Raw genomic sequence first — 288,358 nt, 5'->3', positions numbered from 1 at the left:
TGTTGAAGAGGAAATGAACCAAGATTAGTTCAAAAATACGGTACCAGGGAGGTGGAGCCTGACCGCGCAGCAGATGGATGCTTGCTGAGAGCTCCTGAAAACTCACCTCTGTAAACTGCACTTCTACCGATGGTGACTGTCTAAATTATGGTCACGACGCACAAAGACAGAAGCAGGGAGACCCCAGGCTCACCTAAAGCCCACGGACCTCAAGGAGATCTCGCTAAACTGTGGAAAACTAGGTCAGTAACTTCTTCCTCTGCTTCTGCTAAAATGGCTAAGATGGCGCCGGCTCCCCGTGCTGTGTCGGAAGAGGACTCAGACCGGAGTGAAGAGGAGGACGACAGGAGAGAACTGGGAGCTGCTGGTGGGGCCCCGATTACACGATCTTTTCTCAAAAAAGCTTTGACTCAAGCTATGACTCCCCTCATTAAGGAGATAGCAGATATGCGAGCTGATATTAAACACATTGGTAACAGAGTTGAAAACCTGGAAGTGGCACAGAGCATGACGCTGCATTACTCTAAGGCTCTGGGGGATAAGACAGCATTGCATCAGCAATATTTAAACAATGCTTTTCTTCTTCTGGAAGATCAAGAAAATAGGAGTCGCAGTAAGAATATACGTTTTAAAGGTGTATCTGAATCCTGTGCCCCTGATTTTTTTAGATCAATGGCGCAAGTGGTCTTTACAGGGCTATTAGGGGAAGAACGGACCTCCCAAGTGATTATAGAACGGGTTCATAGAGCATTACGCCCGAAACCAAAACAAGGTGAACCCCCACGGGATGTGATCTGCGGGTTGCTCAGTTATGTTGATACAGCTGCAATTTTGGCTTCAGCGAGAAATAAACCTCCGATCGTGTACGAGGGATGTACTGTAAAACTTTTTCAAGATTTGGCATCTTCTACGCTGATGAAAAGGAGGAAGATGAAACCTCTGCTGGATCTGCTGCAGTCTAAAGGAATGTCTTATCGCTGGCTGTTCCCGTTTGGTTTAGCCGTTTTAAAGGATGGGACTCAAATCACCATACGAGTACCTTCAGATCTTGCACGAGCTTGGGAGAGGCTGCAATTAGATCCGATTGAGGTCCCCTCATGGATGCCATTGGAAGATATGGGCACATTACCGCCGTTGCCTGACTCTGAGAACTGGCATCATGTCGCTGGCAGAGGTAAATCGCCTAGAGCCAAAAGAGGGTCGAGTTTATTGCATTTGCCATGACAGGCTTTTCTCTGTGTCTGGTGTCTGTGCCAAGTCCAGTGTCCATGACAGCTTCACTCTCCGTGTCCGTGCCAAGTCCAGTGTCCGTGACGAGTACAGTTTCAGTGTCCTGTATCCGAGACAAGTCCAATTGACCAGCACAAGCCAGCTTCCGATTGTCTGGCACAAGCCAGCTTCCGATTGTCTGACACAAACCAGCTTCCGAAAGTCCGGCACAAGACAGCTTGACAGCTTCTGATCATCCTGCACAAGCCAGCTATCCAGGTACTCTCGTCCTAGTGACTGTTATTTGACATTCGTTTGACCAGCTGCTACTCCATTATGGCAGAGTGGCCCAGTGGGTCCACATGCCCCACAGTTGTGACAGTTTGCTCAGGCCATGGATTACGCTGGTCAATCCAAGATGCCGGTCCAAGTAATGCAAGCAGGTGTTCCACTGGCCTATGTCTGTACTGTGGCCACAAGGGTCATTTTGTGTGTCAATGTCCCCAGAAGCCGGGAAAATCCAGCACCTAGGGTAGATAGGAGAAACTACCCTAGGTGGACCTACGCGTTCTGCAAAATTTTCTCCCATATTGTCTATTCCTGTGACGATTTCCTCTGGTGAAGAATCACACTCAGTTTCCACTTTATGGATTCTGGAGCAGCTGCGAATTTCATTCATCAGGCCTTAGTAGACCGTCCCCACTTGCCCACGACTCCTCTGGAGAAACCTCTTGCAGTTGCTTCTGTGAATGGATAACCTCTGCCAGACCTAATAATGTCCATCACAGAACCCTCGAAGTTACAAGTTGGTGTTCTACACTCAGAACTAATAGCCTTTTATGCTCTGCCTAAAATTATTAACCCTATCCTGCTGGGACTACCATGGCTTCGCCAACACGCTCCTGTCCTTGACTGTAATTTCAGAGAGGTTCTCCAGTGGGGACCCCGATGTCTACACCACTGCCTGCCTCAGGTTCGTCCGGTCCAGTCCTCGGTACCTCAGTCACTCTGTGGTCTGCCTCCACAGTATGCCTGTTATGCGGATGTCTTCAGCAAGAAGGAGGCTGAGGTCCTGCCTCCCCATCGTCCTAATGATTGTCCGATTGAATTGCTCCCCAAGCTTCACCTTCTCGTGGACGGGTTTATCCTCTCTCCTTGCCTGAAACCCAAGCCATGTTGGCATACGTCAAGGAGAACCTCAAGAGGTGGTTTCTCAGGAAATCTACTTCTCCAGCCAGAGCCAGATTCTTATTCGTGGAAAAGAAAGATGGTTCTCTCCAGCCTTGTATTGACTATTGTGTTTTAAACCAAATCACAGTCAAGAACAAGCACCCCTCGGCTGATCTCAGAGCTCTTCAACAGAATTCGTGGGGCCAAGAATTTCACAAAGCTGTGACTAATAACTTGTTCCGTATCTGCAAAGGTGACAAATGGAAAACTGCATTCAACACCTGGGACGGTCACTACGAATATCTTGTTATGCCCTTTGGATTGTGTAACGCTCCAGCTGTGTTCTAGGCATTTGCAAACAACATCACCCGGGATCTACTGTATGTCTGTGTGGTGGTATATCTGGACGATATCTTGATTTACTCACCAGATCTGATTACTCATCAGAAGGATGTTTGCTAAGTCCTGTCGCGGTTAAGGGGGAATAACCTCTATGCCAAACTTGAAAAGCGAGTGTTCGAAAGGAAATCAGTACCATTTCTGGGCTATATAGTTTCCGAGCGTGGACTCCAGATGGATCCGAAGAAAGTGAAGTCTGTCTTAGAGTGGCCACGTCCTCATGGTCTCCATGCCATGCAAAGATTTCTTGGCTTCGCAAATTGCTATCGCCAGTTCATCCCAAGTTTATCTTCACTTACCGCTCTTATGTCTGCTCTCACCAAGAAGGGAGTGAACGCTAAGGTCTGGACCCCTGAGGCAAAGTCGGCATTCACCAACCTCACCTCAAGAGAGCCTTCACTTCTGCCTCCGTTCTTCACCATCCTGATGTTCCTTGGCAATTCTCGTTGGAGGTTAACGCTTCCTCCATTGGTGCTGAAGCACTTCTATTTCAAAGAAACGCCAAGGGTAAGGCGGTTTCCTGTGGCTTCTTCTCAAAACTCTTCTCTGCTGCAGAACGAAACTACTCCATTGGGTACTGGGTGAGTTACTTGCCATCAATTTAGCCTTAGAAGGAGGCATTTGCTAGAGGGGCTGCTCACCCTATTATCATCTATGCTGATCACAGGAACCTCACTTATTTACAGTCTGCACAATGACTAAACCCTCGTCAGGCCAGATGGTCGCTATTCTTTGACAGATTCCAATTCCTACTCCATTTATGTCCTGCTGATAAAAATATAATGGCCGATGCACTGTCTCGGTCGTTTGAGACAGATAACCCTGAAGAGGATCCTCAGCATATCATTCACCCTTCTAGGATTATTTCTGTTAACCCTCTGCTGATTAAACACATTCCTCATGGAAAAAAATGTTGTTCGTCCTACTGACAGGAAGAAAATTCTCATCTGGGGTCATAATTCCAAGTTGGCAGGGCATTCTGGTATTCGCAAGACTCGGGAATTAATTTCTCATCATTACTGGTGGCCCACGCTGCCCAAAGACATTGCGGACTATGTTTCCTCGTGTACCAACTGTGCCCAAGAATCTACCCATTCCAAGCCTGCGGGTGTACAACCTCTTCCTGTTCCCGATGGTCCCTGGCAACATATTGCCATGGATTTTATTTCCGATCTTCCTCATTCTGCTGGAAGTACCACTGTCTGGGTCGTGGTGGATAAGTTTTCCAAGATGGGACATTTTGTTCCTTTGTCTGTCCTTCCCTCAGCTCCTCGCCTGTTAAATTTATTTGTTCAACATATTTTTTGTTTGCATGGATTGCCCCTCCATTTTGTGTCTGATCGGGGTGTGCAATTCTTGTCTAAGTTCTGGAGAAACTTGTGTAAAGTTTTGGATTTGAAATTGGACTGTTCTTCTGCATACCACCTGAAGTCCAACGGCCAAGTTGAAAGGAATAATAAAGTGCTTGAAAATTATCTTAGACATTTTGTATCTGTTCAACACGACAACTGGATGCATCTTCTTCCATTGGCTGAATTCTCTTACAATTATCGCACGAGTGAGTCTACTGCTACATCTACATTTATTATTGTTTACAGCGAACATCCACGTGTCCCTCTTCCTCTACATCTCAAGTGCCTGCAGCTAACTCTTCTTTTGGAAGTTTTCTTCAGTTATGGCAGCAAACGAAGCATGCAATCCTGCAGGCAGTGAATTGCATGAAGAAGTATGCCGATAGGAAGAGAAGGCTTCCTCCTCAGTTTCTTCCCAAAGTTAAAGTCTGGTTATCTTCAAAAAATATTCACCTGAAAATTCCCTCCTACAAATTCGCTCCCAGATTTCCTGGTCTCTTTGAAGTCCTGTAACAGATTAACCCGGTGTCATACAAGCTACGTCTACCCCCTAGTCTCAAGATTCCCAATTCCTTTCATGTGTCCCTCCTGAAGCCTGTGGTCCTCAACCGGTACAGTAAATCTCCTGGCTCTGCAATTGCTCCCAGCGGTTCTTCTGATGTCTTCGAGGTCAAGGAGATCCTGGACTTCAAGAAGGTAGGATGGAAGACCTTTGAGCTTATGGATTGGAAAGGTTTTGGTCCTGAGCAGTGATCTTGGGAGCCAGAAGGAAATGTTGATGCCCCAGCTCTCATCAAGAAGTTCCTTCTATGTTCTGGACCTAAGAAGAGGGGGTGTAAGCAGGGGGGTACTGTGATGCCCGTGGTCGCTGACTGCCGGCATTCCCCACTTACCAGCAGCCGTGACCGCAAGACTCTGAGAACTTTCCCGGTTTCTCCCTCTCCTTTGGCCGATGCCTGCGCACCAGGAACATCACCCATGGCCAATCCCAGCACACCCGGGACTTTAAGAAGAACTCTGCCCACTTCCTCTTTGCCTGATCAATGTTGTGTCTAATCCTGCGTTGGTCTGCAAAGGTTCCCAAGCATTATCCTGTATCCTGTATGCGTGTTCGGGGTCCAGTCCAGTGTCCGGTGTCCGTGTCAAGTCGAGTGTCCGTGACGACTTCAGTATCCATGTCTGGTGTCCGTGCCAAGTCCAGTGTCTGTGACGACTTCAATATCCGTGTCTGGTGACCGTGCCAAGTCCAGTGTCCATGATTAATACAGCTTCTGTGATGACTACAGTTTCCGTATTCGACACAAGCCCAATTGTCCAGCACAAACCAGCTTCCGATAGTCCGGCACAAGCCAGTTTCCGATAGTCCAGCACAAGCTAGCTTCCAATAGTCTGGCACAAGCCAGCTTCCGATAGTCTGGCACATAGCCATAGTCCGGCACAAGCAGCTTCCGATAGTCTGGCACAAGACAGCTTCTGATTATCCTGCACAAGTCAGCTATCCAGGTAGTATCGTCCTAGTGAATATTATTTGACATTAGTTTGACCAACTGCTACTCCGTTTTGGCAGATGGCAGATGGCAGATGGCAAATACGGTACCAGAACTAAGCTCAGTACATAGAACTAAGGTCAGTAGAGAGATCAATTATGCTGAATTATGAATCCCTACTGTATAAGGGTACATGCACACTGGCACGGAGAATGTATGGCCTTTAGTACGGCCAATGGTAATGCAAACGTAAGCAATAGTTTCTGTTTGGCTTTCCGTTAGGGGGGATTCACACGAGCGTGTATTCGGTCCGTGCAGGCCGCGTGGTTTTCATGCGCCATGCACAGACCAATACAAGTCTATGGGGCAGTACAGACAGTCCGTGCTTTTTGCGCAGCATTTGTCAGCTGCGCAAAAAGCGCAACAGGTTCAATATCTCCGCGTATTTCGCGCATCACGCACCCATTGAAGTCAATGGGTGCGTGAAAACCACGCAGGTCGCACGGAAGCACTTCCGTGCGAACCGACTGAAACAGCGCACCAGCTGTCAAAAGGATGAATGTAACCAGAAAAGCACCACGTGCTTTTCTGTTTCCAAACATCCAAATGGAGTGTCTTTGAGATGAGCGAACTCGGACAATCGAACCGAACCCGGCCAAAAAATTTCCGGTACGCGACGTCCGGAGATAGTCACTGTCCAGGGTGCTGAAAGAGTTAAACTGTTTCAGCACCATGGACAGTGACTACCGATCCCAATAAACATGAACCTGTAAAAAAAAACGAAGTTCTGACTTACCTATATCTCCCGGCTTCTTCCTCCAGTCTGACCTCCCGGGATGACAATTCAGTCCAAGTGACAGCTCCAGCCAATCACAGGCCAAGCACAGGCTGCAGCGGTCACATGGACTGCCGCGTCATCCAGGGAGGTGGGGCCCGATGTCAAGAGAGGCGCGTCACCAAGGACGCGTCACCAAGGCAAAGGCCGGGAAGTTCTCGGTAAGTACGAACTTTTTCTTTTTTTTTAACAGGTTGCTGTATATTGTGTTCGGCATTCACTGTCGAGGGTGCTGAAAGAGTTACTGCCGATCAGTTAGCTCTTTCAGCACCTTGGACAGTGACGGGCGCGCATCATACACGGATGACACACGCAGCTGTCAAATGTTTTTTGCGCGCGCAAAACGCTGCGTTGTTTGCGCGCGCAAAAACGCAACGTCCGTCTGTATCTGCCCTTAATCTGATTCTCTGACGGAAAGGTTGAACGGAGCAGATGAATGGAAAAACAACGCTGATGTGAATGGGCTCTTAATTCAAATGGATTTCCCCCTTTTTTATTGTTGATATCAAAAAGTCATAGAATCTACAATAAACATGCAATAATATTAAAATGAAAATAAAACTATATTACAATAAAATATAATAGAATGTATGATAATGCACAACTGTGTTCTTAAAGGCTATGTAAACCTTTGAAGGGCATTTATTAATAAACAGGTCAGTCATTGTGTTTGGTGTAACTTTATAAATAGTTTTTAATTAAAAATTAGTTTTACTTTTTGAAATACAGCCGCTTTGTATCTTGTATACAGAGCAGCTGTATCTAGTGCTAAATCCTGTTCCTTTCAGGTCCGCTGGACTGCAGGGGATCCACCTGTTATCTATCACATCTAAGTTCATAACTAGGATGTGATAGATTACAGGTGGATCCTGTGTGCCAGAGACACACAGCACCTACTGACACTGAACCCGTCAGGTCCGCGAGACTGACGGATTCAGGTAATAGCGAACTATACATATTAACCTCTTTTTGAATTAGATGTTACATGTTTATACAAGTTTACTGCCAAAAGATGTTGGAAAACGGAAGTTCATAGAAAAATTTTGCCAATGGATGTTGCAAAATAAATGCAAAGTTCCACTTGTAAGTTTCAATGTCAATTAGCACCATATAAGCATTATCTACATATATCACAGTCCATTCGATATGAGCTGGTATGTGTTAATGTACAGTAAGTGTTTTGCACCGATTCCAGCTTGTTATTTGTGTAATGAAATATTATATTGGTATTATTATTATTATTATTATTATTATTATTAATAATAAAAATAAAAAAAACATTTTAATTCCAGGTTGTATGCAACAAACAGGAAAAACACCAAGACAGGGGAATACTTTCTCAAGACACTGTGGTGGCACCAAAAATAGTGGTTCACAGATACCCCCTAAAATAATACTACATATATAGCTGGCCCCAAATCTAGGGCCTCACATACAGTGCCCCTGAAAATAGTGTCTTATATAAAATGCCCTGGTTAGACACTCAATAAGTAGTCTCAGGGGCAAACATATATTAGGTGCAGCCTGTGCAGGTCAGAGGGACTGTCACAATCTAGGGGTATGTGGACCCACTGGGCCGCTCCGCCATAGCAGAGAGGCAGCTGGCCAAGTCACAGTCTATGCAAAGTCTATACAAGAAGTTCGTTGCACAAGGGTACCTGAGATAGTCCAGACGGTGGCAGAGGCTCTGGCACGGATGGGGCTAGATGTGGCAGGTTGCGCCAGACGTGGCGGACGGTACCAGGAGTGGCAGATGACACCAGACGTGGTGTATAACAGCAGGCAGCACAACACGACTCCAACACTAGACAGGCTCAGGAAAAAAACACAGCACGGGATACAGGATACAGGTAGCAGGATATGGGAACACTGGGAGCAGGATAACACTAGGGGACCATTTGCAAAACGAACATGGGAAAACGACAACAACGCCCAGGCAAGGTGTGAAAGGGCAGTGCCCTTTTTATAGTCCAGGGTGATCTGGGAAAAAAATTATTAATAACATATGCCTTTAAGGCCGGGAACCAGTGCGCGCCCCCTCGCGGACATTGCAGGATAGAGTGGCTGGATGCGCTGACATCTCCCAAGAAGGAGACGTCGGCCAGAGGAGGAAGGTCGCTGCCTTCAATAGGTAAGGTGAGGCGGCGGTCCGCGACCGCGGCCGTTACAGAGACAATTATCCTTATCAAGATGACTACATTACTTTCTGTTGCCTACTAAATTACATTTAAAAAACTGTACTAATTATTATGATAGCTTACTGATGGAATGCAGTTCACTGAAGAAATTGGCATATAGTAGAGACAATGTGGCGATCAAAGATAAGCAAGGGGCCCCACATACTTATTTGCACCAAGGCCCAATGCTGTCTGTGTCCACCTCTGATTAGTCTATTGGTAGAGGTAGAAAGCGAGCCCTATCTGGAGTTAATTCTGAGCAATAAAAACAATAATAATAATGGTATTATTAATAATGATAATACACTGCAAAAATACCTACTTTTACTTTACATAATCAGTTGCTATCAGGTCATAAAAAGGAATTACAATTCACATCTGTTATTCAATTTATTTTTTCTGCAACTCTAGATCTCAGTTCCAAATGTTCTAAGCATAAATTCAATAATAGGGCCAGCCAGCCACTTAACATCTCTGTAAAAATCTGTGTTCAATCACAACACAATCATTTTCTTGTAAACAAAACACAGTGTTTCTAAACTCATCCTTATTCTAACATCGCATAGACAATATACAATATTTCGGACTATAAAACATGCTAGATTATGTGACACACCTAGAGAACAAAAATAAGTAAAAAAAATAGAATTTCCTGGTGGTCTAGGGCAGTTGAGAGTTTAATGCCTATTTCACTGGTGGTCTAGTGGATTGGAGGGATTAATTCCACCCTACCTGGTGGTCAAGGGTGATGAAGTGGTAAATGCCTGTTTCCATGGTAGTATAGGGTAATGGAGAGGTTAATGCCTGTTCTCCTGGTGTTCTAGGGTAGTTGAGGGGTTAATGCTTGTTTCCTTGGAGTCTATGTTCATTGTCCAATATCCTAGTGGTCGAGAGTATTGGTGGGGTTAACACCAGGTGTCCAGTTATTTACCAATGCTCTAGCAATGATGCGTGCATGGCAGTGACAGTGCAGCTGTGCTCTCTATAATTGGGCAGAGCGCCTGATCATTAAAGGGAGTCTGTCATCAGAATGTCTGTATTAAATTAGTAACAGGGTATTGTAGGGGTGACTAACCTGTTTCTGGCGTTTATTTTCAATTTCTGCTTACTGCCTCCTTTGCAGAGAAATCCATTTGATCAACTTTATGCTAATGAGCATTTAGGTGCAATGTGGGCGTCGATGTTGCCCCTAAATGCTTCTACGTCGCTCCCAGTTCAACCCCCTTCACTCCCTTCTTACATTGATTGACAGGGGCCATGCTGCGTAATCAGCGCATCCATGCCTGGCCCCATATTGTCTGTAGCACGTCCCTGCTCTTTACTCGGCGCATGCGCAGTACGATGTTTCTGGTCTCCTTTTTAATTGGCAATACTTCGCATGCGCCGAGTAAACACGCCCGTCTCCCTGCTCTTTACTCGGCACAAGTTATAAGACAAAGAAATTTATAAAGCAAGATTATAGGTTTATAATCAAAATTCCATAAATTCAACATCACAAGGCATGTGCTACTTTTTCAAGTGTGAGCAGAAGATATAGAGTCTTTGGTGGAAGTCCCAGATTAGGTCAACCTTTTACTCCTTACCCATGGTCAGTTGGCTCCTATACAAGGTTCTTTATCTCTACAAGTACCACAATGATAGTAAGCACACCTTGATTCACTCCCACAAAGCATAGAAATGGTGATGGAGGGCAACGTGAGACAATCTTGTCACAGATTCATGGGTATGGAGGTGTGGTATGCAGGCACACAGGGGTGCAATATTTTATCCCCATAGCAGAACTTTTAATGGGGTTTCACTCCACCATGACCATGTAGCGAGTTCAGAACATCAAAAGTGTTGATGACTTTGGTCTCCACTATGCCATGTGTCTTTCTTTATTGCACAGAAATCATGCACAAAATACTAGGATAGTGTACACTGTAATGCAGGGCCGACCTTAAAGCGTGCAACCTGTGCGAGTGCACAGGGCACTGCACCCTCCCAGCATGTAGCTGGCACCACTGTGCTCTGCCTCTGCTCTTAGTTACACACACGGAGTAAACAAGAGCCGAGGAGCAAGATCAGAGGAGGACGCTCTGCCCACAGCCCATCCTGCAAGAAGCCTGTGATCCTGTCAGCTAGGAGAGATGGTAAGTTTCTATCTGTGTCTATATGTCTCTGTGTGTATATTCCAGTATGTGTATGTGTCTGCGTGTGTTTATGTCTGTTTGTGTGTGTGTTCAATATTAAAGAACAGATAAAATGAAGATATCTGTGCTGCCCCCTATGTACTCTGCTGCCCCTATATACTCTGATGCCCCTATATACTCTGCTGCCCCTTATATAATCTGCTGCCCCTATATACTCTCCTGCCCTTATATACTATGCTGTACCTGTATACTCTGCCCTTATATACTCTGATGCCCCCTATATACTCTTCTTCCCCTTATATACTCTGCTGCCCCAATATACTCTGCTGTCCCTTTTATACTCTGCTGCCCCCTATATACTCTTCTGCCCCTTATATACTCTTCTGCCCCTTAAGGGAAAAAACAAATTTTCATATAAGGTAATCTATAAAACTTTAACCCTTGCAAAATGGAGACAAACAGAAACCTATGGTTTCCATTTGTTTCAGTCAGGGCTCCGTTCTGACGGAATGCCAGGGCGGAGCCCTGACGCAGATGCGATTGAAGCCTAACATCTACTACATTATTCCTACTCAGATAGTTATCACTGTGTGCTATCTGAGGTGTTACATAGGACTGCATGTGAAATCTACTACATTATCTGTGGTGTTACATACATATATATATTGTAGCAGTGCAGCTACTGGACAGTGCAGAAACTCAGGTTTTAAGCAACCAGGGAGCATGTACAGAAGGGAGGGTTTTCTCTGCTATTGCTTAGGTGTAAAGCCTGGAATAGGGCCTGGTTTGCTGGAGTGTGAAGGAGAAGGGCGGCTTCCACTCCATACAGACAGTCCATGTCTTAGGCTGACTGATGAGCCTAGTTAGGCTCCACCTGAGATGGCTCTGTAATTCAGGTGTGTGTTGTTCACAAAGGGCTCTCAGTCTGGGGAAGACAGGCATGCTAGCCTGTGAGAGTCACCACCGTGTGAGGTAAAACTGAAGGTTTTGAGGTGCTGGGCACAAGGCTCAGTGTCACATAGTGAGGGACACTGAATGTGTTAGTTAAAGAAACAGCAGCCGAGACCGAAGAGAGGATTAGTTCAAGTGTGCCCCTTGAGGCCGTAGTTGAGAAAGTCGAGAGTGTCACATGTGATGTGCGTACTGTTACTAATAGTAACCCAGAGAAGTCTGGTGAGTGCGGTGGAAAATTGTCTCTGGACGGACAGTCTGAGCATTTAAGTGCTGAGATTAAAAACTCCAAGATGGAGGGGAGTATAGCGTCTTAAGGTGGTTTGGTAGATGGTACGGTGTATACCAAAACTCACGAGATAAGTGTTACTGAACACTATGAGCCAGGGTCTAAACCAAGTGGTGACACACAAAGCCACTTCATGGATGCGGAAAGGTCCCTGAATGTAGGGCACAACACATGTAAATACGGCTGTGATCAGCAAAAGCTAGTAGTGCCTACAAGGGATGAGGATGCCGGGCAAGCCAACATAGAAGAGTTGCAGGAGCACCCGTATAATACACCCAGGGGTGATTATCAAATGTCTGTTACTGTAGGGGTGACCCTAAGTGTGATTATGTCCCAACGTAGGAGCTTTGACCCTGGAGGGAGGTTGAAATGTGATCAGTCCTACGGCCTTTATCAAAGGGGGGGGGGATATGTAGCAGTGCAGCTACTGGACAGTGCAGAAACTCAGGTTTTAAGCAACCAGGGAGCATGTACAGCAGGGAGGGTTTTCTCTGCTATTGCTTAGGTGTAAAGCCTGGAATAGGGCCTGGTTTGCTGGAGTGTGAAGGAGAAGGGCGGCTTCCACTCCATACAGACAGTCCATGTCTTAGGCTGACTGATGAGCCTAGTTAGGCTCCACCTGAGATGGCTCTGTAATTCAGGTGTGTGTTGTTCACAAAGGGCTCTCAGTCTGGGGAAGACAGGCATGCTAGCCTGTGAGAGTCACCACCGTGTGAGGTAAAACTGAAGGTTTTGAGGTGCTGGGCACAAGGCTCAGTGTCACATAGTGAGGGACACTGAATGTGTTAGTTAGAGGCTGGACGGCCTAGGATTTATTTTGTATGTTTATTGTTGTACCACTGACTGCTGTTGTGAAGACAATAAAGCTAGCTGCGGCTGGTTTAAACTTTTTTGGAGTGAACTTTCTATGTGTGCCAACCATCTCACCCGGGAGATGGCGATCCCATGAGCTAAGTGGTCCCCAAGTTGTCACATATGGCGGAGAATTGCTTTGGGCAATAAAATGGCACAAGAAGTATGCAGTGAAATTTAAAGGGCCAGAAGCCCAATTAAAGAGACTTTTTCCATTGCAATGGGTCTTATGGAGAAACTCCTCAAACAAATGGTGCAGTTGAATGCAGAGCTGCAGGAAACAAATGCCAAACAGAGGGAGGATAACCAAAGGGTCCTGGCACAGTTGGAAGCAGATAGAGAGGCTCTAAGGCAGGGGTCAGGAACCTTTTTGGCTAAGAGAGCCGTAAACGCCACATATTTTGAAATATAATTCCGCGAGAGCCGTACAATATGTTTAAAGGGCCATTGACAGATCAATCGCTCCAATGTTCACTTAGTACAGCAAGGAATGCTCCTCCCTGCTGTATAAAGCCACAACTGGACTGAAACAATGGTAATTAGCAGTAAAAAAATTAAATAAATAACTTACATTGTGAGCTTGCGATGCATGACATCAGTCCAGCAGTCTGGCTTCTTCTTTTTCCTGCGCATGACTGGAAGCTGGCATTCTTCCCACCTGATGTTGAGAGAATGCCAGCTTTGAGGCATTCGCAGAAGAAAGAAGCTGGAATGTTGGACATGTCACACAACGCATTGTCAGTTATGTCAATTATCTATTTTATTATTTTACAGCGAATTATTGTTTAGGTCCAGCGGTGGCTTAGTGCAGCAGAGAGGAACACTCCTTTGTGTACTAAGTGACCGCTGGAGCAATTGTATCTGTCAGTGGCCCTTTTAAAAGTGTTGGTCTTACAGAAAATGAACAAAAAAGAGAGGCTCAGACCCATCTGGGAGACCTCCAGAGCTGTAATAAAGCGCTCAGAACAGATTTTTGCCCTGATAGTGGTCCTTTAAATCAGTTTCTTATGCCCACAAGAGATTAATTTAAAGCCCCCAAGAGTGTAATATGGGTGGCAGATGTTTTTTAAGGCCATATTTTTTTATTTTTTTTTGGGGGGGGGCTATATTATGGATTATGTGGGATTATTTTCAGGGGTGAAGTGGGAAGGGGGGGTTGGTGGGACACACTGTATTACACAGCCCCTTTATTGATGCAGCTCACTGTTGCTGACCATGAGGCTGTGTAACAATTTCCATGTTATAATGTTCACCTTCAAAGCAGCAGCACAGCCAGGGGTTTCTGGAACGTCCAAGGGAGACACAAGGGAGGAGGCAGATGCCGCTTCACTAGGGGACGCAGGTGCGTGCTTGCAGACGGCGCGGCTATGCAGGGAGTTATGGGAAATGTAGTCCATGCTCCCTGCCGCTCACCACTGCCGCCAATGCTTATCAGGCCATCAAAGAACTACCGTATATGTCGGTGTATAAGACGACTGGGCGTATAAGACGACCCCCAACTTTTACCCTTAAAATATAGAATTTAAGATATACTCACCATTTCGTGCAGGAGCGCTTCACTATGGCCATCGGCGGCAGGACCCAGGACTCTCTGTCTCTTTGAACTCGCGCATGCGCAGATAGGCGAGGTACATGATGGGGTTAATTACTATTAATGTGAGGAACATGGAGGGTAAATTCATCGCACCTCGCGCCTCACATTAATAAGTGAATGAAAGCCGTGTTTATTTCATTTTTTTACAGCGTACACATCATAAATGATGCAAAAAAATTGTTGTGCGCGCCATTACTGAATGTGAATATTTTATGTATTGAGACTTATTTTAATGTTTATTGTAAAAAAGGTGAAGGTGTATTTTTTTTTACATTTAACATTACTTTGTTTTTACTTTATTTTTAAACTTTAATGTACTGACATATATCAGATATGTGCCAGTACATTAACCTGTGGACAGATAGCACACAGGCAGTTGTTAGGACATACTTGGGTATATCCTAACAACAAGAGATATGGTCAGACAGCCCTGGGGTCCGTCAATAGACCCTGGGCTGTCTGCCCATATATGGTATGGCCCTCGATCGCGTCACAGGAATTCCCTGTGATGCGATCCAGGGGCATCCCCCCTTCTCACTTTCCCCCTGAATGCTGCAGTCAGCTGTGATCGCAGCATTCACGGGAATAACGGCGGAGATGAGAGGTTCTCTGATCTCCGGCGTTATAGAGCGGGGCTGCGGCTGTGTAATACAGCCATTGCCCCGCTCCTGACAGGAAGTGCGCGCGCGGTCAGCATGAGGTAATGCGGCCGGCGCTGCACTAATGAGCGGCAGTTCAGGCACTGAAGACAACATGGGGGTGCTTTGTAGCGCGCCCGCCATGTTCTGTCTTCAATGCCGCAGATCATTAGTGCAGCGCCGGCCGCATCACATGATGCTGACCCCGCGCGCATATGTCAGGACTCAGGAGCGGGGCTGTGGCTGAATTACACAGCCGCAGCCCCGCTCTCATAGTCATGTGTACTATACTGAGCTGTGCGGCTGCAACGTGCATCCCTCCCATAGACAGGTAGGAGCCCTGTCTGCGAGCCAGATACGGCCATCAAAAGAGCCATATCTGGCTCGCGAGCCATAGGTTCCCGACCCCTGCTCTAAGGGCACGGGTGCTGTCCGGGGATGCACAGCCTTCCAAGCCAAGTGGATTCTTTTCAACGTCAACTGCATTTATGCCGTGTACTCCGGAGGTGTTACAGACAGTTCGCAGAGAAGAGCACGGAGCGTGCGTACCTGTGATACAAGCTGTGAGGACCATTGCTAGGAGCAACCAACCCCGACAGCATGTGGCTGTTGTTCAGCAGAAGGAGCGCTGTTGCTGTTGGAGATGCCATCAAGCGGATGGATGTGCACCTGATTGTTCTCTGGTCAGGAGGCCAGAGAGAGAGCAAGAAAAAACACGTGAAGTGTTGGTTGGTGGGATTCCGCTACGGGTCAGTCTGAATCTTCGCCAAGAGGTCTCGAGGGTGCATCCGGACATTTTGCTGTTCGTGAAGAAGGATCCTGAGATGGGTGAGACCGTTCTGATTGACTTTGAAACTGATTTTGGGACTTTGCAGCACAGACTTAGAAAATGTGAGGAACTTGATGAGGAGTTTGTGCTGGGAAGGGACTTTGCTCATTTTTGGCAGTTGTGGGAGAAAGGCAATATCTCCGATAAGCCTTACAGGGAAGAGTACTCTGCAGGGTGTGCTGCTCCACTGCCAAAAATGGAAAATGCACCAGTTGTAATGATGTCAAGCGATAATGTGATTCAGGAAATGCCTGCTAAAAATGACGCACATGTATTTGATGCACAGCGTTTATGTGATGACACTAGTGAAATGTCAAAAATTGTGCCTAACGTGTCTTTAACCCGTGAGTATGTCACACAGCCTGAGCAGGTTAATGCATTGTGTGAACAGGCTGTTAAAGAAACAGCAGCCGAGACCGAAGAGAGGATTAGTTCAAGTGTGCCCCTTGAGGCCGTAGTTGAGAAAGTCGAGAGTGTCACATGTGATGTGCGTACTGTTACTAATAGTAACCCAGAGAAGTCTGGTGAGTGCGGTGGAAAATTGTCTCTGGACGGACAGTCTGAGCATTTAAGTGCTGAGATTAAAAACTCCAAGATGGAGGGGAGTATAGCGTCTTAAGGTGGTTTGGTAGATGGTACGGTGTATACCAAAACTCACGAGATAAGTGTTACTGAACACTATGAGCCAGGGTCTAAACCAAGTGGTGACACACAAAGCCACTTCATGGATGCGGAAAGGTCCCTGAATGTAGGGCACAACACATGTAAATACGGCTGTGATCAGCAAAAGCTAGTAGTGCCTACAAGGGATGAGGATGCCGGGCAAGCCAACATAGAAGAGTTGCAGGAGCACCCGTATAATACACCCAGGGGTGATTATCAAATGTCTGTTACTGTAGGGGTGACCCTAAGTGTGATTATGTCCCAACGTAGGAGCTTTGACCCTGGAGGGAGGTTGAAATGTGATCAGTCCTACGGCCTTTATCAAAGGGGGGGGGGATATGTAGCAGTGCAGCTACTGGACAGTGCAGAAACTCAGGTTTTAAGCAACCAGGGAGCATGTACAGAAGGGAGGGTTTTCTCTGCTATTGCTTAGGTGTAAAGCCTGGAATAGGGCCTGGTTTGCTGGAGTGTGAAGGAGAAGGGCGGCTTCCACTCCATACAGACAGTCCATGTCTTAGGCTGACTGATGAGCCTAGTTAGGCTCCACCTGAGATGGCTCTGTAATTCAGGTGTGTGTTGTTCACAAAGGGCTCTCAGTCTGGGGAAGACAGGCATGCTAGCCTGTGAGAGTCACCACCGTGTGAGGTAAAACTGAAGGTTTTGAGGTGCTGGGCACAAGGCTCAGTGTCACATAGTGAGGGACACTGAATGTGTTAGTTAGAGGATGGACGGCCTAGGATTTATTTTGTATGTTTATTGTTGTACCACTGACTGCTGTTGTGAAGACAATAAAGCTAGCTGCGGCTGGTTTAAACTTTTTTGGAGTGAACTTTCTATGTGTGCCAACCATCTCACCCGGGAGATGGCGATCCCATGAGCTAAGTGGTCCCCAAGTTGTCACAATATATATATATATATATATATATATGCCTCTGTGTGTTTACATCCCCTACATTATCCTTACTCAGGGAGTTATCACTGTGTTATCTGTGGTGTTACAAAGGAGTGCATGTGAAATGTACTACATTATCTGTGCTGTGTAAATATGTACATGTGTGGGTATATATGGGTCTATATGGGAATGTGTCCTTGTACTTGTATATATGTGCCTTTTATGTTTTTGTATATGTTCCTGTGTGTGTGTGTGTGTGTGTGTGTGATTTTATTTATATATATATATATATATATATATATATATATATAATCTGTATGTCTATATATGTATATATTCCAGAATGTGTGTGTGTATATATTTTCCTGTTTGTCTAAATATCTGCCTTTATTTATGTGCAGTATATATGTTCCAGTATGTGCGCGTGTTAAAGAGGCTCTGTCACCAGATTTTGCAACCCCTATATCCTATTTCAGCAGATCGGCGCTGCAATGGAGATAAGAGTAACGTTTTTTGTTTTTTTAAACGAGCATTTTTGGCCAAGTTATGACCATTTTTATATTTATGTAAATGAGGCTTTCTAAAGTACAACTGGGCGTGTTTACAGTAAAAGTACAACTGGGCGTGTATTGTGTTAGTTACATCGGGGCGTTTTTACTTCTTTTACTAGCTGGGCGTTCTGACGAGAAGTATCATCCACTTCTCTAAACAACGCTCAGCTTCTGGCAGTGCAGACACAGCGTGTTCTCGAGAGATCACGCTGTGACGTCACTCACTTCCTGCCCCAGGTCCTGCATCGTGTCGGACGAGCGAGGACACATCGGCACCAGAGGCTACAGTTGATTCTGCAGCAGCATCAGCGTTTGCAGGTAAGTAGCTACATCGACTTACCTGCAAACGCTGATGCTGCTGCAGAATCAACTGTAGCCTCTGGTGCCGATGTGTCCTCGCTGGTCCGACACGATGCAGGAAGTGACGTCACAGCATGATCTCTCGAGAACACGCTGTGTGTCTGTGCACTGCCAGAAGCTGGGTGTTGTGAAGAGAAGTGGATGATACTTCTATACACAACGCCCAGCTAGTAAAAGAAGTAAAAACGCCCCGATGTAACGAACACAATACACGCCCAGTTGTACTTTTACTGTAAACACGCCCAGTTGTACTTTAGAAAGCCTCATTTACATAAATATAAAAATGGTCATAACTTGGCCAAAAATGCTCGTTTTAAAAAAAAAAAAACGTTACTCTTATCTCCATTGCAGCGCCGATCTGCTGCAATAGGAGATAGGGGTTGCAAAATCTGGTGACAAAGCCTCTTTAATATATGTGGTTCATTTTTGGTTTGTGTAGGGCAGCAATAGAGTCCCGCACAGGGTCGCCATCCAAACTAAGGCCGGCCCTGCTGCAATGTCACATCATAGAGATAATGCAAGTGGTAATATCACAGTAAAGGGATAATTAACTTAGTTACGCACAGGAATCATGCACACAGTGATATCACAGCAGCAGGATAATGTGCACAGTGATGTCACATTACAGTCACACAGTGTCAGAACAGAGATATTTAGGCAGCCCAGGGGGAAGGATGCCTGCTAAAGGGCATATTTGGACATGTGTATATATAAGGCGCTCACAGTTTTGTCGTACTCCTGTGGGAGAAGGGCACCCAAGAAGAGAGCGCTAGATATTGTGAGAAGTGCACCACAATGTTCTGCTTTATTTTATAAGAACAGACAAACATTTTACAGCAACCGTTTAACGCACAGAGCGGTAATAATACAGTACAGGTATAACGCATATGAAGATATCATCATAGCACACACACAATAACGTGCAAAAAAATTTCTCTATTCACACAGTGACATCACAGCACAGGGGGAAAAAACACATAATGATGTCACCATGCAAGTTTAATGCACATAAACATAATGATGTCACAGTACAGCAATAATGCAAAAAGTTATTCTGCAAAAGAGCGATATTGAACTTAAAGAGGCTCTGTCACCAGATTTTGCAACCCCTATCTGCTATAGCAGCAGATAGGCGCTGCAATGTAGATTACAGTAACGTTTTTATTTTTAAAAAACGAGCATTTTTGGCCAAGTTATGACCATTTTCGTATTTATGCAAATGAGGCTTGCAAAAGTACAACTGGGCGTGTTGAAAAGTAAAAGTACAACTGGGCGTGTATTAGGTGCGTACATCGGGGCGTGTTTACTACTTTTACTAGCTGGGCTTTCTGATGAGAAGTATCATCCACTTCTCTTCAGAACGCCCAGCTTCTGGTAGTGCAGATCTGTGACGTCACTCACAGGTCCTGCATCGTGTCGGCACCAGAGGCTACAGATGATTCTGCAGCAGCATCGGCGTTTGCAGGTAAGTCCATGTAGCTACTTACCTGCAAATGCTGATGCTGCTGCAGAATCATCTGTAGCCTCTGGTGCCGACACGATGCAGGACCTGTAAGTGACGTCACAGATCTGCACTGCCAGAAGCTGGGCGTTCTGAAGAGAAGTGGATGATACTTCTCATCAGAAAGCCCAGCTAGTAAAAGTAGTAAACACGCCCCGATGTACGCACATAATACACGCCCAGTTGTACTTTTACTTTTCAACACGCCCAGTTGTACTTTTGCAAGCCTCATTTGCATAAATACGAAAATGGTCATAACTTGGCCAAAAATGCTCGTTTTTTTAAAATAAAAACGTTACTGTAATCTACATTGCAGCGCCTATCTGCTGCAATAGCAGATAGGGGTTGCAAAATCTGGTGACAGAGCCTCTTTAAAGGGGTATTCCCATCTAATAATGGTATGGCTAATCGCTAGGACCTGTGGGAACCCCGCCTATAATGGGAACGAAGGGAGCAAGGTCCCTTCAACTTATTTGCTACACAGTGTGGCTAGCGGACACTCCTTGAGCACGGAAATGCAACATAGCTTTATTCAAGTGAATGGGAGTGTGTTTTAGTTCCCTGCACCGCAGGCACCTTGCAGCGTTGTTGTGCAGGGAATATCTGTTAAGGAGCATCAGTGCTAATCCAGCGCTTCTCCTTAATAAGGTGAATCGGTGGTGGTCCTGGCAGTCAGACCCCCACCGATCATAAAGTGATGGCATGTCCTTTATAATATGTCATCACTTATGATAACTTTAAAGGCCTAAAAATTTTTTATGATAGAAAATAGTCAGATATACATGGAGGAGAGAGGAAACCCCATGCAAAAGCATAGCATCATTGTAGTGTGCATTGATTCTCTGCTTTTCTCATTACAGTATTCCAAGGTGTAAACCAATAATCTTTATTATGAATTTTTAAAAGGAAATTACAATAAAAATACAGATAATCTGAAATCTTGTACACTAAAAATGTGCATTGCACTTTTTCTTTCATGGTAGAGGCAAAACTGATGAATAAAACAATGGGGCTTCAACAGGATATGAATGACTCAATTCGGAGAACTCTCCTTTTGTTACAAACAGTGTTCAGTATCAACAACTATTGCCTTGTTTTCTCAAGTTTTATGGCAATTTACTATTCTACTAATATGGTGGATGAATCCTTGTCACCTTGATATTTACTTAACACAATAGATTCTTATTGTTTGCTAAAGTATGACTGTAATTTCACTATCACTCACAATCACATTAACATTTCAATGTTTTAAACACTTTTCTGAGACTTTTACCATTTACAAGCTAATGTGATAAGACAAAGGCAGTTATAAATCAATGATTCTAAGGCTGGATTCACACGAGCATGTTCGGTTCGTAAAGGACGGAGCATATTTCGGCCGCAAGTCCCGGACCGAACACACTGCAGTGAGCCGGGCTCCTAGCATCATACTTATGTACCACGCTAGGAGTCCCCTGCCTCTCCATGGAACTACTATCCCGTGCTGAAAACATGATTACAGTACGGGACAGTTGTACCGCAGCGAGGCAGGGACTCCTAGCATCATACATAACTATGATGCTAGGAGCCCGGCTCCCTGCAGTGTGTTCTGTCCGGGACTTGCGGCCGAAATACGTTCCGTCCTTTACGGACCGAACATGCTCGTGTGAATCCAGCCTAAGGCTTTGTTCACATCTGTGTCAGGGTCCCGTTCTGACGTTCCGTCAGAGCTTCCCGTCAGAACTGGACCCTGACTGAAACAAACGGAAACGATAGGTTTCCATTTGCATCACCATTGATTTCAATGATGACGGATCCGGTGCTAATGGTTTCCGCTTGTCTCAGTTGGGAAAGGGTTCTGCCATTTTGACGGAATCAATACTGTAGTCGACTGCGCTATTCATTCTGTCAAAACTACGGAACCCTTGAACAACTGAGACAAACAGAAACCATTGGCACCGGATCCATCACCATTGAAATCAATGGTAATGCAAACTGAAACCTATGGTTTCCGTTTCTTTCAGTCAGGGTCCCGTTCTGACGGGAAGCTCCGACGGAACGCCAGAACGCGACCCTGACACAGATGTGAATGAAGCCTACACCGTGTTCCAAATTATTATGCACATTGGATTTAATTGTCATAAACATTTAATTATTCGTTTTTCAATTAAACTCATGGATGGTATTGTGTCTTAGGGCTCTTTGGATCATTGTAATCAATCTCAGACACCTGTGATAATTAGTTTGCCAGGTGTGCCCAATCAAAGGAAAACTACTTAAGAAGGACTTTCCACATTATTAAGCAGGCCACAGGTTTCAAGCAATATGGGAAAGAAAAAGGATCTCTCTGCTGCCGAAAAGCGTGAAATAGTGCAATACCTTGGACAAGGTATGAAAACATTGGATATTTCAAGAAAACTTAAGCGTGATCATCGTACTGTGAAAAGATGTGTGGCTGATTCAGAGGACAGACGGGTTCGTTCAGATAAAGGCATAATGAGGAAGGCTTCTGCCAGACAAATTAATAGGATTAGGAGAGCAGCTGCTAAAATGCCATTGCAAAGCAGAAAACAGGTATTTGAAGCCGCTGGTGCCTCTGGAGTCCCGCGAACCTCAAGGTGTAGGATCCTCCAGAGGTTTGCAAGTGTGCATAAAGCTATTATTCGGCCACCCCTAAACAATGCTCACAAGCAGAAACGGTTGCAGTGGGCACAGAAATACATGAAGACTAATTTTCAAACCATGTTGTTTACTGATGAGTGCCGTGCAACCCTGGATGGTCCAGATGGATGGAGTAGTGGATGGTTGGTGAATGGCCACCATGTCCCAACAAGGCTGCGACGTCAGCAAGGAGTTGGCGGAGTCATGTTTTGGGCTGGAATCATGGGGAGAGAGCTGGTAGGCCCCTTTATCGTCCCTGATGGTGTGAAAATGACCTCTGCAAAGTACGTAGAGTTTATGACTGACCACTTTCTTCCGTGGTACAAAAAGAAGAACCGTGCCTTCCGTAGCAAAATGATCTTCATGCATGACAATGCACCATCTCATGCTGCAAAGAATACCTCTGTGTCATTGGCTTCTATGGCCATAAAAAGAGAGAAACTCATGGTGTGGCCCCCATGTTCCCCTGACCTCAATCCTATTGAGAACCTTTGAAGCATCCTCAAGCAAAATATCTGAGGGTGGGAGGCAGTTCACATCAAAACAGAAGCTCTGGGAGGCTATTCTGACATCCTGCAAAGATATTCAAGCAGAAACTGTCCAAATACTCACAAATTCAATGGATGCAAGAATTGTGAAGGTGATATCAAAGAAGGGGTCCTATGTTAACATGTAACTTGGCCTGTTACGTTTTTTTTGATTGAGAAAGCTTTTGATTTCTGTAAATATGACCTTCTGATGCTGAAAATTCAACAAATTACCATTTTAGTTCTCTTTACAACCTTTAAAATGTTTTGATCTCTGTTTTGCATAATAATTTGAAACAGTGCATTTTGAGTTTTTTACTTCTAAAACAAAATCTGTTATCATTAGGAGATTTGTTCAATAAAATTTGCATTATACTCCAACGGTTGATGGCTTGAAGATTATACTGACTGTCATTTGCATCGACTATTTAGGAGAATCAGCGAAAAATAACATTTGCATAATAATTTGGAACACGGTGTATTTAAAAGTCAATATGTTTTTTTGTGAAAAGACAAGCATAAACAAGTTTCACCGCCTTAGGCACACGAGTGTATTGGTAATCTGTATCACAGGGACCCTTAATGCGGTGTCATTGCATTTCAATGGGGCCTTGTGGAGTCTTAAATTTTTTTTTTAAAACCCAGCATGCTTTACCACATGCCATATATAGATCTCTCATAGAAGCACTTAATTCAGTACTTCTAGAGAAAAAAATCGACCCATGAAATGGATCTATGACACTTTTTTTTTTTTTTCATAAAAATGCCCATTATTATATTGTGCATCACCATATTTAGAACCAGTTTAATTCTAATAACTCATTGTAAAATGCAACTTTGTATAAAACTTGAAGATCACTTCATGGAGCAGAAAAATGCAAAGTTGTTATACTACGTCTTCCATAGAGAGAAAAACACTTGGTAGTCGCTCTTCCTACTATGGTTAGTAATTGAGGGTTCTTAAATGGGAACCTCTTATAGGATAAATAGGTTTTCTAAACCAGACAACTCCTTTAAAATCAAGTGCCTGCACAAACCAGAGGTAAATCAGAACAAAAGGGATGTGACTGTGTACCGTGTACCAGAACCCTTTGTAGTGAAACTTACCATTGTAGTGTTCTAAAATGTGTAGATGATAACAGAAGACTTTAAAAGTGGAAAAACCCTTTTTTTTACGCTTTTTTTTCTTTGCTTGTAAAAATTGCCATGAATTTGAAGCATTTTTATAGCATTTTTTTTGGTGGTGTTTTTTTCTATTCATTACATCTGTACTTTGCGTTTATTTTTTGGCGGTTTTTTAAGTCCTATAAAGAAGTCTAGGAGAAAAATGCCAGACACAACACTATACCAAGAGCATGCTGCTTTTTGAAAAAAAAAAGCCACAAGAAATGCGCCATATTTCCTAAAAACCCTAAGTGTAAAACCCCTAAGGGTTAGTGCAGTTCTTTTAAATGTAGACTGTATCTGATCATGCAGGATCATCCTTCTAAAACGTGTTCTACTTCTATTCTACCTACTTAAAGGGTAACTAAACTTTCTGAAAACTTCTGACATGTCATAGTGACATGTCAAGAGTTTTTATCAGTGGGGGTCTGAGCACTGAGACCCTACCGATCACTAGAACAAAGCGGCAGAAACGCTCGTGTGAGTGCTGAGCCGCTTGCTTTCTGATCGGCTTTTCTCAGAAAGCCGATGTAACAGTGTACAGACTCAGTAGAAAGTCTATGAGCCTGTAGTCCGCTACATCGGCTTTCCGAAAAAAGGCGATCAGAAACTAATCGGCTCAGCGCTCACACAAACGCTTCTGCCACTTTGTTCTAGCGATCAGTGGGGTCTCAGTGCTCGGACCCTGACCGATCAAAACTCTTGACATGTCACTATGACATGTCAGAAGTTTGTTGAAAGTTTAGTTACCTTTTAAGTAGGAAAAATAGAAGTAGAACTAGTTTTAGAAGGATCATCCTGCATGATCAGATACAGTCAGATACAGTGCTCGGACCCCCACAGATCAAAACTTCTGATATGTCACTATGACATGTCAGAAGTTTGTTGACGGTTTAGTTACACTTTAATTCCATCTGTATTTTTTTTGAAGTAATGAGCAATATTTATCAAAATAAGTTCAAGTGAAAAGTGGAGCAGTTGCCCATTCAGATACCAACTTTCATTTTTCAAAGACCCTTTCCAAAAGAAACCTGATTGACCGCTATGGGCAGCTGGTTTTGATAAATTTCCCCATATAAGTAAACCTGTGTATTCAGTAAAGTAGACCAAATATGTTCCGCTCGGACAGTTATCCAAAATGTGTTAAGCTAGTCTTGAATTATCAGTCTAAGGTGCAGTTCACACAGAGTTTTTTGACGCGGAAGTCATGTCAGAATCAGCTAAAAAAAAAACTTTGAAATCGGCCCTCATTTATTTCAATGGGGGGCAGAGGTGGTTTTTTTTCCCACTCATGGGAAAGAAAAGGGGCATGTCCTTTCTCGCTGCGGTTCCGCCTCTGACCTCCCGTTAAAATCAATGGGAGGCCGAAAAAACGCGCGGCGCTCATTTCCAAGCGTTTTTCGCAGCGTTTTTTGGCCACGGTCCTCAAGGAATTTTGAGGCAGATTTTTTCTGGCTGCAAAAAACTCTGTGTGAACTAGGCATAAGTAACACCTATTTGCTACTGGTTATCATTTGGTTACACAAACCTCAAGAACACACTAAATAAATATTTTTGGAAACATGTAAGGTGAACATGGCACATTTATAAACTAGAGGCATTTTCACAGATACCGGCGGACCAGTATAGTAGGAGTTGCTCTAGTCAATGCTAGGTTATTATTATTTTTGATGATGCAGTTCTTTCCTCCCATATATCTTAAATATGGTATGTGTTGACGCGATGAAATATGCCCATTTTTTTTCTTCTCCATCTAATCCTTAAGTCTTTCATGAGAAAAAAAATATGACTTTGCATAAAATCGGAGGCATACTGTGCAGTGGTAAATTATGGGCCCATAAATTTTTATGGGTGCCATATTACGGATCCATACAACATGGATTCGTAATTTGGCCACGTGCATGAGAGAGACCTTAGGAGCTGTTACATCTGTGTAGGAGATAAAATAGTGCAGCATGCCGCGCATTTTTGTCTGGCAAAATGATGGAATCCCAACGGAGCCCATTAGAGACAATGGATTCTGTTGGGCGCCGTTGGTTTCCGTCATGTGATGGATTCGGCACTTTCCTTATTCCCGTTATTATGTTCTTGACATTACAGAATAACGGAACTCATAGCACGGATGTGAATAGAGCTTTACAACGATTTTTTCCCCCCTTCCTTTTTAACTAACAGCTTCAGAAAAGTCTAATTATGTACCATAGTGTTAAAGCCAATATAACACAGTAAATGGTTTGTCTTTGTAAATGACCACAATTAATGTACGATCTGTGATTTTCCATACAATATTTATATTCCACAACCCCTTTAAACAGTACAGTGTGTGGGCTTTTTTCTGCTTGAGTACTTTGGTTAAAGATAAAGTATTTTAATCATTCTAGAAGAACAGATTCCAAGTATGCTATGCAGCTCAAGTCTGTTACTTCAATACATTTTTCCAGTACTCAGCCAAGAGGAATTATACTTTCCCCTATTCATCTTTTTTTACAGGGGGAAAATTTAATTTGCAAATTAACGTCTTTCAAAAATGGTATTTAAGAAAAACAAAAAAATAGAACAAAGATTTTATTGGTTCAATCTGTGTTGGAAATCTAATCACACAGTATATAAAAAAGCAATTTTCTCTTAGTAAAATATAAAGAATGGAACGTAACCCTCCAGAGGAGAAAATTCTCTTTTCATGCATACTGCCAGATATTTTTAAAAGAACATAAAATTATTTTGAAAAACAAAAAAGTCAATGGAGCCATTTCTGAGCCTCAGTGTCAAATAAAAAGTTACCAGTATTATAAATAAGACATGTGGGGTGGTGGGGGACCCTGGTCAAATAATCTGGTGGTGGTGATCATAGCCGACAAAAGAGGCTAACTTCAAAAACTTTTCCTATAGAAGTTAATCTGTGTAGAAATGCATTTGGTCTTCATATGTTTAAATTACATGTATTGGGCAATGTGTAATATAAATTGGTGGAGATGGACAAGACATGCATTTCTACACAGACTTGCCCCTATAGAAACTGGTACATTATATACTTTTCTGTGTAGAAATGCATTTGTTGGCCACCATACATTAGATTGTGCCCAGAACATGTATCAGATTCTATAGGGACAAGTCTGTGCAAAAAATGCATTTGCACAGACCCTATAGAGACTGGTACATGTGCTAAGCTGTATACAATGTCAATTGGTAGACAAAAAATGCATTTAAGTAGCCTTTTAGAAACTTGTAACTGCTAATCTTGTATATCATAGATCATACCACTATTCAAAGACCAATATATCCAACATACAGTGATCATATTGTGGTTAGACACTACTCAGGCATTCTCCAGATTCTCCAGGTGAATACAGTACTGATCAGACACAGTCCCAGGCAGAATACATAATAACTGCACTTAGTGACTCACAGTTGACATTTTACCTGTTTGGGCTAGTTTGCTTTCCTTTCTTCTTCATCCAGCCCAGACAGCCATGTACACTTGTCCCAATTACTTTCCCCACCATCTATAAAAATACAAACCCCCCATCCTGCTGCTACTTCTAATTCTGTGCTTGCTGCTGCTCCAGGTGCCCTCATTATTGTACCTACAGTGCTGCCCAATGCCCCCCAATACTATATTCCAAACATAATAGTTCCTGTGCACACAGATACAGTAGAAAGCATGGGCATAACTAGAAAATACTAAGCAAGCAAAGCAAATTTTCAATTACCAGCTCCATGGGAAAGTTAGCTGAGGACACACTTGCTGGTCTCATAGTAAAAAAATAAAGACTAATTTTGTGAAAGTATAACTCCCAGCATGATCTAGTAATTGATCACAATCAGACTACAATGGGAGCTGTAGTTTTATAGAACAGATATCACAACTCTTGTAAAACTTTAACTTTCTAGCATGACCTCACAAATGTTCACATCATGCTAAAAGTTGTAGTTTCCACAAACAATGATACCATGCACACTACCAGTCACATAAGTAGAAAATGCAGGACAGGGGTAAGGGAGGCATCAAACTCCAGACCAGACCCCAAATGAAATTCAGACCCTGGAACAGACCCCCTAAATTATTTCAGAGCCTTAAATTAGTCAAACCCCATACCAGACCCATAAATTATTTCTGACCACAGATTAAACCCTCTAAATTATTTCAGACCTTTAAGCAAACTCCTATATTATTTCACACCCCGAATTCAGCCTCTAAATTATTGAAGATACCCTAAACTATTTCAGAACCCAGAATCAGATCCCCTTAATTAATCCGACACCAGAACAGATCTCTAAATTATTTAGAGCACCAGATCCCCTAAATTAATCAGACCTCAGGCCAGATTCCTAAAGTATTTCAGACCCCTAAATTATTTAGAACCCAGACCAGACCCTTAAATTATTTCAGACCTCTAAATTGATCAGACTCTAGACCAGTCCCCTAATTTATTCAGATCCCAGACCAGACCTCCTAAATTATTTTAGACCCTAGAACCCTAAATTACTTAGACCCCAGATCAGACCTTCTGAATTACTCAGACGACAGACCAGCCCTTACATTTTTTTGAACCCCAGGTCGTAACCGTAAATTATTCAGACCCCAGGTCAGACCCTCTAAATTGCTCAGACTCCAGACCAGACCCCTAAATTATTTCAGACCCCAGATCAGACTCCTAAATTAATCAGACCTCAGACCATACCCCTAAATTATTCAGACCCAGACCAGATGGCTAAATTATTTTAGACCCCTAAATTAATCAACTCCAGACCAGACCCCTAAATTATTCAGACCCCAGACCAGACCTAAAAAATTTTTAGACCCTAAACTAGACTTTTAAATTATTTAGACCCCCAGATGAGACCCCCTAAATTACTCAGACGCCAGACCAGACCCCTACATTTTTTTGGACCCCAGTTCATAACCGTAAATTTTTCAGACAACAGATCAGACCATTTAAATGACTCAGATTCCAGACGGGACCCCTAAATTATTTCAGACCCCAGATCAGACCCCTTACATTTATCAAACCCCCCAGACCAGACCACAAAATTATTCAAAGCCCAGACCAGAACCCTAAATTAATTCAGGACCTGCTCCTGAACTGTGAGTCACCAGAGTGATACCACCTTAAGACGCTAGGGCAGTTTTGGTCAAGGCCCCTTCTTCACACTTGGTGGTGGAGGGCCCAGGGCACTTTCCCCAGGTGCCATCCCTATAATATGACCTTGGGCACATGGTAAATGGGGTGCCAGGTTAAAGATTTTACATTGGGGCACAGGAGCTTCAAGTTACGCCTCCCATTCTATGGCCTCATGTACAAGGCTGTATTATGACTCAGTACAAGTCCGAGTCATACTGAGCCTCAATACAGCACCCATGGAAGTCTACGGGTCCTACTTTACTGTACTGCATTATCTGATTTAGAGGAATACAGGGGTATTTTCTCCAGGATTTATTTGGAATCTGTACTAAAACCATTGCTTAGGGTACTATATGGCACCACACAAAGTGCCTAAGAGCTCCAAGTGCCGCAATACTATGTCATTCCACAGGGTTCTGCTTAATGCTCATTTTTATATTTAAAGTTGCAAATTCAAAGCCAACTTTTTATTGGTTTGCACAGGCAATCCCACTGATTCCATGATTTACAAATGTCCACCACTGTTTACAATTCCTCATTTTGAAAAGTAAATTGCCTTATTGTAAGACATAGAACATTGACACTAATTTTTTTATCTTCCTAAAGGTTCCGTTGGAGAAGACGTTTGCTGATTATATCTTCTGCCAATGATGAAGAATGGGCTTATCAGCAGCAGCTTTATGCATTGAGTGGACAAGCTTGTAATATGGGTAAGTCTAATATCCCACAAAAAATGTTTCTCAACAACTGCTAGCGTTATACAAATGATCTCTCCTTCTCCTATCCAACCTAAATATTTTTGATATACCTCTATGTGTGGCATATTGCAGATCTATAATGTGGCGTTGTGCATGAGTCTTTCAAAGGAGGAGTTTGGTGGAACAAGGTAATTCCACTGTGGACTTCACAAAACGCTCGTTGACGATAATTGCCCTGTGTAAACAGGGGAACGATCAGCAGATGTCCGAGCAATCATCGATCATCTGCTGGTCGTATTGTTTTAAAAAAGTGAAATATTATCGTTGCCGGCAGCACATCTCCCTGTGTAAACAGGGAGACGCACTGCTGACATGATAATAATGTATGGGGAATAGTAATCAGAGTTTAGAGCGCTCGTCCCCAGCCATAGCTCTGTGTGACAGGAGCAAACGAGCGCCGATCAACGATGTCTCATTGATCGGCGCTCGCTGCACCGGCCTCTTATCGGATAGTGTAATAGGGCCTTAAGCATGTCAGGACTCTTGATGAAAAAGTATATGTTCTAAGATAATGTCGAGAGGGCAGAGCACTTGCATTGAAATATTATTTTATTTTTTGTTTTTTATAAATGCACCTATGGCTAAGCTATCACTCCAGCTTAGCCATAGCCATATTATAAAATGGTGTTCACAGGTGGATCTACACTTTTATTTTGAAAGGGCAGAACTTGGCCTATTGAAGCATATTCCAATGTCTTAACCATTACAAACTCCATCCATTCACTGCTTGTAATTATGAGATGCAGTATATCTCTCCCCTAAGGCAAAGTCTAATTTATGTATGTATAAACCCAGTTGTTTATGAAGAAAAATCAGTTTCTAATGTTCGGGGGAGAGCTGGAAATTGGATGGTACATGTGCACACCTTGGAGTTTTTTCCTCATGATTCACTAGGAAAGAATGCACACAAAAAAACATGCCTGCTGCAGATAAAGGCCACTCGGCTCATTTCCCAACTGTATTTTTATAAATAATGGAATTTTAAACATATATTTTTACATTAGGCAGTTAAATATTATGTTCACCTTTGAATAATATTTTACAGTTCATATCTAGATAAATCTACATACATATATATATATATATATATATATATATATATATATATATATATATACATATATATTTATATATATATAATGTAAAAATCTTACATTAATTATCTTGCACTAGTCTTAAGTTACAGCCTGTATTATAGTCCATTTCTGCATTAACAGTTTTCTTGGTTGTTATTGGAAACAGTCAACAAGCCTGTCGACAGACAACAACTTAGCTGAGCGCCTATAATTTTTCCTACAACAGATTACTGTGCAGAGCCTGGTGTAATCACCGCACCTTACACGTCACCCCAGCGAGATGTGTACAGATCCAGCAAGGGATGCTGGAATATTTCAGCCCCCAGAAAAGAGTGGCCTTGTTGCCCATTGTAGCCGAAGTTGAGCAGTTAAAGGGGTTGTCCTCTTTTGGACAATCTCGTTTTGCTAGAAGAGTCCCCTAATGATAAGCTGATCACAGGGTGTCCCGCTGCTCAGACCCCCTGTGATCAGCTATCATTTGCAGGGAAACTCGTCAGAAAGTGTTATCATAGGAAAAGTAAAGAATTATACTGTCTCCATTAAAAGCAATGTGCTGTGCTGAAAGATGCTATTTGTAGCTGCTCTCTGCTCTAACTATTTCATAGTAGTCCCAAATGAAGAACTGCCCTCTAACTCAAGTTGCCTTAAAAATTGTATATAAAAATGTTTTTTTAAAAACAGTAAACCACTTTAAGAAATAAATAAAAGAATAGTCATTGCCCCTGCCAGCACTTGTTGATTTTATTTGTTCTTTTAAATGGCAGGAGAGCCTGTGGCCCCTACAACCATAGGAGCCCAGTTGTGATTGTCTCTAGTGTAACACTACTGTTGACTTCAAATTTCCACCAGCTCACATAGTTTAGTTATTGCTATGTAATATTTAGCACAAAACTCAGTTTTTTGGATGACTCGTGTTTTACTATCGATGTGCGTAGGGGCGTAACTAGGAAAGACTGGGCCCCGTAGCAAACTTTTGACTGGGGCCCCCCTCCCCAGGTTATCACACAACCCCCCCTTGTAGATAGTGTCTCCCAGTAGATTCCGCCACACAGCGCCCCTTGTAGATAGCGCCATACAGCCCCCCTGTAGATAACGCCATACAGCCTCCCTGTAGATAATGCCATACAGCCCCAAACCCCCCTGTAGATAACGCCATACGGTCCCAACACCCCCTGTAGATAACGCCATACAGCCCCCCTGTAGATAACACCATACAGCCCCATACAGCCCCCCTGTAGATAACGCCATACAGCCCCGTACAGCCCCCCTGCAGATAACGCCATACAGTCCCCCTGTAGATAACGCCATACAGCCCCCTGTAGATAACGCCATACAGCCCCCTGTAGATAACGCCATACAGCCCCCCCTGTAGATAATGCCATACAGCCCAAAACCCCCCTGCAGATAGCGCCATACAGCCCCCCTGTAGATAACGCCATACAATCCCAAACCCCCCTGTAGATAATGCCATACAGCCCCCACCCCACCCCAAAAAAAAACGGCCTATAGTTTGTCCTACGAAAGAGATGTATCCCCTATCCACAGGATAGGGGATACATGTATGATCGCTGGCAGTGATAAGGACCGAAAGTCCCCTGAAGTTCTCCATGACAAACCTCGGACTTCCGGAGTCTGCGCAGTTCAATAAAAATGAAAGGAGCGCTGGTCACACATGCGCACAGGCACGACCGGTGCACAATTAATTTCTATGGAGCTGCCGACAGACCCTGGAAGTCCGAGGTTTGTCATGGAGAACTTCGGGGGACTTTCGGTCCCCCGTTCTCCTTATCGCTGCCAGCGATCACACATGTATCCCCTATCCGGAACTCTGAGGCTTGATCTATACTACGAGAGTTCACAGAGGAGATCCTTTATATATACAAGGAGAGCTTTTCCTGATCCACTGGACAGCAAGTTTTAAAGGTTGTCAGAGAAAACAGATGACATCCATACGGGTAGGGGGGCATTGAGCCCCATACTTTTGTACCTGTTGGTCATTTATAAGCACCTGTTGGTTACTTACAAGAAAGGATCTCTAGACATAAAAATTGATGAACACTCTCTATTCATTATACACACGCATGAACTGCTGTTAATATCGTATTACCTCACGATACTGGATACAGGCTATGAATGAGCACCAAAAATTCAGTACACTTGCTACTTTTTATATATTGTCTGTACATGTATGTTTTTTCTAGAGCAACTTTTTAAGAGAAAAAAGTAAAAGTTATATTTTATATACAAAACTCCGGATCTACTTTTTCTTTATATATATATTACGGAGAATCCCTTAAAACAAGTCTGGATGGTGGACTTTACCTTTCATCATCATTTATCATTGCAAAAAGGGTGGCAGAGACTTACTCATCGGGTAATCTGTCTGTAGCTTAGTCAATGACGGGGTATGTAGCTGGAGCCGCAAAATTCCAAGTAGTAGAGGACTAATGGACCTTTGAAACATATAAAAATGAAATTTGTTTCAAATGGAGTGCTCCTACTTGCAAAGTCACAGGTGAGGTAAAAAAGCGAACAGGATCAGGCAGAACATCATCATTCACTGAAGAAACAGATGGAGGTTTTTCCAACGGTGAAACAAGAATCTGGTATTGGGAGACTAGAGACTGCTGAATGTCTTGCCTAGGATAGCCTCTCCTGCTGGCACCAGGCACTGGAGTTTCCCGGTTTCACAGGGCAGTCTCTTAGGAAAAATTTTTGTCTCCGCATTACAGACACAGATTGTTGGTACATCTGCATTATCACTCATCTACAGAAAGCTTGAGTCTTTCTACCTGCATATGTTCCATTTGAGTGACAGGTATGTGTCACGTTGGGTACGTGGACCCATTGGACCGTACCGCTTTGAAGGTATGGCAGCTGGCCAACAGGACGCATATCACAGTCTATAATTTGTATAGGGTACCTGTGGCAGCTCGGACAATGGCAAGACAGGCTCGGCTGGGACTAGGCAGCAGGCAGACGTCAGGCATGGTGTAGCAGGACAGGCATTAAATACAGCACAGCACGACTACAGCTCAATACGGCACTTGACTAGGATAGCACGGGATACGGGTACAGGAACGGGGAACACTGGGAACTGGAAAACACTAGGAGACCATTTGCTTAGACAAACTTTGGGTACGACAACAATGCTCAGGCATTGCAGGAAGGGGCTGGGCCCTTCTTATAGTCCAGGGTGCTCATGGGCTAATTTAGTACTAATTTCAGGTGCGCGCATTGGCCCTTTAAGACCGGCCGGGACCCGGCCGGGAGAAGCGGAAGTGAGTGCTGACGTCTCCTGAGGAGGAGATGGGGACCAGTGCTCACAGTTCTATGACTGAGGGCGTGAGGAGGTGAGTGAAGCTGACGGCCCGCGGCCATGGGCATGACAGTATGCAGGCAGTGTCTTACGGTGGTGCCTAGGGCCCATTAGTGTAATTAATTCAGGGGGCCCAACCTACAACTACATGGATATATTACTCTAGATTCACATTTGAATAGCAGATCTGGTCAAAAATAGTGAAAAAAATATGTTGTTTTTTTAAATGGCACCATTTGGGTGGTACATATAATTTATTGAATAAGTAAGGTCCCCCATACAGTAGTTTGGTCCCCATATAGTAGTTAGGCACCCACACACTAGTTAGGTCCCCCATACTGTAGTTAGGACCGCTAAGACAGGACGCAAGCGGGAGAGGGCAGCGGACACCAGGACCCGGTAAGTGGAGCGCCAGAGGCCGCTTGCAATGATTTGGAGCACAATGTGTAAAAAATGAGAATTAGTTTTTTTTCTCCTGGTTCAGACAACTTTATCCTACATAAGACCTACAAAATATAGTAATGTAAAATCCAAATAGATCAATCAGGAAGCAAATATTTGGGTAGACTGTAGATATGTTCATATGCGGCAGATTTGTTGCTGAAATCCATGGGCATTCTGCTGAAACAACCCCATTCAGATGCATGATTTGAAAACAGATTTGCAGCCAAATTTTTGCAACTGATCTGCCACGTACCTGTAGAAATAAAAAATAAAAAAATCCCCATTAGAATGTAGTGTTCCAAAAGAAGGAATTTTCCTCTGGCCAAAAACACTCTTAAAATAACGGAGTCGTTTCTGGTACAGTAGTATGAGCCATCAAATCTTTCCTGCTGTTTGTATAGATATTAGTACATGTTGTATGTGTAGTCATAAGAGAATATACCGAAATAGAACATTTTAGCGCTATCACGAAACATCACCAGTCACTGTCTATGTTGGTCTACGTTGAATTCCCCGCATTGTACTCTGAGGAAGCAGAGTTCCTTGAACATCTTATGAATTTCATTTTGATGCATTTTTTGATAAGACTTGATGGACATATGTCTTTTTTTCAACCGTACTATCTATGTAACTTATTGAAATATCTTTGGTTTATTGAATGGCATTAATTGTCTGTTATAGAAGAAAATGCATCATGTCTGAAGATACTGTTTTCATAATATATAAAAACAAAATGGTCATCTAAAGTCAAACTTTATATAAAATATATATATATATATATATATATATATATATATATATATATATAATGCATGCTGTTGTTTCTTTTAAGGATTACGGCACATGGCCATTTTGAAAATGGTTGGAATTGGTGTGGACGGTAGCGGTGTTTTAGAGCTTTTCCCTATCAATGGTAAGAGATGGATAAAACCATTTACTGTGGGTGCATTATGGGTATTTGGGAAAATAGTCTAATATTTGTACCATTGCTACAGTTGTGTCAATAGCTGAAATGAAGCCCTTCATGGCACTGATCGACAGGGGTCATAAAGATAGGCCGTCATTGTTTAAAGAGGATCTGTCACAAGTTTAGTAATTCTCTATCTCCTAGCTAATCTAATAGGTGCTGTCACACTGAGTGGCAGTGAAAATTGTGTCCCAAAATGTTTATTATTTTAAAACTAATGAGCTTTTTTCTAAATATGCAAATGAGCCTATACTAGACAAGTAGGTGTCAACACCAGCGATTCTCCTGAGGTGGAGCTACATCATAGCCTATGACACTGTCCTCTCAGCAAGAAGCTGCTTCACACAGTGTGAGAGACTGAGACTGGGGGGAAGGAGGATCACTTCAAATAGCCATATCTCCGACTGTGGTTCTGGTGGCACATGAAAGATAATATTCTAATCTTTCATATGTCACCAGGATCGCAGTTCTAGCTGTGAAACAACCAAAATATCACCAGTTGAAAACACAGTTGGGAATAGAAGCTGTATACTATATGATCACGCTGTGTTGCTGGGCAGGGAATGGGGAAAGGCTGGCTGCTGATTGGACAGCGTCATACAGAAAACATTACACCGCCCACAGTGAAAAGAAAGAGCAACCTCCCATTTGGCTAATAGAGCACATTAGCATATTTTGAAAACTGCTCATAACTTTGCAAATAATAAACGTTTTTGAAAAAAAAAAAATACACTGTAGTTATCAGCATAATAGCGTCTATTAGTTAGGAGATAGAACATTAATAAACTAGTGACAGAAGTAGTCCCAAAGAACCCCCTTAACCTATCATTCCTGTGTATATCAAAATTTGAACTTACGAGTAGCATATGAGGTGAGTTTCTTCACATATGTCCCTATGACAACATTTCCTGCCCCCTTGCACTGGCTGCACAGTGTTATCATGGGTTTCCTATAAATTTATTAGAATCCAGCTTTCATTAATGAAAAGTTCTAGCTGATTGCTATGAAGTCTAGAGTTTACCGGAAGAAAAGCCCCTCGTACGGGAGGCATGTAACTTCTAATATGGCATCAAAGAAGGACTATATAGTAGTTCTCCTTTAAAAGGTCTGAATGGTACAATGAACAGAATATTTTTATGATGCAGGAAGACAAGGAGATATGTGGAGGCTTAAAGGTTTTTTCTTATCTTAATGTAAATATAACTTAATGATAAAATAAGGCAAACACGCAACTTTCTAGTACACTTTTTTATTTAAAGTCCTTACCATTATCAAGATCTCTCCTGAATTCAGTGAATAGAAACATTTATTGCTTAGATTCATACGCTGAAAACCCGTCTTAATCATGTCTAACAGACACAAGTGCATGGCTACATTTGTGTCACCAGGACATGACCAGCCTCCAAATGTAAACAAGAAAGTTTTCTTTCACTGACAGCAAACAGAGATCATGAAAACGGTAATAAATTAGAACACAATAAATATTACAAAGTTGCAGGACTTCATAATATACAATCAATCAGCTTGAGTTGTATATAACCAAAGGGACCATGTGACAAGCAGATTAATAAATAACATCACTATTGGCATAAATGAAGCTTGTACTTGCAGGAAGAAGATATACAGGGTGGGCCATTTATATGGATACACCTAAATAAAATGGGAATGGTTGGTGATATTAACTTCCTGTTTGTGGCACATTAGTATATGGGAGGGGGGAACTTTTCAAGCTGGGTGTTGACCATGGCGGCCATTTTGAAGTTGGCCATTTTGTATCCAACTTTAGTTTTTTCAATGGGAAGAGGGTCATGTGACACATCAAACATATCGAGAATTTCACAAGAAAAACAATGGTGTGCTTGGTTTTAACGTTACTTTATTCTTTCATGAGTTATTTACACGTTTCTGACCACTTATAAAATGTGTTCAAAGTGCTGCCCATTGTGTTGGATTGTCAATGCAACCCTCTTCTCCCACTCTTCACACACTGATAGCAACACCGCAGAAGAAATGCTAGCACAGGCTTCCAGTATCCGTAGTTTCAGTTGCTGCACATCTCGTATCTTCACAGCATAGACAATTGCCTTCAGATGACACCAAAGATAAAAGTCTAAGGGGGTCAGATCGGGAGACCTAGGGGGCCATTCAACTGGCCCACGACGACCAATCCACTTTCCAGGAAACTGTTCATCTAGGAATGCTCGGACCTGACATCCATAATGACATAAATAACTCATGAAAGAATAAAGTAATGTTAAAACCAAGCACACCATTGTTTTTCTTGTGAAATTATCGATAAGTTTGATGTGTCACATGACCCCCTTCCCATTGAAAAAACTAAAGTTGGATACAAAATGTCCGACTTCAAAATGGCCGCCATGGTCAACTCCCAGCTTGAAAAGTTTCCCCCCTCCCATATACTAATGTGCCACAAACAGGAAGTTAATATCACCAACCATTCCCATTTTATTTAGGTGTATCCATATAAATGGCCCACCCTGTACAAACATAGACAGATGGAGTTAAGCTGAAGTCATCTCTCATATTTATGCACCAATTGGCATACAATCAGTTTTGTTGGGTTATCCAGAATTGTGAACTTTTAGCCATATACAACATACCATCATTTTCCTGGTATGGGGTCTTAGGGGGTCATCACATCAAATGAACATTTATTTCAAAGCTGAATACAGTATACTTCTATGGAGTATAATTCACTAAATATTTATCCAGCCCCTGTAAAATATTATTTACAGAATACGTCTTTGTCTTTACAGGAAGTTCCAGTGTTGAGAGGGAAGATCTTTCTTTCAACTTAGTGAGAGATATAAGAAACTATTTTCAAATCAGTCCAGAATATTTCTCTATGCTCCTGGTTGGCAAAGATGGCAATGTAAAGTCTTGGTACCCGTCTCCGATGTGGTCCATGGCTATTGTGTATGATTTAATCGATTCTATGCAGCTCAGAAGACAGGAAATGGCAATCCAACAATCCCTAGGAATGCGTTGCCCCGAAGATGAGTATGGAGGATATGGTTACCATGGATACCCCCATCAAGGATATGAGGAGGGATATCAGGATGATTATCGACACCATGAGGGATATTATCATAGATATCATGACTAACATAATGATCGTTTACCAAAAATATTTGCTATACAAATATGAATATGTAAATGACCTTTGTATTTTCCCACAGCTATGATCATAGAGTATATTTTTCTCTGCGTGCGTGTTTTTAAGAAAACGAACTAGGCCAAAACTGCTGTGTAATAATACGTTTGCCTAAGGCAAAAAAATAAGATGAGTTTTCATTTACCTTTCTTTTCATGTGAAGATATTTCTCTTATGTATTTATTGGAAAATGTATACAAAACATTCATAAGCGTTCATGTATCTATGGAGCAATCCATACACATGAGTTGACGTCAAGCTATGAACGTATTATGACCCCTGGCGTACTTTACCAGTATTTCCATTGCATGTATTTGTTTTCATTAATGACTCTCTTTGCACAATGCTTTTCTACAAGACAAAAAATATTTTGTTCAATGAAACAAATTTAACATAGATAAAATGTTAAAGGGGCGATGTGTGTTTAGAAAAAGAGAGTCTAGATTTTTCCAGAGACAGCACTGCTGTCCATAGACTGTGGCCTAAATTTCAGCTCAGCTCAATTCGCTTTATGCGCGCAAAGTGGTTCTTTGCGGACCTTATCAATATCCAGGAGAATGCGCCCTGTGCATTCCCTTGGAGCATTATTCATGTTTTGATGGATCTTGAGGTCCCTCATTGAGCAGGTATTTTCAGGAATATTGATTCAGTTCACAAATAGCTCCCCACATTGGAGCTTATTTATGAAATCTGGTATAGAAGAACAGTGATTTGTTACTTATAACAGCCAATTAAATTACAGCATTCATTTTTGTAGAAATAGAAATCAATGATTTGATTGGTTGGCCTAAGTAACGCATCCACTTTTTACTTGTACTACTTCTGCAAATAATCCCCAGTGTATATAGTTGATCCTTAAAGTGTATGTCCACCATTGAACAACATATCATTTTTTTTTAAATCTGAATAGATATAAAATTCTGTGTCGTTTAATTACTTAGTATATCTTTATAGCAGTCAGAGCTCCACTAGAGGAAGTTTAGGAGTTAACTGCATACTTTTCATGCATTGAACTCAATAACACAGTAAGCTCCTAAGCTCCCTCTAGTGGTGTCAGCAGGCAGACAGAATGTTGTCATTTAACTCTGTCTAGGAAGTGGATTTGGAACTCTGTATCAGAAAAATGGAACTCTGACAACTATAAAGATGTTAAGAAATGAAGCAGCACAGAATTTTTAACCTTAAAGGGGTTGTCCACTACTGGACAACTGACGACCTATCCACCGAATAGGACATCAGTACATGATCACTGTTAAGCTCCGGCTGCCTTCGAGCACTGGATGTACATGCCAGAAGCAGTTGAATAGGAGCAGAGCTGCAGTTCAACAGCATGGCCGCTATGCTATGAATGGTGCCAACTGCTTCGGGCTCCGTACATCACATAATGGGCCATAACATCCGGTGCCCGGATGCAGCCGGAGCAGCTTAACGGTGTGGGGTCCGGGTGTCGGACCCGCAACAGTGATATACTGATGACCTATAGGTCATCAGTTGTTCAGTAGTGGACAACCCCTTTAAGGTAACATGATGTTAAATGGTGGACATTCACTTTAAAACATCAAGCACTTTGACATCCTATATGTCAAATAATTTCTCTCTTTTACTTGTAATTTAATAATCACAAGTGTTTAATGGCTCATGAATTTTCCATGTGGCTACTTTTATGTATATTTTGTTTTAATAGTAGATATAAAGGTCTAGAAATAGTTTTCTTCAAGGAAGCTGTATTATGCATAGATCTCATATTATCTATTGATGCAGGTCATGCAGATATTCATTTTGCAGCAACGTTCTATTTAATTGTCCAAGTTTAGCTAATAAATAATTAGAATTAGACATTCCATCCAAGATTATGGCATATAGATATGTGTATATATCTCAAATGTGGCCTTTTTGAGGCAGGCCATGCATTTCAGTATTGTCATATAGCTACTCAACCAGCACTGTTATGCAGTGTGCAACTACTAAAATATTTTAAACTGCTTATGTAGGTATGTTTAAAAGGTTTTCTGAACGAATATTACTAAAGGCTGTCCATACTCTCTAGGTCTGTGTAATTTCATTGTGGTATTCTGTATGCTCTCCGGTTCACATCTGGCGGCTTCTGCTATAAATACATTGTTATTGGCCAACATACATGAATCAATTAAATAATTACAATAAATGATACATATAATCTTAAAGTGTCCTATTATCAACAATAAAATGTCCTGACATATGTGCCTGATCACCATAAGGTCTAATGCAGATGGCAGTGTTTTTGTTCCTCATTACATGGATCCTGAAATGGCGCCCATAACCTGCTATGGGCCAATACTGGCATGAAGCATTGCATGTCGTCTTACAGAAATATTGTCTCCTTTAAGCATCTCTTATAAGTGATGTCGTACAGGGTCCATGTACACAGCATTGTCTTGTGCATGAGCCCTAAATGTTGAGTTGCCCTTTGATAATACCATTGTCACTTATTAATCATCTAAAACAACCCGATTATGTTATCAGTGCAATAAAATCCCATAAGAACACGATCTGCATTATTTCGCCAGAAGCAGCAGCACTATTGCCTCTGGGCTGTGTCTGGTATAGCAGCTAAAATCTATTCAAGTTAATAAGGTTGAGCTTCAATATCAGACACAGCCTATGGACAACGTTGGGGCCATTTCTGGGGAAAAAAAGGCAGATACTTTTTTTCTTCTCCCAGACAACCCCTCTAACTGTCATCCCCTGCATACACACTGTCTCTGAAATGTTGGTCTAGTTGACGTGAACCTTCAAAACGCTTAGTAGAAGTACTAGGTATCTATGACCATCTCTGATCTGGGATATTCTTATCACTGTGGCGAAACCGGGTCAGTGGGGGTCGGTTTACGCCAAGAGAATCTGGGCGATAGATTCAGGTGACACAGATTAACAGGGGACAAGCCACAGCGGCGCGTTTATTAACAGGGACAGACACACACAGAACCAATGCATCGCTGCTTCTCCCCTCTGGGCTGGATGGGACAGGCTACCTCACTATGGGGTCTCTCCAGGGGCGTAACTAGGAAAGACTGGGCCCCATAGCAAACTTTTGACTGGGGCCCCCCCTCCCCTGGGTGTCACACATTCCCCCCCCTTGTAGATAGGGCCTTTATTACAGCCCCCCCTGTAGATAGCGCCATACAGCCCCCCCTCTGTAGATAGCGCCATGCAGCCCCCCTGTAGATAACGCCATGCAGCCCCCCTGTAGATAACGCCATACAGCCCCCCCTGTAGGGAACGCCATACAGCCCCCCCCCTGTAGAGAACGCCATACAGCCCCCATTGTAGGGAACACCATACAGCTCCCCCCCTGTAGGGAACGCCATACAGCCACCCCCCCCTGTAGGGAACGCCATACAGCGTTCCCCCCCTGTAGGGAACGCCATACAAAGTACCCCCTCCCAAAAAAATGCGACCTACAGTGTGTCCTACAAAATACATGTATCCCCTCTCCACAGGATCTCCACAGGATAGGGGATACATGAGTGATCGCTGGCAGCGATAGGGAGAACGGGGGACTGAAAGTCCCCTGAAGTTCTCCATGACTAACCTCTGACTTCCGGCGTCTGCGCAGCTCAATAAAAATGAAAGGAGCGCTGGTCACGCATGCGCACAAGCACGACCGGCGCTCCATTAATTTCTACGGAGCTGCCGACACAGACCCCGGAAGTCCGAGGTTTGTGATGGAGAACTTCAGGGGACTTTCAGTCCCCCGTTCTCGCTATCAATGCCAGCGATCACACATGTATCCCCTATCCTGTGTATGTTCTGTGGAGAGAGTGGATACATGTCTTTTGCTCTATTTTGCGCCTTCAGGACCAGACACCGTTTAGCCATTTTTAGCACGTGTTAGTTAAATGGCTATAACTTTTTTATTTGTTGAGCTAACGACGTGATTTTTACGACGTTTTTTTCCGTAGACAATGCAGGTTTCATTTTTTATCGTTTTTATACACACCTTTTTTGTTATTTTAGAATTTTTATTCATAAAGTTTGAAAATAATAATAAAAAAATAAGCTTTTTTACATTTCAGATATTTTTTTTTGGGTAATAACATAGTTTTACCCTAAAATAGACCTTTTATTTGTGATCGTCATTGTCTACCGTAAATTTTAATATATTACATGTCTAAATTAGGGTAATTGGGTCAGCGCTAGCGTTACAACAATGATTGGCGGGGGGGGGATGTTTTTTTTTGGGGGTGGGTATTTTATGTGTATTTATTATTTACAATTTTTTTGCACTTTACTTTATTCGTTTTTTTCTTTCTTTTACACCATGTTTTTCCACTGTAACTGCAGCTGCACAGCAGCCCCAGTTACAGGGGAAATCAGCCCTCTTATAGTGACGATTGTCACTAATAGGGCTGTGCTGGGTCTAATAAGACCCAGCAGCGGCCTGCCACTAACGGCACCCGGCGATCATGTGACCAGTCACATGATCACCGGGAGGAATAGAGACAGCGCCGCTGCTGCTGTCTCTATTCCTGTACACAGTGCACATTCAGCGCTGTGTACAAGTGATCAGAGAAGACAGAAGCAGGTAAAGCTGCTTCTATCCTCTCCTCAGGGTCCCCGGCAGTCACTGACAGCCGGAGACCCGACATTCAGCTGCCCGATCGCGCGGGCAGCAAGTTAAAACCCGAGCCGTAGAAAGTCTATGGCTCTGGTTTTAAGGACCCTGACCGCTGGCCGTAAAAATACAGCCAGCGGTCGGGAACCAGTTAATGGCAGAGCGGGGAGATACCTCCCTGCTCTGCCGTAGTGTTCAGTAGCGTCCCGCTTTAGCAGCCTTAGCGGCTGCTAGCGGAGCCTCCGGCCATGGTGGGGGACCGTGCCGGCGGGCGACACGGGCCCCCTCATGCCGCGGGCCCCGTAGCAGCCGCTACTGCTGCTACGGCGGTAGTTACGCCACTGGGTCTCTCCACTGTACCTTTCATCCTTTGGGGTGTCTCCAGATCCTCCTTAGTTAGATGGGACTCCAGCACTTGTCCTCTATTACTGTCCCTAGGTCAGGTACCATCTCTGAGGTAGACAGCCCCTGCCTGCAGCTCACACTGCTATCTCATCCTCTCCTGGGCTGCAACTCAACTGAGAACTCATCCAGCACAGCTATAACCCTCACTCAGGAAACAGGCCCCCTCCTTTTTCTTATTTACATTACACATGTGCCCGCTCTCAGCCTGTGACTCATTCTCCTTCAGTATAAGATTAACCCTAGAGGGGGAGGACAGTGAAGCAGCACTGAATACAATACAATATAAAACAACTGGTTATCAAACATAACGTAATGCAGTTTTAGGGGACATATCCCCATCTAGCACCGGGCGCCATCTAAGCTATGGCACCCGGATGGCGGGAGTGCGACGGTTTGCGGCAGGCTTAACCTTTATCTGGGTACAATGCCTGTAACCGTCACCCGTTCCGCCACAATCATTATAGGCTTCGTTCACATCTGCTTCAGGGCTTCGTTCATGGGTTCCGCCGGAGCTTTCTGTCAGGGGAACCCATGAACGGACTCCAAACTGAAACAAAAGGAAACCATAGGTTTCCGTTTGCATCACCATTGACTTCAATGGTGACGGATTCTGTGCAAATGGTTTCAGTTTGTCACCGTTGTGAAGGGTTCCGTCGCTTTGATGGAATGAAAAGCACAGTCTTCTACGGTATTGATTCAATCAAAACGACAAAACCCTTAAACAACGGTGACAAACGGAAACCATTTGCACCGGATCCGTCACCATTGAAATCAATGGTGATTCAAACGGAAACCTATGGTTTCCTTTTGTTTCAGTTTGGAGTCCGTTCATGGGTTCCCCTGACAGAAAGCTTCGGCGGAACCCATGAACTGAGTCCAGACGCAGATGTGAACGAAACCTAATTCTGGATGCTTCTATTTACAAACACAGAAGTAAAGCACACCATGATGCAAGTATGGACAGGATAGATAAGAGGTCACAATAAAAGCAATGCAAAGTACTAGGGAGGTATCCTGGAGAAAAATCTTTCTTTTTATCATTGGTTACAAAACTGTTTTTTTTTAAAGCGGTTGTCTCATCAAAGACAACCCCTTTTATCTGAAAATCGCCATAGCCATCTGCTAATCGCTGCGAGTCCAGCTGCTGAGAACCCTGGCAAACAGTGGCCGCTACCAGGCAAATGTAATATTTTATGGCAGCTGTTCTGACGAATGGCCATCCATGTAATAAATAGGCTCCTGGAGTCCACCAGAGGAAGAGCTGCTGCTTGTCAGCGGCTCTTTGCACTGGTTCATAGAGGGGGGTCCTAAGTGATGGAGCAACCGCTAAAAAGTCCATATGTCCTAATAGGTCATATAGCCAGGGGCTGTCCTGATGCACAACCCCTTTTAAAGGCAATAAGAAAGGCAATCACGTAAATGTTACTGAAACTATGGATGTAAAAAAGATGAATAATCTAGACATACAGATATAACACAGGAGATATTTGCTGTTCAATTGTTATTCAACATATATGCTTATATATGACAAATGTTTCTTAGGAAGTGTTACTAGAACCGTTATTCATAAACTAATATTTCAGAGACTGCATAATAGTGCCAATTTGTAAAGACATGGTATAATGTAAAGAATTACAATGTGCAATGTAGACTTTACAAACTCAATAAAGTTTTCTTTCATTTCAAAGTATTTTTGTTGTACAATTGACAAAAAAATGTACAAAAATTAATGCCTAGTTTAGATAAAAAAAAAACATAACATTTATTTCTGCCCAAAAAACTAAAATAATAAAAGTCTCAATATACTTAACTTTAGAATTCTTTACAGTATCCTCCCTGCCATTGTTTTGGTCTGCCACTACATCTCCATTTACATTCTCCGTGATATAGTGCCATTCATAGGGGTGACAACATATGAGCTGGCAAGCCAGTCACGGCCCACTGCAGTAATGTCACCATGGTTGACACTTCACTGCGGTTGCTCATCATTGGTCAGCCCACTAACATGATGCAGACTTGTAAATGGATATGGCGGGGGACAACAGAAACAGTATGAATTAGAAGTACATGTAATTAAAGAGGGACTATAGAAGGTTTCTCTTTTTCCTGACCATGATCAGTAATTCTTTGGTAAAATTACTTAACATAAGACCAATCAGGTCTTCTCAGGATACCATTGATCCATGAGAGAGTATGTATAAAGGAGATGTTGTCTTAGTCGGTTTTGACTCTGACTAAACACACCGCTCAGCTTTCCCAAATTCCCAGTACCACCCTGACCTGTTCTGACAAGAGAGGTCACAGACCATGGTAGCACACAACCCACAAAATAAGAAACCAATAAATAAACACACAACACTGAATTTTGGAAAATAATGGCCTCGATGTTTATTAAGGGTAACCAAATCAAGAATAATTAAAATATATAAATGACCATAAATTAAAATCATGAGAACCAATAAAAAAATCCAGCTTTTAACTAATAAAATACCAAGTCCGAACTCCTCTAATAAACATCGCGACATGAAGGAAATACACATAATAGGAAGGGTGAGAGGGCGACGGTCCGTGCTTCCAGACGACTGCTTGACCACAAAGAAACACAGTTATTTATAGTTTGGATTCCCGCCGTTTAGGATTCCAATGGCCAATCAGCTGTCCGTATGGAAAAATCTGCCTAGAAATAGAAATCTCTGGAACCTGCTTGTGCCAAGGCACAGCTGACCTTGTCCAATCAGCTGATCTCATGGAAACATCTGCCTGGAGATAGAAACTTCTGGAAACCGCTCGTACCACCTGTACAGCTAACATAGGGGACGCCAATAAGGTAAGTACCATTCTAATACATATGAAAAAAAAAGAAGGGGAAGAGAAATACACAACACAACAACCATATAAAATAAATGTCATTAACACGTATTTTTTGGGGTCCGTGCGACCATGTGTCCCCCAAGCTCATAGCTTGGGGGGCCTCTGACATTCCTTCCAAACAGAGCAATCCTCGTGAGTAGATCTATTGTAATTTTCTTTTTTTGCATTGTTATCTTCAGTCTCTGATTGACTGTCACATACCTCCCAACTTTTTGAGGTAAAAGAAACATATACTGATGTGCACCCAATTTTTCAATGCAGCTTGCTATTACTTCATTCCTAAGAAAACACCCTTAAATTGTGCTACTCATAGTGCCCCCACATATCAGATGATAGAGCTACATCATTCTTACACAGTGGTGGCACTTATCAAGGGTTTCTCAATGTTTCTCTCAAAACCTACTATTGTCTATACAAATGGGACATATAAATGAGACCAATTAGAAACTCATGCCCCTAAGTAGTGACAGCCACATAGAGATGCAGACATAGGTATTTGATAGAAGAGCCATGAAATAACATGATAATTGCACAATGATGTTGTCTATATGGATTTGACATAGTGTGACATCATCGGCTAATGGACCAAGTATAGCTTTAAAGAGAGGGAGGAGCTTCCACCGAAAACAAACTTTCCAAACATTATATAGTCCAGATATCAGACCTGGAATGTCAGTAACTGAGTATATCTAAGTTACTGAGCAAAGCAACGTTTCTCTGTGGACTGCTGCTGTTCCGGTATTGACTTTTTTCCTGTCAGCTGTGAGGTGAGTGGTTTTGAAGTTCAGACAGATGCGTAGGCATTACCTCATTCTATGATGTCTGTATACTGAATAACAAACGGGGAATGCGGATTCTGAAATTTTTTGCTAATGGCTGAAATTAGACAAATTCACAAAAGAAGAAGTACTCACCTATCCTTACCCCCAGCGATCCAGCACTTGCACCCCCAGTGATTATATACATGCACATAGCATGTGACCGCTGCAGCCAATCAGAGGGCTCAGCGGTTGTGTGTTGTATTTCTGGCATGTAGTTCATTATGTAGTTCACCCTCCCATGTATTATTTTGGTTACTTGTCTTGGAGGCCACTCAAGCTTCCTTTTACCCAATACAGCACACAATATGTGGTCTAACTTGTGATTCATAAAGTGGTAGAACTATGTTCTCGTCACGTGCACCTATGCCCCTTTTGATGCATCGCATGACCTTATTTGCTATGGTAGCAGCTATCGGACACAAGTTGCTACAGTTAGGTTGACTGTCGACTAATATTCCTTTTCCATGTCAGTTTTACCCCGCGTTCCCATTTAGTATGTAATGGTGACATGAATTTTTCCTTCCCAAGTGCATAGTCTTACATTTATCAGTGTTAAACCTCATTTGCCACTTATCTACCCAAGCATCCAGCTTACTGCATCCTGATCCATCTGTAACATAATATTGTCCTCCTTTGTGTTAATTACTTTACGAAGTTTAGTATTATCTCCAAAATGTATATTTTACTGTGCATTTAGGTTATTTATAAATATATTAGAGAATAGAGCCCAATACTGATGGTGACCCAATCTGAGTATGTACAATTTTCTATCAATGAGTTCATTATTTACCCATTAACTGTACACACATTTTCCCCAGTCCCAGAATTTTCTTTTTAAATGCCAAACTGTTATGTGGTACAGTATCAAATGCTTTGGAAAAATCAAGATATATGACATCAAACAACTCACTCCGGTCCAGTCTAGAACTTACCTCTTCACAGAAGCCGATCAAAAGTAGTTTGACAGGACCGATCCCTCATAAACGCATGCTAATGCTGTATTATATGTTTATTTTCATTGAAATATACTTCAGGGCTGCATTTCTCAAAAATCTTCCAAACATTTTACCTACAATGGAGGTTCAACTTTCAGACCTATAGTTTTCGGTCACAATGGAATCCTTAAAAGATTTTAAAAAAATGGTCTATCCCTGTACTTAATTCCTTTAGAACATGGGGGGTGCATGCCATCCGGCCTCGATGATTTGTCTATTTTAATCTTTTTAAGGCGGCTCTGCCCTTTTTTCTGGGAGAGACAGTTGACATTTAATGGAAAATTAACTTTATCCCTCTGCATTTTACCTGACATTTCAGTTTCCTCTGTGAATACAGTAAAGAAAAAAATGTTCCATAAGTTTGACTTCTCCTCATCACCCTCCTCAATTCCTCTCGAATTAACTTTTCAGTTTTGAACTTTATACTGTTTATATTATTGAAGAACAGTTTAGGGTTAATTTTATTCTCTCTGTTCTAAGCTTTTTCTGTCCATATCTGTTTTTTACACAATTTCGTTTTTTCCTCGCTTTTTAGTGCTTCTTTACGGTCTTCCTGTTTTAATAGGATACAAAGGCTGTAAATTTGTTTTGTTTCTGATGTCATTGAAGCACTGATTGACTTTAGACCAATAATTTTACACTATAAATACACATAAATTAGTTGCGACTTGCTTTGACTTATGTTGAACTATGCCTGGGCTCAAATAGTTCTGGATATGAAATTATACCAAATTTATTTTTTGATCAATTTCAATTTATTTCCAAAGCGGTTAAATGAGTTTCGGCCATTGATCTCATATTGTAAATAAACCATCATCTGGCTCCTACATAAAACGCTTATGAATACATTCCCTAAAGGTGCTGTGGGCAAGAACCTTGCATCTTTGGATTAACTTAATCTTTTTTTACGTGTGGTCTGAACTGAAACTGCAAATATTATTCCAAATGGGGCCTGACTTTACCTGGAAAAACCACAAGTGATCCTTGCAAATTTGCTAATAGTTCCCCCACTGCCTTAAAGTGCAGGTGACCCATTTTACAGTTATAATAAATAAGTATCCCCATTCTTCTGTCAGGGTGCACTGAACTCTGAATACCCCAAAATAGAGCAATTATTCAAAACCATATGAATTATTTTAACATTCTTGATCACTAAAAAAATCAACCAGGCTTAAGAGGCTCTGTCACCAGTTTATAACTACCCTATATCCTAACTATTCTAATAGGCGCTTTAATGTAGATAACATTTTTCATTTTATTTTTTAAACGTTTATTTTTGACCAAGTTATGATCATTTTTAGTTTTATGCTGATTTGTCCTTAATGCCCAACCGTGCGATTTTTAACTTTTCACAAAGTGGGCATTGTAAAGAAAGGTGTATGACGCTGACCAATCAATCAAGATCACGCTGTGACGGGACTTCCTCCCACAGGTCCTCCACCGGAGTGACGGAAGAGTCAACAGACATCGCCTCCAGCCATGCCAGGACGTTTATCCGAATCTCCAGCGGCAGGAGCCGATGTCTATTCAGTCTTCCATGGCTCCGGTGAAGGACCTGTGGGAGGAAGTCCCGTCACAGCGTCATCTCGCGAGATCACGCTGTGCTGTGAAACAAGCTGGGCATGAATGAAGATAAGTGTATGACGCTGATTGGTCAACATCATACACTTTTCTTTACAACGCCCACTTCGTGAAAAGTAAAAAAAAGCAGAGTTGGGCATTAAGGACTGTCACGGGTGGTGGGTATGTGGACCCACTAGGCAGCACCGCCGTAACGGGGAGGCAGATGTCCAAACAACAGAGCACCCTAGAAATACAAAGTCCCGCACCAGGGTACCTGGGTAGTCCAGACAATGGCCGTGGCTCTGGCACGGATGGAGGTGGGTGCAGCAGGTAATGCCAGACGTGGCGGATGACAGCAGGTGCCGCAGGTTGCGCCAGACGTGGCGAATGACTCCGGACGTGGAAGAGGATACTGGACCTGGCAGATGACACAGGACGTGGCAGATGACACAGGACGTGGCAAACGACAGCAGGTGCAGCAGACACGACTCCAACACTAGTAGGCACAGGAACAAGAACACAGCACGGGATACAGGAACAGGTAACAGGGCACAGGTAACAACTGGAACGGGAGACACTAAGGGACCATTTGCAAGACAGACTTGGGATAAACTAACAACGCTCAGGCAAGGATCAGAAGGGCAGGGGCCTTCTTATAGTCCAGGAAATCATGTGAGTTGATGATGATGATTGTCTTCATGTGAGCGCGCGGGCCCTTTTAGAGTGGGCACGAGCATGCGCGCGCACCCTACGGGACACAGCGGACCGGAGGTGAGCGCTGATGTCTCCTAGGAAGGAGATGGGGACCAGCGCTCACAGATCCATGGCTACGGGCGTCGGGAGGTGAGTAAACCCGACGGCCTGCGGCCATGGACGCTACAAGGACAAATTATCATAAAACTAAAAATGAACATAACTTAGTCAAAAAGAAACATTTAAGAAAAAAAACAAAAAACTGTTGTTTTCTACATTAAAGCGTTTAGAAGATTAGCTAGAATATAGGACACTAAGAACCTCCCTATTTGTAAGTAGATTTAGCTTTAGTGCATATTTATTTATATTTAGTGGTTTAGGTGGCATTAGTGTTGCAGTGTGATGTCGCCATTCTATGTCTGCTGTATATCTGCAGTCACAGGTGTTCTTGCACCTGCATACATTTTGTATCATTTAGTTGGAATGTGCTGTTCACATTTTTTGTTGTGTTTATGGGATCCATATATGTGGGGTTAGTGACTGCCTCCACTTGTTGTTCTTGCACTCCTCCCATTCCGCCCTGGGTGATTTTAATCAGTTCAATGCTGGATCCTACCATCCCCAGGTATATATGTAGGCTTAGTCCCAGTTCTGGGTGTATGTGCAGCGTAGGTTCCCACCTTACAGAGGTCGCCTTGTCGTGGCAGGTGGGCTAACACTTTTTGATCAAAATGTGCACTAAGAACCTCCCTATTTGTAAGTAGATTTAGCTTTAGTGCATATTTATTTATATTTAGTGGTTTAGGTGGCATTAGTGTTGCAGTGTGCTGTCGCCATTCTATGTCTGCTAGAATATAGGACAGTTATAAACTGGTGACAGAGCCTCTTTAAACAAGCCTTAGAATTAAATACTGTTAACCCCAAATACATAAAATAACATACAGAAATGTGAAAAAGTATATGCCTCTCATGTAATTTCTTCTATTTTTTCTAATTTGTCCCATTTAAATGTTTTATATCACCCAACTAATTATAATATAGGAGAAAAACAATATAAATAAACACAAAATGCCGCTTTCAAATGATCATTCCATTTATTGATATAGATTTATTCAAAAACCTATATCACTATTATACCTAAACTAACTTACGTAATGCAGACTATGTCCATACATCGACCCAATAGTTTTTTCTGAAAATTGCATAGTCTGTTACTGACTTACATATGGAACGGTAAAGGGCATCGTCTATCTTTACATACTTTGACTAGACCACGACATTTGTGAGGGATAAATTTCACCGACACGCGGAAATATTACCAGGCTATTCAACAAGGCAGAATTGTAGGCTGGCATAATCATTCTACTTCTAAATTGTATTTACAAGTAGAAGAGGAAGTTCTAGGACTCTCCCTAACACAGGCACTGTTCCATTCTAGCAAAGAGAGGAGTGAGAGACCCAAAGCCACTCTGTTGACCAGAGCACCACTGTATGTTTGGAGAGCGATTTCTGATACTCTGACGTTAAGCCCTAAGCCTTCCCCGATTATGAAACTTGGTGACTTGATAGGATTGGGAGGACTGACACCGAAGATGTGGCTCCCTCTACAAGCCTCAATGAGGGGTAAGGTGGTTAGCGATATTCTACAGGATGGGGCTTTGTTAACTAGTTACATTATTCACAAATGTTATTGAACTTTAAGGGGATCCTGAAGAAGGCTTCTTTCACATGAGAACTTACGTGGTTTGAACATTTTATATCAGTGCAACAACCTGTCCCTAGACTAACCTCAAAATTATATAAAACTCTTATTTTAAAAGCGAATACAGGTCATCTACCATATATTAAGGCTTGAGAGAAAGAATTAGACACTGAATTTAACCCTCCCGATATAGCGCACATACTCAAGAATTGTTTTGGTTCATCTAGGTGTATTGTAGTTCAGGAAACTAGTTATAAGCTAGTGAGCAGATGGTATAAAACTCTGGTTCTCCTTCACAAATATGATACCAATATACCCCAGACTTGCTGGAGATGTTTGACACACATGGGTACATATACCCATATTTGGTGGGATTGCCACCTTATTAAGCCCTTCTGATCTAAAGTTGAGGAAGTTCTATCATATGTGTGTCCACAAGCTCCTAGTTTGACTCCGGAAATTGTGTTCTTAAACATGCATTCGCCTAGAGTCCTTTAAGAGTCCTATGGCTACATATGCTTTCATCAGCAAAAGCCATGTGTAATGATGGGGGTAGGGAAACAGACAAGTGAGCCCTAATCTACCCGCCACTCAGTCCCTGCCTACTTGCAACGACCCACCCTAGGCGAAGGGGTACAACTGGGCGACGGTCCCTACGCTCAATAAGTGCACGACAGACAAGGGTACACAGAAGCAAGGGAAAAGGGGCAGTTGCCCACGGCAACACCGTGAGTAACAAGAGTGGTGAACGAGCCGAGTCAAACCAGGAGTGTACGAGGTACCAAACGCAGAGCAGGAGAGTAGTGAACAAGCCGAGTCAAACCAGGAGTGTACGAGGTACCAAACACAGAGCAGAAGAGTAGTCAGTAAGCCAGGGTCAATATGAAGCAGGGTCAAATAGTTCAAGAAGCTGCAGCAGGGCCAGGAAACCAAACGAGAAGAATCACAAGCAAGGAGGAACAGGAAAGGCAGGTATAAATAGACAGAGGGCAGGAGCTAGCTCCGTCTGGCCAGGCTGTGATAGGCTCTCCCACTCCTAAGCCTGCCATCCTGAGTGGTGGAAGATGTAGTCAGTCTCACAGACATAGAAGCAGGTGCAGACTGTTTACCTATGGGCGTAGACACAGAAGCTGAGCCTGGCAGATCCTTAACAGTACCCCCCCTTTTATGAGGGGCCACCAGACCCTTTCTAGATGGACCTGGTTTATTGGGGAAACGAAGGTGGAACCTCCTGACCAATACCCCAGTGTGAACATCCCGGGCGGGTTTCCAAGTCCTCTCCTCAGGCCCGTATCCTCTCCAATGGACCAGGTACTGGAGGGAGCCTTGGACCATCTTGCTGTCCACAATCTTGGCCACCTCGAATTCTACCCCCTCAGGGGTGAGAACGGGGACAGGAGGTTTCCCCGAGGGAGCCAAGGACGGGGAGCAGCGTTTAAGGAGGGAGACATGAAACACGTCGTGTACTCGAAAAGATGGGGGCAACTCCAGTCGGAAGGAGACAGGATTGAGGACTTCAATGACCTTGTACGGCCCTATAAACCGGGGAGCAAACTTCTTGGACGGGACTTTAAGGCGCAAGTTCTTTGACGATAGCCACACCAGATCCCCGACCATAAACAAGGGGTTATCAGAACGTCTTCTATCTGCCTGAGTTTTTTGTGTGCTCTGGGACGCCTCTAGGTTCTTCTGAACCTGGGCCCAGACTGTGCACAGCTCCCGATGAATGACCTCTACCTCGGGATTGTTGGAACTACCAGGTGAAACGGAGGAGAACCGTGGATTAAACCCAAAATTACAGAAAAAGGGGGAGACCCCTGACGAGTTACTGACCCGGTTATTAAGGGAAAATTCGGCGAGGGGAATGAATGAGACCCAATCATATTGACAGTCAGAGATAAAACACCTTAAATATTGTTCTAGAGACTGATTAGTCCTCTCAGTTTGGCTATTAGTTTCAGGATGGAAGGCAGAGGAGAAGGACAGCTCAATCTCCAACTTTTTACAGAAGGCTCTACAAAACAAAGAAACAAATTGTACCCCTATGTCAGAACCAATATTGACAGGGACCCCATGGAGACGCAGGATGTGTTTGACAAACAAGGTAGCTAACGTCTTAGCATTGGGTAGTTTCTTGAGGGGCACAAAGTGGCACATCTTACTGAAGCGGTCTACTACAACCCACACCACCGACTTGCCTTGAGATGGCGGCAAATCGGTGATAAAATCCATGGAGATATGGGTCCAAGGTCTCTGGGGTATGGGCAAAGAACGTAGTAAGCCCACTGGTCGGGACCTGGGAGTCTTGGACCTAGCACAAACCTCACAAGCGGCGACGTAGGCCTTAACGTCTTTAGGCAACCCAGGCCACCAATAGTTTTTGGCAATGAGGTGCTTGGTACCCAGGATGCCTGGATGACCAGATAGTGCGGAGTCATGAATTTCCCTAAGTACCCTTAGCCGGAATTGCAGGGGAACAAACAGCTTGTTCTCAGGAAGGTTCCCGGGAGCTGAACCTTGATCAGCAGCAATTTCAAAGACTAAATCAGAATCGATCGAGGAAATGATTATACCTGGAGGCAAAATACAAGCAGGATCTTCCTCCGAAGGAGGGCTGGCCATGAAGCTACGCGACAGTGCATCAGCCTTAATATTTTTAGACCCAGCCCTATAGGTGACCAAAAAGTTGAATCTGGTAAAAAATAACGCCCATCGAGCTTGTCTCGGGTTTAGCCTCCGGGCAGATTCTAGGAAAACCAGATTCTTGTGGTCGGTAAGGACCGTTACTTGGTGCCTAGCCCCCTCCAGGAAGTGGCGCCACTCTTCAAATGCCCATTTAATGGCTAAGAGTCCGCGGTTGCCAATATCATAGTTACTCTCAGTGGGTGAAAACTTCCTGGAGAAGTAGGCACAGGGACGGAGATGGGTGAGGGACCTGGTACCCTGGGAGAAGACAGCCCCCACTCCCACCTCGGACGCATCAACCTCCATGCGGAATTCATGAGGAGTGAGGATTTGACCCAAAAATGGTATCTCCTGCACCCCAAACACACATTTTTCGGTCTTCGCAAACAGTTTGTTTTCCCAAAGGACCTGGAGCACCTTCCTGACATGCTCAATGTGGGAGGACCAGTCCTTGGAAAACACAAGTATGTCATCAAGGTACACTACAAGAAATACCCCCAGGTAATCCCTTAAAATCTCATTTATGAAATTCTGGAAGACCGCGGGAGCATTACACAACCCAAAGGGCATGACGAGGTATTCAAAATGACCTTCGGGCGTGTTAAACACAGTCTTCCATTCATCCCCCTCTTTGATGCGGATAAGGTTATACGCCCCCCCGTAGATCAAACTTAGAGAACCATTGGGCCCCCTGAACCTGATTAAAGAGATCAGGAATCAAAGGAAGGGGATACTGGTTCCTTACAGTGACCTTATTCAAGTTACGGTAGTCAATGCATGGCCTAAGACCACCATCCTTCTTCCCTACGAAAAAGAAGCCAGCACCTACCGGAGAAGTAGAGGGGCGAATGTAACCCTTGTCCAGGCATTCCGGGATATACTCTCTCATGGCTTCACATTCGGGACAAGAGAGATTAAATATCCTACCCTTAGGGAGCTTAGCTCCTGGTACCAAATCGATAGCGCAATCGTATTCTCTATGAGGAGGTAACACTTCGGAGGCCTCCTTAGAGAAAACATCAGCGAAGTCCTGAACAAACTCAGGTAGCGTGTTCACCTCCTCAGGGGGAGAAATAGAATTAACAGAAAAACATGACGTCAAGCATTCATTACCCCATTTCGTAAGATCCCCAGTATTCCAGTCAAACGTGGGATTATGCAACAGCAACCAGGGAAGGCCTAAAACCAAATCGGACGATAATCCCTGCATGAACAGTACAGAGCACTGCTCCAAATGCATGGAGCCAACAAGGAGTTCTAAAACAGGGGTATGCTGTGTAAAATAACCATTAGCAAGAGGAGTGGAGTCGATACCCACTACCGGGACAGGTTTAGGCAAATCAATCAAAGGCATAGCTAGAGACATAGCAAATTCCACAGACATGATATTAGAAGAAGACCCTGAATCCACGAAGGCACTGCCGGTAGCAGACCTACCACCAAAAGAGACCTGAAAGGGAAGCAAGATTTTATTACGTTTCATATTTACGGGAAATACCTGTGCGCCCAAGTGACCTTCCCCGATGATCACTTAGGCGCGGAAGTTTTCCGTCTGCTTATTCTTACGCCTAGGACAGGTGTTCACTTGATGCTTGTCATCCCCACAATAGAAGCAGAGACCATTCTTCCTGCGGAACTCTCTACGTTGTTGGGGGGACACAGAGGCCCCGAGTTGCATAGGTACCTCCGAGTCTTCCGTGGAAGAACGAAGCAACGGAACCTCGGGAGGCATCATGGGGGAGTCAGAGGAGAAAACACAAAAACGTTCAAGTTGTCGTTCCCTGAGACGTCGGTCAAGTCGTACCGCTAAAGCCATAACCTGGTCTAGGGAGTCAGAAGAGGGATAGCTAACTAGCAGGTCTTTCAGGGCGTTCGACAGACCCAACCTAAACTGGCACCTTAAGGCAGGGTCATTCCACCGAGAAGCTACGCACCACTTCCTAAAGTCAGAGCAATACTCCTCAACAGGTCTCTTACCCTGACGTAAGGTCACCAGCTGACTCTCGGCAAAGGCAGTCCTGTCAGTCTCGTCATAAATGAGTCCGAGAGCAGAAAAGAAAAGATCAACGGAGGAAAGTTCAGGGGCATCAGGAGCCAAGGAGAAGGCCCATTCTTGGGGCCCATCCTGGAGCCGGGACATAATTATACCCACCCGCTGGCTCTCAGAACCTGAGGAGTGGGGCTTTAAGCGAAAATAGAGCCTACAACTCTCCCGAAAGGAGAGAAAAGTCTTCCGGTCCCCTAAGAACCGGTCAGGCAACTTGAGGTGGGGTTCAAGAGGTAAGGTGAGGGGCACTACCATGGTAGCATCAGGCTGGTTGACCCTCTGAGCCAGGGCCTGGACCTGTAGGGAGAGACCCTGCATTTGCTGAGCCAGGGCCTCAAGGGGGTCCATAGTAGTGTGAGGGACCAGGGTAGACTAGGTATATGGGCTTGTGATTATGTAATGATGGGGGTAGGGAAACAGACAAGTGAGCCCTAATCTACCCGCCACTCAGTCCCTGCCTACTTGCAACGACCCGCCCTAGGCGACGGGGTACAACTGGGCGACAGTCCCTACTCTCAATAAGTGCACGACAGACAAACAGACAAGGGTACACAGAAGCAAGGGAAAAGGGGCAGTTGCCCACGGGAACACCGTGAGCAACAAGAGTGGTGAACGAGCCGAGTCAAACCAGGAGTGTACGAGGTACCAAACGCAGAGCAGGAGAGTAGTGAACAAGCCGAGTCAAACCAGGAGTGTACGAGGTACCAAACGCAGAGCAGAAGAGTAGTCAGTAAGCCAGGGTCAATATGAAGCAGGGTCAAATAGTTCAAGAAGCTGCAGCAGGGCCAGGAAACCAAACGAGAAGAATCACAAGCAAGGAGGAACAGGAAAGGCAGGTATAAATAGACAGAGGGCGGGAGCTAGCTCCGTCTGGCCAGGCTGTGATAGGCTCTCCCACTCCTAAGCCTGCCATCCTGAGTGGTGGAAGATGGAGTCAGTCTCGCAGACATAGAAGCAGGTGCAGACTGATTACCTATGGGCGTAGACACAGAAGCTGAGCCTGGCAGATCCTTAACACCATGATACCATTGTATTGCAGGAAAGTTCATACACCCCCAACTGCGCAGTGGTTGAATAAGGTGGCTCAAATATCCAAACTAGAATTGTCCCATATTGCGCAGAGAACTATAAGCAAATATAAGAGAACCTGGTCCGCTTGGCTTTCCTTTCTACAAGATTCACAACTATTTGGAAGATTCGCATCTACTTAGTTGATGTCATTCACCTTACATCTACGTAAACATCTGACGCTGAACTAAAGCTACAATCCTTACATAAAACGAGTACTTACCTTCATATATGCCAATATTTTAATTATAGACTTTGGTTGAGGTATACATATGCTGAAAGTTTTCTTATAGACTTGAAATGCTTATTGATCACCTTCGTTGTGAATGTTTACTATGTTTAACTTGTTAGTGTCAGTGTGCGAGACTAGACACACACTGGTACTTGAAGAATTTGTGAATAATGACAACATCTTTACTTTATTCTTTTATTTGTATTGCATAAGATGAAAATTAATAAAAATATATTTGAGGGCGGGGAAACCTGCGCGTATTGCCCGATCCATACTTTTTCATGCTAAGTGTGAGGGTGGCATTGGTCTCCCGGACTTTGTTTCCTACCATCAGGCCTCCCACCTGACACAAATTTTGGACTGGTTTAGGCACACTGAGATTAAAGAGTGGGTGTCCATGGAACAGGCCTTTCTTGAAGTCCCTTTGCAGGCCTTATCTTGGTTGGGCAACCACGTTCCCCTGACGGCGCGGATGCACCCTGACTATCGGACCCACCCTGGCGGTTGCGTCGCGGCTCTTTCCCCGGAAAGAGATTTCTCCATCTCCCTCCCCCGTTTCCGATTTGGGCAACCCTGCATTCCCACCGGGCCGCGAAGGGGGCCCCTTCCAGTTCTGCTTGAGGGCAGGTACCGCACACTTTATGCAGGATGAGGCGTGGATGACTAGTGCTCAGTTGGAGTGTTTGTCTGACCCTGTCTCATTTGCTACATGGCAGGCCACCGGGTTGAGACACTTCCTTGCGTCCCTACTTAACCCATCGGCATACTCACGAGATAGCTCCCCTTTCTAACTCCTTTGCACGGGCACGGTGCGTCACTCGTTGTCCAGACTTTATGCTCTCCTGATCTCTCCATCCAATCTTTCCACACCTTCCTACTTGCTTAGCTGGGAGAGGGATTTGGGTCTAACATTCACTACGGAAGACAAGGATCGCTTGTTCACTTTGACGCATAATCCTCTATGGCTAGCAGATTTCAGGAGGCGGGGTTTAAGATTCTGTCGCGATGGTATAGGGTCCCTTCCAGATTGCATGCAATGATACCTGCGGTCGCGCCGTTGTGTTGGAGATGTGGTGACCATGTGGGTACAATCTTGCACATTTTTTGGGATTGACCTCTGTTGACTGATTTTTGGTCTGAGGTGTGGCGCATTTCCTCAAAATTTACGGATTTGCCCCTTCCGCGATCTCCGGGCCCCTTCCTGCTCCATCTGTGTGATGTGCCTCTATCTAAGTATCGAGGCTCAGTTGTACACCACCTGGTGAATGCAGCTAGAGCGTGTGTCCCCGCGCTGTGGAGACAATCTTGTCCTCTGTCGGCGGGCATGTGGTTCATCAAGATCCAGGAGATTATGAGAATGGAGGACCTCACGGCATCAATGAGAGGATCCCACGCCAACTTCCTCAAAACATGGCGTGATTGGATCGGGTTTCAATCTTCTGTGGAGTATAGGACCATCATGGCCTCTTGAGCATAATCATTAGGTGCATTGCGTCAGGTCAGTTCTTAAAGAGGCTCTGTCACCACATTATAAGTGCCCTATCTCCTACATAAGGAGATCGGCGCTGTAATGTAGGTGACAGCAGTGCTTTTTATTTAAAAAAAAACGATCTATTTTTACCACTTTATTAGCGATTTTGATTTATGCTAATGAGTTGCTTAATGCCCAAGTGGGTATATTTTTACTTTAGACCAAGTGGGCGTTGTACAGGGGAGTGTATGACGCTGACCAATCAGAATCATGCACTCCTCTTCATTCATTTACTCAGCGCATAGGGATCCTGCTAGATCCTTATGTGCTGTCTTATACTAACACATTAACAATACTGAAGTGTTTAGACAGTGAAAAGACATTCCACGGGATGTCTATTCACAGTCTCTGCACTTCGTTACTCTGTCTGTGGTAGTTACAGCAGAGGACGCGTAATCTCGCGAGATTACGCAGTAAATGACAGGTTACAACGAGATTACGCGTCCTCAGCTGTAACTACCACTTTATTAGCGATTTTAGATTTATGCTAATGAGTTGCTTAATGCCCAAGTGTGTATGTGTGTGTATATATACACACTACCGTTCAAAAGTTTGGGGTCACCCAGACAATTTTGTGTTTTCCATGAAAACTCACACTTATATTTATCAAATGAGTTGCTTTTCTTACAAAAATAAGGAAATTTCTAAGCGACCCTAAACTTTTGAACGGTAGTGTATATATACACACTACCGTTCAAATGTTTAGGATCACTTAGAAATTTCCTTATTTTTGAAAGAAAAGCATAGTTTTTTTCAATGAAGATAACATTAAATTAATCAGAAATACACTCTATACATTGTTAATGTGCTAAATGACTATTCTAGCTGCAAACGTCTGGTTTTTAATGCAATATCTACATAGGTGTATAGAGCCCCATTTCCAGCAACCATCACTCCAGTGTTCTAATGGTACATTGTGTTTGCTAACTGTGTTAGAAGGCTAATGGATGATTAGAAAACACTTGAAAACCCTTGTGCAATTATGTTAGCACCGCTGTAAACAGTTTTGCTGTTTAGAGGAGCTATAAAACTGACCCTCCTTTGAGCTAGTTGAGAATCTGGAGCATTACATTTGTGGGTTCGATTAAACTCTCAAAATGGCTAGAAAAAGAGAGCTTTCATGTGAATCTCGACAGTCTATTCTTGTTCTTAGAAATTAAGGCTATTCCATGCGAGAAATTGCCAAGAAACTGAACATTTCCTACAACGGTGTGTACTACTCCCTTCAGAGGACAGCACACACAGGCTCTAACCAGAGTAGAAAGAGAAGTGGGAGGCCCCGCTGCACAACTGAGCAACAAGACAAGTATATTAGAGTCTCTAGTTTGAGAAATAGACGCCTCACAGGTCCTCAACTGGCAGCTTCATTAAATAGTACCCGCAAAACGCCAGTGTCAACGTCTACAGTGAAGAGGCGACTCCGGGATGCTGGCTTTCAGGGCAGAGTGGCAAAGAAAAAGCCATATCGGAGACTGGCTAATAAAAGGAAAAGATTAATATGGGCAAAAGCATACAGACATTGGACAGAGGAAGATTGGAAAAAAGTGTTATGGACAGACGAATCGAAGTTTGAGGTGTTTGGATCACACAGTAGAACATTTGTGAGACGCAGAACAACTGAAAAGATGCTGGAAGAGTGCCTGACGCCATCTGTCAAGCATGGTGGAGGTAATGTGATGGTCTGGGGTTGCTTTGGTGCTGGTAAAGTGGGAGATTTGTACAAGGTAAAAGGGATTTTGAATAAGGAAGGCTATCACTCCATTTTGCAACGCCATGCCATACCCTGTGGACAGCGCTTGATTGGAGCCAATTTCATTCTACAACAGGACAATGACCCAAAGACTATTTAGGGAAGAAGCAGGCAGCTGGTATTCTATCTGTAATGGAGTGGCCAGCGCAGTCACCAGATCTCAACCCCATAGAGCTGTTGTGGGAGCAGCTTGACCGTATAGTACGCAAGAAGTGCCCATCAAGCCAATCCAACTTGTGGGAGGGGCTTCTGGAAGCATGGGGTGAAATTTCTCCTGATTACCTCAGCAAATTAACAGCTAGAATGCCAAAGGTCTGCAATGCTGTAATTGCTGCAAATGGAGCATTCTTTGACGAAAGCAAAGTTTGAAGGAGAAAATTATTATTTCAAATAAAAATCATTATTTGTAACCTTGTCAATGTCTTGACTATATTTTCTAGTCATTTTGCAACTCATTTGATAAATATAAGTGTGAGTTTTCATGGAAAACACAAAATTGTCTGGGTGACCCCAAACTTTTGAACGGTAGTATATATATATATGTTTTGTTTCATATATATATATATATATATATATATATATATATATATATATATATATATATATATGAAACAAAAACCTATATCACCCATGTGAAAAAGTAATTGCCCCCCTAAACCTAATAATTGGTTGTGCCACACTTGGCAGTGACAACTGCAATCAAACGTTTGCAATAACTTGTGACAAGTCTTTTACATCGCTGTGGAGGAATTTTGGACCGCTCTTTTTTTGCAGAACTGTTTTTATTTGGCTGCATTGGAGGGTTTGAGAGAATGAGCTGCCTGTTTGACCCTTTCCCGTCACAGCCATTTTCTGGACCTTCATTTTCATGTTCTCCTCCCAACCTTCCAAAAGCCATAACTGGTTTTATTTTTCCGTCGATAAAGCCAAATGAGGGTTTGTTTTTTGCAGGACGAGTTGTATTTTTTGACGGCACCATTTATTGTACCATATAATGTATTGGAAACGTGGAAAAAAAATATTTGTGGGGCGAAATAGGAAAAAAAACATGATTCCTCAATCTTTTTAGGGTTTTTGTTTTTACGGCTTTCACCATACGGTAAAAATGTCATGTTAACTTTACTCTACCGGTCAATACAATTATGGCGATACCAAATTTATATAGCTTTTTAATGTTTTACTACAAGGAAGAAACTAATTGTTAAAAATAAAATTTGTGTTTTAGCGCCACATTCTGAGCCATAACTTTTTTATTTTTCAGGCAATTGTGCAGTATGAGGGCTTATTTTTTGCGGGGCGAGCTGTAGTTTCTATTGGTACCAATTCTCACTACATGAGACTTTTTGATCACTTTTTATTTCATTTTTTGTAAGATATGAAGTAACCAAAAAACGGTGATTGTGGCATTTAAAATTTTTACTGTGTTAACTGTGCGGATTAAATAATGGTATATTGTAATTGTTTGGATTTTACGGACACCGCAATACCAATTTTGTTTATTTTTTTACATTACTTTAGAGGAAAAATGGGAAAAGTTTTTTTTTAACTTTTAATATATATATATATATATATATATATATATATATATATATATATACATACAGGGTGGGCCATTTATATGGATACACCTAAATAAAATGGGAATGGTTGGTGATATTAACTTCCTGTTTGTGGCACATTACTATATGGGGGGAGGGAAACTTATAAAATGTGTTCAAAGTGCTGCCCATTGTGTTGGATTGTCAATGCAACCCTCTTCTCCCACTCTTCACACACTGATAGCAACACCGCAGAAGAAATGCTAGCACAGGCTTCCAGTATCCGTAGTTTCAGTTGCTGCACATCTCGTATCTTCACAGCATAGACAATTGCCTTCAGATGACCCCAAAGATAAAAGTCTAAGGGGGTCAGATCGGGAGGCATTTCTTCTGCGGTGTTGCTATCAGTGTGTGAAGAGTGGGAGACGAGTGTTGCATTGACAATCCAAGACAATGGGCAGCACTTTGAACACATTTTATAAGTGGTCAGAAACTTGTAAATAACTCATGAAAGAATAAAGTAACGTTAAAACCAAGCACACCATTGTTTTTCTTGTGAAATTCTCGATAAGTTTGATGTGTCACATGACCCTCTTCCCATTGAAAAAACTAAAGTTTGATACAAAATGGCCGACTTCAAAATGGCCGCCATGGTCAACACCCAGCTTGAAAAGTTTTCCCCCTCCCATATACTAATGTGCCACAAACAGGAAGTTAATATCACCAACCATTCCCATTTTATTTAGGTGTATCCATATAAATGGCCCACCCTGTATAAATATATATATACATATATATATATAGATATACATATACACACACACACATATATATATATCAAGGTCCTATAGCATGACGGAAACGTTGCAGCTTGTGCTGGCTTAATAAACCACCATTTTAATCGCTAACACGGAGTGCTGTGGGACTTTCTTCAATATTGATCTATATCCCCTGGATCGGAATTACCTGCTTTCACCTGAGACCATCTTGGAATTGCATTGTGAGTGCTACTGCTTTTCCATTATTATATATATATATATATATATATATATATATATATATATATATATATATATATATATATTTAGCCATACTAGTGTATTGCTGAAACCCGCTTTGTATGGTGCAGGCTCAGCGGGTGAGCCCGCTCCAAACATCACCCCCAACCACGACGCAATAGTACGCGTTAAGGTCTTGCCACAGCGTCTTAATTAGATTCAAGTCAGGACTTCGACTCGACCCCTTTCAAAATCTTAATTTTGTTTCTTTTATACCAGAGGTGGACTTGCTTGTGTGCTTTAAATCATTGTCCTGATGCATAACCAAACTGTGTTTGAGCTTTAGGTCACGAACTGATGGATTGGCATTCTCCATCAGGATTTTCTGATAGAGAGCCGAATTCATGGTTCCATCAATTATGACAAGTCGTCCAGTTCCTGCAGAAGCAGAGCAGCCCCAGACCATCACACTACCACCACGTTTGACTGTTCGTTTGATGTTATGGTGGATGCTGCGTTGGCTTTACGCCAGATGTAACGAGACCCATGTCTTCCAAAACGTTCCACCTTTAACTCAACCTACTGAAGAGTTTTATCACAAAAGTTTTGGTTATCATCTAAATGTTTTTTGGCAAATTACAGACTAGCCTTTGCGCTTTTCTTAATCAGCAGTGGTTTGTGTATTCTAACTCTACCATGGATGCCATTTTTGCCCAGTGTCTTTCTCAATGTGGAATCGTGTACATTGACCTTAACTGAGGAAAATGATGCCTGCAGTTCTTTAGATGTTCGTCTGGATTCTTTTGTGACCTCCTAGATGAGTCGCTGACGTGCTCTTGGCGAAATGTTGGTTGTCCGGCTACTCCTGGGCAGATTCACCACCGTTCCAAGTTCTCTCCATTCGTGGATAATGGCTCTTACTGGGGCTTGCTGGAGTCCCAGAGCCTTAGCAATGCTTTGTAACCCTTTCCAGACTGGTAGAGTTTGAAGACTTTGTTTGGTATCTGTATTTGAATCTCTTTAGAACGTGGCATCATGAGCTTCGTTTTGAGACCTTCTGGCCTGCTGGTTCTATTTAACCGATGCTTAGATTCAACAGGACTGGCAGTTTATTTAGTAGCTAAGGCAATTCATTTTTCACAGAGCCGAGGAGGGCAGAGCAGCATTTTTCTACAATACATTATATCATCGATTGAAAACAGCATTTTGTGGTTAGTTGAGTTATCTTTGTCTAATATTAAAAGTAGTTTGATGATCTGAAACATTCAAGTGTGATAAATATATAAAAATATAATAAATTGGGAAGGGGGTAAAAACGTTTTTGCAGTACTGTATAACAAAAATAACACTGGTAAGGCCCTGTCCCCACTACGGTCATAAGAATGGTAGCCATGACCATAATGTGAACAGATTAATATGTTATTTTATGTGACCATGACCATTGTTACGGATTTGTTTTCAAATGGTTTCTAAAGAACCCTGATGAATCACTCAGGTTTCTGCAGATAATAACGGCAAGGACAGCAAGCAGACTGTGCTTTTCTTGCTAACAAAAAACACGACTGACGGGAAACTGCCAATGTGAACAGAATAATAATAACATTGTTCAAACACAACAAAAAAAACGGACATATATTTACTACAAAAGCACAAAAAGAAAAGGCCATACTCACTTGATACAAGGGCAGGTTCAAACAACACTTCCCAACAGGATGCAGACAAGCCATAATTGCTATAGAAGGGGAGATCCCACAGGTGCAAAATACTGATAAACAGTCACGCCTACTATTCAATGAGTGGGTCGGTTGCTTAGGATTATCATTGCACACAAATAAGGTGTCCACAAGTATGCCAGTCGCATGATAATTTGTAGTGCACCGTGCTGGCTTACAGCCTATCAGTTTCGCCCATAGTATTCCATCAGGCAGGCTGCCCAGCACATACCAGGTGCGCCACACTAAGTGCTGGCAAACTATTCTCCCCAGCATTACAAGGACTGGCTGCATCCTGAAAAAATAAATCAGTGATAAACATGAGGTAATAGTTGATATTTTGGCCAAAATATGCAAGCTCGCAATCCGCGTCAAGAGTCCTCACCGCCTTGCGAATCCCTACACTAGAACGCTTCACTCTATATTTAAACATAAGAAAAAAAAAAGGGACATAGATTTACTACAAAAGCACAAAAAGAAAAGGCCATACTCACTTGATACAAGGGCAGGTACAAACAACACTTCCCAACAGGATGCAGACAAGCCACAATTGCTATATAGGAGGAGTTCTAAGGTGCAAGGTATAAAGTACAAAATACTGATAAACAGTTATTATCACGCCTACTATTCATGAGGGGGGGGGGGGAGACCCCAGGTAAAACTTCCAATAAAATGTTCCTGTTTTATTGGAAAAACCATTAGTCCCGTAAGAAATGAAAATTTTTCTACTGTAATAACATGTCATAACAAAATGTAAAGATCTTTTTGTATAAGGCGTGCTTTCCTTTCATTATGCAAATGACCCAACTTCCAGTCTCAAACTTCCTGTTAGGGGAATTCCGGCTACCCCTGTGTTTGCTTCATACAACTTGTCATGGCAGCAACCAGTCTCAGAACACGAGATCTGGCTGGTTATCACAAGAAGTTGCTTTCTGTCTAAAAGAGCTCTACTGTATTAATACAGCAGTTTGCGATCGATAATCGATAACTGCTGTATTTTGGCAATTGTTGGGGGTGCTAGTGATCTAGCATTTTTCACCTATTCAGTGGATAGGTGAAAAATGCTGGAGGCTGGAATACTCTTTTAAGCTTTGGGTGGTAGACTTTAAGACATAGTGAATATTTCAGCTTACTCTCTCTTCCTGTAGCTGCAATGGTTACAAGTACATGAATATCCTTGCCCCTTTTGATAGGATGAAGCTACGTTACTTGATGGAATGTTGTTTTGAAATGATCTCCCTAGCAACATCACTTCTACATTTCTGTCCTTTACTGCCCTCTCACGTTTGAATGTGTTTTACATTACCCTTTCCATATTCTACATTCCTTTTTAACTGTTCATTGACTTAATTCTTCCTCCAGTCATTCCAAACCTGTTCTGTGGAAATTAACAAAATATCTCTTTTCTTTGTGTGCCGTTATGTTTTTGTTGGAAATATGAACAACATGCACATTAAGTTACAGAAATGTATTATTCTTTAACCCCTTAGTGACCACCAATACGCCTTTTAACGTTCGTCACTAAGGGGCCTTAGGCTAGGCTGACGCCTTTTCACGTGAGCCTAGTCTAAGTCCTGCACGGGTCTCAGCTGTCTGATTTAACCCGTTAAATGCCGCCGTCAATAGCGACTGCAGCATTTAACTTTGTTTACAGAGGGAGTGAGCTCCCTCTGTCACCCATCGGTGGCCCGCGAATGCAATCGCGGGTCTTCGATGGGGTGTCATGGCAGCTGGGGGCCTGATAAAAGCCCCCAGGTCTGCCCTGGACATATGCCTGTTAGGACACGCCGGAGGCACGTCCTAACAGATTGCCTGTCAGATTTACACTGACAGGCAATAATGCTCTGGTATACGAAGTATACCAAAGCCTTATAGCAGCGATCGGAAGATCGCACAGTAAAGTCCCCTAGTGGGACTAATAAAATAAGTCACCAATGTGAAATAAAGATTATTAATAAAAAGTACAGTAAAAAAATAAATTAAAACAATTTTTTTCCATAAAAAGTGGTTTTATTTAGTAAAAGCCTAAAAAATAAATAAAAGTACACATATATGGTATCGCCGCGACCGTAATGACTCCATTAATAAAGTTAATATGTAGTTTAAACCGCAAGGTGAACACCGTAAAAAAAACGCAAAAAACAATGGCGAAATTGCCATTTTTTTCCATTTCCCCCCAAAAAAGTCATAATAAAAATTAATCAATAAGTCCCATGCACCCCAAAACAGTACCAATCAAAACTACGTTTCATCCCGCAAAAAACAAGTCAAAAAAATTACTACATTGATGGAAAAATAAAAAAGTTACGGCTCTTGGAAAGCGACGATGCAAAAACAAATAATTTTAGTTCAAAAGTGTTTTTATTGTGCAAAAGTCGTAAAACATAAAAAACCTCTACATATGTGGTATCGCCGTAATCGTACCGACCCATAGAATAAAGGTAACATGTTATTTACGCTGCACAGTGAACGGCGTCAATTTAAAAACGCATAGAACCATGGTGGAATTTCAGGTTTTTTTTATAATCCCCCCAAAAAAAGTTAATAAAAGTTAATCAAAAAATTATATGTACCCTAAAATGGTGCTATTAAAAAGTACAACTAATCCCGCAAAAAACAAGTCCTCATACAGCTATGTAGACGAAAAAATAAAAAAGTTATAGCTCTTTGAATGCGACTATAGAAAAACAAATAAAATAGCTTGGTCTAAAATGGGCTGGTCACTAAGGGGTTAATCCATTATGCAGATTTACTAAGTATCATTGCTGAATCTATTTAAATCATGTTGTCTTATTCTATGCAGCCCTAACATCAATTCAAACATTTGTCCCCAGCCTCCAATGGGAATAGTACCCTTTTTACTAAATGCTGATAGATGCCAGATCAATATGAAAGCCTAAAACAGAAGATTAAAGGAATTGTCTGGTTTAGAGCTCAGAGTGGCAACAAAGAGCATCTCTCACTATGGCGCTCCTGGCGTGTCCATGCATTACACAAACAACCCATTGATTTCTATGGGAGCTACGTAATGCCTGATTTCCCCTGTGGTGGCGCTGCAGTGAAATTGAACACTTGCTACAAAGTTCCCACTTAGATTAAAATTGATTGCCTGGGATCTCAGCAGCGGGACACCCTGTGATCAGCTTAATGCTAATTGATCATTCAAACCAAAAACTATAACCCCTTTCATGTTACACTACCAACAATCAGCCCCAGCAGGACAGTCAGGAATATATGCTACCAATGTGCACATAAAGTAACTGTGTGAAGCAGCAATAATATCAATATAAGAGCAATATATTACCCTTCTAATGTACATAAGACATTGACTGCTGCTCAATGGATAAAGCACCATTTATAGAGAATGGTTATTAAAAGGGTTGACCAGTTTTCATTAACCATGTTAGGGAATTCTAAGTTCATAGGGGGGGATCCCCTGTTGAGGATCCTCATCTCTTGGCCATAGCGGCAAATAGTTAACAAGAGTGCCTCTAACTCTGGAGGACATGTCCTGTATTACACGGACAACGCATTGATTTGTATGCGCTCTATCTAATGCTTAATTTTCCCTGTGGAAATTGACACTTACTACGAGGTTTACCCACAGATAACAGATCACTATGGATCCCAACTAGTAGGCACTTTGTGTTCTGCTTTTTGTCAACAGGCCCTTCAAACAAGTAGGGTTGATCCAAAGTGGAGACAATCTAACAATACTTACTAGACATAGAAAAAGAGAGGCAGCACTCCAAGCAGATGTAAAAAAAAAAAAAAAGGTATATTTATTCTCCCATAAATTTATAAAATATGTTTATTGCACTTATGGGAGAATAAATCTACCTTTTTTGACAACACCTGCTTAGAGTGCTGCTTCTATTTTCTACTTCTCGTTTGGACATTGTGGGATCTACAAGTCAGATCCCTGGAGGTCTGCACCCATTTGGGCCCTAGAGGCTTATTTTGTTCTGCTATGCTGCCCATAACTTCTACTTTTTAACAAGACTTACTGTTGTTAAAACAAAATGGAATATCTTGGGAAAGACTTTGGCTTTACCACATGTAGTATAAAGGTTATTGAAAAGTTACTCGACAATTTTGATTTATAAGCGTTTCACCCAAATCTTGGACATAGTATAATAAAAGTTATTTTCGCTAGAGTTAGATGAATAGTTTATTACCAAAATTGTCACTTGACAAGTAATTTTTTATAAAGGCTGTATTTCAGCAACACCGACCAAACTGTGGACTTGGACCACATAGTGCCTCACCAAAGGGCAACTAGAAACAGTAGCACACAGTAGCACTGCTCGGGCAACTAGTAGCCAAATTTGATGGAGTGATACTGGTGCTAAAGCCGCTTTTAATAGATCTTGCAGAGAACCATAACTACAGATAATGTTAGTCTGCTGCCAATGCGAACACCACAGAAGTCTTAAAGGGGTTGTCCCAGAATTAATGATCTTTCAAAAATCAGACTTTATATAGTGAATGACAATGTCTTGATAACAAACCTAGAACCCTATATCTTGCATGGATTCAGAGATCTCCACTTTCGTTACTCCAATTGCTCTGCTCAATTTTTTTTCCAGGCTGGCAGCTCAGGGGGCGTGTAATTTCTGCTGTAGCTCCTCCCTCTCACGGTCATAGCTTATATAGGCAGATCGTTCTGTTTCACTGTCTCTTTTCTAGAAGCTTTACAACAGATTGAACACCAGGGGGCACAATTATAAGGAAGTTACGGGAATATCTCACAAATGGATTTTTGTAATAGAATGTAAATTACAAAATACATTCATTTTTAATACAGAATTATATTTCTATACCATTTAATAGTGGGACAACCCCTTCCTCCTATTCATAATGTATAACGTAATTTCCTTAAATCCTTCCATAAGTGAATTAAGACACTATGATTTATAAGGACTGTTCTGAGATAGCTGAATTAAGTGGCTTATGATATAAGTGGAGTTATAAAACCGGAATTAAAAAGAAGTTAAAGTCCCTGTAAGTACTCTTATTTTACTTTTTCAATTGTTCACAGTTTTTTTTTGTAACTGTGATAATGGACAGCAAGATTGGAGGTCTTCTTCAGTGCACAGTTTGCCATATATATGCATGACTGGAGCCGGAGTTCCAGGGTGAATACCTCTGACAGATGTGAGCATGTTGGTCACCTGGAAGCTCGCATTAGAGATTTGGAGAAGCAGAACGCATCACTGAGGACGATAGACAATCTTGAGCGGAGCATGCTGCTGACGAAACAAGCAGTTAGTGGGGTCGATCTGGAGGGTGAAGACATGGGTGAGCAGGATCAGGCAAGTAGCTGGGTTAATGTAGTTAGTGGCAGTTGAAAGGGGTCCAAGAAAAGGAAGGCCAATCCTGTTTCTGATATTCCAAGCAAAATTGCCAAGTTGGGTGATGATGCGAGGGTGTCGGTCTCAGAAATGGCAACCCTAGTGGATACTGATCTCCCTAACAGCCGGGAAAACAGCCCAGCTAGTAGTCATCGAGATAGTAATGCAGGTAAGGCAAGACAATTGGTAGTTGTGGGGATTCTATAATCAGGAAGACGGATAGAATAATTTGTCGCCGAGACCGCCTCAACCGAATGGTTTGCAGTCTCCCTGGTGCCAGGGTTCGGCATGTGGTGGAATGGGTGGACAAATTGCTGGGAGGGGCTGGTGATGATCCAGCTGTTGTGGTCCATGTGGGTACCAACGACAGAATAAATGGTAGGTGGAGGAGCCTTAAGAATAATTTTAAAGAACTAGGCTACAAGCTGAAGTTAAGGACCTCCAAGGTTGTATTCTCAGGAATACTGCCTTTGCCATGCACATCACAGGAAAGACAGCGGGAGCTCAGGGAGTTAAATGCATGGCTTAAGTCTTGGTGTAGAGGAGAAGGCTTTGGGTTCCTAGAGCACTGGGCTGACTTTTCATTGGGGTACAAACTGTATTCTGCAGATGATTTGCACCTAAATGGAAGGCGGTCCGCTGTGCTGGGGGAGAGAATTCTAGCTGGGGTGGCGGAGTATTTAAACTAGGGCTGAGGAGGGAGTTCAATGTAGAAAATAAAGGGGTAGTTAGGTTAGAGAGTGGAGAAACAGACTGTGAGGAGAGGATTAGGCAACAAGTTAAGGAGATCCTTTCGTTACAAAACAGCAATGAAAATAAAAATGCCCAAATAATCACATTTCTGATAATGAAAGTGAAACATTTAAAGGCAATTTAAAGTGTATGTTCATAAATTCGAGAAGTCTAGAAAGCAAAATGGGGGTGCTGGAGGCTCATAGAGGTCTAATGGGTAAATTAAGGACTATAGCTTTAGATAGTATAGTTTGTAATTGGATTGAGAATTGGCTCAAGACCGTATCCAGAGAGTTGTGGTCAATGATTCCTACTCTGAATGGTCCCTGGTTATAAGTGGTGTACCCCAGGGTTCAGTGCTGGGACCACTATTATTCAACTTATTTATTAATGATATAGAGGATGGGATTAATAGCACTATTTCTATTTTTGCAGATGACACCAAGCTATGTAGTAATGTTGAGTCTATAGAAGAAGAGGTTGGTGAATTGCAAGCGGATTTAATCAAACTAAGTGTTTGGGCGTCCACTTGGCAAATTAAGTTTAATGTAAAGTTACACATCTGGGTACCAACATCCTGCATGCATTATTTGTCTTAGGGGGAGCTACACTGGGGGAGTCACTTGTTGAGAAGGATCTGGGTGTACTTGAAAATCATAAACTAAATTACAGCATGCAATGTCAATCAGCTGCTTCAAAGGCCAGCAGGATATTGTAGTTTATTAAAAGAAGCATGGACTCGTGGGACAGGGATGTAATATTACTACTTTACAAAGCATTAGTGAGGCCTCATCTAGGATATCCAGAAGGAAAAGGTTCAGCACTCCTTGTGGAATATGAAAAAAATCTTCTTTATTGGTTAAAATAGATCGCCAGCGGAAAACTGAACAGCAAACAGTGGACAAGAAACATAAAACATACGTTCCCTCATCTAGGATATGCAGTTAAATTCTGGGCTCCAGTTCATAGAAAGGATGCCCTGGAGTCGGAAAAAAAATACAAAGAAGAGCAATGAAGCTAATAAGGGGCATGGAGAATCTAAGTTATGAGGAAAGATTAAAAGAACTAAACCTATTTATCCTTGAAAAAAAGACTACTAAGGGGGGGGGGGGCATGATTAACTTATATAAATATATTAATGGCACATACAAAAATATGGTGAAATCCTGTTCCATGTAAAACCCCCTCAAAAAAAACACGGGGGCACTCCCTCCGTCTGGAAAAAAAAAGGTTCAACCTGCAGAGGCGACAAGCGTTCTTTACTGTGAGAATTGTGAATTTATGGAATAGCCTACCGCAGGAGCTGGTCACAGCAGGGACAGTAGATGGCTTTAAAAAAGGGTTAGATAATTTCCTGGAACACAAAAATATAAGCTCCTACGTGTAGAAATTTTTTACTTCCCTTTTCCCGTCCCTTGGTTGAACTAGACGGACAGGTGTCTTTTTTTCAACACGCACAGGCGCGCTCACAGTGAACAACTACATAGGCTGGATGGGCACTAAAGAACAAGCACCCGCAGAAACGACACGTCATCAGTGACGTGTCGTATACCATCTGAGATCTCTCTGGTCCGAGACCATGTGATGGGTATACGACACGAGAGTGGAGGAGGCTGAAAACGTGACGTCGGAGGTCATGTGATGAGCAGAAAAAAAGCAGCCAGAGTGGAGAACCGAAGCAAGATTGCATGGTAAGTATATTAAGAAATTGTAAATATGTGCAGTGTGGTAGCAAAAGTAAAAAAAAAAATAATACATCTCGGACAACCCCTTTAACTTTTACATTACCAGATTTTGTGTGTCACGTGCTGGACTGTCATATGCACAGATATGTCATAGTACAGTTGAGTTGGTGGCTTAGAAATATACTGCCTGTGGTGAACCATTATGCTGAGGCAATCAAAGATGGAGAACTGAAAGTTTACTTTGTGTGTAGCTTTCATCTTCCCATTATCCAAGTGTACACACACGCTCACAGATTCCCACACAATGATCTACAGATATGGGTCATCTCCTAAATGCTCAAAATGTATACATGGCAAAAACTTTTTTGTTTTAATGACAACTTTATTATAATTTTATTCTTCCAAATATTGCAATGTAATCAAAGTTGTAAGTGGAAAGATTTCCTGCATGGTAGGTACTCTACCTGGAACAAACAAAGGCACTAATATAAAAATATCCTTTAGAACCATATTGGATTCCCATATTAAGCATTTATGGAATATCAACAGGATATGCCGTAAATGTCTTATAGGTGATGGTCCCAGGGGGACGACGACGACGACACTAGCTTCTATTAGGAGAACGGTGGGTCAGGTGACCTCCGTTTGCTAATTCACAACTGCCGCAGTCGCCATAGAGTTCAATGGAGAGACACTGCTTGCTCCTGTAATTATGCCATAAATAGTTAAGATAGGAATACCCCTTTAGGGCCAGGTTCACACACTGCAGTTTTGGTGCAGTTGCATCCCAAAACCAGGATCAGATTCAGAACCGAGATATTAAAGCTTTCCATTATATTTCTCCTTTATTTAGAATCTGGTTTGTCTTTTCAACCTCTTCTTTTCAATCACTTATCAAAAATGTAACAGTTTTCACCAAAAAAACGCTGCGTTAAAAAACGAATTGTAACAGTTTTCCAAAATACAGTTTTGTTCCCAATTTTCTTTTTGAGTCTGTGCTACATCATATTCATTAAAAAATGTCTTCATCAGTTTCAGAGTCATCGCTTGTTCTAGTTAATTTTTCAAGCTCGTCACCATCCTACAGGTTTAAAAAATAAAAAAAGATAAGATAAGGTTACAAAGCAAAACACAAAATGAAACTTTAAAAAAAATCGGTAGATTTAGCCAAAAATTGCTTATAAAGCCGGCCATACACACGAGAGGAGTTCTGGGCCTGACTGTCTACCAACTCTATCAACTATACACGCTCAGCCAAACGTGCATGTTACTTTCAATGGTAAGAGGGTAATAAGCTGCGGCCACTCCCCACTGGAAGAAGCTCATCTCCAACAGGAACAAAGGATCCATCTGTTGGGGTGGGGGGGGGGGGGGTAGGAGTCGGGAGTGCTTTACATGAACTAAAATGGCTTTTTAAATAAGTTGCTGGTAAACCTAAAAATGAACAGATTTTGTAAATAATTTAATCAGTTTTTATGAGCGGTCATAGATCAGATCTAAACTACACTGCCATACGGCTGTTATAGAGGGCGCTACAGACTACACATTCGAGTTTGGTGCCACAAAACAAATCCGTTATTAATGTCGAAACATTCCTAAAATTTTTATATTTTGGTCTACTTTTTGTAATATAATGACTTTGAGAACACATGACCTGGTATAAACTCTATATAAATAGTTTCTCATGTTTAAAAAGTATACAAACAAAAAGGAAAAACAAAAAAATACTTACACCACAAGAGCGTTCCCAAACATCTCCATTTACTATTTTTAACTTTTCACATGGTGCAGGGCCTTTGGATTCGATTATTCTGCTTGCATTATAAATATATATAGAGAGAAGAACCACAGGAGCTTGGAGAAAGAATTCCAGAGAGGGCTTAAAATTGAATACAAAAAATGACACAATCGTAATTATAACGGTTGTCACTTGTGCTGTGAGTACGTGAAACATATTGTCTCGGAATTTTAGTATAAAAGCCACTGACAACCCGACAAATGCAGTTGCAAAAATGAGAGCAATTGAAAATCCATTATGGCCATAAAAAAATCCACAGGATTTTATTTTACTGAAGTGCTCACTGTGAAGAGACAATGTGAGTCCATTGAACAAAACACCAAACATGTAAAGTTTACTGTTTTGAATAAAAATGCTCTCAGAAATCTGGTCCCCTTCCTTCAGAATTTTCTCACTGTAGATATTTGCCAGAGCAGATATAATACACTGCAGTAAAATGAGAACATGTCCAAATCCAAGGGGGATATATTTCAGGGTACTTTGTACCGCTGGATTACTGGCTTCCTGACTCAAAGCATCAGGCTTCGCCACAACGATACAACTGTTGGATGGTTTCGAGTGGAAAATGTGGTGAACTCCGTGTACTGAGACTTCTTTGTGGGTCCCATTCTGGGATGTGAGGCCCATTATGGACATGAAGAGGATTAGGAGAGATGCCCACTGAACATACGAAAGGTGTCGTCTGGAATAGAAAAACAATTTATTACAAAATATCTGTCTTTCACAACAGGTTTCTATTTTTAAAGGGGACATACTCAAATAATTAAAAGTTGAAACCATTTCTGCGATAATCTGTCTTTGAAAAACTATTCTAACACAAGCCGTTTCATACGAAAAAAAAGGAGTAGGAACCATAGCACACAAGGAACATTCACTTTCCTTCAAAGGGGACTTCCTTCAGTTGCATTCTTAAAAACCGTTTTCATAGCGCACAATATGTGCACTGTTAAGTTTGCATGCAGACATCAATGGTGTAAATTAGTTACGCGCGCACGCACGGTAATGTGAATATTACTTAAAAGCCATAGGGATTTTTTGAGAAGGAGTATGTTTACAAATGTTGGATATGCCCACAGCAGAGGATGAGCAGAAATCCGAGGCTGATACTCCGATCTCTGCTGCGGATCAGCACTAGGATTAGCCCCAGCAATCCTGAGAACGAAGCGGCAACAGAGCTTATTTTTCGCTGCATCCTCTTCACTGTTTTTCCCTGTGCAGCGGCGCACCAGCCACCCGCTGTGCAGGAGCGCCACGGTGCAGGAAAAACTTTAAAAAGGTGATACACCGCTAAATCAGCACTGCAGCCCCTTCATTATCAGGATAGGTGTGGGTCCGAGTGGTCAGACCCCCATCGACCATTAAGTGATATGCCATCACTTTATAACATGGGAATAATGCTTTAAAGAAGAACCAAAAGGGTGTAATAAGACCCAGCAATGTCTTTGATGTAGCACCCAATATTGGAATATGAGGATAGGCTATCAATATCAAAGTCCCGAAAAAACATCATTGATATACCATGGTGCAGAGAATGATGTCCCTTTCTCGTGTACAGTAGCTAAAACAATTTTTTTATTTGATCAGAATGAGTCTATAGACATTTGGTTGGTACATACTTTAATATAATCCTGAAGAAAAACGCAGTTGTAATGATAACAAAATTGGATAGTAATACAGCCATGGCCTAGAAAAAAAAAATACAAATATAATATTATTTGAAATGAATGAAAAAAAAAAAAAAATAGTAAATATTACTAAGAACAAGTCAGGCCACCCTTTTGTTTAATTTCCAGTCATTTTTCAGGGTCATATCAAAATGCGGAAACATTTATCAGAGAAAAAAAATAAACAGCCAAAAGTCTCTAAAAAACTAAGAGTAATATGAAATTGATAAGTCTTTAATTTCTCCACCCTACTGCCACTTTAAGGCCAAGTTCAGAATTTGTGGTTTGATGCAATTTTTAACCCTTTCACGCCGCAGCCCTTTTTCAGATTTTCATTTTCGTTTTTCCCTCCCCACCTTTCAAAGGATTTTTGCGGGACAAGTTGTAGTTTTTCGTAGCACCATTTATTTTGCCGTATAATGTACTAGGAAACGGGGAAAAAATTATTTGTGGGGTAGAAAATGGAAAAAAAACAGCGATTCCGCCATAGTTTTTTGTGCGCCATTTTTACGGAATTCACTGTACAATTAAAACAACATGTTAATTTTATTCTATGGGTCAATACGATTATGCCGATACCAAATATGTGTAGTTTTTTCTATGTTTTACTACTTCTACAAGTAAAAACCTAAGTGTAAAAAAGAAAATGTATTTTGTTTCGCCAAATTCCGAGATTCGTAACTCCTTTATTTTTCCGTCGATTAAGTTGTATGAGGGCTTATTTTTTTGCGGGATTAGCTGTAGTTTTTAATAATACCATTTTGGTGTAAATGTGACGGTTTGATCACTTTTTATTTCATTTTTTGAGGGAGATGAGGTGACCAAAAAATAGAGATTCTGGCGTTTACAAATTTTATTTTTTTTACGGCGTTCACCGTACGGGTTAAATAATGATATATTGTGATAGTCCAGACTTTTACAGACACGGCGATACCAATTATGTTTATTTATTTAATTGTTTACTATGCTCTAGGGGGAAAATGGGAAAAGGGGGGTATTTTGAACTTTTAATTTTTAATTTTTTTTTTACACAAAAAAAAAACTAACAACTTTATTTAACTCATTTTTTATTAGTCCCCCTAGGGGACTTCAACCAGCGATCGTTAGATCGCTTGCACGATATACTGCAATACTAATGTATTGCAGTATATTGTGATTCTGACAGTCTCCTATGAAGCCCTGCCGGAGGCAGAGCTTCATAGGAGTACCAAGATGGCGGACCTGGGGGACTTCGTCAGACCCCCAGGCAGCCGTGTGAACCAACGTCTCCACCAGATCTCGCTGCGGGGGTGCCGATGAGACGTTACAGGGGGTCGCCCCCTGTTTTTAGTAATTTAAATGCCGCGATCTCTATTGAACTCGGCATTTAACGGGTTAAACAAGCGGGATCGCACTAAAGCGTGATCCCGCTCGTAACCCGGAAGTGTCGGCTGTAACACACAACTGACACACTCGCTCTATGGAGCGGACTCAGCCCGTGAGCCCGCTCCATATTCCCCCACCCGGCGTGAACCGTATATATACGGCGGATGTCGGGAAGGGGTTAAACCTCATTTTCCACAGCCTGAAAACTGCCGTGTATAGAAATGAATGTCAATAAAATTTGTAAAAATCTCATTCATAATTTGCACTGAAAACGCTTTTTCAGATCACGAATCATTCTTCGGTGGTTTGAAGAATTTTGTGCGTATCAAAAAAAGGCATCCGAAGGCTAGATTCACATGACAGAGTGCAAACTCGGACATGAAAAACAGCCGTTTTTCATGTCAGAGTTGTACCCGTGCAGGACCCGTTTTCACGGATCCCTCATGGACTTCAGTCTATCGAGGGATCCGTTAAAACTGAAGAAAATAGGACATGTTCTATTGTTCAACGGACCCTTCACACGGTCGTTGTTTTATTGGCCGTCACACGGACGTATACATTCTATGGTCGTCTGGATTCGGCCTTAGAGTGTTTATCCAAAGTATAGAAAAATGTATCTTAAAAAGAAATGCAAATCCAAATAGAATACAGCAAAACATCACTGACAATACAAAATACTGAATCCTTATTAATCACTTACAGGCTGTAGATAGGTCAGGACATAGAAGATGATCAGATTGTCTAAAAAGTAAAGAAACGCAGGCACAGCCCATTTTATGTAACGGCAGAATTCCTTCAATGTAAAGCATGAAGAGCATCGCAATGATCGCCTTTCTGAAAAGTATAAAAGCAACATAGAAATATTCTGGACGTATTGCAATAATAATAAAAAAAAAAGACTAAATGGAATACAAGATTAGAAGTAGTCCTGTTTAGTACCAATAGAACCATTTTAGCTTTAACAACCCTGTAGTCAGTTTCTAATAGACTTTCACAAACTGGTATATTAGTGCAGATGCCCTATTGCAATCTATTCTTACCCCCCCTTGGGGCCTGGCACACGTTGGTGATGAAGTGAGGAATCGTGCTTAAAGCCTTGTGGGGGTTATCATCTGATTAAACCCGTGTCTGCAGGTTAACAAGAGAAGTGGTGGGATAGGGGACCGAGGGAGTGGAGTAACACATGAATGCAGGATCTGACTACAGTAGGAGTTTGTAGTCTGTAACCATGGAGACACATTGGTCTGACCGGGAGCTGTAGACACAAAACAATAGGATATTTTTAAATCAAGTCCATGTGCGACCCTGCGTTTTTTATTTATTTGTGTTTTAAGATTTATTAGAGCGCTGCAGTTACATGCTGTAATCCTACGTCATTGGTAAAGTTTATGGTTTCACACCAGTGCAGGAATGGGGTCAATAGGTAAATTATATTACTCACATTGAAGGAGTTTATGTAATAAGAAAATGATCGACAAAATCACTCTGAAAGTTTGGTCATGCTGGATACTATTCAACAACCCGGACTCATTTCACTCCATTTTTATGGTGGCATATTAAATCTTTCTTGTACCGTGTCGTAGAACTACATATTCTTCTCTCCCCCCCTTTGCTCCTTTATTTTTTTTATTTCTTCTCTCATGTATCCTTCTTCCCCCTCTCTTTACTTCTTACTGGTGTTTCTTCACCTTGCGCCACTTGCCTTGTTCTCAGTCTTCCATGATGTGCATGCTTATTAGCACCCCTACCTTATGCGACTTTACAATGTCACACTCTCGCTGACAATGTACCATTTCTTTGAATATTTTACAGATCTATTATCCAGTCTTTATTGTCATATGCTTCGTTGCATTGTGTTTGTCTCAACAACTTGCTGCATTGAAAAGGGCCTGATAATTATTCTGTATTAATGTTATGTGTTCTAAAACGGTATTCTGACAAGAACATAAATAAAACCCGTAGTCACAGCTGCCGGGCTACAAATGAGGTGAACACTAATGTATTGCGTTCTAACAGTGGAAAAACGCTGGAGACAACTTACCTTTCACAAGAACTCGAAAGGCCATTATCATACAAAATAAGAGCTTGACAGCCTCTGCGCACACATTGACGGTGGCTGGAACATAGTCGTATGTATTCTCTGGAAAAAACCAAAAGCACAAGTCTATACAAGTTTGGTTTCAAGAGCTCATGCCCCGTATTTAATCGATGGTGAAAAGCTCTAAGAAACACAATTTTATAAGATAATAGGACTTTTTTTTTTTTTTGCATACATCAAGAATTTGAGAGCATTGTTGAACAAATACAATGAGCTATCTTGCATGGAGAGGAATGTTGTGCAGGTAAATAGGAAATTGCTAAAATCCCAAGGCTAAATAAGGTGAGTGGATAAGCACAGTGACCCAGTCACTCTTTACATTTATAAGAAAATGGTAGCCGTTTAAATCAATTATATACATTGCTTAACCCCTTAAGCTCCAAGCACCACAGCTGTATTCAGGATCCATATCACACAAATCCCAAAGATGACGCCCATAACTTGTTATGGGACCATAATGCAACTCTATGTGCCTCAGATTTCAAATAATCAAATCTGTGTAGAAAAAAAAATAAAAAATAAAAAAAAGTGCCATGCAGCATCACATACCATATTTTGAAGATATTTGGAAGCATTGCTTCTAGGGTAGAATATGCTGCCTCACGGTGGCACAAAAGCAGGAAGTTAGTGTGCCAGCATACATGGTCTATGCACCCAGCACTGCCATGTGAATGAGCCCTATTAGATTGATGCAGAATGACAAATGCATACAGGCCTGTGATCATTTTGATTGCTCCCTCTAAATGGTTTCTGAAGGGGGCTGAATATTTTTTTTTGCCCCTACTTTGCCCCTACTTCCTATTATTGGTCATGCGGCACAACTCCCTGAAGCCACAACTCCTTACGCATAGGGACCGGCACCCATTTAGTACTTTGTTGATAGGTCAATGTACAAATGCTCTAATGTAAATGTAGTGTGGTGTGGGTGGAGGTGTAGTGACATTACTAGTGCAACCGTGGCAAACAGCATAGTAAAATTATAGATGTTTATACAAAGTGGATGGACCTATAATTTGGATACAGTCCATGGTCAAGTGATGACACGTCACCCACGGCTGTTCGTTTTCAGAGTAGGAGACAGAGGCATAACATTTTTTTTTAAAGATATATTAGTATATAAATATCTAAATCAAGCAGCACATTTCTATAGAAAACCCCTTTAAAGTTGGAGTTGTCAAAACTCAGTCTACTAAAAAAATAATTCTAACATTTTAGGGAATGTGTGCAATTTCTGATGAAAGATCAACTTTATTTGAACAGCTGAGTGTCTAGAGACATCTACAGCTCAAAGCTGGTAATGAACATCAGCGTCGTTCACAACTCCTCCGTCAAGTACGCTCTGTACTTAAAATAATAAATCAAATAGATGTCAATGTAGAACTGTATTCATAATTGAATGTAAACTTATTTATAATCGTGCAAAATGATGACCCTTAATACCGGAGTGTAGAATTACCTTTGGTGAATAAAAGACGTAAAGTCGCAGGTAGAGTAATAAACATGTAGAGGTTTGAACAATATGAAACATTTTTTTGTGTATGAAACTATCACAATGAATGTTCAGATGAAAAAAAAAAAAAAATCATGTCATGGTTAAATGCCATCCCTATCTGATTGGTAAGGGTCCGAATGCTGAGACCCACACGGATCCCTTGAACAAAGAGGCCATTCCCAAACAGATGCTGTGCAGAGAAGAGTCCCATTCAATTGATCAGGGGTGAAACTGCCCTAAAAAAAAAACAAAAAAATTTTAGGTATCAGAGTAAGATTTCAGCGGTTGATCTCCCACTGATCAGATAGTAATGGCATATCATAGCTATGGTGGGAAGTCCCTTTTAATGGTCCAATGTTTTTTTTAAAACTTTCTTCAGGATTTTTAATGACACTTAGTAATATAATTCTGTTGAAAATGTAGTCACAAAGAATAAGAATAGAGGTTATAAATCTGGAAGGAGTATTTACTGTGTGCATAGATGAAGGTTGCATTATCCGACATCCTGAAGTGCATGTTAGGCAGCACAATAAAGCACAACCGTTAAGGTTAGAAGAGAAAAGTAACTAAGGAAACAACAGCTTCCGCAGAGTCGCAGGATTGCAAACCTTGAATACATCAGCATGAAGGTCTAAATTGTATACCACACAAATATATACAACCATACATCGGATCAGGGGTGTTTGTTAGGCGGGAGGCAGCCACCTAATAGGTTGCAGCGGCTCCCTCCAGATTGGTCGTCAGAAAAGATTGCGGCCGCCGATAGACAACGGCCATAATGACCTGACAGAAGTCTCGATACAGCACGGGACTTCTCTCAGGATTTTACCGGCGGCCAGGACGGAAAATACTTGCTTTATAGCAGCATCTGTGAGATACTCCCCACAGAAGGATATAAACGCCAAAAAAGGTGCCAGTAAGGAAAAGTAGATACATCTGAAGAAGGTGGCGAATTATTAAATGGGTGAGAGTGCTGGGCGCCTGAAAGGGCCGTGCTATGTCTCTATCCCAGGTCTCCACAGATGGTCGAGACACCATGGCGGTTGCATATCGCTTCTCCTAAGCCTCACACATCCAGGCAGCAGAGAGATAAGATGGAGAGCGTGCATATTTTGCCAGCTCTATTAAACCACCAGTGGCTTAGCAGGCTCACTTGAAATATATACCAGACACAAGGCTACATTCACACGACAGTGAAAAAAAATGGCCATTGAAAACTGATCGACGGTCAGTTTTTCATGGCCATCTTGCATCAGTGTATCTCTAAATTTTCATCAGTTTTCAGTCCGTCTGAATGGCCGTTTGCCATCAGTTTTTCATGGCTGTTAAAATAAAGGATGACTTTCATCTGTCAGGTTTTTTTTTTTGTCCCAACCCCGTGAAAACACAACAGTGCCTATGTAGATAGTGCTGAAATGTCCCTATAGATAGTGCCACAGTTCCCACTGTAGATAATGCCCACATAGTACCAGTGCCCACATAGTGCCACAGAGCCCACTATAGATAGTGCCACAGTATCCACATATAAAGTAAAATGGTGCTCACATATAAAGTGACAGTGGCCATTGTAGATAGTGCCAGAGTGCCAATTGTAGATAGTGCCAGTGTCCATTCTAGATAGTGCCACACCCCCCATATAGCTCCCCCGGTAGATACCACCCCTCTCCCCTGTAGATTGCACTACTGTAGCTCACTGTAGGAGCGGAATCCCTCTTGCCGGGGATTCCTCAAAGACTTCCATGGGCTCAGCGCTCAAAGTAGCGTTGTGTGCGGGGAGCCCTCAGCCAGGATCAGTTTTTACCAGCAGTTACAAGCATTGTTTCCTGTCACACAGCCGTTCTTCAATGTCGTGTGAATGTAGCCTTAGGAAGGGAATTACATTTTTTCCTCCCTCAGTCACAGAGAGTACACTGAAGTTTCCTGGGAGTCTGAAAATGTGTCCAGATACGCACCCTGGTCACAAAGGGGAAAGTGCAGTTACTTACAAATGTCTAGAGTAGGGTTGGTGGGTAAGACCCCTCCCCGAGTCCTCTTAAAGATGAGCAATTGAGGACTATTCAGAAGTCAGGTCCACCTTAGTTATACTAAAAAAATAAAAAAAGGCCTACCTACGCATATTGAAGGGACAGATATACAGGCCCTAATAGCACTAGAAATTAACCCTGCTTTAATCTACATTACTGATGGTATAATAAACATGTCTTACAGGAAAAATTACTATACGGGCTAGGTCACCAGCAAGTGCGGATTTAGAACTCCCCAATGTCAGAATAGAAACTCCAAAATACATTAGGAAAACACAGAGAATAAGGAGTCATGTACTATTAGAATATGATTTGCCAAAGGCATAGAAAAATAAATTTTATTAGACAATACAAATTACATATAGATTAAAAAGTAGACTACAAATCGGACAACTGTATACCTCCAGTAGCGTAGGAGGACAATAGGAAACCACTAGTATATAGCACAAAAAAGGAAGGAAGAAAAATCTCCAACAGAAGAAACTGTGAACTGTTCTAAGGCAGCAGTCAAATAACAGTATATGACGCAAAGCAAGAAAACAAGGTAAGGTATCTAAGCAGATCGTAACACAGGTACAATCAATCTCATAATGGTGTTAATATGAAACAAAGTAAGAGATGAGTACTACCAGTTACATTAGCCATGCTTGTATGTATACAGGGCGTCAATCATTAGGTTCAAAGTGTCTTAGCCTCAGTGAAACACACAGCTCTTCCCAGAGTGTAGGTATAAAAACAAGTGAATTTTATAGGGCACAGAAAGTAGCGTTACTAACCCATGTGGTTCCTATGGTCCAGTGACTTCCCAGGTATGGAGAGACCCCAACGCGCGTTTCGCGTGGATGGCTTTTTCAAGGGGTATAACGGTCTAATGTTCTGAGGACAGATATTGAGTCAGCAGAACATTGGCGGCCTTTATGAACTATGCTCATCCGCACTCGCTCTGTAACTTTACGTGGCAGAGTTGCTGTGGTTCCTAAATGCTTCCACTTTACAATACAACTCACAGTTGATCGTGGACTATCTAGAAGGTAAGAAACTTCATGAGCTGACTTCTTGCAACGGTGACAACCTATCACAGTACTACGCTCAAATTCAGTGAGCTCTTGAGAATTTTAGAATAACCCATTCTTTCAAAGCTGTTTGTAAAGGCAGACTGCATGGCTAGGCGCTGGATTTTATACACATGTGGCAATGGGACTGAATGAAACACCTGAAATCAATGGTTAACCCCATCCCGCTGCAGCTATTTTTCGGATTTTCACTTTTGTTTTCTCTTCCCCACCTTCCAAAAGCCATTACTTTATTTTTCCGTCGATATAGCCGTATGAGGGCTTCTTATTTTTTTGCGGGACTAGTTGTAGATTTTTACGGCACCATTTATTGTACCATATAATGTAGACGGAAATTGGAAAAAAATCTTTGTGGGATGGAATGGGGAAAAAAAAAAAAAGAAATTCCTCCATCTTTTGGGGGGTGTTTCTAATTTTCAAGCTGTTCTTATGCGGCTAAAACAGCATGTGAACTTTATTCTGCAGGTCAATACGATTACGGTGATACCAAGTTTATATAGGTTTTTTTTCATGTTTTAGTACTTTTACAGGGAAAAAAAACTGATTGTTAAAAATACAATTTCTGTTTTGTCACAATATTCTGAGGGCCATAACTTAGTTTTTTTTGGTCAATTTTTTGCAGGGCGAGCTGCAGTTTCTATTGGTACCATTTTGGGGTACATGAGACATTTTCTGCTCACTTTTTATTCAATTTTTAGTGGGAGTTGGAGCGACCAAAAAAACAGCGATTCTAGCATTTATTTATTTCTTTTTTTACGGTGTTCACCGTTCAGGTTAAATAATTTTATACTGTAATAGTTCAGACTTTTATGGACGCGGCGATACCAGTTATGTTAAAAAAAAAAAATACATCGTGCTTGGGGAGAAATGGGAAAAACGTTTTATTTTGAACTTTAAATTTTTTTTTATATATTAAAAAAATATTTATCTTACTAGTCCCCCTAGGGAACTTGAACCAGTGATTGTTGGAATGCTTTATTGATATACAGTATATTGTTATACTGACAGTCTTCTATGATGCCCTGCCAGACGGCAGACCTGGGGGCCATCATCATGCCTCCAGGCTGCCATGCCAAACGTCGGCACCCTGCGATCACGTCACGGCAAGGCCGATGCAACGTCACAGTGGGCCGCCCCCTGTTTCTAACCACGACATCTAAGGGGACTCACCCCGAGCCAGCATTATACTCCCCCACCTGACCTATGCTGTATATATACGGTGGCTGTCGGGAAGGGGTTAAAGAGAACCTTTCACCTGCCTCTACATGTGCAGCTGAGAGCACCATGTAATAGGCGCTGCTGCACAAAGCTGGTCTCACTTTAAAACCTTTTTTCTATCCTCCTCCGTTATTTCGATATCGGTGCCGTTGAATTTGGTGCCCGATATGTAGATAAACCCCTTAACTGTCAATGGGGCGTTTCTTTATTTACAAATGGCATGGGGGTGTGTTACTTATCGCTCTGACGCTGTCCAATCAGCTACGGACAGTGTCGGGGCAGCTTGTGCTCAGTCTTGTGGTTCTGCAGTGAACGTGATATTAAACAACTTTGATTTCATTATAATAATATCTGACTACTCGTCTCGTTCCATGTTTTTTTTTTGTTTGTTTTTTTTTTTTTAAATAGTTATCCCGATATGCGCCGTTATTTCCGTCCGGTTCCTCTTGTTATTGGGTGGACACTCTTTGCTATGCCTGCAACCATAAATTCCCATAATAACACGCTGCCTCTCTCTCGTTGACTGTTCCCCCTCCCTCTAATCGTTTGCCTCCCACCATAGCCAACTCTCCCCTAGTAGACCAATAACTTTGTTTACAAACCTCCTGTGCGTGTTCCTGGACACTAAAGCCTTGTTCACACGGCGCTAAAAAAACAAAAACTTGTAAACGCATAAAAAACGCTAACATTTTTCTTGGTCTGTCCTGGTAGCTGGTGTGCGGGTTCTCTGGTTCTGCCTAGTTCTTTTACCCTCTCTCCGATGCAAAGTGTGGAATCAACTCATTATGACGTGTAGTGGTTCTGATGCCGTTTGTCTTGATGCCCACTCTCCTGGACGCACGGTCAGTATTACTTAAGGTGTATTGCTATGTATTCCTGATAACCATGTATTCTGTCCACCATATTACCTTCTCTTCTGCTGGAACAGAAGACTGTGGTGCATTGTGCTTGGAAGTGTTATAGGCATAATATTTTTAATTTTATTTTGCTTTTGTTTTCACTTGCCGAATATGTATGATGGATGCGTATATTTTCTGTTTTGATGTAAAACACTTTTTCTGATGGAAAAACAAATAAAGAATGTTAAAAAAAAAAAAAAAAAAAACATTTTTGCAAAGAGCTTTTTAAAGTACAGGCGTTTTTTTATGAGTTTTCGGTGCGTTGTTTGGGCACGTACTTAGGACTCCCATTGGGAATTGGGCGCATTTTCGGGGTGTAAAAATGGACCAGACAATTCTTTTTTTTTACATGACGCGTTTTTTTAAACACGCGAGCGTAAAAAATGCGTAGTATGCACTACAATGAGTTTACCCATTGATGTCAATCGGACCGTTTTTGACACGTTTTTAATACAATACAATTCCATAATCGTCTGGCATGTCCTAATAGGCAGATGCTTACGGCAGACTTGGAGGCTTTTGTGAGGCCCCCCGGGCTGCCATAGTAAAGCATCTGACCCCCGCTATAGCGTCACAGGGTGGTGGTTGGCTGACAGGGAACCCCCTTCCTCTGGTCGAAAACCTTCAATACCGCGGTCGCTATTGACCGCGACATCTAAGGGTATGTTTACATGCAGTGTTTTCAGGTGTTTTTTCGGGTGTAAAAGCCTCGAAAAATGCAAGCTGAACGCCTACAAACATCTGCCCATTGATTTCAATAGGAAAAACGGCATTTCATTCAGACGGGGCGTTTTTATATGTGGCCCCGTAAAAAGAAGTAGCATGTCACTTGTGGAGGTGTTTTTGGAGCGGTTTTTCATTGAGTCAATAGAAAAACAGCTCCAAAAAACGTTTGTGGCTTCAAAAACAGCTGAAAATCAGAGGCTGTTTGCTCTGAAAACAGCTCCATATTTTACAGCCGTTTTTGTTTCTGCGTGTGAACATACCCTACGGGGTTTAACGATCGGAGACCAATTTTATTGCTCTCTGATCAGTGCCCCATCCCCAAGGCTTTTAGAAACAGCCCGGCATAGGGATTGTACAGCACATAACGCTGCAATCTTCATTTAAAGAAGGTGGCGACCCATCAGAAGAATGACCACTGTGTAAACACTATAGGGTAGTTATTAAGGCCTCTGATGGGGCTTAATAATCAGACACAGAAGGCAGACCTGAAAGACTTCACTAGGCCTACGGGTGACATGGCAACCACTCGGCACACCGCGATCTAATAGTTAGTACAGTTGAAAAAAAGACACAGTATGTCAATCAAGTTTAACCAAGAAACTGGAGAAAGAAAGGGATATCGGTAGACTTTAGAACTGTGTTTTACCCCTATCGATTCAAAGGAAGGAAAAAAAAAACAATGCATAAATTCGATGTCTTTTTTGTGACTAGTTCCTGAGGTAGACTATATCCACAGAGTCACAGTTCTTATGGTAGAGAAGGCTTGTCGTCTCTGGATATTGAACCTTTCTTCTCCAGATGCAGGCAGTGCCCCCTTGTCTGTTGAGGTAATTTTACATGAAACATGCTTTCACCATTTTTTTTTTTGTACAGGCCATTTATATACTTCTATAAGTTAATCATCCCCCCCCCCCCCAGATATATTTTCTTAAAGAGAACCTTTCACCTCCCCAAACATGTGTAGCTGAGTGCAGCATGTTATAGGAGAGGCTTCACAAACCTTGTCTCACGTAAAATTATTTTTCTAACTCCCTCCGTTATTTACATATTGGTGCCGTTATATTTGGCGCCCAATATGTAACTAAGCCCCTGAACAGTGAATGGGGCGTTTCTAACTAACTGAAAGGCAAGGGGGCGTGATGCCTCCGCTCTGGCACTGTCCAATCAGCTGCGGACAGCGTCAGGGCGGCTTGCGCTGTGTTCCCTCCCGCGAGAACACACACAGACTTGGTGTTTGTGCTGCAGATAGCGCGCGCACAGCTGCTTGCTCGCACATCGACGTCACCACTCCCGCCGCCACGGAACGAGACGAGAAAGCAGAGAAGAGGAGGAGACAAGGAGGAAATCTACTTACATCTGATGTGCGTGAATTGGCCGTGCGTCCCACGCTATCTGCAGCACAACCACCAAGTCTGTGTGTGTTCTCACGGAAGAGAGCACACGGCAAGCCGCCCTGACACTGTCCGCAGCTGATTGGACAGTGTCAGAGCGGAGACATCACGCCCACTTGACTTTTAGTTAGTTAGAAACACCCCATTGACTGTTCAGGGGCTTAGTTACATATCGGGCGCCAAATATAACGGCACTGATATGTAAATAATGGAGGGAGTTGGAAAAATTATTTTACGTGAGAGTGTTTGTGAAGCCTTTCCTATAACATGCTGCACATGTTTGGGGAGGTGAAAGGTTCTCTTTAAAGAGGCTCTGTCACCAGATTTTGCAACCCCTATCTCCTATTGCAGCAGATCGGCGCTGCAGTGTAGATAAGAGTAACGTTTTTGTTTTGTTTTTTAAAACGAGCATTTTTGGCCAAGTTATGACCATTTTTATATTTATGCAAATGAGGCTTTCTAAAGTACAACTGGGCATGTATTGTGTGTGTACATCGGGGCGTGTTTACTACTTTTACTAGCTGGGCGTTGTGAATAGAAGTGAATGATGCTGACGAATCAGCATCATCCACTTCTCTTCGTTACCACCCAGCTTCTGGCAGTGCACAGACACACAGCGTGTTCTCGAGAGATCACGCTGTGTGTCACTCACTTCCTGCCCCAGGTCCTGCATCGTGTCGGACGAGCGAGGACACATCTGCACCAGAGGCTACATTTGATTCTGCAGGAGCATCGGCGTTTTCAGGTAAGTCGATGTAGCTACTTACCTGCAAACGCTGATGCTGCTGCAGAATCAACTGTAGCCTCTGGTGCAGATGTGTCCTCGCTCGTCCGACACGATGCAGGACCTGGGGAAGTGACGTCACAGTGTGATCTCACGAGAACACGCTGTGTCTGCACTGCCAGAAGCTGGGTGGTAACGAAGAGAAGTGGATGATGCTGATTCGTCAGCATCATACACTTCTATTCACAACGCCCAGCTAGTAAAAGAAGTAAAAACGCCCAGATGTACATACACAATACACGCCCAGTTGTACTTTAACTTTAAACACGCCCAGTTGTACTTTTGCCAGCCTCATTTGCATATATAAATATAAAAATGGTCATAACTTGGCCAAAAATGCTCGTTTTAAAAAAAAAAACAAAAAAACGTTACTCTTATCTACATTGCAGCGCCGATCTGCTGCAATAGGAGATAGGGGTTGCAAAATCTGGTGACAGAGCCTCTTTAAGACTAAATAATAATGTAATTCTCTTAATATTTTATTATAACTAAGATTCTCCATGCCCCTTATTAGTTTAGTGGTTCTTCTTTGTATTTTTCCAACTCGAGGGCATCCTTTCTACGAGTTGGAGCCCAAAACCGAACTGCATATTCTAGATATTACGGCTTTACAAAGCATTAGTGCGTCCATATTATGTCCTTGTCCTGCAAGCCCAGGCCTCTGTTAATACACTACATTATCTTGTTGGCCTTAGGAGCAGCTGATTGACATTGCATGCTGTTATTTAGTCTATGATCTACAAGTACACCCAGATCCTTCTCAACAAGTGACTCTCCCAGTGTAGCTCTAGGACATATGCAGATTATTACTTTACATTTTTCCACATTGAACTTCATTTACCAAGTGGATGCCCAAACACTCAGTGTGTTTAGGTTGGCTTGTAATTTATGAACATCTTCCATAAACTGAAATATACTACATAGCCTGGTGTCACCTGCAAAAATGTAAGCAAGGCTATACATCCCATCCTCTATATCATTAATAAATAAAGTTAAATAACAGCGGTCCAAGCACAGAACCCTGGGGTACACCACTCAGAGTAGGAATCATAGACTACAACTCTCTGGATACGGTCCTTGAGTCAATTTTCAATCCAAATACAAACTATAATTCTGAGCCTATAGACCTTAATTTACATATTAGGCGCCTATGGCGGAGTGTCAAACGTCTTTCCAAAGTCCAAAAACACTATATCCTCTAACTGCCCTGCTATCCAGGCTTACAGTAGTCACCGCCCTCTATCTAACCGCTCAGATGCTGCGGTCACTATTGACCACGGCACCTGAGGGATTACATGTACGACAGTTTTTGCTCAGGGTGTAAGGTAGTAAGTTGCATAAATGGTATGTCAGCGCCCCTAATGACAGATTATTACTTAACACCATTGAGCTACAGTTATTATCTAAACAACTTCTGCCATGTCATAGAGAAGATGTCATCTGTGGTGTCCAGGCTATAAGAGCCCCGTAGGTTTGCTTCCCTTTTTTTGCTAGCAGAGGGTCTCAGTACAATTCTGGCAGAATGTGAATTTAATCGTGGCACTTTCATAGCGTGCCTCCTTTGCTTCAAGTCTGACATTTCTGATCTGATTTCAGTACAACCGATACTACTAGCAATGTTTCTCTCTGAGGATTGCATGGCTGTGTGCATGTACATTTGTACTTTGTGAATATGTACGCGTGCACATGCGTAGTAAAGTATGCGATTGATGTGTGTATATTAATGAGTAGTTAATGATAGATATATATACATACATACACAGCTTTCAGCTGCATCGCTGTGTCTCCTAAGTGACCCAACGATGCAGCACTAGCAGCCAGGGGCGTCACTAAGTTATTAAAACGTCGGGCAATAGCCCCAATACAGTCCGTCCCCCCCCCCCCCCAAGAAAATGTGTGTGCGCGTATGTATATATAGGAGACAGCAGATCTTTAGCACTATGACCCTAGAACTATGGCTAGGATTAGATAAGTAGCTCAGCAGACTTTATCACCACATGATAGGATTAGATATAGGGCTCAGACATTGTGGCTCCACCCAGAAAAGGTGACATAATAATTGCTTTGCTTTTTTATGCGTTACTATTTTTTTTTTTGTGTGTTTGTTTTCTTTACAGGTTCGGTTCTTGGACTTCTTCGGACTCGAGGACTACTTCGAAGACTGTTTTTATTCTCAATAAAATAGTTAACAAGGGTCGTTTTTTTTTTTTATTATTTCAATAAAATATTTTTTCTGTGTCCCTGTATTTTTTTAAACTTTATTACTACTGCCTAAGTAATGGCCGCTGGTTGATTGACAGCGTCCATTATTAAGGCAGGGCTTAATGTTAGCCAGTGAAAAGGTTAACACTAACCCCCCCCCCCCCATTATTACCCTGGTACCCACCGCCACCAGGGGTACCGGGAATTGGGGTTAGTATTAACCTCTGCACTGGATAACACTAAGCCCCACCTTAGTAATGGACGCTATCAAATAGCCAGCGGCTAAAAAGATACAAATACACTGAAAAAATATTTTATTGAAATAAAAAAACTCCCACACAACCCTCATTAACCATTTTATGGAGAATGAAAAAAGCAGTCATCGAAGTAGTCCTAGAATCCGAAGTAGTCCAACGACCGAAACAGTAAAAAACCAAATACAAAAAAAACATTAGTAACACATGTGGTAGGCTTAGATACAGGGCCCATGTGTGATACTGTCTGTTGGACTCTGTACGATACAGGGTCCAGCAGACAGTAATCTTATACAGTATAAGATTTACTGTCTGCTGGAGCCTTGTATCTAAGCCTACCATGTGATAGGCTTAAATACAGCGTCCATCAGACAGGATCACACATGGGCCATGTATCTAAGCCTACCATGCTGTTTTGAAGGGGGTGCAGCGCTCGTACGAGCGCTGCTTCCCCTTCATTCCGGTCGCTTGCTCACACTGTATCACCGACGCCGCAATCCACAGTGTGAGCAAGTGACCGGAATGAAGGGGAAGCAGCGCTCGTATGGGCACTGCACAACCTTCAAAAGAGCTGATTGGCGGGGGTCCCGGCAGTCGGACCCTGACCCGTCAGATAGTGATGGCCTGAGGATACACAGGGACTGGACAACCCGGGCCCCAGCAGACAGTAATAGTATACTTACCCTCTTCGGCTCCAGTCGCAGCGGGGGCCGTGACTCCATCCAGTGTCGGGATGTTGTGAGAGGCGCAAAGCATCATGACGCTGAAACGTCAGGACCTCCGGAACGAGGAGGGTAAGTATACTGCCAGTTACTATAGTAACAAAGGCCCATGTATTTTATTACATGGGCCGCGGTTATTATAGTAACTTTTTATAGCCGTGGATGGGGAGGGGGGGGCCCAGTCGCAATTGGGACCCCTATAATTATGCCACTCATTCTCAGTCCGGCCCTTGTACATAGATTGTAATCTCATCCAGCACTAAATGTTTTTGAAATGTGGAAGAAAACCGGAGCTTACAGGAATCCTAATCCTATGCAAACACAAGAACATACAATCGAGACGATGTTGACCTCATTAGATTCAAACCCAGGGCTCCATGTCTGTAAAAGAAACCGTGCCAACCTCTAGGCCACTATGCAGCTGGTTGATGCTAAACTTGCAAAGCAAATGCAGGAAACGTGAATTTCCCAGAGGCCTTTCTGTCGTTATCAACTCCCTCCTGCAGCTAAAGGGAGAGTAATTATACAATAAACATTAGGGAATTGCTATGCAGGCAATATCATTACTTTTTTTAAGAGGACCTGTTAATTCCCCTGATATCTGTTACTAAATACTTGTATTTCCCAGAGAGTATCTTTCCTGAACGCTGCGTTCTGCCATCTCTTTGTAAGGCTATGTTCACATCACATTTTTTGCCTACGAAAAAACTCCCGACGTATACTTTAAATATAGACTGTTATGGATGCCTAACAGTGACTTCTATCTCCATTGACTTTAACGGTATCGTCAAACGGATACCATTATTGTCTATGGGTGACGGATGCCACTAGTAGACATGTGTTTAACGTATTTTCACCCATAAACTTTAATGGTGCAGTCACACATGGCAGATTTTGTTGCAGAAATTTTCTGCGACTGAAAATCAGTTACCTTCTTCTGAATGGGGTTGTTTCCGCAACAGGTGCACAGATTTCTGCGAGTTCTATTCAGATGAAGGGAAATTATTTTTCGTCGCAGATGGCGGGATCTAGCAGGATGGAATAGTGCAGTCTAGTACGCGATTACATCTGCCAAATAAAAAGGTATACCAGCCAGATAAGGGCCAAAAGGATATACTTTTGGCCTCTGTCGGACATTTAGCATGTACAAAGTGATCTTTCCTGACGTACACACTAAATGTAGGGCAAAAACATGATGGGAACAGGGCCTAATTCCTCCTGGAAATGTATGAATAATTGGCAACTAAGTCACAGGGAATGCAAGTATGTACTAAAACAGACATGTTAGGGGAGATTACGGTCCTCTTTAAAGAGGCTCTGTCACCAGATTTTGCAACCCCTATCTGCTATTGCAGCAGATAGGCGCTGCAATGTAGATTACAGTAACGTTTTTATTTTTAAAAAACGAGCATTTTTGGCCAAGTTATGACCATTTTTGTAGTTATGCAAATGAGGCTTGCAAAAGTCCAAGTGGGTGTGTTTAAAAGTAAAAGTCCAAGTGGGCGTGTATTATGTGCGTACATCGGGGCGTGTTTAATACTTTCACTAGCTGGGCGCTCTGAAGAGAAGTAACATCCTCTTCTCTTCAGAACGCCCAGCTTCTGACAGTGCAGATCTGTGACGTCACTCACAGGTCCTGCATCGTGACGGCCACATCGGCACCAGAGACTACAGTTGATTCTGCAGCAGCATCAGCGTTTGCAGGTAAGTCGATGTAGCTACTTACCTGCAAACGCTGATGCTGCTGCAGAATCAACTGTAGCCTCTGGTGCCGACATGATGCAGGACCTGTGAGTGACGTCACAGATCTGCACTGTCAGAAGCTGGGCGTTCTGAAGAGAAGTGGATGATACTTCTCTTCAGAGCGCCCAGCTAGTGAAAGTATTAAAAACGCCCCGATGTATGCACATAATACACGCCCACGTGGACTTTTACTTTTAAACACACCCACTTGGACTTTTGCAAGCCTCATTTGCATAACTACAAAAATGGTCATAACTTGGCCAAAAATGCTTGTTTTTTAAAAATAAAAACGTTACTGTAATCTACATTGCAGCGCCTATTTGGTAAAATAGCAGATAGGGGTTGCAAAATCTGGTGACAGAGCCTCTTTAACCAAATTTGCAACACAGTGTAAACATTCTGTCACCCACCCTCATTAGCGGAGAATTTCACCAAAAGGACACGACTTGATCCAAGGCCAACAAAAGTAAATCCAAGCAGAAAGGTGTGCAGGGAAGATCTGGAGAACCATGATGGATTCATACAGGTCGTGTACCTCATGGTAGTCAGTAGCTGTCCAGCATTTCCTATTGAAAAATTTAAAAAAAATCCATAAGGCAATAGGCGTTATAAAGAAAGAACACCATCTATGTATACATGCAGTCATTTTGTAATAGACTTTACAGGCAGAGAACCAATTTTAGATGGGGAGACCAGCTTCAGCACTAAAAAACAAGTGCTGCATGACCGCGTCAGTGGGGACCCAGAGGTCAGATCACCACCGATTTAGCATTTTTACCCCCAGTGTATAGGCAAGAAATGCTAAAGGCTGGAGTACCCCTTTAGGTTACATGTCAACACCTATAACGTGATCTAACTGAAAACATCAATGTGCCACCACTGGCAACTTGAGATGCATACTGCAACTTTACCCACAATGTCACAAAGCAGACATTCTATCAAGAGAGCAGAAGTCGCAGCGGATGTGAGGGCAATCTTAAGAGCGTAGGTTAACATTAGATAAACTAGCTGTGCATTAACCACTTAAAGAGGCTCTGTCACCAGATTTTTCAACCCCTATCTCCTATTGCAGCAGATCGGCGCTGCAATGTAGATAAGAGTAACATTTTTATTTTTTTAAAACGAGCATTTTTGGCCAAGTTATGGCCATTTTTGTATTTATGCAAATGAGGCTTGCAAAAGTCCAACTGGGCGTGTTTAAAGTAAAAGTCCAAGTGGGCGTGTATTATGTGCGTACATCGGGGCGTTTTTACTACTTTTACTAGCTGGGCATTCTGACGAGAAGTATCATCCACTTCTCTTCACAACGCCCAGCTTCTGGCAGTGCAGACAGAGTGTTCTCGAGAGATCACGCTGTGACGTCACTCACTTCCTGCCCCAGGTCCTGCATCGTGTCGGCCACATCGGCACCAGAGGCTACAGTTGATTCTGCAGCAGCATCAGCGTTTGCAGGTAAGTAGCTACATCGACTTACCTGCAAACGCCGATGCTGCTGCAGAATCAACTGTAGCCTCTGGTGCCGATGTGTCCTCGCTCGTCCGACACGATGCAGGACCTGTGAGTGACGTCACAGCGTGATCTCTGGAGAACACGCTGTGTGTCTGCACTGCCAGAAGCTGGGCGTTCTGAAGAGAAGTGGATGATACTTCTCGTCAGAACGCCCAGCTAGTAAAAGAAGTAAACACGCCCCGATGTACACACATAATACACGCCCACTTGGACTTTTGCAAGCCTCATTTGCATAAATACAAAAATGGTTATAACTTGGCCAAAAATGCTCGTTTTTTAAAAATAAAAACGTTACTGTAATCTACATTGCAGCGCCGATCTGCTGCAATAGCAGATAGGGGTTGCAAAATCTGGTGACAGAGCCTCTTTAACCCCTTCCCGCCCAATCACGTACATTTACGTGATTAAAGCTGGTGACTTACCGCCTTTTCACGTAAATGTACGTCATGGAGATGAAGCTGGCTCAGGAGCTGAGCCAGCGACATCACCGCCGGGTGACAGCTGTATGTTACAGCTGTCACCCTGAGGTATCGGCCAGGACCGGAACTAGCCTCCGATCCGGCCGATTAACCCCTCACATGCTGCGTTCAATAGAGATCGCAGCATGTGAGGAGTTTATAGCCACCGGCACCCCAGCAACGTGATCGCTGGGTTGCCGGTGGCTGCAAAGGCGATCGGAGGGCTAATACTTACCTCCCGATGAGCCTGTAACGGAATCCTCCTATGCCCCGTCGTCGGCGGGGCCCAGGAGGCTTCCGGTACCATCGGCAAGATGGCGCCGGCTCAGCTTCCGGCTCAGAAGCTGAGTCGGCGTCATTAGCAGTGGGTGTCCGCTGTATGTTACAGCGGACACCCCGATCTATCGCCAGGAACCGGAGCTAGCTCCGATTCCTGGCATTAACCCCTTCGATGCAGCGATCCATTGTGATCGCTGCATCCTAGAGGTTTGTAGCAAATCGGCAGCCTTGCCACGCGATGGCAAGGCTGGCGACTGCTACCATGGCAACAGGAGCCCTAACAATGGACTCCTGTCTGCCATTACGTAAGCTGATTAGGCCCCGCCCAGAGGCGGAGCCAGATCGGCTTGCTGTCAGTGAACAACTAACAGTTCCAATACATTGCACTACATAGGTAGTGCAATGTATTAGAACATCAAACAAACAGTTGGACATTCAAGTCCCCTAGTGGGACTAAAGAAAAGTGTAAAAAAGTAAAAATAAAAGTTGTAAAACATACAATAAAAGTTTCAAGTAATAACACAAAACACAATCGCCCTTTTTCCCTTATCAAGTCATTTATTATTGAAAAAAATAATAAAGCCATACATATTTGGTATCGCAGCGACCGTAACAACCTAAACTATAAAAATATTATGTTATTTATCCTGCGCAGTGAACGCCGTAAAAAAAAACCTCAAAAACACTGCCATAATTACTGTTTTTTTGGTCACCGTCTTCCAAAAATTTAAATAAAAAGTGATCAAAAAGTCGCATGTATCCAAAAACGGTACCTATAAAATCTATACCTCGTCTCGCAAAAAACAAACCCTCACACCGCTCCATCGACGAAAAAATGTAAAAGTTATGGCTCTCACAACATCGCGGCAGAAGAAATACATTCTCTTTCCAAAAGTAATTTTATTGTGCAAAAAGTTATAAAAAAGTGCTATAAATTTGGTATCGCCGGAATCGTACTGACCCGCAGAATAAAGGTAACATGTAGTTTATAACATACGGTGAACGCTGTATATAAAAAAACAAGCTATGGCAGAATTGCTGTTTTTTTGTCACCTTGCCTCCCAAAAAAGGATAACAAGTGATCAAAAAGTTGCATGTACCCCAATATGGTACCAATAAAAGCTACAGCTCGTCCCGTAAAAAAAACTGCCCTCATACCACTACTTCTATGAAAAAATAAAATAAGTTAAGGCTCCAATAATTCAGGAAAGAAAAATATGCAGTTGTGCCCGAGGGGAACATTTCTTCTGTTTCAAAAGGCGATGTATGAAGGCACTAAAATTAGGGAACCAGGAAGGGGAGAGCCCAAATATATCTGCTGGAAGCGAGGGCGCCCATATTATACCAGGACAACACTTTCCCGGCAAAATTCCCCAAACTTCAAAGGTGCGGAGTGTGGACCAAAAGGGGCATAAGGAAGGACGCCAGTTATCAGTGCGACACCGGCCTGTGCAGAAAGGATTGTGTCACAGCGTAACACACACCTATGGATAATTTTATTATATTTTTTACCTTATTATTATACCACCTGACTATGCCCCGATGTACTCTGCCGAGCTCACATATGCCCCACATTATAAACGGAAACAACAGTGATACTCCAAACAAAACTATTACCAAGCAAATTCCACGCTCCAAAAGCCAAATGGCGCTCCCACCGATCTGAGCCCTACAGCATGCCCAAACAGCTGTTTATGTCCACATATATGGCATCGCCATACCCGGGAGAACCCTTTTAACAATTTTTGAGGTGTGTGTCCCCAGTGGCACAAGCTGGGCACGACATATTTGACAATGAATTGGCATATCTAGGGCAAAATTTTAATTTGTACCTTAGGCAGCGCAATCATTTATGGAAAAGACACGTGGGGTGAAAATGCTCACTACACCCCTTAATAAATGCCTTGAGGGGTGTAGTTTCCAAAATGGGGTCACTTCTCAGGGGTTTCTTTTATTTCACATCTGAGCCTCTGCAATTGTGAACCAATACTTTATATGTCGCCAAATTAGGCCTCAATTTTACATGGTACTCTTTCACTCCTGAGCCCTGTCGAATTTCCAGGCAAAAGATTAGGGCCACACGTAGGGTGCTTCTAAAACCGGGAAACACCGCATAAAAATTGAGAGCTGTCTTGTTAGGGTGGCACAAGCCGGGCACCACATATTGGCGTATCTAAGGAAAAATTCCCAATTTCACTCTCCCACATCGTGTGCACACGAATTTCTGCAAAACACCTGTGGGGTTAACATGCTCACTACACCCCCTAGGTGAATACCTTGAGGGTGTTGTTTCCAAAATGGGGTCACTTCTGGGGGGGGACTGTTTTGGTTCAACAGGGACTTTGCAAATGCAACATAGCGACCAGAAACCAAATGCAGCAAAATCTGTACACCAAAAGCAAATGGTGCTCCTTCCCTTCTGAGCCCTGCCGTGTGTCTAAACAGCAGTCTATGACCACGTGTGGGGTATTGCCGTACATCAGAGAAGTTGCTTTACAAATGTTGGGGTTCTTTTTTTCCTTTATTTGTTGAGAAAATTAAAAATTTTGAGCTAAAGCTACGTCTTATTGACGAAAAAGGATTTTTTTTATTTTCACTGCCCAATTCTAATAAAATCTATGAAACACCTGTGGGGTCAAAATGCTCACTACACCCCTAGATGGATTCCTCAAGGGGTGTAGTTTTCTCAATGGAGTAATTTTTTGGGCGTTTTCACTGTTTTGTCCCCTCAGGGGCTTTGCAAATGCGACGTGGTCTCCGCAAACCATTCCTGCTAAATTTGAGCTCCAAAAGCCAAATGGCGCTCTTTTCCTTTTAAGCCCTGCCGTGTGTTCAAACAGCTGTTTATTACCACATGTGGGGTATTTGTTTTACTCGGGAGAAATTGCTTTACAAATGTTGCGGTGCTTTTTCTCCTTTAGTCCTTGTGGAAATTAGAAAAAATTAGCTAAACCTACATTTTCTTTGAAAGAATGTAGATTTTAATTTTCACGGCCTACTTCCAATAATTTCTGCAAAAAACCTGCGGGGTCAAAATGCTCACAAGACCCCTAGATAATTTCCTCAAGGGGTGTAGTTTCCCAAATGGGGTCACTTTTGGTGGATTTCCACTGTTTTGGCACCGAAAGAGCCCTTCAAACCTGACATGGAGCCTAAAATATTTTCTAATAAAAAGGAGGCCCAAAATCCACTAGGTGCTCCTTTGCTTCTGAGGCCTGTGCTTCAGTCCATTACCACACTAGGGCCACATGTGGGGTATTTCTAAAAACTGCAGAATCTGGGCAATAGATATTGAGTTGCGTTTCTCTGGTAAAAACTTCTGTGTTACAAAAAAAATAGATTAAAAATGAATTTCTGAAAAAAAAAAATGAAATTTTAAAATTTCACCTCCACGTTGATTTAATTTCTGTGAAACATTTAAAGAGTTAAGAAACTTTCTAAATGCTGTTTTGAATACTTTGAGGGGTGAAGTTTTTAAAATGGGGTGACTTATTGGGGGTTTCTAATATATAAGGCCCTCAAAGCCACTTCAGAACTGAACTGGCCCCTGTAAAAATAGCCTTTTGAAATTTTCTTGAAAATGTGAGAAATTGCTGCTAAAGTTCTAAGCCTTGTGATGTCATAGAAAAATAAAAGGACGTTCAAAAAACGATGCAAATATAAAGTAGACATATGGGGGATGTTAATTAGCAACAATTTTGTGTGGTATAACAGCCTGTCTTACAAGCAGATACATTTACATTTAGAAAAATGCTAATTTTTGCAATTTTTCACAAAATTTTGGTGTTTTTCACTGATAAATATTGAATTTATCGACCAAATTTTTCCACTAACATAAAGTCCAATGTCTCACGAGAAAACAATCTCAGAATCGCTTTGATAGGTAAAAGCATTCCGGAGTTATTACCACATAAAGTGAAATATGTCAGATTTGAAAAAAATCGGTCTGGTCCTGAAGGCCAAAATGAGCTTGGTCCTGAAGGGGTTAAAGAGGCTCTGTCACCAGATTATCAAATCCCTATCTCCTATTGCATGTGATCAGCGCTGCAATGTAGATAACAGCAACGTTTGTTTTGTTTTTTTTAAAAACGATCATTTTTGGCTAAGTTATGAGCAATTTTATATTTATGCAAATGAGCCTTTCTAATGGACAACTGGGCGTGTTTTCTCTTATTTCTAACTGGGCGTGTATTGTGTTTTTAGCAACTGGGCGTGTTTACTTCTTTCACTGCACAATCACACTGTGCTCTGGATCATGCTGGGCTGGAACAATAAGAAGTGTAGGACACTGATTAGTCACTGATTAGTCAGCGTCATACACTCCTCTGTACAATGCCCAGTTGTCCATTGAGAGTCATTAGCATAAATCTAAACTAGCTCATAACTTGCTCAAAAATGATCGTTTTTCAAAATAAAAACCACTGCCATCTACATTACAGCGCCAATCAGATTATGTAGGAGATAGGGCACTTATAATCTGATGACAGAGCCTCTTTAAAGAGGACCTGTCACTAGGTCATCTAAGTTGAACTGGTTAACTGACCTGAATAGCGCTGTCTCCCTGATTCCAGAGCGGTTTCTCTTTTTTTTTTTTTTTAGACTCCCCCATTCCAGAGATATGGCCCACTGTTGTGTTGGCTCCCTATATGCTAATATGCTGTAGTTAGCCAATGGGGTGGAGCCAGCTTCGATGCTGACCAATAAGCACAAGGCAGCTTAAGGGTAGTTCACGCCCTGTTAACTACAGCAATTTAGCATTCTCTTTTTTATACTATACAGTTTACCAGCTTGGCTCCCCTCATTCTTTGACCCCAGTCAGGCACCGCATATATCCCCCCCTGCGGGCTCCCTTGCCCAGTAATTCTACAGGCTGTTCAGTGGGGCATGACACGTGCTGCACCCTCCTTTCCTATGATGCTCTGTGGTGCTGGAAATGCTCCTCATTCTGCCCCAATAAAGTGGTGCAATGCTGGCAGCCTTTTTCCCCTAATGTGAAAAGCAATTCTCCTCCACCTGCTCTCTGCGGTCTAGAAATGCGGCCCGGCGTGCAACCGTATTCAGATTATTTACAACACATGCAAGTCCAATTTGTGGTCTTTTCAAAGGGGTTCCCACTTGCTCAAAAAAGTGGTCTTTGGTCGGATTAGGGGGGTGGTCTACTTATAGAGGGGCAGTTACCAAAGACTATAATGGTGGGGAAAATCGGTGACAGAAACATTTGAGTTAGATACGGAAGGAGGGGATGGGGTTATATATATATATATATATATATATATATATATATATATATCACCGCAGGCAAATGCTGCCCCAATCAACTGATTGCCGTGAGTCGGCTAATTTTTCCAGGGGCAGCTACGGCCAGCCAGACACCTCCCCCGCACGGCTGCTGAAGTGTAGTTATACACGGTGGCCATTCTGATGTGGCTCAAATCTGAATGTTAGCAGCTCTCCGCTCTGGTTCAGCCGGGGATCACCTCTATTATGTCCATATATACTTATGGGGCAACCCCTTCATGGAGCATATGGAAATTACATCTGATTCATATACGAAATCTGACAGAAAAACACGTGAACTATGTCTACCCTGTGGTGACCGCTCACTGTACAGCCATTCAGTGACAGCCGATTCTTTTCACTATAAGGAGGGATATAGGTGTATATATTCTATAGGCACTAGGTCTTGTATGATATGATTGCATTAGTGCTACGCTATCCCTATTATTGGAGCTTATGGGCACAAACAATATAAAGCTGCAGATGTGTAGGCAGAATCATGTTTTTATGGCAGTCTTTTTCTTATATATTTTTACCCATCTGTGCGGAGTTCGCTGTCTATGATCTTTGCCTAGTGCCATGTTTTATTAAGCAACTTTATTTAAACACATTCGCATAACAGTTTTGTATGCAAAACGTATAGAAAAATATATGTTATACATTTTCAAGGTTTCCGATTGACTTGCATTTGGAAAAAAATAAAAATAACTTGCGCAGGCACGCAGCACAATACGTTGACTTGTAGGTATGCCCGACGTAACTCAAGTAAACATACGCCACATACATATGGCATATGTTTTTCTCAATGGTCACATTTTGGATACTCTTTAGTTTGTAACAGAAAACCGTATAGGAAAAGAGGTTGGTAAACCTGCTCTCATACAATACACATATATAGGGAATGTAAACAGGTGACAACTGCAAACAAGAACTGAGAAGTGCAAATACTAAGACATCACGTGTGAGACTGTACCTGACAACAAGGTCCCGTCACATATAGACAACTATTGGCAGATGGAACCAAGTTCACTTTTTCTATGCCTACAATGTTCTAGTCAGACACATGCAGACTACGTAAATGGGTGAACTTCATTACTGTGATGGATATATCCTCTAACTCACCCGATGAGTGACTACCAGGGAGCGGCCACCAGACCAGGGACACGTCACTGGCACACTGCCCCACATCCCACTGCACACCTCCACACAATCAACCTCACAAATCTACAGTAACATGCTTCCGGGTTCTAACGTCACGCGTTCCAAACCTCACTGTCAGCATGTGGCGGCCATAAAGGAAATATTTGCATATTTAAAGGTATATGCAACCATATTCTTTGCATAAGAGAAGAATGGCTTTTCCCCCCAAAAAAAACGTGAAAGTGTCAGTAACACTCAGGTTGACAAGACTCAAATCTTTAACTGTATTAACTATTTTGTGATTGCCAGAAATGCCTACGTTACTTATATACTATACAAACTAATTCGCACTAATGCCCACTGAATGCTCCTCCCACCCTTCTCGGGGCATGCGCAGAGGCTACTTCCGGGCGTGGCGCCCCCATGTGACCGGCACCGGGTAGAGGAACAGGGTGGAGAGGTTCCCCGAGAGACCCTGCTAGCTGGTGAGGATTGTTGCCATGACGATGAGTGCCCCTTCCGTGGTAGCTGTCCGCGTTGTGCCCAGTGACCACTACTGACGCAGCTTGTTTTTGCTTCTGCAGCGCCCCTGTGCGGGGAAAGAGGAGCCATGCAGAGCGTTATCAACACGGTGAAAGGCAAGGCGCTGGAGGTGGCCGAGTACCTGACTCCCGTGCTAAAGGTATGCCCGCCACCATTATTATCTCGATAGACATGGGCAGTGTGAGGCAGAGATGCGGCACTGTGTTCCGTTAATATATATATATTAAGATAAACGAAAGTAGCCTGGCTCCAATCGCTGCCACCTTACTCATGCGTTGGGCATTTTTTGGGCATAACCCATTACTTACCTCTAGCTGAACCTCTTCAGATGTTACTTCATCTATGTAAACAGGTACAGTTTGAGGTTTTGAAGATTTCTCCATTTAAATGTTTTCTTCCCCATTCCCAATCCTTCGTTTTGGCCAAATGACTGGTTTTATTTGATCCTTTCCATCCTGGTGGATTGTGCCTTGTTTTTTTAGGGTACATTCTACTTCCTAGCCTGGTGACGACTCCCATATGTCGCCAATGGTCCTATAAAATTGTCACTGACTGTTTTTTGGTTTTTTATTTTGGTGTTTATTTTGGTGTTTTCTTGACCACTAATAACTCGGTGGACTAAGCTCTGTTGTATTTTGTCCATCCTACAGGGATGTAAAATGTTTTTCCCGTTTTTATAAGTACATATAGACCACGTGCCACGGCAGATAACCCATAGAAAGAGTGGCTATAACTATGGTGGACTTGGCGTGGCCATGTATTATGTGGTTACACATTTATTCAGATGATCACGTGTAAGGCCTTGTTCACACAGAATTTGTTGATGTGGAAACCGCGCCAAAAAACGGCCGAAAAATGCCTCCCATTTATTTCAATGGGAGGTGGAGGTGTTTTTTTACCGTGAGCGGCAAAAACGTCTCGCGGTAAAAAGAAGCGTCATGCCCTATCTTCGGGCCTTTACGCCGCTGACCTCCCATTGACATCAACGGGAGGCAGAGAAAGCGTATTTCGCGGCGTTTTTTGCTCGTAGCACTCAATGGGCGCGAGCGAAAATCGCGGCAAACGGCGTGCAGCGTTTCAATTGCTGCGGAAAGTGCATGGACTTGTTGCGGATATTTCTAATTGAGATTAATAGGGAAATCAAAACCCACAACAAATCCTAATTGTTAAAGCTTACCGGGGAATCTGCAGCACAATCCGCAGTTTTGGCAAATTGTAAAATGAAATAAAAAATTGTTTAAAAACAAAACGCTATACCCCCCGTAACAATCTTCTGCCGCTCCGTTGGTAACGCTAGCCCTGTCCCATCCCGGTCTCCAGTGATGACGTATCATGTAGACACGTGACTGCTGCAGCCAATCACAGGTGTTATTTACCCAATATGTAAGCCCCCCCCCGATCACCGGCGGTTAGAAGAAGGCAATTCTTGTGGTGATCAGCTGTTGTTGCCGGGGGAAGCTCTGGGAGGCAACACGTTCCGTGCGTCAGGGGAAATCTAGTATTACACTATAAAAGGGATGTGTTCCTTTCCTGTGATATCTCCTGTAGGAGATGATATAATATATTTTAATTTCAGATTTACACAATATTAACGCTCCGTTCAATTAATTGCTTTCCTGCCAAGATGTGGTGCCCCGCCCAGTCATTTTCTTTTATACAACACCTATATATTCACACGTTTCTCAAACGATCGCGTCTGAATGCTTCCTTAGGTCCTATTTACACCGCAACGTTTTTGCGGCTAATTCCGCTGCAAAATTCTGCCTGCCATTCATTTCAATGGGAGTCGGAGGCTTCTTTTTCCCACTAGCAGGAAAAAGAAGCGTCGTGCTCCATCTACGGGCGGATTCCACCCGAATCTCCCATTGAAGTCAATGGGAGGAGGAATCTTCCTGCCAGCAGCAGGAATAGTTTCGTGGCAGGTTTTTCGGCCGTGTAAACTGACCCTAAAGTTTATAAATATTTGGAAAAAAACAATGCTTGACACTTCGGGTATGTTCACACGCTGCTTATTTTCTGCAACAGATTTGATTGTGGAAAATCCGCGACATGTTACAGTAGCAGCAGATTGAACAAATCTCATCCACACGCTGCGGAAATAATCAACTGAAAAGCCGTTCACGAATTGTGCGTTTTATGAATCCGCAGCATGTAAATTTATGCTGCGGTGTCATGGTTTTACTTTTGCGGGTTTCACCCATTAAATTCAATGGGGAGGTAAAACCTGCAATGAATAGCAAGAGTTTTTACTTCGCTGAGATTCCTCCGCAAAAATCACAATTCAGAAAAAAAAAATTCTCTTTTTTTTTTGGTTTATAATTTCTATTGTCATTGCGACACTTCTGTTCTTCGTCCAGGCTGGCCTCCTGGGATGACGTTTCATCCCATGTGACTGCTGCGGCCAATCACAGGCTGTAGTGGTCACATGGGCTGCAGCGCCCTACCAGGAGGCAGGCCTGGACGAAGAAGAGAGGGACGCGTCGCTATGACAACAGCCGGAGGTCATTATTAGTTTTTTGTTTTTTTCTTCAACTATTGCTCTCCACAGCGGAGATTCCGCCTGAAAAACTGCACCACAATTTGGTGCAGTTTTTTGGGCGGAATTCCCTGCGGGTTCCATGACGGATGTATGCTGTTACGCAGCGTATCCGCCTTGTGTGAACATATCTTATTTCTGCAGAGAAAAAAAAAACAACCTGCAGCAATATGCGCAGCAAAAATGCGCTATTTGCCGCAGAATTTACTTGCGTTTTTTGATATTCCGTTCCAGATTTTCTGTTGCAGAAAATCTGCAGCATCTGCTGCCTGGGGAAACATACCTTAAGGTGTGTAATTGCCCTTCGACAGTCCTTCCGATAAGGACATGTATGCAATGCCTTAGTAGAGTCCTGTCAGTCAGTGGTTTTCCTCCAATCACTATTACTACAAAAGCCCTCCGAAACATTGATCACGTGACAGCTGCTGACACATGGCGGATTATTTCCAGCAAATCCACGCAAAATTTGCAAAGTTTTTCCACACAAGAATGATCGTACTGTGAACCGGATTTTTAAAACCCCTATCAACTTTTATAGTGCTGTAAAGTGCAGTGGATTAGCGGTGTGTAATCCGCTCTGCAAACCCGCCGTATCTGGACCCAGAAAGTTTTACTTACTGGTTGTGTCTGTGTCGAAGACGGGGAGGGGGAAGCTGCAAGTGACATCAGGTAGAAAGAACGCAGCTTTTAGGCTCCATTCACACGGGCGGATTTCCTGCTCGCAACGAGCGCCGATCAATGACGTAGCAAATCGAACGTGCTCGTTGAGCTTCATTCACATGGAGCAATCATCGCTACTGTACATGGTTAATACGATTGTTTGGGCACATACAGTTTCATGATTGTCGGCAGCCTACTTGAGATGTCCTGCTGACAACCAATCATTTTCTATGGCTGCATAAAACCTGCGTTCCACCAACAAACACGCTTTTACTCGATTGTCGCCTGATCGCTGGGCATGTTTCACGGGCCGAAGATTGTGAACGAGCATTCAAAAGTGCACTAGTTACTGTCCTCTCCCCCCCCCCCCCCCTGTACAGCCTTCCAGTGACCCCAGGGGGTGATACAGGAACATTTCTTCGTTATCACCCCCCTTTACCAATCAGAGGACACATAGGGTTGCTTTTTCTTCCTACTAAAGGCATTGAGCAGTTGCACATTTAATCACCCCAGGCACCTAGTCAGGCCTATTGTCGCTCAAATTTTTACCGACCTTTGGACCACAGAGATTTTTGGACCCTCCGGATTTTGAAGGTTTTGTGAAGATATTTGCATGTGCGATATAGATGTGCCAGGTATGAACTCTGCACGTCTTGAACTTTTTATCTTTATGAGGTGTTTTACGTCTAAAGTTCTGATTGTGTCAGCCACAAACGTGTTTGTTTTTTTAATGCATTTTATTTTTTTCTTTACAAAATATTAGGTTTTGGAACTAGGTGTCATTTTCACAATTCGTCTACTTTTAGAAGTGATAGGGCTATGTATAATGTCTTACAAGTAGCGTTTAGGCAAATGTATACTTGTAGAATTCTATTGCATCTGCCCTTTTTTACCTTTGAAGTGGATGAGGAAGAAGACGTAGTTTGGAATAACCACATCATGACCCAAAAAAGGTTTATGTAGATTTTACATCTATGCCAAGTTTTGTTTTCTTCTGAAAGTAAAAACGCAGAGCAAAATCCGAATCAAAATCTTTAGAGCTGCCTGAGACAGAGAGTCCCATAGAAATGAATGGCGTGCTGGCCGAGTAAGCGCTCCACTCTCATGAAGCATTTTGGGGTACTTTCGGTCCCCCATTCTCCTCAGCGAAAGGGGTCGTAAAGGTCGGACCCCCAGCGATCACACACGTATCCCCTATTCTGTGGATAGGGGATACACGTGTTTTGTGGGAGAATCCCTTTAACAGCACTGTTGATTTATGTTTCTTAGTACTTACAGTATTAAAAAAAAAAAATTGTATATTTTTTTTTTTTTAATTTTTTTTTTTTTTATGTAGGAGTCAAAATTTAAAGAAACTGGTGTCATTACTCCCGAAGAGGTAAGTGTCGTCACAGGCCTAATTCTGGATACAAGCACGTGTGTAATATATATGCAGGAAAATATTAAATGACACATGTCATGAGAACCATCGTACTTTACTTAGAGACAACTACATGCTGCCCCCAAAGAGTTAAAAGGGGTTTACTCATCTTCAACAATAATGGCATATCCAGAGAATATGACTACAAGAGAAAATCACATTGGGGGATTCTTTATTCTTGGACCACCACTGATTTCCATAATTAAAAGCCTCCTATCTGGAGTGGAAACCGGAAATCTGACCCAATGAGCTAAACAAATGGCCAGTCAAATCTTCACCCGAGGTTTCTGTGGTATATCAGAAGATCATTTTGACTGAATTTCCCACTTAGCTTGTTCTTTATATAGTGGCCTAGTCTAAGGGCCTTTTTACACTGGCCAATTATCGTGCAAACGAGCGTTCACAAAACACTCGTTCCTGATAATTGCCCTGTGTAAACAGGGTAACGATCAGCCGATGAAAGAGCAAACGCTCGTTCATTGGCTGATTGTATCGTGTACGCAGCCTAAAATATTATCATTGTCGGCAGCAGATCTCCCTGTGTAAACTGCGAGATGCGCTGCTGACATGATAGAAACGTATGGTGACGAGTGATCGGAGTAACGACCGCTTGTCCCCATACATTACTGATAATAGCTCCTGTGACAGGAGCAAACGAGCGCCAATCAATGAGCTGTCTCGTTGATCGGCGCTTGCTTACACGGTCCTCGTCGGGCAGTGTAATGGGACTTTAAGTCCTGCACGGGTCCCCTGTGTGGGCTGAAGTGGGTGCTCCGCTGCCTAATGACAGCCGAGCTCCTGCTCTAATGGTCCCTGCTGTTTAATCGCTTAGATGCCACAGACAATAGCGACCTTTGCACCTAAGTGGCTTACAGAGAGATCGCCCCCTCTCTCACCCATCAACCTAACCCGCCGATGGATTGCCATGGCAGCCAGGGGCCTAACAAAGACTCGCAGGCTTGCCATGGCTGTATGCCTAATACACTGCCTGTCAGTTTTACAATGACAGGCAGTAATGCTTCGGTATATTAAGTATACCAAAGCATTACATTAAGTAAAGTGATATAAAGTTTATAAAAAATAAACATATATATTTTTCTCATAAAACGTGGTTTTATTTTGTAAAAGTGAAAAGGAAAAATTATATAATTATGAAACATATTCGCATCGCCATAATTGTAACTACTCGAACAATAAAGGTAACATGTTATTTAAACCGCAAGGTGAACAGTGTGTAAAAAAAAAAATTCTAATAATATGCAAAAAAAACAGCAAAATTGCATTTTTTTCCCTCCATTCTTGTGGTTTCCCATCTACCAGCTTTAAAAATCGTCTGGCATTTGGCCAGTAGGCTGACTAGATGGTATGGATTGTTTTATCTATTTTTTTCAAATCTACTTGTCTAGACTGGGGTACGACCTCATGATTGTCACTCTGTATAGCCACAGATTTGGAATGAAAGTTTCTAGTAGAACAACATATCTCCTTCTTTTTTTTTTTTCCCAGTTTCTGGCTGCCGGTGATCATCTCGTTCATCACTGCCCCACTTGGCAATGGCAAGTAGATTTTTTTCTTTTTTTATTAGTCACGGCATAACTCGTCACAGCCATATGTCGTACGATTTCCAAAGTACCCCTTTAAAGAGAATCTGTCATTAGATAGACCTTTTTTAAATTAGGGCATTTACTGGCTGCACCCACTGAATCCTTCCTTAAACTGTACCCATCATTTTAAAACGACATCCACCACTTGCTAAAACGAGCCAACAGCACTTGGCTGAGCATTGTATCCCCTGCGGCTACAATCGGCATTTACCACAGAGAGGCGGGTTTAGCCATATTCAGGCTATATACACTCCGCTGGTATACAGCTCTCTGAGGATCACCGGAAAATGGCAATTGGAGGGGTAGGAACACCGCAATCAGCCGAACATTGTTGCCATGGTTTTCAAGCGATTGTTAGAGGTCACCTGGATCACCCACCATCAACGCTTCAGGCACATGGGAAGTTTTTTGTTTTTTTTAAAGGGGAGGTACACTTTAAACTATTATGGTTAAAAATCCAATTTGCGAATGATGTGTTCCATTAGGGCCACGTTTTTTTGACGCGGAAAATGCGTAAAAAAAACGTCCGAAAATGCCTCCAATTAATTTCAATGGGAGGCGGAGGCTTTTTTTCCCGCGAGCAGAAAAATCGTCTCGCGGGAAAAAGAAGCGACATGCCCTATCTTCGGGTGTTTACGTCTCTGACCTTCCATTGACATCAATGGGAGGCAGAGAAAGCGTATTTTGCGGCGTTTTTTGCCCGCGGCACTCAATGGCCGCGGGCGAAAAACGCAGCAAAAATCGGCCTGCAGGCAGAGGAAAATCCAAACTGAATTTTGAGGCAGATTTTCCGCCTGAAATAAACTTAAAGCAAAAAGTGTGTCGACTTGAATATGACAGCAAGACTCTTCCTTAAAAATTCATGTGAACCGTACCATGTCCGCTATCTCCTGCTGTTAATGAGCTGACAAATACTAAATAATTTATCAGTCTCATTTTGATTGTTTTTTTCGTAGCACTTGATCTGTATTGAAGGATTGTTCGCAGTAAGCTCTGTCAGTTCCTTTTTGGGTCTGGGAAGGTCACATAGTAGTGGACAAACATCTAAAAATAAAAATGTTCATACCTATAAACGTATGCATGTTCCTTTAAGACTAATTTGACTGCCTAGAAAAATTATTTTTTAAATCAAATAAGGGGTCTTAGAATTTTTGCAATGTTGCTGTATTGATCTAGGGAAAATCTATCTGTTCTGTTATACTTATTTGTCTTTTTACCTTAGGGCTGCTGGTGAAGAATTGAAGATTAAACCTTATCTGCCCAGTGAGAAGCAGTTTCTATTGACCAGGAATGGTAAGAGCATACGATTTATCTAACAAGGGATCCCTTCTGTTACTTTAGATATAGCTCCATGTCTTTGAATAATAAAGGAGCAACAATGAAAGTTTTTTCTTAATAACTTAACGTTTGCAAACACTAGTTACATTTTATTAACTAGGTAAAACCGTATAGTAAAATGACATTATAATTCCAATAGTACAGGAATATAAAAAGTGGAGCAAATGTTCAGACTTTATGATAATAGGAATAGAGACACATCTAAGTGTCAGTAAAGCCGGGAAACTTTTTGTTTAAAGGAAGACCTGTAAATGGGCCACGGCAAAGCTTAGACAGGTCTAGGAGCCAACTCTAAAAGTTAGAAGCCAGCTGCGTCTACACAACCCTGTTGTGGAATGATTTTATTCATGTTTAAAGTATACCTAAATGTTTGACAAACTTGTGATGTGCCAAAAGTTTGGATTGGTGGGGGTCCGAGCACTGAAACCCCCACCAAACGCTAGAACGATGCAGCTGTGAGCGCTCAGCCGCTTCGTGTCTGTTCGGCTCTTTCCGGAAATAAATGTATCGTGTACGGACTCAATAGAAAGTCTATGAGCCCGTACTCCGATACATCGGCTTTCCGGAAAAAGCCGAACAGACATGAAGCGGCTGAGCGCTCACACGAGCTCTTCAGCTGCTTCGTTCTAGTGATTGGTGGGGGTCTCAGTGCTCGGACATGTCAGAAGTTTGTCAAACGTTTAGCTACACTTTAAGAAACAAAAACCATGTCTGGTAAATGCTCTGCATCTGGGGATGTGCGAGGCTGGCCTTGCATGTCCCTTGACGTTTTGCACACCCAGTAGTCGGAATAAAGCTTTTCTTAACGGTTTGGAGCTACTAAACCACCAGCATGTTGTCTTACCTCTAGGTTTAATGTTCCAAACCTGCCCAGGTCAAAATCGGCCATTTAGGCAATAGTTAGTAAAATAATTAGTTACTGAAAGGAGTTCGGTGGCATCGGTTGCATGCACGTTGCACACTTGAAGCTAAGGACAGTACACCACGCTTTATTTCGCCCGATGCCACTACCGGATTGATCTCAATAACACGCAAGTTATTTTACGAACTATTGCCTAAACGTCCGATTTCAACGTGGGCAGGTTTGGAACACTAACCGCTGCATAGCAACATGCTGGTGGTTTAGTGGCTCCAAACCTAGTGACAGGTTCTCTTTATGAAAAGTCACGGCATGGCCCCACTCCCATGTACTCCTTTGCTGCCTGCTCTTGCTATGTGCCCTCTACTGGCAGGACTTGTGGCTGTTGTATGCAGCAAGAGAGATCTGTGGGAGAGACCGCTTCCCGCGAAGTTCATTCCGCAACGGTTATAAGTACCAGGCGGCTGAATGCGTGTAGGGTTTTATCCAGCCCTGTAAAGCAAAACGTCAGCTGTCCCATATTATTAATGTGCAAGCTGTGTCCTCCCTTACTTTCCATGTTTGCAGTAAGACTGGGCATTACATTTACATTGAACTGCTGTTAACCTATATCAAAGATAGAGATCTCGGAGGTAAATGCTTAGGGGCACGGCACATGGCATAGCACCACAGGCCCCTTTGTTGTACAGTTCATTGGTTTTGAAGGGAACCTGTCACTAGATTTTAGGGCACTGGACCACCAGCATGTCATTCTACTGCTAAGGTTAAGCATCCCAAACATCCCACCCCCCTCTCAAAAGAAGTTCGAATAGAGTGTGCGCTGTGTGTAAATGACCAGAGAGGAGTCCTTGTATGAGTCTGGCTCCTGCGCAGTGAGGCAAGGTGTACGGGCCTTGGGCTCATCTGTGCGCTGCGCTTAAACGGGCTGCCCCAGGACTTCTCTCAGGACTCTATCGGTAGTGCACAGACTGAACACGCTATATTATTATTTTTTTAGACAAAACGCTAAAATGGACATGATTAGGATGCTAAATCACAGCAGTATAATGACATGCTGGTGGCTTAGTGCCCTAAAATCTAGTGACCGGTCCCCATTTAAGGATATTTTAAAAGATAATTAGTTATGGTACTTTTTGGGTTGTGCATATAAAGTATTGTAAGTAAATGTAATCCCTTCATCCATTTACAATTACTTCTCTCCTCAGTGCCCTGTTACAAAAGATGTAAACAAATGGAGTACTCCGATGAACTAGAAGCAATTATCGAAGAGGACGATGGAGACGGTGGTTGGGTTGACACATTTCATAATTCAGGTAAAATTTGCTTGTTGGATTTATGTGTATGTTCGGAACCACACCAATCTCTAGAATGGGAATCCCGACCACTGTTCCTCCTCACTGCACAATCGCAGTGAGTGGGATTTTGAATGGAGCAGCGGTCGCATGGGTGCTGCTGCTCCATTCAAAGTCTATGGGAATGACGGAAACAGTTGAGCGCTGCAACTGCCGCTACATTAAAATCCTTCTCACTGGAATTGTGCAGTAAGGTCGAGCAGGGTCCCCCAGCGATCTTACATTTATCACTTATCTTGTGTATAGGTGATAAATGTTAAGTGTGGGAAAACCCCTTAAACTCCAAGGAAAAGGTCAATGCTGTTTAGAATGAGCACAGCTTGGGACCTCAGTGTGACTGTGGCAGAGGGGAGCTTACCAAAGTGTCTTGCTCGGGCTAGATTGTGGCTAGAACCACAATCTTGGTCATGGTTTAAAGCCAGAGCTAGAGCAAGTTAAATGAGAGCAGAGGGGGGGGGGGGCAGCTGGGATATGCTGACAGCAGTGCAGGGAGTACAGCGCTCACCTGTTTCCGTCAGTCCAATAGACCATGAATGGAGTGGCAGGCGCATGCAACGCCATTCAAGCTCCTCACTGCAGGGGGTGCAGTGAGCAGGATCTGGGGGTTCGGAACTCCCGTTCTCACGATTAGTGTGGTTCCCAGTGATGTGGCCCCAAGCAATCATACAATTGTCACCCATCCTGTGAATAGGTGATAATTGTCGATTCTGGGACAACCCCTTTAAGGACAAGGCTCATTTTGGATGTTTAAGACTGTCTCTTATTAGGGCATATGGAAGTCATAGAGGGGGGGGGGGGTGCCCTGCTTGGCACCACCCTTTAGGAGGCAAAGCGAAGAGATGCTAACTGTTACTCTCTTTGCAGCGGACATGGTCCCTCCATCTATTGCATGGATAGCCATTCTTTTGAAAGGCTGTATGTAATACATTTACTACAGCAGCCTCCTCAGTGGAAATGAGCAGCTGATTCAAACCTCCCATTGCAGAATAATCTATTTGCCTTGGGTCCTGGTAGCAGGATGCCTCTTATATTAAAGGGGTTGTCTTTAAAGAAAACCCCTTTAATCCCAGATATATTTATTTTTCCCCTGCCCTCCTCTTTCTGCCACTCATAACTATCCTTGTCTTAGTAGCTTGTATACAGATGTGTCCTCGCTTAACTTATCTCTAAACCCTACATGCTGTATCCCGAGATTTATTCTCAACACGTAAATTATTATTTCCCTTTTTTTTTTTTTTTATAATAATACAGAGTACTATTTCTAGAAATAATACGTTGAGCCCATATTACTTTGAATTTATGATTCAATTCTGTGTCTATTAGGTGTGAACGGTGTTACAGAGGCAGTGAAAGAAATAACACTTGAGACGCAGGTAAGCTTAACAGATTTGGTGGAGATGCATTTTATATATTAATTCTGGATTTCAAAAGCTTGCTAAAAATGTCATCTCATATTTTCACATAAAAAATAAAGCATTCTCAACCTTTTGGAGTTCTCTTTTAGCTGTTTCTTAGTATCGTCTGTTTTAGGAAAGCTGGATGACCACCAGTTTTGCCACCATTATGCTCCCACAGGGAGTGGCAATTCTATACATCCCCTATTCCATATTACTTTCAATTAGGCTATAGGATCCTGGTTGAGAAACCCTGAAGTCGACAAATGGTGATTGTGAGGAACTGGTTGTTTTTTGTTCTAAATTTCAAATATTCCTTAATGTAAAATTTGGTTATTGCTATAAAATTATATTTTGTATCAACAAAGTCAACAGTCAATATATACATGTAAAACAAAAACAAAGTCTGAATTTTTTAATGGGAAATATTCTGCACACGGGAATATCATCAAGCTTGTGGGTCAAGCAGGTTATAATTTAGAGCCAGTGTAATTTACACCCCAAAATTTTGGGAATTTACATAGGAACATTTCCAGACCACCTGATATATGGTTTACAAGCTTCTGCTAGTTTCAGTCTTCTCTATTGTGGATGTTTCCCTCCCAGTATTACATGCTGGATGTGAGATCTGTGTGTTCTGGATGCTGCTGTGTTCACTAGCTGTCATGTATCCTCCCACACCTCTCTACACTGATCACCTGTGTGATTTGCCCCTCTGCTCTCCTCCCTATCTTCACTCTGATATGGACAGCCTGTGTGATCTGCCCTCCCTGAACATTTGGAAGCTTTCCACTCTCTCATCTGCCATGTACAACCACCCCTCCGTGCTAAGGGCAGGTGCGGGGGGAGCAAATCAGTCAGCCTATCAGAAGTGGACTGATGTATTTGTGTTAGAAGTAGCAGCACAGCCAGTTATCTACAATAACTGCACAGACCCTACAGCAAAATGGTGGGAGATTTTTAGCGAATTCTATTTAGATAGTTGCTTAACTTTGCATTTAGGAAGTAAATGAACAATAAAATTTAGTGCAAAGATGTCCATAGCTCCCTCTGTCCAGAAAAAAAATTGAAAAAAAAACATTGGAAATTTATATTTAATTTACCTGCTGTCCTACTCCTGAATGATCCGGCCTGCGTTCTGGTTTCCGCTCTCCAAGATGGCCGCTGCATTTTTAGAATTCACTGTGGAGAGGCACGCCTCCACCCCCACCATTGCCCTTCGATGGATTAACAAAGATGACGTTGGCGCTGTGTTCAACGTCATGTAAAGAGTAAAAAAAGAATTGGAGTCGCCGAATCCGTAAGAGTTAGAACTATTAAAATAACTTTATTTAACCTGCAAGGTGAACGATGTAAGTGACAAATGTCGTATGTACCGAGAAATGGTGCAAATCGTCCCGCAAAAAAACAAGGCCTCACACAGCTCTGTCGATAAAAAAATAAGTTATGGGCCTCAGAATATAGCAACACAACTAATTTTTCTTTTAGCAAATAGTTTTTACCGCAAAATGAATTCAATAAAAACAAAATCGAAAACAGTGGAATAGATGTGTTTTTTTGTTTTTTTTTAATTCCACCCTACAAAATAATTTGTAAAAGTTTCTCAGTACATTAAATGGTACCATTTAAATTGCAACTTGTCCCGCAAAAAGCAAGCCCTTATACGGCTATGTCGATGGAAAAATAAAATTGACTGTGTTCTTAAAGGGGTTGGCCGGGCACAGGGCGGTTTTCCATACTGATGACCTATCCACGGGATAGGTCATCCGTATATGATTGGTGGGCGTTTCGACAACTGGACCCCCCACCGATCAACTGAACCAGCTGCCACTTTGTTTTTAAAGCGTATAGCAATATGCACATCCACCTAATGAGCTAAGTGCTAAGTCATGCTCCCCACAGGCAGGTCTCTGTATAGTGATCATCTGTTCACTGCGGAGCAGCCAATAGGGATGGCTGTGTGTCCTGCTTTTCAGGGAAGGAGCAGAGCCTCTGCAGTAGCATGGCAGTATAGCTGTGGAAACTCCTTTTCTGCCTGTAAAGCTCTGACTCCTGACAATAGATATGAATCCTGAACATGCCCTCTCAATGTTTGTTTTATTTCAGTATATTTTCATTGGTTTCTAAGGGGGTGCATACTGTGGATGGCACACGGTATATATCGTCACTACTCTGGATCCCATGTTACATGTCTGCAGGGAAAGTAAGTAAGGACTATATGTCAGCTGACAGAAGTGTTGGACTGATTTTGCTCAGAGCCCCCCCTCCAAGCAGCACAGATTAGTAGCCGCAGCAAGGGGATACAGGAAAGCAAAAACAGATGAGAAAGGTATTTTTAAATGCTAGAAACGCTTCATATTCCTTTAATACAGATATTAATAGCATTTGTGGGAAAGCCCCTTTTTATCTGACAACAATACTCCCATATTCTTGTTTATAAAACAGCCTAATTTATGTTTACATAAGGATTCTGGAAAAGCAACGAGCCATACAGCTTGTGAAGATGACGATGATGATGAGGAGGAGGCAGAAGCAGCAGATATGGAAGGTAAAACTTTATAATTTATGTATAATATAGATACAATTCCGTCAGTAATGGTTTTGTAGCCTATAGACTCTTGGGCTAACATTTTATTGGTGAATCAAAGGTTAACTGGGTCCTAGCTAGCGTAGATTTCAGTCTGAGGCGTAGCAATGTAGTGGCCTGTCCTGGGCCCTGTACTTTGCCCCTCAGATTGTACTACCTCCCCACAGGAGAGTAAAAAAAACAAAAGTATTCATGACCTCTTCTCGGAGTCCTGTCGGGCTCTCTATTCTGGCCGCGGCTCATACTACATACTGGTGCCGGGCAGCGTCAGGACGTTGTATGTGATGCATCACTGATGACGTTAAGTGCTGTGTCGCATATAAGGCCATGGCGTTGCTCTGCAGCATCGATATTTTTTTTACTTTTATGTCCATTGAGAGGGGAATGGATGGCGCACAGCCAGCGAAAAAGGGCATCAGGTTAAATAGGAAGTGTGCGCCTCTTAATAAATCTGTCGCATCTTACTTCAGTGGAGCAGATAGCCAAGACTGACGTATGAAACACAAGTCGGAAAAATCGTCCCCTTTTGGATTCCTTTTACAGCATGACCGACCATAAATAAATAAATACATACATATATAAATACATTTGTTGTTAGTGGTAGGGGCCCCAAACTGATCTTTTGCACTAGGGCCTATGAACCTTTAGCTACACAGCTGACCTATAGCAACCAATAAGGTAATACGATAATTTTCCAAAGGGCATCTAAAAAAGTGAGGTGAAATCTGATTGATTGTCATAGGCAACTACTTAAAGGGGCTCTGTCACCAGTTTAATACTTCTATCTCCTACCTAATCTAATAAACGCTTTGATGTAGGTAACTATTTTTATTTATTTTTTTAAAGCGTTGTCTAGTGACACCGTTCTGATCATTTTTACATTAATGCAATTTTTTTGCAAAAGCCCAACTGGGCGGTTTTTTTTTGGTTTCACCAAGTGGGCGTTGTAAAGAAAAGTGTATGACGCTGACCAATCTGCAAACATGAAATAGATATGCAGGTGCAAATCTGCCGTGACTAATGTATTACCAGTAACAAGAAAATGCAGATGCACACTGCAGGCGCTAAGATATATATATATATATATATATATATATATATATATATATATATATACATATACATATACGCACTTATTGTTTCTTATGCATTTTTTTTTTTTTTTTAATTGTATTACTTGTATAGTGATTATGTTAATAAATGTGAGGTTCTTAGCGCTCAGTTTGATCAAAATGTGCGAGCCCATCTGCCACTACAAGTCGACCTCTATCTGGGGGTCCCTACACTGAACATTGTATCCCTATTTTGGAGACTTACCCCTCTCTCTTGGACTGAGCCCAGGACAGGTAGGAACCAAATATATTCTGTTCTAATTAAAAACAGCCTCGGACAGGTGGGTGGAGAGCACGACCAAAATGGAAGCAGTTTGTAGTATTTGCATGGCGGCGGTGACTGCTTCCATTTTGGTAGTGCTCTCCACCCACCTGTCCGAGGCTGTTTTTAATTAGAACAGAATATATTTGGTTCCTACCAAGAGAGAGAGGGAAGTCCCCAAAATACGGATACAGTGTTCAGTGTAGGGACCCCCTGATAGAGGTCGTGGCAGGTGGGCTCGCACATTTTGATCAAACTGAGCGCTAAGAACCTCACATTTATTAATATAACTATAGCAGTAATGCAATAAAAATGCATAATAAACAATAAGTGTTTGTGTTTGTGTGTGTGTGTGTGTGTGTGTGTGTGTGTGTGTGTATATATATATGTGTGTGTATATATATATATATATATATATATATATATATATTTTTTATTTTTTTTTCTTCGCGCCTGCGGTGTGCATCTGCATTTTCTTGTTGCTGACCAATCAGCGTCACATACTTCTCTTCATTCGTGCCCTGCTTTATTCACAGCACAGCGTGATCTCGTGAGATCACGCTGTAATGTCACTTCCTCCCGCAGTTCCTTTACCGGAGCGATGGGAGAATGACGAGACATTACCTTCAGCCGTGCTAGGACCATTGGTGAGGAGAATATTCGCCTTGGCACGGCTGGAGGCGATGTCTGGTCATTCTCCCATCGCTCCGGTGAAGGAACAACGGGGGAGGAAGGGACATCACAGCGTGATCTTGCGAGATCACGCTGTCCTGTGAATAAAGCTGGCCATGAATGAAGAGAAGTGTGTGATGCTGATTGGTCAGCGTCATCCACTTTTCTTTACAATGCCCAGTTGGGCTTTTACAAAAAATTGGCATTAATGTAAAAATGATCAGAACTTTGTCACCAATAAACGTTTTTCAAAATAAACAAAACAGTTATCGGCATAAAAGTGTTTATTAGATTAGGTAGGAGATAGAGAAGTATTAAACTGGTGACAGATCCTCTTTAACTTTTCCTTTGCACAAGTTCTGATATATCTCCTCCTTAGGCTTTCATCTGTGGCCCCGACTCTGTGGAATCCCCTGACATCGCTGTCCATGAATGGACACGTAATGTCTGGGACTTCCCCAGAGCGGAGTCCCGGGCCGAGCGTTAGTACATGTTCTGCCCCGGGACTCTGTGGAATTCCCTGACATCTCTATCCATATATGGACAGTTTTGTCAGGGTCTTCCCCAGAGCAGAGTCTCGGGCAGAGCGCTAGCATAGGCTCTGCTTCGGCACTCGATGGAATCCCCAGACATCGCTGTCCACATATGGACAGCGATGTCTAGGGCTTCCCCAGAGGTGAACAGTGATATCAGAAGCACAGCTGGAGTCCCAGTAGGAGCAGCTCTGGGGTTGCCCCTGACATCTCTCTCCATATATGGACACTGATGTCAATTGCTTCCCCAGAGTTCTGGAGCAGAGCCTATACTAGTGCTACGCTCTGGGACACAGGCTCTGGGGTTGCCCTTGACATCACATTCCGGTGACATTAGGGGCTCCTCCAGCAGAGGAATCTCTGGCCAAAGCATCGGCAATGCTCTGGCTGGGGATTCCACTCCTAGAGGGCACTGTGGCAGCACCTACAGAGGGCACTGTGGCAGCACCTACAGAGGGCACTGTGGCAGCACCTACAGAGGGCACTGTGGCAGCACCTACAGAGGGCACTGTGGCAGCACCAACAGAGGGCACTGTGGCAGCACCAACAGAGGGCACTGTGGCAGCACCAACAGAGGGCACTGTGGCAGCACCAACAGAGGGCACTGTGGCAGCACCAACAGAGGGCACTGTGGCACGATCTAAAAAGGGGCTACCTAATTTTGACATTTGTGTGTCTGCCAAACGCTGCCGGACTGCATTTAGCGGCACTTAAACTGTAAAACTGCATAGTTGAAATAAGCATGTGGAGAAATCTCGCAAATTTCCAGTAAGTTTAAACCTAGCACTATTATTATAGTAATGTAGTATTATTATAGTAATGTAGTATTGTTATAGTAGTTCAAATAACTAATTAATGAACAATCATTTTGTAATGTATCAAATTTGAAAGTAATGCGGTGCGTCAACTTCACACTTTTTCTATATGTGGCCCACTTACCCGGCCGAGTTTGAGACCCCTGATATAGATCATATTATTTATTACCTGTATCAAGAATAGGGAAATAATAAATGCATTTGTGTCAAATGAAATTTAAGGATTGCAAATTGTGCTTTACAAGTGTATATAAATGGAGAAGTATACATACCTAAACGGGAAAAAAGTGTATATATACTATTTTTTGTTTTTGTTTTTTTAGAATATGAAGAAAGTGGGCTACTAGATACTGATGATGTAAGTGCAATATTGTCCGTTTAGTCAACACTGGGTATGTTCTCCTTTTTAAATATTGTGAAAAGGAGCGTGGCTGTGACAGTGTCTATTGTATTAATTAAAGGCATAATATTGCTTTTGTTAATCCCTGTACCATTTTCAGTTATTTAAAAAAAATATATATATATATATATTTTTATAAGCCCCATAACATTGCAAGATTGGCGAATTTCCTATTACAGAACAATATTTGCTACATATAAGATAGTGGAGACTAAAACATGGGTCCTTATTAGCCTCAATGTCTCGTACAACAGAAAAACTGTACTAGAATTAGAAGGTTAAAAAAATGGAAAGCCAGTGATAGGCAAGTCAACATTTAATTTTTAGGACGTGCTGTTCGCTAGTCAATCTAATTTTTCCTGAGCATATGCCCTTTGGTGTTTGGCAACTGTACACACAAATTAGATTGTTGGGCGATCGTGCAAGATTCATCCAATGTACAGTATATGGATGGCTGTAGGCGACTTCAGGGTCAATCGTGCAGCATAGTAGCCATCCTGCAATCTGTGTCCGGGACAACATATCAAGTTTTCCTTGCCACAATGAGCTCTTGTCTGTCTCCTGTTGTGTGACATTTCTTTCGACTTTAATGGGTTCAGTCAGGTTTCCGCATGGTGTCTGTTGTTTTGCCGGACAAAATAGCACTGCATGCTGCGCTATCTTGTCCGGCAATACTATGAAATCTGCAATGGAGACTCCTAAAGGAGCCTCCGAAGCAGATGTGAACAGAGACTTTTGTTAGGAACCGTGTAACTGTAAAGCCTTGACTAACAAAATGTCTAATATGTTTTATTGTTAAGATAACTGATATTATATGAGGTGGGGGTAGCTGAATTCCTAAAAAGGGAGATTAGAATTTCCAGACAGATGTTTTACTTCTAATTAGTTTAATTAGTTGTCAATTGTGATTATATGAAGCAAAATGTAACGAGAACAAGTCCAGACATGTTATTCTCAGAATATGTATAAAAACTCTGTCATTCCGGATAGACAGACCTTTTGCCATACTGTCTCCTTATCGATCAGAATAAAAGACGCGCATCTCTATTTAGGTGACTCCTTGAATCTCTTTTGATAAGTACATAAATTCTTCTATCCTCTTTCTAATTCAAGTGAGCTGGACACAAGGTTCGTCATTTTGCTTCCTCTCCCGTTTTGTCAAAGTAGGTGGAGCAGTGGGAGGGAGCAAATAAGTAGATCAGTATCCCTGGCAGGTATGTAAGTGAGGATGATTCACAAATGGGAAGGTGCTTCGTCTCATTGCTCCACAATCTGAGCAGAAATTGGGAGTCTGGGACATCCAGCCTTTGGCATTTTTCACTTATCTACTGGATAGGCAATCGGTGAGGGTCCCAGCGGTCGCACCCCTGCCGACCTAGCATTTTTAACCTATCCAGTGGATTACCTTTTAAATGATTAAACAAAGTCCCAGACTCCCAATTTCTGCTCAAGTTGTGGAGCAATGGGATGAAGCACCTTCCTATTTGTGAATCATCCGCACATACATACCAGCCAGGGATACTGATCTACTGATTTGCTTCCTCCCACTTCTCCACCTATTTTGCCAAAACAAGAGTAGTAACTAGTGGATAGGTGAAAAATGCTAAAGGCTAGAATACCCCTTTGAGGACAGACCATACATTTTTTTAACAGAACCTAGTTTTGGCGACCTATATGAAAAATCCTGCAGATGCAGAAGTGAAACAATGGCTTGAGTAAAAGCCAGTGCCCCAGTGATAGGTCAGGGGTGGTTTCATAACATTTCTTTCTGGTCGTTTTTGCAATCCTTTTCAGATTGCTATGCATTGTAAATAAAGTACTCTGCTTCTTATGCTCTTCACTTCTGGTGATTATTCCCCTGTCTAAAGTATATTATCAAAAGGTTCCCAGATAAAAATGATCTGGTCTCAAACAGCTTAACTATTGCACACCATGCTTACATGGCAACCAGTAAATGGCTTTATTTTGCAGCGCTGTAACATCGCTGCACAATAGGCTCCACTGTGCAGCCTCTTATTGGGCACCCGGTTATCAGAGAGAGCCAGGCACCCACAAGAGAAGTATCATATTTTTTTTTTATTTTTTTTTACCGTTTTTGACTTCGTGATCACTATATATATATATATATATATATATATATATATACACTGCACTCCGTGAGTGCTGTATGTACAATAGAGATAGCGGCAGTGCCTTTGTTGGGGATTGCCAGGAAAGCGTTCATGTGTCAGTCCTGCTAGGTTTAACTATACCCATGATGATAACTTACTTTTGTCAGATCCTTTATTCTCTTTAACTGGTGCCCAATAATTAAAAAAAAAAAAAATCCTGCACAATCTGTCGCACTTTTTTTTTTTTTACATTTGATAACCTAAAAGATTAAAGTGTAACCAGCATGTGTGGATAATCACTAAAAGGTGTCTGGTCCCTAAATATGTGTTGACTTCTTTGTTAAAGGCTATGGACACCTTTTTTTGATAGGTTCATGAAAAAAAACAGTCCGTGTGTTTAGTGTAACTTTCTAATTACTCTTTATTAAATCGTTTTACTTTTGGAGATACAGCTGTTCTGTGTTCTCTATACAGAACAGCTGCGTTGTTCGTTTTACACTGAATCTGTCAGTCCCGCGAACCGAACGGGTTCAGTGTCCGTGGTTCCTGCGTGTCTGTGACACGTAAGATCCACCTGTTATCGATCACGTCTAAGTTCATAACTAAGATGTGATTGATTACAGGTGGATCCTGCCTGTCCGAGACAGGCAGGACCCATCGACACTGAACCCGTCAGGTCCGCTGGACTGATGGATTCAGTGTAAAACGAACAATACATCTGCTCTGTATAGAGAACACAGAACAGCTGTATCTCCAAAAGTAAAATGATTTTTTAATAAAGAGTAATTACAAAGTTACACTAAACACACTGACCTGTTTATTAAAAAAAAAAAAAAGCTACCCTTAAAGGTGTACATAGCCTTTAAAGGGAGCAAAATAACAACATAACATCTTCACGTTTCACTGTGAATACAATCTTTGTGTCTGGACTTTTAAGAATAAGGCATTCCAAGATATATTAAATATTGCCTAATGTTAAGGTCTCACTAATATAATACCATTGTCTGCATAAAATATTTTTATTCAACTAGGCAACTGTGGACACTGCCAAAATCGTAGAAGCAAGTAAACCAAAAGCTGAAGGTGCTGAAGATGCCATCTTACAGACTAGAACTTACGACCTTTACATTACATATGACAAGTATTACCAGACACCAAGACTTTGGTTATTCGGGTATGATGAGGTATGTACGTAACAAAAATAGTTTTATATTGTCAAAGGAAAATCTCATTGTGATCACTGCAGAGTTTCACCCCATCTCAGATAAATAGACCCCTTTAATAAAGACCATCTATAAGATGCTAACCGTATTGCACTTAAGCAGGTACAAACAGTGCCCTGAAAAAGGCAGTAGCGACTCTTGGATGCCGAAAGAAGTGATGTTCGTGACCGCATAGTGACTCGGGCCAATAGGCTCTGTAATTCGCAAACCATACATGCCTTCCAATGGCAGCCTGAACAGAAGTACAGGGCGCCGTACAATGAACATCTTGTAGATTCTGTTTATTGTGTGGGGACTACCTATGTTAAAGGGATTTCTCTGACTTTTTTTTTAGATAAAGCTCAATCATGGTATAATGAAAAGTTATGCAACTTTCTGTTTATGAAGGGAAGTATTGCTTTTACTGATAACCATGCCCTCATGCATAAATAGGAGGTTTTATACATTATGGGGGGGATGTTTCAAAATCAGTTCAAGGCAAAAGATACATGTTTGCCTATAGCAATGAATCGTATATACACTTCTGTAAAAAGGTATGTGCCAATTTCTTCTATTTTTGTATATTTATCACACTTGAATGTTTCAGATCATCAAACTATTTAACATTTTAGACAAAGAAAACCCAATACCAGTTATGTGTCCAAATTTATAAGGGATATTGTAGTTTTTCTATACAAAAGTATTGCTGTGTATTGTATCAGCAATCAAAAAGTTAAATAAAATGTTAAATACAAAAAAAAACTGAGAAAAAAAAAACATAGCAAAATGCTTTATGTCAAAATTCATACACATAAAAAGTACACATAATTGGTATCACCGCAAGCGTAACTTGCCGTACCATAAAACGAATTTGCGGTGAATGCCACTAAAACACAATAGTAAACTTGCAGTTTTTTGTTTATCCTGCTTTCCAAATAAAGTTGTATGTACCCCAGAATAAATCCAATGAGAGCTACGGATAGTCCTGCAAAAAAAACCAAGTCCCCATAAAACTACATAAAAGCAAAAATGTTATAATTTTTATTGTGCAAAAGTAGTAAGATATAAAACAAACTTTATAAATTTGGTATCGCCATAATCGTACTAACAGAGTAAAGTTAACCGCATGGCAAACGTCGTAAAAACTAAACCCAAAGAACAATTGCGGAATTGCTGTTTAGTTTAATTCTCCCCCCCCCCCTCCCCCAAACAAAAAAAAGGAATAAAAAATTTTGCCAGGTGGATGTCGTCGTTAATCTCTTCTGGAAATGTCTTTTGTAAATTAATTTGTTTTATGATAAGGAGAGGTTTATTTCCTGTAGAAAATGTGTTCGGAAATAGTACTATTTTAGTGAATTTGAAATTTAGTCTACATAAAATGATAATCTTTCCCTTTCCCAAGCTTTACACTGCAGCTTTGCTCATTTACCATAGCTAGGATTGAGCAATTACAGAAAAATTGTCTAACTGCTGCAATTATACTGAGATAAATCCGCCTCGGTAAAGGGGATCTTGGTTCAGCTGCGACCTCTCCATACTGTGTGTAACCTTTGAACCATGGTCTCTAAAAATAAAGAAGTTCTTTTTTGAGGACGTGCAACGACTCTTCTTGTTATTTTACAAATGTTGCACAACAAAAAGTTGCTCAAGTTGTAACGGACAGCTTTGTTGCATCAGTTCAGAATGTGTCGTTTCTGCACGCTCGCTTATGTAGCAGCTCCTCGTCAATGTGGTGAATTCATATCGTGGCTGTATAAATAACTCCATATGTATCAGGAAAAAGGATTTTGGGTGACACTGATGACGTCTTGTTCTTTGTCTAATAACGTGACTATTCAATATCCACGCACGAATGGGAAGGATGATCTTATTTCTTTATTATCTGAATATACTATTTTATTTACCCCTACATTGTACAGCCGACTTCTCTCTCATTGTCTCACCACCACTGCCCTCTATATAAAGGTGTTTGCTATTTTGAATTTGTCCCGGACTGTTATGTCATTGCTGCTTGTGCATATAAAATGCAAAAGCATCTGTTATAACTAAGGTATGTTCTAATTAATACTGGACAGCTCTGGGGGCTCTTGTTAGCCCCCGGCTGCCAGTTTTCTATGATTCTGTGCTTTTGTGGAGATCAATCACAGACTACCTCCAGCAGGCGATCTTTTGGGCACAGTTTTTGTGCCCCACACGATTGCCATCAGATACATGCACATGAGGATGAGGGACAGAGACCCTTGTACATGGAGGTAATTTTGCAAAAAGGGATTAAGGGCTAGGCTATATGGCAACAAAATACGTAGTAGAGACCATTCCTTTACAGGGCATTGCATGCACAGCTATTTCATAATATATACTGTTTATCAAAATTCACCCTTAGGTCAGGTTCACATCGAGTTACTTTCCTCACATCTGGAGGAGTCCCGATGTATACCTCCGACGGGAGGTAGCAAGGTATCCCACTGTATAGCCATACAGTGGGATATGTCGCCCGAACTCCCCAGGTGGAGCGCTACTTGAAGTGCTGTGCCAGAGGAAGCCCCTGATGTCTTTGTTCATATATGGACAATGATGTCAGGGGCTTTCAACGACTAAGTCCCCGGCCAGGGTCTCCTGTCTTGAGAGAGCCCTCGATGTCACTGTTCATATATGGACAGTGACATTAGGAGCTTTAAGATCCCAGAATTCCCGGCCAAAGCGGCAGCAATGCTCAGGCAGGGGATTCTGCTCCTGGAGGAGCCCCTTACATCCCTGTCCCTTTATGGACGGTGACATCAGGGGCTCCTCCAGAAGCAGAGTCCTCAGCCAGCATTCTACCGATGCAATGGCCAGGGACTCCTTAGTAGGCCCTGACATCATTGTCCATAGTGATGTCAGGGGCATCCCCAGGTTTCCGCCCGGGGAAGCTCCCCGAGGTATACATTTAGCGCATACAGGCTCCCATGTTTAAAAAAAAAAATATATATATATATATATCGCATTACATTTTGTTTTTTTTTGGGGATCCCTCGGTATGCAATAGTGTAGTCTACTACGTTATTACATCCTCCAAAAAAAAAAAAAAAAGGGTTTACCGATGTACTCCAGTCCAACAGAGGCCAAAAGGACAGTCTTGTGGCTTCCTTTTGGGCTAATGGAACCCTATGTATATGTTTTGCATGTACTTCGGGAGTTTTTCACGACAAACGTAGGGCTGAAGCGCAATGTGAATCGGGCCTTCGGTTCTATTCTCGCTTATAGATGCTCACATGGAAAATTCTGATAAGTGTATCTATCTATGTGTGTGTGTGTGTGTGTGTGTGTGTGTGTGTATGTGTGTAATATATATATATATATATATATATATATATATATATATATGTATAATTATACTATTAGTGCAGCTACATGACCGCTTTAGCTTTGCTATATCTGAGCAAGCACCCTGTGTATACCACATTTGTTGTTCTATATCCAGCCGCTCTTTTGTCAGTCATAACCCCAGCTTCTCACAATAACTAATCATGCTGCGACCGCTAGTGCCTGACCAGAGAGGGGGCCGGGTGTAATTACTTGAAGATCCCAGCCACATTACCGACCAGATACTCCACTCTAATAACTGCACCGTGACCCCACGCCTCCAGGAGACCCCGCCATTCCAGCCCGAAGTGCCAAAATGCGCCTCTACCACATCCTATCCTCTTTCTCTCAGGACATGGCAGGTGGCCAGTGACAGGTGTGCTATGCAGTGAGTTGGCCCGGTCGGTGTGGGTATGATAAGAAGCGCTGCTGTAGGGACAGGGCTGAAATAGATTTTACGATACTTGCCAAAATCTGAATTGTGGTTCTTTGAAATGGGGAATTAATCAAATTAATTTCATTAATCACCCAGCCCTAATGAAGGTTTATATAGGTTAGCACTTAACTTCTATTAATAATGTATTGCCTGTCAGTGTAAAACTGCGACATGGCTATTATGCCCTGCCTAGTCATACCAAGATTTCTCTGTGATCCCCCTATAATGGCGTGACAATACTCTTTATTGGTCTCCTAGCCTGTATAGCTGGTCACTGGATTCAGACCTTTCTCCAGACACCTTCTCGAAAACCTAAATACCTGTTAATGAAAACTGTATAAAGCTGGCTGTAGATATGAATGCCCCTCCCCCTATCCAACATTTTTCATAATAAAGGTGATCAAAAAGAAGTGATGATTATTCTCATTATCGATCAATGATCGTCGACGCGTCTGTATCCAACATAATGGATCTCCGAATGGACCGAATAATATTGCACTTCTTGTTGCGTATTCATATATGGAATGTACTTGTTTTGTATGATCTAATAGTAGATTATGTCTTGGGTCTTTCAGCAACGTCAGCCATTGACCGTAGAATATATGTATGAAGACATTAGCCAAGATCATGTGAAGAAAACTGTGACCATTGAAAACCATCCTAATCTGCCACCGCCACCCATGTGTTCTGTTCATCCATGCAGGTAGGCTACTTCATTGGATATCATTGTGGGACTGTATAAGGCCAAGTGGTGGTCTGTAACCTATATTCCTCCCTTGTATGGCCTTTAACAAATACATTGGCTTTAGAGCCATGCAGAAAACGCCAGATGAAATAGCATTACACACCAGCAATTTCCTATAGAAATCTCAGTCTTAATAGAATTTATAACAAACCGGTAGGGGAGGGAAATCAGTGTGTAACAAGCAATGTCTGCTCATCACAAACCGCAGTGGCAAAGCAGACGTTATTTGTGCTCGTCGCACGCACGCGGTGTGGCTGCTTCTTCTGTTTACCCCCAGTATGTCGTTGTGGAAGATGCTGTAGATGTGCCATTGAAGATCTATTCAATAATGTAATAGAGGGAAGGGAGGACGTTCTTAGAAGTCACTTAAAGTGAACGCTGAAATAAAGAGATGTTTTACGTTATGCAGTGGTTTGGGGAATATTGCTCAGTAATGCCCCAAGTTCATGAAGAACTCAAGAATGTGATTTCTTTTTTTACCTTTTTAGACATGCAGAAGTTATGAAGAAAATCATTGAGACCGTTGCAGAAGGTGGAGGAGAGTTGGGAGTTCACATGTATCCTTTATTTCTATTGTATACAGTAAAGGTCAGTGGCACTGCGCAGCATTATACAGAGCGCTGCTAAATATATATATGGGATAATATACCCCCTACTGTAAATTATAAAAACCATATTAGATGTTCCACAATAATATAAAAGCATAAGATAAGTGATATTCTTAATAATTTACAGTAGGGGTACATTATTCCTTATAATACACGCATCAGCTGCTTCAGATTTTCCTGGCCGCCATTGATTCCTACTTTTTAACATGAAGGATTGCAGCATTTAAGATGTTTACTATGATGCTCTGCAGCAGTCGGGGCATATATCACTATAATACATGCTACGGTGTGTATATATCTTTTTATATATAATATCTCTCAGGACTAGCCAACCTTTTTTAGTGTGTGGCACATTCAGTGCTTCTCTTGGATAGAGAGGGGTCAATGAATTCACGTGCTTTGACAGACTTATAACACCATACCTTTATATATGAACACTGACCATAGTAGATCTGCCACCTGACAAATTTCCAATCCGTAATCTAACTACAAAAATTTGTCAGACTAGGTCTTGGATTTATACTTGGTCTGCCTCCTGACTTTTAACATCAAAAGATTTGCATCTGCAATGCTGTTCAGAGAGCGATGTTCAGAAAGAACAGTGACAACCAGAGAACCCAACCAGCCACGATATTTCACTTTAACTGTTGAAGGCACAGAAAATCCTGTCTCCCGGTTTATTATGTAGGCACAAATATTACTAAGGCACAGATAATCCTGCCTAATTTTAAATTATGTAAGAACAGATAATACTAAGCCATAGATAATCCTGCCTCCCTGTAAATTATGTTGGCACAGATAGTACTAAGGCATAGATAATCCTGCCTCCCTGTAAATTATGTTGGCACAGATAGTACTAAGGCATAGATAATCCTGCCTCCCTTTAAATTATGTAGGAACAGATAGTACTAAGGCACAGAGAATCCTACCTCCCTGTAAATTTTTTAGGAACAGATAGTATTAAGGCACAGATAATGCTTCCTTTCTGTAAATTATGTGGTAACAGATGGTACTGTCTCCCTGTCTCTGCCTGAAAATAACGTAAGCACAGATGTCGCTCCCTGGAAATCATGTAGACAGATAGTAGATAGGCATAGATATAATACTGTCTCCCTGTAAATGATGTTGGCACAGATAGTACTACCTCTATATCACTCCCTGAAATGATGTAGGCATAGGTAAGTTCTGTCTCCCTGTCTTTACCTGTGTGGTGAGTCACGTGGCCTCATCTCTCATTCATCCAAACAGCATAAACCAGAAGCTTTCTGAATGAGAAGCCAGTAAGAAAACATGGCTGCTCTGCTCAGAAATTAAAAGATGAGTATTTTAGAAGGTAGCTAGATTTTACTATAAAGGTATGTTCCCACAGGCAGGATACGCTGCAAGATTTCTCCAATGGAAATCTGTTTGAAAATTCATTTACTACATTTACAGCAGCAAAGTGGGTGAGGTGAAATTTCTGCAAATCTCATCCACGTCCTACTGGGTGGGGGGACACGCAAAGCGTTCTGCAGTGGTTTTCGATGGTGATGGATCCGGTGCAAATGGTTTCCGTTTGTCACCGTTGTTTAAGGTTTCTGTCGTTTTGATGGAACGAATCGCGCAGTCGACTATGGTATTGATTCGTGTTTTTTCTTGTGTTTTTTTTTTTTGCGGTTTTTTTCCGCGTTTTTTTTCCCACTGTTTATGCAGTGGAAACCCTATTCAAACCACTGAAAATACGCAGGTGCTCATAATGTTTGCTACAATCAATGCTTCACACTAAATCCGCAGGTAAAAACTGCGGAAAATCTGCAATGTTTTCCGCAGTTATATTACAACAAACCGTATTCACTTAGAGCGTAAAAAAATCTGTAGCAAATTCTAGATGTGCGACAGATTTTCACATCCGCAGCGTGCCTTATCTGAATTTTCACCACGGATTTCATTAACTGCAATGTAATGAGAAATCCGCGGTTATATCTGCTCCAAAATCCACATTGGAATTTTGGGGAATACTAGTAGGCCGGTTCAACCGTATAATGTTGGGTTCATGGTGTGAACCCAGCCTAAGAAAATAAGAGTTCCATATCAACTGGAAGAATAATGCTGCACATTTAAGTAGGTGGGTCTATTTATGCAGATGGAATGAGACCCCCCCCACATTGATATTGAACGCTATTTACTGGGTAAATCTCACTTCCCGCTACTGTGGAAACTGTTCTCACTCCTCCCTGTCACTAAAGACATTAGCCCACTCTCCAGGGGTACTATAATAGCCTCTCACTTCTACCTTGCTTCTTCAGACCCTCCTACACAGTTTTCAGCTAAGGCCCCCTTAAGTGTACTCATACTAGGAAGCAAACCCCCCCCCCCCACCTAGAGGTCTTTTGGGATTCATTAGGGAACACCCCTATCTCAGAGGTTTTTGATCAGCTACTTTCTGTAGATTTCCCTTCCCTTATTCCGCCTCACCACAATAATTTTTTGCGTTTGTCTGGTTTTCGCCAATCCTGTAGAGTTTTCAAAAATAAATTCCCTGTCCTCCCTGAGGCTTCCTGGCTGGATGTCCTCACCCGCTTCCCCTCACCCCGTAAAAAATGACTGTGCAAGAACCACTCTGACATCATGCTTCATTAAGCTCCAGTGGGCAAAAAGCCGCACTTCATCTTAGCTTGGGAGGTGGAGCTGGGGATAACTATTGACGAGCCTTGCTTGTCCCGGATCCTGGCATCTCATGGCTTCACTAGGTGTGTCAGAGTTCAGGAAAATTCCTGATGGTATAAAACCCTGGAATATCTGTTCAAAATAGGTCTCACTTCAGACAATCTCTGTTGGCGTTGTGGAACCCACACTGGTTCACTCTCGCACGTCTGGTGGAGCTACCCGAAAATTGCTCAACAAACATGTGACCTTGTCAGTCGCCTGATTCAACTCTTCAACCTGCAAGGCACGGTCTAGTGACTTTCCTAATTACCACTGCAAAATTACTTATCCCCATTACATGGTGGTCAGTTGAACCACCTTCTATTCGAATGTTGGTCGACAAAGTTGACCATCTCTGTAGGATGGAGGAGCTTGCTAGTTGGGAAGATCGGAACCATATCAGATTTGAAAGGACCCGGGGTCCCTGGAGGGCTGCCAGGGACACTATTGCATTGGGTTGACTCCCCTCCCTCCCCCCCTTACCTTTTGTGTCTGGGCTCGGGAGACCTTCCCATCTCCTTCTCTCATCCCTCTGTCCCCTTCTACTAGCCTTGATCATCATTTCTCTGATTATTTCTCTTGTTCTTTGCCATTATGTCGCACATACGTAATACTCATGTTTTTTCGAATAAGCAGAGTGCCTGTTTTTGCTCTGTGCATAGTTATTATATTTCTGTAACTTTTCCTCTGTATCTAATATTGCTGTATTTGCTACTTGAATCCTTAGTGTACATTTTGTGTATGTACCTGTTCTTTACTGGATATGTCTTACAGAACTGGTTTACGTCTTTCTAATTTTCTTTGATAACGAAAATTGTATACTTTTTTTCTTTCTATAAATAAAGAATTGTTAAAATATAAATAATAATAATAATGGGCAGGGGAGAGAGAGTTGAATGCATTTTATAGATATTACAAATGTGCTGTTTGCAAATAAAATATTTTTACTGGCAAAAATACTAAATGTAAGTTTTATGCTCCTTGCCCTATTTGTGAACCATAATTTTAGCTTACATGTAACTGTTAGACTGACAGTGTAAGTATTACAGTGTTTACATCCATTTACATCTATTCCTTAACATGATCTTATCAGGTACCTTCTTATTTTTCTAAAATTTGTACAGGCTGTCATTCCCACTATAGAATACGATTACACACGGCATTTTACAATGTAACCGCTATTGTCTACCTGCCTTCTCATTAAAGCTCAAATTTTCAATGACCGATATATAACTATTGTTTGTTTTTTTCCATACATACAAATCTGCAACATTTCTGTAATGTATAATATGCTTATTTGATTAAATTTCTGCATTTAAACATTTTTCAGGTTTGTTTTCTCTCTATTCATAACCTGAAATACTAAAAATACATTTTAGCTTATGTTCATGTAAATAGAAAACCCAATAGTTGTTCTTTTGTAAATGTTCAAAGTTTACAGCAGGGAGACAATGGGACAGATTTACTACTGTGTCTGCGTCTAGAATGCGTAGAAAACAAATGTTGGCGCAATTTGGTGCTTTTCACTTTAGAATTTAAGAATAGATGTTGGCGCCTCATTAGACACGTTTAAAGTGTTTAGAAAAGGGGATGTGACTTAGTAGGCAAGGGGGCACGGCTTCAAGCCAAGCAGAACACTTGACTATCTCAGTCACTCCAATAAATGCCTTGTTCACACAGTACAGATTTGACTCCGATTTTGAATGCGTTGTTTAAGCCATAACCACTGCTGTATTCATACGTTGGACTCACTTGGACGCCCGACAATCGACGTATTGCCTATCCTAAGATTTTGGAGTATTTGCCGTTGGGGGACACAGACCGTGGGTATATGCTGTTGCCACTAGGAGGTTTGAAATTGAGCATTAGAAAATTGTAGTACCTCCTATAGGATATACCCCACCTGCAGACACTGAGCTCAATCAGCCTGTCCGTAAGCAGAAGGTGGAGCAGGAAAAAAAAAAGCAAGGTAAGTAACGGTAAGTCAGAACTATAGAGGAGAATATTTTCAACAAACAACCATGAGAACCTTGAACAAACAAATGGGTGGGAGGTGTTTCCCCTAATAAACTTGACGGGGAAATTATTTTATGGCGAGTGCTCAAAAAAAATCTACTTTTCTCGTTTTGTTACGTTAAAGCAGTCCCCAGGGAGGGAACAGTAAAACACAGGGTCACCTACACCACAGAGGCATGTAAGACCTTGCGTCCGAACGAAGCATATGCAGAAGCAAAAGTGTGCACCTGATAGAACCTAGTCAAGCGATAGTGGCCTTAGAGGCCACTAACCTCTTACTTGGACCCTTCGGGAGGATAAGCAAGAAATCCGACCTTTGGAAATAAGCAGTGAGTGATCTGTAAATTCGCAAGGCACAGGCAACATTCCTTAAGTGTCTAGGAGATGGGCAAAAAGATAGTAGATTCATTTCCTTGTTCAGGTGAAAGACAGAAACCATCTTTGACAAGATGAAGAGTCAGGAATGGAGATTGACAAGATAGACCTGCCAGTTTGGAGACTTTCCAGATGGAAGTCGCCCCTACCATTAAAACCACCTGCCAAGAGAGAAGGTGAAGGGAGATCTCTTTTAGAGGTTCAAATGAACCAGATTGTAGAACCTCCAGAACCAAGTTGAAATCCCATGTAAAAGTCAGGGGGCCCATAAGTGGGGGGGCATCTTGAGCATCCCTAGTAGAAAAGTCCTAACTTTAGATTCTAAGGGGTGATCGAACAGGATGGAGAGTGCCAACCCTGTCCCTTAAGGGAACTAAAATCCAGACCCTGATCCAGATTTCCCTGAAGTAAAGATAGAACTCTGGATAGAAAAAAACTTAATTGAGGAAGATTACGATCCTCACACCAATGGAAGTAGGTCTTCACAGTTAGTGATAAATGTGGGCTGTGGAAGGCTTCCTAGCCTTGAGCCTGTTAACCATAACCCGCTCCAGCAAGCCACGTGCCTACAAAATTGCAGCTTCAACAGCCATTCTGTTAAATGTAGCGTCCTTGACTTCTGGTGGAAGAGCTGTCCGAGGGGGAGTAGATCCTTTTGGAGAGGTAAGGGCCGTGGGGCGTCAGCCAGCAGCCCCACCACGTCTAAGGGAAGTTTCCCCTAAAATAAATTTTATATGTATGTCATGTCTCTTGAGCCAGGGCTGTAGAGACACAGCCCTGGTCATGAGCAACGGCTTCACAACAAGGTAGGACAATTAGTTATTGTCCTGCTTTGTTTGGAAGCGATGGATGCAGGAGATACTGCTTTGATCTCCTGTCTCCATTTTAAGCTTCCCGTGTGCGCAGGAGTCGGCCGGTGATATGTTGTCACCATGTCGACCCATGTGAGCTGGGGCGAGCGCCACTCGTCCCCATGTACGAGCATACCGACAAAAGAGAAGACTATCTCACCACTCCACCGACGAGGAGGAGCTGGGTCCTGCCACCACCACACCACCAACGAGAGATACCTACCTGCTCCGCTATGTCAGCTCACCTGTCCTGCAGCCTGTCTCTGTCCTGTGGACCTCTTCTCTCCGGCTCCTTCTCCACCAACGCTAAGTTTCATAGTGTAGCCACAACTACACTTTAACTCTCTCCGTCTGCCCCTGAGTCAAACCTTGATGCCCCTGTGTGCCTTGCTGTCACTGAGTAACCCTTGCTGTCCTTTAATAACCCTTGCTGACCTACAGGGGCTCTCCACATGAGTTGGTGAACCCGTTATTATATCACCCCCCTTAACATCTACGTACCGACAAGCCGTGGCTAGTCTGGTGTCACCAGGATGTCTGGAATCCCTTTGGCTTTGATCCATCAGAATAGCCAAGGCAGAGGAGGAAATAGGTACAGGAGACTGGCAATCCCACGGAGCAACTAAGGCATGAGCAGGAGACATTGTGATCATGGGGAATGGTCGGGGAGGATGGCCACCATTGGAGGGCTTGACGGACTCCCGGGGGAAGTAGTATCTGTTAGGGCTTATTCACACGAACGTTGAATATAGTCGTAAAAACAACGGCCATTACATGTACGCGTGTATTTCAATTGGGCTGTTCACACGGCCGTTGTTTAAATGGACCGTGTGAAGGCTCTGTTAACAAATAGAACATATCCTATTTTCTTCAGTTTTCACGGATCCCTTCATAGACTCATGTCTGGGGATCCGTGAAAACGAGTCCCACACGAATGACACAGATGTGAAAAACAGCTGTTTTTCACGTCCGAGTTTACCCACGTTCGTGTGAATAAGCGCTTGATCCATGGAGTCTAGAGAGTAGTTCCACTGAGAGGATTGCCCGTTGAAGGGGGCGAGTGTGAAACTTTACAAAGAGAATAGCTTCGATTGAAACCACCATGGTGCCGACATCCCTTATGCAAATGTGAAGAGTGTTCGGCAAGCCCTTCCGTAAGGACTGGACCCTGGTCTGAAGAACAGACATCTCTATTGAGTAAGGAATACTCTTGCCAACTGAGTGTTGAAGATCTCGCCGAGAAAAGTAAAAGTCTGGGAAGGGGAGCGGTTAATGATCCAACTGAATCGGGTCACAGTATCCAGGGTGATCCGGAGAGCAGTCATGTTGTCCTCCCTCGCAGGAGACTTTATCAAAATATTGTCCAGGTAGGGGGTGACTGAAACTCCTGGTCCGAAGAAGTACCATCACGACAGACAGGGTTTGGGGAACACCCACGGGGTTGTCGCCAGTCTAAACAGAAACTACAAACTGGTAATGTTGAGGGGGTATTGCAAAGCGCTGGTGGGATTGGCAAAATGGGAATGTGAAGGTACACATCCTTGATGTCCACAGAGCAAAGAAATCGCCCCTGTCCCATAGAGGCAATGACCGAACGTAGAGATTCAATGCGGAAGTGGCGGACCCTGAATGTACCTGTACGTTAAGGTCCAGCGTGGGGTGAACACACCCGTACTTTTTTGGCACGACAAGGTTGAACTAAACCCCCCCAAAATGTTTGATCTGGAGGCACAAGGATGATGACTTCCTGAAGAAACAGAAAATTGACAGCCTGATAAAAGGTGGAGGTCGAAAAAACACTCGGGAGCAAGACTGTTAAACTCGATCTTGTATCCCGCAGACACAACTTCCTGAGCTCAGGAATCCGAGATGTGGGAAAGCCGGACGTCCTTGAAGTGCAGAAACCTGCCCCTCACCTGAATCAATTGAGGGGGTGCACCTTCAGACAGAGCTGGGCTTATCAATCTTGGTGGTCTGAGGGTAAGGATTCCAGGACGGATGAGCTTTGATGGAAGGCTTGTTCTGTCCTGCTGGGACAGTGTTTTGGAAACTAAGGAACCCGCAAAAGGCCGAAAGTGGGACTTGTTTTCTTGGCAGGGGTGGCGCTGTTGACTCTGTTCTGCGTGAGTGCTCTTTCTAGTCCTGGCTTCTGAGATAATTTTGTCAAGATGGGTCCCAAAAAGAAGATACCTGAAAAGCAGTTAGGCTGGTTTCACACACCCTATTTACAGACGTAATTAGGGCATTTTATTTTACGTCCGAAAATACGGCTTTAAAGCGTCGGCAAACATCTGCCCATTCATTTGAATGGGTTTTACGATGTTCTGTGCCGACGGTCATTTTTTTTACGCGCCGCGGTCAAAAGATGGCGCGTAAAAAAGACGCCCGCGTCAAAGAGGTGCCTGTCACTTCTTGGGACGTAATTGGAGCCGTTTTCCATTGACTCCATGGAAAAACAGCTCCAATTACGTCCGTAATGGACGCAGCGAAAAGTGCCTGCACATGCCATTACGTCTGAAATTGGGCCTATTTTTTCTAATTATTTTAATATGTTCCCTAATGTAACGGTATTTATTCATGTTTTTACTTTTGTGGGGGCAACCATCTTTATTAGCATATGTTTATGTGTCTCTGCACAACACATACACAGGTGCTATACGCAGTGGCGGATCATCATTAGGGCGGTTCGCCCGAACTGCACGGACCCACTAATGTCTGGTGGTGTCACTAGCACTGGAGGGGGCCCTGGTGCTAGCGACAGCCAGATTCACTTGTATCTGCGTCCTCAGGACACAGATACAAATGAATACCATAGGCTGCAGGCCACGTTAGGCCTGCAGCCTATAAGGCACTGGGAAGAATCCCTACGCAGGCCGCCTTGATGATGTCATCGCATCACGCTGGTCTGCAAATGCGCCCGCCTGGAGGATGTATAGCGCTCTGTCTGTCGCGGGAACAGGGCAAGGTAAGTACAATATATATTTTTTTATTATATATTTATTTTATTTTTTTGGTGGGGGGGAGTCCGAAGTAGCTGGGGGGAACACTGTGTGACACTATGCAAGAGGGGGAAGCGCTGTGTGACACTGTATACAAGGGGGGAGCGCTGAGTGACACTATACAAGGAGGGAAGCTCTGTGTGGCACATTATACAAGGGGGGGAGCGCTGTGGGGAACTATATACAAGGGAGAAGCGCTGTGGGGAACTATATACAAGGGGGAGCGCTGTATGGCACTATATACAAGAGGGGAGTGCTGTGTGGCACTATATTCAAGGGGGAGCGCTGTGTGGCACTATATACAACGGGGAGCGCTGTGTGGCACTATATACAACGGGGAGCGCTGTGTGGCACTATATACAAGGGGGAGCGCTGTGTGGCACTATATACAAGGGGGAGCGCTGTGTGGCACTATATACACGGGGGAGCGCTGTGTGGCACTATATACAAGGGAGAGCACTGTGTGCCACTATATACAAGGGGGTGCTGTGTGGCACTATATACAAGGGGGAGCACTGTGTGCCACTATATACAAGGGGGGGCGCTGTGTGGCACTATATACACGGGTGGGTGTGTGGCACTATATACAAGGGGGTGAATGTGGCGCTATCTACAGGGGATGTGTCTGGCGCTATCTACAGGGGGCTGTGTATGGCGCTATCTACAGGCGGCTGTGTGTATGTGGTGCTTTACTTTACAGTGTTTGTTATTGATAATTGGTCATTTTATTCAGGGGCACAGTGTGTGGCACCATGATAATTTTTTCTTCGTTTATAGGTGTGGAAAAGTGAGGAAAATTGCAGAAATGGGTCGTGGCCGGGAGAAGTCGTCATGAAGTCTGGACTGGATGGAGAAGAAAAGAGGAAAAAAACTGCTAGACTCTGAGAAGTCCTCACCTGTGAGTCACTAAATTTATGGAGAATCTGTCACCTCTCCTGACATGTTTGTTATAGAAAATTCTTGTATTTCAGATAAAGACTTTGTGCCGTCCAGGACTGATAGACAAATGCATGTTACCATTCCCCTTGTCAGGTGGATGGGTCCCTGCACAGTGTGATACTGTCAGCGATGGTTGGAGACTGTCAGTATGTAGGGACACAGCCCTGTGACAAGGGAATCGTAACACCCATTTGTTAATGCTAGCACGAAAAGGTGGTGTTAACAATAGATATGGTGCGGCGGTGGAGAAGGGGGGCCCAAGTTTGGATAACAGCCCAGGGCCTTTGGTCTACTTAAAGGCAATGTGTCGCTAGAAATATTTTTTTTCAGTTAATCAATTATTATTTAAGTGATTACACATTGTTTTAATTTTTTACATTTTTTCACAAGTCAGGGAATATTATAAATTAGATTCTAATTTATAACATTTCCATGCGCTGGGCACTAGAGGGAGCAGTTGCCAAAATTGCAGCATGGTCAATGTGGCAAAGCAACCTCATTGATTTATGCTGCAAATTTGGGGTGGACACACTCTCTCTAGTGTCCTCACACAATCCCCCCTCCCTTCTTCTGGCTAGTGTCAGGAGAAGGAAGGGTTTGAATCTTCAAACCTCCTACACTGTGTGCTGCCATTTTCTGAGCGACTGCACAGTGTAGGAGGATTAGATACAGCGCTCAGCAGACAGTATATAATACACGAACATTATACACACATAATAACAACATAATAACACACCAACATAATACACACATCACATACACGAACATAAATTATCTGCCGCCTCCGCTGGTCTACGCTCCTATTACTTGCGCCTGAACATATGGCCGGAAGACGCGGCTGGAAGTCGTCATCTGACTGTCCAGCTGCGACTTCCGGTCCAAATGAAAATGGCGCCGGATTTCGCTCTGCGAACTAGCTTAATTTTGGTCTGTGTGGGAGCGGCGCATGCACCGTTCCCACACAGACGGCGTACGCTTCTGAGAATGGAACGGCTCCCGTTCGCATTCTCTATGGGGTTGTATGTGCCGTATTCCATCTCTGTATGTGTCGTTAATCGACACATACAGAGATTTAAAAAAAATGGCAGCCCCCATAGAGAAGTAAAAGTAAGAACAATGTAAAAAGTAGAACATGAGAACACAAATAAATAAAATTGATGTTAATATCATATTAAAAGCAATATGATTAAAAAAAATAATGACACCTTCCCTTTAATCCGCCACTGGCAGTAATGGAGTAACAGGCAGGGAGGCTCGAATAAGAGAGCAGTCGGTGGGCAGATACTACGGTGGTGGGAGGAGGCAAGTGGCGGCCCTGGGTGTGGGGGGCGCTCGGGCTGAGGAGGGCAGGGGATGGGTGTCAGTAAATAAACTTATCCTTTCAAATGTGCCAGTCTTTCATCTCAGGACAGTAACCAGCAGGAGCACCCCCTCAGTGAGTCGTCCTCAGGTGAGGGAGAACACTGGTGGAAACAGTAGAGGAGGGGGTGCACCTTACACTGGTAGGTTATGGAGGAACTTGCGCTCTCTGCTCTTGTCTTAGGCAGGGCAAAAAAAAACCAGAAGGTTTGACACTGTGTGCCCCGCATGGAGGGGACAACAGGGGGACGCTTTCACCCCTGTCTCCCAGCTAAAGGGGAAAAAAAGAAACATTAAAAAAAAGTTAAAGACCGTGTAGAACTAGCAGGAGAAGCTGCCTTCTATGAATTCTAAGCTAAGACTCGATTAGCTCAGTGTCTGTAGACCAGGTATATCCTGTAGAAGAGGCCACACTTTTTTATTTCTTAGTTTCAAGCCTCCTAGTGGCAACAGCATGTACCCCACGCTCTGTGTCACTCACTGTAATGAATGAGAAACGGAGCCCTTATTAGGGCTTGTTATTATATCGGCCACACAGTGGGTCACATTTCTATTTATCTGTGACTGCTTTATATACAGGGAGTTTCTTCTATACGCAATGCCTTATATCTAGGTCGCTAGGATATTGGATCAATCTGTGATGGAACCGAAATAACCAGAATTAAGGGGGCCATAGCGTGCTATGCAGTACTGCAGTACCTTTACATTTTTATTTACAGACACTGTGCCACTTTCGTCCAGTGGCTGTGTTTGGTATTGCAGTGGAGCCCCATTCAAGTGTACTGAACTAATTGAGTATAACATGTTTTTGCTTTTAGATTTGCAAGTTATAATGGAGAATGATTAAGTATTTTACATTGGAACTCATTCTACAGTATATGATGATGAGAATACAGTAGTGTGTTGATTTGTCAATTTTGCAGACAGGACGTTCTATTAAAAGGTATAGTGCGCCTGGATGTTGATGCGTAGTCATTTTTGTCAGAGCACATACCACTGCAGATGCTCAGTACATACTCTTTATCTAAAAGACACATGTTGTACTAAGTAAGCAACACAATGTTTGCTCTCTGAAACAGGAGGTTAATATTTAATGAAAAGAAGGATTCTGTAAAAACGCGTCACAATATGTGCTTTTAGCAGTTTGCTGATACAGTGATTCATTTTTAGGTTAAAAAAAATTTATCTCTCTGTTATGGCATTCCAATCCGAGTTATCACCCTGGACCAGATAACGAAAAACAAGACATTCTTTTATAGCACTAAGCTTGAACAAAACATTGAAGTTCCGTGAAATGACCAGATTCATAGAATCACAAACTTGAATAATTTACTGTGGCAGAGGATATTCTCGTGGACATGGGTGCGTAGGAGTTTCTTGTTAAACCACAAGTGAAAACAGATTGCTGCCTGTTTCACGGGATGGGTGAAGAAAAACACAGAGCGGCAGCCGCGCACTGATGAAACTATGCCGCCCGTGCGGCAAAGAATGGCTGCATGATTAACTGCGAAATCGTGCAGCTATTCACCACGCGTGGTCTTTGTCGCAAGCAGTTGCCGCTCTGTTTGTTCTCATCCTATCAGCCTGATCACTTGGATAGCTGTAAACATAGGAAAATCAATCTAAGGCTTTATTCAGACGAACGGGAATTACGTCCGTGCAACGCGCGTGATTTTCACGCGCGTCGCACGGACCTATATTAGTCTATGGGGCCGTGCGGACATGTGCGTGATTTTTACTCAGCGTGAGTCCGCTGAAAAAAAGTCACGACATGTCCGTTCTTTCGGCGTTTTGCGCGAATCACGCACCCATTGAAGTCAATGGGTGCATGAAAACCATGCATGCCACACGGAAGCACTTCCGTGCGAACTGCGTGATTCGCGCAACAGCTGTGAAAAGGATGAATGTAAACAGAAAAGCACCACCTGCTTTTCTGTTTACAAACATCCAAATGGAGTGTCATAATGATGGCGGCTGCGCGAAAAGCACGCAGCCGCGCATCATATGCTGCTGCCACACGGAGCTGTTAAGTGGTTTTTGCGCACGCAAAACGCAGCATTTTGGCGTGTGCAAAAACGCCACGCTTGTGTGAACACAGCCTAAGGGTAAGGCCCCACATGGCAGCATTAGTCATGCCGCCAAAAATCACACCAGCGTGCTGCTCGGTTCAGTTGTCAAGTTCCTTGTGGTGTTGAGGGTAAAACTGCTGGTTACCTGCAAAATTGTGTGCCTTCAATGAGTAGACCTTTTATGGCCGCACAATTTTGCGGGTAACCAGCAGTTTTACCCGCAACATAGCACGGCCATGAAAAGCTGTTTGAGGACCACACTAAATAGCATGCGGTTTTCGGCCATGTCAATGACGCAACGTGGGACCTAACCCTAAAATAACAAATTCTAAATGTTTTCATCCTTTAAGAGCCGGAAAGATCAATCAAATGGTCAGATGGTGTTTCACCTGCCAAAATATTAGCTGTAGAGAGATTGTCACCATTCACAGTCAGTCCTTGTCCCCAATGGGGCTTACAATCTATTTTCCCTATGTCACATAATACACAATAGGGCCAATTTCATAGAAAGACTATTAACCCCCAATATTAGTATGTTTTTGCAGTATGGGAGAAACACACGAAAACATAAGGAGAGCATGCAAACTTCAAGCAGATGTTGCCCTTGGTCAAATATCTCAGTTTAGATTGTAAATGGATTATTCCATTGTATTTAGAAACCCTTTCAGTGATATAAAATCATCCAGAAATTAAATATTTTATGGCATTCGACTGATCTTTTTTTAGCTACAAATGGCCAGATACATGATGTTGGTACTTCTCATGGCACATCCTTTCTTTCATATTCAAATATCACAACTTTGGGTTAGGGGACTGATGGTACAATTACCTTCGTGATGCTCTGAAATAGATGTTAGGTAATGGTTTTAGATTGAACCTTGAGATGTTTAGGAATACTCTTGTATTTCCTAATGTTTTTTACTGTGGGACTTTTTCAGTGTTGGATATTGAACACTTTTGCAATTGCTTGTCACACGGACAGTAGGAGTGCAATCACACGCGGCAGATTTTGTTGCAGAAGTTTTCTCCGAATGAAAATCCGTTCCATTCATCTCAATGGAACTTGCTGAAATCCACATACCTGCTGCAGTTCTGGTTGTTCTGGCCCCTCCACAATACAGTGGAATGGCTATTCGCTTATTTTTAATATATGCACCAGTTTTACTTGTGAATGATATTTGAGCATTTAGATAAATTGTTGTCCTGATTGTAGTAAGAACTTGCAAGACATTCCAGATTAACTAACCTAAAAGGACACATGATTCCTTCACAAATATTAGCATGGCGCAGTATAAATATGGTTTAGTCAGATAGCTCAGGTTTGGGAATATGAACATGACCTAGTAACTAAGGCTCAAGCCCTGTTCACACAGAGTTTGTTGCAGGCAAAAAGTTTTTTTTGCCCGTGGCCATCGTAGCTAATGCAAGGACCGCGTGCAAAAAACACTGTGAAAACTGCTCAAATGAGCACCGCAGGTTTTTTTCTGCGTCCCTTGGATTTCAACAGAACAGAGGCGGAAACTGTGGGAAAAGAAAACGCCTCTGCCTCCCAGTGAAATCAATAGGTGACGATTTCGGCCCTTTTTCTGGTAACTGGGATGCGAAAAACAAGGGTACATTTTAAAAAAAAGTTGATTGTAGCATCAAGACCTAATAATGTATCATATGTTTCATCCAAATAGTCGGTTCTAGCAAAGAAAAGTGAAAGTTTAGTGTATGAATTGTAATGGGACACTGGCTATTTTATCTGTACTGTAAAACCAATAAGATTGTGATGGAGAAAAGAAACATTTATCAAATAATAAAATATAAGCAGTTCATATATTTATTGTAGAAGCGTGATCATAAAACTCGATTACATTTAGAGCATGGAGCAACTGGGCTTACGATAATATTTCAATTGGGACCCAACAATTATTACTGCCGTAAAATCCATTCCCATTGCGCTGCCAGCCGCTTCCTTTCTTGAATGTGTGCATGTCCTACGATGGGGTCTCGTCTGCTTCCAAAAGTGCCTGCAGACTATCAAGTCTCGTGTTCCTGAGCTGCCTATTCCCTGCCCTGAACCTATGTCTGAGTACTATGTGGGCTACTATGTTGGCTACACCAACAGGGAGAGGAGAATCCCACTTTATCGCCCAATGACTGAGCCATTTAGCCATTTTCTCCTCTGCCTGGCCAGGTGTATCACCTGTCCCTGGCCGAGACTGAGGCCATGACCCAAGTAGATAATAGGGAAGCTCAGAAAAAGGATTAATTGGCAAGTTATCCTATTCTGCTAGTGTGGGATTCTTCTTTGTTCAGAAGAAGGAACTGTACCTACATGCTTGTATATGCGAACTCCATAAAATCACCATCAAGAACAAGTATCGGTTAATCCTCATCTTGGACTTGTTTCATCATCTCCCGGGGATAGGGTGTTCATTAAACTCTATATGTGGGGAGTCTACAACCTGATCTGCATTCACCAAGGCAATAATACTCACATTTAATACTCAAGATGGCCACTACTAGTATTTGGCCATGAATTTTCCAACTCCAATCACATAATACTCCGTAAAGGCTGTATTAGTAATCTGCTGGTCTAAACACAGACCAATGTAGGAGGAGAACACAGCACGGTATTGTAATGACGGGGGTGGGGAGAAGACAAGTGAGCCCTAATCTACCCGCCACTCAGTCCCTGCCTACTTGCAACGACCCACCCTAGGCGACGGGGTACAACTGGGCGACGGTCCCTACGCTCAATAAGTGCACGACAGACAAACAGACAAGGGTACACAGAGCTAGGGGGAGAAAGGGGCAGTTGCCCACGGCAACACCGTGAGCAACAAGAGAAGTGAACAAGCCGAGTCAAACCAAGAGAGTACGAGGTGCCAAACGCAGAGCAGAAGAGTAGTAAACAAGCCGAGTCAAACCAGGAGTGTACGAGTTACCAAACGCAGAGCAGGAGAGTAGTCAGCAAGCCAGGGTCAATATGAAGCAAGGACAATAGTACAAGAAGCTGCAGCACGGCCAGGAAACCAAACGAGAAGAATCACAAGCAAAGGAGGAACAGGAAAGGCAGGTATAAATAGACAGAGGGCGGGAGCTAGGTCCGTCTGGCCAGGCTGTGATAGGTTCTCCCACTTCTAAGCCTGCCACCCTGAGTGGTGGAAGATGGAGTCAGTCTCACAGACATAGAAGCAGGTGGAGACTGATTATCTATGGGCGTTAACCCCGCAGCTGTGCCTGGCAGATCCTTTACAGTACCCCCCCCCTTTTATGAGGGGCCACCGGACCCTTTCTAAGTGGACCTGGTTTACTGGGGAAACTAAGGTGAAACCTCCTGACCAATATCCCAGCGTGAACATCCCGAGCGAGTACCCAAGTCCTCTCCTCCGGCCCTTATCCTCTCCAATGGACCAGGTACTGGAGGGAGCCTTGGACCATCCTGCTGTCCACAATCTTGGCCACCTCGAATTCTGCCCCCTCAGGGGTGAGAACAGGGACCGGAGGTTTCCTCGAGGGAGCCAAGGACGGGGAGCAGCGTTTAAGAAGGGAGGCATGGAACACGTCGTGTACTCGAAAAGATGGGGGCAACTCCAGTCGGAAGGAGACAGGATTGAGGACTTCAATGACCTTGTACGGCCCTATAAACCGGGGAGCAAACTTCTTGGACGGGACCTTAAGGCGCAAATTTTTAGACGATAGCCACACCAGATCACCGACCATAAACAAGGGGTTAGCAGAACGTTTTCTATCTGCCTGAGTTTTTTGTATGCTCTGGGACGCCTCTAGGTTCTTCTGAACCTGACTGTGAACAGTTCTCGATGAACGACCTCTACCTCGGGATTGTTGGAGCTACCAGGTGAAACGGAAGAGAACCGTGGGTTAAACCCAAAATTACAGAAAAAGGGGGAGACCCCTGACGAGTTACTGACCCGGTTATTAAGGGAAAATTCGGTGAGGGGAATGAATGAGACCCAATCATATTGACAGTCAGAGATAAAACACCTTAAATATTGTTCTAGAGACTGATTAGTCCTCTCAGTTTGGCCATTTGTTTCAGGATGGAAGGCAGAGGAGAAGGACAGATCAATCTCCAACTTTTTACAGAAGGCTCTCCAAAACAATGAAACAAATTGTACCCCTCTATCAGAAACAATATTGACAGGGACCCCATGGAGACGCAGGATGTGTTTGACAAACAAGGTAGCTAACGTCTTAGCATTGGGTAGTTTCTTGAGGGGCACAAAATGGCACATCTTACTGAAGCGGTCTACTACAACCCACACCACCGACTTGCCTTGAGATGGAGGCAAATCGGTGATAAAATCCATGGAGATATGGGTCCAAGGTCTCTGGGGAATGGGCAAAGAACATAGTAAGCCCGCTGGTTGTGACCTGGGAGTCTTGGACCTAGCACAAACTTCACAAGCGGCGACGTAGGCCTTAACGTCTTTAGGCAACCCAGGCCTCCAATAGTTTCTGGCAATGAGGTGCTTGGTACCCAGGATGCCTGGATGGCCAGATAGTGCAGAGTCATGATTTTCCCTAAGTCCCCTTAGCCGGAATTGCAGGGGAACAAACAGCGTGTTCTCAGGAAGGCTCCCGGGAGCTGAACCTTGATCAGCCGCAATTTCAGAGACTAAATCAGAATCAATAGCGGAAATGATTATACCTGGAGTCAAAATACAAGCAGGATCTTCCTCCGAAGGAGGGCTGGCCATGAAGCTACGTGACAGTGCATCAGCCTTAACATTTTTAGACCCAGCCCTATAGGTAACCACAAAGTTGAATCTGGTAAAAAATAACGCCCAACGAGCTTGTCTCGGGTTTAACCAGATTCTTGTGGTCGGTAAGGACCGTTACCTGGTGCCTAGCCCCCTCCAGGAAGTGGCGCCACTCTTCAAATGCCCATTTAATGGCTAAGTGTTTGCGGTTGCCAATATCATAGTTACTCTCAGTGGGTGAAAACTTCCTGGAGAAGTAGGCACAGGGACGGAGATGGGTGAGGGAACTGGTACCCTGGGACAAGACAGCCCCCACTCCCACCTCGGACGCGTCAACCTCCACGATAAATGGTTCCATTTGGTTGGGCTGAACCAGCACCGGGGCCGAGATAAAGCACTTCTTAAGGACCTCAAAAGCCTGGACAGCCTCAGGAGGCCAGTGGAGGAGATCAGCACCTTTGCGAGTGAGATCCGTAAGAGGCTTAGCGATGACCGAGAAGTTAGCAATAAACCTGTAATAATTAGCGAACCCCAGTAAGCACTGTAACGCTTTCAGGGAGGCAGGTTGGACCCATTCCGCCACAGCCTGGACCTTGGCAGGGTCCACGCGGAATTCATGAGGAGTGAGGATTTGGCCCAAAAATGGTATCTCCTGCACCCCAAACACACATTTTTCGGTCTTCGCAAACAGTTTGTTTTCTCGAAGGACCTGGAGCACCTTCCTGACATGCTCAATGTGGGAGGACCAGTCCTTGGAAAACACAAGTATGTCATCAAGGTACACTACAAGAAATACACCCAGGTAGTCTCTTAAAATCTAATTTATGAAATTCTGGAAGACCGCGGGAGCATTACACAACCCAAAGGGCATGACGAGGTATTCGAAATGACTTTCGGGCGTGTTAAACGCAGTCTTCCACTCATCCTCCTCTTTGATGCAGATAAGGTTATACGCCCCCCGTAGATCAAACTTAGAGAACCATTGGGCCCCCTGAACCTGATTAAAGAGATCAGGAATCAGAGGAAGGGGATACTGGTTCCTTACAGTGACCTTATTCAAGCTTCGGTAGTCAATGCATGGCCTAAGACCACCATCCTTCTTCCCTACGAAGAAGAAGCCAGCACCTACCGGAGAAGTAGAGGGGCGAATGTAACCCTTGGCCAGGCATTCCTGGATATACTCTCTCATGGCTTCACGTTCGGGACAAGAGAGATTAAATATCTTACCCTTAGGGAGCTTAGCTCCTGGTACCAAATTGATTGCGCAATCATATTCTCTATGAGGAGGTAACACTTCGGAGGCCTCCTTAGAGAAAACATCAGCGAACTCCTGAACAAACTCAGGTAGCGTGTTCACCACCTCAGGGGGAGAAATAGAATTAATAGAAAAACATGACGTCAAGCATTCATTACCCCACTTGGTAAGGTCCCCAGAATTCCAGTCAAACGTGGGATTATGCAACTGCAACCAGGGAAGGCCTAAAACCAAATTGGACGATAATCCCTGCATCACCAGTACAGAGAACTGCTCCAAATGCATAGCCAACAAGAAGTTCAAAAACAGGGGTATGCTGTGTAAAATAACCATTAGCAAGAGGAGTGGAGTCGATACCCACTACCGGGACAGGTTTAGGCAAATCAATCAAAGGCATAGCTAGAGACATAGCAAATTCCACAGACATGATATTAGCAGAAGACCCTGAATCCACGAAGGCACTGCCGGTAGCAGACCTACCACTAAAAGAGACCTGAAAGGGAAGCAAGATTTTATTACGTTTCATATTTACGGGAAATACCTGTGCGCCCAAGTGACCTCCCCGATGATCACTTAGGCGCGGAAGTTCTTCCGGGGAGGAACGAAGCAACGGAACCTCGGGAGGCATCATGGGGGAGTCAGAGGAGAAAACATCAAGATGTTCAAGTCGTCGTTCCCTGAGACGTCGGTCAAGTCGTACCGCTAAAGTCATAACCTGGTCTAGGGAGTCAGAAAAGGGATAACTAACTAGCAGATCTTTCAGGGCGTTCGACAGACCCAACCAAAACTGGCACCTTAAGGCAGGGTCATTCCACGGAGAAGCTACGCACCACTTCCTAAAGTCAGAGCAATACTCCTCAACAGATCTCTTAGCCTGACGTAAGGTCACCAGCTTACTCCTGGCAAAAGCAGTCTTGTCAGTCTCGTCATAAATGAGTCCGAGAGCAGAAAAGAAAAGATCAACGGAGGAAAGTTCAGGGGCGTCAGGAGCCAAGGAGAAGGCCCATTTTTGGGGCCCTTCCTGGAGCCGGGACATAATTATACACACCCGCTGGCTCTCAGAACCTGAGGAGTGGGGCTTTAAACGAAAATAGAGCCTACAACTCTCCCGAAAGGAGAGAAAAGTCTTCCGGTCCCCTGAGAACCGGTCAGGCAACTTGAGGTGGGGTCAAGAGGTGAGGTGAGGGGGACTACCATGGTAGCATCAGGCAGGTTGACCCTCTGAGCCAGGGCCTGGACCTGTAGGGAGAGACCCTGCATTTGCTGAGCCAGGGCCTCAAGGGGGTCCATTGTGGTGTCAGGGACCAGGGTAGACTAGGTATGCGCTTGCGATTATGCAATGACGGGGGTGGGGAGAAGACAAGTGAGCCCTAATCTACCCGCCACTCAGTCCCTGCCTACTTGCAACGACCCGCCCTAGGCGCCGGGGTACAACTGGGCGACGGTCCCTACGCTCAATAAGTGCACGACAGACAAACAGACCAGGGTACACAGAGCTAGGGGGAGAAAGGGGCAGTTGCCCACGGCAATACCGTGAGCAACAAGAGAAGTGAACAAGCCGAGTCAAACCAGGAGAGTACGAGGTGCCAAACGCAGAGCAGAAGAGTAGTAAACAAGCCGAGTCAAACCAGGAGTGTACGAGGTACCAAACGCAGAGCAGGAGAGTAGTCAGCAAGCCGGGGTCAATATGAAGCAAGGACAATAATACAAGAAGCTGCAGCAGGGCCAGGAAACCAAACGAGAAGAATCACAAGCAAAGGAGGAACAGGAAAGGCAGGTATAAATAGACAGAGGGCGGGAGCTAGCTCCGTCTGGCCAGGCTGTGATAGGTTCTCCCACCCCTAAGCCTGCCACCCTGAGTGGTGGAAGATGGAGTCAGTCTCACAGACATAGAAGCAGGTGCAGACTGATTATCTATGGGCGTTAACCCCGAAGCTGTGCCTGGCAGATCCTTTACAGGTATGATATTAGAATTAGTGCAATAGGGATTATACCATTTCTTCTACCAATTGTAGATTTGCCTTGTATATTTTTCCCTAGCAGTGGTATTGAAATTCCTCACCATTTGGGAGTAGTACAGACTAAAATAATAAAAATATTATAAATATTGTCTCTGGGCACTATGACAGGAGATTCCTGAAAGTTCAGCTCAAAGCTATCTGGGCTTTTAATTAAATGTTAAGTTCTCATTTATTAAACACATGAAGCTGAAATACAAAACAGAAATATTATTATGCAGTTATGGAACCATGGTATGCAATTTAACCCCTTAATGAGCATTTTGGTTCTAAATGACAGATACTTTTTTTTTTTAATACAGTTTTTGAGAAAACATTACATTAGGAAAAAAATTTATAGCAATCTTTTTCTCTCCTTTTTTAGTTTTACAAAAAGTAAAATAAATTACATTAATAGGTCGTTTTGATGTATAATTTGTATAGCCTTGGTTGATTTAGGTGGCTCGTAACGGCTGGCAGGAGTGGTGCATCCATATCAGCCCCAGGTACAGGAGAAATCAGCCCCCTGTGGGACAACAATTAATGGCAGAGCAGATCTGGGTACGCTTCAATACAGTAAACAGTAGTGGTTATAAATTGCTTCTGTATTCTCTTTAGGGTCCACGCTAACCTGCTCATGCTAGATTTCAGGAACTTAAAACCTGCGTTGTGCCTTTACAATGGCGCAGGTTTAATGCCCAGGACCACACGCAGCACATTTACAACCTGTAGTCTCGAACAGGTTAATAAATTTATGAATTGAGTTGTGTATCTAAATTGTTCATGGGGTACCAGAGAGAGTCCCATATTCCCCATTGCGAAATGGATGAAAAAATTGGTTAAAAATAATTAGTTTGCAATTTGGAATATCGTATTAAATATTATGTTAAATTAATAATTAATAAAAAATAATTATTAAATCTGATACTATGCAGGTAACTATGCACCACCTCACTAAACCCTGGGCCTTACCCGTAGTTGTATAGCAATTGGCACTACATCTTCATTGGAAATATAATAAATTGCAGATTCTAACAATTATTAACATTTTATGTTCTTTTACCTTTCTGTAGAGGACAATGGAGCACCGAAAACATTGTCATCATCATGTTCTGTATATAACAGGCATCTAAGAAAACTACAAGTCCTCGTGTAATATTAGCCAATCACATGAATGGAGAGACTCCCCTACTTTTAACAAAAGATTGTAAATAACAGGAAAACATTCAATATTTATTAAAGTGTTTGTCCTCTCTTTCTTTCCTTTTTAAATCATACTAGAAAAAGTCCCCTGCGCTGCCCGCGTATAATGTGTCTGTCACGTTGGGTTCGTGGACCCACTAGGCCGTACTGCCTTGACGGTATGGCAGCTGGCCAACAGGGTGCAGGTCACAGTCTATAGTTCGTATAGGGTACCTGTGGCAGCTCGGACAGTAGCAAGGCAGACTCGCCTGGGAGTAGGCAGCAGGCAGACGTCAGGGCTGGTGTAGCACAGCACGACTACAGCTCAGCACGAAACTTGGCCAGGATAGCACGGGATACAGGATACAGCCAAACTTTGGGTACGACAGCAATGCTCAGGCATGGGAGGAAGGGGCTGGGCCCTTCTTATAGTCCAGGGTACTCATGGGCTAATTATACATTAAAGTCCGGTGCGCGTGCTGCCCCTTTAAGAGCGGGCAGCACGCGCCGAGGTGAGCGGAAGTGAGCGCTGGCGTCTCCTGAGGAGGAGACTGGGGCCAGCGCTCGAAGACCCATGGCTGCGGCCGTCAGGATGTGAGTTAACCTGATGGCCCGCAGCCATGAACATGACAGTATCCCCCCTCTTACCCCCTCTCTTCTTGGGGCCAGAGCGAGAGGGAAACTTCTTTAGAAGGGTAGGTGCACTGAAGTTCTCCTCTGGCTCCCAGGATCTCTATTCAGGACCAAACCCCCTCCAACCACCAAATAAAAAGTCTTTCCTCTTACTTTCTTGGTGTCCAAGATCTCCTTAACCTCGAAGGTGTCTGAACGGCTGAAGGCAACCGCAGGTCTAGGAGTCTTAGTAAAGCGGTTCAGAACCACCGGTTTCAAGAGGGAGACATGGAAGGAGTTGGGGATCTTGAGGGTAGGAGGCAGCCGAAGCTTGTAGGCGACAGAGATTATCTGCTGTATGATCTCGAAGTGTCCGAGGAATCTGGGAGCAGATTTGTATGATGGCACCCTCAGTCGAATATTCCTGGAGGACAGCCAGACCTTCGTGCCAGGAAGAAACTAAGGAGGTTCTCTTCTCCTTGTGTCCGCCTTCCGTTTCATGCGGTCGACCTCCAGCAGGATGGAGGTTCGAGTCTGCTGCCAGATCTGCAGAAAGTCCCTAAAAGCAGTGCCAGCAGCTGGTACCTCGGATGTATCAGGCACCGGGAGAGGAATTCGTGGGTGTTGGCCATAGACAACAAAGAACGGTGTATTCCTTGTGGACTCGCTGGTGTGATTATTGTAAGAAAATTCAGCCCGTGGAAGCAACTGCACCCAGTCATCATGCTGCCTGGAGATTAAGTGGCGCAGGTAGTTCTCCAAGATCTGATTGATCCTCTCGGCCTGACCATTGGACTGAGGATGGTAGGCCGAGGAAAAGTCCAACTTTACACCTAGGAGTCCGCAGAGGGCTCTCCAGATCTTCGAGGTGAACTCAACCCCCCGATCAGACACAATATGCTGTGGCAAGCCGTGCAGGCGGAAGATGTGTTGGATGAAAAGCTTAACCAGTTGAGGAGCAGAAGGAAGACCTGTCAGAGGAACGAAGTGGGCCATCTTCAAAAATCGATCCACCACCACCCTGACAGTACTGCATCCAGCAGAGAGAGGCAGGTCAGTGATAAAGTCCATAGCTATGTGCTGCCAAGGAGCATCGGGTACAGGCAATCGCTGGAGCAGGTCTGGAGTGAGCGACCTTGTTAGCTGCACACACTGAGCAGGAAGAAACAAAGTTCATAATGTCTTTGGGCAGCGTGGGCCACCAGGAATGATGGGCAATCAGATCTCGGGTCTTATGGGTCCCCGCGTGACCTGCCAGTCTAGAGAAGTGTCCCCAGCGGAGGATTCTCCCTCTGTCAGCCATGCGCACAAAAATCCTCCCTGGAGGAATGTCCGCAATTTGCAGTGGGTTGACAGAGACAATGCAAGACGGATCAATAATGTTCTGTGGAATTTCAATGGTGTCTTCTGTCTCGAAAGACCTGGACAAGGCATCGGGCCTCGCATTTTTGTCAGCCGGGCGATAATCGAGCTCAAACTGGAACCTGGTAAAGAACAGCAACCACCTGACCTGACGAGGATTCAGCCGTTGGGCCGTCTGGAGGTAGGTGAGATTCTTGTGGTCCGTAAAAATTAGGATGGGATGAGCTGCGCCCTCTAGTAGATGTCTCCACTCCTCCAGAGCCAATTTGATGGCCAGTAACTCCCGATCCCCAATCGAGTAGTTGCGTTCTGCGGAAGAGAAGAGCTTAGAGAAATATCCACATACCATTGACTTGCCCTTGGAACCTCTCTGGAACAGAAGTGCACCAGCACCGACAGAGGAGGCGTCCACCTCCAACGAGAACTGTAGAGAAACATCTGGATGATGGAGGATAGAGGCTGACGTGAAGGCACTATTCAGGCTATTGAATGCAGACTCTGCCGCATGAGTCCACACCTTGGCGTTCATGCCCTTCTTGGTGAGGTTAGAGGTAGGAGATGTCAGTGAGGAGAAGTTTGGGATGAACTGTCTGTAAAAATTGCCGAATCCCTGAAAGCGCTGTATGGCCCTCAAGCCTTGAGGGCGTGGCCATTCCAGGACGGACTTTACCTTTTCAGGATCCATCTTGAGACCTCGATTCGAGACGATGTAGACCAAGAAGGGTAGAGCATCTTTCTCAAACACGCACTTCTCCAACTTAGTGTACAGATGATTCTCCCTTAACCGCAGCAAAACTTGACGGACATGTCTCTGATGAGTCATAGGATCTGGAGAAAAAAATCAAGATGTCATCAAGATAGACTACTACACAAACATAGAGGAGGTCACAGAAGATGTCATTAACGAACTCCTGGAAAACCGCGGGAGCATTAAACAGGCCGAAGGGCATTACTAGATATTCATGATGTCTATCACGGGTGTTAAATGCAGTCTTCAATTCGTCACCCCGGCGAATCCGGATTAGGTTGTGAACCCCACGCAGGTCTAGTTTGGAATAAAATCTTGGCACCACGTATACGATCAAATAGTTCTGAGATCAATGGCAACAGATACTTATTTTTCACCGTGATCTGGTTGAGACCCCATAGTCGATACAGGGACGCAGAGAACCATCCTTTTTCTTGACGAAGAAGAACCCGGCTTCTGCCGGGGAGGAAGACTTCCATATGAAGCCCCGCTCCAAGTTCTCTTTAACATAAGCGGACATGGACAGAGTCTTTGGTAAGGAGAGAGGATATACCCTACCACAGGGAAGGGATGTACCAGGAATCAGCTCGATAGGAAAGTCATATGCCCAGTGTCGGGGCAGCATCTCCGCCTCCTTCTTGCTGAAGACGTCCAAAAATGCAGCATAATGACCGGGCAATCCTGCCAATGACTGAGGCAGAGGAGGCTGAGCCAAACAAATCTGTCCCAGGCAACGGTTGTGACACTCGGGACCCCACTGGAGGTGGGAGGTGTCGGACCATACATGATAGGGGCATGCGCGCTATCTGAGATGAGATTTAGGCATTCAGGGTGGGCGGTGGGCGGGCATAAGAAGAAGAATGAATGAGACTGCCGGATTATTACCATAAAAAGCGCAAAATGTTTGCAGACCGTTATTTATGGTCAGAGGAGAAGTTTAGGAGAGGGGATAATGGCAATGAGCTTTTGACAGCAGAGAGGGGTAAGTAGAGTTCAATAGGTGAAATGCTGGTGACACGTTCCCTTTATATGTCAGAATCACTGTTTTTTTGGTCACTAAATCTCACACAACATATGGAATAAAAAGTGATAAAAAAATCTCATGTACTCCAGAATGGTACCAATAGAAACTAAAGCTCACCCCGCAAAAAATAAGGCCTCATACCGTTCAATCGACGGAAAATAAAAAAGTTATGGCTCTCAGAATATGGCGACACAAAACAAATTTTATTTTTAACAATCAGTTTTTTCCTTGTAAAAGTAGTAAAAGATGAAAAAAATTATATCAATTTGGTATCGACGTAATCGTATTGACCCGCATAATAAAGTTAACATGTTGTTTTTACCACACAGTTAACGCTGTAAAAACAAAAACCCCAAAAATATTGGGGAATCTCTGTTTTTTCCAATTCCACCCCACAAAGACATTTTTGCCAGTTTCCCAGTACATTACATGGTACAATAAATGGTGCAATAAATGGTGTCGTAAAAATCTGGCTTTTGGAAGGTGGAGAGGAAAATACTAACGTAAAATTCCAAAAAATCGCTGCAGCGGGGAGGGGTTAAAAGATAAGATGCTGGCTACCTGCAGTCACCACTAGAGGGAGCTTGGAAGCTTACTGCATATTGTGTTATTATTGAGTTCAATGTATAACAATATGAAGTAAGCGCCTCAGCTCCCCCTAGTGGTGACGGCAGGCTAGCATGAAATCTTTTACATTTATGTCTATGCAGGGGATTTTAAGCGCTGTATCAGAATAATGGAGCTCTGACCACTATAAAGTTATATAAGGAATTTCATCAGTACAGAGTATTGAACCTATTTCAAAACTATTTTAGATTAAAACCAAAATGGCGTTTAAGGGAGGACATTCAATTTGTTTGTTACCAACTACTGTTTTACCAAACAAAAACCTTCTATATTTTACAGCCAGATCTGCAGTTTAGTTTACTTCTCAGTTCATTCACAGATGACCTATACGTCTACAGTACATTTCTGTACAGAATATTTAGGGTGTGTACCCGTGGATGCATTCTTTTAAATATATAAATATATATTTAGTGACCTCACCAGGTAACCAACGCATTTCCCAAACATTGATTCATAAAGTGTTCCTGTATATTACAGGTATGTGTGACATCATCAAATGTCTGTATATGAGCGTGGTATTACACAGATTCGTTATTCATTGCAGTGTCATTGCTAACACTCCTATAACTAAAATAGTACACTATGTCAACGATGAACCTGTGGGGGTAGCTCAAGCACTTGCAGCCACTTTATAAACATGATGTTGGAAAATGCTTTCAAAATTATAGACATACCAAGCACTAAAAATGTCTGCTGTTCCACTATCACCTGTCTCCGAACTCTCTTATATGTGCTAGTCCAAGGAAAGGTTGTGTGGTATCTGCGGTCGCTGACCGCCGGCACGCCATATTTACCAGCAGCCGGTGTCACTAGGAACTAGTCGGCGTCTCACTCCTAGGAGACGCCAACTCACGCGACTGCTTCCCCCTGCTTCTAGGGTGCGCATGTGCGCTCATCCCTGGCCTTAAAGGGACAGCGCGCACAAACTAAAATGTTCCCTAACCAATCCCCTTACTTCCTGGACTATATAAAGGGCTCTGCCCTTCCACTCCTTGCCTGAGCGTTTTCGTTGTATTCCCGTGTTAGTCTTGCAAATGGTCTCTTAGTTGTTATCCTGCTCCCAGTGTTCCCGTATTCTGCTACCTGTATCCTGTATCCCGTAACTGTGCTTGTTCCTGAGTTGCATCTAGTGTTGGAGTCATGTTGTCATCTGCTGTGCTCCATGTCATCCACCACGTTTGGTATAATCTGCCACGTCTGGTGTCGTCTGCCACGTTTGGTACGATCTGCCACACCAAGCATCACCTGTACCACGTGCCTGCTACTCCGTGCATCTGCCTCAACATCCTCCCAGGTACTCTTACCCTAGAGACTGTTATAGACTGTAGTTGGCCAGCTGCTACTCCGCTACGGCAGAGTGTCCTAGTGGGTCCACATACCCCACAGGCGTGACAGGTAGTAGTAGTAGTACCAATAATCAAGTTTTCCTGAGGCTCCCACCAGCAAGGACTGCAGGGTGTTGCTTATCTTTGGTACAGCTCTACTTGCAGGCTTGAGGAGGTCAGACCAAAACCTCAAGGGTTGTGAAAAGAGTACCAGGAAAAGAACGTGACCGAAGAGCTTTGCGAAGAAAAAGTTAGTCACAACTGTGGATATACAAAAGATCAGGGGAAAACAGCATATTTTCATTGCCACACTGTATACACCAAGGACAGATGTCTTTATAGAATACTATATATAACCAGCTGGATATCTGTTAAAGAGGCTATGTCACCACATTATAAGTGCCCTATCGCCTACATAAGGAGATGGGCACTATAATGTAGGTGACAGTAATGCTTTTAATTTAAAAAAAACTATCTGTTTTCACCACTTTATTAGCGATTTTAGATTTATGCTAATGAGTTGCTTAATGCCCAAGTGGGCGTGTTTTTACTTTAGACCAATCAGCGTCATGCACTCCTCTTCATTCATTTACTCAGCGCATAGGGATCCTGCTAGATCCTTATGTGCTGTCTTATACTAACACATTAACAATACTGAAGTGTTTAGACAGTGAATAGACATTCCACGGGATGTCTATTCACAATCTCTGCACTTCGTTAATGTGTCAGTGGTAGTTACAGCAGAGCACAGCGTAATCTCGCGAGATTACGCAGTAAATGACAGGTTACAACGCGATCACGCTTCCTTTGCTGTAACTACCATAGAAACAGTAACGACAATGGCTTCCCATTACCCTCTTCTCTCCACTCTCCCACACTACACTGCACTCTGCCCCCTCACCTTCTGGGTGACGTCATGACGGGCCCGTCACTCCGCCCGCCCTTCCTTTCATAGAGCCGACGGAGACTTCACTCCATCATTCTGTGTGGGAGCGTGTGTGTCATGGCGCGTGGTGTCTCCACACCACTGCCATGACTACCACACCGCTCCTTTCGCTCGGAGCGGGTGTGAGCCATTGCGCGCGGTGTCCTCAACACCGTCGCCATGACTACCACACCGCTCCTTTCGCACCGGTGGCTGTGTCCTTGCGCTGTGCTTACAGCGCAGAGGAAGGAGGGTGCTAACCACCCTTACATGCATAAAGACTGGCCAGACCGAGATGCAGGCCTAGGGGACAAGGGAAAGAGGAAGGGGAGGAGCCGAGGGACACGAGGGTAGGTTAGACGGCGCTCTGTGCTGAGCGACAGTCTAACCCGGAAGCAGCAACGGAGCAGTTGTAACTGCTCGCTCCAGGCGGCCTCAGCACCGCAAATTCCCCAGGACACCACATCAATGGGGGGCGTCACAGAGCTGCTGGAGCAGCTACAGGGAATGGCCGATGAGCGGGGCTCAGGATGGCTGAGGGCCCTGCTCGCAGGCCAGGTAGGGGGAGCGGCGCAGGGTTGGGAGGCCCATTAGGGAGCCTGGATGCCGGGGGCCGACCTGGCGATACACCAGTTGGGCAGCCTGCCTGTCTACAAGAGGAAGGCGCCAGGATCCCCAGAGGGCCGCATTTGGTGGTCGCCAGGGGCAACGGCGAGGTGGGCGGCGCCCCGCTGGTTCTACGATGGAGGATTAACAGCCAAGGACAGCTCGGTCAATGATGTTGCCGGCATGGGCGGCAGGATTCGGCCCTCTAGGTACGGCTGCAACGGGATATGAGACCAACGAGGAGGACCATACAGGAGAATATGAGGTACTTCGCAGAGGACGACTAGATGATCCTGTTCCCCTGGCTGGTGGGCCCACAGCTCCTACGCAGCCTGGTGAGTTTTACACAATACCTTATTTTAGTCCTGCTAATCTTAGGTCCCCAGGGCGGGGCGGTATGATACAAGGGGAGTTAGTTAAGTAATCATGTGTGGGTAGGGTGGGGCAGGGGGCGGACAATAAATTGCATGATTTGTTGGGGAATGTGCGGGAATTATTGTCGCGGTGCGAGAATGTCGGGTTGTTGGGGAGTCCGTCGCCAGTTGATGCGTGGGCAGGTGCCACAGGAGCGTCTCTGAGATCAGTGGGGGGCGGCATCGGGGTGGCAGAGGGTTACAGTTTGGGAGTCTGGGGTGGCGGTGTTGGTTCAGACGGATAAGGATGGAGGTTGATCGGGTGCGGTTAGACGATAAGGCAAAGGGGGAGGTTTACGTTTGCTTTGAGGGCCCCCTGGGAGCACATTTAAAACCTGAGGTTAAAGAGGCTCTGTCACCAGTTTCTCAAACCCCTATCTCCTATTTCATGTGATCGGCGCTGCAATGTAGATAACAGTAACGTTTTGTTTTTTTTTAAAAACGTTCACTTTTGGCCAAGTTATGAGCTATTTTATATATATATGCAAATGAGCTTTGAAATGGACAACTGGGCGTTTTTATTTCGTTATGTCCAACTGGGCGTGTATTGTGTTTTTAACTGGGCGTGTTTATGTGTATGATGCTGACCAATCAGTGACCAGTCAGCATCATATACTCATCTCCATTAATTTACAAGCAGCACAGCGTTCTTACTAGAACGATGTGCAGCCACATACACAAGTGTCCTGATAATGAATACACATGAAATCCAGCCTGGACGTCATGTGTACTCAGAATCCTGACACTTCTGAATCCTTTCTCTGAGATTGCAGCAAGAGAAACGAAATCTCGCGAGATTACGGAGCTAAACGAGATTTAGTTTCTCTTGCGAGTCAGAAGTGTCAGGATTCTCAATACACATGACGTCCAGGCTGGATGGTCATGTGTATTCATTATCAGGATACTAGATTAACGTTAATCAAGTGTCCTGATAATGAATACACATGACCATCCAGCCTGGACGTCATGTGTATTGAGAATCCTGAGGGTATGTTCACACGAGGGCGTCCGTAACAGCTGAAATTACGGGGATGTTTCAGCCTGAAAACATCCCCGTAATTTCAGCCGTAACGGCATGTGCAGGCGCTTGAACGCCGCGTCCATTACGGACGTAATTGGCGCTGCTATTCATTGGAGTCAATGAATAACGGCTCCAATTAAGCCCAAAGAAGTGACAGGTCACTTCTTTGACGTGGGCATCTATTTACGCGCCGTCATTTGACAGCGGCGCGTAAATTACGCCTCGTGTGAACAGACAAACGTCTGCCCATTGCTTTCAATGGGCAAATGTTTGTCAGCGCTATTGAGGCGCTATTTTCGGACGTAATTCGGGGCAAAAACGCGCGAATTACGTCCGTAATTAGTGCGTGTGAACATACCCTGACACTTCTGACTCTTTTCTCTGAGATTTCCAGCAAGAGATTATGAGTGGCTTGCTGGAAATCTCACAGAAAAGATTCAGAAGTGTCAGGATTCTGAGTACACATGACGTCCAGGCTGGATGTCATGTGTATTTATTATCAGGACACTTGTGTATCTGGCTGCATATCGTTCTAGTAAGAACGCTGTGCTGCTTGTAAATGAATGTAGAGGAGTGTATGACGCTGACTGGTCACTGATTGGTCAGCATCATACACATAAACACGCCCAGTTAAAAACACAATACACGCCCAGTTGGACATAACGAAATAAAAACGCCCAGTTGTCGATTTCAAAGCTCATTTGCATATATATAAAATAGCTAATAACTTGGCCAAAAATGAAAGTTTAAAAAAAAAAAAAAAACGTTACTGTTATCTACATTGCAGCGCCGATCACATGCAATAGGAGATAGGGGTTTGAGAATCTGGTGATAGAGCCTCTTTAAGGAGGAAATATGGAAAGACACGTAAGTCGAGATTTTTTCACTGCTACCACTAGAAAAAATGTATTTGGACAAGCCAAAATGGGTGGAGAGTAAGGAAGAGGAGGAAGAGAAGCGTAGGTATAGATTACTACCGGAAACTTTTCCAAACTGGTTGCAAGCGTTTGCCATATTGGCAAGTGTTATACAGGAGAAGGCGCCGGATAATTGGTCCGGCCTCTTCTGCTATTTAGATGCCATAGGGGAAGCTTACAGGGTCTACGGTGGGATGACCTGGCTCACATACGACGAGCAGTTCAGACAGCGTAAGGCGGAGGGTCCGCCTGAGTATACGTGGGATCAGAAGGACATTGGGTTATGGCTGAGAGTAATGGCACTGGTGAGGTTGGGTAGGGAGTCCTTTCCAGGCAGGGCCGGGGGGGTCCGGCCAGTATGGACAACAGGGAGAGGGGGTCCAGTTGGGCGGGACTGCAAGCAGCAAAACGGGTTTGTGCTGGCAGTTTAATCACGGCCAATGTAAGTTCGGAGCAGGGTGCAAATTCAAGCACTCCTGCTCTGTTTGCGGGGGGCGTCCCATGGGTAATCCCGTTGCTTTTAGAAGTGAAAGGGAAAAGGGGTCAGTACAGGTGGCCATGGGGGAGACACCGGTGAAGCTGGCAGAGATGTTGCCATATCTAGGAAGATACCCGGATAGGGAAAAGGCAAAGCTACAGGAGTCAGGTTTTAGGGGCGGTTTTCGTATACCCCCTCCTCAACACAAGGTCACCTTTTCATTGCGTAACGGCTCGGATACCGGGGCATGTCGTGGGCGAGGGTTTTGACGGAGTTCAATCATTTGGCAGGGCTGGACAGGGCACCAGATGTCCTGGTGGTTCATGTTGGGGGGAATGACCTGGGCATCCGGCCTTTTCGGGAACTGATTCGGGACATCCGGTTCGATCTGCTGCGGCTATGGTCCTGTTTTCCCAGGGTGGTGGTAGTATGGTCGAAAATCGTACCTCGTAAATCATGGAGGTCCACCAGGTCTGTGTCGGCGATTAATAGGGCACGTGTGAAGGTGAATCGGGCTGTGTCTGCATTTGTGGTGAAAAATGGCAGGGTGTTTGTGCGTCACTTTGATTTTGAGGATGGTGTGCATTTCAATGCAGTGGGTGTGGATCTGTGGGCGGTGAGGATTCAGGAAGGAATCGAGCAGGCCATGTTGTTGTGGGGGAACTCCCATATTTGAGGGTGTCAAGATATGTTCGCTGTGGCGGGGGTTCGGGGTCCTTGGAGATGGTCAAATTTGGTGGGGGAGGGACTAATAGTAGGAATGGTCTCTCCCAAAATTATGTTTTGTGGGATATGGTTGATTTGGGCCCCTGCTGGGTGGTGTCCCGAGGAGTAAATACATGTGACGTTTTAGCCATCTGCGGCTGGTCATGGTGCCCCTGAGCCTGTGTTTTGAATGGCTGGGGATAAGATTACAGTTGTATGGGCAGAGTGGTGCCAGATCCTCCTTCCTGAGCTTAAAGGACCTCCCTCCCCAATTTTTATGTCAATTGTGGTTATTTATTTCCTGTGTATTGATTTGTGGAATTGTTTTGTTGTTTGTTAATAAAATGGCTGCTGTGGCCAATTCATTCCAAGCAAAGTCTCTGTGTTTTATTGGTCTAGTTAGCGTTATGGTAAATGGGAGATGCAAGGGGTATGAATTGGTACAGTAGTGTGAGGTAAAGTAAGACAGGACCGCACTCTATTATCCCTTGTCAAGACCAGCCAGACTGAGCCGCAGGCCTAGGGGGAGGCCCCATGATGAAGGGAAAAGGAAGGGGAGGAGCCGAGGGACATGAGGGTAGGTTAGACGGCGCTCTGTGCTGCGCGCCAGTCTAACCCGGAAGCAGCAAGGGAGCCGTTGTCCCTCCCGCCCTCCCTTTTTCTTTTTTTGGGGTTGTTTTTTCATGTTGTTGTCTGTTAGGTAAGGGGGGGGGGTGTGTGGGGGTTTTTTGTTACATTTTCTTTTCATTTTATTGTACTTAGTATGGTGTCACGGCAGTGTGCGGGGTTGGGGGTCCTTGGAGTTGGTCAAATTTGGTGGGGGAGGGACTAATATTAGGAATGGTCACTCCAAAAATTATGTTCTGGGGGATCTGGTTGATTTGGGCTCCTGCTGGGTGGTGTCCTGAGGAGTAAATACATGTGACCTTTTAGCCATCTGCGGCTGGTCACGGTGCCCCTGAGCCTGTGTTTTGGATGGCTGGGGGTAAAATTACAGTTGTATGGGCAGAGTGGTGCCAGATCCTCCTTCCTGAACTTCAAGGACCTCCCTCCCCAATTTTTATGTCAATTGTGGTTATTTATTTCATGTGTATTGATTTGTGGAATTATTTGTTTGTTTGTTAATAAAATGGCTGCTGTGGCCAATTCATTCCAAGCAAAGTTTCTGTGTTTTATTGGTCTAGTTAGCGTTATGGTAATTGGGAGATGCAAGGGGTGTGAATTGGTACAGTAGTGTGAGGTAAGGTAAGACAGGACCGCACGCTATTATCCCCTGTCAAGGCATCCTGTAGTTCAGTGACTCCAAATGTACGGAAAGATTCCTTTTAAAAAAAACAAAAACACTAGGGGCAAATCTGATAGAATATGTTATGCCTAGCACAGGGACTGAAGGGGCGGTGCATGACAAAGATTCAAAAGAAAATTCAGTAAAATTCCTCAAATATATATATATATATATATATATATATATATATATATATATATATATATATATATAGAAATATATTTTACTCTCCCCATCTTTTCTCTCTCCATAACGTTTCCCCTGTGCACCCGCATTTCGGTAACTAAGGGAGGGGTATTTAAAAATGCTACTATGTTCAATTATTCGCGCTGAGAAGCATATATATGTAATTGTTTTGTCATTTTGCCTAATTAAAAAAAACAAAACATGTAAATGCAGAGTCACAGATATAAGTGGTTACGTTCCTGCGCCTTATAGTCACCTATCCTAAATGCCCATCCAATTCCCTAATACTTGTCATAAATACTAATCAAAATTTTCTGTCTGGAAAGTTATCTTGAAATTCACCAATAGATTCAAATCCTACCAAAAGTCATGCAGCCAGCTGGACCCCAGTATATTCAGAACAGTGACTGGATGAGGGGAGGGAGTGAAGTAAACTTCATCTATCCCACCTCCTGTAATAGGAAGTCTATGAGGAGCTGTGAGTGATGCAGCATATATAAGAGGTGCCCTACAGCCTCTTGGACATGTTTGCAAGCTCCTAGGTTGCAGTCCTGTGTGTGTGGAGTAGGATCATCTCCTGGTCATAATGTCAGTGCCTGGGACAAGAGGTCGTCCTTATTGATCCGTGTACTCAGGGTCTGTTGACTGAGAGGTTTGGGGACTGTGAGAAGGGCAGCACAGAGTATAGACTAAGAGGGCACCATGGAACCACACATGTATCACCCAGGACCTGTGGTCGTGTTACTGCTGCTGGGGGCCCTGGCTCAGCTTACCCCCTTTGTGACTGCCTTGGACAGGGACTATTATGTGGCTGCTGTCATCACTGACTGGGACTACAGCAATGGACAGGCTGACAGGTAATGACGAGCTCCAGGCTGATCTGTATTTATAAACAATGTGTTATGTTATAGTGTAGAATTGTAACTCTGGATTCAATATTTCTGTTTATGTCTATACTAATAGATACATATACATAGAGAGATATAATACATATGAGATAGAGAGACAGTCAGACAGACATGATAGAGAGAGAGAGAGAGAGAGTGAGTGAGAGAGAGAGAGAGAGAGAGATAGATAGATAGATAGATGATAGATAGATGATAGATAGATATGAGACAGATAGATAGATAGATAGATAGATAGATAGATAGATAGATAGATAGATAGATAGATAGATAGATAGATAGATAGATAGATAGATAGATAGATAGATAGATAGATAGATAGATATGAGATAGACAGGCACATGCAGTTATCGAGTATGTCAGAACAAAGATACTTGGCCAATTTCAGAATTGTGTAGGTTAGATCAAGAAAGAATCATCGTTAATACTGTATTATTTATTAATGCCATGTTTCTTTTTATAATATATGGCATTATAATAAAAGATGGATATCAGCAAGAGACACCACCCTCCAGACTCTAGGCTGTAGTATATATGGCAGACTTTAAAGCTAGGATTTTACTTTGCAAATTCAACAAACAGATTATAGATTATTAATAAGTGATTACTGAATGGTTAAATCATAATTTTGACGTTTGAAACACGGTTACCATAAACCCATGCCCAACACTTTCAAACATTGCTACCATGGGAGAATCCCTATTTTTACCTTGACAGGAAACCCCAATCGCAATGTAACAGTCCCTATAGAGCACTCACAATACTCCACACCAGGGTGGCCAACGGTCCATAAATTTCTGAACAGTCTGGAAAAATAGGGCACGATTTATTTTTTTTAAGCTAGAGGAACCGTTACAGGTTGTAATAATCATAATGTTATTGTTTTCCGTAAATGCTGATGACGTGTTCATATAAAATTTCTGAGCTATGTATCACAAATTTTGGTTTTCCAATTTGTCCGTAACATTTTTGGGCTATCCATGATTTATGGATAAGTTGTCCAAAAAAAAACCTCAGGCTGGCATCCCTGCTCCACACACTCCATCCTATATTATTGCATAGCCGAACATTGGGACAGATTCACCACAATATGCATTGCACTTATCGCAGTCCCTTCAAATCAGTGTTTGCCCAGGCTCAATATCTGTCTGCAATTCAGTTAAAGGGATTCTGTCTACAAGTGACGGAGTTGCAGAGTATCTCGTGGTTCCACAAAATCCTGGTTAGGAAAGAATTAGACTTAGGGCTTATTCAGACGAACGGGATATACGTCCTTGCAACGCGCGTGATTTTCGTTGGTCCGCTGCGTAAAAGTCATGACATGTCCGTTCTTTGAGCGTTTTTCGCGCATCACGCACCCATTGAAGTCAATGGATGCGTGAAAACCACGCATGCCACACGGAAGCACTTCCGTGCGACCAGCGTGATTCGCGCAACAGCAGTGAAAAGGATGAATGAAAACAGAAAAGCACCACGTGCTTTTCTGTTTACAAACATCCAAATGGAGTGTCATAATGATGGCGGCTGCGCGAAAAGCACGCGCTCGTGTGAATACAGCCTTAGAGAGAATTTGGGGCTGCAGACTTGATATGGAAATCCCCATATAAATTCATATGCAGATTTACTTGCATATTTTTTTAGGTTTCCCCTCTGAATTAGCACAATGTGCATTTATCCTTGAAGGGTTATTCCCACTTTATACATTCACAGTATATGCAAAGGATAGACTATTAATGTCTGATAGATGGGCCACTTCCTGAATGGAGAGGTGGGCGCCATTGTGTCTGGGTCTTTGCATTGAAGTCTATAGGAGTTACGCAAAGAGCTGAGGAACCTCAAATCTTCCAATAAGTGGGATTTACTTATCAGACATACCCAGGATAATCCATACATGTCTAAGATGAGAAAAAAAAACCTTTAAGGATTCAGTGCATTTTATTCATTGGGGAAAGTGTTACAGCCTCACCCTTAAATAAAAAAATCATATATTTTGCCATTCTGAGTCAACAGGTTACGCTTGAGTCAGTATAAATGTCATAGACATAAGCTTCCTGAGAAGCATTAAAAGGAAATGAGAAGAACTTGAAGAAGTAACTCTTGTTGTTAGAAACAATAAACAATCTTCATAATTTTTCTTTTTTGACCCATATGTAAAATGATTCATTGTAACCCCGTGAGGTACAGATCACAATTCACCAGATTCAAAATAACATATTGTCATTGTATACCTGCGCTCAACCATCAAAAAAATTGTTTAATGTCTCGTAAATTTACCCAAGCACTTCAATTGATTCTACCTGTTTTTGTTAAGTTGAAAACATTAGTGATTGTATTATATAAATGGCTAGCAGAGTTACCCGGCTTCACACGGGTCTCAATAAAGTAAACCTTTCACTACAAAATACATACATTTTTATTCTAAAAGGTTGGCGGTGACGCATCTTGTCAGCCTGGAGACAGTGTGTTTCTGCTGGGGAGTCGCTGCTGCTCGTCTATCTCACTGAGACAGCAGTCTTGCCTCAGTCTGATGGGGAGTTTCAGCAGCTCGCTGTTGGCGGTGATGTATCTGGTCATCCTGGAGACGAGTTAGGGTCTGTTGAGAGATTTCAGCAGTTCGGGCAGCAGTCATGCACTTTGCTCCAGTAGTCTTTCCTCTAAGTGCAAGGGTCCCTTTTTGGAGGCATGACTGGTCTGAAAAGCGTTCAATTTCTGAGAGTGCTGAAATCCAGTATAGGTTCACTGTAGTATAGGTGCAGTCCGATCACAGTGAAAAAAGATGGCTGGATTGTTATGGAAACCCGGTGTAAAACAAAAATTACTGGGTTGTTATGGGAACCTGGTGTAAACTGTGTGTATGTCAGTGAGGCTAAGAATGAAGGACCTGCGAGCTTCTATTGGCTAATACTGGTCACCTGATGTGATATGGAGGAGGACCCTTTATGTGGAAGCCAGTGGTGCCATATTTTTTGTGAATATGTTGCCAACGGTAGGCCCTAGAGAGCTGAAACCCATTCTAAAACATTTGAAAGCACCTGATTTACTTATGTACCAAATTTGGTGCAGATTGGTTCAGTCGTTTGGCCGTACATAAAGAACAGACAACAGAAATTCATTTTTATATATGTAAAAATATGAGAACCACCTCACTAATACAACCCATTTCTATATGCCCTAATAAGGCTTATGGACATCATAGAAAGGGGGAATCCCACTCAGGATGCCCCCTCTATAAGCCAGTGTTGAGATCTGCTTAGTATCAGTGGCTCCCGCTCTAGTAGACCCGGCCCATTAATAAAATAACATCGACGGCCATTCATTTAAATGACTACCATGTAATACTACAGTTCCCCACCTGCCCACTTCCCCTGGTGATAACAGCTGATCGCCGGGAGTTCAGAAGTGGAATCTGCAGCGATCAGCTGATCCCCAGGCTTCATTTCAAGAAGGGGTTGTCATAGTGAATCATAGATCAAGAATATGACCCTTACCTTTTAGATTTGTTATGTTCAAGATACTGGCTTTCAAGATGGTGGAGGATGCAGTAACATACCTCCTCGTTGCACTCATTGGTCAATTTATGATGGGTAATGAAGAGATCAATCTATCGTTCACCCTTTATGTTTTTACTGACTTTGGATTTGTATGCAAAAGCCTGCAGATGCAGAAGTAAAGCAATGTTGTAAAAAATGTCTGGGCTTCAGAGATGGGTCCTGGTGGTTTAAAAATACTTCTGCTTTGTTTGTTTTTTAGTGTCCATATTCTGAGCGTAACTCAATGTAAATAAAAGTGCACTTCTTTTATATTGTATTTGTGACTAGTGATTTCCTATGCAATGTTTGCAAATATTTCTATACATGAAACCCTAATTATTAAACCATGATAATTGAAAAGTGTAATAAACTATTTCTGTCAAAATGTAACACAAGTATGATAAATAGACGATTTTTATAGCTGTTTTCACAGGTATTAGTGATTTGTAGAGCACGAATACCTAATATTACAGTGAATTTAATCCCACAAGAGCTCAGTAATGTCAAAATCTAGAAATTCGACCTGTCAGTACATCAAAAGCATCTACTTTTATTCAAACCAAATAGTTTGGACGTATGACTGTTGTCCTGTCACCTGTACCTGTGAGGTATCTGTTTCATCAACCGCAGGGGTGACTGAACATGGGGACATTAGGGCAGTGCACCAAAGCCCATGGCCAGAAGGGGCCTACAGATAAAAGTTTGCTTAAATACATTGCAATGTTACCCTGGCTCAAATGTTAAACAAAGTTTTTAATGATTGTTCACTTTTGTCCTCCGATGTATGCCATCAGCACAAATCCGACAAACATTCTCTGACCTCAGAGGATGTTACTGAATCCCTATGGGCCTTATACCTATAACTTGCATCTACCACCTTCCTGTTTCCTGATCCTTTTATTTTACAATTTGTCCGCTTTTCTGTTCTCTGCATGACCTTTGATCTTGTGTGAGTTATGATCAGGGTAGACGGGTCAAAACAAAATTGCGAAACATGCAGAGTTTTATGCTGGGTTTACATCTTACAATTTTGTGGCTATTCTGACTTTCTGTTATTATGATGAATATGAATATTTACACACGGTTTTGTAGAGGAGTCATTATAGTCCAACACTGGAGGTCATTCATTCCTGTGTGATGATCCCTACATTTAGCAACACACATAATGGATCCTACATGGGTGGTAAGGCATATATAACTTTTATAATTACAAATTGTGCTAGAGCGAAAAATGACTTATTGTCCACCTCACTAAATATTTCATAAAACCTCACTGTTATTTAGTCCAAAATAAAACTCTAAAAACCCTTCAACCAAAAAATGGTTAAAATATTAAAGGAGTTTTCCAGACAGTAAAAATTGATGGCCTATCCTCAGGATAGTCCATCAATAGCTGATGGGTCGGGGTCTAACTCCCGGGACCCCCAACAATCAGCTATTTTGAAGGATGTGCATGCAGTGCTTTTACGAGCGCTGCTTCCCCTTCATTTCTACTTGCTCACTGTGAATCTTCGACACGCATTTAGCGGCGATTCACAGGTATTGCAACCTTAATTTTCCATTACATTTCTATATAGCTTATTATGGATGTGTGATTGTCATTTAGTGGCGCAAACTCGGCCTAATACAAGCGATATAGTGTATGTAGGTATTAGGTTTTATGTCAGCGATGTACTGGTATGTCTACAGTACACACCACTGCAATCCTGCTCGGTATGTAATGGCAGCAGAGGATAAATTTAATTAAAATATTAACAACATAGCCCCCCCCCCCACACAGGTAGACTCACCTGACCACACAAATAATTTTGAGTCATAGACATGCAGTAGTCAATCGAGTCGCTTAATTAAATTGCTTGCAAAATTATAGCTTGTAAATCCCATGTAGCATCTGTTTATCTTGACACCCTGGATCAGGGCTTCCAAAACGTTTTCTTGCGTGGCCTTGCCTGCCAAATCATAGCGATGCCTTGGCCTCACCAGCAGTCAACATCCATTCCAAAAGAGGAACATGTAGATGTGGCGTTGATAGGGGGCACCTCAACAGTTTAAAAAACACTGTTGTAGATTCACTTTATTAAAGGGAAACTGCAGCTCCAGGTATGTTGCTCTATGACTTGTGATAGTATTGATATTTTTCTGTTTCAGTCTGTTTCAGTTTGCCTCCGTTCTGCTAGGTTTCCATTTTTTTCATGGAAACAATAGCGTAGTGTGCTCAAACACAAAACATACCATTGAAATCAATGGTAGTGCAAACGGAAACTATACTTTCCACGGAACAGATGAACTGAAAGCAAAACGGAAGCCCAACACTGATGTGAACAGGCCCTAAGAGAATCAGAGAACCCGCTCTCAGCAGAGCCGTCAGTTCAGTTCACTCACAGAATCGGCTGACAGCGAATGATGCAGCTTCTATGTATAAAGGGTACATAGAAGCTGCATCTGAAAAACAATTGAACATTTTTAATAAGTAAAATTACAAAAACGTTTAAAAATACCTAAAACATACATTTAATAAAAAAAGAAAAGAATAAAGCCTACAAAGGTGTCGATAGTCTTTAAGGGGTATAAATGATTTGTTCCAGGACATTACTCTTTAAACTAGGGCATCCATATGGTGTTCTATGTAAAGGATGACCATAAATGCTGAATAGCCCATGTGTATGCATAGCAGTGTGTTCCGATTGACTGAGAGGGATGGCAAGGCTGCCATACCAACACTCTTTACGTAGAAGTGTTCGCATACTAGACATGTGATCACTATTGGCCAACCAACCGAAAGAAGACACTCTGATTAGCATACAACATGCACTTGATTGATTTGCCTGTGGGCTGTACAGCGGGTGCAGTAGGATTAATGGGCACCATATAACTAGGGCATCTAATCATCTAATGTCTTGTTACATATCCCCATTTAAAGCAAAAGCATTGACCCAGTATACTTAGTATGTTACACACATATAGTTGTTTTTCACAGATATTCATGAATGTTGTGTTTTTCCATGTTCATGTTTCAAAGTAAAATGCACTTCCTTTTTATTACACAGGTCTGAATTTGTCTTTAAGAAAATAATTTTCAGGGAGTATGAAGAAGGTTTTCATAAAGCAAAGCCTGCATCCAAGCTGTCTGGTAAGAGTCTCCACAATGAGATCAATGACATACATGCATAAATTGTATATTAATTACATCCTCATTGAGATTTCCTTGCCATAGAAACGTGATAAGTGTTCGCCAAACGATCGTTCGACCAATAGCTATCAGCTGTTTGGTCGTGTTGTCTAAATATGCCTGTTATTACAAAAAAGAAAGGTCACAAAGTGGATGCCAGAATCCTCTGGTGCCGCTTATCTCATAAAAAACAATATGGACAGATTGAAATAGTAAAAACGCCCAGATGTAACACACATAATACACGCCCAGTTGTACTTTAACTTTAGAACACGCCCAGTTGTACTTTAGAAAGCCTCATTTACATAAATATAAAAATGGTCATAACTTGGCTAAAAATGCTCGTTTTATAAAAAAAAAAACGTTACTGTAATCTACATTGCAGCGCCTATCTGCTGCAATAGCAGATAGGGGTTGCAAAATCTGGTGACAGAGCCTCTTTAAGCTTTTTTTTTTTTCTAACCTGCTGTTTTCCGCAGCGGACATTCCGGCCGAAAAACTGCACCAGAATTTGGTGCAGTTTTTCAGCTGGAATTCTCTGCGGAGTCCAGGGCGGATGTACTTTTACGCAGCATATCCGCCCTGTGTGAACATACCCTAATACATTTTTGCAAAGAAACAGCCAAATAGAAAAGGACAGTATAGGAGAAAGAAATGCTTGTTAATCGCATTTCCGGGTCAAATCAGCAATGTCTGTTGCACCTTATTAGGGTGGACAAAGAAATGTTTTAACATTTTTTGAGGTAGTGTAACATTCAGAAATGAATATGTTCAGATACAGTGATTGTGCTGATAACACAGAATTTGTCTGTTATTAATTCTTTTGGATGCATGAAGCAGAGCCTGGTACGGGCTTCATAAGACTAAGGAGATTCATTGCCAAAGTTCTCCCGCAGATCAACAGATATGAGGCTATGAACTATCCAAAATGTAGCAAAATAACAATCTTTTATTAATTCATCATGAAAGTCTTAAAACATATTAAACAGCAGAGCATCACATACACAAAAGCAGAGAAAGGGACTGGCTGTGTAACGTAACAAAAACATATACAATCAGTTAAAGTGGATATGTGCTAGTCATGTTAAAACCATGTATGCATATGGATTCAATATTAAAACAGTATATGGAAATAAACATTCTCCTCTAGGAGTATATGAATAAAGATAGGTAGAGAAGAATATCTAGATGCCGCAGATTATAAAGTAGTTAATACAGACCAAACTGATGACCACACCCAGCCGACACGCGTTTCACCGTCACTTTCTTAAGGGTGAGGGTATGTTCACACGCACTGTTTTCAGACGTAATTCGGGCGTTATATGCCTCGAATTACGCCTGAAAAAAACAGCTCCATTACGCCTACAAACATCTGCCCATTGCTTGCAATGGGAATTACAATGTTCTGTTCCCACAAGGTTTCATTTTACGCGTCGCTGTCAAAAGACGGCGCGTAAAAAGACGCCCGCGTCAAAGAAGTGCATGTCACTTCTTGGGACGGTTTTAGAGCCGTTTTTCATTGACTCCATTGAAAAACAGCTCCAAAAACGTCCGTAAAATACGGCGCGAAAAACGCGAGTAGTTACAAAAACGTCTGAAAATCAGGAGCTGTTTTCGCCTGAAAACAGCTCCATAATTTCAGACGTGTTTTGCTAAGCCGTGTGAACATACACTGATACCTAACATTTGTAATGTTATTGTAGGGACTCGAAAAAGACAATAATTGCCCTTTAAAAGGGATTGCGAGCTTGCGTATTTTTGCCAAAATATCAACCCATACCTGCTTATCATTTTTGCAGGATTCAGTCTGACTTTGTGATGTTGGGGGAGAATGGGGTGTCAGTAATTTGTGTGGTACACTTAGAAGGTGCTGGGCAGCCCGCCTGATCTAATAGTACAGGCCTGACCAATAGTCTGCTAGCCAGCGTGGTGCACTACAAGTAACTATGTGACTAGAACACTTATAGAAGCTATATCTGTGTGCAATGATGATATTAATCAGCCTCCCCTCTCATAAATGGTAGGTGTGAGAATGGCTGTTCATACGTATATTTCACTTGCGCAATCATACCCAGGGACAGACACAGACAGCTGAGGGCCCCTGTGCAAGAACAGTATATGGGCCCCTTGCTCTCATTATAGATCAACCCCTCATGTCTCTCTAACTGTCCATGAGAAGTTGTTTGTCGTAAAATGAATCATCTCAGGCATTTACATGCAATCTAACAGACAGAAGTAGGCTGCTTTAAGTAACAGTGGGCCCTCTTACCTAATGGGGCCCTGTGCAGCTGCATAGGTTGCACCAATGGTAAGTCCAGGGCTTCGGTGGGCCACCGTAACAGAAGTAATGCGACTAGGAAAGAATATCTCTGTAAGGCTTTATTCAGACGAACGGGAATTACGTCCGTGCAACACGCGTGATTTTCACGCGTGTCGCACGGACCTATATTAGTCTATGGGGCCGTGCGGACATGTGCGTGATTTTTACTCAGCGTGAGTCCGCTGAAAAAAAGTCACGACATGTCCGTTCTTTCGGTGTTTTGCGCGAATCACGCACCCATTGAAGTCAATGGGTGCGTGAAAACCACGCATGCCGCACAGAAGCACTTCCGTGCGAACTGCGTGATTCGCGCAACAGCTGTCAAAAGGAAGAATGTAAACAGAAAAGCACCACGTGCTTTTCTGTTTACAAACATCCAAATGGAGTGTCATAATAATGGCGGCTGCGCGAAAAGCACGCAGCCGCGCATCATATGCTGCTGCCACACGGAGCTGTTAAGTGGCTTTTGCGCACGCAAAACGCCACGTTTTTGCATGCGCAAAAACGCCACGCTCGTGTGAATCCAGCCTAAGACGTAGTCCGATAGAACACGCCATGATTTTTCTTTCTGTCGGATTTGTACGCAATAAGGCCCCATGCACCTATATGGAAGACCTATTATGGCTCGCCACAAAATGGTGCTTCAGATTTGAATTCTGAATGCGCATATTACCTACAGACCAGCTGTGATCAGACTTTCTAAATTCTCAATAACTCATTACCATGAACTTATGTTACATTGATGTCGCTCTTACTTATTAAAGCAGTAGCAATTTCACAAATTAAAAAATATTGATTTTTGTGGAATTATAAAATATTTGTTTGATTTTTACATCCGCTATGGGAGAAACATTTGGAATACTTTTTTCTCTTGTAGACACTTTACTGTTACTTTGCTAAAGGTTGTTTTCTGCTATTTGCAGCCAACACATAATCTTCTTAAAATTGCATTTCTTGCTGCTCAAATCCTGGGATCATTCCTGCTCTGCACCCCCTGCTGCTGTACTTTCTCCCGGCGATGGCCTTAGATACAGAAGCTAATAGGCATCCTTTAATTATGGGCTTTTATATGTTATGTGCTGAAGTAAGTAAGTGAGGAACGTGTAATATTGAAACAAGGGCTTATGATTTGATGTTTGGACAGCTGGGAAATTCTATTCAGGTCAATGGTATTAACATGCAGATATGTGTACAATGCTATTGTCCTTGTGACCAAACAAGACTAATATTAAAGGAAATAGTATTCGTCCTGCCTGCATAATAACAGTCAACTCAGTGAGCTACGGCTTGTTAGGCTGCATTTGGTAAATCAGCCAGGATCGGTTGGATAATTGGTTAAATACCAATTCCATAATATACTGTAATTATCTTTATTACTCACTTTTGTATCAGGAGTAACTTAATTACATACAGGGCAGTTTATATTACAAAATTATTACTGATATGCAGGGCAACCACAAGAACTTGAAATTATCTATAGCCCTGCTTGCTGTTATCAGATTTGTCCTACTGATGGAGGGAGCAATACAAATAATAACATCAGGACATTGCTGCTTAAGCAATTCTCTATTATATACTGATAGTTATTATAAGGTAAAGTTACAAATTTAAGTTCAGGCGAATATAGATGCTGATTTCTAGGTTAATGCACTTCCCGTAGTAAAAGAAAATATTAAATCAGCATCCACCCCAAAAAGTTATAATATCTATAACATCTATGGGAAGGTATTTACTAGTATAGGTGTAATTTTTACAATGCAGTAATTCTAAGCAGTAAGATAAAATTAGGGCATTATTGATGACAGTGACAGCACCGCTGAGAGTATGGCATTGCGGAATCATGTAAAAAAGCTGTACTTTTATTAATCTCCTAGTAGCTTTGGTTTTTGGAAATCTTGGAAACTAAATTGTTCATGACAATTGTATTGTAATTGTGTTACAGTTTATTTCTGATTTTTTTTTTTAAATATTCAGTTACAGAATGGTTTAATGTGTTCTTCTTCAGGTATCCTGGGACCGACATTACGTGCAGAAGTTGGAGATACTTTGAATGTGCATTTTAAGAATATGGCTAGCAAGCCTCTTACCATTCATCCACAAGGAATTTCATACGGAAAATTATCTGAAGGTAACAAAGATGTTCGTTCCACTCAACCATAATCTCAAATGTGCTGGCGAAAGAAAATCACATTTACATGCGCTCATCATAATATTACCACCATACAGTGACTAAATGATACCACCATACGGTAACTGGATAATACCCCCATACAGTGTCTAAATAACACCACCATACAGTGACTATATAATACCACTATACCGTGGTTATGTAACAGTATCATACCATAACTTTTTTAACACCACCATACTGTAACTAAATACCACCATACAATAACTAAAAAACAACACCATGCTGTAATTGGATCATACCTCCATACTGTAACTGGGTAATGCTAAAATACCTTCACCTGGATAATACCACCATACCATGACTAAATAATACCACCATACAGTGACTGGATAATACCACCATACAGTCACTGGATAATACTACCATACCGTGAGTGGATAATACACTATACCGTGACTAGATATTACCACAATACAGTAACAGGATAAAGCCACCATACATTGACTAAATAATACCAACATGCTGTTACTAAATAATACCTTGATACTTTAACTGAATACCACAATACCATGATTAAATAACACCACCATACAATGAGGAATAATACCTCTATACTGTTACTGAAAAAAAAACGAATACCAAAATTTCCACCATACAGTAAGTGAATATTCCCACCATACTGAGACTGAATTCAATGATCATTGAGATGTCAGATACCACACAGGCAGTTTGCAGAGTACAGATGTGTCCACCCTTACCTTTGTTTGAATTTGGTTAAGGACTCCAATTTTTCATGAAACCAATTAAATACAATATCGCTACATGCTAGTAAAACCTTTGACAGACTGCAATCCACATCATGACTACTGGGTGGCCACCTACAGACACATACAGCATAGACATCTCGTGACAGAGTATCGTAAATTCATGTTTTTTTCAAAGCTAGTCTCTCACCATATACATCTCAGGATATGTTGATATAAGAGGAAATATAAGGAAGGACACATTTGTATTACCACACTGCAGACTAGAAACATTTATAAAATCAGACAGTCAAAGGCAGAAGAAACAATTAAATCCAGTGACTGACAGGTGATGTCTTCTCTGATTGGAGTAATTTGCTTTCCAAGTCTTCTCCATCTGGTCTAGACCATCACATCTTTTGCTCCATGCTTTCCCAGAACATCCCCTCCCACTTCACAAACCCTCCATCCTGCTGTCCTCTTTAATAGTGGCCTTCTGCAGTTACCCCTAATAATGTTTCTGCTTTGCTGCTCCATGCCCCCAAATACTGTACTGAAGTAAAAGTCAGTGCCCCACAGTAAATACACATACACCTAGTGCCACCAAAAGTGCCCTACAGTAAATAAAGCCATACATATAGTGCCCCATTTAAACTGCCCTACAGTAAATAGTGCCATACGGACAGTGACCAAGAATGACTAGCACCATACAAATAGTGCCTCATAATAAATACGACCATAATACAGATAGTGCCACATCTAAAATTGTATTATATAGAATGCCCCCTAAGTGCCCCATATAAAGTTGTTTCATGTTTAGTGCCCCATATAAAGTTGTTCCATAAATAGTGCCTCATGTAAATATAGAGAGTGCCCCCAATAAATAGTGACCAGTTTACAATACTCACCTATCCTTGTTTCCATTTGGAGTCTAGCGAAGCCTCTTCCCTCCCCCTGCTGGCAGTTAACAGCCTCTTGCTGGCTGGGGTGATGACATCATTGCATCACGCCAGCCAGAAAGTAGCAACGCAGAGCACCAAAGGCTACCCCCAGACAAGACCCCTAAATTAATTCAGAATACCAGACCAAAACAAATTCAGACCCAAAAATTAATTCAGGCACTAAACCCCTAAATTAATTCAGAACCCAGACCAGAACCGAAAATCAATTCAGAACCCAGACCAAACCTCATAATCAATTCAGACCCCAGACCAGACCCCCAAATCAATTCAAACCCCAAACAAGACCCCTAAATTAAATAAGACGCCAGAACAGATCGTAAATGAAATAAAACTCCAGACCAGACTCCTAAATTAATTCATATCCCAGACCCCAAAAATGAATTCAGACCCCACATCAGACCCCCAAATTGAATCAGACCACAACCAGAACCATAAAATAAATCAGATCCCCAGACCAGGCCCCTAAATTAAATCAGATCCCAGACCAGACCCGTAATTTGAATCAGACCCTAAACCAGAACCCTAAATTAAATCACACCTCAGACCAGACCACCTAAATAAATCAAACTCCAGACACCAAACCCCGAAATTTATTCAGACCCCACTTTTTACTTACCTCTCCCGCTTCCGGCTTCTTTTTAATTGAGGCCGCAGCCACACTGCTGGTTAGTGTCAGGACCTTGCATGTCTCACTGCACACATGTCATGACACTTGCCAGCGGCAGTAATCCAGTACTCTGCATGCTGGGCTTTCCTGAGGGGCTTGCATTTATAATAAAGAAAAATACTATTTCCCTTAAGGTGCCTCCTCCTTGGAAGAACTTGGGCTTTAAATGTCACTAGCATTATTTTTTTTATTAGATAAATAAATGCCTCAGTTTACACAGATGACTTTCATACTATATTGCCACAGGTTTATCAGCTCTATTTCTTTGATAACCTTTTTTATGTATGCACAGATTTGTTAAATGCATACATTTCTGCAGCACAAAATTGCCACTAGGGGGAGCAAAGGCTAATTTTTGAGCCAAGAACCCTATTACAATAGGACATTAAATCAGTGTAAACGGAGGCAGTAATTTATATAATAAAATGTAATGATAGTGACCTTTTAAAGGGGTATTCCCATCTTAGACATTTATGGCATATTTATAGGATATTCTATAAATTCCTGATAGATGCGAATCTCCCCTCTGGGATACGCACCTATCTCCAGTACAGTGGTCCCCCGACCCCAGTACTGGCCGCATCAAGGCGAAGAATCAATGGAGAGATGGTTGATTATGGGAACAGCTGTTTCCGTAAAGCCCATACAAGTGAAGGCGGCACGGAGTCAGACGACCCTTGTTCTGAAGATAGGTGTTGGTCCCACTCACTTTAGTGATCAATGGTACATTCAGTATCTGGTCCCTGGTTATCAGCGTCACATTTAATGTATTTTAAATTGATGATTATTCAATGGGTTCAGATAACCAAATTTCTCGGGTTCCAATAATCTCAATGTTGATGACCAGAACAGAGGGCCCACAAGTAGGGTGGGAAAAATTCAGAACCCTCAGTCCTGATCTCTACTCATGTCTATAAATTCATCTAGAAGCAGCAATACAGTGCATTATAGAGCACTCGTATGGAACAGTATTGTGTGCAGTGCAATGCAATGCGTAGACCTAAATTAATACGCAAGAGTTAATGTCCCAGCGTCTGGCTAGGGGAGTTTTGATATGTGGCCCCAAACAGGGTAGCATGATCATAGTCTAAAATACTCAAACATTTCTTTAAATCGGATCTGGAATAGTCACTTCTCCTTTCTTTGTCCAATATATCAATAGGACACATTCATCTTGCGCCTCTTATGTAATTTGCCATAGTATAGACAGGCCTCTTTTCATGCGCTCTTGAGTGCAATATATGTGAAGACCAGAAGGCAGATCTCGACTAAGCGTAGAGCGATCCAGCAAAAATATTCTGTAACGTTGCAGAATAATTATCCTGCTTTTTATGCCTCCATGAGAGATAGTTTACATTAAAGGGTAATATAATATATTTTCTTGGTGTAGGGACAAAATATGCTGATGGTACGCCTTCCATTGAAAAGAGGGATGATTTTGTTATGCCGGGTCAAATCTATACCTATACATGGGATGTTACAGAGGACGCGGGACCTAAAGAAGATGATCCTCAATGTTTAACCAGTAGTTATTATTCAATGGAAAACCCAGTACAAGATGTGAATTCTGGATTGATTGGTGCATTGCTCATATGTAAAAAAGGTAAAGATGAATATATTATGTCATTCTCCCTCAGGAAATTTAAGCTCGGATCCAAGGTTTTAATTTCTTTAGTTAGGAAATTGAGGTCTGCATTTTCCAATATTCGGAATTCTAAATGATATGGATTGATTCATATACAGTAGGTAATGCACATTGTATAGCTGCAGTTAGAAGGCTATTTTCATGTCCAAAGTGGTTATGGTATAACGGCACTCGTAAAATCACTTTTCTGTATTCTAATAATAATAAAATAGATTGCCACCTACTGCTGTGTTTTTTTTTGCAAATCCTCCCCTCTGCGTGTTCTAATGCAGGTATTCTACTATTGGTAAAACATTTTGTCTAAAGCCAGAGATGAACCTAGCCCCTCTGCTGCCTGAGGCGAACTATAAAAAGACGTCCCCCCCCCCCCCCCCCAATCTATCGGAGTTTTCTCATTACTGGCTTTACACAACAGACACGCAGTTTATACATTTTTTTAAATAGGAAAACATTTGTTCTTTATTTGTTAAAGTGCTGTTTAATGTATTGTATAGAAAAGATTTAAATAATTCTTCTTACTGTATTACTTTAGTATCATAGATCAGCAACGCAGCATTAACACTAAAAATAGTTTAACACATCTTCTATGCCCCCTTTTTATTACCTAATTGACTTATGATTTTTAACTGAGTTCAGTGGCACGGCATGGACGGCATGATGCAGTGACGTCATCGTGCCGGGCAGTTGACGTCATCAGCGTGCTCCTGATCTCTTGTAGACCTCAGGTCTAAAACAGGCTGTGGCCTACAAGAGCAAACGGTGGAGCAGGGAGCCAATGGCCAGGGGTTGGCTGGCAAATTTTAGTCTGGGGGGCAAGAACACAGCGCTGGCCCAAGAGTAGCGGCCCATTCTGGGGGCACTGGGCAATTGGTGAGTTTGCCTCCCTAACACCGCTACGGAAGAACTCTGCTAGCTGTCAACAGAAAAATCATCCGCCAGGAGAATTTTTTTTTTCTTGTTAGTGGAGTACAAGAAAGCCTCACCTGGGAATTAGACTTTCATGTACTACGCCATGGGGAAACATTTTTCCCTCTGGCGGATGACTTTTCAGTTGATAGGTAGCAGAGTTACATTGACCTTGACCTCTAGTTTCTATTGTGGCAAATGTAATTTATTTTTATACTGCTAACTTTTTTTTGGACTACGTCGTAGATTCATTGGACTACGTCGTAGATTCATTGGACTACTCCAATTATCTACTTTTTAAAAAAAAAATAAAAAATTGTGAAAGAGGGTTGCATGGGGGAGTTTTGATTTCTTCAATAAAATAAAAATTCTTATGTCTGTTTTTTTTTATATTTTATTATGGCCTTAGGGCTGCTGTCTGATTGACAGCGTTCAATTAGTAAGGTAGTAAGGCTAGGACTTAGCATTAGCCAGTAAAAAGGGTATCACTAACCTATTATTACCCCGGTTCCCACTGCCGCCAGGGATACTGGGAGGAGTCGAGTACGATTCAGTACCTGGCAATCTGAAACAACGGTCAGGCAGCGGAGCAGCCGCAGGCTGGTATTATCAGGCTGGGAAGGGCCAAAAAATGTGGCCCTTCCCACCCTGGTGATGCTAGGCTGCAGCTGCTTTATTGTATCTGGCTAGTTATGAAAAAAAGGGGGAACCCCACGTCATTTTTAAAAATAAATTGAAAAAAATTACGTGAAATCCCCTCCATTTTTCATATCAGCCAGATACAATAAAGCAGCAGCAGCAGCCTAGCATCACCAGGGTGGGAAGGGCCATGGTTTTTGGCCCTTCCTAGCCTGATTGTACCAGCCTGCGGCCACCCCAGTACCCTTCACTTCAGATGGTCTGGTACTGGATCGTACCCAGCTCTTCCCGGTACTCCTGGTGTTGGTGGGTACCGGGGTAATAATAGGGAGTTAGTCCTAGCCTTTTTACTGGCTAACACTAAGCCCCTTCTTAGTAATGGACGCTCTCAATCAGACAACTGCCATTACTAAGGCGGTAATGAAGTATTTAAAAACAGAGACATAAAAAAAGTTTTATTGAAAAAAAGCTTAAAGTGTAGCTAAACGTTCGACAAACTTCTGGCATGTCATAGTGACATGTCAGAAGTTTGGATTGGTGGGGGTCCGAGCATGGAGACCCCCACCTATCACTAGAACAAAGCAGCTGAAGCACTCGTGTGAGCGCTCAGCTGCTTCATGTCTGTTCGGCTTTTTCCGGAAAGCCGATGTATCAGTGTACGGGCTCATAGACTTTGTATTGAGCGTGCAGCTCCGCCGCCACTACGCATCAATGTGATTGGTGCAAGTTTTAATTAATTTTTATTGAAAATTATTTTTACTTTTTGAGCTACAGCTGCTTTGTATCCTGTATACAGAGCTGCTGTATCTAGTGCGGAGACCTGAATCCATTAGGTCACCTATTATCGATCACATCTAAGTTATGAACTTAGATCTGATCGGTAACAGGGGGAGGAACGGTTGTTACTCCGATTGCTCGTCCCCATACGTTATTATCATGTCGGCAGCGCGTCTCCCTGTTTACACATGGAGATGTGATGCCGACAACTATATTATTTTACTTTTTTTAAACTATACGATCAGCAGATGATCGAGTGTTTGCTTGTTCATCTACTGATCGCTGCACTGTATGCAATTGTCGGCAACGAGCGTTCTATGAACACTGGTCTGCCCGGTAATCACCAAGTGTAAAACCCCCTGATTGAAACCATTAATCTCCGTCATTGTCCATGCCCAGTCCATTGTCCAGTATATGTTCTGTAAATGTGGTCACTTTCAAGGGCTTGTCCCATCTGAAAAGGGCATATGGAAAGGCTTTGTCCAGATGGTACAACCCATTTAAGATTACAGATATACAATCTAAATCTATACTCAGATTACGCTCTGTATGAGTATAAAATATTTGGGCCTAGTGTTATGAATCCTTTTGCATCCAGCAATGTAATATTATTGTATTGCTGAATTGGATATTTTTAATTGACTTACAACAGTCAAAACACTTATAAGACTCGAACAAACTTTCCCCTCTTATCTTTAGGAAGCCTAAATTATACCGGAGCACAAAAGAACTTCGACAAAGATTACGTTCTGATGTTCGGTGTGTTTGATGAAAGTAAAAGTTGGCAAACATTTCCATCAATAAATAAGAGACCTTTAATGTACACTGTAAATGGATATGTGAAGGGAGCTGTACCAGGTATGAATTCTTAGAACTTTCTCTGTAAACTAATGGAGCCTGTTCTTGAAGAAAAGTTAGTACCTAAGTGTTCGTATTCATTGCTTACAAATTGGACCTGAATTGTTGTCCCTGTGTTGACATTTTTATTGTATGTGTTCTTAGAATACAGACAGCTCAGCCTATTAGAAAATATTGAAATTACGGAGAGACTTATATATGAAAGGACTTGAATACAAAAAAGTGGTTAGAAATATTGTGTTGCATTCGGTAGCTGGGACCATTGTTTCTGAATCTGATCTCATCAGAATGCCATCATGGAGGTTGTATCTTCTTCCTTTTTCTCAGGGAACAGTGGCCCACTTTTACTGAACAGTTTATGCCATGTAAACGCTCCAAATTTCCAAATTTGGAAAGTGACTAGAATAGCGACCGTAGTCTCCAAAAAAGATGTAGCTTTAGCTCAGATTTATTAAAAGAATAGTTGAAATGGCGCACATGTTTGGAGCAAATCGATATCTGCTCAACTATCAGACAATGAAAAATGTGCCAAATTTATTAAGAGATGCGGCACCATTTAATAAATTTGGCCCAAATCACGTCAACTATCTCCTTTACCAAAACTGGTATACGCCAGTCTAAGTAAATGTGGGTCAGAGTCTCTAAAACCAGCAAAGTGACCTTGCCTTAAGATATTCCCATGTTCATTCATATGTATGTATGTCTATAGTAGGAAAATTAGATATCCATTAAAAAAAACAAGCCAGAGGGGTAATCAGCAAGCAGAGTACAAAACCAGGAGATATTAAAAACCCAAATCAGTGAGCAGAGGGTAAATTCAAAAACAAAGCCGAACTCTACTTCAAAGTGTCCAAACAGTCAGGGTGATACAGGGAATAACCAGAAGCTTGATCAGACACACGAATACACAAGAAATCACAAGCAACAATGAGAAAGCTGAACAGATTCAAATACGCCACCCTTGGCCCTGATAGGTACAGAATGAGAAATAGGAGTGGCTCTGCAACTCAAACCAGGGCAACCCAGAAGCATGACTAGAAGTCATGACAACCTAAATCTGACGGACGTTTTCCTAACAAATCCTAGGTATTTGTAAGCATATGCAGCCATTTTGTAGGATACACAGAATTGTCTTTTGTCACCCAGCCACAGAAACGTCATGCAAATATACACACAGGCATTAGGTACACCCTTTTCTCTTCCTCTCTCCTCCTTCACCAAACAAGTATTAATCATGTGACTAGCCACATGCTCCTTAACATCTACAAATGCAACCCCTACTTCGGCTTCTATTGCTCGGTTTTATTGGGTTTCTAGTGCAGAATCCTCAATGAAAATCCGCAGCAATTCAGCAGCGTCTGAATTCCCCCTGAGGGTTTTAAAGGAATACATAACTTAATACATTGTCTTTACTTCACTGTGTCATATGTGAATACATTTTCTTTGCTCCACTGTGTCCTATGTTGGTGCCATGTAAATGTCGGAAAATGGTATTTGTATTTCAGCATTCACAGCCTGTGTTGATGAAAAGATTAGTTGGCATATACTGGGTTTGAGTTCCAAACCTGAATTTTTCTCCATTCATTTCTTTGAACACTCCCTGGAGCAAAAACATCATAAAGTCTCTATAATAAGTGTGGCTAGCATGGCATCTACAACTGCAAACATGACTGTGCCACAGACTGGCACATGGAAGATATCTTCCCTTGTTGAAAAGCATCTTGAAGGTGAGGTTTTCTGTAACGTAGTCACATATCAAAAACATTCTTGGGGTAAAATGTATCAATCTGTTACGATAGGGTAAAGACGCAAGAGAAATTTCATTGAGAAAAGGAATTTCAATGTAAGAATATATACTGTATATATATGGATTTTGTCCATTATTATGACATATCAGACATTTGGCCATTGAAGATATACCTAGATATATTATTATTCAAGTTCATAAAATTAGATATGCCTAGATTTTTTATTTAACATGTTTATTTTTTTATCTTTTTAATATTGTTTTTACCGTAATAATTGCTCTTATGAGCCATTTCATTTCACTAATAAAATAAATCACAGAAAATGGGATCAAATTTACTTAAAATTACAGAAAAAGGAAGGTTACAACACCAGTTTCCAGCATGATGCATATATGCCACAATATTATATGTGGGAGGTCGCATAGGTCCAAAATACTGATGAACATCCACTTACACACATATCGTTCAAGATTTGTCAAATATTATAATTGTGCACAGATAAGTCTTCTATAAGGTGCCAGTCAAGTGGTTTCACGTAGTGTACCATGCTGGTTTTTAACCTGCCTGGTCAGGAAGGGGCGCAAAGCTTCTGGTCGGGAAGTGGTTAAAGCCCAAATATAGGATATTTTAGTAGGGAAAGGGCCATACTTACTGATATAAGGGCAGGTTAAAGCACCTGCCTGACTAATAGCCTATAAACCAGCATTGTACACTACGCAAAACCATATGGGTTTAAAGGGGTTGTCCAGACCCAAAAAATGTATGGCTTCTCCTCAGGATAGGCCATCAATATCTGATCGGCCAGGGTCTCACTCCCAGCACCCCCGCCGATCTGCTATTTTGAAGGGGCCGTAGCACTCGTTCGAGCGCTGCTTCCCCTTCATTTCAATTACTACTGACACTGAGAATCGCCGACACACTTGTAGCAACGGTTCACAGTATAGCAGCCTTCTCCCATTCAAGTATATACTGCAATACTGTGAGCTGCGGCTACAAGTGTGTCAGTGATTCATAGTGTGAGTAATAAAGGAAATGAAGGGGAAGCAGCGCTCTGCGACCCCTACAATACAGCTGTTCGGTGGGGGTGCTGGGAGTCGTATCTCGTCCGATCAGATATTGATGGCTTATCCTGAGGATAGGCCATCAATTTTTGGAGACTGGAAAACCCCTTTAACACCCCCAAAATGACTATTTTATGAAAAGTAGACCCCCAATGTATTAATTTAACGACATATCAAAGGTTTGAAAATCTGCAGTGTAAAATGTCTGCAGCATGTGGATGAGATTTGTAAAATCTCATCTACTTGCCTTGTGCTGTAATCCACTGCAGACTTTACCTGCGTAAATCCGCAGATAAAATCTGCAGCGAATTCACCAAATGTAACATCACCCTATGGCTGGGGCTACATGGTGACTTTGGCTGCGACATAGCGATCTTTGGCTGTGCGACCTATGTCCCATAGCCTACACCACGAGTAATGAAAGTCAATGTGGTCACGTTGCGAACTGCAAGAAACTGTGACACGACAGTTTGGATTTCTTGCAAGTGTCATGTCGTGGCAACTTGTGTGTTGCGACACAACCACATTGACTTTTATTACATGCAATGTAAGCTACGGGATATAGAGATCTTTGGTTGGGCGACCTGTTTTGTTGCCAAAGTCGCCGTGTAGCAGATAGATAGACAGGGAAGCCTGAAAATATCTGAAAGTCTGTTTTCCTTTTTTTCTGATGTTTAAGCATGGGTGTGGCTTATAGTCCAGTGTATTTTATAGTCCACGTAATACAGTAACAATCTTTATGACTGCATTGATTTACTTGTCTCCATTTATTTCTTATATCAGCTGGTATGCATGGTCATTTAAAGGTAGACTCATGTGCTGACCAAGAACACAGTACAAACAGAAAGTCTGTTTTTCAAACCAGATATATTAAAAAGTGGGATAACTATATAGCGGCACTTGAAGTTGATTGGGATTATGCATCTGGGACGTCAGAGAACCCTGAGAAGTAAGTACCCAATACTTAAGAAATGTAAAAAATTGTAGCTATTTATTTGTCATTTATTAAAACTCTATTGGGGCTGTCATTTTTTTGGGGGCTGTTGCTTTCTTTCTGTTTTGTTTGTATATACAGTAAAGCAGGGTGTATTCAATATATGGCAGCTTAAATGGTTGGGAGTCATTGACAGAGAAATGTCATAGATTGCAGTCTCCAGGAAATGTTATAGCACTGCCCCTCCCCCAGAGACAAGGGAGATGTATACAGAGACTTATATGTGTGTGTATATAGTGTTGTCATCGCTGACCTCCTAATAAAAATGAGATTAATTTACTAATTTTATCCCAAACTACACAGCAAAACAGATAAGTAAGCTACAGAAAACAGTGTCAGGCTATAGTAACTGCTCTCAGGGCCGGCTCCAGGTTTATGTGGGCCCTTGGACAACACAGACTTACTGGGCCCCTTTGTGGGGGAACTCACAGCGGCAGTAAAATGCCAAAAATCGTCACTCTGTGCCCCCATATAGATGTGAGACCCAGTTTATGCCCACATATAGAAGTTAGGCCCCCAGTTTGTACCCCCATAAATTTAGTGCCCTCTGTAGATAGTGCCACATAGCCCCCCTCCCAGGAAGTTCCACACAGCCCCCTCCAACCAGGTAGTGCCACACAGCTCCTGACGTCACTGTCCATATATGGACAGTGCTGTCAAGGGCAACCCCAGAGCCATAGTCCCGGGCAGAGCAATACTAGCACTGCCTGGGAGTGGCGTAGCTAAAGGCTCATGGGACCTGGTGCAAAAATTCAGCTTGGGCCCCCCTACCCCTCCCCAACACCACCAGACTCCTGCGTACGCCTATGCCCAGCTGCCTTGCCTGACAGACTCCATGAATGCCCCCACAGTATAATGACCCCCCATAGCTGCCTCCACACAGCATATTGCCACAATTGCTGCCTCCACACAGTATAATGCCCCCCATAGCTGACCACCACAGTATAATGCTCCCCGTAGCTGCCCCACACAGTATAATGCCCCCCATTGCTGCCCCCCACAGTATAATGCCCCCATAGCTGCCCCCCATAGTATATTGCCCCCATAGCTGCCCCCAAAGTATAATGCCCCTATAGCTGCCACACACAGTATAATGCCCCCATACAGTATAATGCCCTCCATAGCTGCCCGACAGTATAATGCCCCCATAGCTGCCCCATACCGTATAATGCCCCCCATAGCTGCCCCATACAGTATAATGCCCGATAGCTGCCCCATACAGTATAATGCCCCCATACAGTATAATTCCCTCCATAGCTGCCCCATACAGTATAATGCCCCCATACAGTATAATGCCCCCCATAGCTGCCACATACAGTATAATGCCCCACGCAGTATAATACCCCCATAGCTGCCCCATACAGTATAATGCCCCCATACCGTATAATGCCCCCCATAGCTGCACCATACAGTATAATGCCCCCCATACAGTATAATGCCCCCCCATAACGTATAATGCCCCCCATGGCTGCACCATACAGTATAATGCCCCCCATAGCTGCCCCATACAGTATAATGTCCCCCATACATATAATGCCCCCATAGCTGCCCTATTCAGTATAATGCCCCCCATACAGTATAATGCCCTCCATAGCTGCCCTATACAGTATAATGCCCTCCATAACTGCCACATACAGTATAATGCTCCACGCAGTGTAATGCCCCCATAGCTGCCCCATACAGTATAATGCCCCCATACAGTATAATGCCCCCCATAGCTGCCACATACAGTATAATGCCCCATGCAGTATAATGCCCCCCATAGCTGCCCTATACAGTATAATGCCCCCATACAGTATAATGCCCCCCATAGCTGTCTCATACAGTATAACGCCCCCCCATACTGTATAATGCCCCCTCAGCAGCTACAATATGACCCCCTTCCTCCCATACCCAGTATAATGCCCCCCTATGTACCTAATAGAAAAATAATAACATAATTATTTACCTATCCCCGTTCCTACGATGTGTGGAGGATCCTTCTCCGCCTATGCACTGTCCTGTGAGTGACTCGGTGCAGACAGGCGCGATGACGTCACTACATCGCGCCTGCCTGCACCGAGCCGCTCGTGGCACAGTGAATGCTGGTGAAATGCTCAGTTGGAAGTGGGACCAGCGCGGTCAGCGCTGTGTGACAATGGGGGCACTGCGGATCACTGACCAATGCACCTTTAAGAGATTAATGGACATCCCATTCCAAAACCATAGGTGTTAATATAAAGTTGGGTTCCCTTTTGCAGCAGCAATAGCCTCCGCTCTTCTGAGAAGGCTTTCCACAAGATTTTGGATTGTGTCTGTGGGAATATATGTGCGCATTCAGCCAAAAGAGCATTTGTGAGGGCAGACACTGATGTTGAACGAGAACATATTACTCAAAATCTTTGTTCTAGTTCATACCAAAGGTGTTCGATGGGGTTGAGGTCAGGGCTCTGTGCAGGCCACTCGACACCACACCAAACTTATCATACCATGTCTTTATGGACCTCACTTTGTGAACTGGGGCACAGTCATGCTGGACCAGGAAAGGGCCTACCCCAAACTGTTGCCACAAAGTTGGAAGCATATAATTGTCTAAAATGTCTTGTACACTGTAGCATTAACATTACCCCTCAGTGGAATAATAGGACCCAGCCCAAACCCTAGACTGTTATTTCTTGTCCTCCAAATTTTACAGTAGACACTATGCATTTCAGTAGGTAGCATTCTCCTGGCATCTGCCAAGCCCAGACTCATCCATCAGAGTGGCAGAGAGCAAACGTGATTCATCACTCCAGAGAACACATTTCCGCTGATCCAGAGTCCAGTGGCGGCGCGCTGTACACCACTCTTAGGCTTGTGCGCGTCTGCTCAACCATCAAAACTCAACTCCCGACACCCAGTTCTTATGCTGATGTCACTTTCCAGAGGCATTTTGGAACTCTGTAGTGAGTGATGCAATAGGATAGCAGATTTTTATGCACCACGTGGCACTCAGTTGCCCTGGTTAGTGCGTTTGCGTGGTTTACTGTTGCATCATTGAGCTGTTGTTACTTCTAGACACTTCCACTTCACAATAACATCACTTACAGCTATCCGGGGCAGATTTAACAGATCAGATATTTCACAAATTGACTTATGGCAAGGGAGGCATCTCTATGTCAGTGCCACGTTTAAAGTCACTGAGCTCTTTGATGCAACCCATACTACTACCAATGTTTGTCTATGGAGATTGCATTGCTGTGTGCTTGATTTTATGCACCTTTTTGCAATGAGTGTGGATGAAACACCCAAGCTCAATAAATAGGAGGGGTACATACTTTTGGCCTTATAGTGTATATAGTATATATATTTCGGAGATCAGTGTCTCCCGCTCTGTCCTATGCTGCCCCCAGATAGGGGTGCATAGAATACCTGACAGATTCATCTAAAAGTGCACACTACTCCTGTAGAAATGTTTATGGTACTTCATATAAGCAGTTAGTCAGTGCATAAGATAACAGACTAGAAAGGGATATCTCGAATATATTAAATAGAACTATTCATTATATTTGGATAACTGGAGGTACACATTAAAGAGGTAAAAACAAGAAATTTTGGGGATCCTTGGTGGTTTGGTTTCTATTATTTGCTTTTTTCAGTAGTAAACATTGATATCAGAATTTTAAAAGATATAGTAACATACATTAAAGTTCAGCAATTGCCCATTGCAAATATTAGATCCTAAACTTTAATCAGCAAGATCTCTAAAATATATTACATTTCATAATGGCAGGAATACAAAGTATTGTGTTACTGTTTGATAAAGAATTTCTCTCCCACATTTACTGTTAGAGCGTACTGCCACCATCCATTTAAGAAAGTTATCTATAAGCAATATACTGATAACACTTTCACAGAGGAAGTGAATAACCCCAAAGAACTTGGACTGATCGGACCAGTGATCCGTGCTCAAGTCAAGGACACAATTATGGTATGTATTGACATCTCTTTTATCTATGTTGAGAACTGAGTTTGTGTAGAATTTGGGAACAATAATTTTTGCATCATGAAACCAATAAAAATACTTCTATACAATAATTTCTAGTGCATTTTTGACCACCCAATTGACAGAAACTCTACTGTGATCAGCACCTAGAGGAACACCCATACAGTAAGAGGGCTGGATCTATTATGTTAAGAAGTTATGTACAAAATATAGTTCACGTCATTTTGCAAGACTATGTCACCAATATGTTATCTGTGCAGGCCTGACCACTGGGAATCCCACGAGTCATGAGAACGAAGCCCCCTCTGTCTTTACCAGACACAGATCAAGGCATGTGTCTGGGGGCTGACCTGCAATACAAATGAATAGAGCTGAGCTACAAATCTTCTTTTACCAGACACAGTGCCACTTTTGCTATGTCTGGCTAAAGCCCCCTAGTTCTTATGATTGGTGGGGGTCCCAGTGGTTGAAGCTGCACTGATCAAATATTTATACCATGTTATAGCAATATGCCATTATTATTTGTAGAGAACTGCTTTAAACTGATTTTTCTGTACCCTAATTTCAATGAAGATATATTGTCATGTGCCATGTATAGCTCACTGCAGGAAAAACCTGCCAGGTGCAGAAAGTTGTCATATTTGACAGATCACATAATGTATATATGGAACTCAATTAATTGGGAATTTGTGTCTTGCGATGGCTCAGTGGTTAGTACTGGGTGTGGATCTGACCAGGGCAACATCTGCATAAAGTAAGCATCTTCTCACCATCCACTTTTAGGTGGGTTTCCTCCCTTTCTGCACAAAAACCCAAAACATGCAGTTCATAAATTCATGTTAGGCTTCGTTCACATCTGCGTTGGGGTGCCGTTCTGACGTTCTGAGGTTTCCTTCAGAACGGGACCCTGAGCAGACACAAACTGACACCAACGTTTCCATCACCATTGATTTCAATGGTGACGGATCCGGTGCCCATGGTTTCCGTTTTTGTCTCTTGTGCACCGGACCCGTAGTTTTGCCGGAAGCAATAGCGTAGTCGCCTACGCTATTGCTTCTCTATTCTTTCCGGCAAAACGACGGGTCCGGTGCACGAAAGAGACAAACGGAAACCACGGGCACCAGCTCCGTCACCATTGAAATCAATGGTGATGGAAACGGAAACCTCTGGTTTCCGTCAGTGTCAGTTTGTGTCTGCTCAGGGTCCCGTTCTGACGTAAACCTCAGACGGAACGTCAGAATGGGACCCCAACGCAGATGTGAACGAAGCCTAAATAACATAAATTCTGCATGTACAACTTATCACATCTGAACTAGTGATTCTATATATTTTTTATGCTGAACATCGGAAAACTCCAAACTGGTCCCACATACTGTATCTCCCACAGATAATGCTAACATATTTGGAAAATAAATATTTTCCTAACAATGTTGGGAGTGATGTTCATAGAGGCCTTTGTGATACATTTTGTTATGTGTTTTCCTAGGTTGTATTTAAAAACATGGCTAGCCAGCCCCACAACATATATCCACATGGCGTGTCATTACAACGATTCTTTAGAGGTTATGTTCCAGACATAAAAGGTATGGCTGTTTTATATTTAATAATGTTTTAAAAAGTGAAACAATCTGACCGCACAACTTTTAGCCACTATCACCAACCCCAAAGTCCCTAAAAAGAAGACACGTACACCTTGTATTTAGGTAAAGCTTGGGTCGGCCTCAGCATTTATTTGAAACACATTTTCAAGATATTCTGGCAAAACCACACAACCCATTAGCTTAACTTTATGTTCTTACTTTTTTTGACCCTTACTTCAATGCCAGCCTGCCCGTTAATAGTGAGCATGTAATAACTTGTTTCAATCTGTACAAGGATACTTCGACTTCTCTCCCCCTAACTCTGGGAAAAATCTCAACATTCCTTAACGTCACCAGATTACATTTTCGGTAACACGGCTTAGAATATTTTTATGTGCTTCTTTCTTTTAATTAAACACTGCTTGCAGTCCCTGGCCCATTGTCAAAAGTTGTATCCTACCATGTTCCAACAACGCTCACTGCTGCCGACAATATCAGGTGTGATTCTGTGGTACACTTTGGGTAACTTTGTGTAAGTGACTGCAGTATATTTGCTAGCAATATTCTCCATAGTACTCTCTGTGTATAGAGAATCAGTAGCATAAATTTAGTTGTAAAAGTTTGTACTGGAAACATATAGGTGTCACAATTTAATAAGTGCGCAATAATCTTTATGTTCTTCTACTAGGTAATGAGACACATAATAGCACAGTGATGCCAGGAGAAACAGCAACCTATTTCTGGACTATACTGGATATTGATGAACCTATAAAAAGTGACCCGCAGTGTTTAACAAGAATATATCATAGTACTGTGAACATAGTGAAGGATTTGGCCTCTGGACTTCTTGGTACACTTCTTATTTGCAAGTCGATGGCATTAAATACCAGAGGTCTACAGGTAAAAATTATGTACACTTAGTACACTTCTTATTAGTAAGTCAATGGCATTAAATACCAGAGGACTACCGGTAAAAATTTAGTACACTTAGTACACTTTTTATTAGTAAATCAATGGCATTTAATACCAGAGGACTACCGGTAAAAATTATGTACATGTAGTATACTTCTTATTAGTAAGTCTGTGTCACGGCTGGTGGGTATGTGGACCCATTAGTCCGCACCGCCGTAGCGGGGAGGCAGCTGGCCAAACAACAGAGCACCCAGTAATACAAAGTCCCGCACTAGGGTACCTGGGTAGTCCAGACAGTGGCCGCAGCTCTGGCATGGATGGTGGTGGGTGCAGCAGGTTACGCCAGACGTGGCGGATGACAGTAGGTGCCACAGGTTGCGCCAGATGTGAATCACACTGGACGTGAAAGATGATACTGGACGTGGCAGATGACACAGGACGTGGCAAACGACAGCAGGTGCAGTAGACACGACTCAAACACTAGTAGGCACAGGAACAAGAACACAGCACAGGATACAGGAACAGGTAACAGGGCACAGGTAACAACTGGAACGGGAAAAACTAAGGGGCCATTTGCAAGACAGACTTGGGATAAACTAACAACGCTTAGGAAAGGACCAGAAGGGCAGGGCCCTTCTTATAGTCCAGGAAATCATTGCAGTTGATTATGATGATTATCTTCATGTGCGCCCGCTGGCCCTTTAAAAGCAGACACGAGCGAGCGCGCGCACCCTATGGGACACAGCGGACCGGAGCGGAAGAGAGCCTTGGCGTCTCCTAGGAAAGAGATGGGGAGCAGCGCTCACAGATCCATGGCTGCGGGCGTCGGGAGGTGAGTAAACCCGATGGCCCGTGGCCATGGACCCTACATTATGTGCATGTAGTAGACTTCTTATTAGTAAGTCAATGGCATTAAATACCAGGGGTCTACAGGTAAAAATGATGTACACGTAGTACACTTCTTATTAGTAAGTCAATGGCATTAAATACCAGAAGACTACTGGTAAAAATTTAGTACACTTCTTATGAGTAAGTCAATGGCATTAAATACCAGAGGATTAAAGGTAAAAATTATGTACACGTAGTACACTTATTATTAGTAAGTCAATGGCATTACATACCAGAGGATTAAAGGTAAAAATGATGTACACTTCTTATTAGTAAGTCAATGGCATTAAATACCAGAGGACTATCAGTAAAAATTATGTACACGTAGTACACTTCTTATTAGTAAGTCAATGGCATTAAATACCAGAGGATTAAAGGTAAAAACTATGTACACGTAGTACACTTCTTATAAGTACGTCAATGGCATTAAATAACAGAGGACTACAGGCTCTTACCATTGGGAAGACTTCTTTATAATAGTTACCATACAGTATTTCACACAATTAATTTAAATATTTCGTAGATTTCTTTGCATTTGCCATGTGTAAAATCCTCTTATGTTCACCTTTGAGTAGCATTATAAATTGTGTATACTGAGGTAATCTACATAATCTACACTTGTAAATACATACCATTACATTAGTAATATTGCACTCGCCCTGTGATGCAGCCTGTAATACAGTCCAGAGCTGAATTCACAATTCTGCTGGTCATCATTGGAAACTGTCAACAAGCTCATCATACACATCCCTAATATTTAGCTAAGCTTCTATAATGCTGTGGGAGAGTTAAATTGCCATACAGTACCTAGTATAAAGATAACATTTCCCAAAATGTGAATCACCAGAGAAAACTGTGCAGACATTGATCAGCAAGGATGTTGATCTTCCCTGACATACCTGGAATTCATAGTAATGTATTTCTTGCATTCCTCCTAGGAAAAAGCTGACGAAGAGCAAGTTGCAATGTTTACTGTATTTGATGAGAACAAAAGTTGGTACTATGAGCACAATAAACCGAAAGCCTGCAACAAGGTTCTCAACAAAGACCCAAAGAGCCTATACAATTCCTATGTCATCAACAGTAAGATGTTTTACCATTTTTTCGGTTTCCCTTGTGTCGAGAAACAAAGATTTTCCAATGACAAAAAAAGATGTATGGGAGAATAGAAAATAGAAGAAAGATATTTATAGATGATAACATCTTTTATACGTGTATTTTCTCCTGTATCATTCAATAGAATGAGAAGTCTCTGAAGAAGGTACTTACAGATTTTTTAGTTTTTAAGGAGTACAGGAGGGATAATGGACAAAAAAACATTTTGGTATCTAATACAGTGAATATAAAAAGTCTACACACCCCTGTTAAAATGCCAGGTTTTTGTCATGTTACAAAGTCAATACAAGATGAATAATTTCAGAACTTTTTCCACTCTTTCTTGCAAAAGCGCTCCAAATCTGTCAGATTGCGAGGGCATCTCCTGTGTACAGCCCTCTTCAGGTCCCCCCACTGATTTTCAATGGGATTCATGTCTGGGCTCTGGCTGCGCCATTCCAAAACTTTGATCTTCTTCTGGTGAAGCCATTATTTTGTTGATTTGGAGGTATGCTTTGGGTCGTTGTCGTGCTGAAAGGTGAAATTCCTCTTCATCTTCCGCTTTTCAGCAGAGGCCTGTAGGGTTTGTGCCAATATTGACTGATATTTGGAACTTTTTATAATTCCCTCCACCTTGACTAAAGCCCCAATTCCAGCTGCAGAAAAGCAGCCCCAAAGAATAATGCTGCCTCCACCATGATTCACTGTGGGTATGGCGTTCTTTTGGTGATGTGCAGTGTTGTCTTTGTGCCAAACATACCTTTAGGAATTATGGCCAAAAAGTTCAACCTTGGTCTCATCAGACCATAACACGTTTTCCCACATGCTTTTGGCAGACTTGATGTAGGTCTTTGCAAAACATAGCCAGGCTTGGATGTTTTCTTTGTTAGAAAAGGCTTCCTTCTTGCCACCCTCCCCAACAGCCCAGACATATGAAGAAAATGGGAGATTGTTGTCACATGCACTACACAACCAGTACCTGACAGAAAATCCTGCAGCTCCTTTAATGTTCTGTAGGCCTCTTGGTAGCCTCCCGGACCAACATTTGTCTTGTCTTTTCATTAGGTTTTGAGAGACGTTCAGTTCTTGGTAATGTCACTGTTGTGCCAAATGTAATCCACTTCTTGATGACCGTCATCACTGTGTTCCATGGTATATCTAATGCCTTGGAAATTCTTTGGTACCCTTCTCCTGACTGATGCCTTTCAACAATCAGATCCCTTTAATGTGTTGTAAGCTCTTTACGGACCATGGCTTTTGCTGTCACATGCAACAAAGAAAACGTCAGGAAAATCCTAATAGAACAGTTGAACTTATATGTGGTTATTCAGAATCACTTTAAATAATGGCAGCTGTGTACTGACTACTATTTAACATGAGTTTGAATGTGATTGGCTAATTCTGAACACAACCACATCCCCTATTATAAGAGAGTGTTCACATTTATGCAACCACATTATTTTTGTTTTTAATTTAAATTTTCCCCTCTAAATGATTTCAGTTTGTTTTTCAATGGAATTGTACAGATTATGGGTCACATTAAAGGCGGAGAAAGTTCTGAAATCATTCATATTGTACTGACTTTGTAACATGACAAAAATAGTTGTTTTTTTTAAATTCAGTTATTATTCATGAAACTAAAATGTTATTATTAGCAATGCGAGCTTAGACAGTAAGGTTATTAGACATCAGCTAGAAATCCCTAGTCAGTGCAGTTTGTCACGATCTGTGGGTATGTGGTCTGTCACGATCTGTGGGTATGTGTACCCACTGGCCATACCGCTGTGGCGGGATAGCAGCTGGCCAAACAGTGTACCAAGTCAATGTATATATAGTCCTAGCACAAGGATGCCTGTAGTCGTTCAAACAGTAGCAACGGCTAGGCTCAGATGGGACCTTGGCAGCAGACACCAGACGTGGTGTAACACAGCAGTCGTGACCAGTGGCACAACATGACTCCAACTTTCTAAGGCACATGAACAAAGGTAGCACGGGATAGAGGATACAGGATACAAATAGCAGGTACGGGAACACTGGGAACAGGATAACACTAAGGGATCATTTGCAAGACTAACACGGGCAGGCAAGGAGTAAAGGGACAGGTCCCTTCTTATAGTCCAGGGTGATCATGGTCTAATAGTTGATTATTTTCATGTACGGGACACAGCAGAACGGAGCGGAAGTGAACGCTGGCCAACTTTCTAAGGCACTGGAACAAAGTTAGCACGAGCTACAGGTAGCAGGTACGGGAACACTGGGAAAAGGATAACACTAAGGATAACACTAAGGGAGCATTTGCAAGACTAACACGGGTAAACACAACAACGCTCAGGCGAGGAGTAAAGGGGCAGGGTCCTTCTTATTGTCCGGGGTGATCATGGGCTAATTGATGATTATTTTCATGTGCACGCGCACCCTATGGGACACAGCAGAATGGAGCAGAAGTGAGTGCTGGCATCTCCTGGGGAGGCGATACGGGCGGAAACATCATGTGTTGTGGGCACATGTGGTAAAAGCCAATTGCGTAGTATACACCTTTTAGCCACTAAAACAATTATATGCATCCTACCCTTTTAGATGATTCTGATTAAATGGAATCAGTAGAATGGAATAGTATCAACATGTGTGTAAGCTGTAACGTTATATCCTACATGGTGCCATTATAGGCAAGGATGTCCCTCCAAAATTTTGGGATTAGCGGGCATGTCCACATACCGTGGTAAAGATCAGTACGCCATTGCTGGCATTTCGGGCATTTTGTCATCCTATCTGGGTGATTTGGTGACTCAGGCAAATTAAAGGCATATATGTATGTATGTATGTACGTAAATGTGTTTGCCTCCAGTTCTCACTGGGAACATGTATACACACGAGTGCCCACCCCTCCAATATACGAGAGGAGACCTCCTCATTGTTCAATACTTTTAATACTTTCTCCAAGTATGAAAAATGAATTGGTGGTTTGTATAATCCGCATTTATCTCTAATTGCTAGGTATATGTCAGATATGGATTTCTTTACCGAACCATTGCCCAGCACCTTGTCAAACTCATTAATAAGGGTTTCATTAGAGACATCTTTTAGTCTTTTGGCACAGAAAGATTTCAATTGCAGATATTGAATGGTCTGATCACCGGTAAGTCATTGTAAAGTCCATGGCCGCGGACCGTCGTCCTCAGGGGTGAACCTAGCCCGTCTGCAGCCTGAGGCGATCTATAAAAAGGCGCCCCCCCCCCCCACAAATCTATCGGAGTTTTCTCATTCCTAACTTTACACATCAAACACGGAATATATAAATTTTTTAAATAGGAAAATATTTGATGTTTATTTGTTAGGCCCTGTTCACACAGAGTATTTTGACGAGTTTTTGGGAGCGGAAACCGCTCCGCAAAACTCGTCAAAAACCGGCCGAAAATGCCTCCCGAGAAAGAAGGGACATGCCCTATCTTCGCACGTTTACGCCTCTGACCTCCTATTGACATCAATGGGAGGCAGAGAGAGGGTATTTCGCTGAGTTTTTTGCCCGTAGCACTCAATGGCCGTGAGCGAAAAACGTGGTGAAAATCGCGGCAAACGACGTGCAGGAAGGGACAAAATTTGCCTCAAAAACCCAAAAAACTCAGTGTGAACATAGCCTTAAAGTGCTGTTTGAAGTATGGAAAATATTTAAAGAATTATTCTTACTGCCAATCAGTGCAGTGCAAATAGTACAGTCTGCCCTGCACTGCCCCATATCTCTCCTCGGCAGCCAGTCTCATTTGCGGCGAAACTCTCTGCAATTACATTCAGGCCAGTCCAGGACGGATCGCGCTTAGCGCTGTTTTGAAGCGGCACGTCCTGGGCTGGTTTCTTTGCTCTACCTGCTGTATTGTTGTGGTCTGCCTGTGCTGGCTCGATGCCAGTGGTGGATTAATATGATCTTTGGCCCTGTGCGGTCCACAAGTTATGGACCCACATCCCACACGTAAGTATCACCTACATGTCAAAGTACATCACATGCCACTCTGCAGACTGTCTCTTAGCCTGATCATCTGCTGCCACACTCACACTTCCCCACAGCCCCCACCACTGTAATGTACATAGATTGTAAGACCAACATTACCAATAATACCGCCATACTGCTACAGAATAATACCCCATACTGTTACTGAATAATACCCCCATACTGTTACTGAATAATACATTTATACTGTTACTGAATAATACCTCCATACTGTTACTGAATAATACCCACATACTGTTACTGAATAATACCCTCATACTGCTACTGAATAATACCTCACACTGTTACTGAATAATACATTTATACTGTTACTGAATAATACCTCCATACTGTTACTGAATAATACCTCCATACTGTTACTGAATAATACCCCCATAATGTTACTGAATAATACCACCATACTGCTACAGAATAATACCCCATACTGTTACTGAATAATACCCCCATACTGTTACTGAATAATACATTTATACTGTTACTGAATAATACCTCCATACTGTTACTGAATAATACCCCCATACTGTTACTGAATAATACCCTCATACTGCTACTGAATAATACCTCATACTGTTACTGAATAATACATTTATACTGTTACTGAATAATACCTCCATACTGTTACTGAATAATACCTCCATACTGTTACTGAATAATGCCCTCATACTGTTACTGAATAATACCCCATACTGTTACTGAATAATACCCCCATACTGTTACTGAATAATACCCCCATACTGTTACGGAATAATACATTTATACTGTTACTGAATAATACCCCCATACTGTTACTGAATAATGCCCTCATACTGTTACTGAATAATACATTTATACTGTTACTGAATAATACTTCCATACTGTTACTGAATAAAACTGCCAAACCATGATCACATATTACTACAACATTGTGTCAGAAAAAACCCACCATACTGTTAGTGAATAAATCACACTATATATAGACCAATATTACCACCATATAGTGACCTTATAGAGGTAGATGCCAGTTATACACAAGATATCTGCAGACCATATAAGTGATTACAGTATAGTTATATCGAGTGACTATTGTGGCAAATTTAAGTTTTTTACATTTTTATACAGCTTTTTTTTGGTAGGTTCCGCTGGAGCGTTTGGACTACGTCGTAGATACATTGGACTACTCCGATGATCTACTTTTAAAAAATAAAAAAAAATGGTGAAAGAGGGTTGCAAGGGGGAGTTTAGATTTCAATAAAAGTTTTTCTTGTGTTTTTTTTTTTAATACTTTATTATGGCCTTAGTAATGGCTGCTGTCTGATTGAGAGCGTCCATTACTAAGAAGGGGCTTAGTGATAGCCAGTAAAAAGGCTATCACTAACCCCTATAATTACCCCGGTTCTCACTGCCGCGAGGGGAGTACGATCCAGTACCCGACCATCTGAAGCGACGGTAAGGCAGCAGGGCGGTCACAGGCTGGTTTTACCAGGCTGGGAAGGGAAAAAAAACGTGGCCCTTCCCACCCTGGGGATGCTAGGCTGCAGCTGCTTTATTGTATCTGGCTGGTTGTGAAAAATAGCGGGAACCCCACGTCTTTTTAAAAAAAGAAATAGAAAAAAAATTACGTGAGATCCCCTCCATTTTTCATAACCAGCCAGATACAATAAAGCAGCAGCAGCCTAGCATCCCCAGGGTGGGAAGGGCCATGGTTTTAGGCCATTCCGAGCCTGATATTACCTGCCTGCGGCCACCCCAGTACCCGCCCTTCTCTTCAGACAGTCGGGTGCTGGATCGTACCCAGCTCTTCCCAGTACTCCTGGTGGCGGTGGGTACCGGGGTAATAATATGGGTTAGTGATAGCCTTATTACTGGCTAACACTAAGCCCCTTCTTAGTAATGGACGCTCTCAGACAGCTGCCATTACTAAGGCGGTAATGAAGTATTAAAAAACAGAGACATAAAGACATTTATTTTATTGAAATGACAACTCTTCCACACAATCCACTTTAACCATTTTATTTAAAAAAAAAAGAAATAAAGCTTAAATCAGCGAAGTAGTCCAACGAATCTACGACGTAGTCCAAATGGTCCAGCGGAACCTGCAAAACAAAAATTAGCAGTATGAAAAATAAAAATAAAGCTGGCTGCCCCCACAGACGTACAAACATATGAATAAATAGCTACCTTCGGAAACATATTAAAATAATTAGAAAAATTAGGCCAATAAAAAAATAAAAAATGATAACACCTTTCTTTTAAAGAGAACCTTTCACCTCCCCATACATGTACAGCTGAGTGCAGCATGTAATGGGGGGGGGGGGGGCCGCACAAACTCTGGGGCACTTTACATTTTTTTCGTTATTTAGATATCAGTGCTGTAATATTTGGCGCCCGATATTTAAATAACCCCCTGAACTGTCAATGGGGAGGTAATTGGCAAGGGGGCGTGTAACATCGCTGTGACACTGTCCAATCAGCTACGGTCAGCGTTACAGCAAGAGCTGGAGAGAGAGCGCGTGCGCACAGCTCCGCCACCACTAAGGAACACAAGAGTAGAAGAAGAGTGTGAATTCTTCTTCTTCTGTTTCATGGCATCGGAGCTGTGTGTGCACGCACGCTCTCACTCTTTAGCTCTCGGCAGACAAGGACGACAAGACTGATCTCTCACCTGAGATCACAGTCTTGTACTTGCCTGCCGAGAGCTGAAGAGTGAGAGCGTGCGTGTGCACATGATCTCCTCTCTCCAGCTCTTGCTGTTGACATTGTCCGCAGGGGATTGGGCAGTGTCACAGCGATGTTACACGTCCCCTTGCCAATTTCCGCCCCATTGGCAGTTCATGGGGTTATTTAAATATCGGGCGCCAAATATTACAGCACCGATATCTAAGTATGGAAAGAGGGTAGAAATTTTTTTTTAAAGTGCCCCAGAGTTTGTGCAGCCCTGACCATTACATGCTGCACTCAAATGCAAATCTGTGGGCAGGTGAAAGATTCTCTTTAAAGTGTAACAACTTTTAAAAAAAAATGTTGACAGAAGTCAACTAGTCGCTAAAACGAAGCAGCAGAAGTGCTCGGGTGAGCGGTGTGCCGCTTCAATTCTGTTTGGCTTTCCTTGGAGCAGTGTACGGGCTCAATAGAAAGTCTAGGAGTCCGTACACCGCTCACTCGGCTGAAAGTCGATCATAAATGAAGCGGCACAGCGCTCACCCGAGCACTTCTGCTGCTTCGTTTTAGCGATCGGTGGGGGCCTCAGTGCTCGGTCCCCCACCGATGAAAACTTCGGACATGTCACTATGATATATAAAGATATCTATTACTGCGATTGGTGCAAGTTTTAATTACTTTTTATTGAAAATGATTTGCACTTTTTGAGATACAGCTGCTTTGTATCCTGTATACAGAGCAGCTGTATAGAGCGCTGAGACCTGAATCCATTAGGTCGCCTATTACCGATCACATCTAAGTTATGAACTTAGATGTGTTCGGTTACAGCTCGATCCTGCAGGACTCGCTGACACTGAATCAGTCAGTCCCACTGACCTGACGGATACAGGATACAGCGCTATATACATTATATAATATATTTATTTTAATTAGCGGGGGCAGGTTTATGGGGAAGGATTAGGGCCTGTTCACATCAGCGTTGGCTTTCCGTTCCGGGGTTCCGTGGGAGGTTTCCGTCGGGTGAACCCCCTGCAACGGAAAGTCAAACTGAAACCACAGCTTCCGTTTCAGTCACCATTGAAATCAATGGTGACGGAAACATTGCTAATGGTTTCCGTTCATCACCATTCCGGCAGGTTTCAGTTTTTGTGACGGAATCAAGAGCACAGTCGACTGCGCTAATGGTGACTGAAACGGAAGCTGTGGTTTCAGTTTGACTTTCCGTTGCGGGGTTACCTCCGACGGAACCCCAGAACGGAAAGCCAACGCTGATGTGAACAGGCCCTAAGGCTTCTTTCACACTAGCATTAATATACGTTTACCTCTCTTCCGTCAGAGGAAGAGAGGATCAATACGTTAAACGGAAAGCAACGGCTCCATTAGAATTACCATTGCTTTCAATGGTAATTCTTTTGTATCAGTTGCTTTCCGTTTGTCTCCGTTCGCTAAGTTTCCGTTTTTTTTAAAGGAAACAAAAGTGAAGTCTGCAGAACTTTTATTTCCGTTCAAAAGAACGGAAACCTAGCGAACGGAGACAAACGGAAAGCAACTGATACAAAAGAATTACCATTGAAAGCAATGGTAATTCTAATGGAGCCGTTGCTTTCCGTTTAACGTATTGATCCTCTCTTGCTCTGACGGAAGAGAGGTAAACGTATATTAATGCTAGTGTGAACAAAGCCCAATACAAGTAAGATATTAATAAATAAATAAATAAATAAAAAAAAACAACTGGGATTTCAACCAGCAACCCCTCCAAGTGTTAGGCAGACAAGCTAACCACTACACTATAGAAAGCTTCAGTCAATGCCTGTGAAACTGTAGTACTTGAGGGTTTATTGAATGACAGGCACTATTAGTCTCTCCTATCTGCTGCGTGTGGGTGGTGACTGGTCAGAGACTCACAGTCAGACTGGCTGCCGCAGCTGCTGCATGCAGTGTGCACTGTGAGACTCACCAGTCAGCCCTATTTGTAGCTTTCCCACGCTAATTAAGCACAGGAAAGCTACAAAGCCAGGAGTATACTGCAGGGGGGGGGGGTGCTTCGTTTTACTGACAGCAGAGGGCTCTATAGGGGGGAATCATCCCCCCACCATAGAGCCCTGACTAGTTACTATACTGGAAGGTTAGGGGGGTCTGAGCATCTGACTGCTCTAAAGTGGGGGCAGAATCCCCCCTATAGAGCTCTCTGCAGTAAGTCAGACGCTCAGACCCTCCCCCACCCACACTAATCGTTCCATTATAGTGATGTGAGTGCTCTATGGGGTGGATTATTCCAGCCCCATAGAGCCCTCTGCTGTCGGCAAAATGCCCCCCTGCAGTATACTCACGTCCCGGTCCCAGCAAGGCAGGCACTTACCTCGTGGTGCTGGTGCTGCTCGTCGCTCCTCCTGCAGACTTGCTCCTCTCTGGCTGTATGTACTGTGTACAGCGTCAGAGAGGAGGAGGAGTATTACAGACGTTCGGCGCGTCTGCATGGCCCATCCCCCCCGGTCCAGTCCCGGGCTGAAAATGCCGCCCCCCCCCCCCCCCCCCCGTTTGGGTAGGTGGTGCCGCCTGAGGCCGTCGGCTCACCTGGCCTAATGGCAGGTTCGGCACTGGTCGTCCTGACTTACCCTACGACGGCCACGGCCATGGACGAGTGAGTTCCCAGCAGCATCTCCCTCCTGAGAGACACTTCCTGGTCCGGCCCCTTACTTCTGCAGGGTGCACGCGCCCACGCGTGCACGTCCTTAAAGGGTCTGTACGCGCACAGTTGCAGAATACTGCAATCAACCCAGAATGCTTCAGGACTATAAAAGGGGCCCAGCCCTCTTGATCCTTGCCTGAGCATTGTTGTGTTACCTAAAGTTTGTCATTGCAAATGGTCTCCTAGTGTTTTCCAGTTCCCATTGTTACCCGTTTCTGCTGCCTGTATCCTGTATCCCGTGCTACCGTGCCTCTCTGCTGTCAAGAGTTGGAGTCGTGTTGTGCCCTCCTCTGCATCTATTGTGTCGCATCCCGTCGGGTGTCTGTCTACTGTCGGAGCCTCATCTTAGCCTGAATCTACTGCTACTGTCTACGTTGCCTCAGGTACCCTTTCTGAACTATAGACTCTGCATTGTACCTGTTTGGCCAGCTGCTATCCCGCTACGCGGTACGGCCCAGTGGGTACACACCACGCGCCGTCACAGTCATACTCTTGAATTAGTTCCGACATGGTTTTAATGCATGGTTCAGTATCATGCGGTATGTGTTTCATAGTAGTTATACCTCTCTTCTTCCACATCTGAAAAAATTTGTTAAGTCCACCAGCCGGGAAATAAGTGAGGGACCAGAGAGGTAAGTATTTTGACATTTGAAAAGAGAGACCAAAGCGTTTCCAGAGTATTTTCCATGTCGCTATTGTATCACGTACAGTAATGGAAGGTTTCACAATTGGTGGTAAGGAAGCATATGTGCTATGCATAAATGTCAATTTTATTATAGCTTCAAATATTTGGTATATTTATTCCCCTCTGTCTCCTACTTAAAGACAACTTAGCTAGTGATATCCTGGATCGCTTGCCAACCCAAAGAAATTTAGTAAATGCTTTATTTAATTTTCTGATGACAATATGTTTTAAAAGGAGCGGTATGGTTTGTAATGGAATAAATGTTTAGAGAAACTCATCATTTTCACAAGATGCGCCCACCCCATTGGGTTTATTGGAAGGGCGTCAAGTTCAGATTGTATTTTATGTATCAAAGGGGCATAGTTAAAGGCATATATAGATTTCAGGGTTCTTCCGATTTTCACTCCTAAATAAGTGATGTGTGTGGAAGCCGTTTTGTGGCCTACTGAGTCTATAGTAAGTTGGTCTGCATTGGAAGGTTTGTGTAAATGAAGTATCTCACATTTTTCAGGATTAAATTTTGAAACCCGACTGTTGTCCGAATTTTTTCAATATGCTGGAACACTTTTGCTAAATGGGTGGCTCGGTTTCGCTATAAATAAGAGTCTATTGTCAGCGAATAAAGCAGTGCGCGTCATGCGTGATCCTATCTGAATGCCTTGAAATAGAGGAGTCTGTTTTAGTTTATAAGCCAGAGGTTCAAGAGCCAAGTTGAATAGAAGTGGAGACAGGGGGCACCCCTGTCTAGTACCTTTTTTCAATGGGAAAAGGGACGATCGGCATCCCGGAGAATATATGGCCGCTCGTGGAGTGTTATATAGGGCCGATATGAGAGTCCTGAAAATACCTGTCAGTCCAGATTTATCAAGTACTAAATTCAGCCATTTCCATCTAACGTTATTAAAGGCCTTCTCGGCATCTAACGCTACCAAAGCGTATCGATCGGATTTATTGATGTTTTGAAGCTTCTAGGGCTGCCATGACTCTTCTAATGTTAGAAACTGCTGCTTTGCCCTGAACAAATCTCAACTGAGTCAGGTAGATAAGATCAGGTAAAATTTGGTTGAGGCGTCTAGCAAATATTTTGGCAATTAGTTTTAGGTCTTGGTTAATCAATGAAATTGGGCGGTATGATGAGGGTAACTGGGGGTCTTTACCCGGTTTGGGGAGTACCCGTTTGTATGCTATATTCGCAGCATAGGGTATGGCAGTGCCATGTAAAATAGAATTAAAGTTAGTCACCAAAACCAGCAAAACCTGATGGTTGAGAACTTTATAAAACTCCACTGGATATCCATCTGGTCCCAGAGATTTATTATTTTTAAGCGCTCGTATTGTCTGGATGATCTCTTCCTCTGTTATGTCTGTATTGAGTGAATGAAGTTGTGAGGAAGATGTAGTAGGCAAATGTAAGGATTGCAAGTACTGTCAGCCAAGGTCAACATTAAACGGGGCATTGTCCTCATATACACGGCTATAGAATTGCTTAAATATATGGATTTTATCGGTTGGGTTCGTACGGATAGTGCCCGTGCCATCTCTGAGTTTAGTTATATGTGTGTAAGACCTAGAGCCCTTAGTTAAGTTGGCAAGCAATCTGCCTGATTTATTGCTGTATTGGAAGAGTTCTGCTTCTAGTATGGAGCGATGGAATCATTCTCTGCGATCTAATCATATCTCAAACCACCCTCTTGTTTCCACTCCTGTATAATGTTGGGTGACGGTTGAAGCACCTGCTTAGTGTAAGCGTCTCTAAGGGCCTCGCTACTTTTTTGGTAGTGATGATGCATGTCCTTTTTAAGCTTGGAAACATACGCAATCAGCCGTCCTCTCAACACAGCTTTAGCTACCTCACAATATATAGGGCGGGGTTATCTCTGTGACCTTCATTAAATTAGTCATATTCCAGCCACCAACCTCTTAATAGCTTCACAAAGGTATCATCTTTTATCAAAAATGAGGGGAAGCGCCAGACATAATCAGACACCCGTATATGAATGTCCCCTAGATCTAGGCAGACTGGTGCATGATCTGAAATTAACAGCTGTCCTATAATTGGGTTAGAAATGTGTGGTAACCGCAAAACCCCTGTCAGGATATAATCTATTCTGGACCAAGACCCATGAGAATGCGAATAGTGCGTGTATTCTCGGCTATCTGGATTGACAGCTTTCCAAGTATCTACTAATTGTAGATCAGAAGTGAAAGATTGTAGTACTTTATCAGATGACCTGACTCGTGGTGTGGAATTTCTTGGGGATTTCCTATCTTCTGTGTGTGACATCACCGTGTTGAGATCTCCCGCCACAATCTTGGTTAAGGCAATATCTGCGGCTTTCTAAGCTTTTAGGGACGTAAAAAATTGCCTATTGTCCCCGTTTGGCCCATACACATTGTATATACTAATCTCCCCCGCTAGAGTATCCAAAAGAATATGACAAATTCTACCCTCAGTTTCCCGATTCTTGTGATTTAATGTGATAAGCTAAAAATTTGTTCACTAACACAAGGACTCCCCCTTTTGTATTGTCGGATGCTGATCCCAATACCTCTTTCACCCAGAATTTTTTCATTCTATAGAAATCTCGTTCCCGCAGGTGTGTTTCCTGGAGGAGAGCAATATCAGCTTTTAAGCGCTTGAGGTGTTTCAGTACTAGAGAGCGCTTGTGAGGGGACAGTAAACCTTTGACATTCCATGTCACTATCTTCAAGTGGGGAGCATATCAGTACATGATTCAATGTTCATGGGTCTCGTCCATTCTCGGACTGTCTATCAAAAAACAAGAATATATTACAGACATACACATCTTGCAAGTCATATTATAAGCGCATATAAGAGAAGTAACAAAAAGTATAAACAAAACAATGGAATCAACCTTCATTCTGCATATCTCCTGTAGGAGAAATCATCCCATAAATTAACTTCACTTCTTTCCGACATGTGCAGTGTCCGTACGACAATCCCAATCAGACGATAGCCAGCTCCGACCAGTGATAGAAATTTGAAAAATGAGTTTAGTAGGGAGGTTAAGAGTACTCACTCAGTCATCTGGTATCAAGGAAGAAAAATTAAATAAAATAGCCATCTAGCACAATTATCGCCAGAAGACCAAATATGTCCTTGCAGAAATCCAGGCAAGAATCGAGTGGTACAGCAACCCCATCAACAAGCCTAACAGTTTTATAGCAGTGTCTACGTCACGGCAGTTAGAGCAATTGCAGATCTAGTACGACTGGTAACAACAGCCATGTGGTTTCCATCGGTTGATGGTGGTAATAATAAATCTGATAGTAAAGTCTCAGCTTCTTCCGGATCCGAATAGATCTGAGTGGCGCCATCAGGTCGAGTAACTCGTAAAATTGCGGGGTATTGGAGTTGAAAGCTCCATTTGTTGTGATGAAGCACTGTGTATATCATACTGAAAGCCTGACACTTACGGGTACGCTCAACAGAATAATCTCCAAAAAGTAATACATTAGTGCCTTCCAGGCGTAGTGGTTGTGCCTTCCTTTTATATGCCCTTAAAATGGCTTCCTTTTCAGAATAGTCCAGATATTTGATGATGACCTGGCATGGTCTATCCAATTGGCTTCTCGTTTGTGGTGTATTCCGTTGTATATTCTCAGGGCCTAAGCGATGTGCTCGCTCGACTTTAAATGGACCTTCCAGATCAAGCAGTATAGGGATTTGAACAGCACATATGTTGAATAATGCACTGGTAGGTATCGATTCCAGGAGGCTCACTAATCTTAAATTGCTTCGTCATCATCTATTTTCTAGGTCGTCGATCTTTTCCAAGATTTTGTTATTTTCCTGCAGCAGATCTCTAATGTGTGTGTGTGCTTTCGCCATATCATCCTCTGCTGCTGAAATGCGCTGTTCTGCCTCATCAAGCCTGGCAGAGTGAGACGCCACCTCTGTTTGTAGTGCCTGGAGAGATGCAGTGACCATTGTTGCCAGTGTTGTCAGCAAACTAGGTTATATCCACCTGGTGACTTTAACCCCTTCCCAACATTTGTCGTAAGTATACGTCATGGAAAGCCAGTGCTTCCCGCAAAATGTCGTATACTTACGACAAATGCATGGCACCGGCTCAGAAGCTGAGTCGGTGCCATCATCCCCGGATGTCAGCTGCAGAGTGTGGACCAAAAGGGGGATAAGTAAAGACACCGTTTATTAGTGCGACACTGGCCTGTGCAGAAAGGATTGCTTCACAGCGTAACACACATCTATGGATTATTTTATTGTTCACCCCATTATAATGCCACCTGACTATGCCCCTGATATACTCTGCCCAGCTTACATATGCCCCCACATTATAAACGGAAACACCAGCAATACTCAAAATACTCAAACAAAACTACTAACAAGCAAAATCTACGCTTCAAAAGCAGTTTACTTCCACATATATCAAACAACCTAAACAAACCTCACACCAAAGAAATGGCATATGCTGGGGTCCCTTAATGTAAGTAGACAACCTAAAAGCGAACCAAAAAGGGACATAGCCCTTAAAGAAATAGTATACTAAATAATATACAAAAGTACAAAAAATCTTTATTAAATATACTCAACAATAACATGTAGTAGAATAAAAATGGGATACATCATACACGGAGATATATACAGCAAGGTCAGATGAAATAGACCATAGACAAAACAGAGTCAACCATCCAAGGATGACCAGACCACGCTCAAGTAGTCCACAGGACAGAAAATATAAATCGTGGGCATAGGGTAATAAAACCCACATACGATATAGTGCTGCCTACTAGGTATAGCAATGTACAGGATTAGACTAAAAATTCTACTGCTACCTGCAGAATATATAACAATCAGCAAAATAAAGCTGAAGGCATCCTAAGTAAACATGCAGGCTCAAATTAGCCACAAAGAGGGGCTAAAAATAACTGGACACAATGCAACAATCATGTAGAAGCTAGAGACCAGCACATACCCTGGGACATGGTGAGGAGCGATGGAGATCAAAGACGGATGGATGAGTGAACGCCTCGACGCGCGTTTCGCCCTGTAGACCGGCTTCGTCAGGAATCTTTTTTTTTCTACTACATGTTATTGTTGAGTATATTTAGTAAAGATATTTTGGACTTTTGTATATTATTTAGTATACAATTTCTCTAAGGGCTAAGTCCCTTTTTGGTTAGCTTTTAGGTTACTTCCACATATATGGCACCGCCATACCTGGGAGAACCCTTTTAACAATTTTTGGGGTGTGTGTATACAGTGGCATAAGCTGGGCACGACATAATTGCCACTGAATCGGCATATCTGGGGAAAAATTTTAATTTTTACTTTGCACCATCCGCAGCGCATTCATTTATGGAAACGACCTGTGGGTGAAAATGCTCAATACACCCCTTAATAAATGCCTTGAGGGGTGGTGTTTCTAAAATGGGGTCACTTCTGTGGGGTTTCTTTTATTATTTCCCATCTGAGCCTCTGCAATTGTGAACCAATTCTGTGTAAATCGCCAAAATTAGGCCTCAATTTCGCATTGTACACTCTCACTCCTGAGCCCTGTCAACTGTCCAGGCAAAAGATTAGGGCCCTATGTAGGATGATTCTAAAACCGGGAAACAAAGCATAATAATTAGAGAGCTGTCTTGTTATGGTGGCACAAGCTGGGCACCACATATTGGCATATCTATTGAAAAATCCCATTTTCACTCTGCAATATCTAGTGCACACTAATTTATGCAAAACACCTGCGGTGTTAACATGCTCACTACACCCCTAGGTGAATACCTTGAGGGGTTTAGTTTCCAAAATGGGGTCACTTTTGGGGGGTTTCCACTGTTTTGGTCCCACAGGGGTTTTGCAAATGCTACATAGCGACCAGAAACCAATCCAGCAAAATCTGCACTCCAAAAGCCAAATGGCTCTCCTTCCATTCTGAGCCCTGTCGTGTGCCCAAAAATGAGTTTATAACCACATATGGGGTATTTCCATACTCTGGAGAAATTGCTTAACAAATGTTGGGGTTCTTTTTCTGCTTTATTTTTTGAGAAAATGAAAAATTGTGAGCTAAAGCTACGTCTTATTGAAGAAAAGGGATTTTTTTTATTTTCACTGCCCAATTCTAATAAATTCTATGAAACACCTGTGGGGTAAAAATGATCACTACACCCATAGATGAATTCCTCAAGGGTGTAGTCACTTTTTGTGTGTTTTCACTGTTTTGGTGCCTCAGGTGCATTTCAAATGCGACATGGCCTCCGCAAACCATTCCTGCTAAATTTGAGCTCCAAAAGCCAAATGGCGCTCTTTCCCTTCTGAGCCCTGTCGTGTGTCCAAACAGCCGTTTATTACCACATATGGGGTAATGTTTTACTCGGGAGAAATTTCTTTACAAATTTTGCGGTGTTTTTTCTTCTTTAGTCCTTGTGGAAATTAGAAAAAATTTGCTAAACCTACATTTCTTTGAAAGAATGTAGATTTTCATTTTCACGGCCTACTTACAATAATTTCTGCAAAAAACCTGCGCCGTCAAAATGCTAACTATACCCCTAGATAATTTCCTCAAGGGGTGTAGTTTCCAAAATGGGGCCACTTGTGGGGGGTTTCCACTGTTTTGGTCCCTCAGGGGCTTTGCAAATGCAACATGGCCTCCGCAATCCATTCCTGCTAAATTTGAGCTCCAAAAGCCAAATGGAGCTCTTTCCCTTCTGAGCCCTGCCGTGTGTCCAAACAGCCGTTTATTACCACATATGGGGTATTGTTTTACTCGGGGGAAATTGCTTTACAAATTTCGTTGGGCTTTTTCTCCTTTAGTCCTTGTGGAAATTAGAAAAAATGTGCTAAACCTACATTTGCTTTGAAAGAATGTAGATTTTCATTTTCACGGCCTAATTCCAATAATTTCTGTAAAAAAACTGTAGGGTCAAAATGCTCACTATACCCCTAGATAATTTCCTTAAGGGGTGTAGTTTCCCAAATAGGGTCACTTTTTGGGGATTTCCACTGTTTTGGCACCACAAGAGCCCTTCAAACCCAACATAGTGCCTAAAATGCAGTATATTCTAATAAAAAGGTGTCCCAAAATCCACTAGGTGCACCTTTGCTTCGGAGGCCGGTGCTTCTGTCCATTAGCACACTAGGCCACATGTGGGATATTTTCTAAAACTGCAGAACCTGGGCAATAAATATTGAGTTGCGTTTCTCTGGTAAAACTTTGTTTTACAAAAAACAATGGATTAAAAATGAATTTCTGCAACAACAAAAAATGAAATTTGTAAATTTCACCTCTACTTTGGTTTAATTCCTGTGAAACGTCTAAAGGGTTAAGAAACTTTCTAAATGCTGTTTTGAATACTTTGAGGGGTGAAGTTTTTAAAATGGGGTGACTTTTTGGAGGTTTCTAATATATAAGGCCCTTAAAGCCACTTCACAACTGAACTGACCCCTGTAAAAATAGCCTTTTGACATTTTCTTGAAAATGTGAGAAATTGCTGCTAAAGTTCTAAGCCTTGTAATGTCCTAGAAAAAGAAAAGGATGTCCAAAAAACGATGTCAATCTAATGTAGACATGTGGGGGATGTTAATTAGCGACTATTTTGTGTGGTATAACTGCCTGTCTTATAAGCAGATACATTTAAATTTAGAAAAACGCACATTTTTGCAATTTTTTGCTAAATTTTGGTGTTTTTCACATTTAAATACTGAATGTAATCGAGCAAATTTTGCCAGTAACATAAAGTCCAATGTGTCACGAGAAAACAATCTCACAATCGCTTGGATAGGTGAAAGCATTCCGAAGTTATTTCCACATAAAGTGAAACATGTCAGATTTAAAAAATTAGGCTCTGTCAGGAAGGTCAAAAGTGGCCAAAGAGAGAAGGGGTTAATGGCCAGCTTCTTATAATCAATATGTAAAGACTGCGAGCCTAGATTAGAATCGTCAGAGTCCGTATCTGAGAGAAGATCCTCTGTGTCCTCTCTGTTAGAAGAGGGATGGCTTGCCTCCATTTTGTCCGTGCGCGTGGTTGGTGACATAGCTACCGTATCATTTGTTATTTCGGCATCCCCTGCTGCATGTGGAGTCCGCTGTCCCTTCAAATGTAAGTGAACACCCTGTGGGGTGCATTTTAACAGAGGTGTGTAGACTTTTTATATCCACTGTATATGTGGAGAGACACAACAGTACATTGAAGATTAGCATTTTGTTTAAACAGAATATTTAAAAAAAAATGTATCTGCAATGTGCATTACCACACGACCCGCAATCGTTCTGAGAGGGAGGGAAGATTCGGTAAGAGGTATATATTAAAGATTTGCACCACTTCCAAATTGCGGCCTTTGATTTAGATTTAAATTGTGCGGCCCCTTTCAATATTTTATATTATGGCAATTAATGTTTGTGGTACTGGTTGACCAAGATGATACAAGATGTTATAGATAAATAAATTGTTCCTTACATTTGAGTGTAAAATCGATAGCTGCTACATTGTATAATGATATTTTATAACACCAAACAAGTAGACAAAGGCATAGACGACCAGCACTTGCCGTGTCGTAAAAATTCTGTCAATTCTTTATTGAAAAGCAGTACTAATAAAAATGTTCATTAGGCATTAAATACAGTGGACTACCCCATCCGGACAGCAAGCAGTTGAAGTTGAACTGTTGATGGCCCAGCCCCGTTGCTAAAACAGTTATTGGAAATCATATGACTATAATTGTATTTATAAGAACGCCAGTGGAGCCCTATGTGGTCATTGGTACATTCCTCCCAACAGGTCCAGCATAAAAGATTTGCTGTGCCTTGTAATATTCTATGCTCATTTAATCCAATTATTCATTCCTTGTTAGGCTTTCTCAATAGTCTGATAAAAGAAACATTACTTTATTGATTTAATGTCTTTTTTATTGTTGCAGGCATCAATGGAAATAGCTATGAAAATTCAATTCTGGGATTTTGTCATAGTCGTGTTGTTCAATGGCATGTTTCAAGTGTAGGGGTGCAAGATGAAACCGTTACATTACAGCTTAGCGGCCATACTTTCCGATACAAACTGGGAAATGGAGATATGGTGACTCTCTTTCCAATGACTGGTGAAAGTATTACTATAGAAATGAACAATGAAGGTAATTTAACTATATTGAATGTTAAAACAAAGTGGACCAAAAAAATTGGAAATTGTCTCATTTGCAGTATTGCAAATATTACACATAATATAACATATATTACATATAATATATATTACATATAGTATTACACATTGCAATATAAATCATTGTGTACAGTTGGTGTTTCACTATTCATTGTGTCTGAATAAATCCCCTAAAAGGGGCATTAGCTACTAAAGAAGGTACAGAGATTTCATTTGAACCCAGGCCTGATGCCTAAGGGAGTCCAAAGGAATCTCAGCCTTATAAGAAAATAGCTGTATTATAATGAGCCTGTCTAGAGATGTGGTGGTGTTTTATGATGGTTGCACTATAATGTAATTAATGTAGACAACATTGACTTACTTAACATATTAACACTTTTATAATATATACAGATCCTACACAATGCCCAATCGTTGCACACAATGGCATGTATTTGTTGGTGGGGCCCTGCTAGAGATGTTTGCATCAGGGACCAGGAGCTTCAAGCTATACCTCTAAATCCATATTAGCAGTTCAGACAATGTATCCCCTATGTGAATAGTAAGAATATTAGAGGTCACCGAGGAGTCCAAAGACTATATAAAACCATAAGGGCGTGGGTTGAGTGCACTTCTAATATTCTTTTTAATTTATAGTAGAGAGTACATTATTCTTGACCACCATTGATTACTAAGAAATACACCTACCCTTTTCAAAAATAAACCCCTGAGGTGTATATTGTGATGTTCTACAGTAGTTGGGGCACAGAAGCTGCTGGAGAACCTCTTTTTTTTTTAAAAAGAGAGGGATCTCTACATGTCAGTTAACCCCTTAATGACCAGCCTATTTTAGACCTTAATGACCAAGCCATTTTTTACGTTTTTCCATCGTCGCATTCCAAGAGCTAGAACTCTTTCATTTTTGCGTCGACATAGCTGTACAAGGTCTTGTTTTTTGCGGGACATGTTGTATTTTTTAATAGCACCATTTTGGGGGACATATTATTTGTTGATTAACTTTTATTAACTTTTTTGGGGGGGGGGATAGAAAAAAAACTGAAATTTTGCCACGCTTTTTCGCGTCTTAAATCTACGCCGTTTACCGTGTGATATAAACAACACAATAACTTTATTCAGCGGGTTGTTACGATTGCAACGATACCAAATTTGTATAGTTTTTGTATGTTTTACTACTTTTACACAGTAAAAACGCTTTTTTTTCAAAATTATTTGGTTTTGTGTCTCCATGTTTGAAGAGCCGTAACGTTTTTATTGTTCCGCCGATGCAGTTGTAGGAGGGCTTTTTTTTTTGCGGGACGACTTGTCGTTTTTATTGGTACCATTTTGGAGTAGATGCGACTTTTTGATCACTTTTTATAACATTTTTTTTGTCAGGATTCACTGAAAACAGCAATTTTTCCATAGTTTTTTATTAAATTTTTTACGGCGTTCACCGTGTGGGTTAAATAATGTAATAGATTTATAGTCGGGGTCATTACGGACGCGGCGATACCAAATATGCGTAACTTTTTAAATTTATTTTGGTTTTTTAATAGTAAAGGAGTTTGTAAGGGGAAAAAGGTGGGTTTTTCATTTTTTTTCACATTTTTTTTTAAATTAACTTTATGAAACTTTTTTTTTTACTTTTTTACTAGTCCCACAAGGGGACTATAATATGCGATTCTGCGATCGCTATTATAATACACTGCAATACTTCTGTATTGCAGTGTATTACTGCCTGTCCGTTTAAAACGGGCAGGCATCTGCTAGGTCATGCCAGAGGCATGATCTAGCAGACATTCATGACAGGCAGACCTGGGGGCCTTTATTAGGCCCCCGGCTGCCACAGACGACACAGACACTCGGCGATCTTATCGCCGGGTGTCGGTGGGAGAGAGAGGGAGCTCCGTCCCTCTCTCCAAAACCACTCAGATGCGGTGCTCGCTATTGCGCACCGCATCTGAGGGGTTAAACATGTGAGATCGATACTTATATCGATCTCACACAGCAGAGCAGGGACGCTCCCAGCCCTCAGCTGCCTCTAGCAGCTGAGAGCAGGGAGATTTGACGGCTCCCTGCTCTGTTTACTCATCCTGATGCAGTGCCGTAAAAAGGCATATGCATCAGAATAAAGCCCGTTAGTGGCCGCCGTTAAAAGGCGTATTGGCGGTCACTAACGGGTTAAAGGGGTTGTCCAAGTTGGGAGATTTTTTTTTATACTGATGACCTATCCACAGATCATCAGTATATGATCGATGGGGGTCTGACACCTGGACCATGCACCAATCAGCTGTTCCGGCTGCCTCCAGGCACTGAAAGTTACGCAAGGTTGGTGCCGGAAGCAGATGGCTCCGATCACTGTATCGTGGCCGCGCTGCAGTACTGATTCTATTCAGGTGAATAGGAGCAGAGCTGCAGTAACCCAGCACAACTGCTATACAGTGGTCAGAACCATGCTTCTGGCACCAACCCTGCCTATGTAGTACCACACATCTCAATGGCAAATTTCCATTTATGTGCATTATATACTTATAAATGCATCATTGTTCAATCCTGGGGGGGGGGGGGGGACACTGAGTATTCTACCATAGAGTATGGTCAAAACAAACCTTCCACCATTTTAAATATAGTATTTTTTGTATCCTGCAGGTGTTTGGATATTTGGAAATTACAACTCTAAAGTCACAACTCTTAGATTTAAGAATGCAAAATGTTCAACTGAGGAAATTGATTACGATTTCCCATTTAGTTTTGACTATCCAGAGACTAGAGACGATTCATTGGAAAACTCTGAAGAGATAGAAATTACTCCTGACGACTTAGACTACAATGAGCAGTTGGCTAACTTGTTTCATATTCGGTCCCATAGAACAAATGAAGAAGAAATAGACGAAGGTGTAAATCTTACGGCTTTAGCCATTGAACATATGTTTGAAAGTAATCATGAAAATGTACAAGTTTCTATTAACCCCACAAAGAGATATGAAGATTTTTCATCCAGTGAAGAGGATTTAAATAAAAAAGATTGGAGTGAGAACTCCTCAAAAGATGATACTTTTCTTAAAAGTAATGGACGTGAAGGCTTTAATGAAACAAATGTGCTGCACGATGTTCTCAAGTTAAATCAAATAGAAGAACAATATGATGGTTGGATTGGAACTAACAGCACAGACTTGGAAAGTCAACCAAACAATATTCTACCAAATGATGATAATAATGGTAATTCCACAATGTACCTTGAAGAATCTTATAGTGATGTAGAGGAGGAAGATAGAAAATCAATACAGATGCAAAGCACTAATTCAGACATTGCAAAGTCTAGAAATGTGATAAAAAGACATGCAGAGAATAATGCTGTAAATTCCTCAAGTGAAAATGACATTGAAAGTGAAAAGAATGAATTACAGAATTTTGTTACTGATAATCAGGGTCCCCAGTCTAGAGATATTCAGAAATCAGAAGACAAAGACTTTTCATTGGAGAGAACTGAAGACATCACAGACTTACCAAAATTATACAATGTCACAACTCTGCTGCCAACCGAAGTACCGCAGTTTATAGAACAAAATGATGACAAAACTCAGGTCACATCAACTTATGTCAGCAAGTCAGATGCTCCAGGAGATGGAGGAAACCAGGTGCCAACTACAGCGTCACCAGCATTTGTTCCCAATAATCTCCAGCCTCTCACAACCCCTACAACTACATATGACAGTGCGCATATCCAAACTCATATGACCACATCAATTTCTTCTCAAAACTACATCGATAATTTTCATAATGCGGAACTTGCAGAAATGTTTGGGTAAGCAGATTTTTTTATTGTTTTTCATGCTATACGACATTATTGCAGAATAATATGTCCCTGTATTGATTACTGTGAGGAATTGATACAAATAGTATATTAGAAAATTGTCTAACCTTTTATTAGACAATGAATAGGCATATATATTTTCTGAAACCATATGACTTTCAGTGCCTTTCCGTATAGAACGGCACCCTATTCAATTCCGATTTTCTCTATACATACCTGTTACGTGAGCAGACTCCTTGCGTGATTTAAAGAGACTCTGTCACCACATTATAAGTGCCCTATCTCCTACATAAGGAGATGGGCGCTGTAATGTAGGTGACAGTAATGCTTTTTATTTAAAAAAACGATCTTTTTTCACAACGTTAGGAGCGATTTTGGTTTATGCTAATGAGCTTTCTTAATGCCCAAGTGGGCGTACTTTTACTTTCGACCAAGTGGGCGTTGTACAGAGGAGTGCATGACGCTGACCAATCGGCATCATGCACTCCTCTCCATTCATTTACACTGCACTAGCGATATAGATATATCATTATGTGCAGCTACATACACAAGCCCTAACATTACTACAGTGTCCTGATAATGAATACACATGAAATCCAGCCTGGACGATATGTGTACTCAGAATCCTGACACTTCTGACTCTTTTTTTGTGAGATTCCGGCAAGTGAAACCAAATCTCGCGAGATCACGGAGCTAAACGAGATTTGGTTTCACTTGCCGAAATCTCACAAAAAAAGAGTCAGAAGTGTCAGGATTCTGAGTACACATGACGTCCAGGCTGGATTTCATGTGTATTCATTATCAGGACACTGTAGTAATGTTAGGGTTTGTGTATGAGGCTGCACATAGCGATATATCTATATCGCTAGTGCAGTGTAAATGAATGGAGAGGAGTGCATGATGCCGATTGGTCAGCGTCATACACTCCTCTGTACAACGCCCACTTGGTCGAAAGTAAAAGTACGCCCACTTGGGCATTAAGAAAGCTCATTAGCATAAACCAAAATCGCTCCTAACGTTGTGAAAAAAGATTGTTTTTTTAAATAAAAAGCATTACTGTCACCTACATTACAGCGCCGATCTCCTTATGTAGGAGATAGGGCACTTATAATGTGGTGACAGAGCCTCTTTAAGAGCTGTAATGTGTACTCTGAGCTAATCAGATGTCTTCTCTCTGCTGCTCACACCACCCCTCATACAGTTTTGCTGAAACACAGCACCCATCATACAGTTTCACTGAAACACAGTAAGAAACTGCAGCTGCATCCCCTTCCTACACCTCCTCCCTCTCTTCTGTTAATATTTTTTACACTATATGGATTTTTGAAACATGTACAGGCAGACTAGAAAGGGGAACTATATCTTGAAGGTGAGGAACATGCTACTAAACATAATAAGGTATATTAAAGCATTTCAAATATTATACAACTGATTTGTGGGAGAATAAAAATGTTTATATATATATATATATATATATATATATATATATATATACACACTACCGTTCAAAAATTTGGGGTCACCCAGACAATTTTGTGTTTTCCATGAAAACTCACACTTATATTTATCAAATGAGTTGCAAAATGACTAGAAAATATAGTCAAGACATTGACAAGGTTAGAAATAATGATTTTTATTTGAAATAATAATTTTCTCCTTCAAACTTTGCTTTCGTCAAAGAATGCTCCATTTGCAGCAATTACAGCATTGCAGACCTTTGGCATTCTAGCTGTTAATTCGCTCAGGTAATCGGGAGAAATTTCACCCCATGCTTCCAGAAGCCCCTCCTACAAGTTGGATTGGCTTGATGGACACTTCTTGCGTACCATACGGTCAAGCTGCTCCCACAATAGCTCTATGGGGTTGAGATCTGGCGACTGCGCTGGCCACTCCATTACAGATAGAATACCATCTGCCTGCTTCTTCCCTAAATAGTTCTTGCATAATTTGGAGGTGTGCTTTGGGTCATTGTCCTGTTGTAGGATGAAATTGGCTCCAATCAAGCGCTGTCCACAGGGTATGGCATGGCGTTGCAAAATGGAGTGATAGCCTTCCTTATTCAAAATCCCTTTTACCTTGTACAAATCTCCCACTTTACCAGCACCAAAGCAACCCCAGACCATCACATTACCTCCACCATGCTTGACAGATGGCGTCAGGCACTCTTCCAGCATCTTTTCAGTTGTTCTGCGTCTCACAAATGTTCTTCTGTGTGATCCAAACACCTCAAACTTCGATTCGTCTGTCCATAACACTTTTTTCCAATCTTCCTCTGTCCAATGTCTGTGTGCTTTTGCCAATATTAATCTTTTCCTTTTATTAGCCAGTCTCAGATATGGCTTTTTCTTTGCCACTCTGCCCTGAAGGCCAGCATCCCGGAGTCGCCTCTTCACTGTAGACGTTGACAATGGCGTTTTGCGGGTACTATTTAATGAAGCTGCCAGTTGAGGACCTGTGAGGCGTCTATTTCTCAAACTAGAGACTCTAATGTACTTGTCTTGTTGCTCAGTTGTGCAGCGGGGCCTCCCACTTCTCTTTCTACTCTGGTTAGAGCCTGTTTGTGCTGTCCTCTAAAGGGAGTAGTACACACCGTTGTAGGAAATCTTCAGTTTCTTGGTAATTTCTCGCATGGAATAGCCTTCATTTCTAAGAACAAGAATAGACTGTCGAGTTTCACATGAAAGCTCTCTTTTTCTAGCCATTTTGAGAGTTTAATCGAACCCACAAATGTAATGCTCCAGATTCTCAACTAGCTCAAAGGAAGGTCCGTTTTATAGCTCCTCTAAACAGCAAAACTGTTTACAGCGGTGCTAACATAATTGCACAAGGGTTTTCAAGTGTGTTCTAATCATCCATTAGCCTTCTAACACAGTTAGCAAACACAATGTACCATTAGAACACTGGAGTGATGGTTGCTGGAAATGGGCTTCTATACACCTATGTAGATCTTGCATTAAAAACCAGACGTTTGCAGCTAGAATAGTCATTTAGCACATTAACAATGTATATTGTGTATTTCGGATTAATTTAATGTTATCGTCATTGAAAAAAACTGTGCTTTTCTTTCAAAAATAAGGAAATTTCTAAGTGATTCTAAACTTTTGAACGGTAGTGTGTGTGTATATATATATATATATATATATATATATATACATATATATGCATGTGTGTATATATATATATATATATATATATATATGCGCGTGTATATATATATATATATATATATATATACACATATATATATGTGTGTGTGTGTGTGTATATATATATATATATATATATATATATATAGTATATATATATGTATATATATATTGTGACAACTTGGGGTAAATTTAACTCACAGGATCGCCATCTCCCGGGTGAGATGGTTGACACATATAGAAAGTTCACTCCAACTCCTTGAATAAAAGGTTTAAACCAGCCGCAGCTAGCTTTATTGTCTTCACCACAGCAATCAGTGTTACAACAATAAACATACAAAATAAACCCTAGGCCGTCCAGTCTCTAACTAACACATTCAGTGTCCCTCACTACGAGACACTGAGCCTTGTGCCCAGCACCTCAAAAACATAGGCAGTTTTACCTTACACGTTGTTGACTCTCACAGGCTAGCATGCCTGTCTTCCCCAGACTGAGAGCCCTGTGTGAACTGCACACACCTGAATTAAAGAGCCGTCTCAGGTGAAGCCTACCTAGGCTCATCAGACAGCCCAAGACATGGACTGTCTGTATGGAGTGAAAGCCCGTCCTTCTCCTTCACACTCTAGCAAACCAGGCCCTAATCCGGGCTTTACACCCAAGCAACAGCAGAGAAAACCCTCTCTGCTGTACATGCTCCCTGGTTGCTTAAAACCTGACAGTTTCTGCACTGTCCAGTAGCTGCACTGCTACAATATATATATATATATATATATATATATATATATATACTACCATTCAAAAGTTTAGGGTCACTTAGAAATTTCCTTATTTTTGAAGGAAAAGCACAGTTTTTTTCAATGAAGATAACATTAAATTAATCAGAAATACACTCTATACATTGTTAATGTGCTAAATGACTATTCTAGCGGCAAACGTCTGGTTTTTAATGCAATATCTACATAGGTGTATAGAGGCCCATTTCCAGAAACCATCACTCCAGTGTTCTAATGGTACATTGTGTTTGCTAACTGTGTTAGAAGGCTAATGGATGATTAGAAAACACTTGATAACGCTTGTGCAATCATGTTAGCACCGCTGTAAACCGTTTTGCTGTTTAGAGGAGCTATAAAACTGACCTTCCTTTGAGCTAGTTGAGAATCTGCAGCATTACATTTGTGGGTTCGATTAAACTCTCAAAATGGCTAGAAAAAGAGAGCTTTCATGTGAAACTCGACAGTCTATTCTTGTTCTTAGAAATGAAGGCTATTCCATGCGAGAAATTGCCAAGAAACTGAAGATTTCTTACAACGGTGTGTACTACTCCCTTCAGAGGACAGCACAAACAGGCTCTAACCAGAGTAGAAAGAGAAGTGGGAGGCCCCGCTGCACAACTGAGCAACAGGACAAGTACATTAGAGTCTCTAGTTTGAGAAATAGACGCCTCACAGGTCCTCAACTGGCAGCTTCATTAAATAGTACCCGCAAAACGCCAGTGTCAACGTCTACAGTGAAGAGGCGACTCCTGGGACGCTGGCCTTAAGGGCAGAGTGGCAAAGAAAAAGCCATATCTGAGACTAGCTAATAAAAGGAAAAGTTTAATATGGGCAAAAGCACACAGATATTGGACAGAGGAAGATTGGAAAAAAGTGTTATGAACAGACGAATCGAAGTTTGAGGTGTTTGGATCACACAGAAGAACATTTGTGAGACGCAGAACAACTGAAAAGATGCTGGAAGAGTGCCTGACGCCATCTGTCAAGCATGGTGGAGGTAATGTGATGGTCTGGGGTTGCTTTCGTGCTGGTAAAGTGGGAGATTTGTACAAGGTAAAAGGGATTTTGAATAAGGAAGGCCATCACTCCATTTTGCAACGCCATGCCATACCCTGTGGACAGCGCTTGATTGGAGCCAATTTCATCCTACAACAGGACAATGACCCAAAGCACACCTCCAAATTATGCAAGAACTATTTAGGGAAGAAGCAGGCAGATGGTATTCTATCTGTAATGGAGTGGCCAGCGCAGTCACCAGATCTCAACCCCATAGAGCTGTTGTGGGAGCAGCTTGACCGTATGGTACGCAAGAAGTGCCCATCAAGCCAATCCAACTTGTGGGAGGGGCTTCTGGAAACATGGGGTGAAATTTCTCCCGATTACCTCAGAAAATTAACAGCTAGAATGCCAAAGGTCTGCAATGCTGTAATTGCTGCAAATGGAGCATTCTATGACGAAAGCAAAGTTTGAAGGAGAAAATTATTATTTAAAATAAAAATCATTATTTCTAACCTTGTCAATGTCTTGACTATATTTTCTAGTCATTTTGCAACTCATTTGATAAATATAAGTGTGAGTTTTCATGGAAAACACAAAATTGTCTGGGTGACCCCAAACTTTCGAATGGTAATGTATATATATATATAAATGTTTTGAGAGATATTCTGCCTTCCTCAGGTATAGGTAGTAGTTGCATTTCTACACATTTTTAAGTAGGTCAATTTAGCAATTCCCTTTCAATGTTTTGTACTCACTAATCCATATTCCTCTTTTTGGCAAAACTTTGATGTTCATAATTCTTAATCTTAAACTTGGATGTTCATAAGCATATATGAAAAAGGGGGAGAATGGATAGAGGGAAAGTAGTGTGATCGTATTGAATTGAAAAAATTATAAATAAATACTTTATTGATAAATGGTTAATAAAGTATTTATTATTTTTTCAATTCAATACGATCACACTACTTTCCCTCTATCTCTTCTCCCCCTTTTTCTTATATACTATTCAATTGGTGGTGTACACCTAGTGTGATTTCATTACACTAATAATTTGTAAAATTATAAGAGGGTAACACCTTTACGTATTCTTGATGTTCATAAGCAGAATTGTAAAGAATGGTACAGGAACAGACAATTTACTGAATGATACAAGAGAATGGGGGCTTTAAAATTATAAAATAGTTCCATTTATTCTATCAGGGTTTTCAGTAGGTCCCCTGTTCCTATGTTCTTTTACTACGATGAGGGGCCATTGTGTGAGCATCAAATATGTCTACAATCATTTATAAAAGAGGAATAACACAGGATGAAATTAGAAGACAACTATGATCTTCCAGCTGGGAATGTTTTCTATATGGAACACCACAAAATATTTACTTGTTCTCTAAGTTAACTCACCATAATACTTTTTCTTCTTCAGCGCTAATATATTTGAAGAAATCATCAAAAATATATTTCTTGAGGAACAAAGTGATGAAACAGACACTAAAGTGAATGAAAACTTGACATCAAATGAAAATGTTGAAAATAATCTTGAGGAGCTTCAAAATCAAACGCTTCCAACTACAAGTAACGGGACAGTAGAAAAAGACAACAATAACAATCTTAAAGCTAAAAAAAAGGTTTATTACAGAAGGATGAAAACGTTTCAAATTGACCAAAATACAAACCAAACATCGGTTGTTAAATATCTCATAAGAAAAAGGACAGTGGGAAAAAGGACTGCAGTAAACAACAGCAAAACCAATGAACACGACTATATGAAAAATGGGACCTTGTATTATAAACTCATGGCTCTAAATAATTCTTTACTTGGTGATGAAGCGAATGGGACATTTACTCCAAGAGGGTTTAGTCCAAGGGGTCATAATCCCAGAAATCTAAAACCCAGAGGATACAATCCCAATGATCGCAAATCGGAAATTTTCATTGGAATATCCAGAGGAGTGGAAGGTGATTATGCAGAGTATGGACATGGAGCCGGCTTCTTAACTGATGAAGGGAAAAGGAAACCTCAATATATTATATACGAAGAGCCATATAAAATAGAGACAGAGGATGATGTGAACCGTTATACTAACCCAGATAGGATAGTAGAACATTTCCTGCGAACCTCGAGAGGAACAAAAAGGAATTACTATATTGCGGCTGAGGAAGTGCAGTGGGACTACACAGGAGGCTCAAGGAGGTACATTTCTCTGTTGTATTACTTCTCAATTATAATTTACTTGCTATAAATATGTGAATTTTAGATTTGTATTGGCTATTGTTCCTCTCGATTTACAAGTGCAGGACCAGATATAATAGAATATAATGTTCGCTACTCAGTGTCTCAGTGCAATGTTTCTCAACTCCAGTCCTCAAGTATACCCAATAGTTAATGTTTTCAGGATTTAACGAAGATTAAACATAGGCGTTCTCTTTATGGGATATCCTCAAATCATGTCCTTTTGGGGGTACTTCAGGACTGGAGTTAGGAAACACTCTTAGAGCACTTGGTGGAGTTGGACTTTTTCTATTTCTCAATGGTCAATGTACAGAGAATCAAGTAAATCAGTTTGTTTTTCCCATAGGAACCAAGCATATGAAAAACCTATTGGTGAATCAAGACAGACCGTGTACACAAAAGTTGTATATCGACAGTACCTCGACAATACTTTTACAAAACGTGATGTAGAAGGTGAATATGAAGAACATCTTGGCATACTGGGACCTGTAATTAGAGCTGAAGTTGATGATGTTATCCAGGTAAGGCATCAAATCCATATTTATGTTATAACTATAGTAGAATATTGGCTTCAAGATGAATCATTTAATCCTTAGTATTAGTGTTTAGAAAATAGCACAGAAACAACAAAATTCTGTATGTTATATACAGACTTCAAATCCCCATATTCCTTTCACAGAGTAATATAAATAAATTATACAATTCTATCTTCATACAGCAGCCACTAGGGGGAACTTACTGAATACAGATTTATACAAACCAACCAATTGAACTAAAGCAGTAAGCTCCCTCCAGTGGTGGCTGCAGGCCACCACATTTTTATAATTGAACTCTTCCACTATGTAAAGGGAACAGAGGATTTGGAACGAAAGAAGACCCCTATAAACATATATTGTACAATTAATGAGCACATACAGTAAAGTTGGACCTATTTGGTTGGCAAAAAAAAACAACAACTAGATAATAGGTACACTTTAAGGAATGTGCAACATAATAAAGGTAATAATTGAAAACATCCTGTTTAGTATTTAAATGAATGTAAGTTGGTAACTACTAGGGAAGTTCAGTTTTAGCATTACACATTTTTAAAAATGAATTATTCAATTATAAAAGTAATAAGCACACATTAACTACTTGCGTTCTTGTTTATAATCACATGTATATATGTCAATGCGTGCGTTAGAGTAAGGCTACGTTTACACACAGTGGAATTTCTGCAGATTTTCTGTCCACATTTGCGGTTTTAGCGTATTATAGTAGCAGAAAAATTTCAATGCAGAAATTGAACTGCCATGCGAATTCTTAAATCTGTGGCATGTCAATTTATGCTGCGGAACTGTTTGTTGCAGATTTTCCCCATTGAGTTCAATGGAGAAGTGAAAATCTACAACAAATGGCAAATATTGAATTTTTTGCTGCAGAATAGCTGCGTATCTGTAGCAAAAAAACGCAAGTAGAAATCTCCCACTATTTTAAATTTAAAATAAAAAAAAAAACTTACTTCCCTTCCCTGGCACTACAGTAGTGACACATCCCTGCTCCCCGGCTGGTCTCTGTGATGTTGGCTTCCTGTGATGACATTTCGTCCTACGTGACTGCTGCAGCCAATCACAGGCTGCAGTGGTCACATGGGACAAATGTCATTCCATTTGGCTGGCTATACAGAGACCAGCCGTGGGAGAAGGGATGCGCCGCTATGGGAGCGCCAGGAGAGGGGAGTATGTTTTTTTTTCCCTCTGCTGTTTTCTGCAGCAGTAAATATAATAAACAAAATTTGTTCTAAACTTCTGAAATGGTAGCATGCTTGATCCTTGTGTGGAATAAGCAAAACTCTACATAATGTTAGGTATATTCCCTCCTAATGAATCACACTGTAGTGTTTTATATGTGTTGTGCTTGTAGGTGACGTTTAAAAATCTAGCATCACAGCCATACTCTATTCATGCGCATGGTGTGTCTTATGAAAAGTCATCAGAGGGCTACAAGTATGATGATGAAACTTCGGACTGGCTGAAGAAAGATGATGTTGTGAAGCCGAAGGAATCCTATGTCTATGTGTGGTTTGCAACAAAGCAGTCAGGACCTGAGCCAGAAGGTTCTGCATGCAAATCATGGACTTATCACTCAGGTGTTAACCCGGTAAGGCATGTAAATGATTTGCAACTAACATATAGCTAGTACTCTCATATCAAAGACTATCCAGGGTCATAACAAATAACCATGAGGCTCAAAACTTGTGGGGCCCCACACTGCCATGACCAGCATTGTCTTTTTCTAATGGGCAGGGGTGACAAATTATGTCACAGTGACGGGATTGTGCACATAGTGATGTCATAGCATATAGATGATACATATGGTAATGTCACAGTAAAGGGATAATTAACTTTACAGCAAAGTAAGTGGGATAATGCACACCGTAATGTCAAAGTACAGTTATATGACCCACAGTGATGTTACAACCTAGAACTAATTCACACAGTGATGTCACAGTGTAAGAATAATCTAATCAGTGAAGTTACAGCACAGGAATCGTACAAATATTGATATCACAGTACTGGAGTAATGCACACAGTGATGTCAAAGCTCAAGATTAATGCACACAGTAAAGTCACAGTAAAGGGATAATATGCCCAAAGATATAACACAGGGATAACACACACAAACATGTACCACAGCACCTAAAAATACAAATAACGTTATCAGTATGCAAGTATAATGCACACAATCATTATCTCAGAACATAACGCACAAAGTGATTCAAGAGGGATAAAGCACAAGCTATTCAATATTCCATGCCCCCCCCCCCCCTTCTATAGTCATCACTTACTGCAATTTACCACTGTGTGAGGATGGGCCTCCTTATTTGTTGGCCCCATAGCAGCTGCTTGCCTGATGTCCTGGTAGTTACACAAGTAGAAAATATTGCTAGATAATGAGCATTATTAATGCTATTATCATATACGTATGTTTATAGACCAAACCTGAGAAATCAAAGCTATTCCTTGAACGCTGAGTGATAGCGGACCATCAACCAACAGTATAGTATATTAATCTTTCCACTGCTTCTTTAATAGGAGAAAGACATTCATTCAGGCCTTATTGGCCCCCTGATTATCTGCAGAGCTGGAACTCTTAATAAGCAAAACAACCGCCCACTGGATGCACGTGAATTTATGTTGCTATTCATGAGTTTTGAAGAAGAAAAAAGCTTGTACTTTGACAAGAACTCAAAGGAAAAGTGTACAGACGTAACGGAAAAATCATCAAATGAAATGAAATGTCATACCTTTCCTGGTGAGATGGATCAGGGCATGGAAGAATACATACCATAAAGTGAATATACAGTATAGTGGAATTCAACCATGCTGCTTCACATGGTATATAAATTGTATGGTCATAACACACTGAGGAACTTCTGCATAATTTACTCTGAATGCCACTATCCCAGGATATACAAGTGTTTAGATATAGATTTAAGGATTTTTTAGAGCTACTTTAGCGAGAAGCTGATTAACTAACTCATACAGTTTTTCTATTGTCACTAAACCCACCGCGCTGTTGCGGTAAGCAGGTTACCAATGTACTATTACAGGATAGTGATGGTGCGGGCACAGGAGCTGTACCCGAGCCATCATTAGTGGGTGCCTTCTAAACCATACAGCCAACATCCCACTGTAAAGGCCATGATCAAAGATAACCCATTAAATGCCAAGGTCAGTAGCAAATCCATGGGTATGGGTTTCCCATACATTGCACAGAGAGTGTGGAGGGCATGTGCAGACCAGAACACTGCTGCAATGTTTACATGCAGCAGTACTCAGGTTAGCAGGGGCCGTAGAAAGAGAAGGCATATTTTTTAAAACATATAATGGAAATCCCTTTTATTCTTTATAAATAAAATTCTAGTTAGAAAAAAAAACCATGGAAAACACCTTTAATAAGTCATATGTAACCTCAAAGGATGCCACTGAAAACTCTTATTCATCCTCTTATTCATCCTGCAAAAAAAAGCACAAAAAAAAAACAAGCCATCACATAGCTATGTTGGTGGAAAAATAAAGAAGTTAGGACTCTTGTACTGTAAAGATGCAAAAAAAATAAATACATAAATAAATAAATATATATATATCCCATGGATAGGTGATAATTGCTAAAAGATATTAATTCAGGATTTCCAAAAATAACTAATGCATCAGTAGAATATTGCTTTAACAAATAATATATTTCATATTTTCACCTTCTCTGTTAATTTCTAGCCATAAATGGAATTATATACAACCTTCAAGGCTTCAATATGTACCAAAATGAACTAGTGAGATGGCACATGTTGAACATGGGAGGACCAAAAGATATCCACGTGGTTAATTTTCATGGTCAAACGATGACGGAAAGAATAAAGACTGAATTTCAGCATCCAACTTACACCCTGATGCCTGGTAAGCAAAATGTAATATCTTTAGAATTTTTATGTAAAGGCCCTTTAAACGGACCAATGATCGAGAAAACGAGCGTTCATATAAACGCTTGTTCCCGATCAGTGCCCTGTGTAAACGGGGAAATGCTTGTTCATCGGCTGATCTGCTCGTTTATGCAGCAATAAATGTGCTGCCGACATGATAGAAAAGAATGAGGATGAGCGAATATAGTAATAATCGCTTATCTCCATACATAACTGATCATAGCTCCTTGTGAAAGGAGCAGATGAGCGCCGATCAACGAACTTTGTCATTGATTGGCGCTCGTTTTCACGGCCCATATCAGGCCGTGTAATGGGACCTTTAGCGTATTTATATCACCAGTCTTTAATTAACCAATGTCTTCTATTCCAGCCTTATGTTTTATTATGATTTCTTTTTTGCTTTATACCCAAGAGCATTTACAGAAATGATAGGGCCTTATAGCAAAATTTAGAATGCCCCCCACTTTGAACTCCAACAAGCTTTTTTAATAAGTTAAAGGCTATGTACAACTTTGGAAGGAACTTTTTTTTTTCTTTTTTAAACCAATGTGTTATGTTTTATTAAGCAACTTTCAAATTGACTTTTATTTTTTTTTAAAAATTGACTTTTTACGGTGATCGATATTAGATTATAATTTTTATTTATTTATTTATTTATTTTTAAACAAAAGTCAATTTAAAAGATGATTAAAAATAAATGACACATTTTTTTTACATTTCCTTCCAATGGTGTACATAGCCTTTAACGACTACCGTAATTTCCTAACAGATCTGCAGCCACCACTGCTGAGAGCTCTGCAATTGGATGTCTGCAGCTACTATTGATTTCAATGGGAGCTGTAAAAATCTTTATGCAGTGAACTACAACTAGAAGAGGCTCTAGGAAAACGCTATAAAGCAGGAGATGCAGTTTAGTGCCAGGCCCCCATCTCGCCATGGACATCATAGCAGTGGCGACTCTGGGGTCTACCTCTATGGTAGGTACGCCTCTGTATGCTTCAACCAAGAAAGTCTTGACTATCAAAGCTTGCCCGTCATACAGCTTGTCTTCTTTATGACATGCAATACATTACCTTAGTTGGAATCCAAATTAACCAAAGCCTCCTGCTCTTCTTCACTGAACTATATGTAATTTACGATCAACTGTTCTCAATCTGGCAAACAAGCCTGTCCATGTGTTACATGGTCAGTCATTCATTTCAATGTCCATATAATACTACATTTCCCCTATAAATGTCCCCTCTTAATGTATGGTCGCTAGTAGATTTTCCCCAGTAATAATAGTTGATCGCCAAGGGTTTCTAAAGCCAGACCCGTGGTCATCAGCTAATTGCAAAGCCCGCTTAAATTGAAAAAGGGGTTGTCAAATAAGGGAACTTCAAGCACATTCGTATAACCTTGTTGATTGGTGCTGATCCTCTTGCTTTATGTTACTCCGAGGTACTGTATTAACCACTGGCACAATTCTGCCTCTCCAAGTCACCATTAGATCTAATTTAACTCTTCCTTCCTTCTAGCCTTTAGTATATGATCAGCCAAACTCCGCCATTTATATAACTTTTATATCCAAAAGTATGAGGATACCTGACGACCACATCTATATGAGCTTGTTGGACATCGGATTTCAAAACCATGGGCATTAATATGGAGTTAAAGGGAATGTGTCGCTAGAAATTTTTTATTTTTTTCAGTTAAACAATTAGTATTTGAGTGTTACACATTGTTTTAATTTTTTTAATTTTTTCACAAGTCAAGAAATATTATAAATTAGATTCTAATTTATAACATTTCCATGTGCTGGGCACTAGAGGGAGCAGTTCCCAAAATTGCAGCATGGTCACTGTGGTAAAGCAACCTCATTGATTTATGATGCAATTTTGGGGTGGACACACTCTCCTCTAGTGTGCTCACACAATCCCCCCTCCCTTCTTCTGGCTAGTGCCAGGAGAAGGCAGGGTTTAAATCTTCAAACCTCCTACACTGTGTGCCGCCATTTTCTGAGCGACTGCACAGTGTAGGAGGATTAGATACAGGGCTCAGCAGACAGTATCACACGAACATAATACACACATCACATACACAAACATAAATTACCTGCCACCACCGCCGCCGCCGCCTCCGCTGGTCTACGCTCCTATTCTTTGCGCCTGAACATATGGCCAGAAGCCGCGGCCAGAAGTCAACATCTTACTGTCCAGCAGCGGCTTCCGGTCCACATGAAAATGGCGCCGGATTTCGCTCTGCGAACGAGCTTCGTTTTGGTCTGTGTGGGAGCGGCGCATGCGCCGTTCCCACACAGACGGTGTACGCATCTGAGAATGGAACGGCTCCCGTTCGCATTCTCTATGGGGTTGTATGTGCCGTATTCCATCTCTGTATGTGTCGTTAATCGACACATACAGAGATGAAAAAAAATGGCAGCCCCCATAGAGAAGTAAAAGTTTGAATACAGTAAAAATTAGAACGTGACAACACTAATAAATAAAATTTTTGTTTATATTTTATTAAAAGCAATATAATAAAAATAAAATAAAATCATGACACCTTCCCTTTAAGCCCCCTTTTAGCGGATATAACAGCTCATACTCTTGCCACAAAGTTGGAAGGATACAATTGTCAAAAATGTCTTTGTTTGCTGTAGCTTTAATTTTACACTTTACTGGAAATAAGGAGCCTAGCCCAAACCCTGAAAAACAGTCCCAGATAATTTGTCCTTTAGACTGACAAATAGTGAAACGTGATTCATCACTCCAGAGAACATGTTTCTACTTCTCCAAAGTCCAGTGGTGGCATGCTTTACACTGCTTCAGCCAACGATTGTCATTGCACATGGTTATCTAAAGCTTGTGTTAAGGTGGTTAACAGTGGAAACTTATTTAATGAAGCCCCTGACGCACAGTACTCTTTCAGAGGCAGTTTGGAACTCTGCATTAAGCGATGCAACAGGTAATAGGGAATTTTTACGCACCACGCGTTTCAGGACTTTCCAGCCCTGCTCTGTGAGTTTGCATGGCTTACTGCTTTGTGGCTAAGCTGTTGTTATACCAAGACGCTTCCACTTTACATTAATAGCAGTTTTAACACAGTTGACTAGGGCAGATCTAGCCGATCAAAAATTTCACCAACTTCTTTGTGGCATCATATTACAGTGCGAATTTTCAAGTCGCTGAGCGCTTCAGTGCTACTCAGTGTTTGCCTATGGAAATTGCATGGCTGTGTGCTTGATTTTATATACCTATATGCAATGTCGGTGGCAGAAACACCTGAACTCAATAATTAGGAGGGGCTCCCACATCCTTACATGGCGGCCATATAGTGGAACAGCCAAGGTCAAACATTTATATGATGTTTATAATTTATATATCAATGTTTAATTGTAACGTGAAATCTTACATGTTCATATATTATTTTGTGTGTTCTCTAAGGTACATTCGCTACAGTTGAAATGAAGCCAGCAAGGGCAGGTATCTGGCTGCTTGATACCGAAATTGCAGAATATCAGCAAGCAGGAATGCAAACAATATTCAATGTTGCAGAAACAGGTACATAAAAAAATAAGCAAACAATGCTAGCATTGAGAGGCTTAGGCCCCCTTCACATTGCTATTGTGCCCTAAATTTATTGTGTATGTCGGGAAAACTCCTGACATACACAATAAACGTTTTCAATGGGCCTTAACCCCTTAATAACGAAGGTATTTTAAACCTTAATGACCGAGCGATTTTTTTAGTTTTTCCATCGTCGCATTTAAAGAGCTATAACTTTTTTATTTTTCTGTCTACATAGCTGTATAAGGACTTTTTTTTTGCAGGACAAGTTGTATTTTTTAATAGCTCCATTTTGGAATACATATACACTACCGTTCAAAAGTTTAGGGTCACTTAGAAATTTCCTTATTTTTGAAAGAAAAGCACAGTTTTTTTCAATGAAAATAACATTAAATGAATCAGAAATACACTCTATACATTGTTAATGTGCTAAATGACTATTCTAGCTGTAAACGTCTGGTTTTTAATGCAATATCTGCATAGGTGTATAGAGGCCCATTTCCAGCAACCCTCACTGCAGTGTTCTAATGGTACATTGTGTTTGCTAAATGTGTTAGAAGGCTAATGGATAATTAGAAAACACTTGAAAACCCTTGTGCAATTATGTTAGCACCGCTGTAAACAGTTTTGCTGTTTAGAGGAGCTATAAAACTGACCTTCCTTTGAGCTAGTTGAGAATCTGGAGCATTACATTTGTGGGTTCGATTAAACTCTCAAAATGGCTAGAAAAAGAGAGCTTTCATGTGAAACTCGACAGTCTATTCTTGTTCTTAGAAATGAAGGCTATTCCATGAGAGAAATTGCCAAGAAACGGAAGATTTCCTACAACGGTGTGTACTACTCCCTTCAGAGGACAGCACAAACAGGCTCTAACCAGAGTAGAAAGAGAAGTGGGAGGCCCTGCTGCTCAACTGAGCAACAAGACAAGTACATTAGAGTCTCTAGTTTGAGAAATAGACGCCTCACAGGTCCTCAACTGGCAGCTTCATTAAATAGTACCCGAAAAACGCCAGTGTCAACGTCTACAGTGAAGAGGCGACTCCGGGATGCTGGCCTTCAGGGCAGAGTGGCAAAGAAAAAGTCATATCTGAGACTGGCTAATAAAAGGAAAAGATTAATATGGGCAAAAGCACACAGACATTGGACAGAGGAAGATTGGAAAAAAGTGTTATGGACAGATGAATCGAAGTTTGAGGTGTTTGGATCACACAGAAGAACATTTGTGAGACGCAGAACAACTGAAAAGATGCTGGAAGAGTGCCTGACGCCATCTGTCAAGCATGGTGGAGGTAATGTGATGGTCTGGGGTTGCTTTGGTGCTGGTAAAGTGGGAGATTTGTACAAGGTAAAAGGGATTTTGAATAAGGAAGGCTATCACTCCATTTTTCAACGCCATGCCATACCCTGTGGACAGTGCTTGATTGGAGCCAATTTCATCCTACAACAGGACAATGACCCAAAGCACACCTCCAAATTATGCAAGAACTATTTAGGGAAGAATCAGGCAGCTGGTATTCTATCTGTAATGGAGTGGCCAGCGCAGTCACCAGATCTCAACCTCATAGAGCTGTTGTGGGAGCAGCTTGACCGTATGGTACGCAAGAAGTGCCCATCAAGCCAATCCAGCTTGTGGGAGGGGCTTCTGGAAGCATGGGGTGAAATTTCTCCCGATTACCTCAGCAAATTAACAGCTAGAATGCCAAAGGTCTGCAATGCTGTAATTGCTGCAAATGGAGCATTCTTTGCCGAAAGCAAAGTTTGAAGGAGAAAATTATTATTTCAAATAAAAATCATTATTTCTAACCTTGCCAATGTCTTGACTATATTTTCTAGTCATTTTGCAACTCATTTGATAAATATAAGTGTGAGTTTTCATGGAAAACACAAAATTGTCTGGGTGACCCCAAACTTTTGAACGGTGCTGGCCTTCAGGGCAGAGTGGCAAAGAAAAAGTCATATCTGAGACTGCACAAGGGTTTTCAAGTGTTTTCTAATCATCCATTAGCCTTCTAACACAGTTAGCAAACACAATGTACCATTAGAACACTGGAGTGATGGTTGCTGGAAATGGGCCTCTATACACCTATGTAGATATTGCATTAAAAACCAGACGTTTGCAGCTAGAATAGTCATTTAGCACATTAACAATGTATAGAGTGTATTTCTGATTAATTTAATGTTATCTTCATTGAAAAAAAACTGCTTTTCTTGCAAAAATAAGGACATTTCTAAGTAACCCTAAACTTTTGAACGGTAGTGTGTATATATATATATATATATATATATATATATATACACACACACACACACACACACACAGTATAGATATAGGGCTTAATAGGAGCACAAAGATGGTAGACCTGGGGCCCCCAGGCTGCCATGCCAACTATCGGCACCCCTCGATTGCGCTCTTTTTGACCGCTTAGATGCTGCAGTTTCTATTAGCCGTGGCATTTAAGGGGTTACACGAACGGGATCCACGCTTGTTCTATGGTGCGGGCTTTCCTGCTGTTACGGGCGGCCGGTGGTATGTCCTGGTGTCAACTGTATCCGTAAACTCAGGACGCATATACAGTTGAATCCAATGCTGAAGAAAGGAACCGTCAGCTCCCTGCTTCATCATTCACTGTCCACTTGTCAAGGACTCCCCGGGCACAGCTTTACTTTAAGCGCTCAGCCCAGGGATGCCCTTGACGTCACTGTCCATATATTCACAGCGAAGTCAGGCTTTCAACTATGCAGTCTCCAGACAGAGCAATGCAAGCTTTCTGTCCAGGGATTCCTGTCTTTGGTAAGCCCTTGACGTCACTGTCCCTATATTGACAGTGATGACAGTGGCTCCTCCAGGAGCGGAATCCCCGGCCAGAGCGTTGCCGATGCTCCAGCCGGTGACTCCGCTCCTAGAGGGAGCCCCTGACATCACTGTAGTGACATCATTGTAGCACTATCTACAGGGGGTGGCGCTATATTCAAGGGGGTGTGGCACTATCTTAATGGTCACTGTGGCACTATATGGGCACTATCTACAGGGGACACTGTGATTCTTTTTACATGAGCACTGTGTGTGGCACAATCTACATGGGCACTGTGGCACTATGGGGCAATGCCACTTTATATGTCGGCACAGGCATTAGGGGCAGCTATGGGGCATTATACTGTATGGGGTAGCTATGGGGGCATTATACTGTATGGGGGCATCTGTGTGGGCATTACACTGTATGGGACAGCTATGGGCATTATACTCTATGGGGGCATCTATGGGGGCATTATACTGTATGGGGCAGCTATGGGGACAATATTCTGTATGGGGCAGCTATGGGGCATTATACTGTATTGGGGCATGTGTGTGGGAATTATACTGTATGGGGGCATCTGTGCTGACTTTGTACTGAATGGGGGCTGCTATGGGGGCATTATACTGTGTGGAGGCATCTATTTGGCATTATAATGTGTGGGAGGAACTATGGAGTATTATACTGTCGGAGGTAGCTATAAGGGCATTATACTGTGTGGGGGTTGTATGGGGGCATTATACTGTGGGGAGGCGTGGCTTAAAAGGGAAAATATTTACCGCGCTACGTGTGCTGCAAGGGTTGTCCCTTTTTGCTATGCTTGAAAGTTGGGAGTTATGCCTTTCAGAGACATGCAAGGAACTACTGTATCTGCCCGTAACTGACAGTGGGTTTAATCTATAACAATGGAACGGTGATAAGCAATATGGCTGCATTTTCCTGTTGTCTGATTTGCAAAACTAGCCACCACAACAAAACAAAAAAATTCTGCTATTTCAGTAATCAAAACATAAAAACCAAACTTTGCTGCTCTAACTTCCGATTTATTAATATTTGGGCAATATTATGGTTTGGTTGTAAATACTCTTTAAATGGTTGTCTTATCTGGAGAAAAACGTTCTAAATTTAAGCTGGGAAACTCACGCAGAGCAGCCAGTTTCAATTGTGGAAGCTGTGGCTGGCCATACGATTCCCCTACTGTAGTTGCCAGAGAAAAAGCTTCTCTTATTAGTTGCTCTTTACTCTGAGTAATATGGCTCTGTGACATTGGGGTACTCAAGGATCTGAGCTGAAAAATCTCTATTCTAGGGTACACATTTGTGCATTTTTTCTTTATTTCTCTTTTTTTTCTTTATAAGGCTTCGTTCACACCTGCGTCGGGGCTCCGTTCATGGGTTCCATCGGACCTTTCCGTCAGGGGAACCCATGAATGGAATCCAAACTGAAACAAACGGAGTCCTGACGCAGATGTGAACGAAGCCTTATTCCTCTGTGGTAACACTTCTGCCAGCAAAAAACTCAATGTGAACAGGGCCTAATACAGGATTTCTTGGAACAGATCCAGCAGCAGGTGAGGAAAATGTTCTGACTGATTGTGTGTACCAAGATGTCTGACATAGGTGGAGTGGGCAGACTTACATTTATCAGGCTGTGAAAGGGGTGGGGGAGGGAGATAAGTGCCTGTATTTAGATCAGGGATAGAAGGAGGCACAAAGGACAATGATGATTATTAGTGTGTAAGGCCCCATGCACACGACCGTATTTTTTCCCTCCCGTAAATCCTGGCGTAAATACGGATCCTTTGTCATACGTTTTACGGACCCGTTTTCTCTGCTTCTCTTTATTCAAAAATGTAAATCAGGCATGGGCCTGCAGACAGGGGAATCCCCTGACATCGCCTAGCAACTCTCCCGTAATTATGGGTGCACACACGTAGCCACCCGTAATTACGGGAGCACCATAGACTTCTATGGGCTTGCCCGTGCCGTAATAGGAGATGTTCTATATTTTTCAACGGCCCGGGCACCTTCCCGTAAGCAAGTGGGAAGGTACCCGTGGCCAATAGAATTTTATAGGCCCGTAATTACGGGCATTTATACGGTCGTGTGCATGGGGCCTAAGACAGTGTGCAGGGAGGGAGCTGCCTGTAATTAGAGCAGGGAATGATCCTGTGAACATAGAGGGGCGTGGCAGTATGCAAATAGCTGAGATGCTTTGGAGGAAGGGGGGGATGCAAGCTGTCTCCTCAGATGCAGCAGGGGATCATGGGTATGGTGGGTTACAAGACAGGAAACAGCCAGGACCAGTCGCAAAGGATGTAACCAAAGAGAAAGAGCTGCAGTGACGATGGAGATCAAACGGAAACTGTTTAGAAGTTTAATAGGTGGTATTAGGGAAGGCAAACCAAGGCAGGGGGACACTTTTTAGAAACGTATTTTTCCTGGACAACCCCTGTAAGGACAAGTGTAAATAAGTGAAGCTGCAGAGTCATCCGAGGTAATACAAAGTCCAAATGTACAGGCTGTGTAACTTCAAACCCTGGGATAATACGGTTTTCAAAAGCAGATGTCATGTTAGTAAAGGCCAACAAAACTGGAAAATATATGAGCAAAATATTTGTCTCAGTTACTATATGTAATCTATAACCAAAAGATCATGCGCAATTACACAGTCTGTCATATGTTCATTAAGGTCAACCTATTTTTATTAGTTATTGTGATCCAAAGGCTGTATTCACATGTGCCTTTCTGGTGCAACAAAAACAATGCAAAACTGCAGAACAAATAGAAGGCATTAATACAGCCAACGTAAAGCTTAAAGAGGCTGTGTCACCACATTATAAGTGGCCTCTCTTGTACATAATATGATCGGCGCTGTAATGTAGATTATAGCAGTGTTTTTTATTTAGAAAAACGATCATTTTTTACTGCGTTATGACCTATATTAGCTTTATGCTAATGACTTCCTTAATGAACAACTGGGCGTGTTTTACTTTTTGGCCAAGTGGGCGTTGTACAGTATGACGCTGACCAATCAGTGACCAATCAGCATCATACACTTCTCTCCATTCATTTACACGGCACATAGCGATATAGCTATATCGCTATGTGCAGCCACATAAACACACTATAACATTACTGCAGTGTCCTGACAATGAATATACATTGCCTCCAGCCAGGACGTGATGTCTATTCAGAATCCTGACGACTTCTATGCACTTCTCTGTGATTTACAGCATAGCAGGCGCAGTCTCGCTGTGCTGTGCTGTAAATCACAGAGAAGTGCAGAGAAGTGGTCAGGATTCTGAATACACATCACGTCCTGGCTGGAGGTAATGTATATACATTTAATGTTATAGTGTGTAGTTATCTTGGCAGCAGCTGCCTGGTAATAGATGCTGTAAATCAGCTTATCTACTATTAGATTTTACAGTTGTCTATATGAAATTGTATTCCTCATTTCCAATTTCTCTAGGTCCCTCTATAATACAGTTCTAACATGTTCTTATCATTTGCCCTAAATTTATGTTTCTACATAACGATTTAGTGTAAAAGCAAAGCGGGTTTACACAATATTACTTGTCTCTGGTTTTATTCTGATATCTATTTTGGAATTTTTATATGTTTTATTTCATTTCAGGGTGTAATTTTCCACTTGGCCTGGCAAGCAGAGTAATATCTGATGAGCAGATCACAGCATCACACTATATAGGTAATTAAAATGGTTTTACAATTAATAAAAAATAACACTGAGGTTAGGGCTCCACAGCAACATGGAGTTGGCTTTGATATGCGGTAAAATCCCAGTATTACTGTCACCTCTAGCACAACATCCCCATAGTAAAAATTTCATAAGCCAACATTGGGACCATCACAAAAAACTGACATTCTCTTAGGTCAGAGCAATATCAATAATGTGAATGAATTGATATTATTTCTCTTTCAATTTTATAGATCCTTGGGAGCCTAAGTTAGCCAGACTGAACAATGTGGGCTCATACAATGCTTGGTCCGCACATTTGAATAAATCCTCTCTGCCATGGATTCAGGTATTATTAATTCCTAAAATAATTTATTTCTCGATCTCTCTCCATTGTTCATTCTTGGATACATTCACAGAATTTGAAAATCTAGATGGGCCTAGTACCTTTTCCAGCTGAGGTTTAGATACAATGTCCTCTGACAGTAAGAGTATGTTCACACGGCAAACTAAAAACGGCTGTAAAATACGGATCTGTTTTCAAGGGTTTCAGCCATTTTTTAAGCATCAAGCGTTTTTTGTCGGCCATTTTTGGAGCTGTTTTCCTATTGAGACAATGAAAAATGGCTCCAAAAATGGCTCAAGAAGTGACATGCACTTCTTTTTTATGGGGCGTTTTTTTACGCGCCTTTATTCCAAACGGCCACGTAAAAAAAAACGCCCCGTGGGAACGAAATGCTGTTTTTCCCATTGAAATCAATGGGCAGATGTTTGGAGGCGTTTAGCTCCCGTATTTTCAGCCGTTTTTCCGGGGGGGTTAACGACCCGAAAAACAGCTGAAAATAAGCCGTGTGAACATACCCTCATACACAGAAGCTGCACAAAACCTTTTTCCTGTCCAGGAATCAAGGCTGAGAACTCCTTCCTAAACTGATACATTATAACAAACAATCAGCTGTGTGTGCAGAAATAGGTCAAGAAGACTGGTTTTCATCCTCTGAATATAACATTGATTTTTTTTATTTACATTCACTGACAGCATGTAGAGATCTTAAAATGATGAAATAAAACAGTACTTTAGAACTCCATATAGCTTTTCATTAGACAATATTTAAGCATTTGTTTCCATAACAATATTAAACCCCTTTAAAGAGGACCTGCAAGCCGTTGCAGCGCTGAGTGCAGCGCTGGTTTTCTTTTCTTTCTAGCCACCCGCTATCCCCTACAATCGGTCCCGTTAGTTTCCCTGACCTGTAAGAGTAGACTGTCAATTGGGCGGCCTCCAGCACTGTCAATCTCAGTCATACACACTGAGCACTGGGGACCTCCAACTTTACAGTCTACCCTTACATGTCAGGGAAACTAACTGGACCGATTGCAGAGGAACACAGCTGGCTAGAAAGAAAAGAAAACAGCAGCGGCTTGTAAGCAATCTAGCTGGTTTTAGATGTCAGAGGACGTGACAGGTCCTCTTTAACTCCTTGGCACTATGCACCGCTGGAAGCCAGGTGTTAAGGGCCATCAATTCAATAGCGATGACCATCAACGCCATCAACCAGCGTTAGGATGACTGTTATTGACAGCCAGTCTCCCACAAAAATGTTATGCAAATAAAGCGTAATCCCTGTATAAATGAAAAGTTATACACCTTTCAAATATAATTTGTGTTTCATCACCTGAACATTTTCAAGATCTTTGTTTTCAAGACTTTAGTTCTCACTTACCAGCAGCAACCACAGATATTAATAAAATGGCGGGTAATTGATAGAAAGTTGCAGAACTTACATCGTTTATACAGTGATTAACCCATTTTCCAGAAAATCCCTTTTAACTTGATCAATTAATGTATATTTACATAATGTTATAATTTCAAGACCATTACCAGATTTCTAACTAGTCAGGCAAGCCAGTATAAAATGATATGTATATATAAGCTAAAAATAAAAGTATGCCCTTGGTATTATTCTAGGTTGATTTGCAAAAAGTCTTATTAATCTCTGGAATACAAACACAAGGAGCAAGTAAATATTTCCTCCAGTATTACATCAAAGAGTTTTTTGTTGCATATAGTAAAGACAAAAGAAAGTGGAATATTTTCAAAGGAAACAGCACGGCAATACATAAGGTAAAAGATTTCAATTCTTTTATAATTTTTGATTTAATATGATAACGTGAGGACATAATACATGTGATTCAACTTTGTTACAAGACTTTCGCCTAAAATTCTCTTCTGAGTTCTCCAATTCTGTCAAAAAGAAAATAATATTTTGAACAATTTCTTAGTTAGGCTGTGTTCACATTTGCATCAAAGTTTTCCATTGTTCGGTTCTGTTATAGGGACAGAATTAGGACATGTTCATACCTGCGTCGCTGCGCTTCATTGTTCTGCTCCGTCAAGTTTCCAGAACAGTGTGGCAGACAAAATAGTGCTGCATGCTGCACTATTTTGTTTGGCAAAAACAACGGAATCTGTGACGGAGGCTCCAGAGCTTCCCATGCGGATGTGGACTTCTGAGAAAGAACCAATATGATCGCTATTACAGCTATCACCTAATTCTCCCTTAGTTCAGAAGGGAAGATCTTTCCAGTTATGAAATGATTAGTAATGGCTGAATTGTTTGAACTTGATGGAAAATTATAACCCAAGGATGATTTTTGACTATAGCCTGTTGTCCTTATTGATAAAAAGTTATGCTCCTTACTGATTGACTGTCATTACAAATGTTCAGCTGTTCCTCCTCTGCAGCGCTCCCATGTAGAAATCGTCAGCAAAACAGCTATGCAACAGTCCATCAATGCCCTCCCCCTCGTACTTGTACACAGGTCTCTGTATAAACCCTCTCTTACAACAGCCATGTGACCACTTCCGCCAATATTTTTGTACAGCACCAGATCTATTACTCATGCAGTCACATGAAAAGATATACAGAACCTCGGTACATGTATGAAGCCATTGCTGCATTGTTTACATGAGGCGGTGGCACTGAGGGAGAACCGCCGAACGTTTTTAATAACAATCAATTGGTAAACTTTATAACTTTTTATCAACTAGTAAAAAAAAAAAGTTTTATATTCTGACTCTGTACATCCACTTTTATTTTAGTACTTATATGCTTACAGGTTATGAAAGGCTCTATTCTGTGCCTGCATGCAACTGAAAAGGACTTTAGCAGGAGCATGGTGAGAAGAACCCTGTCAGATGCTCTCAGCCAATAGACATTACTGAAAACACATCCATTGATGCTGATTGGTTGAGAGTAGTTTCACGACGCTCCTCCCAAATGTCCTTTTCATCTGGATACCAGACATAGTATTCAGACTTTTATGACAGTTGTGCTTCAATTCCCCACAATTTCCATCATGCTATTATCAGAATGTATTCTAAATTCTCTTTTAGCGCAAACTTAAATGACACCATGGTAATATTACCCCTTTAATAAAATAAAATACTAATGCATGTCTTTACTCTTGCAGCTCTTTGAAGGCAATTCTGACGCATCTAGTATCAAGGAAAACCAGTTTGACCCACCAATTGCTGCACGATACATCAGGTTGTTTCCTACAAGGTTCTACAACCAGGCTGCTCTTCGTATGGAGCTGTTTGGATGTGAAATCCAAGGTAAGGGTATGTTCACACGTAGAGTCAAAAACGTCTCAAAATACGGAGCGAAGGGAAAACAGCCCCTGATTTTCAGACGTTTTTTGAGCAACTCGCGTTTTTCGCAGCGTTTTTCGCAGCATTTTTCGCTGCGTTTTCGCAGCGTTTTGTACGGCCGTTTTTGGAGCTGTTTTCATTGGAGTCTATGAGAAAACGGCTCCAAAAACGTCCCAAGATTTGTCCTGCACTTCTTTTGACGAGGCTGTAATTTTAAGAGCCGTCTTTTGACAGCGACGCGTAAAATCACAGGTCGTCGGCACAGTACATCGTAAAGCCCATTGAAAGTAATGGCCAGATGTTTGCCGACGTATTGGAGCCGTTTTTTCAGACGTAATTCGAGGCGTAAAACGCCTCCATTACGTCTGAAAATAGGTCGTGTGAACCCAGCCTTACATTTAATTTAAATGGCTTGTTCTTTGGGCCCATCAGGCTTTAGGGCCCACTAGCAACTACAGCCTCTGTTTGATCTATAGCTATGTCGCTGGTACAAAAAGAGGGTTATCAAAATACGTAATAGGGTGTAACCTAAGTACACAGGTCCCAGTCTAGTTAGCATCTAGGAAACTACTCTGTCCATATCAAGATTCTATGTTGAACTTGAATGTTGCGTAAAAAGTAAAACCTCTGGAAAGATGGAATACATACATTTCAAGACAGCTAGAAAAATTCTTGGGTCTATGATCCTAAAAATGATCCTGGTTAATGTTTGTTATTTCCCATTCTGAATAAATTATTTTATACTATCATCTATAGAGAATAAAAAGGCGATTTTATTATATTTGCCTTTTACTTTACTCATAAAGTTTTTCCAATGTAATGTTATAAAATCTATTCTTTTTAGGTTGTTCTGCACCACTTGGTATGGAGAACTATAATATCAAAGATGCACAAATAACAGCTTCATCACACAAGTCTTCCTGGTACTCATCTTCATGGCTACCAACATTGGCACGTCTTAATAAGGCTGGCAGTGTTAATGCGTGGCAAGCAAAGGTATGGAAACACGTCATATTCATGGTGGATCAGTGGTTTAACCGGTTAAGGACTAGGCTATTTTACAGCTAAATGACAGAGCAAATTTTACAATTTTGCTATGCGCTTCTTTAGATGACGATAACTCTGCAGGTGAATAAAGTTCATCTTTGAATTTTACACTCTTTTTAAAGGACAGATAGGGCTTTGTTTTAGTGGCATTTGTCAGTATATATCATTTTTATTTTTTTCTCTAAAGTGGGTAAAATTGGAAAAAAATGCAAGAATTTAGCAATTGCGTCAGTTTATGCTAGCATTTTTCACACACGGTATGGACCACGGACAAAATTAATCTCCTTTCACATTCTTCCACTTCTCCCGTGCATGGGGATACCAAATATGTGTGCCGTATTCACTGTGCGGGCATGTGCCAGGGCTTGGCATAAAAGGAGGCTTTTTGGCCTTTTCGGTCCAGGAATTTTGCATTTGATTTTATAGCAGCGTACTGTTTTCTGGGGGGCCTAATGCTGCTGAAACATTAGAAACACCCCATAAATGACTTCATTCACACAAGTAGACCCCACAAGGTTTCCTTCAAGGGGTTTATCATATTTTTAGCAAGTCCAGTTTTCTTCTGAAAGTTTCTTGAATAAGATGGAACAAAATAAAATCAGCGATTTTTTAGCAAATGCGTCAGTTTAGGCTAGTATTTTTCACACACGGTATAGACCACGGACAAAATTCATCTCCTTTCACATTCTTCCACTTCTCCCGTGCATGGGGATACCAAATATGTGTGCCTTATTCACTGTGCGGGCATGTGCCAGGGCTTGGCATAAAAGGAGGCTTTTTGGCCTTTTCGGTCCAGGAATTTTGCATTTGATTTTATAGCCGCATACTGTTTTCTGGGGGGCCTAATGCTGCTGAAACATTAGAATCACCCCATAAGTGACTTCATTCACACAAGTAGACCCCACAAGGTTTTCTTCAAGGGGTTTATCATATTTTTAGACAGTCCAGTTTTCTTCTGAAAGTTTCTTGAATAAGATGGATCAAAATAAAATTAGCAATTTTTTAGCAAATGCGTCAGTTTATACCAGCATTTTTCACACATGGTATAGACCACGGCCAAAATTAATCTCCTTTCACATTCTGCCACTTCTCCTGTGCATGGGGATACCAAATATGTGGGCCTTATTATCACATAGAGATGTAGGAGGGCGGAGGATAGAAGAAGCTTATTTCACAAATCGCTTTTTTTCAAAGCTGGTTTTACAAAACTCAACAGAGTTTCTATAACACTTCCAAAATATCTGCTCTTGAAGCAGAAATCCCAAAATATTCATCTAGGGGTATAATGGGAATCTATTTTTGGGGGTTTTCTAAAATAAGAAATTGCAGGTTTATGCAAATGGAGCTCTCCAGCAGATGAACTTTAGAGAATATGCAAACATGACATCCACCCCCCACCCACCCATTCCCTCCCTCACCCTTGGAGTAAAATCAGGGGAAAAATAAAAACGTAATGTAGGGCAAATATATTTTCAACAAATTAACTAAAATCTAATAATTCAGAACAGTGTGGTATTTTTTAAAACATGACTCAATGCACAGGCCTGGTTGCGAGGGACATGAGGGACAGAAATATCGGGAATCTTTGCGGTGCCTGTCTTTTCTGCAGACGCGGCACTTTTTCTGGGGGTTGCTTCTGGTTGGTGTTTGGGGAATCCGACTGATGAAGTGTCTTTCAGTCAGTCGCGTGACATCCTCAGACTGGGGGCATTCTCGGGTGTCCTGAACATCAAAAATGAGGCCTTCAATAATTTTTTCCTGGAAATCCAGGTATGTGTCTCTGCCTCTGTTTTTTTTGTAGAGCACGAATGAGTTGTTGATGGCCACCTGTAACAAATAAATGGCCACTTTTTTGTACCAGGTTTTAGTTTTGCATTTTACTAAATAGGGCTGTAAAACCTGGTCGCTTAAATCCACCCCCCCCCCCCATGTACCTGTTATATTCGGACACGCTCACTGGTTTGTGCTTGTCCGATGTTGCCCCTCTTTCCCTCACTGCCACTGTTCCTGTGGTATGAATCGTGTTTAGCACATACACATCTTTGCGATCCCTGAACTTGACCGCCAGCAATTCTTCAGATGCATAAGCACAGGAGTCCCCCTTTACCATGCGCTTCCCCACTAATTGCTGTGGAAAACCAATTCGGTTTTTGCGCATGGTACCACATGCCCCAGTCCTTGCAGCATGCAAATGCCTAAACAGGGGCACACTGGAATAAAAATTGTCGCAGTACAGGTGGTACCCCTTGTGAAGCAGAGGCTGCATTATCTCCCACACGATCTTACTGCTGGTGGAAAGATCAGGGGGGCATCCAGGAACATTTATTGTGCGGTCCCGCCCTTCATAAATCCTGAAGGCGGTGGTATATCCTGACCCGCTTTCACACAATTTGTAGAACTTAACGCCATATCTTGCCCTTTTGGAAGGTAGATATTGGCGAAAGCTAAGTCTGCCATGAAAGTTGAGGAGGGATTTGTCCACACTTACATTCTGCTCAGGGGTGTAGAGTTGCAGAAATAAATTATTCAGGGAATTTATTAGCGGTCTTATTTTGAACAACCGATCCCGGTTTGCATCGGTACTTGGGGGGGCCTGTGCGTTGTCATTGAAGTGGAGGAACCTCATTATTGTCTCATAACGAGACCTGGGCATTACTGCAGAATATACTGGGGTGGCTTGGGCGGGTCTTGTTGACCAGTAAGACCTAATGGAGGGCTTTTTGACAATACCCATATTTAGGGTGAGCCCCAAAAAAAATTTTCATTCCTGCAAATTGGTGGGCGTCCAATCTCTGGCATGGGTGGATGAAGGTTTCTGCCTTATATATTGAGTGGCATATAAATTAGTTTCGTGGACAATCAGATTTAGGATGTCGTCCGTTATAAATAAATGGAAGTAATCCATTTGGACAAAATTTGTATTGTCCACGGTTATGCCAGGAGTGGCAGTAAATCCGTGGATTCTAGGCCCAAAAGATGGGGCAGGTGCCCATACAAGAGCCTGGACTGGAGGGACCAGGCTGTCCCGTGCTACCGCGCTACTTGGCCCTGCGCTTTCATGTTCTGCAGTTTCAACTGCATCAGGGACAACGTCCCCTGAAGATGAACCTGAAGTGACGCTGTCATCGTCACTACCTAAAACAGGTTCCATCTCGGACGCCATCTCTGATGTGGTCTCCGACTCAGACCACAGCATGGCGTATGCCTCCTCGGCGCTAAACAACTTCCTCGCTATAACGTAACTAACATTTTTTATTTTTTTTTATAAAACACACAAACTAACTGGTATATATATCTACACTACCGCTAACAAAAAAATAAACCGCTATTGCTATATATATTATATATATGTGGATATATATATAATTATATACTCCCTTCCTGCCTATTCTAATAGAATAAAAGAAAGAAAGGTAGATAGATAGAAAAAAAGATAGATGGATAGATAGATTGTATAGATAGATAGAAATCTATCTATACATAGAATGTTTTATAGTGTAACTGTATTTTTTTTCACTGTAATCTTCTGGCAGCAATTCTCTCGAGTCTCTTCTTCTCCTCAAACTGAAACAATGTTTGAGGAGAAGAAAAGAGGCAGGAGATTTACTGCCAGAAAAGTCAAAATAAAACAAATGTGGTCGCTGTGATAGGTTTTCACAGCGACCACATGTTCAGGGACCATCAGATTGGTCCCTGATACTCTGCCCAGAGCTGTTGGTAACAGCGTGGGCACAGGGCTATGTGCACGCGATCGCATGCACACTGTTTTATATGCAGAAATGCATGTGATCGCTGTGATTGGTTGTCACAGCGATCACATGTTCAGGGGCCAAAAGATTGGCCCCTGACATTCTGCCCAGTGCCCATGGCTGTTAGCAACAGCCAGGGCATAGAGCTGTGTGCACGCGATCGCGCGTGCACAGTCTCTGAAGTGCCGCCGTAATTAGTCTATACGGCGGACTTCAGAGACCCTGACCGCTGGCCGTATATATACAGCCAGCGGTCGGGAACCTGTTAATAAATAACACGGCTTGGGGTCTAGTTAGGGCCGATTCTAGCTTTTCTGCTGCCTGAGGCGAAAATTTAAATGGTGCCCCCAGATTTTGATTGACATCCCGCTGGCTGTTCTACATCAATAGCAGCCTCCGCCAACTCTTGCGGATGCGCCATTGACTTGTAATCCCCTGGCATGCGCGGTGCAGCCGGGCAGAATACACCTCGCTGCACAGTGTGTGCTCAAGAAGTACAAGGCAATGGCGCATCCGAGAAAGTTGGAGGAGACTGGTTGTCATGATCCGTAGGTATGTGGACCCACTAGGCCGCACCACCGTAGCGGAGTAGCAGCTGGCCAAACAACAGTCCTAGTACAAGAGTACCTTTGATAGTCCAGACAGTAACGGAGACTCGGCACAGATGAACTTGCAGACACCAGACATGGTGTATATCAGCAGGCGTGACCGGTGGCACAACATGACTCCAACACTCTAAGGCACAGGAACAACTATAGCATGGAATACAGGATACAGGTAGCAGGGCACGGGAACAACGGGAACAGGATAACACTAAGAGACCATATGCTAAGACTAACATGGGTAAACACAACAACGCTCAGGCAATGAGTGAAAGGGCAGAGCCCTTTTTATAGTCCAGGGTGATCATGGGCTAATTACAGACTTTACTCATGTGTGTGCACCGGCCCTTTGAGGCCAGACGCGAGTGCGCGCGCACAGCCTGCGGGAACCAGTGCAGAGATGCGGAAGTGAGTGACGGCATCTCTCAGGAGGGAGATGCTGCCCGGCACTCACTCGTCCATGGCCGCGGCAGTCGGGGGGCAGATAAGAGCGACGGTCCGCGGCTGTGGACGTTACACTGGTAGTGATGTATAACAGCCAGGGGGATGTCAATCAAGCATGGAAAGGTGGTTTTGGAGGCAGGGCTATGTGACTCTTCAGGATAGCGGCACCACCCCCATGACCCTTTAATGAGTAATTAGCATATAATGTGCGCGGTTTTAAAAGATAATTTTATAGATTTTGCTGCATCTGAAAAAAACATGCAGGGGAATGTTTGGATATATTGTCAGTAATAAACCTACAAGAAACCTCAAAACAAGGTAGAACCCTACAAACCTCAGAAACAACCTAGAGAGCACAAAAGCGCAGGGGACATAACACCCCAATAGAGTATAAGGATAAATCACTACCATATATTGTAAAAAATATACATCTTTATTAATACATAACAATACATGGTATCACAGTAATAAATATAATAAAAATAAAGCGGATCATACATAGAGAGAAATAACGATCAGGTATAGATGACAACATACCATAAGGGAAACAAAAGCACGTCCCATATCTAACATGCCATGAATAAAAATGTAACAAGATGCCAAAAGGCAAAAAATACAGGATAGCTATACATGTCTAATTAGTACTGCCTAATGAAATGCATACATAGCAGACAGCCGCTGAGAATAACCAGCGCATATACAAAAAACACTAGTGCATGTCCCATAAAATATATAGAGGGGACAACATACCTGTAGACATGATAGAGGCAGGGGACGTAAAGAGATGGCACAAAAACTCCTCGACGTGCGTTTCGCCCACGACCGGCTTCGTCAGGAGGTGTTAAAAACTAAATGTATATTGCTTTATACTTATTTGTATTTTTTCATGCAGTCAAACAACAATCAGCAATGGCTGCAAATCGATTTCCTTGTCACAAAGAAAATCACTGCAATAATGACACAAGGTGCCAGGTCCATTACATCTGAGCTGTATGTGAATTCCTACATTGTTCAATACAGCGACAATGGAAAGAATTGGAAGTCTTACATGGACAGTTCCACATCAATGGAGAAGGTAACTATGGAGGAATAATCAGGGAGCTTCGTGATAACTACATAGTTACAGCATGTATGGACCTTATCATTCATCTTGTCAAAGGTGTGTGTCCCTAGACAATGACTCTGTCAGCACTGATTGGACAGTGTCAGAGTGTATAGGGACACACTCTATAGATAAGGGGATTGAACAACAACAACAGAGAAGCTGTACAAAAAAACAATAATTAATTGTTACTTTATAGGAAATACAAGCACTTACTAAAATAGACATGTCAGGAGAGCTGATAGGTCCTGTTAAAGTGTAGCTAAACGTTTGACAAACTTCTGACATGTCATAGAGACATGTCAGAAGTTTGGATTGGTGGGGTCCGAGCACGGAGACCCCCACCAATCACTAGAACGAAGCAGCTGAAGCCCTCGTGTGAGCGCTCAGCCGCTTCATGTCTATTCTGCTTTTTCCGGAAAGCCGATGTATTGGAGTACGGGCTCATAGACTTTCTATTGGGTCCGTACACAGATGCATTTATTTCCGGAAAAAGCCGAACAGACACGAAGCAGCTGAGCGCTCACACGAGGGCTTCAGCTGCTTCGTTCTAGTGATTGGTGGGGGTCTCAGTGCTCGGACCCCCACCTATCCAAACTTCTGACATGTCTCTATGACATGTCAGAAGTTTGTCAAACGTTTAGCTACACTTTAAGTTAAAAGGGTTTATCATCATCACAGAATACCTTTAACGAAAAAACTCTTAAAAATACAGTTTTCCTAAGAAATGTGCAATATGTTGGCGTCATATAAAGATTATTATTATTTCTAGAACTGTTCTGTGATCAGATGCTTAGTTAGTTTTTTTAGTATTGCAGCTTTTCAGTACTGAATTAGATTGGGAACAAGGCTTGCGGCACCGGCAACTCTATTCTTTTTCTGTCTCTGTAGTCATGTTTTTTTTTTATTATAGGAAAAGCTTTATTCTTACTTATCACCTGTAATATAGTCCAGAGCTGCAATCACAACTTTGTTGTTCATCATTCGAGACAGTAACAAGCCTGTTGTCAAACAACTTTCTAACAGCATAGCGGGTCTTTTATAATGGAAGGGGGCAGTTCGTTTCTCCTACAAGATTACTGTACAGTGCCTGCTGTAAAGATGACACTTCCCAAAACAAGCTCATCATCACAACAGGCCTTGTGCAGACATTGAACCAGCAAGGAATGCTAGGAGATATCAGCTCTGAAACCTACAGAATTGTGAATGCAGCTCTGGACTATAACAAAGGTCCAGAAGTGACACAATCAATCAATGATCAGTTTCATATGAAATACATAAGAATACACAGCAAATGACTAAAAATGAAAATGCTCTCTACTCTTTCTATTGCAGATACTCAAAGGAAATAGCAACAGCTTTGGATATGTCAAGAATGAATTCAATCCACCAATATTTTCACGATATCTGAGGATTATTCCCAAAAGTTGGAATCAAAGCATTGTGATGAGACTAGAAGTCTACGGCTGTGATATGTAAAGAATTGCACTGTTTTTATGGTACCATAACTTAGGTACAAGGGTGGAAGGTTGCAGTTTTACAGTAACCCAGTTAGGCATTCGTCTTTTTAATGAATGGAGAGTCCTCAACTTTGGCGCAATTTATACATTTAAACAGAGGTTTTTTGTTTTTTTTCGTTTATTATTTATAATTTTAGTTCTGGACTATATTTTTTCTTGTTATATTAGAACTTCTTTTTGAATATGCATATTATTCATTTCTACCTATTGTTCTACATCTAAAAACCATCTTATCTTCCTATAGAAGAATGGGTATCAGGGCTTTTCTGTAACAATTTATACCACGGACATTTTTTAATAAACAAAACATTATTCTGTAATATAAACCGTTAATATAAAAGGGTTATTTCGGGTTTCAGCAAATACTTTTTATTGTTTGTATAATTAAAAGTAATACAATTTTATAATATCGTTTTTGTATCAAAACCTCTTGTTTTTTAAGATCTCTGCTTGTTGTCATTCAATAGAAGCGTTTATTGTTTCACTTCAGGTGATATAAAATGTGTCCATGGTCATGTGATGGACATACAGGTGCCCGGCTCATTACAAGACAAAGCTTGAAACCAGAACAGAAGTGAAGAATAATTCTCATGCGTTTTGTTTGCTAAGCATCACCTGTATAGCTTCTGGTGGCACCTAACAAGTGCTGCAACCAGTGGGTGACACATCACTTATGTAGAGATACAAATTTGTGCCACTTACTATGGAGCAGAAGGGTACATGACTTGTTGGGAAGTACTTGAGGAACACAGATGAGAACCAGTGGTGTACCACATAGGAGAGATAAAGAATAGTAAGTCTGGCACATAAAATGGGAAAAAGTTGGTAGGGCAAATAATAAAGATGGCAAAGGGTCATCTGGCTATACACATAAAAGAGCAGTTGGTGAACTCATAAGGTGCTGGGCAGTCCACCTGATCTAACAGTATATGTAAAGTTATGGTGCGGATTTAAAGGGAAGCTGTCACCAGCATTTCACCTACAGAACTCTACTCACCCCTCGCTGGCCGCTGCAGGCAAAAGTTCATTACTATTATCCCCTCTCCTAAACTCCTCCTTCGACCGCAAATAACGGTCCGCAAACATTTTGCGCCTTTTATGGTAATAATTCGGCAGTCTCGTTCGTTCCTCTTCATATGCCCGACCACCGCCGAAAACTGGCCCATGCTGAATGCCGAAATCTCATCTGAGATAACGTGCATGCGCCGCTATGGTGTCCCATTGTGCGCACGCACCAGAACAGGACAGCGATGCACAAACGGGGGATTTCGTGTATGCTGAGGGGAGGCGTGGAGCTGTCAATCAAAAGTAAGGAGGCGGGGTTAACTCAGAATAGCTTGAGGATTGAAGATATGACTCTTTTTAAATGAAGATATGACTCATTTATGCTCATTAGCATAGGGCACAGGAACACTAAGAAATGTAAGGATGCAGGGTGAACTCGGAAAGGCTTGAGGAATGAAGATATGACTTTTCGAACAATACAGCACGGGAACACTAAAAAATGGAATACTAAAAGGCACAGAGCCCACCTAGATGATAATTCTAAGTTCCATAAAAAAAATTTTTTACCCACCACCACCAGGTATTGCTGGTTTAATAGGTGCAATGCTGGTGACAGGTTCCCTTTAAAGCCTCTATGCCTCAAATCGAGCAGGAGCAGGTCGGGTGCCCGTCTATCAGAGACAACTGTTACTGTTGATGAATAAAAGTGAACATGACTAGTTAAAACTTTTATTGAACAAGTCTGTAAGCCCAACCCCATAGACTCAGACATAGGCATACCCCTAACCTCGGCACAATGGGAGGATAAAATGTAAGGGCTTGTTCACATCTGCGTCGAAGACTCCATTAGGAGCCTCCATAGTAAATTCTGTTGTTCTTCACGCACAAAATACAGCAGCAAGCTGCGCTATTTCGTCAGGCAAAACAGCTGACACCATGTCAATGGGTTTCGTCAGGCGGCGCAGTTAGTGTCCAACATGCGACGGATCCCAGAATACTGTTTTTTTTGTTGCTCTGCTCCTATGATGGAGCAGAACAACGAAAAATCGTAGCTGTGAAAACAGCCTTATATAAAGCCAAAGGAGTTTATATTCTACTGTATTTTCCAGTTTTAATAGTTTTTGTTTCCTTTTCCATATCAAATAACGTACAAAGGTACAAATTCAATCCAACTAAGTTTGACAGTTGGAAAAGTATATAATAGAAATAAAATATAAAGTAATAAAAGCAAAAAAGTATAACAACTTTATAAAAAAAAAAAAGTATAAAACATCAGATCTTAAAGAATATCAGTGTTATTTATACATATCCACTTAATTAAACTTAGACATTCATGGCATATCAATGTCTGATAGATGCAGGTCCTAGCTCTCTGACCTGCACCTATATCGAGAACTGCCAATTCCAGATGGGGACTAGAGGAGAGGGAGCCGCACGCTCTCCAGTTTGTTCTATTGGAGTTAAGTAAACAGCCGTTGAGCAGTGACTCCCGTTCTTGATATAGGTGCCCAGAGCTAAGTCCCAGAAGTGCCAAGAGCTGGGACCCGTATTTATCTGATATTTATGGCATATACTGTGGATATGCCATAAATGTCAAGTTGGGAATAACCCTTTGAGTACAATCCACATTAAGGCGGTCATCTACTGTGTTTTCTATGAGTCCTGATTTTGGTCAGTGACAGACTGCTCCTGCTGGACATACTCGTGGGTTTATTGGAGACTTTTCTGCTCTGCCTGGACCCCCGAGAGGTCCACCTTTATATTGGGGCACTCCAAGAAAATTTAAGTAAATAAGTATACTTATTAACCCACTTAAAGAGCGAATTCACAGACATTATTCTTTTCTCTTTCTTTGGGTATGTGCACACGTAGTGACCAAAAACGTCTGAAAATACGGAGCTGTTTTCAAGGGAAAACAGCCCCTGATCTTCAGACGTTTTTTGAGCAACTCGCGTTTTTCGCGGCGTAGTTTACGTCAGTTTTTGGAGCAGTTTTCATTGGAGTCTAGGTGAAAACGGCTACAAAAACGTCCAAAGAAGTGTCCTGCAGTTCTTTTGACGAGGCTGTATTTTTATGCGTCGTCGTTTGACAGCTGTCAAACGACGACGCGTAAATGACAGGTCGTCGGCACAGTACGTCGGCAAGCTCATTCAAATGAATGGGCAGATGTTTGCCGACGTATTGTAGCCGTATTTTCAGCCGTAAATCAAGGCATAATACACATCGCTTACGCCTGAAAATAGGTCGTGTGAACCCAGCCGTATAATTTAAATACTCACCAAATTTTATCTTCAGCCGCTCTCCACTGGGCCTGAATGGCTGGTTGTACTTGCTGTGTGGGCGCTGGGGTCTAAGCGCCACCTGGTACACTACAAGAAAGCGCTAATTGGATAAAACGAGCGGTCTGTTAGACAGTTATACACTGTTACTGTCTTACAGGCATCTGCGCCAATCAGCAGCTTTTCCAGCGATTATGACTTCAGGCGGTGTGTGCATGTCTGGCTGCTACACATGAGTTTCTGGCTCTCGGCTGCCTTTCCCACTGTAAATTCCCATTGGTGTCAATCCTATGACTGCGCACACACTGTTTTATTATGCCAAATTCCCAGCACTTGCTAGTATAACTTTTTTATTTTTACCGACCTCCGAGTGTACATCGGCCTGGTGGCAACACTATACAGGCGCCAGAACTAGCGGCTGCGCGGCTCCTTACTAGCGATGTCAAGGCTTCCTTTGGTGACAAACATTTGGAGTTAATTCTCTCCTAGAGGCAATGAAGACAACACCTCCGTACATACAGAGTACGATGGAACCTGCCACCATTTTTTTTTCTGTCAGACAGAAAAAATGTCTGTATGACTTCAACAATCAAATACAGAGGTACAATAGAAGCCTTATGCACCTCTATGGAAGTATTACTGCTGGTCCAGCCCTGTGCATGAGCCCTTACTTGTGGAAACATCAGGGCAAAAAAAATGTTTGCTTATCTGTTAGCCCCATTCCTCTTCCATCTGCATTCTGCTTCTTGTCTGTTTTAGTGACAGGTGCCCTATGTAACAGCTGAGAACCCCTCTAAATCAGCCTTGACCCCGCTCATGTACAGCAGCACCACGTGCCCCATTGTCACATTATTATAATAAGAGAGGCGGTACATGAACACGTGACTCTCCCTCAGTCAATGGCTGCCTGTCCTAGCGAGACTCCCCCACCCCGCCCATCCATACGTCACACGGATACACAAGCATGAGGCAGCCGGAGAGTAGTGACCTTGTGCCGGCAATGTGCCCGGGTGTTGCCACAAGTTGGTGCTCTGCTCCGCAGCACTGCGCCTGACAGCCCTCACCTACACACCGCGGCAGTGCCTGCCTTCCCGCTCGTCTGTACTGTGCGCCCGGCATGGAGCTGAGGGAGGCTGTGACCCACAGGAAAGACAGGCGGCTATTGCCCCGGGGAGGCTGGCTGCTGCCCACATGTATCCTCTGCACTATTGGCTTCTTTGCCAATCTCAGACCCTCGGAGCCCTTCCTGACCCCATACCTGCTGGGACCTGACAAGAACCTCACAGAGAGACAGGTGGGTACCGGGTATGTGGAGAGGGAGGGGGGACCACGGCTCATCCTTTCCCCAGCATCGTATCATACACAGGATGGAGATATTGGGAACTGCCGTTATTTTGTAACCTGTAATTGTTTCCCTGTAACATGTTCTGCTGAGACATGAAGCCCCTGATAGTGGCACATGAATAATGGATAACATTGGTATGCTTGTCACATTATCCCCTCTATAATACTAATGACGGTGTCAGTGAGAGAGGGGCGCCCCGGCGCGGTGCGACAGTGAAAGAGGGGCGCCCCGGCGCGGTGCGACAGTGAAAGAGGGGCGCCCCGGCGCGGTGCGACAGTGAAAGAGGGGCGCCCCGGCGCGGTGCGACAGTGAAAGAGGGGCGCCCCGGCGCGGTGCGACAGTGAAAGAGGGGCGGCGCGGTGCGACAGTGAAAGAGGGGCGCCCCGGCGCGGTGCGACAGTGAAAGAGGGGCGCCCCGGCGCGGTGCGACAGTGAAAGAGGGGCGCCCCGGCGCGGTGCGACAGTGAAAGAGGGGCGGCGCGGTGCGACAGTGAAAGAGGGGCGCCCCGGCGCGGTGCGACAGTGAAAGAGGGGCGCCCCGGCGCGGTGCGACAGTGAAAGAGGGGCGCCCCGGCGCGGTGCGACAGTGAAAGAGGGGCGCCCCGGCGCGACAGTGAAAGAGGGGCGCCCCGGCGCGACAGTGAAAGAGGGGCGCCCCGGCGCGACAGTGAGAGAGGGGCGCCCCGGCGCGACGGTGAGAGAGGGGCGCCCCGGCGCGACGGTGAGAGAGGGGCGCCCCGGCGCGACGGTGAGAGAGGGGCGCGACGGTGAGAGAGGGGCGCGTCGGTGAGAGAGGGGCGCCCCGGCGCGTCGGTGAGAGAGGGGCGCCCCGGCGCGTCGGTGAGAGAGGGGCGCCCCGGCGCGTCGGTGAGAGAGGGGCGGCGCGTCGGTGAGAGAGAGGCGCCGCGGCGCGTCGGTGAGAGAGAGGCGCCGCGGCGCGTCGGTGAGAGAGAGGGGCGGCGCGTCGGTGAGAGAGGGGCGGCGCGTCGGTGAGAGAGGGGCGGCGCGTCGGTGAGAGAGGGGCGGCGCGTCGGTGAGAGAGGGGCGGCGCGGCGGTGAGAGAGGGGCGGCGCGTCGGTGAGAGAGGGGCGGCGCGTCAGTGAGGGGCGCCCCGGCGCAGCGCGTCAGTGAGCGGCGCCGCGGCGCGTCAGTATGAGAGGGGAGACGCGTCAGTATGAGAGGGGCGACGCGTCAGTGAGAGAGGGGTGACGCGTCGTGTCAGTGAGAGGGGTGCTCCGGTGCGGAGTGCCAGACATAGAAGAGCGCCCCCTTACACAACGCTCTCATAAACCCAGCCAGCCAAAATGTTCCTCTTTTTCTAGCGTTCTCGGTCGGTGGCAGGATAGTATATTTGTCTGCAGTAGTCCTCAGTCACTGACGACTCCAGGACAATCCCAGAGGCTTTGCTAGTATTGGTAAACCTTAGGACCACCGTGGTGCAGAATTCTATTATTAGTAGTCTCCAAAATATTCAGTGTGGGCGTTCGGTAAGACATTCGCTTTTTAGTTGCACTAAAATTGGTCATGCCTTTTACTGATCCACACGGAGCCCTCACTCCAAACATTGGTGGGGCCTCCGCTGAGATGGACTCTAGCTGATGTTCTGTCTCAATGGAGCTCCCCTTTAAGGTACTTTTACAATAATACAATAAAAAATAACCACTTAATTTTGCTACAGTGCAATGATATTTCCTGCATAGATTCTCCCATCATAGCTACTTATTTATGTAAATGCGGCACTGAGATATTCATCCAGGTTCCTTCTTCTGAACATGTGATGCGTTGCCGATGTGTCCTTGAGCTGAAACTCCTCTAGCATGTTTACTATCCACTTTACTAACCGTAAGGGTTCTTACTGTCCCCAAATATGGATACGTAGTCATCCGCAAGTCATCCGCATATCTGGCACGCTGACGGCAACTACGGTCCAAAGGCATCCGTAGTGCAGCCATATCTACGGAAACGCAAAAAGAAAAAAAAAACGGATGCTACAAATTGTTAACCCCTTGAAAATGTCTCCATGTATGTAGGTGTATCCCTTGCCGTCGCGTAGCAACGCTTCCGCATTAGCTTTATCGTCACCTTCATGTGTCTTGTCTGTGCAGGAGAGAACCATGGGAAACCTTTCCAGACGTCACAAGCAGTGCTCATGTATACAGGATGTGTCACCAGGGCTGTGGTTCACAGTCCTTCTTTTTGCAATGCTGCCAAAATGGTGGTGTTTGTATCGAAGGGGCATTGTGGCTGGTACTCAGGGAAGTTGGAGCTTACACTATGGGGGAGCGCAGTGAAGAAATAATTGACCGTCTGGCGTATGCTAATTTTCTTATCATTTACACTACATTATCCCATTACTGTATGTTGTACATTATCCTATTACTGTCCAAAAAAGAGAACGTGAAGCAGCACTCAAAGTGAATTTATTCATCCAACATGGAACCACAACGTTTCACCTCCTCTATGAAGGCATTTTCAGTATCCTATTACACTACATTATCCTATTACTGTATGTTGTGCATGTAGTTACACTACATTATCCCATTACTGTATGTTGTGCGTGTAGTTTGATTTGTTCATAGAGAACCTCACTAATAATGATCATATTCTTTATTTCTAGGTGTTTAATGAAATTTATCCGGTTTGGACTTATTCTTATTTGATCTTGCTCTTCCCAGTCTTCATTGCTACAGACTACCTACGGTACAAGCCTGTGGTCATCCTGCAGGGGCTCAGTCTTATAGTTACATGGTTCATGCTCCTCTATGCTCAGGGGACTCTGGCGATTCAGTTTCTTGAATTCTTCTATGGCATTTCCACAGCAACAGAAATTGCCTATTATTCTTATATTTACAGCATGGTAGAACCGGGAGTCTACCAGAAAGTGACCAGCTACTGTCGTACTGCTACATTGACTGGCTTCACTGTAGGTTCTGTTACCGGCCAGGTTCTGGTGTCTTTGGCCAACTGGTCACTATTCAGTCTGAATGTCATCTCCTTGATCAGCGTCTCCATTGCATTTTCTACTTCTTGGTTTTTACCAATGCCTATGAAAAGCCTTTTTTTTCACCAAAAGTTAATTGATGACAAAGAAAGCAAGAGAGCTGACTCTGTAAAGAGAGGGATTCATCAAAATGGTGGCTTGGAGTGTGCTGCTAAGCCTGAGGATATTGAAGCTCGAGTTCCCCTGAACACTGATGCCCACAATGCTGATGGCCAGGTAACGGAGTATATGAATATTCATGTGTCTTTGATATTAACCCCTTCACGACTGCCGTACGGCTATACACGTTCCAACTGCCGATGCCCCGCGCAGTTGTCGCGTATATAAACGTTGGCAGCCTGGAACGGGGAGTGCAGCGCTGGTTCAGTGTGAGCATCGCTGCACTCTGTCTGCTGGGGCTTTGAGTGCCCTGGAATACAACCTCCACTGTATATAGCGCCACCTAAGCACTCTAGGATCAGAATCCCCAGCGCTCTGGCAGGGGATTCCCCTCGCAGAGGGAGCCCCCGACGTTTACCCTTTCCCGCTGTAGATATTGCCTTCCCCCAGTGGATAGCAACCTCCCGACTGTAGGTAGTGCCACCTAAACTCCCTCTAGAAGTGGAATCCCTGGTGTCAGGTTGCACTGGCCGGGGATTCCACTTCTAGAGAGAGCCTCTGACGTCACTGTCCATTTGGACAATGACGTTAGGGGCTCTCTAGAAGCAGAATCCCCGCTCTGGCAGGGGATTCCGCTTAGACTTAGTTCACACTATAAACAGTAGCACATTGTCCGCAGTGACACAGTTCCCACTCTAGATAGTGGCACACAGTGCCCATGTAGATAGCGCCAGTGTCCCCTGTAGGCTGTGCCCATAAATGCCACCCCCTGTAGATAGGGCCACCCCCTACAAATAGCGCCAAACCCCTGTAGATAGCAACATTCCCCCTGTAGATAGCAACATCCCCCTCTTGCAACCCCCGCTCTCTGTAAATGGTACCCCCTTCCTGTAGATCGCACCATTGTAGCTCCCTGTAAGAGCGGAATCACTAGCCGGGGATTGCTCTCCTACAGGGAGCCCCTGATGTCTCTTTCCATATATGGACAGAGATGTCAGATGCTCCCTGTAGGAGCGGCATCCCCTGCCGACACTCTGGCCGGGGATTCTGCTACAGAAGAATTCCCTGACGTGCTATCCATATATGGACAGTGATGTCAGGGGCTACTGTCGGAGCGGAAACCCTGCTCTGGCAGAGGATTCCGCTTTTTGGAGTTAACCCCTGACTTCACTGTCCATATATGGAAAGAGACATCAGGTGCTCCCTGTAGGAGAGGAATCCCCGGCTAGAGTGATTCCGCTCTTACAGGGAGCTACAATGGTGCGATCTACAGGAAGGGGGTGCCATTTACAGAGAGCGGGGGTTGCTATCTACAGGGGTTTGGCGCTATTTGTAGGGGGTGGCTCTATCTACAGGGGGGTGGCATTTATGGGCACAGCCTACAGGGGACACTGGCGCTATCTACATGGGCACTGTGTGCCACTATGTGGGCACTATCTAGATTGGGAACTGTGTCACTGCGGACAATGTGCTACTGTTTATAGTGTGAACTATCTATGGGGGCACTGGCACTATCTATCGGTATTGCAGCACTATCTACATGGGCACCGTGGTGTTTTCAGGGGGTAGGGACAAAAAAACATCTATATACATATAATATAGATAAACATTTTTTTCCAATTATTTTTTTTTTTGTGATTTGTCTGCTCATAATAAAAATTAAAAACACTGAATTAATTAAACCTATCTAGAAAATGAAAGTCTCAAGTCTTGTAAAAATATTTGTGATATTCAAAGCGGTTTTAAAGATATTATCGTCTAAAGAAGTACATATCAGAAATGGAAAATTTGACCTGGACACGGGGCATCAATGACCCTTGGTCATGAAAGGGTTAAGGAGAAGCGCAGCGTCCCACAAGTCTGACATCTTTGCAGGGACGTGCAAAGAAGTCATAGGGCCCCAAAACAAAATGGGCCCACACATGCTTGATAAATGATATCATTTTGGTTGCATGCAGCTACCAGTAAAGGGAGCTAACTGCATAAGGATTTAGGCCTGGGCTACATGGAGACTTTCTGTAGCGCAAGTGATTTATTTTAACGATCTACAGTTTATTTCTTTGGACTGCTCAGTCGCGCTATAAAAACTCTGTGTAGCCCGGGCTTTATACAGAAAATACTGAACTGTATGGGAGCTGTGTAATCTGCATTTACACCCTAGTGGCAGCTAGCTGTAATTAGTGTCACAACAAGCATGGGAAGCTGCTCCGTGCTGAGCCATATAGCAGTTGCGTGCCGTGGTTCTATGGTAGCTATGCCGTTCATGTAAGTAGCCAGTCTTCTGCTAAAAATTACTAAAAAAGTCAGACTAATTAAATTGTAGACTGGCTGTGATGTGAAAGCACCATTACTGGCTGCCAGACGCCTTTGATGAGGTTATCTGTCTCCGTTCAGTTTGTTGTTTTTAAAATCTAGTTAATGCAACAGTAAGGCCACTTTCACACGGCAAGATTATGGTCAGTATTTTTCATAAATATTTAAAAGCCAAAACCAGTGGTGGAACATAAGAGACAAAATATATATAGGAAAAATGTGTAACTTTTTGTAAGGTTTGGACCTGCTCCTGGTTTTGGCTCACAAATACTGAGATTGAGTAAGGAGTGATTGAATAAAAGGGTTTTCCACCTAGGGCTATTCTCTAACTGATAAGTGGAGGTCTTATTACTCTTAATGGGGCTGAAAAAATATAAGAAGCCACTAGCACTATTGCCCCTTGTTTTCAGTGATCAGTGGGTTCTCATCGGTCTGGACCCCCTCCCCCCCCACACTGATCAGTAAGCTATGGCATATCGCTAGTGTATGTCGTAACTTGTATTAGGCAGAGTTCAATCTGGACGGATATGCTGCGTAAAAGCAGTCCGCGTTTCCGTCCTGTGCACCGCAGGGAATTCCAGGCGAGAAACCGCACCAAACTGTGGTGCAGTTTTTCGCCTGGAATGTCCGCTGCAGCACCAGCCGGTCTGCTAGCATGACGTCTCATCCCAGGAGACCGCTGCAGCCTGCGATTGGCTGAAGCGGTGGTCACCTGGGATTAAGCGTCATCCCAGGAGATCAGCCTTCTGACGTCATCCAGGCTGGTCACATGGGATAAAACGTCCTCACAGGAGGCCGTGCTGGAGGAAGGAACACAGACTTCTGGGTAAGTATCAGGCTTTTTTTTTTTTTTCTGAGTTGTGTTTTTTGCGATGGGATCGCTGCAAACCCGCCGCAAAAAAGCGCAACAACTACTATTTGTTGCAGGATTTAGCTCCCCATTGAATTTGATGGGGAATTCCCGCAACAAATAAGCAGCGTTTATGCAAATACAATTGACATTCTGCGAAATAAATTTAGTACCATCTCATCCACTTTGCTGCTACCGTATTCTGCTGCGTTTTTTTTTTTCGATCCGCGATTCTGGATGGAAAAAACGCAGCAATTCTGCAACGTGTGGACAAGCCCTTAGTTGGGAAAACCCCACTAAACTTTCTCCAAGCCTCCATAGCCCTCGTTTGCCCTTAGTTCAGAGGGCTAGTGAGATTATTCAGACACAGGGTACTCTATAGCCACTCATTAGTAAACGGTTCCTCTCAAATTGCTGTCTCTGCTGTGAGAAGTGAATGGAAACGGTCTAGTTCAGTGGTTGTCACACTGGGCACCACACGTTTCGTTTCATTACATTAGAAATGTGAAATTACAAGTAGGTTAGCAAGAAGAGGTGACAAAAGAATTGGAGTAACACACAACTGCAGGATCAGACTACACAGGGTTTGTTTGTAGTCTGTAACCATGGAGATGCATAGGTCTACATAGGAGCTGCATAGACAAATGGTTGGATATATGTAATGAAGACTATTTTTGCAAAGTCACATCATTTTTTATTTATTTTTTGTTAAATAAAAAAATTGGGCTGCAAAAGTACACATAGCCGTAATATTGGTTGACATATCAGGGTGGGACTTCATAAAGCTGGGATCCGTAGTCCTAGCTGTTCTTACTTGAGTAATTGTGGTTAGATATGACCTTTGACCACACCACTCTGCTGCTGCTTTACTTTGGGGCTGACAATACTGCCCCCCCCCCCCCCCATACATGAAAGATCAATCTCCTATGTAGAGACGGCTTTAGATTGTAATTTGGTACCTGATATACTTACAATGCATACTATAAGTAAATGTTCTTTTTCAGTGGTCAGATTTCTGACCATACGTTCTTATTTCATAGTTCACAGAGAAGAAGAGTGTGGCTCTACAGACCGTGTTTAGAACATTGTGGAAGGACTTCTTGCACTGCTACTCGTCCCGCACCCTCCTCTGCTGGTCAGTCTGGTGGGCCTTGTCTACATGCGGATACTTCCAAGTAGTGAACTATTCTCAGGGATTATGGGAGAAAGTTGCTCCGTCTTCCCATTCAGATATTTACAATGGCAGTGTTGAGGCTGTGTCTACACTCCTCGGTAAGTTGATTTAAATGGAATGTGTTACCAACAAAACATGTTTGTTTTTTTTTAGTTAAACATTTAGTGTGTAGGTGATGAAACATTGTTCTAATTTTTTTTTTTTTTTCACGAGTCAGGAAATATTATAAATTGGATTCTAATTTATAATATTTCCCATTGCTGGTCACTAGATGGAGCCATTCCCAAAATTGCAGCATTGCATGTGGTAAAGCAACCACATTGCTTTATGCTGCAAAATTGGGTAAAAAGCCCTCGCTCTAGTGAGCTCTCAGCATCCCCCCCCTCCTTTATCCTGGCTAGTGCCGGGAGAAACAAGGGGTTTGAACGGTCTAACCTCCTACACTGTGTGTCGCCATTTTTTGAGCTAACACACAGTGTAGAAAGTTTACATACAGTAGTAAACACACAGTAAAACACAAACATACATAGAAATCCCTTACCTGCTCCAGTCGCCGCCGCTCCCTCCGGTCCATCCGCTCCGTCTGCTGCCGCTGCTCCATGTGCACAAGTCCGGAAGCCGCGACCGGAAGTAGTAATCTTACTGTCCGGCCGCGACTTCCGGTCCACAGGAAAATGGCGCCGGACGGCGCGCATTTCAAATTGAACTGTGTGGGAGCGGCGCATGCGCCGTTCCCACACAGCGGCGTACATGTTAGTGGATGGAACGGGCCCCGTTCGCAGTCCCTATGGGACTGGAGCTGCCGTATTCCATGTCTGTATGTGTCGTTAATCGACACATACAGAAATGGAAAAAAAAATGGCAGCCCCCATAGGGAAGAAAAAGTGTAAAAATAAGAAAAAGTAACACACAAACACACAAATTAATCCAAACGTTTTTAATAAAGCACTAACATCTTTAACATATTAAAACAAAATTTGTGGTGACACTGTTCCTTTAAGGTCAACCATGCATCCAAGGAGTACACGTATTTACATAAGAAAACTGGAAGGAGCTTCATAGTAATGACTCAGCAGCTCTTAATTGTGCTGAAGACTGGAACTGGGGGACGGCAGCCGGTATAATGTGTGCATAGCTGAGCAATGCAGCACACACAGAATAGGACTATTAGAGGGGAGACTGCAGCAGTCCCTTGTCACATGTCTAACTAATAAAAGGGGGGCCTTTACCCTATTCTCTTGGAACTGGAGAGTTACAGGGCCTTCATTAAAGGGGTTTTCCAACTAAAGTAAGTGATGTTCTATTGCTAGAATGACATCACTTCCTAATTTGTGGGGGTCTGACTTCTGGAAACCCCACCAATCCTCGCAATAAAGGGACTAAGCTGTGGCTATTTTTGTGGGTTTTCCTGCACAGCAATACTTCCGGCCACTTGATGTGCCTTAGATCTGCCAAAGAAATACCTGTCCCATCGATTTTTATAATTTTGTAAAATATCCTAGCGATGCGCCATAACACTTTAAAATGGGAATACCCTTTTAAAGGAACAATAAAGTTATAGTTTAAAAATAAACACTAGCAACAATTCCTGTGATAATACCGTCATCCTTGAGCATGTTCGTGTTTTGATAAAAAGAAAAGTATACTACGTATTTCCCCTCACCTGTGTTTAGAGTAGGTTAAGACCAGGATCACATACATACAGTTCTTGGTGTCGTTTTTGGCTCCAAACACAGGAGTGGACACTTAAGGAGATGCATCAGTCTTTTCTTTATACCTTTCCTTACTTTTGGATCCATTTACGGCTAGGGCTGAAATAACAGAGCCCAAAACTGCGTGAGTGATCCTGGTCTAACAATAGGTTTGGTAAAAGCGGCATTGCTTAGGTTACTTTTGTTTCTGGCTAGGAGACCCCACTAATCCACCTGCCATGGAGTCATATCGAGCCACAGCCCTGCCCATTTAACCAACCCTCACCTGTTTTGACAAACTTGCTGAAACATGGACAGACTAAGGCCTCATGCACACGACCGTAAAAGCACCCGTTATTGCGGGTCGTAATTACGACCCGCAATAACGGGCCCATAGACTTCTGTTAGTCACGGGTACCTTCACGTTTTTTTCATTTTACGGGCCGTGCTGCTATGATTTATAATGGGAGCACGGCTCGCAAAAGCGGCCGGCTGCCCGTGGCCGGCCGTGCTCGTAATTACGAGCACGGTCATGTGCATGAGGCCTCAGGCCCCATGCACACGACTGTATTTTTGTCCACCCGTAAATACGGGTCCTTGATCACACGTATTCGACCCGTATTGCACCAGTATTTACGGACCCGTGCCCGTAAATACTGGTCCGGTGTCACCCGTATTCCACCCGTATTTATGGCCACGTTTTTGGCTGCAAAATTGCACTGCAGTAATCGGCAGCCCTTCTCTCTATCAGTGCAGGATAAAGAGAAGGGGCAGCCCTTTCCGTAATAAAAGTAAAAGCAATTCATACTTACCCGGCTGTTGTCTTGGTGACGCGTCCCTCTCTTGACATCCAGTCCGACCTCCCTGGATGACGCGGCAGTCCATGTGACCGCTGCAGCCTGTGATTGACCTGTGATTGGTTGCAGCGGGCACATGGGCTGTAACGTCATCCCGGGACGCCGGACTGGAGGAAGAAGCAGGGAGTTCTGGGTAAGTATGAACATCTATTTTTTTTTTTTTTTTACAGCTTTATCTATATTGTGATCGGCAGTCACTGTCCCTGGTGCTGAAACAATTACTGCCGATCGTTTAACTCTTTCACCACCCTGGACAGTGACTATTTACTGACGTCGCCTAGCAACGCTCCCGTAATTACGGGTGCACACACGTAGTCACCCGTAATTACGGGAGCCCCATAGACTTCTATGGGCTGCCCGTGCCGTAATTATGGCCTGAAATAGGACATGTTCTATCTTTTTCAACGGCACGGGCACCTACCCGTAAGCATACGGGGAGGTACCCGTGGCCAATAGAAGTCTATGGGCCTGTAATTACGGGCGTTTTTACGGTCGTATGCATGGGGCCTCAGGAGGGAAGGGGCCCCTGTTTCTCTATCAATTACTACGAGACCATTTGTTTCAGGAGCTTGCAAAAGTCTGGAGACTGACAAATACTTACTTGTTTGCTCTCTGTTTTATCTCTCCTGATTTTTGCAGGTTGAGTGCCCCCTTTAAAAAACAATGAATGGCACTAGATGCCCGGTCTTGGTTAGTTTTCTCATGTAATCCTCTTCTGCTAGTGGGACCTGCTCTGTTCCACCTTTTTAGTTTCTGGGTTCAGTTGTGTTCACCTTGTCCTATGTATTATATAGCATGATATACAGCAGTGCAGCTTTCAGGTACTTTAAAACTGATAATGTAACATAGCTTTTACTTTGCCTCTACATGAGATTTAGTTTTATTTTCCGTTTGCATGTCTTGTCTGTTTTCTTTAGGTGCAGTTGCCGTCTTCATTGTTGGCTATGTTAAAATTTCCTGGTCCACTTGGGGCGAGCTGTTGCTGGCCGTTTTTGCTCTGATTATTGCGGTAACTGTATATATCATGGACGTCGTTGGAAACATTTGGGTTTGCTATGTCATGTATGTCCTCTTTAGAACTATCTACATGATTCTCATCACAATAGCAACGTAAGTAATCACTAGTCATATGTTGTGTGTTAATAATAAGCGTTGCTTACATATAAAATCAAGTCCTAATCTAAAGATCTATTGTCTAGCAATGGTTTTCTTAAACATTTCGATGGCTCCAATCTTTCATGTCATACTCATCGGATTCCCAGAAAATGAGGTCTGGGGTGCTGTTTGGTAGGGTCTTTACACTAAGTTGGCCCTGTCTTAGACAATGAGAGAATACTTTGGTCATTTGTTAATTTCAGTCCCCCAAGTAATAAAATAATGCACCTGTGGAGTCTGGGATACGAAATGGAATTTTCTGATCCTGCCGAGCCGCTACTTTAAGTCACATTTAGACAGGTGTAATATCCCTTTGCCTGAGAACAGCCTATTTAGTGGCAAAGGGTATTAGCTGCATCATGACGGAGCGGGTATACCATTCTCTTTAGGAAATGTTTACCTGTGTTGATTTATGTCTCATGCTTTGTTCGCTAAACCTTCTATCCGACAGCAACATAGATCTTGACTTTCCTGTTGCAAAACACTTTAGTCATTCTATCCCCAGCCTGAAAAGGTAGCAAGGAAAATACATTGTATACAACTGCACAGCAGGAGATAAACTTACAGTTCAGTGCTCCTTTAGGCAACATGCACACGTTGTGTAATTTGGTCCACAAAATCGCAGGTCGTTCCGCATGCAAAATCTGCACCATATTTTGATGCGGAAATAGGTGCGGTTTTAGGCCTCCTTCACCCGGCCTTAGCGTGTGCATGGCCCGTGAATACGGGCACGGCCGGCCGCGGACAGTAACCCGCATATGTGGGCTGTTCTCCCATTATAAAGTATGGGAACACGTTGCGTAAAATAAAAAAATAGGACGTCCTATTTTTTTATGGATGTACTCTATGGCCCGGACACCTTCCCGTAAATATACGGGAAGGTGTCCGTTGGCCATAGAAATTTAATAAATTAGTGTTTTGATCTGTAATTGGGGTCTGTAACTGCAGATTCAAATTACAGTCATGTGCATCGGGCCTTACGCTGTAGATTTTGTTGGATTTTTTTTATAAACTTGGCAGATACAATTCGAAAGCTCAAACGGAAGATAAATTTACATTCTGCGGATTTTAAAATACGCTCCGCAGGTCAATTTACATGCGGAAAAATTCTGCAATGTGTAGATGAGATTATCGTACTTGAAATCTTATTTAATTTTCTGGTACTGTATTTGCTGCAGGAAAATGCGTGCAGCAAATCCGTACGTAATACGCATTGTGTGCATTTGGCCTAAATATTTTAGAATGCTCTAGCCAGTTTTGCTGGAAATGAAATAAATAAACCAAAAAAGCAAAACTTGCCTATAGTTGCTCCGGCGATCCAGCACTGTCGCTCCGGCGGAAGTCCCGATGCTTGTTTACATGCACGTAGCATGTGACTGCTGCAGCCAATCCGAAGCCTCAGCTAAGCTCACTGGTGACAAATAGTATTTCTGGCATAATGCCAGTAATACAACATCTGGCCGCTGAGCCATATAGTGTATTATATAACTTTTATTAATTATATATTTATTTTTTTTGGGGGGGGGGGACAAAAAAAGCTATTCTGTAATTTTGTTGGCTTTTGTTTTTACAGCACTCACCGTTTTACTACTTTTGCACAATAAAACACACTTAAAAAAAATATATATATTTTTTTGTGTTGCATTCCAAGACCCATAATATTTTTATTTTTCCATCGACGTAGCCGTATGAGAGCTCTGTTTTTTTGCGGGATTAGTTTTTATTTTTTAATGTCTTCTTTTTGGGGTACATATATTGTAATTGTGTAGTCACTGTATTATGCCTGTCAGAATTATTAGGCCCTGCATTAACTTGGTGTGTCTATAAATCCAGATACTACTTTTACTAACCCAAACAAGAAATGTTATGTGTCCTTCAGAACAAATCCGGTGCTGGGAGAGAACGCCATTCCGTTACTGCATTTGTAAATAAGTACATCTTAATGTTTTTATTTCTGCACAGCAGTTTCTATGAGCGTTGCTATTGAAGACTGACAATATCTCTTTCCAAAGATTTCAGATTGCTGCTAATCTGAGCATGGAGTGCTATGCTTTAGTTTTCGGAGTTAACACTTTCACCGCTTTGCTATTACAAACTCTGATGACGGTTATAGTTGTGGATTCCAGTGTCCTTGGTTTAGATCTATTTACTCAAGTAAGCCTTTGTATTGCTGTTAATGGTTTGTACGACTTATCTAAGGGACGTGTATAAGTGGTTTTCCACGTGTTTCCATAAACAGCATAATTAAAGGGAACCTGTCACCAGCATTTCACCTATTGAACTCTACACACCCCTCGCTAGCCGCTGCTGTCAAAAGTTCATTGCTATTATCCCCTGTCCTAAACTCCTCCTCCGACCATAAATAACGGCCTGCAAACTTTTGTGCCTTTTTATGGTAATAATCTCGCAGTCCTATTTGTTCCTCTTCTTCTTATGCCCGCCCTCCGCTGAAAACTGGTTCGCCCTGAATGCCGAAATCTCGTCTGAGATGACGGACGTACGCACGCTATGTACGGACCGACATCCTTCCCTGCTTTGTCCAGGCTTCAAATCTAGTTACTGCGCATGCGGCGCTATGGGGTCGATGCGCAAGCGTGGGATTTCGTGTGTGTGTGTGCGATGAGCTGTCATTCAAAAGTAAGGAGGCAGGGTGAACTCGGAAAGGCTTGAGGAATGAAGATATGACTTTTCGAACGATACAGCACGGGAACACTAAAAAATGGATTACTAAAAGGCACAGAGCCCACCTAGATGATAATTATAGGTTACATAAAAATTATTTTTCACCCACCACCACCAGGTATTGGCTGGTTTAAAAGGTGAAATGCTGGTGACAGGTTCCCTTTAAATAATGCTAATGAAAGTGGAGCTTCTGTTCAGCCTCTTCAATACATTAGACAGATACTAGTTATCATGTCCTGGCTTTGTCAGCACCTATGTATAGGTCTTTGGACCTTTGTAATCTTGAAAATTATTGACCGTGACATATTACCTAGTGCAATGTTCCTGGGAATGAAGACTAATTAGGGGTCTGGGGGAGGGGTCTGGTAACTAAAGGCCCTTTTACAATGGACGATTATCAGGCAGACGAGCGTTGATAGAACTGTAAACAGGGAGACGTGCTGCCGACATGATAACGCATGGGGACGAGCGATCGGAGTAACGACAGCTTCGTCCCCATACATAGCTCCGTGAGACAGTAGCAAACGAGCGCCGATCAACGATGTCTCCTTGATCGGCGCTCGCTGCACCGGCCGAATATCGGCAGGCGAAAAAGGCCCTTAAAGTAATATTGTATGCAATATATATTAAAAAAAATTAGCTGTACTAATTCTTCTTGCATGCCATGCTTTTATGTTGGCTTGTTTCTGCTTGTGGAGAAAGCCGTTCTAATGACCGATACATATAAGGAAATCCCTATTTATGCAGCTACCTAATATATAAATGTTCACTTTAAAAATCACTAAAATAATGACTGAACCTGGAAATAAACCCTTTTTTTTTTTTTTTTTTTATAGACTTGCATTCAATTTTGAACTGTCTGGACCTCCCTCTATAACAGCAGCCTGGCTGTGTCTGGATTACACAGACTATAACAGCAGTTATACGGAACTATACATACTGCTAACACTCTGCTGATGGCAGACTTTTTTGTAAAATACACTAGATATAGTCGAGGGGGCACCGGCATTATAAATATGACAAGCTGGCGTGTGGGTACTTTTGAATGGCTCTCCATTAAACAAATTCTAGCTGTTCTACTTTTCCATTTTTAACTTCTCCATTTTTTTATTTTTTGCTGTTTCACCATCCTAAATAAGACTATTAACAAGTAATGTCTGTTTTTGTTATTTGCAGTTTAAAATTTACGCTGGGTATTTTGCCGTCATTTCGATTATATTTTTTGTGAGCGGACTCTGCCACGTTGTGAAAAACTGTCAACAACCGAAGCAAGACAAATTGGAATCTTCAGAGACTTGAACTATGCTACTAAACACTGGTATATGGCTGCTGACTAAGTATATCTCCGGTTATAAAACGGTGTCCCATATACAGCACCTTATACTGACATATCCTGATATACTTCCGAATTGCCACGTAAATGGTGTCATTGTCCATAATTGGTGTTATGGTATGGCAACATGTAACAGAAAAATAATGGCATTGGGAGGACCTTGGCAGAAAAACTCCATAGTTTACAGTGGATAACACTGTGCATGACTACATATAAATTGAAATAAAAACATAGGTTATTTTTCATATATGCTCTGAATACATTAGATACACTTAGGCCCTGTTCACATCACGTTTTTTGTTTGTGTAGTGTGTATGTCAGGAAAGCTACCAGCGTATACGTTAAACGTGTCACTTTGGCTTCCATCTAGCCAGTATACATAGTAAAGTGCGCTATTCCATCCCGCAGAATCCAGTAAAGGTCTGTATAAGCTTAACGTGGATGTTTTTTTTGTTATGGTGGCCCATGGGTGACAGTTGACATTGGTTTCCTCAAGTGTTTGGACAACAGCACACATTTCCAGTCAAGCCCAAGTGGTATTTATTAGTCAAACATCAATAGCACAACCGCAACGTTTCGACCCATCATAAATGTAGGGTCTTTCTCAGGCTTGAGGTGGAAACATTATAACGGATCGGAATGGGTTTATCAGGTACAGGAAGACGTGACACTATGCCATAAATCTGGACTTTTGCGGCTTCACACCCTTCTGTATGGGATCTGTCACAGGCACCCTTAATGACTGGGCTTGAAAAGGCCTTAATGACCAGCTACATTTTTCCATTTTTACCTCTGCCTTTCAGCAGCCATAACTTTTTTTCAGGAGAAATTGTATTCTGTTTTATCACAGTTTGGGGGACAGAAAAAAATTATTTTTACGGCGTAAATATAGGAAAAAGCGATTCTACATCGTATTTTCTGGTTTATTTTTTTATCCCGTTCACGTTTCATGCTAAATAACCTGTTCGATTAACTCTTCAGGTTATTACAGTTGTTTAGATACCTAATTATATGTAGGTTTTTTGTTTTTATTTAATGTAGGGGCAATAAAATCTATTTTATGCAAAATAATGACTATTTTTTTGGGACTTTTTTATTTTTTATTTTATTTTTTGTGTTCCCATTAAGGGATAACTTTATTTACAACTAAAAAATTTTTTTTTACTTAATGTATTGCCATTCTTTTGTATGCTAATACATTACACTGTGTCACTATGACACAGGCTGATGATCGGGCAGCACATAGTGTGCCCTAACCACAGGCAAACTGAACAGACAGCCCTGGGGTCCTTTCTTGGTTCCCAGGGCTGACTGCAGAGGGATTCCCGGGCCTTTGATCACATCACCGGGTTTCCAGTGACTCGATCAAAGACAGAATTTCCCTTTGATCATTCTGCGGTCACGGACCTCGGCGATCAAAGGGTTAAACAGCTGGGGTCCGAATCTTTTCCGACCCCAGCTGTATTCAGCAGGCTGCTGTAAGATCAGGAGCTGTAAGTTACAGCTTCTGCTTAGAGGATAAGCGCTCACAGGAGCGCTCATCAGCTTCTTCTACAGCGACGCCAAAAGACGTCATTGTAGACCTAAGCACCTGCACCGCCTGCCGTCAACAGAAGGTGGGCGGTCGTTAAGGGGTTAAACGTATAAGTAATGACATCCGTTAAATGGATGCCATTATAGCCTATTGGTGATGGATGCCACTGTTAGGCATCCGTCACACTCTCCATTTAACGTACACGGCAGGAGCTTTTAGACAGAGACAAAAAACGTAATGTGAATATAGCCTTGGTCCTCTCCATCTGTCACATTTATTTCATAGCATACAAGACTCCAGATACTCTTGTGATTTGGGTAGAGCTGGTTCTTTACTTATGATGACATTGATTGATACATATGAGGTCGGCCGTTTTACTCATTTAGGTTGACAATCTCCAAAGCTAGTATTTATGGAGCCAAACGAATAAATGTCGTCTTTTTTACAGGCAGATTTTTTTTATTTGCTAGATTTCCAGTTACTCATAGAATATATTTATCTATGTTTATTTATACTTTATGTACTGTAAATATGTATGAAATTGATTCACATTGATGTATTATTTTGCTGACTGGCACTCTTAACATTGAGTCATGAACGCCACATTTCTGTAGTATGTGATATGCTTGTAAAATACATTGTAAAGATGAAGACACTGAACCAGTCAGGTCCACGGGACTGACGCAAACAGCTGTATCTCAAAAAGTAAAACACAATTTTTAATAACTCTTTAAGAAGTTACCCAAAACACACCGACTGATCTGTTTTATTTAAAAATAAAAAAGCCCTCAAAGGTGTAAGTAGCCCTTTATAGAAATCCGTATGACCATAACCAGGAAAACTAGCAGATGCCCACATTGTGTGTTCAATTTGAACAGAGGGAGGCTCTTGGATCGCTGTGACAGCTTTACTAAGGGATAGTTGTGGATTTTGACGTTTGCAAGCACTATTTGGATGTCAAGAGATTGCTTTGCTGACAAAATTTGCACTCCCAGCTAATGTGTTAAACCACTATAAAATAGTCATGCGTCTATTTGGGATTTGCTAAGCCCTTAACACATTGATAAATAAGCTTCTTCATATTGAACTGAAAAAATAGCAGTTCTAAGTATTGTTTAGTTTTGTAATGTAAGTTTAGATACAATCAATATAGAAACGTTTATAAAATGTATTTTAATATACTGTATACATGAATAGAGTATTTGTACATACTGTGTTTTTTTTATCATGTTCAATTTCAGCCTTTATTGATATTACAAATAAAATTATTTTTCATTCGGTTGGTATTTTGCGATTACAAAGGCTGCTTGTGGCATGGAAATGTGACACTAATGCTAGTCAAAGAAGTAGTAGGACAACAGCACACGTCTTCAAATCATCAAAGTGGTTTTATTGTCAAGACATCCACAAACGACAAGCAACGTTTCGACCCATAGTGAGTGAAGGGTCTTTGTCAAGCCTAACATTATGTCTAAAAACATCGTTATAAATGGGTGAATACAAATGATCACATGGCCCATTCCAACCAGTGAACATCGTGAATCTGGTCTCCCAGGTGAAGCATACATTAGTCTTAATGACATACATCAAATAGTTATATAATCTTCAAAAACGTGCAAAACTACAATGTGTAATACATCTTTAATATATCATCATCAATAATATATCAATCATTGTTATTACAATAGAAAAGTGAAGGAGGAAAGTTCACCACACTCCAGGTTCCAGCTACGATCACAGAGTTCTACTGTGCATGCTCAGCAATCAATCATCTCTGCTGTGCAAAAAAATAAAGACCAGCGTTCGATCAAAAATAGTGATCAAAGTATGTATAAATGTAAGACATCCTCAGTCATAACAGGAATCCATCATACTGCAGCTCCATATCTGTATATTTTGAGGCAAAATTAATTCAATAATTAAAAACGTCTTCACTCTGTATAAGTCACATGTGAACAGGGCAGACGGAGGGAGAAGGGATCAGGTTCATATTACTACATGATATCAATCCCTAGGAGTTAATGTCATCAAATACTATTTAGTGTTAAACCGCCTACATAAATCGGATCACCGAAGTGATTCAAAAACTTTCTAGGGAATGCTTGTAACTTCTGTCCGACAAATCATGTTGGACAATAATACCGCACGAAACACGAGATTTATATAATGATGATAAAAAAACCTTCATTCCGTGATGTTAAGTCACATGTGAACAGGGCAGACGGAAGGAGAAGGGATCAGGTTCATATTACTACATGATATCCATCACTAAAAGTTAGTGTCATCAAATACTCTTTAGTGTTAATTCGCCTACATAAATCGAATCACTCAAAGTGATTAAAAGACTTTCTAGGGAATGCTCGTAATATCTGTCCAACAAAACATGTCGGACACCTATACCGCACAGAACACGAGATTTATATAATGATGATAGAGCATCAACCATAGCCCACCCAATCAAAAAACCACTATACTCAAAAACATTGCATAAAAAAATACAGATGGATGCCAACATGAAAGGAACCGCTATAATCTTCATTCTGATCATAAATCCGCTGGCGTGTGGTGAATAAACCTCCATCACGAACATGCTCAAATCTGTAAGAAATATTCCAAAAATATCAAGACCCTCAGGAATACAAGACGATGCAAAAAATAGATGCTACACAATGTGTCAGAAATCACCCATCAAGTGTACAATATTAAAAAAATGTTAAAAACAGCAATGGGATTTCAGAGTCCAGGAATTATCTTGTATTCTAGATTCAAACCTTTGGGGTATAGGGAATCTAACTCAAAGATCCAACGTAATTCTTTCTTTTTCAATAGCTTCTGTCTATCCCCTCCCCTCCTGAGTATCGGGACACAATCTATTACCCTAAATCTCAATTGATTTAACTGATGATTCTTTTCAATAAAATGCCTTGGTAATGGAAGTTCCATCATTTTCTTTCTGATTGTACTTTTATGCTTATTAATTCTCAATTTAATAGGCATAGTTGTCTCTCCTATGTAAATCAATGAACAAGGACATGTAATCATATATACAACGAAATCTGAATTGCACGTAAATCTGTGTCTGATATTAAAGACCCTCCCCGTATGTGGATGCTGAAAACTATTCCCTTTCACAATATTATTGCAATTGCAGCAATTCAGACAGGGAAAATTACCATTTTTGGGGGGGCAAAGTAGTAATTGTGTATTTTTCTTTCTACTACCCACGTCTGACTTAACCAGTGTGTCTCTGATATTCTTAGTCCTCCGATATGACATAATAGGTGGTATTCTCAACGTGTCAATCTCATTATGTCCCTTGGACACTATAGGCCAATTCTTTCGCAGAATATTCCCTATGCGACCACTCAAATTGCCAAAAGTTGATACAAATGGTATACGTTCAACTTGTACACCCTTAATATTGGATTCCAAACTATTGTCTAGTCTATCCTTATGTTTCTGTACAAGTTTCCTAGGATAACCTCTCTTCGTAAATTTATTACACATCTGAGTCAACCTAATTTGTTTCTGTGTAGTATCTGACACAATCCTATCAACCCTCAATAATTGACTCCATGGTAACGACTCAATCATGTGTCTAGGATGGTTACTACTATATAAAAGGAGATTATTTCTGTCTGTGGGTTTCACAAATAAATCTGTGGAAAATACTCCGTCTTTCCATTGTACCAAAGTGTCCAAAAATTGTAATTCTCGATCAGAACAAACCATGGTAAATTGAAGAGCTGGAATATGTGTGTTAAGTTCTAACAAAAACTGATCAAGACCCAACCTATCACCTTCCCATATGACAAAAATGTCATCAATAAATCTCCACCAGCAGCGGATGTGACCCATATGGGGAGAGGTGTAGACAAACTCCTCCTCAAAGGTGGACATGAAGATGTTCGCGTACGTTGGGGCCACGTTGGACCCCATCGCCGTCCCCCTTAGCTGTAAATAGAACTGGTCACCAAAGAGAAAATAATTCTTCCTTAGTACCAGCTCCAACAGCTGGAGGATGAAGCGTCTACACCCTGGGTCACATCCGGTGCTGGCGAGACATTTCTCTATTGCCCTTAAACCTCTATTGTGTTCAATGCTAGTATATAGAGATACAATATCAAATGATACAAGTAATACAGGACCACTGGCCTCAATCAGTTGTAATTTATGTAAAAAAATCTGTTGTATCTTTAATGTAAGACGAGGCCTTCAAAACATGTTCTCTCAGGATTTTGTCAAGGAAGATTGCAATATTATTAAAAATTGAACCCCTCCCCGACACAATTGGTCTGCCTGGGGGGGCATGGAGATTTTTGTGAATCTTAGGTAGTGTATATAATATCGGAGTAATTGGTTCCTCCACCTTCAGAAACTTCCCCAATTGTTGGTCAATAATACCCTGTTCCACTGCAACATCAATAATACCTTTGATCTCTTTCAATAGCTCAAACTTGGGGTCTCTAGGTAACAATTGATATATCTCACTATCTGCCAATTGACTATAAATCTCTGACTCATATTTACTACTGTCCAAAATAACCGTGGCTCCACCTTTATCGGCCTGCTTTATGGTAATCTCCTTATTATTCATAAGTTCCTTTAAAGCCTTCCTTTCCTTATTTGTAAGATTCAAATTACTCCTTGTATCATGTATAGTACTCTCTTTTAATGATTTAATCTCATCTAACACAATCTTTGAAAACGTATCAATAATCGGGCTAGAGGGAGGCATATATGTGCTAGTTGGTCTAAGACCCAATTTGCCAGACTGAAACATACAATCAGAATCACTTTTCTCACAGACAGTAACATTATCTTTGGAAAACATTACTTTAAGGTTCAGACGTCTAAAAAAACTTTTAAGATCAAGATCCAATTGGAACCAATCAACATCAGTATCAAGACAAAATGAAAGACCCTTCTGTAACACCTGAAGTTGGTCATTCGTGAGGTCTATAGATGAGATATTTACCACTATATTTTCGTTCTTGGAGGGTTCCTCCTCATTGGGGGTCTCGATCTCGAACGAAATCGGCCTCTTGCGTTGCCGTTGGTGTTTCCGTCCACCCCTCCTAGACCGTCCATACTTCCAAGTGGACCTTTGTCTAAAAAAGGTGCATGATTGGCGTCATCGGTTGAATCAGAATCACCGGTAGTGTATAACAGGTTGCCACTCCCCAATTTCCTCGGTTTTCTCCGCCTCTGGGAAGGACCATATGAATTCATATTTTGCCAATTGTAGATTTTACCATTGCGATAGTCCTCCAAATCCCGATGCCATTTATCTCTTTTCGTTCTCTCTATCTCGGTCTTCACTCTATCCAAATTCATGGAGATTTTCTCCTTTAGAGAACCAAAGATTAGCTCATTGGAAGATTGGACAATTGACACTTCAACTTCCTTCAATTTATTTTCAATCAATGCAATTTCTGATTGTAGATATTCCACATTGAGAAGTATTAAATCGAAGGCATATTTATTAGATATGTGTTCAAACTTCGTACAGAAGTACTCATTATTAGGAAACAGATTCGGGCGTAAATGTGATCTTAAGCCTCTGGGGATTCTCTGTGCCTTGTAGTACTCCAATAATGTGGATAGATGTAACTCCAGTGAAATCTTTCTTTTAGCTTCACTTTCATATTGCCTCTTCAAGGCATCCATTGATGGAGTACTTAAAAACGCTGAATCATAAGTTGCACTCTGTACAATCCTTAACGCATCCTCATTGCTGTATGCGAATGTCTTTGACATACCTTGTAAAGTTGATGCACTAGAAAGTGCGGTAGTATCTCGGGAAATCAAGCCCATAGCACTGGGCGGATTCGGATTCATTCTCCAAAAGTGCACGCCTCTGTGGTTTGATATCAGAAAAAAGGAGATTTTTGAAGCAGCACTAGTCCCGAGTATGGTGCGGTGCACGCTGTCAAGCCAGGCAAACCCACTCCAGCACGATGTATATCCAAAGAAGTAGTAGGACAACAGCACACGTCTTCAAATCATCAAAGTGGTTTTATTGTCAAGACATCCACAAACGACAAGCAACGTTTCGACCCATAGTGAGTGAAGGGTCTTTGTCAAGCCTAACATTATGTCTAAAAACATCGTTATAAATGGGTGAATACAAATGATCACATGGCCCATTCCAACCAGTGAACATCGCGAATCTGGTCTCCCAGGTGAAGCATACATTAGTCTTAATGACATACATCAAATAGTTATATAATCTTCAAAAACGTGCAAAACTACAATGTGTAATACATCTTTAATACATCATCATCAATAATATATCAATCATTGTTATTACAATAGAAAAGTGAAGGAGGAAAGTTCACCACACTCCAGGTTCCAGCTACGATCACAGAGTTCTACTGTGCATGCTCAGCAATCAATCATCTCTGCTGTGCAAAAAAATAAAGACCAGCGTTCGATCAAAAATAGTGATCAAAGTATGTATAAATGTAAGACATCCTCAGTCATAACAGGAATCCATCATACTGCAGCTCCATATCTGTATATTTTGAGGCAAAATTAATTCAATAATTAAAAACGTCTTCACTCTGTATAAGTCACATGTGAACAGGGCAGACGGAGGGAGAAGGGATCAGGTTCATATTACTTCATGATATCAATCACTAGAAGTTAAATATAAGACATCCTCAGTCATAACAAGAATCCATCATACTGCAGCTCCATATCTGTATATTTTGAGGCAAAATTAATTCAATAATTAAAAACGCCTTCACTCTGTTTAAGTCACATGTGAACAGGGCAGACGGAGGGAGAAGGGATCAGGTTCATATTACTACATGATATCAATCCCTAGGAGTTAATGTCATCAAATACTATTTAGTGTTAAACCGCCTACATAAATCGGATCACCGAAGTGATTCAAAAACTTTCTAGGGAATGCTTGTAACTTCTGTCCGACAAATCATGTTGGACAATAATACCGCACGAAACACGAGATTTATATAATGATGATAAAAAAACCTTCATTCCGTGATGTTAAGTCACATGTGAACAGGGCAGACGGAAGGAGAAGGGATCAGGTTCATATTACTACATGATATCCATCACTAAAAGTTAGTGTCATCAAATACTCTTTAGTGTTAATTCGCCTATTTGATGTATGTCATTAAGACTAATGTATGCTTCACCTGGGAGACCAGATTCACGATGTTCACTGGTTGGAATGGGCCATGTGATCATTTGTATTCACCCATTTATAACGATGTTTTTAGACATAATGTTAGGCTTGACAAAGACCCTTCACTCACTATGGGTCGAAACGTTGCTTGTCGTTTGTGGATGTCTTGACAATAAAACCACTTTGATGATTTGAAGACGTGGGCTGTTGTCCTACTACTTCTTTGGATATACATCGTGCTGGAGTGGGTTTGCCTGGCTTGACAGCGTGCACCGCACCATACTCGGGACTAGTGCTGCTTCAAAAATCTCCTTTTTACTAATGCTAGTCATAGACAATACTGAGCAGATAATCTGTGACTTTGATCATTTTAATATTTTACCATATAAATATAGAAGACCTCATGTAGACAGCCAGCCATGTGCTCAGAGCCTTTATGGCAGCACACAGAGACCCTACTGGTCCATATTACAGGGACGTGTGCCGCTGTATGGTGCCTCCATGATACAGCTTCTGATAATTTCACAGATTCAGTATGAGAAAAAAACCTCTGTATGCCTCTATATGAAATGTGAGGTGTACTTGGGTACAGTATGGGCCATACTTTTTCTATTGATGCCTTTATGGCTATGTACAACTTAACTTACAGGGCCGTAACACCTTAATGTGCATGAGGACTAATTGCCAGGTACTTCTAGTAAAAGTAGAAATTATCTGCACGTATAGTAGCACATGTTGCCCCTGATGCCCTTCTATGTGGGCAACTCCCCACTTATTTGGGGCCTACACTGGTTTTTCAGTATCAGGTGATACCTCTGACATTTGCTGCATTATTGCCATACGTCGGCCATAGGCTTTAACTATAGAAACAAATGTATACCATGCGGTATTGTTTCTTTGTAATGGATAGCTTGTGATTGGCTGCAGCAGTCACATTTGACGAAAGAAAGACCAGCCGGAGGACCAGGGACCAGTCGCTATGGGAGCGACGGGAAGGGAGTTTAGTCCTTTTTTTACATTTTTAACTGAATATAGTGTTCTTTTGGGTTTTTTTTTACTTTTTTTTTTTTCTTCAGCGGATTCAGTTAATCCACAACAATTTTGCATTTGTTGTGGATTTTGCCTTCCCCATTGAAATAACTGGGACAAATCTGACCAGTCCGTAGCAGAAATTTCAATGTTTCGGATTTAAAAATCTGTGTGGAAATTTTCTGCAGCGTGTGGATGAGATTTCTTAAAGTCTCGTGCACTTCACTGCTACTGTAATCTGCTGTGGATTTTCGGCAGCAAACCCAGATTGGCACCTAAAAATACCAGCCAGATTTAGGGTGTATTAACATGTGCTTGTTTTGTGGTGGTGGTTTTTTTTTTTTTTGTGCAGATCGCAACAATAAAACGCCACAAAGCTGTCATGTGTGTGTGTATATATAACCCCAAATGGGTAAAAGTGTGGTTTTGGGTGTGAGACTTCACACACAATATATTTTGCCATTTAGGTGTGGGAGCCTCAGACAGAAAATGACTCCCTATAAAAGTATATTCCTCCTTTTGACTCTCTGGGCTACACAGGCAGGGTGCACATGTCCGGCTGCAGAATGTAAGCGCCTCTAGCTCGCTGCCACTTTTGCCCGCTGCAATCGCCTACCAGCACCACTTGACTCCTGACGTTGCTGATGTTCCTAGGGCTGGGCAGCCTGGCAAAGAAGTAATATCCAATCCGAAATGGATTTGCACGCACTGCTTTATTATACAGAATATAAAAATATTTTACTTTTATCAGCCTCCCAGGTTGGAAGGGTGGTTTTCCTGGTGGCAACCCTAATCATGCACAGTATGGCTATAACTAGATTAGAATACATGCCTAAACCAGAACAGGAGAAATGTCTAACAGGAGCGACTGCTGTGTTCTTGAACTCAAAACGTGTGTGGTGTTTGCATTACTTATCTTCACACAAAAAAAAATATTTGAGTTTCACTGGATGGGCGTGTAATATGTATATGATACTCCAGATGTCTTCTACTTTATCAGCTCTACCTCCGTGGTGTAGTATTAACAGCCATTTGTAAGTTTTCCATAAGATTGTTTCCTAACATTCCTGCGGTCCTAAGCTGGTCATGCATGCCGTATTATCTAGGATTTAAAGCGTACCTCGGGTTATGTTAATAGATAAATATGGTGCATGACTTCCGTAGACTCTTTCCACTAATCATTGTGGTATTGCAGCACAGACCTGCTTTCGCCCGCTCTGTGGGCTGCTTATATAATGAGACCCAGCACGGACTTACTCTTAGGCCTTATTCACACAAGCGTTAAATACGTCCATGTGATGGCTGTTAAAACAACGGCGTCACACGGACGTATGTTTTTTTCAATGGGGCCGTTCACACGGCCGTTGTTTCAAATAGAACTGTTCTATTATCTTCAGTTTTTCACGTCCGACTTTCCCCACACTCAGGTGAATCTAGCCTTGGGCGCACCTATTTAGTTTGTGATACTTGGTCTGCAGCTCATATTCCTCTGCATTCGAAAGAGTCCATCATAAACTTGCAGGCGTGTTCATTTTAATGGGCAAAGGTGAAATCTAACATGCCTGATACTTCTTTCTCCTGACATCAGCTGATGATGGCCTGACGTGAGGCCATCATACGCATTAGATTGTCAGCTTTTATCTAATGTGTCTGGCCAAATTAAAAACCTCATTATATAGCAGGTCCAAGCCGGAATATCACAAGAAGGGAGGACATCAACCCAGGACCACTTAGCAAAGAATCCGAACAAAGAAAACAAGAAACTTAACCTCACATATCTTTTATTTTTCTTGCTCCTCTTTTGTACTGTATCAAAATTACAGAACATGTAAAATAAAATAGAAGGCAGCCATGTTTTCCCCCACTGTCTAATGTTATTGCACGTGAGCCAGATAGTTTAGGTGGAGGGGGCTTGGTTTAGGCTGCATTATTTTTGTCTCACATCGAGCGTGGCCGTTTTGTTGGAAGAAATCTCCTAGTTACCAAAAGTACAAAACCAATTTGGTGATCATACCATCAGTAGTACACAAATAGTGGCACCAGACGGCTGTATCGGGGGTTTTACACAGGACGATTATCAGGCAGACTAGCGTTAATAGAACGCTCGTTGGCGATAATTGCCCTGCGTAAATGGGAACGATCAGCAGATGACCGAGCAAACGCTCGATCATCTGCTGGTCATATAGTTTTAAAAAAGTAAAAGATTATCGTTGTCAGCAGCACAACTCCCTCTGTAAACTGGGAGTCGCGCTGCCCACATGATGATAATGTATGGGGACGAGCAATCGGAGTAACGATGGCGGCGGCTGATGGAACCGATTTACTTTAATGGGTTCCATGGGGTTTCCATGGTTTCAACGAAAACAATAGTATGCTGTGCTATTGTTTTGGATAATCTCAACCGGCTCTGTGATGGAGGCCCCTAACAGAGCCTCCAACGCAGATGGGAACAAGCCTAAGGTTATTCTGGTGCACGGAGAGAGAAATCCTCATATCTTGATTTTTCCAAAGCATTTGATACTGTCACATAAAAGGTTGGTACATAAAATTAGATGACTGGGCAAAAATGTGTGTTCGTGTGTAAGTAACTGGCTCAGGGATAGAAAACAGGGTGGTTATTAACGGTACATACTCAGATTGGGTCACCGTTACTAGTGGGGTACCACAGGTGTTAGTATTTGGCCAAATGCTGTTTAATATATTATTAAATTAACTTGTAGAGGGATTGCACAGTATTCTGTTAAAAAAATGGATCTAAAGAAGTTGGAGGCTTGGCAGGGAAGTAGCAAGAGAGGGTTTAACACTGATAAATGTGAGGCTGGGTTCACACGACCACATTAACGTCCGTAATGGACGGACGTATTTCGGCCGGAAGTCCCGGACCGAACTCAGTGCAGGGAGCCGGGCTCCTAGCATCATAGTTATGTACGATGCTAGGAGTCCCCGCCTCTCCGTGGAACTATTGTCCCGTACTGAAAACATGATTACAGTACGGGACAGTTGTCCTGCAGCGAGGTGGGGACTCCTAGCATCGTACATAACTATGATGCTAGGAGCCCGGCTCCCTGCACTGAGTTCGGTCCGGGACTTCCGGCCGAAATACGTCCGTCCATTACGGACGTTAATGTGGTCGTGTGAACCCAGCCTGAGGTGAAATACTTGGGAATTATTATTACATACTACATGGGAAAATACTGGGTAAAACTGACATGGAAAAGGACTTAGGAATTTTAATTGACTGTAAACTTAACTAGTAACCAGTGTCAGGCAGCTGCTACCAAGGCAAATAAGATCATGGAGTACATCAAAGGGGGCATAGCTGCACATGACGAGAACATAGTTCTACCATTTTATTAATCTTTAGTAAGACCGCACATGGAATACTGTGTACAGTTTTGGGCACCAGTGCACAAGAAAGACCTAGAGATAGAGCGGGTTCAAAGGCAGGCAACTAAAGTAATAAATGGAATAGGTGGTCTACAGTACCCAGAAAGATTATAAAAATTAGGGTTATTTAGTTTAGATAAAAGACGGCTGAGGGGGTGACCTAATAACTATGTATAAATACATCAAAGGTCAATACAAAGATCTCTCTTGTGATCTATTTATACCCAGGACTATAACAAGGGGTTATGTCTAGAGGGAAGAAGGGTGGGATTATTTACTGTCAGAGGAAGTTGTTCTAGTGAATTGACTAAAATAGTTCCAAAGGGGCCTAGATGTGATTTTTGAGTATAATAATATTACAAGTTATGTTTACTAGATTACTGTAGCTGGATCATTGATCCGGGGATTTATTCTAATTGGCATATATGGAGTATGGAATCAGGAAGGAATTTTTCCCTAATGTCCAATAAATTGTTATTTATCAAATATTTCATTGTGTCCACCTCTATTTCCGTGAGTCGTGTTGGATGACATTTCAGAACTCTTTGTTTTTCTAGTTTCCTGATTTAGCCAGATTTCATTCATTCTTATAATTCAGCTAAGCAAGAATTTATAGCTAAGTAACAGAATGCTGCACATGTGATTTTTATATGATGTACAGATTAAATTTTTTAATAAAAACCACCAAAAAAAAACAAACAGAAAATGCACTTAAATCCTTAAGGTTTTTTTGGGATGGCATAGTTGGTACCTGCATTACGTCAACCCAGTTGCGAAGCTATAGGAGTTGCAGTGGTCAGTCACTGCCAGGCCCCAAAGTCTAGAGGGCACACACACATCTACCCACTACTCCTGGCTACAGCAATTCTTTTGTTTCCTCCTCCAGATCCTGCTGTGCATCAGACGCACAGAACGTATTGTCAGCTTGTTTGCGTCCTGGGTGGATTCAGAGTGGTCTGGGTGGGGGCCCACAAATTAAAGTTTAAGTGCAAACCTTATTACTTTAACTCCTGGTGCCATTAGTAGGTGACATGGGGCGGATGATGATCCGCTCCACTGTCTGAACCGAGCAGCTCCACTGTCTGTACCATGCATGCTACACCCTCTGTTTGGAGCACAGTGAGTAATACAGTACATAGTATGTATACATGTGTGTGTGTGTGATATATATATATATATATATATATATATCTATTACAGTCCGTTAAAGAAAGGAAAACCCACAATGGTCACTGAAATAATTTGAAACTGACAAAATGAATAACAAATTTTAATTGACTGCAAATCAACTAATGTAAATCAGACATTGCTTTCGAATTGTGGTTGTCTAAGGTTTGAAGGGTGCCTTCTCCAGACTGCATTTTCAGCTCCTTCCAGAGATGTTCGATAGGATCTAGATCAGGGCTCATAGAAGGCCATTTTACAATAGTTCAATGTTTTGCTCTTAGTCATTCTTGGATGTTTTTAGCTGTGTGTTTAGGGTCATTATCCTGTTGGAGGAACTGTGACTGAGACCAAGCTTTCTGACACTGGGCAGCACATTTCGCTCCAGAATGCCAAAACATAACCGAGACGGATAATACGAATGGTAACCAAAGAGCCCGGAACAACTTCCAAAGAGAATAGGGGTGAACTCCAAGGTCAAGGTACATCAGTGTCCGATCGTACCATCCGCCGCTGTCTTTGCCAAAGTGGACTTAATGGAAGGCCACCAAGGAGAAAACCACTGTTGAAAGCAAATCATAAAAAAGCAAGACTGGAATTTGGCAAAATACATATTGACAACCCACAACGCTTCCTGCAGAATGTCCTTTGGACAGATGAGACAAAACTGGAGCCTTTGGGCAAGTCACATCAGCTCTATGTTCACAGATGCAAAAATGAAGTATTCAAGGAAAA

At 42.4% G+C, this 288,358-nt stretch overlaps 5 protein-coding genes across 6 annotated transcripts in view; 4 read left to right on the top strand and 1 right to left on the bottom strand.

The window, feature by feature from the left end:
* CCDC80 (coiled-coil domain containing 80) overlaps nucleotides 1–41,120 on the top strand; it is a 101,183-nt gene extending 60,063 nt beyond the window's left edge. Inside the window, exons 6-8 of the mRNA XM_075853911.1 lie at nucleotides 29,942–30,045; nucleotides 35,765–35,845; nucleotides 38,677–41,120. Of these exons, the coding sequence (XP_075710026.1) occupies nucleotides 29,942–30,045; nucleotides 35,765–35,845; nucleotides 38,677–39,026 (535 nt within the window). The 3' untranslated portion in view covers nucleotides 39,027–41,120. The remainder of the gene's footprint in view (nucleotides 1–29,941; nucleotides 30,046–35,764; nucleotides 35,846–38,676) is intronic.
* A 33,211-nt stretch (nucleotides 41,121–74,331) lies between these two features.
* SLC35A5 (solute carrier family 35 member A5) lies at nucleotides 74,332–104,699 on the bottom strand. 2 transcript variants are annotated; one of them, XM_075853909.1, is made up of 7 exons: nucleotides 104,000–104,136; nucleotides 95,914–96,069; nucleotides 80,919–81,017; nucleotides 79,578–79,711; nucleotides 77,465–77,532; nucleotides 75,783–76,530; nucleotides 74,332–75,131 (listed from the first exon to the last, which is right to left on the bottom strand). In XM_075853909.1, exons 2-7 carry the CDS (start codon nucleotides 96,041–96,043, stop codon nucleotides 75,063–75,065), a joined length of 1,248 nt encoding a protein of 415 aa, XP_075710024.1. In that variant the 5' UTR covers nucleotides 96,044–96,069; nucleotides 104,000–104,136; the 3' UTR covers nucleotides 74,332–75,062. The 2 variants fall into 2 exon arrangements, with proteins under 2 accessions (XP_075710024.1, XP_075710023.1); XM_075853908.1 differs by lacking the exon at nucleotides 104,000–104,136 and adding an exon at nucleotides 104,149–104,699 and having other exon boundaries at nucleotides 74,334–75,131.
* ATG3 (autophagy related 3) lies at nucleotides 104,545–134,706 on the top strand. Its single transcript, XM_075853910.1, has 13 exons — nucleotides 104,545–104,651; nucleotides 104,751–104,848; nucleotides 109,242–109,283; nucleotides 110,832–110,881; nucleotides 112,152–112,222; nucleotides 114,332–114,439; nucleotides 115,802–115,851; nucleotides 118,339–118,420; nucleotides 122,177–122,211; nucleotides 125,396–125,548; nucleotides 129,920–130,047; nucleotides 130,578–130,646; nucleotides 134,476–134,706. Exons 2-13 carry the CDS (start codon nucleotides 104,777–104,779, stop codon nucleotides 134,555–134,557), a joined length of 942 nt encoding a protein of 313 aa, XP_075710025.1. The 5' UTR covers nucleotides 104,545–104,651; nucleotides 104,751–104,776; the 3' UTR covers nucleotides 134,558–134,706.
* Nucleotides 134,707–165,862: 31,156 nt separating this feature from the next.
* F5 (coagulation factor V) lies at nucleotides 165,863–253,978 on the top strand. Its single transcript, XM_075853907.1, has 26 exons — nucleotides 165,863–166,230; nucleotides 172,856–172,938; nucleotides 177,303–177,425; nucleotides 181,191–181,403; nucleotides 184,467–184,625; nucleotides 186,131–186,352; nucleotides 188,218–188,383; nucleotides 192,239–192,377; nucleotides 193,879–193,975; nucleotides 194,661–194,872; nucleotides 196,711–196,855; nucleotides 215,778–215,987; nucleotides 218,642–219,797; nucleotides 226,146–226,913; nucleotides 227,299–227,473; nucleotides 228,855–229,091; nucleotides 230,027–230,246; nucleotides 231,209–231,388; nucleotides 234,837–234,953; nucleotides 241,391–241,462; nucleotides 241,705–241,799; nucleotides 243,420–243,575; nucleotides 244,925–245,069; nucleotides 245,950–246,101; nucleotides 251,840–252,022; nucleotides 253,385–253,978. Exons 1-26 carry the CDS (start codon nucleotides 166,076–166,078, stop codon nucleotides 253,526–253,528), a joined length of 5,724 nt encoding a protein of 1,907 aa, XP_075710022.1. The 5' UTR covers nucleotides 165,863–166,075; the 3' UTR covers nucleotides 253,529–253,978.
* Nucleotides 253,979–257,800: 3,822 nt separating this feature from the next.
* On the top strand, nucleotides 257,801–276,407 carry SLC19A2 (solute carrier family 19 member 2). The gene is made up of 6 exons (XM_075853906.1): nucleotides 257,801–258,147; nucleotides 260,816–261,415; nucleotides 265,502–265,733; nucleotides 269,101–269,293; nucleotides 271,351–271,492; nucleotides 273,197–276,407. The coding sequence occupies exons 1-6, from the start codon at nucleotides 257,971–257,973 to the stop codon at nucleotides 273,317–273,319; spliced, it is 1,467 nt and encodes a 488-aa protein (XP_075710021.1). The 5' UTR covers nucleotides 257,801–257,970; the 3' UTR covers nucleotides 273,320–276,407.
* Nucleotides 276,408–288,358: the final 11,951 nt, after the last annotated feature.

This window comes from Rhinoderma darwinii, chromosome 2 (genome assembly GCF_050947455.1).
Source record: "Rhinoderma darwinii isolate aRhiDar2 chromosome 2, aRhiDar2.hap1, whole genome shotgun sequence".
NCBI classification, from domain to species: domain Eukaryota; kingdom Metazoa; phylum Chordata; class Amphibia; order Anura; family Rhinodermatidae; genus Rhinoderma; species Rhinoderma darwinii.
Note: the sequence above shows the minus strand (reverse complement) of the source record. Positions and strands in the feature narration are given on the sequence as shown.

What these genes read in the sequence shown, in the direction of transcription:
- SLC35A5 (XM_075853908.1), bottom strand. Translation starts at nt 96,043, where the DNA reads ATGAGGTACACGACCTGTATGAATCCATCATGGTTCTCCAGATCTTCC. An exon ending in TCCTGACCTATCTACAGCCT is followed by an intron (nt 77,533 to 79,577) that starts GTAAGTGATTAA and finishes TTTTTTTTCTAG; the next exon opens with GCCATGGCTGTATTACTATC. An exon ending in TTCTTCAGGATTATATTAAA is followed by an intron (nt 76,531 to 77,464) that starts GTATGTACCAAC and finishes TTTCTATTCCAG; the next exon opens with ACGACACCTTTCGTATGTTC.
- ATG3 (XM_075853910.1), top strand. Translation starts at nt 104,777, where the DNA reads ATGCAGAGCGTTATCAACACGGTGAAAGGCAAGGCGCTGGAGGTGGCC. An exon ending in ACCTGACTCCCGTGCTAAAG is followed by an intron (nt 104,849 to 109,241) that starts GTATGCCCGCCA and finishes TTTTTTATGTAG; the next exon opens with GAGTCAAAATTTAAAGAAAC. An exon ending in CACTGCCCCACTTGGCAATG is followed by an intron (nt 110,882 to 112,151) that starts GCAAGTAGATTT and finishes TTTTTACCTTAG; the next exon opens with GGCTGCTGGTGAAGAATTGA.
- F5 (XM_075853907.1), top strand. Translation starts at nt 166,076, where the DNA reads ATGGAACCACACATGTATCACCCAGGACCTGTGGTCGTGTTACTGCTG. An exon ending in TAAATACCAGAGGTCTACAG is followed by an intron (nt 194,873 to 196,710) that starts GTAAAAATTATG and finishes CATTCCTCCTAG; the next exon opens with GAAAAAGCTGACGAAGAGCA. An exon ending in ATTCAATGTTGCAGAAACAG is followed by an intron (nt 234,954 to 241,390) that starts GTACATAAAAAA and finishes ATTTCATTTCAG; the next exon opens with GGTGTAATTTTCCACTTGGC.
- SLC19A2 (XM_075853906.1), top strand. Translation starts at nt 257,971, where the DNA reads ATGGAGCTGAGGGAGGCTGTGACCCACAGGAAAGACAGGCGGCTATTG. An exon ending in CCCACAATGCTGATGGCCAG is followed by an intron (nt 261,416 to 265,501) that starts GTAACGGAGTAT and finishes CTTATTTCATAG; the next exon opens with TTCACAGAGAAGAAGAGTGT. An exon ending in ATTCTCATCACAATAGCAAC is followed by an intron (nt 269,294 to 271,350) that starts GTAAGTAATCAC and finishes CTCTTTCCAAAG; the next exon opens with ATTTCAGATTGCTGCTAATC.